The sequence below is a fragment of the Dermacentor andersoni genome, chromosome 1 (genome assembly GCF_023375885.2).
Source record: "Dermacentor andersoni chromosome 1, qqDerAnde1_hic_scaffold, whole genome shotgun sequence".
NCBI classification, from domain to species: domain Eukaryota; kingdom Metazoa; phylum Arthropoda; class Arachnida; order Ixodida; family Ixodidae; genus Dermacentor; species Dermacentor andersoni.
This window is the reverse complement of record NC_092814.1, coordinates 77,714,855-78,003,212: the sequence shown is the minus strand read 5'-3', so window position 1 is coordinate 78,003,212 and position 288,358 is coordinate 77,714,855. Positions and strand designations below refer to the sequence as shown.

Here is a 288,358-nt window from a genome sequence, read left to right as displayed (position 1 = left end):
GAATGGTGGAGCAGATACCTAATAAATAAATAAATAAATATAAATGCGGCCGCAGCGGTCGGGATCGAACCCGCGACATCATGCTCATGCATCGCAGCGCTATATTACAGCCGCTGTGCTACCACGGCCGCTATGCATGTGCGCAATCTTACTGCCTTCTGTGTTTAGAAAAAATAGGATTGCTTCGGAATTTAGGCCAATAAAGACAGACAAGACGTAGTAAATAAAGCCACAATAGCGTTCGAAGACGCAAAGAGCAGACTAATTCCCGTACTAACCATCACTAATTCCCATGGTGTATGCTTAACGATCACAGTTCCGGAGTTCTCTCTAGTAATTTTAGTAGGAAACTGCATGATTCGGGCTCGTTGAGATGTATGTGCTCCTTACATGAAGCACTCCTTGTGTCGTCAAGTGGGTAAGTAGTGCACAATTTGGAGGCCCGCATTCACAAAAAAGTGCTAATGCCTCGGGTGTAGGCCCGGGCCCCCATGGCCCCTCTTGTGGATCTGGCAGCTGGTTCACTGGCCTCCGATATTATATCCACTGGATTTGGAAAATTGCCACTGGATTACTAACTGCGAAATAATTGCAAGATCTTATTCAGGACCGCATGTTTCTGGGCTGCTGCAAAATTTGCGCTGTGTACCGGAAGACATAAAGCATCGTGTTTTTATCACAAGCACTCGTTCATGTGGTCACGTGTTTTGAACTGCAGTCACATAAAACGTGCTGCAAGCCCACAATAATACTGAACACATCGACGAGTCTATAATAAGTGAAACTTGTATTTAAAGTAGGTTGTGTAAGCCACGTTGAGCCTGATACCGTGAAAGCATGCTTGGTCTTGCCTGCTCAGGCCTCGACAGCATGTTAAATTCGCGAAATAGATCAATTTTGTAAAGGGGCCCGTATTAAAGGTTCGCATCACACCACAAAGAACGCTGTGAACTCAACGCTGAAGTAGACGCCAGAGTTGCGGCGTGTTTCCTCGAAAATGATATTTCAGTTGACCAGGCCCACTGACCAAGAAGTGTCCAGGCAATCATCGAAACACAGCGCTGTTGCAGGCCCTATACACAGGTGTCTGGTGTCGTCGAGAAGCTGCTCTGGTGGGCGTTGCGATTTCGACAACTGCAGGGCCGCTCGTGAGTCGGTAAAGACGACCCATCATTGAACACCTTGTTCTAGAACTGTCAACAAAGGCTGCCCGCAGTGCAGATAATTCAGCTGTTGTAGCTGAAGTGTGGTGGTTAAGTGTAGTAGAAATAGTAACACAGTGACGGTAATCCCCACATCAATGGCAGAGGATGTAGGTGCGACAGAACCAGAGGCGTATGTGTGAAAGTGAGTACTGTAACAGTTACGAATACTCTCAAGAGCAGAATATGGCAGCGCTGGTATATGAGTATTTTCTTTTTTTTCTCTCTCTCTCCCCCTTGAATCAAGGCATTCACGTGATGATCGCCCGATCCACCCTGGTGCCGTATAGTGGTTTTCATGCTGCGATGCTAAGCCAGGGGTTTCGGGATAAAATCCAGGCCGTGACGTACGGCTGCATTTCTATGGGGGGCGAAATGCAAAAACGCCCCTGTCCTGTGCATTGGGGGCACGTTAAAGAACCCCCTGGTGGTCAAAATTAACCCGGAGTCCTCAACTACAGCGTGCCTCATAAGCAAATCGTGGTTTTGGCACGCAAAATCCCAGAATTCAAAAATGAAATACCCGCGTATACTGTGCATCAGGTGTACGTTAATGAACCCCAGGCGGCCATAATTAATCCGGGTCGCCCAATACGGCGTGCCTCATAATCATATCGTGGTTTTGGCACGTACAACCCTAGAATTTAAATGATCGATAAGAAAGCGATTTCCACGTTGATATCGTCGCGCAGAAAGGCTCTGGTGCTCAATGGGAGCAAGCTGCGCACCTCTGGACCGCAGCTAGAAGCTGTAGTTGACCTGGCGCACCGGCAACAAAGAGTACGCTAGCTCGAAGAGGCTCCTGCAGCAGAAGCATGGGAAAATAAATGTGTCTGCTTCCTGTAAAAGTTCCTTCAGTCAAGGCGCTTTTCAGCAGGCCTACGCACAACCTTCAATGCTTTCGCTTGCCCACTTGCAAACGCTTTTATGCTATAGCCTGGAATTGATTTAGGATTCATTTCCACGACCTGTTGCTCGCTGACGTATATTCAAAGCACGATGAAATAGTGTTTTTACGATTCTTAATGTATTACGTGCTACGTGCTTACGCGCGATCCGAAGGACCAGAATAAAGTTTTACCATACCGTACCATATTGATGTACTAACACATATATTAATCAAACTTTTCTCTCAGATTTGTTTTTGCGGTTGCTAAATATACCAAAATATACCAAAATATACCAGCCGCATTAGTGAATGTCATTCGGTGTGGGGGATGGAACAGAGCGTTTTCGCCCACGAGAAAACATTGTGGTGCCTATTTGTTCAATGAAACGGCTGCTTCGCTTCCTTGTGAGCCGATCTTGGACTCTACAGGTGCTCCAGCATATCTGCCGCAAATGACCCTCGATTAATTTGCTTTCCCTGAATCTGTTGTGCGCCGAGGTTTTCCCACTCCTATACCTAGTCCCACGGATACATAAAATCGAACGCGAAACGCGTGAATCGCCAGAAGAGGAAAATATGCGAGGAGGTCCGGGAGAGGCTTCCATTTCGCGGCGCTGCAACCTGACAAGTCGCCTACGCGTCGTTAACACAGAAGCCATGTCTCGCTCACAATGGGCGATCAGAACGGGCTCGGGAGGAAAATTATCGAAGCACGTGTCCCGACACGACTCCCACGGAAGCATTAGACGCGGTGCTCAAAAAGTGCTACCGTGTTTTCGCTTCGCACGGGTGCATATAATATCTAAATACGGTACCTGCTTATGGCCATTGTTTCAAAGCGATAAAAAAAAAAAAATGTCTTAAGCTGGGAAGAGCACAAGGAAAGATACAATAAACGCGACTCCGTAACCTCGTACGTATACGATAGCTATAGTCGCGCGAAAATCGTTGATGGTCTTGGTTTGCCTTTCTTTTGTTTGTTTTTTCTGGGCGAAGAAGTGTCCGTATACGCGCGCGCAATAACGTCGAGCTGTAGAGTTCGTTGGCTTTAAACTGAAGACAGACGTTCCGGGTTTTTGTTATTTTATTCTCTACAAGCGACCACGATACGGTTGAGCAACCGCCAAAGTGAGCCCGAGGCAGGACACTTTGGGAGAAGCGAGTGTGGCTATAATGATTTCTGGCAAGGAAGAAACTGCGCACTCTGACAAATGCAGAAATAACCAAGCGCAGTCATTTCAGTTCCTTCTCCCCCCCCCCCCTTTTTTTTTTTGATCACTCAAGTAAAGCACTTGCGACGAATTAACGGGTTGCCACTTTTCACCTGCGCTCACTTATTTATATAATCAGAAGGCGTGAGAAACAGCAAGTCCTATAAGAATATGCTAAAATATTTAATAGTTTCAGTTAGAAACTAGATTATTGATATGACAATACATGATTCTTCTGGGGCGGAATTCACTAAGCGAACTTATGCACTAAATTTGGCCTAAGAATAGTCTTGCGAAAGAAGCCGCATTCACAAAGCTAAAGCTGTTAGTAAGATCAGCATGCTTGCGATGCCCGCTGCAGCAGAGAGGAGCGCTGTAGTCGAAAAAAAAAAAAAGCGTATATTTAAGAGTAGGACAGGTGCGAATTTCAGTACTTGCGCCAATAGTAAGGGTAGTTAAGTCGATTCACAAAACCTAAACAGCCGTCGCAGCTGTCAAAGTAAGTATTAATTTCTACGTTAGGAGGGTAGCAATCTTACGAATGTAATTATGTCTATCTGCGCCGCTCGAGTTGCGCGAGTAAGCGTTGGAACGCGCTGTTGCGACTGATGGGCCAGATGCCACAACTGATAGCCGAGGATGGCGTGTGATTATATCTTTGCGGCGCGCTGTGATTTGTCATTTCAAAGTGCATTGAGCTGTTTCAGTGCACAATTGTATTGAGCGTACGCTGCTGTGGAAGGCAGCAACATTAATGATGTGCGGCAAACTTCTGCCTAGTGTCTGACAGGCTGTGTTTCTGTATGTGCGATGACGCTCTATTGGGCGTTAGCAAATAGAAGTGTCCGTCCCTGACAACCGTCAAGTTTGTCATTGGTGTGCTATGAACACTCCTATTGTATCTTATATATATATATAGTTTCACTTTTATTTTGCTCAAAGGGCTGCGGATAATTATTTTTTCCAACCCTTTGAGGCTATGTTCTTTATGCGAGATGAAACAATGAAAAATAGCCTAAATGTTTCTGATTATCAAAACTTGTTGCTGTTGCACAATTCGCTGTCGTTTTCCGTGCTGTTAACCCCAGCCTTCTATTACATAACCTATAGTTTCAATTCAGCACTAAGTCGAAGTGACTTGTGTTTCTGCCTACGGTTTTCTCATTCTGTGGCCTACGGTGTGCGCCAACGTATGCCTACGACGGATGGCAATCCTGTCTATGATATGAAGTGGGACGTCACTACGATGACATAAAAAATGGCGAATAATAGCACGTACCACCATTGATACGCAAATCATGAGGACTGATTGAATAAGAGTGATGCCGTGAAGTAAAGCACACCTCACGAACGAAGCGAAGAATTGTCGCTAGAATAAACAGAGAGAGAGAGAGAGGTTTATATTTACTTAACCACACTGACGAGTGTCACTGGAGACACTTTGTTTTTGGTAAAAAAAGCGCGCAGCATAACGCTCATAAAGACGCCACTAAATTTTTGTTTTGCATGCAGAAAGCCAGTAACAGGCAATAGGCCATGGGAAGACCACGCGACAAAGCAAAGCGGCAGCAGACGATAGCCATCGTCGCTTTATGATTAGCTGAAGGTGCTTATTCTAAACCCCAGACTAACATCAGTCCTGGGCGAAATGACGTCACTCTTGTCTTTCAGTCGCTTCGTCCGATGTTCTTTCTATAGTTTCTTCCTTCACTTAAGAAACCCTTCATAGGCGTTTGTGAATTCAGCGCAAGAATTTCCTTACCACCGGCGACAGTCCTACGGTGCTTCGCGCCCGCAGCGCAGTATAGTCTGGTCAACGTGACAACATGTAAAGGCCGGCCAAAGTGGCCTGGTATCACGAAGTGAACAATGTGAAGCGTGCACGACGCTAAGAGCGGTCACTAAAAGGCGTCCTATCAGCAAGATCAGCATTTGCGCCGCTCGAAATTATGCTGCCTTTTGGGCTCTCGCGGCGGCACACATTTCAACCCCTTAATTCAGTGCGTTTGGACGAAGCTACAACATGTGTGTGTAATTAGCGGTGTAAGTGCACATCGTAGGGATTCTACTAAAGGACTGAACGAACTTTACATCAAGGCCGTGGTGCTTGCAGCATACGGCTGACAGCTGAATAATTATTTCATTTAAGTTTAACTGCCACAATTACGTTTAGCCACAGCGCACGCGTATCCGCAACTCCTCAGGCTTCGACTCTACCACTGGCTTCACATGTTTTAATTACCCCGCAAGAAAAGTAGAAAAATACTTATCGAGAAAATGGTGAGGCAAGAAGACGCAATCTCTTCAATTATATTATTTGCATGCTTAGAAGTATTCAAGCTATTTGATAGGAAACTGGGAACGATCAAGGGCGATGATCAACGTCAAATACCTCAACAAGCTTCAACCTGCCGATGACATTGTCCTGTTCAGCAACACTGGGAAGACGTTGCAACAATTGATTCAGGACCTTGACAGAGAAAGCCTAAGAGAGAGAGAGAGAGCGGAATATTGGAAGGCAGAGATGTTAACTAGTCAAGGTTCTAGTTGGCTACCCTACGCTGGGGGAAGGGAGAAGGGGAAGAGAGAGAAGGTGTACAGACGTGTACGGACAGTACTTGAGTTAAAGCCGCTCGCGCAAACCACACGTTCTGAGAAAGCACAAAAGTGCCTTCACTGCCTTCTGAGCCGATGATCGATGGGGACGGTGCTCTAGTACTGTCTGTCCACTCAGAGGACGGTCATCTAATTTCCTCAATGTGTTGGACAAAGATTGTCTTTGTGCTTTAAATTGAGGACAATGGCACAATAAGTGGTCAATGTTAAGAAATCCTAAGAGTAGGTTGAAGAATAATAAGCGGAAGTCAAATGCAATGTTGAACAACTTGTCAAGCGAACAAGAATTCATGATTGACAGTCAGCCTCTAGAGTATGTACAGGAGTAAGATTATCTAGGTCAATTAGTCACAGGGAACCCTGATCATTAGACAGAAATTTACAGAAGAATGAAAATGGTTCGAAGTGCACATGGCCGGCATTACCATATCGTGACTGGGAGTTCACCGCTGTCGTTGAAAAGTGTACAATCATTCCATTTTTCAAGTATTATCATATGGTGCAGAAAATTGAAAGTTAACGTTTAAGATTCAGAATAAGTTAAGGACCGCTCAAACAAGCGATGGGACGAAAAATGTTAGACCTAATGCTCAGAGAGTGGAAGAGAGCAGTGTGGATCAGAGAACAAAGTGGGGTAGTTGTAATTGAAAATAAGAGGAAAAAATAGCAGCTTGGAAGGCGACGTAATCCATACGACAGATAATTGATGGTCCATTAGAAATACAGCTTTGGTGCTGGGGAAAGGAAGCGCTGTTGAGGACGGCAAAAAATTAGTTGGGGTAATGAAATCAAGAAATTTGCAGGCATAACTTGGAATCAGTTAACGCAGGTCAGGGGTAAGTAGAGATCGCTGAGAGAGGCCTTCGTCCTGCAGTGAACTTAAAAGTACGCTGATGACGTTTTGCAACATCCAGAATTCGTGCGGAATTTTAACAGAATGTTGCTCTTGAGCCGCAATTAATTCGCTTCGTACTGCGAGGTCGCATTCGTACGTTTAGAGAACGGCGTCGGGTGCCGCTTGCATACCACTACCCCCACGTTGGCATCGTACTATATATGTCCAGTGACTGGCCTAAACAAAGTGCGTCAGTGTCGCAAGATCGACGACTTGAACCGATTTGACCCGAAACCAACTAGAATTTTGAACCGTTATGGGCTTCGTAAAATGTGCTGTGCAGTAATCTGATGTTCACTTGAGCGTATGTTCTATGAGGCTGGAAAATTTATGGCAAAGTTGGCGCTGAGCACCGTGGTGGTGTTGACTAACTAGCCTTGACTTCTATGAGGTGCCACTTGGGATATGACATACAGCGTTGCTAGAGGCTCCAGGCCCTGACATCACCAACCTATGCTGTATTACCGGTCTCCAAAATTGGTGCGTACGCGCCTTTGCGCATTTCGCCTCTGTCGGAATGCGGCCGCCTGAACCTGCAAAGACAAACTCTTCACCTGGTGCGAGGCATAATCGTATTTTATCAGCTGAGAAGCGAAGAAGAAGCGATGAACGCTGATACCATGTCAAAGTGTGATAGGCAGCGAAACTTGCACGTGTGGATGTTACGTATAGTGAAATTTTCTGTCATAACTTTGGAAATGTCAGTAGCGCCGGCTTCTTTCTGCATTTCTCTTTCAGGGCTACTTTAATAGCTCTCTGTGCCCTCGACAGCGATTCTATGCGAAGGAAGCGTGAGTTTTGTCGTCGGTTGGTATTCGACGACATCGTCGACCATCACCTTATAGGCGGTATACGGCTGCCGAGGGAGCACGGTATTAGAACCGCACCTGCAACAGTGTGCAGCGCGATCACATACCATACCGGTGAACGTACGGGTGCTGGGGCCATACGAATTATATATTTTGGAGCTTTTTTTCATTTCCATAGTTAGTATCGAAATAAATATATTTAGTTGCTTTGTAATACGTTGTTGTTGTTGTTGGCGGTGGTGGTGGTGATGTATACAGGCGGGGTTAGCCTGGCAGACCTGGTCGGCAATTGCTCCGACTGAGGATCTCTTTCTGCGCCAAATATGTCACCATGTGTCCATCAGTCCTGTCTATCGCAGAAATGTGAGAAGAATGCGTAACAATTCCACTGCAATTCTTTTGACGGTGCCAGAGAAGAAAGAAACGTCGAGGGCAGAAGTTAGACGGCGGCCGTAGACCAGGAAAAACGGGGAGTCTATAGCTTGTGGTGTGCTGGACAGCGGTGTTGTAGGCAAATGACACAAAGGGGAGAATGGCATCCCAGTTGCGATGGTCAGGTTGGATGTACATCGACAGCTATCACTAAGCGTGCGATGAAATCGCTCTGTCAGACCATTGGTTTGGGGGTGGTATCCGGAGCTTGTCTTGTGCACGCTGCTGCAACCATGAATAACTTCATCAAGCATGTTTGAGAGGCCTTGCCGCGGTCGCTCAAAAGGACGCGAGGGGCTCCGTGGCGTATGTAGATAACTTGAAGAAACAAGGCAGCCAGTTCCGAAGCAGTCCCTGAGGGGACAGAGATAGTTTCCGCGTACCGCGTCAAGTGATCTACAGCACTGACGATTCATAGGTTCACGTCTGCAGTGGCCGGGAGAGGGCCGTAAAGGTCAATGCCGACGACAGCGAAGGGCCCTGCTGGACAAGGTAGGGGTTGTATCGTCCCGGCGGGTGCAGTGGTAGGTCACTTGCGGCGTTGGCAAAGAGTACATGGGGTGACATATTGAGCTGCGCTGGTTCGAAGACCTGGCCAGAAGAATCGGCTGCGTATTCGCTAACGGGTTCTGTGGTAACCCAAGTGGCCAGACGTCCGGTCATCGTGAGAAGTCTGGAGAACTTCAGCAAGAAGAGAACGCTGAAGGACAGGAAACCATCGATGGCCCTCCGGGTGAAAATGTAGCGGTAGAAAACATCGCTCTCTATTTTGTATAGTTTGAGCTGTTTTTGAAGCCTGGAGTTACGTGGAATTGAAACACCAATGAAGCGACCCGTGATGTCGTGGACATATGGATCAGTGCGCTGGTTATCAGAAAACACAGAAGTGCGGCTGGATGGCAACTGAGTCAGAGAACCAATATAGGTAACACTGAACACGCGACGTCGGTGCGGCCAAGTTGACAAGGTGATGTAACGTGACCGAAAGATGACGGTAATGGGCAGTGAGAAAGTGCGTCGGCGGCTTGGTGCTTTCTTCTGGACCTATAAACGACATCGAAATCATATGCTTGTAATCTGAGGATCCAGCGGTCAAGGCGTCCTGACAAGTTTTTGATCGTTGACAACCAAAACAAGGCATTATGATCGGTAACAACAGGGAAATGCCGAGCGTGGAGGTATGGGCGAAATTTTTGCACAGACCATAAAACAGCCAGGCACTCCTGTTCGGTGATTGTGTACCTCTTTTCTGTGGAAGTCAAAACGCGGCTTGCGTATGCGGCGACTTTCTCGCGAAAAGCGCAGTCGTGCTGCAGCACCACGGCGCCAATTCCTTGACCGCTAGCGTCGGTGTGCAGTAGAGTGGGTGCCTTACCATCAAAATGACAAAGGACGGGTGGGAAGGTTAAGGCACGCTTAAGTTCCTGAAAAGCGGCTTCGCACCGATCGCACCACTGGAAGGAACTGGCACTGGCAAGAAGGTCATGTAGGGGCGCGGCAACTGTGGCAAAGTCCCGGATGAAACGTCGGAAGTACGAGGCGAGGCCGAGGAAGCTACGCAGTTCTTTCGCACGAAGTGGGCGTGACAAGTTGAGTACTGCGGAAATCTTACCAGGATCAGGTTGAACGGCGTATTTTTTTACCAGATGGCCTAAAACTTTGATCTGTGTGCTAGCGAAGCGACACTTCTTGGTGTTTAGTTGATGACCAGCACTTGCAAGGCACGTGAGCATTTCGTCGAGACGCTGCAAATGCTCAGGGAAAGTCGACGAAAAGACGACAATGTCGTTAAGGTAACATAGGCAAGTTTTACACTTGAGGCCACGAAGAAGAATCATTCTTTCAAACGCGGCGGGAGCATTGTATACGCAAAAAGGCATTACGTTTAACTCGTAAAGACCATCAGGAGCAGAAAAGGCGGCCTTTTCTTTGTCAGCTTCATGCACTGGAATCTGCCAATAGCCCGAAAGAAGATCTAGGCTGGAGAAGTATTGTGCTCATTGCAAATAATCAAGTGCGTAATCGATATACGGCATCGGATAGACGTCCTTGCGGGGGATCTTATTGAGCTCGCGGTAATCGACACAGAAACGTACCGATCCGTCTTTCTTTTGTACTAAAACGACGGGTGATGACCAAGAACTTGCCGAGGGACGTGTGATGTTCTTTTCCAGCATGTCGGCGACGTTCTCCTCGATGATTTCGCGCTCGGCTACTGAGACATGGTGTCGATGCAGTGGGATGCGACGGAAGTCTGAGTGAAGACGAACTGGCGACAAAGGATGTCTGGTGCTTCGTAAGCAAAACTAGCAATGCCTGAGTCTGCGAAGAGGTAAGTTCAGGGCTTATTGCGGAAGCAAAGGCGGATGGAGTAGCAGATTTGCCTGGCCGAGGGGGAGCTTGAGAAGCATCAAGGGGAAAAGCGGAGAGTGGTTGAGTGTTCACGCAGCAAGTGACAGTGGTGCCTTGAAGTAGAGGAACAGTCTCTTGGGTTGTATTCACAGCGTGATGGACGCACAACCATCTTTGAAAAGCACCAGACTTGAAGCGAAGACAACCCTACGGGAAAGGCAATGGCCGTATGGAGTGAGAAACACATCGGCATCGGTGATGGCGGGGGACGAGAGGGTAATAAATTGCTCGTGGCCGGGAGGGAGCACAGAATCGGCAGCTATGAAGAAAGGCAATCGTCATTCGTTGACATCAGTAGAATGGTCGGTCTGAGTCATTTGTACGACGCGTTTACGGCAGGAAATTAAATCGGACGCCGAAGAGAGAAAGTCCCACCCTAAAATGAGTTCGTGAGCGCACGGGAATAAAATAGCAAACTGAATGTGGCGACGGATACCACCAATGATGACGTGTGAAGTACATTGTACGGAGAGTCGAATAATTGCGTCATCAGCTCGATGCAGAGATGATCCAATGTAAGGGGTTTTCACTTTTTTCAGGCGAGAGCACAAGTCTGCACGCATAACAGAAATAGTAGCTCCCTTGTCAACCAAAGCCAATAACCGCACACTTTCCGCAGACACCGATAACATGTTTGACGGGCACTTAGGAGTGATTAGAACAGTTCGCGAATCTGCAGCTTTCCCTCCAAAAACTGCACTGGTTAGTTTTCCGGGCGCTGGAGAGGGAGTTGAGAAGCCGGGCGAAGCGGAGAAACGGAGCGCCGTAATGATGATGGGGAGCGGCGTCTCGAGGTACGTGAACTCGTGTGCGCCTTGGAGAAGCCGGCCGGAGATGGTGATCGGTGAGAGGACGGATTATCAATGAGTCGGTTGTATGATTGAGGAGGAGAATGCGCATCGCGCTCAAAGGCAGCCTAGCCTCGTCGTTCGTCTTGTTGGCGGCGTCTGCAAAACGAGGAGATGTGCCCACGTATGCCGCAGTATAGTAGCAGGTCGGGCGCGACTGACGCCAGGCAGAGAAGTCAGGCGGATAGCTGACCTTGAACCGGCACCAGCGACGTGGCGCAAGGAGATACGGGTGGCACCGCACCAATATGGGCGTACGAAGGCGGTGGCAGGCAAGGAGATGTTGCTGGATGATTCGCGCTGTTCAGGGAGGCAAACTCCTCTTTAATGATGCCGCGTAGGCCGGTAGAAGCAGGATGAACGTGAGCGCTGGAGGAAGGTGACAAATCGTGAGCCTGTAGTTCGTCACGAATGAGAGCTCGAATGAAAGCTCGGAGCTCAACACTGCTGGTCAGGGGGTTGTCGAACGAGTCGGGCTGCAAACGGATTGACTGCAAGGAATCGAGGCGCTGACACAGAGAGATGACGTCGTGTACACTCGTGGGATTTTGCGCCACAAGGGCGTTGAAAGCGATAGATCTGATGCATTTGAGAAGGTGGCGGACACGGTCAGTTTCTGGCATGGCGTTGTCCATGCGACGGCAAAGCGCGAGAACATCCTCAATGTATGACGTGTAGGACTCACCATAATGCTGCACAAACTCAGAGAGCTTCCTCTTCCCAACTTCGGAGCGGACCGTAGGCGTGCCAAAAATACGCCGAAGATGCAGAAGACCAATCACGGAAGTCCCACTCGTGATTCTTAAACCACGTCTTGGTGATCTCAGTGACGTAGAAGGCGACGTTCCGTAATTTAGAAGCATCGTCCCAGTGGTTAAAGGAGCTTACTCGGTTGTAGTTGTCCAGCCAGTCTTCGACATCATCGCCAGGCAGGCCAGCGAACGCCTCAGGATCGCACTGACGGCTGCTTATAGACCAGGATGGTGGGCTGGCGCACGCGCACGCACACACACACACACACACACACACACACACACACACACACACACACACACACACACACACACACACATATATATATATATATATATATATATATATATATATATATATATATATATATATATATATATATATATATATATATATATATATATATATGCGCACATCTCGTCGCATTCACAACGCACTTAGTTTCATGCGCATTCGCGGTCAAACGAAGACACTTAACTCACCACCACAACCAAGAGCTATTCCACATTGGATCAGCCTCCCGGATCACATTGCATCCATCTCCAATCGTGAAACATTCTGTGATAACCTGAATTCGTTGCGTGGTAATATTGTATAACGATGTGCTATTTTTGTCATGTAATTACTGTTGGCCCCCTTACTCAATGCCCTTCAATGGGCCTGTAAGGTAATGTGAATCAATAATATATATATATATATATATATATATATATATATATATATATATATATATATATATGCAGTTGAGTTGAGTTGAGTTTAATGGCGCATAAGCAGCTTAGGCTATCATGCGCCAAACACTAAGTATGGATTCTTTCAATAAGTTGGGACACCTCAGTGAGTCCTTGTCTGGGCAAGAGCCCGGAGAGTCCCAACAAGTTAACTAAGGACCTCGGCCTTCTTCTCAGGGATGAGAAGGTTGATGAGGTGTTCTGTTATATGTAGTTAAGCACTCTGCGAGGTTTTAAAGCTTTATGAGAACTCCAGCTTCTTTTAAAAAAGCTAAAAACACATGATACTTCAACAAGCGCATCTTCTCCTAAAATCAAAGCTGGATGAAAAGGGATGTGTTCTTTGTAAAATATGGTAAAAAACTTCTTCCTCGGTGGTTCAAGTTTTCTGCATGAAAATAGGATATGGTTTACTGTTAGTTCATCTCCACATAGTTCACAGTGGGGTTTGTCTTGCTTTGTTAGAATGAAGTTGTGTGTTAGGTGTGTGTGTCCTATGCGAAGACGGCACAGAATCACTTCTTTGAAACGTTCTTGGTGTGTGTGCAAGATTTCCATTCGCCTAACACGGGTTTTAACAGGTGTAATTTGTTGTTTGCTTCATTGTTCCAAGCAGACTGCCATTTTTTCCTTAGTTTATGATGTATTAACTTCATGCAGTCGTTGGGAGGTATCTTCACTTTTGTGATTTCTTTGTGCCGGGCCTGTGCCGCGCATGCGTCTGCTCTCTCATTGCCGCTAATTCCGACGTGGCTCGGAACCCAGCATTATTTAATGTTCAATCCTTGTGTGGTGGCTTTTATTAAATTGTGTATAATGTCTCCTAATAATGGTGTGACTGCATTTCTGGCATGAAGAGCTGTGAGTGCACTTAGGGAGTCTGTGTATATGATACTATTTGTGAGGTTCTCCTTTACTATTTCCTCTATTGCTATAGAAATGGCGCAACATTCAGCAGTGAAAATGGATGTGCACTGCGGAAGTCTTACTGTTTCTTCCCAGCTCCCTTGGACGACTGCACTTCCAACATGGTCATTTGTTTTCCAACCATCTGTATAAAAATCTGTGAAAACTGCTGTATTTTTCTTTTAGTGCTAGAAATTCCTGAATAATGTGTTGTGGCGGAGTTTGTGCTTTACGGAACTGTGTTAAAGTAAGATCGGAAGCTGTGGGAAAGATGAACCATGGGGGTAGTGGGTTTTGTCTGTGGGTAATGCCAGGTAAAGTGTCCAATATGCCAAGATTCCAGCACATCTCTTCAAATCGCAGGAGCAGTGGTCTTGTAGTTTGTGGTTTGTCGTTGAAAAGTACTCGTGAAGGGCATTTTGTTACAAGTGGGTAGCAAATGTGTTTTGGTAGAGATTGTATCTCTACCAAAACACATTTACTACCCACTTGTAACAATATATATATATATATATATATATATATATATATATATAAGCACTCGTATATACACGTTATGCACTATATTTGCTTCTATTTCGATTTTTTTTTTCATTTCTATTAGCATTTCTTCAAGTAATTTGTCTCACTGATAGCACCTTAGCCTACACATAGGTGTAATGGAGCAGCATCAAGCACATGCTTCCAACTTCTCTACCTGACCCCAAGTTCATCAAGGAGGAGTGGGACTCGCTTTTACGTAGCCCCGCTCTAGAAAAGCAAATCCTGGCCGTCCAGCGTGCCCGCGACCGGGCCGGTGGGCTAGACCTGCCGGTCCCGACGTGGGACTAGCCGGGTGCGCGACGAGTTCGCGTCCTCGCCGGACCTACAATAAAGTTTATTCACTCACTCACTCACTGACCCCGTGGCTGAGTCTATGTAAAGTGGCTCATGACGGCCACCATAGATCAAACCCTAACATATTCGGAGGAATGAAAATTACCGTAAAACTACGCCAATAGCTTAACCGATCAACCAGCTCTGGTGACCGGGCGAGCACACAAGAGTTCTGAGGGTTATGTTTGGGATTATGGTAAAATACTTAGCTTAAAGAAATGCAGCCATATGCCCCCTATATTCTCGGTCCGCGCCCGCAACAGTGGATACTAGCATTTCCTGTTTTTTAGCATTTAACAGTGGCGCTTATTGTGTAACTTGCTAAGGGACCACTATAGAAAAACATTAAATCAGTTTAGAGTGATAAATTATCGTTTTGAAACTTCGTTAATTTCGTGTTAAGATGTTGATTACTACTAGAAGAGAAAATGAGCGCTAAACTTCCTATTTCGCGCCCAAACCCGGTTGCGTCAGTGTGACGTCAGTGTGACCTCACAAATTTCAAAGCATATCTTCACATTTGGGCCGCTGTGGCGCAGTATAAATTCTCGTAACTTAAGTTCAGTCTAGCTGTTTTTGGAAAACAATGCAGCCCATGTTATATTTCAAAGAATTAAGGCCAGAGCAAATTACGCCAAATCAATGAAGTCACGGCGAGCTGGTAAGGAAATTCAAGGAAGCGCGTCCTCCCCTGTTTTACGCTTGTGCTGGAAACGCATGTTCGTGTTTGACGCGTGACGTCAACAGCCATCGGCAACTGCGACTGCCGTACTGATCTGCCGTAATGTAATGCATGTGTATAAAAACAATGTACAATAATAAAGCGAGGCTTCTTTTGTCACCCGGGAGAACGGCGTCTGTACCTGTGGACTGTTTCTTTGGAGAGCGCTTAGGCGTGCGCTTTGCTACGCCCTCCACACAACGTTGTCGCATCTTTTGGTTTACAAAACCCCCTCTCACTACTATTCCCAAGGTCGCGAACGCATTTGATATCCAAGGCCCACTTCCTCATGCTCGTCCGTGGTTGCCCTTGGATTCTCTTATGGTTTTCTGGAGGTGAGATGTGGCTCAAGGGACAGGAGAGCCATTGTATGGTCAGTACTGCAGTATTCCGATTTGTACGCTCAAGAGGCCGGACGTGTAATTTTAAGTGTGTTCGGCTTATTAAAAGGTACAGAATGTTCTGCCCTGCCGACAGGACTGCGGGTTGTTGCAGACCAAGGCGTGTCAAGTCCTTTCACATGTACAAATAAAGAATATATATATATATATATATTATAATGTGGTGCGTGGAAAGTCGGTACATACGCAGGAAAATGCCTAACATCTTGTACAAAGCAGACAGCGAAATTCAGAAAATCAATGTCCAACTTGACACGCAAACTGTTTCACAGCAGTTACGGCCCACCCTGTGGTTGCAGGCTGCACTTGTTGCATTATGCTGACACAAAAAGGCCGCCTGAGGGCGCAATTGAGCGTAGCCTCATTAGAATCGACTGTGCACTGTAGCTGCAGTTTTATGACGTCTCCACATCGATGATGTCTGCTCGTGTTAGTTCACGCCTCGCGACAGCATGTCTCCTGGCTGCTCTTACTGTGGTAGCGCGCATGGATGCTTCTCTCAAGCACTGGCTTATCGAATACTCATACTACGACCTTCACTGAGAGATCTTTCATGGATGTCTGAGCCGCTCGCACGTTCTTTACGTGTAACGAAAGTGCACGCGCACCCTGGTCCTTGCTTACTAAAGAGAGACGCGCTGTCAAATCCTAGCGGGATTTTCTTGTGGAGAGCGGCCTCATAGTCTACTGCACTGCAGTTACAGCATAAACTGTGCGGTCTTTTGTGCTCTATAACTTTCGGTTATGAATACAGGACGCTTCAGTGTTTTCTTAAGTTACTGGAAATGTTGACACTTTTAGCCAGCGCAAGTCCTTGCAATACTCTGTGCAGGGGCAGACAAACAGAAGTGGTGGGAAGTTCTTGTAGCTTTTTCAGCATATGTATATATATTCATGACAGTTAGGTGACCCCCCCCCCCCCCCCATTGCGCGTCGGTTATGTACACCCGGCCAGAAAATATTACGCACCACGAAATCCGAGAGAAAGTTGAATATCTCCGCAACCTCGTAACGCAGCCTGGCATTTGCATTTCGGGCCTTGACTAGAATATGCTAGCAAGATTGTCGTATACAGCTTTATTGGCTACTGCTACAGGCTGCTCGGGAAATTAACGTTTTCTGAGATCCCGTGGCCCGTTAACTTTTGCGGTCGGGATCTTGTGCATAAAGGTCATTTTTTTCTCCCCCTCACTTTGTTCTTTTTGTCTCTTTAGTCGTAGATTATTTTACTAAGGCTATTAATGGTGAAGCCTTATTTGGCTCATACCAGGCACTTGGCGGTAGTTAGGTTCCTATCTCACATCATTTCAGCCCCCTTCCATAAAAATACAGAGGCAGGGTGGAGACGTGCCCCCCCTCGCCTTCCCGGTCAAGTGCGTCCTTTTTGGGTTTCATTTGTTGGTATCGCTATTATAGTGATCCGTATTATTAGCTATAATTCGTAACATTAAGCGATCCTTACTTCAATTGTGTCGTTGTTGTTGTTGTTCGTTAGAGTTTTATTCGCTTTGCTTTCGGCAGTACTGCCAAGGTTTTTGTTGTCAGAGCTAATAAAATGCGATGTCCAACGATTTCCTTCGGTGGGCAGTCCTTTCAGGCCCCTAAAGCGTGTTCACTTTCACAGCGCCAGCTTTTTCTGTCATTTTCGGCTCTCGATACAGACAATTTTACCCATTCGTCAGTTCATAAGACGTGCCAGAAAACTATCATCGTCGTGACGTTAAAATCATGGCCGAAGTTGGAGGCTACAGCACTACATAGTATCTTGAAATGCGATAGCGTAGCCATTGGTCTCCTGAATTTGCTCTCCAGAAACTGCGAGCGTCGATCGATCGTCGTAGCTGTCGTCGTCGTCGCTGGGCCAGCTACTGCTGGCTTTCGTGTCGAAACGCCAGGCTCTCGTTTGAATGAGCTTCTGCAATTTCCTTTCGCTTAGTTTACAGGCACGACGGTTTTCGTCTTGCATAATTTCCGTTGTCCGGGTTACCTGCGTTCTTTATAGGTCCCTTCTCGACATACTTTCACGATTATGCGAAGTTAAAGGTGCATGGTAATTCAGCTGACGTCTATTAGCACACACCAACGTAGAGCTGACGACCGAGGATACAGCACGATATTGCCACGAGGTAGCGACTGTTGCTGGCCATCAGGCACGCAGGCAGGCAAATAACCAGGGCTCGCGTGATGACAGGCAGCAATTTAACGGACGTCCGTAGTGCAACGAATGCGCCGCGGGCCTTGCCAGTAGCACTGCCATATATTCCTTCCGAGCTCGTCTTTGTTCTCGTGGGCGCTTGGCTGAGCAGCTGTCAAGCTTTGTCTCAAGGTGCGGTTTCTATTGAATTGCCGACCAATGTGTACCACAAGATATATTTACGAATGCATTTACTTCTGAAGCAGTACCGGTTACATTATTACGGTTGCCTAATACAAAATACGGAAAGTAAGAAGCGTGGCTATGGCGCCCAAGTTGTCTGTGTGGATTTTTCAGCTCAAGAGACACATGCTTTGCAAGCCATGGTTTATTTGACAGGTGCAGAGTGAGTACAGAGATGGAAGCTGAACTGTTCACATCGTTGCACAAATTACAAAAAGACAGCGTACAGAAAGAAAGCTCAATGTGAAACGGATAGAGAGATCACCGCAGAATGCAAATCACAATTTGTCACTTTGTGACAGTTTCGAAGACTCCGAACTGTACGGTGGAGAAAGAGTCGAAAACAGTCGAGGAAGCTGTTTTACATTAATCCAGTTCATTGACCTGTACTACATCAGTGATCCCGAGTGGTAATATTTATTCGTTAGCGTTTATGAGACGACTCTTTTGATTTAGCTTTAATACTTTAAAAACATATGAGGAAACCATAAGCTCTCTCAGCTAATTCAGAACTATAACTTTCACGAGATCTACTTGGTTTTAGTGAACTTGGTCTGTAGCATTATGTTTCGTAATCATACAGCCCCATAACCCCCATATCCAATAATTATCTAGATGAATACATCAGGAATCTGGAGGAAGCCCTCTCTTCCACCCCAGTACGTTCCCAGAAATCATATGGGATTATTGGATAGGGCATTTATGGGACATTTAAGTTTTTTCAATAAGGAGTATACTGAAGATTTCACAAATCAAATACCATTTCAAGATGAGATAAAATAAATTCTAACTATAAAATCTTCCATTAGAATAAGCTCGTATACAGCTAGGCATGTTAATACAGCAAAGCTAGCAGGGAGAAATATGATAACAAATAGAAAACAGCGGAAATCACATCAAAAAGAAAAAAACAAAAACAAAAATGATCTCAGGTATCCGTGTCTTATGTGCGCTGCATTGAATAACCACTTATCTATATCGCTTGGGAAACAGCACGGAAAATAGACCATTTAATGAGGATTTATACAGTGGCTTCATAATATTATGGACGTGACAAATATTTTGATTTCATACATGGTGCTTGGAATTTCCATAAATAAATAACTTTTTTTGCATTTTACGAGCAGGGAGAAAAGAAAGTTCACTGACAAAGAGGCAGAGCGGTCGGCGTTAGGTAGATTTCTATCGCCTGCTATATAGCCAGTCAGACCGGGACATGATCATCCGTATGTACTATGTTTTAAGTCAGCGCCGAACTGTGACTATTTTTATGAACTCGACTTTTTTTTGTTATGACAACGTACACAAAGTCTTAGTGCCACTATAGATCGGATAAGCTGCGTTGGAGTTCACTCTTAAAAGAAGTGCGTTATCTTAATTATTTAGTCCTAATAACTTAGTTATTTCAGGCGTTTCAGAGAAGACCTTAAGTGAGTATTAAACAGAGCACAGCACCGATTAGGACACGGTATCATCTTTTAATTATTTTCGGCTACCCATCCAACGCAGCTGTGGCAGCCAGGATCTATGTGATAGAATCATTAATGGATGGAATATTTAGCTAAACTTCACTAAGTTCTCAATCAGTGGTATGATAATATATGTCGCCATTACAAAGGAAGCCAGCCGGTACGCAAATTATACGAATTTGCTAGAAGTAGCCTGCCTTGCAGCAGCCTTCTAAAGAATAATATGATCAAAATACGCTGCTAAATACGCTGGTGGTTCAGCTAACATTTTTGCACATAGCGAAAAAATTCATTTCGGAAGAACTGAAACAGCAGTGCATTTTGCCGGCCATTTCGAGGGCGCAATTTCTCGGAAGTGAAGCTTGCCGCAAGGTTTCTAGCAGATGGGGGACGCTTTGCGTCGTGGCCGGATCCAATTACAAAGTCACAACGAGCCATGTGAATTTGCTACTAAAAGCCAATTAGTGACAATTATAGCATTCAATAGTGATTATCACATAGATCCCGATGTCTGCTGCAGCTGATGGTGCGTCGCCTAAGAAATCGTGCCTTCATCTCCGCCTGGGCTGTAAAAGCAACTTAAAGTCATTTCGCAATAATTTCACTCGCAATATTGTTCTGTAGCGAAATATTAAAGAGCCCCACAAACTAAAAGCTGCATTCATGGTCTATTGGAAGCGCCAACAGGCCCACAGCGAAGGAAGAATGAGACACCACGAGCGCATGTTGTGCCCCGTTCCTCTTTCGTTGTGTGTGTGCGCGCTTCCAATCAACGGTGATCCACTCTCCTGTAAAAGCTACATTGAACAGCAGTCTCGACAGATAACAGAAAATAATGTACAGAAGAGTAACATATGCACCAGAAATAAGAACTAAATGAAGATATAAGCCAAGAGGAGGCTCTGCTGGCGCAGACAAGATCTGGCGTTCGATAACAAGTATAAAGCAAGGTACCTTCGGTGTGGATACTAGCAGGCAATGACACATACACGCACACAAAAAACAATACTGCAATGAAAGCACTTGCACGTATACGCGTACGGAACACACTGCACGCAGACACTTCGGCGGTATTGGGAACAGCGGCACACTTGTAACGAACCTACGTAGCACAATGGACGGAAACAAAGAAGCCATAGGGTTGACACATGCTGCCACCGTTTGGCCACTTCCAAACACTCACGCAGGCGCAAGTTGTTCGCCTTGCCGAAGAGGAGGAAAATCGCAGGTTATTTGCATAGCGCTGGGTGTAATTAAAGCTCTCAAGGGCGGCAGACTAGATAAAAAAAAAGAAGGACAAAGCAGAATAAAATGTTCGGCATCACCGAGACAAAGTGGCCATACTAAAGGCGCCAACAGACAGAAACGCGTAAATATTAAAGCCTATATCAAAACACAAAACGACAAACACACAGCAAACCCCAACCGTCGCGTAGTGTATGCTTATGCTGTATGGCAGACGTTCCCCGTTTTCTCAATAAAAGAGCAGAAAATTCTGCACTGTAACAGATACACTCATTTGCACAACGTATAATGACACAACAAAGCGCGACACACTACCTGCTAAAAGATATTACGTGCTTCTGCTCATTTTTAATGACAGTGATGGAAATACGCCAGCCGCAAGTGTAAAATGAACCCACTAAATATCAAAATATTTCGGGGGGGGGGGGGGAATGGGGCAAAAGAAATTGCAATGTAGTGAAAAAATTTACGATTAGGAAATCCTTTCGACCACAGAAACGTTCAAGTGAAATTCAGTAATTATGTCAGTGCTGATGTTGGGACCCAAGACAAATGTGTACTAAGATCATCTGACTTTGTACTACTTTTCGGAACTTTTGGCGTTTTGTACCGTTTCATTTTATGACAAAACACGGGACATAAGGTTGACGAGAGGAGATGTCACAGTTACAGCGCAATATAACAATGACCTCTTATCACGGTAACCCTTACGAAAGGTGCATATTCTCACATTTTGAGTGCACAGTAAAAGTCACGCGCCACACTTCCTTCATTGCCTGTAACTTTTCTACTCAGTTATAATAACCAAAGCATCTAAATCACTGCGCTACAAGTTGTGCTTAGAAGCTACAACATGATAATGCGAAGTTATGCACCTTTACAAGGACTTCCATGGTAACAGTACATACATGATGCTAAGTTGATACAGACAATCTTAAAGATGCGCTTTAGAACAGCAATAAACATGATGCTAAGTGGAATACGATGTCTCGATTATGAAAAAGAAGGTGAACATTCTTACACAGGAAGGCACAACATTTTCAGATACACAATGACAACTTAAGTACACAAAACATAAAGCACGGATACGTTTCCTCCTTCTATGGAACCAATATGGGCAGTGATCTTTAGAATGATTGAACTGGCACCACACGTAAAACTGGGAATATGCGTGATTAAAAGGGAAAGTTTTTGGAAGTAGCTTCGGTAAGTTAAGCAAATCAAGCAAGGCCAGCGCGTGAGAACAATAAGGGGCGACTCTCACTCAACCACTCAAACACTACGCTGCCCGGCGTTTCCCCTCGTCATGTTCGCTGCATAAATGTAATTTTTCTGCTAAGCAAGCATCATATATATATATATATATATATATATATATATATATATATATATATATATATATATATTTGTGTGTGTTTCTGCAGATGCAATGGAGCACCATAAATCGCTAGGTGCTATTTGAGTACATATGCAGGCTGTACTTGAGCGCTACCGCACACTGCCAAGCAATCGACTGCAAAGGGCAGTCACATGCCTAAGCTGTCTATATTTACCCACACCTGAAAGTAAGTTTGCGTTAACAATAAATGATTTCATGGAAAGCTTTTGCAAGTCCCAGACGCTAGCGGTCCGGACAGGGCTCCGTTGTACGCTTCGGGGGCATCTTATTGAACCTGAGGTCAGATATGGCGAAACCGGACACGTTTTCAACGAGGATTTCGTACGCTACAGCGGTTCGTAAATAAGTGAGCCGACCAATCCTGACGGGAGCAAGCATAACTTTAGTGAAGGCACAAGACCAATGAAATGTAGTTCTGACGGAAGAAGCGCTTTGTGAATTCCGTTCCTGATGCCCTACTTCGCAAGTCCACCGCCAGACACTTTCTCGCAGCTCACGGCGAAACGCTTTGTTCACGCACCACGTGTATTGCACATCGTGAGTGGATTTTCATAAATTAAGTACACCGCGTCACGTTTGCAGAACCAGCCCTTCTTACATTCTGTAACGTTCGTGTGAAGTACGCTTTTCTTTTTCTCCTTTCTTCAACTTATATTTAGGGCAGCAAAGAATGAATGAACTCTAATAACACATGGAAGGCCAAATAGGTGGGGCTCACGCGGTGCGCAGGCGAGTAAATTAAAAACGAACAAAATAGGCGCGAACCCTCATTTCAATACTTTATGGGGCGTTGTAACAAATTTATTTTATATGCTTGTCCCACTGCTCCAATTTTTTTTAAGCGTACCTCTGGCAGCCCGCGGGCACGAAGTGTCAGCGCTTTTTGTAATAGTTGTAGAAGTTTCGCGCCGCCCCGATGCGCCGTCCGAACTGTCCGTGGAAGGAAGGTGCGTATCCCCCGTAATGGCCGGCCAGCGGCGGCGCGGCCAGCACTGCAGGCGCCTGCAGCACGACCTTGGGCACGCGCTGCGCGTACGGCGCGTACGCGTGGGTCACCGGCACGGCAGCCGTCGCGGCAGCGGCGACCACGGGCTTCGCCAGTGCCAGGCCCCGTATTACGTTCACGTAAGGCGAGTTGAAGACGGCGCCGGCCGGCGCGCTGGCCGCCGTACCGGGCTCGTTGGTGTTGACGATGACGCGGAATCCGTACGCGTCGGCCACGTACTCGACGCGCCGATGACGGCCGTCGATGTCGGTGATGGTGTAGCCTCCGCGCTTGTTGCCGTATGCATCCCCTACCTCCCAGCGGCCGTTGGTGGCGCCCAGTGGGTCGACGATGTCGTAGCTGAACTGGTAGTTGCCATAATCCTGCGTTAAGTGAATGCCACAAGGGCCCACATAAAGCGACGCTCTGAAATGGCCAACGCCCTGGTAAGCCATATCACTCGCCAGAGCTTCGAGCCTGCTATATTAGTCCGCTGCGCTTTTGCTCTTATTTGCAGCGCTAGCAAAATGCAGCGTCAAATGAGGGCAAGAGCGCACGCTTCGTGGGGACGTCTCGTTCAAGCTAATCTGTGGCCGTGACTGCAAGCAAGAATATACTAATAATAATACGATATGGCTGTGTGTACCCATCCCAAATGTCATTGATTGATTGATTGATTGATTGATTGATTGATTGATTGATTGATTGATTGATTGATTGATTGATTGATTGATTGATTGATTGATTGATTGATTGATTGATTGATTGATATAAGGACTCATGTGTTGACTTTATTTCGCGTCTAGATATTTCTGCTGCCGTAATCCTTCAAAGTGCGGCACGAAAGTCCAACGCACGATTTCAAAGCGCAGTGGTCATAACGCTCCCAATTAAGCCCTCCCGGGCACAGAAGGTCGGAAGCATAAGAAATGAGAAGGCGGCTAGCAAAAGACAGCGTATTTCAGACTTTTTGCACAGATCATCCGGCGTCAGTCAATACCCGAGCGCTAGCAAACTGCCACTTTTGAAAGATTGACGAACAACTTTGGTTGTCGTCTTTTGCGCATAAATATGCACTGCGTGCATACGGCGAATGTGTTGTTCCTTTCCGTCTGCCCCGTAATTGCGGTTTAATTAAGTTCTATGTTTGACCAACTTCACTTATAGAACTACCTGGCATCTTTACGCAAGACAGAGCTCCGGCCACAAACTCATTCAGTCAGCAGCATTGCACGTATATTAGCTAAATAATCAAGCCATGTATGCGTAGCCATTAAAGGCGAATGTAAATAAGCTACAGCTGCACTTATTTGTAAACAAACCCTTTCACGCCAAAAAAGTGGCCATATATATACATGGCCAAGACATAGAGAAAACTCCTGCCAAGCACGAGCTCATGTGGCCTTTGTGTACAAGCATGCACAGACAGACGCCAGAACTGCGTGCACTGCGCGCACGACAGCGTGCCTCCTATCGAAAAAAAAAACAAAGTTCAAGTCACGCATGTGTCGAGGAAAATGTCGGGCATACTCACGTCCTGAGCTCTGTGCTGCGTGCTTTCACCTCCCAGCAGTGGAACGCCGGCGTTCGCCACGGCGAGCGTTCCGAGCATCACGAACAGCTGTAATTGTATCGATTTCAAGGTTTCACTCGGGTCTTAAAGGCAGACGTTGCACAAGCAGTTTGTTGCAGCCAGTGGTCCAAGCCCAGCGTGACCTAATGGCGCTCACTGGCCGATACTTATTTTAATGAAATAAACTATATCACTGTGTGGCACTCATGATTGAATGCTGCATCTTTCGGTCAACGCCATCGACATCGTTTGTGTGCTGCGTACAGTATGCCGTCCGCCTTGAAATTACACTGACAACAGGGTCGCCAAACGAGTTGTTTGCCCAAAGCTATCGTTCGTCATTTCACGCACATAGGCATGGAATGACAAACGATAGGGCTTTGGGCAGGTCTAATGCGGCACCACTATATGCATGTGACATTATGTTAGCGCCACCACCCCGAGTATTGAGCAGATTGACTGTGCATTGCTTTCGCTTTTACACCGTTTACGAATGAAAGTGGCCTAGACACCTTGCTTGTTGCGTCGCACAAGAAAGAAGACAACCTCCAACGGCCCTATATACTGCGACGCCCCAGACGTTTCTGCGGAGCGCTTTCTCGAGCGCAATATGAGCGACAGCGATACCATTTGCGTGATAAGTTGAATCATTTGGTCAGGCGTGATTTCTCTGACCAAAACACTCACTCCATGGCCACGCCTCGCAAAACAGAGATGTGCCGTGACAGCCTTATACGGGACTGCCTTGTGGACCGCAAGCTAATTGACTTGATTTGGTTTGAACATTCTTCTAAGCTCTGTATACATCGAGTATGCGCTTCCATGACTAATTGAAAAATGGCGTTCGTGTGTATATGTATAAGTGTGCACAGCGGATATAAACGTGAATGCATATGGGTCACTTCTTCCGGACGTTTCGTCATGTTCATGTTTTTTTATATGTAGACATAGTATGTCTGTGTGTGTGCTAAATGTGTGCGCGTTGTATGGAAAAAGGGGTAGCCTCAATTCCTTAACTGTGCCTTGGTATAACCAGTTCCATGCAGTGTATAGCCTATAGCTTCCCATTTATCTACAGCTATTAAACTGCAACGAAAAATAACTTCTATCAGATTTTTGTGAACCTTAGGATGGTGGCGCCGAATAGAACCCTGGTACACAAAAAGCTGTAATGTGCATGCAGGTCGGCGGTCACAACATGTTCATAGTTTTGACAGACAGTGGATGAGTGATAACAGGAGACGAAAATAACTTTTACTTCAATATTACACGGATGCGGCATAGAGTAGACACAGTATAGCACCTTTACCACATACCTTTTCAAGCAAACAGACCAGCAAAGAGCGCTAGCGGCAGGCGTTCACAAAATTAAAGAACGGATGGTAGGACAGGCGGCCGCGGTGGTATATGAAGCACAGCAAATTATGAATCGGTATACCTATACGCCAAGAATAATAAGGATACCAAGCTGAAAAAAGTCTGAAGAAACAAGCCAAGAGCTTGCGGGCCGACAGTTGGTGAGAGAAAGCAGACAAATCGCATGGCCCGTCCTTCGACGAAGAACCTGTGTTAGCGTACGGACGTGGTTGGTGCTGGAACTAGATCCATATCCTCGCATACATGGGTCCAATATTTCCTCTGCGAAGAATTCTTGGTTCATAAAGTACTTATGTTCTTCGCCAACATAACTTCGTGCTGCAACGCCAGAAATAGAGGAGGCAATTGGAGCTTTTCGTTTTACTTTTACATAAAGACGTTGCAAAGCAAATCGCAGGCATGGGCCAATGAAAGGGTGCTAACGGACTGGATCTCCCTCTGTAGAAAGAGAGAGGAAAAGGATAACCAGGTAGCTTCTGATTTGCTATCCTACACTGAGGGAGGAATAGGCGGTCTAAAAAAAGCTAAGGTAAAAAGAAACTTTTTCTGGCTTATTTATTGTTCATATGGACAGGGATCGCAAGATTTACGCCGGCCTAAGTATTTAAATCGAGACGATCGAGACAAAAAGCTAGTAAGTGCCACCGATCACAGTAAGTCAAATCATTTATAACTGGCAACCTGGGGTTCTTCTAACGTGCACCGAAGTCTCAGTATACATACACTAGCGTTTTTGTTTCCCGCTCCAAAGAAAATCTTTAGCGTCCCTATGTTACCGATAACCCCGCTACGACAAGCGGATACAGAAAACATTCGTGTCTTTAAGTCAATTTCGCCTTACTTTATATAAAAGAAATATGGGTAATGACAAATCAAAGTAAACTTTCTTTTTATTTGTAACGTCGACTCTAATCTCGCGCGCCAAAATTGTTGCTCGCCGTTTTTGAACAACTTCCATCAACAATGCAGAACGCCTTACTTCCGCTTGCGATAACTCTCCCGCTCTTTATGTGAGCGTTGAGTAATATAATGAAGCAATTACTCGCACTTCATCATCGCTAGGAATTTGGAACGTGTCCTAAGGAAATTCCATAACGCCTTGCCGCAATTTAGGACAGGAATGAAAGCTCCTGAGACTACAGGGAATGAAACTGCTGAAGATTTCAGCTTCATGCACGAGCAATTCACGCATACCAGCAAGTGATGTCATTATACCTCCTTGTTCTTTAAAACACTGTCTTTCCTTTTTTTTATGTTCGCAGAAACTTGAAGGAGCAGGCAAATATAATGCCGAAAGAACACCTCCAGGCCGCGTTATGTAAATGATAAATTAAATGGCAAAGCAAGGACTGAGTTCACAAAGCTTTATACATAGAATTGTTTATCAATGGCCGATGCCTTCGCCGTTATGTATGGCAGAACCCCTTTCCATGAAAATTACGAACGGTCTCGCGAATGTAAGTTCAACATTGTCATACACTCGGCACGCTATTGATTCACCGCCAGCGCCCCTTCCGTCGCTGCGGCGACGTGTTGGCACGCTTGTTCCGTGGCCATGCGACACTGCCAGGATAAAAGGGCAATCGAAAGCCGGCACAATGCATAAAGCCACCATAAGAAGCGCTCGGGTCACGTGTAACAATCGTTTCCGGTGCCGTTAACCGCCCTGGCGGCAGCTTCGAAGGCAGCGAGGAAGAGGACGTCAAAGAGCTCACACTAATCCGGCAGCAAAGCGGTGCCCGTGCGCGCATTTCTCGCACTGCTCACATTGACAGCCTCTTAAACGGTCGCAGAGCACGCTGCGACGCTCGACCCTGCTGCGAACGACCAACAATGAGTTCCTTTGTTGCGCGGTCGCGCTCTTCGTGTGACGTGCGACTCGGGACAGGCGCGGCGGACTCGCGCCGAATTTGCATGGGCCGAACACCAGGCTGGGCCATACGCGCGCAACGAGAGCACGCGGGAGGAATGCCACCATTGTCGGCCGGCGCTTATCTTTTCTTCGGAGCGGCAGTACTGCGCCGGCGTCCCTAACGGATTCCCAGAAACAATGGCCCGCGCAGCCCTAATAAGTCGCCCACTTCGGGGAAACGGCGGCGCCGCTCCGCGCAACTGTGCCACTGGGCGTGGGCCTGCAGGAGCCGCCGCTGGCGGAAGCCTCTCCCTCCGTCGCGCACCGGAGACGAGCTCGTTCGCTTCCCTCTTCCAGGGTCCGGCTCCGGCCAACGAGTCGCGGACGCCGCCGCCTGGCGTAATGCCGGGCCCAGCTGACCGGCCGTGGCACGCCGCCGCGGCGCGGCAGTTCCGTGCTGAGCGATCGGCGGGGAAAGAATGCGCTCGTCGACGCGAGAGGCTTTTTGCTTGGCTGCTTTTCCATGTCGCGCGGTGCGCGGTTGTGACATCGCGCGATTCGAAATGTGGAAGCCAGGCACGTGCCCACGAAGGCCACTGTGAATCAGAGAGGCAGATTTTTGAAGGGTTTGATCTGTTTTGAGGCTGTCGGTACATCATGCTTTACATATGACTCGGAAGAAGTGGTAACTGAGAGGTTATCGCAGATTGGTTGGATCGCGCGTGCAGATTCCCATCGAATATCTGCCCGGTCTAGCGATGGCACGTCATCTTGACGAACGTCTATTTTTGTTGTTTCCTTTTTCTTCCTTTTTTTTAAAAGAAGCATAGGCTGACTTTCGCAAAGCCGCTATAGCTGTACGCGCCTAGTTGAATATGGTCATTTGTCTGAAAGGCCTAATTCTACGGAAAGTACTTAGCTTCCGCCGGACAACACTAGGAACGATTACGACGCAAACAAGCGCCCCTACAATGGGTTCGTGTAGTTAATACGCGCAGAGACCTCAAAACCCTTCCGATTCTCTCAAGGCTTTCATTTAAAACAGTTTAACGCTACATCACTTTAAGCGAACTATCCCGTCAGCCGATAACAGAGGAAAATATTGCGAAGTCCACGACGCCTATATAGCCCCAGAGGCGCGAAGAAATTAGCGCCATTACCCCTGTCAGCGTGCGCCTCGGAGCAGCGCAATTACATGGCTCTAGGCACTTGCCATGCAGCGTAGAAAGCTTCAATGGCTTTCCTCGCTTCAGTGCCCCGTATCCGCATGTTCAACGTGCCAAGCTCGCCTGAGCGCCGAACAGTACAGATACCTATCGCCACTTCGCTATTCTTTTTCAGCACATGACGGCTCTACGTGCACGCCAGGAGCCACTGGAGGCGCCGTGTTCAGCGCCTTGGTTTTTCTTTCAAACGTCACTAAGCGTTTTTTCCTTACCGGGCCGTTCCCTTCCTGCTTCTTCGTAGCGCCTGGAACGAGTCGCCAGGAAGAGGAGGAGGCGATCGGGTGTCGTTAGCTTCGGCGATTAAGCTCTTGCACTTGCGTATGCGCGCACGCTTGATTGGGGATACACGCCGCGCGCACTGCCCCGAGCGGCGTGCTTCTCTGCGGACGTCCTTGTAGAGGACAGCGCGTACGCGCGCAACGAAGGATCGCGTACAGACATACACACGGCCGTAACCGTGAGCGGCGTCAATAAGCAAACGCCCTCCACCTTCGCCCACTCCTCCTTTCCTTCGAGTGGGCTGGTCTCGGCTTTCCTACAGTCTAATAATAATGCTTAATCTTGATGTTTCGGTTTACTGCGCCCCCCCGGCCTCCGCCCCGTGTGCACCAGATCAAACAGGCACCGATTCCGCTGCCGCAACCAAGCGCGCCCCTCGTGCAGTTCTCGATGCCCTGGCGCTGCCAATACGTCGGCGCTGACTGCCCGTGCATTCCGAGGCACGCGACGTCAAAAATAGCGGTCTGCAGCAGTGAGAGGAGGTGGACACAGTTAATTATAGGCAGTTCAGAATGTCGCAATACACACGGAGATTATATATGTTGGTATCCGTGTGTACTCAAGCACTGATTGGCGCACCCGGGTCGTTAGCCCCAAACGACAATATCAGAAAGTGACTTCCCCACTTCGTGTCCCGCGCCGAGCATAAACGCGCGCTGTAACTTTATGTGGGACATGCTTGCTTAGTGGACGCCATCTGCTCCTTCACTAAGGCCTCAGAAGAACCGGCGAGACAGCCGCGATGTAAGACAATTAACTTGGCCTGAAGCCTTGCTTAACGACCGGAGGAGAAAATTGAAACGAGAGGAAATTGTGAGAAGTTCTCTACAGTCAAATTATGACTGTTCACATAATTTTATCATAACGCAAAAATAACTTATCACTCCACGGATGTTTATGAAGAGCAACTGATGTATGAAACGGCTGCTGAAAGGGAATTAAAAAAAAATATATGAAATGTAACCTTCCATCGACGACTGCTCTGGTTACATTTTTGTTATTTACTTTTTCGTTACTGAGTATCCGATAAATAGAGAGAGAGAAGTGATAAAGGAGAGGAATGGAGGTTAACCGTGCTGAAACCGGTTGGTTAGCCTGCGCTGGAGTAAAAGGAGAAAGGGTACAAAAATACGAGAAGAACGCGAGAAGAAAAGTTAATGCCGCAAACACGCACACACACACGCGCTCAAACTTTCATCGTTCAGCCAGTCGCAAGTAGTCACATAAGCTACACCACGATCCCAGAATCTTCTTTTCCATGAAAGGCCTGTCATCAACTTAACCCAAGGCGGGGCGAAGGGCAAGTCTATGATCATCGTACGAAAGGCTTTTCACAATGACACCCATCTGCTATGTCAGCCGAACAAAGTCTGGATTTAAGAGGCATGCTTTAGCTCGATTTCACTACGAACACAGGTGGCACGCCGACATGCTTTCCTTAGGCGATAAAATAACCTGTGTGAATGAAATATGCAGTATCTCAGATTTTCTTAGATGAAAATTGTATTGACAGATGCAAACAAATTTTTTAGGTCCTTAATTCTTAAAATTGCAAAATTTTAAAGAAAGTAACTACCCAATTTAAGCGCTGCATGTCCGCCAAAAACAAAAAAAGCCATTAAACATAAATTTTGCAAACGTCACCTGGAAGAACGTATAACGCCAATTTTATTAAATCAATTTACGGTCGACATAAGATTGCTACCTCTTTAGTAGGAACTCCGTAAGTCCTATTGGAAAAATAGCAGATAATTTAAAGCCACTTGCGATGTACAGGTATCAGCTTTGTTAGTTAGCCTTACGTGCTTTAACATGACCAGTCTAAACACGTCTCATGTTTCTTTTCATAACGAAGTTGCATAATTCTAAACTTGGGGCGATTTTCCTTTTTAAATTGTGATCGTTTTTCCCGAAAGATTGCGCGCCCAAGTCAAAATTGCTGTCCTGTCTTGCAGCAAGTTTTTACAATTATTTTTAAATGCAAGAAATTTATTCAACATTTAGAGGCTCTATAAAAAACAGCAAGCTCATTTCCGTGTTCCACATGTGTGAGAGTATGCGTGGGACCTTAGCTTAGTACGAGCTGAAGCTCCCACAAGGTTTCTTTAATCACATGCTCGAGTGCGCTGTGCCTTCGAGCAGCCGATGTAGCGTACCGGAATAATTTCGAAACCCCGCGTAGATGGCAAAATGATATTCCGTTACATGAACGATGAGTTGTCTATGGCTCAAATGGCGTATACCAACCAAACTAAGTTTCCAGCTTTCAATCTTTACAAAAATTTACTGAAACAATCTCAGATACGCTCAAGGCCCCAATTTCCCTTATCGGTAATTCACTAGACCCGTTACGGCCGATTTATTTTGGAGTTGCACTTTTTTTTTGGTGGTTCCTGAAGCTTTTGCCTCTACACTTAAAAAACTACACTGAAAAATTTTAGTTGGCGACTGTATTTATCAAAATCGCAATGCTGAAAATTTCTGCAGCGTTTACTAGCAACTACGGAATACATTTTTTCTTGCTTTTTGTTTTTCTCGTACGAATTCTTTACTTTAACCAAACGCATGAATTCGGTCTTGCTGGATAAGTGCTTGTGGAAATTGAAGGAATAATTGTGTCTATTGAGGCAGAGGTGCATGGTGCACTTGAATCACATGAAAACCGTGTGTCATTTACAGCTAGGCTATTTGAAACTTCTCGACGTGTCTTTTACAAGTAGCCAGTGCCCAATGCCGTTAATACTGACACCTGTGGTTGAAAGTGGACTCATGGGCCCCCTATTCTTTTTTGCCACTAGGATGCTTTCTACTGACGACGACTCTGTCGTTTTGCTTTGGAACAGTACGTCCTTTCCTTGATTGAGTGCGCTGCTTCATCAACAACAACAAAAATATCTGAAATACTCAGTCGGAGCCTTCATGTTCCCACTTTGAGGAAGAAATTGCTGCCATTGCGGCATTTGCTCAATGCAGCATGTCCTCGTCCACTTCACGCCGCCCTCCTTTTCTATTGCTGGGAGGCACACGCTCGTTGGTTTGCCCACGTTCAGAGCGACTGCAGTTTTTGTCTTCCTCGTCCTCGCTGCTCGTGTCCATTATAGGAGAAGCTGTACCTTGTATACTGTATGTGTAGTCCTCGTAATCTTTGACATTGAAATAGCTGTCATATCACTATCGCCTTCCGTTGGAAGACGCATCCTGCGCTGACTTGATCCATAAAAATAACGTGCACCCATTATATGACATAAACCCGACATGCTGCAATTAGAACCTTTCTTCGACCCATGCACCCGCAGTTAAAAGTAAACAACGTGCGCGAGCGTCGCGCGCAGCCTTTCTTTTTTTTTTTTTTTTCACGCAGCTTGTACTGCGGCACAAACATGTATTCGACGTAGTAGTTCTGCGGAAACCCGCAAAGTGGAGAGAAGTAATGAATAAAGGGAAAATCAGACATCCACCCGTTCGTAGCAATCGCTACGAACGATTTGTAGCAATCGCTACGAATGGGTGGATGTCTGATTTTCCCTTTGTTCATTACTTCTCTCCACCTTGCGGGTTTCCGCAGAACTACTACGTCAAACTCTTGCCTTTGCTTCGTGTTGTCGACAAATTCAACTTCGCCCTGCCATCTGCTAGCCGCCTGGTTAGCTCAGATGGTAGAGCGGCTGCCACGGAAAGGCGGTGGTCCCGGTTTCGAGTCCCGGACCAGGACGAATTTTTCTTCAACTATGAGGCTTTTCTTTCGAGGAACCCGTATGGGTTTCCTTTGTAGCAATTGCTACGAACGGGTGGAAGTCTGATTTTCCCTTTATTCAAACATGTATTTAAATAAAATTATGGAGATACTGCTCATGCATAAACTGCAGTAGTGGCATGACGAATTTTTCCGTGAGCCAACGCCTGTAACTGTCTGTCTGATTCGTTCGTAGCTTGGAAGCTCTTAGTATATCCTGTCTCGAGTATAGCACTCGTTATTGGACAAAGCCACAACAGGTGATGAAGGTCCGCTGTAGATGCTAGGAGCAGTACACTCTGGGCAGTTCACTGGGTATTCAGGCGTCAGAGCGCAAGATCAGATGACGGAAGACCTTCCCATCCCGTATTCACCCAAGATACTCTTCTTCTGCCCGAGAAAGATAACGGGGACGGGGGAGACACGTGGAGGGATTAAAGCACGTGTGTTCCGACTGAGAAGCGATTTTGGGGGCTAAAATCACAGGAGCGAGGGTCTAATAGGAGGTACACTCAGAGGCTGTATTGCATCAGCAGAATCCATCAAAGTGAAGATTCAAATAACTGCCAGCGTCCCCACAGCAGATATCCATGGTATACGGCTACTCACCTCATTTCACCAGTCCTGCTAAATCTCGTTCATATTGTATTTGTGTATTCCTCGCGCGGTTAGTTTCCACCTTACCGTGGGAGTACACAAGAAGGCGCAAATGCCCGTTGTCGCGAATTCGCGACAAATCAGAAATCCAGGCACTCTGCTGTTGAACTCGCATTCCGCTATGTTTATTGATGGAGGTCATAATGTTGAAGTGCACAAGCACAAAAAGCCTGTTTCTTATTTTCGTTTCGTTTTCTGCGGCCAGTTTCGTCTGCACTATCGGTTGGCAACGACGAAAAATCGTGAAGTTGCACGTCGTTGACTCCACGCACGTATTCCCGACGCACGCACGCTACTCGTTCAAGTTATTGTCCCGAGGTGACACTCCAAGATATCGCGAATTCGCGACACTGGGAGTTAAGGAGTTTGTAAGGAATCAAGGGTGGCATGTAACTATAGAGTCTATATAGTCAGATGTATAACTGATTTGCTTACCAAGTGCGTCTTTAATAAAGGGAAAATCAGACATCCACCCGTTCGTAGCAATTGCTACTATGGAAACCCATACGGGTTCCTCGAAAGAAGAGCCTAGACTCGCAGTTGAAGACAAACTCGTCCTGGTCCGGGACTCGAAGCCGGGGGGGGGGGGGGGCACCACTTTTCTGGGGCAGCCGCTCTACAATCTGAGCTAACCAGGCGGTTAGCAGATGGCAAGGGCGAAGTCTAATTTGTCAGCAGCTCGAAGCAAAGGCAAGAATTTCACGTAATAGTTATGCAGAAACCCGCAAGGTGGAGAGAAGTAATTAATAAAGGGAAAATCAGGCATTCACCCGTTCGTAGCAATTGCTGCAAAGGAAACCCATACGGGTTCTTCGAAAGAAAAGCCTTTGTATCAATTGTTACGAACGGGTGGATGTCTAATTTTTTGATTTGGTATTTAGTAGATGTTGTCACCTTTAATTAGCGCCAGCTACTCCTTTTCACATAGGGATTAAAGAAAGAATATATGATAATAAAATTTGCGAAATCATAACGCAAATTCCAGTCACATAATTACACTAATGTCACACTAAAACTGAAAGCGAAACTTCGTGCAGTAAAAGCAGGTTTTTCGCAGATGCGACTGAGGTAACAATCACTGAAAAACTGCCGTCTCTCCTTACTCGGTACGTTTGAACTTTTTTTCTTTGCCGCCGAGACAGTTTATAATGCAGCATGATTTGGATTCACTTGCCAAAAATTGTGTCCTTCTTCTGATGGTCGGAACATCACCAGGATTCCTTCACTTCTTTTCTTTTTGTAGGTCACGAATTTGAAAAGTCCTTCATCACATTCAATGGCTTCATAATCGCTTAGGTCATAGTCTGAAGTACTGTCGTCCTCCTGATTGGGTGCTTCATCAAGACGAGGTCTCTTGTTCTCGCATTCGCTGGGTTCCACCATGGTCACCAGAGGCGTCAACGCCTTGATGTTCAAGGACTAGCCGTGCCGGCTTGATGATGTCATGCATATGGTGTGTGTTGGCAGAATCGTGGACGCGTTCCTGCGATGCCCTCGTGTGCCTCAAAACACGCTGGCCGTCATAGGGCTCGTGCCGCTGTTCTAGGCTGCCTACCGCCGTAGCGGTTGGAGACACTCCGAGGGAAAAGGCGAAGAAGGCTTCGTACCTGGCTTCAATGAGCTCGTAGGCCGCTACACTTATTCTCCCTGAATTCCAGAGCAATGAAGTCCGGACACAATGTAAACAAACTAGTTAAAACTGAAGTAAAAAGCGAGCAGAAAAGAACAGGGCCACCGTCTCGGAGAACTTCTCGATGTCTGATTTTCTCTTTATTAATTACTTCTCTCCACCTTGCGGGTTTCCGCAGAACTACTACGTGAGACTCTTGCTTTTGTTTCGAGTTGTTGAGAAATTCGACTTCGCTCTGCTATCTGCTAGCCGCCTGGTTGGCTCAGATGATAGAGCGGCTGCCCTGGAAAGGCGGTGGTCCCGGGTTCGAGACCCGGACCAAGACAAATTTTTCTTCACTGTGAGACTTTTCTTTCGAGGAAGCCGTATGTGTTTACTTTGTAGCAATTGCTACGAACGGGTGGATGTCTGATTTTCCGTTTATTATTTACCTCTTTCCACCTTGCGGGTTTCCGCAGAGCTATTACGTAAAACAAGTACGTCTTTTACAGAAAAGAAAATCGACATCTGTGAAACTTTTCGTGAAGTGTAGCTTTCCTCTACAGCTTTCTGCTGACATGCCCAATTGGATTCTTCCTCCAGAGATGACAAGAGCAAAAATTCTTAAATAAGCTCGTCGTTTTGACATTTCATCGAGAGATCGTGTATCATCATATGACCGGCCCCGAAGAACTGGGATGGAAGCCGTGGTTAAATAAACGTAATACTGTTTAATTTCCAATAGATACATTTTTTCCTTCGCTCAATCTTTCCCCATACATAGAAAAGTAAGGCCGCCTCACCTTTTAATAAAAGCATTCTGTCTCATAACTGCGCTGCTTAACCGACTATAAGGATTTGTTTCGCATTCTAGTCACGAAAGCTGATTTCACGAAGTGGCCCCCTGCGCAAGTTGCTCAAAGTGAACAAAGCATAATTTCAATGTTTTCAATGCTTCTCAAACCGATAATCTTTAAGCAAATGAATGCACGCGGGAAAGCGTCACGGATGGGCCGAAGCATTCTCTTGGCGCCACTCGATCATTCTGTTCGGAGCCGCGCCCTTAGCTCTTTCAAGTTAAACAGCTCACCGTTTCAACACGTGAACTTGATGAGGCAGGTGTGCGCGTGTTTTGCTTGCAAAAAAAATGCCAAGCGGTTCCCCTGAAGGTTCTCTTGAAACACTCGGTGGTCCGAAATAGTTGCAACTACATAGATGTTTGAAGGCGAACAGCGCGTTACTTCTAAAGTACTTATATTTGCATTCAGCATAAACGCCAGCGACAAACGTGACCGTACCCAAGGCTTTTCGAGCAATAGAAAGAGCCAAGGTGAATTTCCATATTTATAGCGAATGACCGAGAGGCTTCGGTCTGAACTGGAGGGGCCAGGGTATAGAAAGGAGAAGTAGATTTTAATGAAGAGAAAGGAGGCGAGGCCGACCTGGAGAGCTTGTCTCTAGCCTACTACTCCTCACTGGGGCAAGGGGAAGTAGGAGATAGAGGGAAAGATAGATGGCAGGTGATTACGATATGGAAGACCTAACTACTATGTACATCTTGTCCAATACGCGGATGAGCACAACCGTGAGCAATATGGGCAGGAACACGGAGTCGGTTTCCGAGCAACGATTACTTGAAGCGTGTGGATTCAAACCTGATATGTGAATACACATCAAGTAGCTTTACAGTTAAATTCGTGGAACACTTTCATTTTAGGCATTGGGATGTTAAGCTGGTATGGCCGTTATGACCAACTGTATATTTTGGCTTCGGCGTTGGTGCCACGATGCAGGAACTGCAAAAAGAATATGATGTAAAAGAAGACCTATTTCATCGCAAACCTAGAACGAAAAAGTATTCTAAAAAACATCGAGAAGGTGAAAAACACTTCTCGGCACCAGGTCTCCCGTTTACTAGGACGATGCAAACCGTCATAGGTCGCTTCAAGAGTGACACGGCCCTTGCAACATCGCTAAGGACTTTCTTCCCGAGATATTAAACTAAAGGCATTCTTTTTTGGAGATATAAAAAATAATTCGAACAAGAAATGGCGCAACACTACAAACTGCACAAACTTGTACTATATAGGAATGCTTCATTTTTAAACAGCAACGACACGCAGGGTGCTGGCGAAAATAAGGACGGAGAATCGGCCTCATATACTTTCTTAGATTGGGTAAAACTCCGGCTAAAATTCAAGGTGACATGGCGGCTCCTCCTCTGTTGGAGCCAGGATGTCATACCTTGTGGGTACCATCGGTAATTTCGATCAGAGAGGATAGCTCCATCACCATCAGGGCAACAGCAGAGAAACCTCACTCCTACGTCACTCTCGCACCACGTAGATACCATAGTGCCGATCATAGTGCCCCTATTTAAGAAATTAACTTTGAGCATGCAAGCATTAGCATCAGTAGAGGGAGGTACATATGTAGCTATAGTAAGGAGTGCGGCCATAGCTACTCAGCCTCAGCGGCAGGTGGATTTGAAGAGTTGTATTGTCCCATATTGAATGTTGTCCAAGAAATGTAGACTATAAGCCATGGTTCACAAAAGAACGTCTAACAACAACAACAACAAAAAAGTTAACCCAGCGGACTAAATGACTACACAGAACTCTTGCAAGCCCAATTCGATTTTTTCAGCAAATCTTCACAAACGAGAAAATTTATGTAAAAGTTGCAATTGCACATTCTAAATTAAACCTCTTTGAAAAGCTTCCCTCTAAGAATGCGAGAAATTTCTATAGAGCTTTCTAAATAGCAATTATTTAATTAAGCGAAATGCAAAAAAAAAAATTATCTGAATATCTCCAAGCGACGGCAACCAACATTACGTAATTCGCGACACTGGGAGTTAAGGAATTTGTAAGGAATCAAGGGCGGCATGTAATTATAGTCTAGTCACATGCATAATTTATTTGCTTACCAAGTGCGTCTTCTACAGAAAGAAAAAAAAAAGAGAAAAAAAAAGGAAAACTATATCTCTGAAACTTTTCGTGAAGTGTAACTTTCCTATACAGCTATGCCCAATTGAATTCTTCCTCCAGAGATGAGAAGAGCAAAAATTCATGAATAAGCTCGTCGTTTTGACATTTCATTGCCAGATGGTTTATCATCATGTGAATGGCCCCTGAAGAACTGGGATGGAAGCGGTGTCTAAATGAATGTAATATTGCTTAATTTCCAATAGATACGTATTTTTTTCGCTCAATCTTTTCCTGTACATGGAAAAGTAAGGCCACCTCACCATTTAGTAAAATCATTCTGTCTCCTAAGTGCGCTTGTTAACCCACTATAAGAATTCGTTTCGCATTCTAGTCACGCAAGCTGATTTCACGAAGTGGCATCCTGCGCAAATTTCTCAAAGTGAACAAAGCATAATTTCAATGTTTTCAGTATAACGCACCAAGGACAACACAGGAGAAATTACTTGTACTAACTAATTGAAATCAAAAAATTATAAATTAACGGAAGTGAAAGTGGATGAAAAAACAACTTGCCGCAGGTGGGGAACCATCCCACGTCTTCGCATTACGCGTGCGATGCTCTAACCAATTGAGCTACCTCCGGCGCCGTCTTCCCATCCACTATCTGGGGTATTTATGTGTTACTACTAGAACTAACCCTGGGAGTGTTAGCCAGCATCCACCACGTTTTAGAGCGCAGCTCTTTGGCGTCCGTTCCTGGGTTTCGCGTCGTCGTCGGCGTTGTCGTCGGCCTCGTAACCAGCTCCGCCCCCTTTTCATCCCCCCAGCGCTAGCAGCGACCGACTGATACCGCTGGATGCCGCTGACGCCGCTAGAGAGTCAAGATAACGTGACTGCATAGAACACCGTCGCCGCCATGCAGAAAGAGGAGGAAAGGGTCCCCCCCCCTGTTCTTGTGTGGCGGATAGGGTGCTCTTCAGTTGCCGACGCGCCGGTTATTTCACGTAGGCCCCGGCACGTCGACGAATACGTGACCACCTTCCTACGGCTAGACCTGGTTCTTAGCGCTGCGGAAGCGAGGGTATCATATTGTTTGTGTCGGCATCGGCGGCGTTGTCCCTGAAACCAACTCCGCAGCTGGGGTTGACTCACTATCGGCGTCAGCGGCATCAGTCAGTCGCTGCTATCTCTTCCCTCCTCCATTTATCGTGTTGTCCGCTTGCTGCGCGCGCTTCTGCCCCCATCGTTTGCCGCTGGGTGTACACGCCGCCCCCCTCCCCCCTCTTCCTGCGAGTCTCCGGTTGTCAAAGCGCCGGCTCGAACTTAATTCCTTTCTTCGCTCCTCCTCCAATGCAACCCCTGTGCGGTGGCAATCAGAGAGCCAGATCGGTGGCGGCGGATCTGTATATGTGCACCGCCCGAGCCGAAATTGCCGCTGCCGTTCGCCCTGTGCGGTGGCAATCAGAGAGCCAGATCGGTGGCGGCTTGACATAAAGACAAACAGCAATTTCCTAACACTTATGCGGGAGAACATCCCGTTCCTCTCGCTCGTAACGCGTCCCACGGCTGTGACAACCTCGCGAGGCACTTGTATAGATCTCGTCTTTGAGAATCAAGCATTGGTGTACCAAGTCGAACATATATCAGTCTATTTCTCCGACCACAAAGCTTCCTTCATGACTGTCAAGAACTGTTAGTGGAGTCTTTGTTAAAGGAATACGTGTGAAAAATAAAAAAAAAATTCTGTGATAGCGCATACATGTGTTGCTCGATTTCTTTGCCTCAATCTATCGAAAAGGTGAAACAGCTTATTTGCTGCGCTCAAATTTCGCATTATTTTCATCCACTTTCAATTTCGTTAATTTATAATTTCTTTATTTCAATTAGCCAGTGCAAGTAATTTCCCCTTTGTTGTCCTTGGTGCCTTTGTTTGTTGGCTTCTTATGGCGTGCGTGCGTGCGTGCGTGCGTGTGCGTGCGTGCGTGCGTGCGTGTGTGTGTGTGTGTGTGTGTGTGTGTGTGTGTGTGTGTGTGTGTGTGTGTGTGCGTGCGTGCGTGCGTGTGTGCGTGCGTGCGTGCGTGCGTGTGTGTGTGTGTGTGTGCGTGCGTGCGTGCGTGCGTGTGTGTGTGTGTGTGTGTGCGTGTGCGCGTGTGTGTGTGTGTGTGTGTGTGTGTGTGTGTGTGTGTGTGTGTGTGTGTGTGTGTGTGTGTGTGTGTGTGTGTGTGTGTGTGTGTTCGGTGTGTGTGTAAATCGGTATTTACAATGACAATAAGCACACCATGCGGACAATCTGTACCAAGTGAAGTGCCTGTAATGCCTGAAATTGTGCTTGACTAGAACTAGATAAAAACTTTGTTAAGCCGATTGAATTATTCAAAAGCTATTCGTTTTGATGGTTTACTGAATGCCCATCGGAAGCTACAGATCTCTTGCCACACGTCAAGGAAATGTCGTAGATTACTCCGGTCGAACATTTTGCATATGGATTTGCATGTATTCTTTCTAGACGCATGTCATGGGCCGCTGGTCAGCTTTTGAAAAGCGAGCACAATTTGGCCAGTTTGTTTTGCCTTCACGTCGGAAGCCGGCGTTGTGTGTCGATGGTGTTCTTTGCGCCCGGAACAATGGCGTAGTCGTGTGCTCGCATTTCAAAGAGCAACAGACGCAAACTACGAAAGTTCCGCGACCTGCAGTAAGAAATATAATGTACAGGGTGTTCCAAATGTCACGCCACAATATTTAAATGTATGCAAATGCAACGTTGCCATCGCTTGGAGATATTCAGATTATTTATTGCATTCCGCCTAATTAAATAATAAGTCTTAAATAATTAAGCAACCTTTAGATGGTATAATTAGATTAAAAGTGTCAATGAGAACATTTTAGAGCAACGTGAAAAACTCCCGATACAGCTTTTTGTTGCTCAATACGGGCTACATGAAGGTGTTTAATTCCAGCGTGAAAAAACCCCAGGAATGTATGCAAAATTGCCGCGCGACTGGCCGCTCGAGGCGCTTTGCATGTATTCGCTGGCTTCTTTCACGCTCGGAAAAACACTTTTGTGTAGCACGTATTGAGCAACAGAAAGCCATATCGGGAATTTTTCATGTTGCTCTACAATTTTCTCATTGACACTTTTAATGTAATTATAATATTCCAGAAGTTGATTAATTAATTAAGTCTGATTGTGTAATTAGGCGTAATGCAAATGAATAATCTGAATATCTCCACGCGACGGTAACCAACATAACCTTGGTTCTGTCCAGCTACGTTGCGTTTGCATATTTTTTAATCTTGGTGCATGACAGCTGGGACAAGCTGTATATAGGACAAACGGATCGCTACGTGAATGATCACGCAGGGGAACATTGTCCTCGATGTTAAGAACAAGGATGGTGCGCATTTATAACGCACACAAATGTCTCTGCACGTAGATGTAAAACGCGTTTTGGGGAGATATAGATATTAGGAAAGAGCAAAAATGTAGTAGCGCGTTCATTAATTAAGCGCAGAGGATAAAAGTTCGTTAGCGATACTTCTGAGTCACCGTACCCATACATAAATGAATCTTGTCTCGATATTAAACTTTTGTTGAGTTCATATAAAGTTAAAATAAGCTCTCTTGACATGATCTAATAGGATAGGTGGACACAAAGAAAAAGAAAAAAAAGCTCTTTAATTTCAGTTCTGTTTGATTGTAGTCAATCTGACGTCAAAATATCTCGTGCCCAATAGACGCAGTGTTTCATATGATTTCATTTGAGCTGCTATTGAGAACGTTCCACCTTCAGAAAACCAATAGAGGCTACAGAGGCTATTTCATTTAGAAAAATAAAGCCTTCTGTTAACTCTGAAAGACAGATTTTCTTTTTAATTTTACCAAAGGTAGTCCCTATGGTAAAGTGAAATTCTGCTGCAAGTGCTACTGTGCTGTGCGCTGACAGTGTGCGGCGACAGTGACCAGCTGTGATTGTATGTCTGTGCTCCTTTCGTTCTTTATCTCTACTTTGTTATCACTTTACCTCCCCCTCCCCTCTTTCCCCAGCGTAGGGTAGCAAACCGGATCTTCCCCTCTGGTTAACCTCCCTGCCTTTCCCCTTTCCTCTGTCTCTCTCTCTCTTGTCGTGAATACTACGAGTGAAATAAGCTTCGTTGGTTTGTTTACTGTCCCCATTTAACATTTGTGTGCAGCTTCACCACTCAAGTTAGCGTACACATACAGATCTGTTGTACGTTTAATTTCTTAAAAAGTGAGGCTGCTCACCGAGCCAGTCATACCAGTCAGAGCATGGCTATGTATTACTCGTAAGTAAAGTGGATACTTGGATGGTGTCGCGTAGTGCCAGGTGTTTTGTCGCTTTTGACTTGTTCTATGTACCGTGATTATCTATATTTGTAAACGTATATGATCTGTTACAAACGCATCGCAGCATTTGACTCTTTTACACTCGTTGAAAACTGCTGTCAGGAAGGAAGTAAAAGTTAGTGCCATAAGGAAGTGAACTACGTAAAATGACGGGAAAGGCTATAGTACAGTGAAGCTACGGGAAAAAAATTATAATAATATTTATGTCACTAACATTGCCATACTTTTTCTGTTTATTTCACACACACACACACAAAAATTGCAGTGCGGGAGTGACATGCAGTAGATCGGCCGTGCTCGCGGAACCACTATACGCGTAAGCGATAATGATTGGATTGGTGACATGCTGCGCTTGGATGGAAATTCGCATATACGTTTGTTCTCACGATTTCAAGTTAACAGTTGTAATGTCAGCGCCTGTCCGATTTAGGTGTCTTTTCGTTTGCGGTAATCAGTTTCGCTTGAAAATCTAGTAACTTACAGTTGGCGTATAGGGTGCCCCACGTACCCCCTTGTATGGCGGATCATGGCACAGTAGAAGAAACACACGCAGTGTAAAACTTTTGTACTTTGACGTGAGAAAGAGCGAGAGAGTGAGATGGAGGGCGCCTCGCACTCATCGGTAGGTGTGCCAGGTGGCCTGTATAGCAGCTCTCGGGAAATGTGCGTCCAGATAGCCAACCTACAGCCGCAGTACACACATTCGTGACAAGCGCCGTTTGTACAGGCCGGCATGACGGTCGGCAGTTCCTGCTTCTGAGCGCCTGCGCCGCGCTTCGCCCCGTGAGAACAAAAGGGCCCCGTCAGTTATCAGGGCTAAAGCGCACCAGCCCCGTATGGAAATTGAGCCGCTTTGTGCGCGCCGCCACCAGAGCAGCAACAACCGTTTGGCTGTCCCCGATGGAGGCGCGGTCGGTTTTATAGGAGCGCTCGTTTCCGGACGCATTCGTACTATATTCCCCTTGTTGTGTGCCTCGTTCAAGGAGAAGGCGTGACCATTCGCCGCTATATTTCGCAAAGGACTTTTATCTCCCACGTTGGACACTTTTGAAGGCCCCTTAAATTTAAGAAGAACTACAAGCAGCGCGGGCATCTTGACATTGCACTCACGCGGTTCGTGCCTGTCGGCGCATGCCTCGGCGGCCCAATGTTACGACGGTGGGAAACACGACTGCAGCAGGACACTGAATCACCGCGCGCGCGCGCGCATATTATATACGGGCGAGAACGCCGCGGTACAGCCTGACGTGTTGCGACTGCAGACGCGGAGCTGACGAGAACGCGGGGCGCTGAAACCAGCCGTGCGGGTGCGGCCCTTGCGTGCGTCTCATGAAGTCGTGCAACAGCCCCTTGCCGTTCTGTCCATTCCAGCTCCGACCTCCAGCCCTCCCTCTTTCCCTTAATCGCCACCTTCAGAATGCAGCCCGCACCACTTCGCTTTCGAAACGGTGTGCTATTTGCTCAAAAGTTGCAAAATGGAAGAAGAAAGAAAGAAAGAAAGAAATGGAAAGAGCGCGCTATAACCTTTGCAGCATGGGCTACTCTCGTCAAATACAACACCCTTCTTTCACACTGAATGCCGCCCTACGAGAAAGAGAAAGTTCCGGCCCATGAGAGGACGCTTGTATAATCGACCTGCCTACACGTCGCTCAAGGTGTCAGAGTTTCATGCATAATAAAAACGAGAGTATGCACGCAACGTTGGAACTGAGAGTATATAGCAGTCGTCGAAGGGTGCCCGTAACAATCTTGCAGCGAACGGTGCGAGGGTGGGCCTTCGGTCTATGCACGTACTGCGCCAGAAATTGAACGGATCAAGGTCACCGATTGCAGGCGCAGACATTTGTGACAACGCTTTCACTGCTTGTACAGGCACCGCGATTTTTTTTGCCTCCACCTGCATTACGGGGCCTTGCTTCTCGTTCTGTTCCTTTGTGTAGCACTCATCGTGGCAATGGTCCGTTCTTTTACTGCGACAGCGCCGTTAAGAGCCCGAAACTGTGTTCGTTGTGTCCGTAGAGTTTCTCCGAATTACCGAGAGGGAAAGATGGCGCAGCTCTGCTGTTGTACGCATGGGAAATGCTGGGAAGTTGCGGCTTCGGATTTTCATCGTTCTCGGAGGACCAGGACACCTTGAAGGCGCGCATGGCGAACAGCGTTATGTCTACAACAATGGTTCAGTCTCACCTAAAACAGCGTGCAAAATTCTGTTTTTTTTTTTTTCTGTATCCTTGCGTAAGAACACTTTTCATTCAAGCGTAAGTTTGGAAAAGGTACTGTTATATCAAACATGAACAGTATACTGGCGGGTGACTGAATGGCGGAAGAAAGGCGAGGATGTCTGCGATCACTGCTTCGGTTTAAATCATTTGTTTCCGCTTTAAGTCAACGTTAATGATATATATTTATTACGGGAAAACAAAAACAAAAACATGTTATTCTATGAAAGCTTTATTTTCAGAGCCATGACTATGTTTTAGGCCAAGCTCAAGAAAGGCCGAACCACTAATTTTCCTTCATTACCTGCTTTTATTTTGTTATCCCTTAACATCCCTCCATTTCCATGGAGGTACAGAACCCAGAGCAAACTCGCATAGACTGTATCACCAGATTTCGCTCTATATTGCAAGAAACTCCATGGCTGTGTCCCGTCGGTCCTTCCTCTACGTTATACGCAATCGTTGTCAGGTGTGACGAATTCCGCAGTTCATTCCATCCTCCGCTTCATCACCACTAGATAACAAACAAAGCTTTGCTCCCCACCCGCTACTGAGAATCAAATTGATTCCACGCGCTACCTCAACATGCAGCTGGGAGCCAGCCTAGTACGCCTAACCAATGAGCTATCGCACGAACTGTGTATTTGGCCTGAAGTTACGCGCCACGCAGACTCTGAGAGCGATGGCGTCTGTGCATGTATATTTTACAGGTCACAGCAGGCAATACTGCAAACAGATGACGTTTGTATACCCATCGCGAATGAGTTCTTGAGAAAATGGCCGTGTCTGCCGACAGGGCTTTCCAAATTAAAACTTGTTGACGGCTTCTACGCGGCTCCGTTATAACCCGCACACGCAGAATACAGCTCTAAAGTGTCATGCGCCAGCCGTTCGCAGCTGCGGCTTTCGGCGCAGCAGATATTCTCGGCGTTGTTCTTGGAAAGGCGCCTTTTCACTGACCTTGGATGCCGGTCAATGACTTGTCGTCGTCGTCATGCCACCGTTGTAGTTGTTGTCATGTCATCGTATACACTTGCTTACGGTGAAATACAGAATAACAAAACATGAGCGGTTATCACGCTGCAGTCAGCCAAGTTCTCATTACAGCGAGAAAGTGTGAAATCCCAGAAATCAACAGTGCCGTGCAAATCTCTGCATCACCTTTCCTTAATTGTCCACGTTGTACCTGAAATTTCGAGGTGTGCATTGAGTCTGAATTCTCAAAACTTGACGAGAATTTTTAACAAAGTCGTGAAACGCATGTCCCCTATAACTAATTGCAAACAACCTTCCATTAAGGTCTTGTTAAAGGGACACTAATTAAGAGAAACACTAATTCAGCTTAGATTGAATTATTATAACTTCTGAACTCTATTTTTATTAATTTTGCAGTCACTCGTAACAGTATGATTATTAGACGCGGAAATGAAGGTCAAAGCTCCATTTTTTTTAATGCCGCGCTGTAACCTCAGCGCCGGCACGTCAGTGATACGTCAATGATTTAAAATATTTTTCTCGTATTCGAGCCGTGGTGGCTCAGTAAAAGCCCTCGAAACTCATCAAACTTAGTCTTTAGCTCTTTCAGAATAGACTGTAGTCCATCTTTGCCGACATGAAACCACCTAGGACCCAAGCGATGGCGTCAAAATCCATGATCCATGACGTCACAGCGAGATGGTGCGGGAACTTCAAGGCGGCGTCGCCACCCGTCTTTTCTTTTTTGCTTCTTTCGTGTTTGCCAATTATCTTATATCTCAAGATTGGCTTTCTTTATTCTTCTTCTTCTTTTTTTGTGATAGAGAAGGGTAACTTACTAATACAGCTCCTCTTAATTTTCTCTTTAATGTCCCTTTAGGTATCCGCAGCGACGATTCCTGTCATTGTTTAATTTGCGCGGCAATGAAACAAGCGAGCTTTAATTTGACAGACTTAGCGCACTTATGCGACGCTACTTTCTCTATTTACTGGCACGATGCAAACTGTGAAATGGCGACGGAATAAGTGCGACAGAGGTGTATGTCCCAAGAAAACGCCTCTAATATGTCCCGAACCCTAAAATCTTCTTCACTCCTCCTGATATCCTCTAATTTCCGTTGGATAATACTCCTATAATGCAACTTCGTAGCGGTAAAGATAAACTAGTAAGACAGTACCCCTTGCGCTTATGTGTAATCCTTTGTGCTGACATCAAATACACAAATATGCGCAACACCAAGCTTTTTTACTGTATAGCGGAGCCTTGGCTTCCATTGACTTTCTTTCAGGTTCAAACTGACTTCGCTGAATTGTGGATTTCCCCTCTGAAACCGCGTGCACTGAGGCGGAGAAGCATTTTCTGCTGAGGGCAAACTTTATTGCGTACTGGCCTGATGGCGCTCAATGGCGTAGCCACGAGGTGGCACACCGGGAAGATGCCCCTCCAGAAGGTTCTAGATTAGTACGCGGCCTTCACAACCTCCCCCCTCACCCGCCCTCCCTTTCTTTCGATCCCGATCAAGTGGGTGCAGCCTCTCCCGGAAAAAATTTTAAGGCCACTAGTGGCGCTGACACTATTTCAGTGGAAGGTACGCGTGTCATTGTTCATTCATTGCTTTCTAGCATCGTTTCATTTCATTGTTTTCCAGTTTTAAGCACGCATGGAAGCCTGACAAATGAATAAATACAAGAAGATACGGGGATGGTCAAGTTATCTGAAGCGCGAGGAGCCGAAAACAAGAATGATTGAGAGCAAATGGGAGAGAAAGCGATGAGGAGGCGAGTTTTCAGGCATTCCTGCATTGCTGCGGCGTGGGTTTACCTGGTTGTTGAATAACGTGGTGTCTTGCGTGAAAATACGAATTTCACAGATGAACACGAAATAATCAGGTTACCTTGAAAGAGAAACTAAGTTATTCCCAGAGAAGTTAATGTAGAATTGGAATGCAAGATAAACGGAATTTAGAGCTCTACATGACGGCTAAAGAAGACACTTAAAACGAATTCTTTTTTAAGCTCCTAAAGGAGCGTTTACTTTTTGATGCTACAACTGAGTGTTCTTAAGGACTTACTGCTACAGGCAAATGTTTTACAATGTAGATCATATTTGCCACTGCTGTATGCAAGGGAAAATTCCTTCCCGCAACGAGCGGCAGCAGTTAGCATATAGTTCAAAGAAGTACTGGTGATTTTTTTTTACAACTGTCCCGAATAAATTAATACACCGCAGTAGACAAGATTAGACGTACCCTGTCAAAGTAAACTGGGACGTAGTTATCATGTATGCCTAACGGAAAAGGTGAAAGAATCTGACAGTGGAGTATACAGGGTTTCCCAGCTATCACGAACCAAGATTTAAAAATATCCAAACGCAACGTCGCTGGACAGAACCAACGTAATGTTATTTGCCGTCGCTTGGAGATACTCAGATACACAATTTTTGCATTACGCCAGTTACATAATTAGTCTCAATTAATTAATCAACTTCTCAAATATTATAATTACATTAAAAGTGTCAATGAGAAAGTTGTAGAGCAACATGAAAAACTCCCAATACAGCTTTCTGTTGCTCAATACGTGCTACACAAAAGTGTTTTGCAAATGCACGCAAAGTACCTCGAGCGGCCAGTCGCGCAGCAATTTTGCGTGTATTCGCGGGCTTCTTTCACGCTCGGAAAAACACCTTTATGTAGCACGTATTGAGCAACAGCACAAATATGCGCAACAAGCTGTATTGGGAATTTTTCATGTTACTGTACAGTTTTCTCATTGACACTTTTAATCTAATTATAATAATTGAGAAGTTGGTTAATAAATTAAGACTAATTATGTAATTAGGTAGAATATAAAAAAGTAATCTGAGTATCTCCAAACGACGGCAAACAACGTTACCTTAGTTTTGTCCAGCTACGTGTCATTTGCATATATTTAAATCTTGGTGCATGATAACTGGGACACCCTGTATATAGTAAATGGCAGCTCGAACAGTGGTGGTGTAAATGTAGGAAAAACGCAGAATGAAAAGAACATCAATTCTTTAGGCCGATAAAGCAACTAGAGATTAGATGGTATTTAGGTACGATCCACGAATCTTAAGGACCAAGAATAGACGCAGGGGAAATCTTAAAAAAAAAAAAGAACGATCGAGCTTAGGTGGAACCTGCAACTATACTGCGTCCCAAAGGGGATGCTTATGAAATCCATCGATTGCTCCTGCTTCATGTCCACGCCAGACACTTGCAGTGCTCACGTGAACGTCATACGCCTCATCGCTTCTCTTGTAGCTGCCAGTTTACTCGACTTTCATTAGATAACTTTCAAGAACGATACGACATATTTTGATGTGGCTAGGTTTTGCAACAGGCTACATGAGTGTTGAGGCGTATAGCTCGCGTTATGCACACGTTATGCGATCCTACGCTCTCAAATCTTCTTTAGTTTCTTTTTTTTTTTTAACTCCCTTTCCGTAAGTCTTCCAAGAAGGTACATTATAACGTCAGTCGTGGTAAACCACCTCGTCTTTCCGTGGGCCTTTCGTCTTACAGTATAGACCACGGAGTCAAATAGGAGTGACGACTCGCCTAGAGGCAGTCCAACTTATAATGGCCTGCCGATCCAAGCTTCGTGAAACAACGTTTAAATGGTGTCGAAAGTCGTTGCTAAACTTAGCAGTACAGTCGCGCTGCGCGGTGCAGACGAGCTCTCGGTGCAGCATTCGGTTTACCGTCGACTTTTTCCACCCGCAGATAACGAGCTGGCACACTTCGATGACACGTGTTACACGCATTTGCCGCCGGGCTGCGAGATGTCAGCACGATCTGACTGTTCGTTCTCGCGCGCAAGTAGTTTGTTCTTACGGCTCTGTCCTTAAGAGGAAGCTTTAGCTCGGGCCCAACTCCAACGCGGCCTTTTCAAATACATGTAAAACGCAAAAACGCTTTTCTTAGATAACCCCTGGACCGATTTTAATGAAATTTGTTGCAGTTGAGAAAGAACGTTAAATTCTAGTGACTGTCGGAAGTGGAATTTCGATTTAGGGTTTGAATTTTGTTTAAAAGAAGAAGAAGTAGTTTAATGACTGGAAAATTCACTTGAACTTGAATGTTGTTTGCCGTCGCTTGGAGATACTCAGATACACGATTTTTGCATTACGCCAGTTACATAATTAGTCTTAATTAATTAATCAACTTCTCAAATATTACTACATTAGAAGTGTCAATAAGAAAGTTGTAGAGCAATATGAAAAACTCCCAGTACAGCTTTCTGTTGCTCAATACGTGCTACACAAAAGTGTTTTTCTGAGCGTCTACATGTTTTGCGTTTTACATGTATTTGAACAGGCCGCGTCGGAGTTGGGCCCGAGCTAAAGCTTCCTCTTAAGTACAGAGCAGTAAGAACAAACTATTTGCGCGCGAGAACGAACAGTCAGATCGTGCTGACATCTCGCAGCCCGGCGGCAAATGCGTGTAACACGTGTCATTGAAGTGTGCCAGCTCGTTATCTGCGGGTGGAAAAAGTCGACGGTAAACCAAATGCTGCACCGAGAGCTCGCCTGCACCGCGCAGCGCGACTGTACTGCTGAGTTTAGCAATGACTTTCGACACCATTTAAACGTTGTTTCACGAAGCTTGGATCGGCAGGCCATTATAAGTTGGACTGTCTTTAGGCGAGTCGTCACTCCTATTTTACTCCGTGGTCTATGCTGTAAGACAAAAGGCCCACGGAAAGACGAGGTGGTTTACCACGACTGTCGTTAATGCACCTTCTTGGAAGACTTAAGGAAAGGGAAGCCAAACAAAAAAGAAATACTTGAATTCACTAAAGCTGAAAGCCGAATGGTGTCAAGTGTCAGCCCTCATTACTTTGTTTAAAAAATTTTCAAATATACGACAGTTTGAAAAAAAAATATAGAAGCGCGAAGTTCACAAATTCATAGCTCTGCATCGAGAACAGATATCTCGGTTCTGTAAAAGGCATCCATTAGCTCATTCAAAGCAGACAAATTCGATATGTAATTTTACATCTTACGTGAGTTTGTTACGTTGTTTACAAGGGTTCTGCAAAAGCTGGATTTACACATTACTATATATTTTGATATTCATGTGTAACATATTAATTTTGTACGCTTTAGATGTGCAATTAGATGCAATTCACAGAATTGTATTATCATATTTTGTTGTTGAGTCACAGAGTTGTAAACTTCAAAGTTTCGTTTCCGAAAATTTTCGATTTTTGCCCATTTTTAATAAAAATTGACAACTCAACTCAAAAATTCGAAACCAACAGTCACTAGATTTAAAGTTTTTCTTTTACATGCAACAGACCTCGTCAAATTCGGTGCAGTGGTTGCCGAGAAAAACGAATTCTCCTTTTACATGTATTTATATAGGAGCAACCTAGCTAAAGCTTCCTCTTAAGGCGGCGCGCACATTTAACGCTGTCATAAAGCGGATGAAGGAAGGGAGAGAGCATGTTTTAAAGGTGCAAAGAAGAGAGGAGACTAGCAGTGGAAGAGAGCAATGTAGAAAGCTGGGCGCCGCGTAAGTCGCAAGAAGATTAGTTGGTCGCGAAAAATTCATAGCGAGACATGCAAGTTGGTGCTCCTCCACTTCACCGGCGCTGCTCCGCGGTCTAGAGGAAACGACTGGGATTTTTAGCCTCCTGCGTAGTTAGTTTTCCTGCAGGCGGTGTGCAACCCTTTGCGCCACAGGGGGGTACGCATGACGGCGCACGGATCATTCCAGTCTGGCGCGCAAAATTTGCTTCGACCAACCGTTAGTATAGGAACCGGTTGCAATATAACTCCGCGTCTCGCTTAGCTAAAACTCTTAAACACGGAGAGAAATGGCACAGTTCGCAATTTAAGGCAATCACAAGGTCAAGGAGCAGACTAGCCACGAGAGTTTTCCTCGCACAATCGCCATCAACGTGGGCATCGCAACGTTTCTTTCTCTTTTTTGTTTAGAAAGCAACGGGATTGTTTCGTTTTAGCAATTGCGTTCTGGTGTCGAAATCACGTACCTGAAAGGTACCACGTGTAATTCACATTTTATTATAGCGAACGTAGCCTCAATTGTGCGTGGAATGTGTGTATACAGTGAGGAAGGAGAGATCAGTTTCTATCTAACAGAAACTTTTGTCTACTATTACAACGAAAGGGCGAAGACTTGTGGCACGATTGACTTTTGAAGACTAACATGCTGAAAAAAAATTTTTTGTTGTTGATTATTTAGCGTACACTCCTTAGACGTTCTCTATCGTTTCCTGCTGGTCAGCAAAGGAGAAATGGGCTCGTTTCCACTTAGTTCAAGAACTTACTGCACTTGGTTTCACAATAAACAGCCCCCATTCGATATCGACACGTGCACTTTCGGATGACCACGTTTCACCGCCTCACAAATGTTATCGCACAGCGCAGGCAGGACGCGCCTGCATGCATCGGGTTTCTCGAATGTTATCGACGGTTCTATCCACTGTCTGTTGTCACCGAACCTTGTGTAATCTGATTTCATGTATGCGCGACCCGAATGGTGTAGAACTGTCCGGAAGACACGCGGGCACCAGTGATTACTCCGGAGCCTTCGATGACTGATGCATAAAAGCCGACGCGCGTGACCCGCTGATCAGATTTCAACGATCGCCGACTGTGTTCGCCGCTATCGTTGTGCTTTAAGTGTAGCCTGTTCTTGTGGGCACAGGTTCGCCCAATAAAAGTTAGTTTCGTCATTCACAGTATTGCTACTGTGTTCTTTACCGTCACTACTACGTGACAATATTGTCGATGAGAGCATGATAGCTCTCGTTCAACACTCAAGAAGGGCACTAAGCTATATGAAAGGGAGAGAGCCATCGTAAGATCCAGCTGGCTACTCTCTGCTGTGGGAACGGGTTAAAGGAACTGCATAATGAGGAGAAAGGACAAAAAGAGAATGAGCTTGGTACCGCTTCAACGAGGATCCATGTTGCCATGTAGACTTACAAAGCAAATTATCCCACAATCATACCGTCAACGGCGGAGATGAAAGAGTAGTGAATGGAATCGAACTCGCATAGAGATGTAATTGATGGTCATCTTACAGGGTGCGCCAGCCCAACGACAAAAGCGAGGCATGAGCTGCTGCAAACCACCTTCTTCTGACAGAAGAGCATACGATAACTAAATGCACGAAATAAATCTGCAAACGCGATCTATTCACAAAATGTTAAGCATCCTTGCCAGTGCTTAATGCAGCGCAATGGAACTTGCACATAAGAACTATGGAGTTTCTTCCGTTGCTTAAGAACTTGAGAAGCGCGGCGAGTTTTGCGCCGCGCTTGTTTGTCGACACGGAATCCTGCGGAATGCGGCTAGCGTAAAGAGTCCACCCTCTCACAATGACGCTGGAATTTTTTGGTACATTCTCCATCAACAAATCAAAAAAATATTTTAATTAGAATCACCTTCTCTAGCTCGATGCGGTTAGCTGAAATATTTTTGTCTGGATATGGATTTGTGAAATCGCACGACGAAGCAACGCAGTCTCACTGGGGCAAGGAAAAGTTAGCATAAGTTTGATACAAAAGAGCATCGGAACAGCATGCCTTGAAAGACTATCTTTCGCTAGTTCGACACGTTCAACTGGATTTGCATGCGCTGAAAATGCACGTCATCCTGCACAGTTCAAGAGATCATGTTTTAAAAGGATGATGAAGATGTTTGCCTGGCCATCCGTCAAGTTCAACAGAGCATACTGCAGGATTCGTATTGACTGTTGTGCAAGTATTCACATTTTGCAGCTGCGCTTTGCACAATTACGAACTGCCGAAGGAAGACTTCGCTGTAAGCGCCGCCAGCAAGATTTAATAGCGGTAGGCACAGGAGTGACAGTCACTGGCGGTGCATAGTGCGTATGCAGTAGTAACATTTCTGAACATTCGTATTTCCGCGCACTTCTTTTCCATCCTCAATCCTGAAGCGTCTGATTTACGAAATCAATCCCCGTTGCAGAGACCGTAATGTCGGGCCGTACGGAAGAGCACAAGCTCGAGCAGTAAGCGACATGCAGAGAAACGAAAGTTGATCAGCTAAGTTGCGGAGTGATCCCCAGTCGCCGTCTGCGGTCAGAGGGACAGGACTCGGGATCGCGCCGGACACATTCAGTATAGAGCCAGTCTAACTGCCGTCCCTAAGAATCTTCAGTACGTACCTTCGCGTTCATGCTGGCTCGCCGGCGGAGAAGCTGCGAGATAATCCGGGACCGGCGCGGTGGATTTACGGGGGCGTGCGACGGTGGGATGCGGTACGACTCCCGGGATCGCGCAGAAGTGACGACTCGGCGCTTGGCGAAGCGCGTGCACACACACAAACACCGTTACTCCCTTTCCGGTCAACTTTTATATATACCCCGGTAGCAAGCGCGGTGCTCGCAATGTGCGGCCGCACTCGGTTCAGGGGCTGGAAGAGGGAAACCCCTCAGCCGCGAGTGGTGGAAATTACGAAAAAAAGGACTGCAAAAGAAAGGAAGACAGCTTCGGCGTCAGCCGTGACGTCACGCTTTTCTCGCTTTCTCCGCGCCGAACGCGGCGTGGAGTCCAAGCGGCCGTCGTCCGCGCGGAAGAGTCGCGCGCGGCGAGAAGGGTGGATGTAGGTCGTCATCGCGGTAGCCGTGCTCTCCGACGCCGGGCCAGTGGCCGGCGAGAGAGGAGGGGAGGTGGTCGGAGAAAGCGCTTCCACGCCCTCGGAACTTTCTCCGCCGGCCACACCTGCGTAGGCGCCTTGTCGCTCTCCGGCGGCGGCCACCACCGACGGATTCGCGAGAGCGCTGCAGCGCGCGGCGCATTGTATCGCCGATTTCCGTTGCTCCCCGCGCAGCGCGCCTGTGTGACCCCGCCAAGTTGCTTCGAGACTCACGGGACTTATCATTTCAATTTGCGCCGTTTCGGAGTGGGAGCACGCGGGCGCCAAACGAGCGTCTCTTTTCCCCCTGAGCGTCACGGCTGTCCTACGTTAGACAGGTGCACATCCGCTGCGGGTGATGGATGGAGCGAGACCCTGTCGCGGATCAAACGGCTCAACAACTTTTAAAGGTCAAATCGTAGGCGGCGCTATGTAAACCTTGCGCGGTAGGACAGACGCCTGTCTCCTCGCAAATGGGCGAAACTATACATGCAAATACATTCACTTCTTCCGTTTCTGAAACGTTTGGTTCGTGTCCAGTACAATCTGTGAAGGACTTGTCGTGGAAAATGCCCCGTGCGTGCTGATGTCGAGGAAATAAAAACATTTTCTTTACTGTCTTCCTTTTCTTTCGCTCAGACAAAAAAAATAGCTTTACATAAGCGATTTAACAAAATGAAGTCCGCTTAGCGCACTACTGCAGCCTAGAATCTATGTAAAGAGAAGGAAGGGGAACAAGATGCTATGGCTAGGGCTTCGGATATTATCCTCTGTCACTGAGTTAAACGGGCAACCACGTTTTTCATGCAGCGTAGCTTAACCTTTCTAACCTCCAACGCATTTTTACCTTTGCTCCTCGACAAGCACCGCTTGGAAAGCGCTATCATGAAAACAACGTGCCAAGTTGAGTTGCTGTCGTACGTCATAACGCCTATAAACATGCTGACACAGTAAGTACAGGGACGACGGTGTAAAGGATCGTAAATTATCGTCAAAAAAGCGTGGTAAAAGAATGGTAAAAAATTATTCAGATCCCAAGCACTATGGGTAATCGGGTGTAAGCGAAGCTTTTAGTAGTGTTTGTGTTAATTGACGGCCATTGGCGGTGATGTTGATGGTGAATGTTTAGGTTATTTAGCATTTTGTGCAATACGATTGTGTTGCGGTGATGTTCCCCTTGCGTGCACCACTTGTGTTTATCCACGCAGTGCACAGGACACACAACGATACGTGTTTGCTTGAGACGTTGTTGTGGGCCATTGTTCGTAGCCCACGAGAAGGTTAGCGCGGCCATTTCCTCACACGGTGCATCGCATCGTGGCAGAGGTGTTGAACTTTGATTAAATTTTGGTGCTTTACACGGCAAAACCACAATCCGATTATGAGGCGCAAGGTAATGGGGGACTACGGATTAATTTTTACCACCTGAGGTTCTGTAACGTGCACCTAAATCTAAGTACACGGGCGTTTTCGCATTTCGCCCTCGTCTAAATGCGCCCGCCGCGGTCAGGATCGAACCCGCGACCTCGAGCAACGTCACAGCCACTAGGATAGGATAGGATAGGATAGGATAGGATAAGATAGGATAGGGATAACCTAAATAAAGTGCCGGCAAACAACGGTTTAACGCGTCGTGACGCTGGCCAAGCGTCGACCCGGGGTTATACCCTACTCTGCACTAGCCCAGTTTGGCCCGTTTGTAGTGGGTCATGAGGCTTGTGCTTTTCGAGCGCACCCCGGGCCTGCTGGATGGCCCATAGTTGTGAGTCCTTGTCTGCAGATTGCAGTGCACCTTGAAGTTCGGGCACTAAGCTAATCAAGAGTGTTTCTGTAGAAAGTCATATGCCGGTCAGACCGAAACAGAGCAAGACTGCCAATAAGCGAAATAAGAGTCTACTTGAGTTCTGACAAGGAGCCACAGTATACATTGTCTGTGTGCCGCACTGGAAGAGCAATGGCAATGGCTAACAGACAGTTAAGTTTGCAAAAACATTGCCTCATTGCCTGAACCACACACGGCTGCATGGTTTTACGATATATTTTTTTTACCTTATATTGCCTCGACGAGAATATCTAGAATAGAGATTTAAAAAAAGAAGAACTACCATGTGCACGTAGCGAAGCGTTATATGCGATATGAAGGCCTATAAAGCAATAAAGATCTATCCACATGCGCGTGGAATTATGTCCGCACAGCATGTCTTTTGCGGCTTCCACGTTTTCCGTCATTTTATGAATAGTATTCATTTGTTGCAAGTAAGTTTAAGGCAAATAAAACCGTGCGTCATCATTTTTAACGGAGGACAAAACGCAGCCGCATTTGCGAAGGTGAATTCGCTGCTCCCGCTCATGAAACTCGTCGGCTGCGGTCAGACTTCGGCATTCATTTCGAAACCTAGCAGAAAAGGTAAAGAAGAAGAGTGTGCATCCTTTTCGGTATCGTTCACTGCGCATGATGGGGAGCCATCAACCAGAAACAGTTTGTTTACCTCTCTGACATTATTGGAAATACGCCGATGCTTTGGGTGGTGAACGATCAGAGGGGCGGGAGGAAACAGAGCTGCGACCTTAATTTTGTCAAGAATGCGCGCATCGGCGAGAATAGCCTACTGCCATAAGTTTCTGTGCCTGCACGCAAATGAGACGACTGCAACAGCTGTGCAACTATACATCTAGGAGGCCGGCGCCCAGAGGCAAGCTGCGGCCGCGTTCCCTGTTCACAGCGATCGAGGTTCCGTGGGGTGGGAACGAGGTATAGGAGCTGAGAACGAGCAGCGTACGTGTTGCGAGAGCAGGCAGCAGCTGCCCTCCCACAAGCGTGCTCGTAGAAAGTGAACTTGCAGAAACTAGGCCGCACAGGAGATTTGGAAACGTGAGGCTGACAGTGTATCACATCCGTAGGCAGTCGGCAGGAGCCCTCGAGCATTTCCTTTTTTTTTTTTTTTCCTAGAGACTACGCATGCAGTGTGATGCCACGCGGATCTGGCCGTGCGAACATTCTGTATACAAGGAAAGGACCAACGCAGAATGTTCGCGCTGGCAATTCCGTCTATCTGCTTTATATATGGGCATCTATGCAGTACTTCCTGACACATTTCAAGATCAGGATTACAAAGTGCACATTCAAACGTCAGTCAAATCAGGATATTTATCGTAGCTCTCAGAGTCTTTATTTATCTATACCCTTTTCGTTCATATGTTCCACGCGCGAGACACGGATAGAGCTATGTTGAAGGTATGGTTCAGTGCCGCTTCGGTATAGCCGTATGTTAGCTGGTCATTTGAATCGTATCATTCTTTCTTTGCGGTGTTCGTTTAGAATTGAATCTTCGTTGTTGATGGACCTGAGTGGCCTATCTTTTTCTCCCGTTGCCGCAGTGCAATACAATCAAACGCGGGAACAATACTAGCTAACTACCGAAACATTCGAAGCATTTGTTGCGCTTTGCATGCTCTTCAACGATATGAGTATTTCGACAACGGTTCTCTTCGCAAGTATACTGTAATGCATTCGCCAGTCACGGGTGCAAATAAACAAAATGGACTTTTTTTTTCCTCTTTATCTTACACGCACTTGTAACTTCAAGAAACTACTTATAAGTTTATTGAAGGGCAAAAGTAATCCAAACACACGAGTAATCCGAACATACCCCTACAACATACCCCAATAATGAGCGCGAGAAATTCGAACACACCCCTTCCGTACCCTTCTGCGTGTCGTATTCACCAATGAGCGCCACGCGTCATGATTCCGCCGTCTTTGTACAGGGTGTTCACGGCTGGCTCACAGTTGCATCCATGTGGCGGATGCGGCTGTCCCCGTAGCCGCGACGTCGCATTCCTCGGGACCGTCAACGCGGAAAAAACCGAGTGCTGCAGGATGCGCGGGCTTGTTGTCGTCGTCGTGCTTGCCCGACATTAGACAAAAACGCGCGCCCGTGCATCGCACTGTGCCGTTCTCAGCTACACCATGCAGTTTTTCTTCGCCCTTGTACTTTCTGTTCGAAATGACGCGCGCTGTGTTCCACATCGACCGCGAAAACTACTATCAAGAAAAAAGAAAAAAAAAATGCGCCTACCTTTGCGATCGCTTAGACACAGCTCTGCGTTCACCTCGGCCAGCTACATAAGTTTAACATTTCAATCGGAAGTAAAAGGAACACTGCCGGAGTTTCCCATCGCGAACCTTGGCGTCGGCCTCGCCAGCACTTGTCTATAGTGTTCATTACCGAACAGATGGCTACCCCATAAAGCATCGATAAGTGACTACATTGTTAGCACGGTCATGCGCGCGTAACAAAGTCACGCGATGCGGTACCGCGTATCTTAAGTTAGTCTGGTTCACTCTGGTAGACCAGTGCACAAATTGGGGCTCATTACTTTAGCCGCTAATTATGCACGCCAGAAGTACAATAACTCAAATCGCAGCACAAGCAAAGCCGTGCAGGACACGAATGGGAATACGTTCTGATAGCCGATAACAAAAGGGAAGGCCTCGCCCATCTGATTTGTCATGTATTGCGTGGTTCGCTTCTCTATAGAGATCAAAACCGACCTTGCTTTCATTCTTCAATGGTGCCATTTCATCTGGACTGCGGCACGAAGGTTGGAGCGACCGATGCTGACCGTTCCCTTACGCGTCTGGGGTTGGTGCGCGAACAGGCGCGCATTTATAAACGCGCACGAACGTGAACGGCCGCGACCTTGCATGGAATCGCGGGAGTGGCGTATCGCAAAACCCTGATTTTATATGCTGCTGGTCAGGGTTGAAACGTTTTGGCATGAAGCCGTTCGGGTTCCTTTCGACTCATGAAGGTGCGCGGCAAACAAATACGCTCGCCTTGGAGCTATACCGCACGCTGCACTTTTCTTTTCCCACGCTCCGTATACTTACGAAGCAGCGCGCTTCTTGAATATACACATGGCCACTTGAGTTAAGCAAAGGCGTATGCTGGACGCAGAAGTCGCTCGCGATACGGCACTTGCAATGTGACGATGGAAAAGCGGCAATAGCCGGAAGCGTTACGGGCTCGTTCTTCATGGGAACGCCATCAAGCCTCTGAACATGCATGCGCAGACGTGAAAATCGATTTAGTCGGAACGTTTGATTAATAATGCAGTGACAGAGAAGGGAGGCAGGGGAGTTAAGCAGATTGGCTACCCTGCATTGAGAGTGGAGGAAAAAGGAGAACAAAGAAAATAAAGGGGAAAGTGAGAGAAAGTGATCATGCTCTCACTACAAGACATAGTTTACTGCGCATTCCGAGGCAATCACAGAGTCCGCTTGTCTAAAAAGAGTACTGACATTATAGTTTCGGCTCTCTCATTTCTTTCTTTTCCTTTTCTTTTTTTCCGTTAAATGGGAAGGTCCTAGGCCTCTAAACCTCAGAAAAAAGAAATTCGGCTGAGACACTTAAAACTGCTTACGTGTGGCAATGCGAAAGCATTATACCGTTTGTAGACCTCGGAACGGCATGAACGCGCTCATGTTATACATTCATGACGTGGCGCCACCTCCTACCCATTGGCTGCGCCGTCAAGTGCCTAATGACGCACGCACTAGGCACACCTTTAGTCAGCCAGAACCATGGAGCCGCGCCGTGACGCCGGGGAACAGTGCTCGTCTCGCACCTTTGAGGCCCGGGTTCTATTTTTACCCAAACCGAAATTTACCAAATTTGCTTTTCGAAGTAATTCATCTACCTTGTTTACAGAAACCTCCCTGAGAAATAAGACGTCAATCCGAGCATTTTTTGCGTGTTTTTACTCCTTGCGCGTCGGCCATTTTTGGTACCATCTTTCGGTCAGGCCGACGCCGACAGATTTTAGTGTAACGGGGCATATAATGCTTTCGCATTAATAGTGCAAAGCCTCAGAGTGGCCTAAGCTTTTCTACACCCAGTTTCAGTTTCGTTTACCAGTATGTGACTGTGTTGTGACGTTACGACGCATAAGGCGATCACGTGGGAGCAGGACATTGCGAGATTTTGATACTCCCTAGCAGTGAGTGAGCCGCTGCGCCTCCGATTTGCTACCCTGCACTGGGGGAAGGGATAACGGGTTCAAAAGAGAGAAAGGAGGGAAGAAAGAGAGAGCACCAGTCACGCGCACACTTGAAGGAGCCCACCAAGTCTACAAACGGTCGCAGAAACCTGTCGACTTCAAGTACTGTAACAACGCCTTCGTCGCTTCCTGAGCCAGCGACCCGCACAGCCATGGTCCAAGAATCTTGGCTTCTGAAAACGGTATTGAGTCTAGTCGGTTTAACGCTGTCCGGAGAGGGCGTCATAAGAAGAACAAAAGCACGGGAAGTGTTTTTTGTTTAATTGAAATGAAAATAAAAGAAATAGATGTGTAGTCACCATATATAATGGTGACGGCTACTCCTTTTCGCACAGCAGAAACGCCCATATAATAAAATTTATATATAGTAAGTATAGAAAAAATAAACAACGTCCTAGGGCCAGAAAATTACCGCACAGAGTCCTATACACACACGAACATATCGATAAAAACGGCAAAGGCAAGTCGCACCGCACTGTGTTCGTAAACAGTCACAAACGCACACAAACAGCCGCGATGCCATCTGCGATGAGCAGGTAAACAGAAGAGCAATAGATTCCATGTATCTTTTTTTTTTTCGATGCCGCAGTAATCGCACGTAAGTGTGTCAGACATTCTAATGCGTAATGGAGTATGCTTTCGTGAATGCGACCCTGATCCAGAGGATGCATAACAATGTTGAATTAGAGCAGGAAATTCGTGATGGCAGTTGCAGCTTTAACAAAGAATAAAGTGGATGCAGAGTACTGTAGAATAAACAACGTTATAGGGTTTGATAGCGTTTTGCGCACGTGGTCTCGTTGTCCGGTTAGGCGTCTGCTTTACTGCGTTATTCATATGGTACTTCACGCACTTTCCGGGGGCTATGTATGTATGTTTCAGTCTATACGTATGTTTGCATCTCACTCAATAAATCACTTTTATTTTATTTTCAATGTGAAAAGAGGAGACGGAACAAAAACCTGAAACAGCTTGACGAGGGTCCCGCCCCCTTTTACAGTCAACCAGCATGCGTAGAAACATCAACTTTCCCCAAGACATGCGAAAAGTATTCACAGTTAAAAAATATCACAAAAACACCCCCACAAAAACCGTATCTCACCGTTTTCCTGCCTACCTGCGTTACTGGGTAGTTAGTCTGTGTTGAAGGAATAGGGTTCAAAACCAACCGTCGGACCACCCTGGGTCACTGAGTATGTGACAATGCGTACATACGTGCCGTTCTTCAACCAACCTCTTTCACGCTGACAAGGGTCACTGTATACATATAGATGCGGGACTGGGTGGTGTTGGACTGGGTAGGTACCGATGTTTCGAAAAACTGTTGGACGCCGACTTGGAGCACTGGGCATGTGCCACTCAGTCTGTGCTCGTCTTCAATGAATCTCTTTGATGCCAACTTGGGTCAATAGCTATGGGCCAGAAGGTGTGTGCGGCTCTTCAACGACCGCCTTCTACGCCAGCGCTTTAGTGAGCCGCTTCTTGAATCACTGGATATGCGCAGCTCTTCAACGAATGTCTCTCCAACTCGGGTCACTGAATATGCGACACTGGTTGTCCGGAGAGTGAGGGAACAATCCTCAGAGTTCGCAGGCGCCGGTGCGCCGCGCTTCTCGTCTCGGAAACACCGCGCGGACTTCTCGGCCGCGCCACCAGATGGCGCATCGTGTCCAGAAAAAAAAGCGCGAGAGAGGAGCCCGGTTGGCGCATGACGCCTTTCTCAGCGTTCGCACGCACCGGCGCGCCATTCATTTCGGAGGCCAGACGCAGGCTTCGCGGTGGCTGCGCTAGATGGCGCCGGGTGTTCTTAGGAAAGCGCGAAAGAGGAGTCCCGCTGCAGTACACGCCTTATACATAACTCCTTTCGATGGTGGCAATACGTTGTGTGGCTATATTGAGTCAATGTTAAACGCATTACCGTCTACAGTCATCGTGAAATGGGTTCTGCCAACTTTTTCCATTGACGCATATTGCTAAGGTGCAAGGCCCCCTATTCATCGCAGGTGCTTCTCTGCAAGCATGTCTCCCAGTTAAAGTACAAAACTTCTTTTATTTATTTGTTACTGTTCCTATAGGCTGCATGTACAGTGGCAGACACGCATAGCCCAGGCGCGCACTATGAACGACGAACTTGGCACACAAAGAAAATATCAATTACTTGCAAGCCATCGAACATAATGGTAATGATAAAAATGTCTTTAAAATTAAAAGAGCTACGTAAGATTAATTTTAGTAGCTGTTAAGAGTAAATCCTTTAATTATGCCCTCAAGGTCTTTTCAGGTTTGTTTGTTTGTTTCAGGTGCATTATAAGCTCATTTCCAAAGCATTTTTCCTTACAATTTAGTTATGTTCGATGGCTTGCAAGTCATTGATGTTTCCTTTATGTGCCAAGTTCGTCGTTCATCGTGCGCGTCTAGGTTATGCGTGTCTGCCACTATACATGCAGCCTACAGGAATAGTAATAAATAAATACGTTTTGTACCATAACTGGGAGACATGTGGATGCTTGCAGACAAGAACCTGCGATGAATAGGTGGCCTTGCATCTTAACATGTGCGTTAATCCACCATGGTGGCGTAGTGGTTATGGCGGGACAAAATCCCAACCGCGGCGGCCGCATTGCTATGGGGGCGAAATGCAAAAACGTCCGTGGTACCGTGCAGTGGGCGTACGTTAAAGAACCCCGGATGGCCAAAATTATTCCGGGGTCTCTTACTTTGGCGTCTCATAATCATATTGTGGTTTTGGCGCGTAAAACTCTAGAATGAAACGTAAATTTTTCAATATTCATCTTATAATCAATGCCACATATATCATTCAAATCGGTTCAGTGGTTGCCTCCTGAGAAGATATCTGCTTTTTGTAAGTTTCGTATCCGTTTTCCATGAGCTTGCTCTTAGTGTCTAGTTCACCGACGAAATCTACAGAAAGTATTGTTTCTAGAGTGGTTTACGCTTGATTGAAGGACTAGAAGGTCGCTGGCCTGTTCGGTTGCCAGCCTACAAAGAATAAATTCTCGAATGATTTCAAATGGATGAAACGTGATGGCATAAACCAGTTGCAGCAATGAAACAGTTTGTGCGATTCCATGACGCACTGAATTACATTCTTATAAATTTTAGGTTTCCTAAACTCTGCTGTAAGGTGGTGCTGCGGCCAGCAATTCCCGAAAGGCCAAATTCGCCAGCCAACGTCCTCGTCCTCCTCAGCTGTTGCTAACGCTCCTAGCTTCCACACATTACAATCCCTCGTAATCCATTCAACCCAAGCATATTTCAGTCGAACAGAGTAAAGGCGCATACCGACATAGGCATGTACCGTGACGTTCCCCACGTTATAAAAAAACGTTTATTCCTCTTAGCCACGCAGCTGATGCGGGTAAAGGGCCGATGATTTACGTAAATTGATGCTCTATTATTCAGATCTAAATATACAAAAAGGAAAACAATGGGAGGGCTTATGAAGGCATGTTGGTGAACGCATTAAGCGGGAACGTCAGTCTCTGTTGCAATGCGTAACGGTGCATGCCGTTAGTGATTGCGTCTGCAATTTATTCAAAGTTTTGTCTACAATACCTGCATGATCAAGAAAATAAATAAATTCTGGAATGGTTACCTGCCAAAATCACGATCTGATTATGAGGCACATCGTAGTGGCGGACTACAGATTAATATTGATGACCACGTGGGGTTTTTGTTTTTCTAAGTACGCGAACGTTATTATCTTCTTCTTACTTTTTTTCTTTTTTTTGCATTTCGCCCCCATCGAAATGCGGCAGCGCCGCAGCGAGGATTAAACCCGCTACCTCGAGCTGTAGCAGCGCATCGCCACAGCTACTGGGCTACCACGTCGTGTCCCTACACAAACAGCCTGCAGAAGCATTGACACTCGTGTGAAAGACGGGACCTCCGCCCGAGGAAGTTCTGCAACAAAATTGTGAAGCTTTGCATCGCATTAACATAGCGCAGAACGCAACTTCGCAAAATTCAACGACAATTACAGAGTTACGCTTCAGTCAGATCCCTTAAGTATTTTTCCTTATAGGGGCCAGTTTGTGAATTGTGCGATAATGTTTCCGCTCACTCCCAAAACAAATCTAGGTCTGCTTCTCCTACGCTGCATTTGAAGAGCCAGTCACGATTTTGTTGCAGCAAGGCCAATCACGACAGAGAATAGGCGCACACGCACGCACCCACCATTAGGAAAACTAGAGCTAACGACGTCCTGTGGGCATGATGGCCTATCGATACCTGTGGGTGCACAGAAAGTTGTCCTGAACATACAGTATAGGGCACAAAAATGATATGTTGTGTTTGTGTGCTGTGAGCTCAACTACTCAGAATCTTTGTTCTGCTTTAAGCCAGACCGCTAGCGTAGGGCAATAGGCTCTTGAACATGCACTGCCATTGTACTTTATTCGCACCGCATAGCCCACCCACCGTGTACGTAATTTGCGTATTCCAAGAGTGTATCGCAAGGAAACAGTCATATTCACCAGTAGCGAAAATACGTGCTCGCTGGTGAGAGAAATTTTAATGATAGGTAGGGAGGTTAGCCGAGCAAAATGTCTGGCATGTTACTACAGGTTTAATGTTATAGCAAGAGGTCAAAGGATGATATAAAAAGAAAAGATACACACCCGCATCCACTCGCACAAAAACTCGGAAGGAGGCAGCAGTGAGCACCATGAAATTAACAAAGTGGAGCTTTATGGCATCGTCAATAAGCAAAGTGTTATCCATTTCTGTCATTCTGGCTGCACCACAGAGATGGATAACAAAGCTCCACTTTCCACTTTGTTCATTTCATGGTGCTCACTGCTGCCCCTTTCCGAGCTTTTGTGCGAGTGGGTGCGGGTGTGTATTTTTTTCTTCTTTCTCTCTTGTCCTTTTCTATCGTCTGTAACATATATTGAAACAGTGGGATGTTTATGTTTAAAAATTCAACACTGCGGTTTATCGGAATGAAGATCAAGGTAAACGACTACGCGAAATGTTTGGCCTCCAAAACTGCGTTGCGAAAGTGTGGTCAGGTAAGCGTTATATCATGACAGATATATCTGACCGTGTCGTTCACACATGGTGCCAGTATTACTTGAATTGTGCGGTCAGTAATCAGCGTTGTGCGTTGTTGTAATGCTATTTCTTTAGCGCCTTAGTTGGGACATTTACAGAAATACAGTTGAAAGTAGACTGCTTCCAGCCTCTACATCCGATTTCCGGCAGGCCGTGCCTGTGTAACACCGCACCAGTGCAGTGCAAGCTATTGAATGTGCAGTACCACAACAGTAAAATAAAAAGCTCACGCAGTGTCTTCAAAAAAATTCTACCTCTGAAAAGTTTATGTGCTTCATTCATGTTCAGGTATACGATGTTTGTGAACAGTGAACATTTGTAAACAGTAGGCCTGAATTCCAGTCACGTCGTCGCTTGCTTGTCCCATTAGTTTCTATGCAGGATGTTCATTTTCTCCATGTATCAACGATGGATGGATGGTATGAGTGTCCCCTTTGGAACGGGGCGGTGGGTTGCGCCACCAAGCTCTTGTTATTATATTCCCTAATGTCCTACCTATATTTTAAAAAAGAAGAAGAGAAAAAAAAAACACGATGAATTCCCATAACCAAAGTTTCTGAACTCCTATTATGAACTTTGCTTTTGTATGCTTCCGTTGTTTGTCGTTTCCCTAATTTTCTTCCATTAATCTTCCAATCGCCTCTTGCTAATCTCCTACTGTGGACATGTTTACTTTACCGCTGCTCTCGCTGAACCCAAGGGCTTCAAGGAGGTCAGTGATTCCTAAATTGACCGCTGGGCACATAACTTCACATTCTAACACAACATGCTTCATTGTTTCCCTATAGCTTTACCGCCGCAAGCACATGCTTCTTCTTCCTTCTTATCTCGCTGTATAAGTACGTGTTCAAAGGCACCCTGATCTCGCTTTGAAAAGTAACGAGTCTCCCTTTGAGTTGTCAGGAATTGTTTCGTTCCTGAACGAATAGGAGCAGCCGGCGCCTCCTATAGGAGTAAACATCTAATTGCACACATTTAACAGAGAATATGGAAGGCATGCCGAGAGTTCAGCTAGAAAAGCAGCTGGTTTCGTTACGATTCCAACCACGCTAAAGTGTTACCAGAGGTCAGTTGACGTGCAGTTATTCTTTTGTGGCTATTTCTCTTTCTGCGGCGAAATACCACCTGAAAGACTATTTATTCATTGCCTTGCTGTCCACATCATCGCCACTCATAATGCTCCTTCTCTCCATTTCCCTTACCACGGAGTGAAGTAGCATGCACAGAAGATTCAAATTCAGGCCGACCTATAAGCCATTTATTAAATGAACTTCTCTCTCTCTCTCGGAACAAGATTCTAATCTGAATGCGGAGGATCTTCGCGACGTATCCATCGCGCACAAAAACGAACATATCACTTCGAAGTATTTACACACTTTTTGCATCTTGACTGCTTTTACATTTCTACATGTTACCTTAAAACTACAGGATAGAATATTTCTTACCCACCGTTGTGGCTCAGTGGCTATGATGCCCTGCGTGTGACCCCGAAGTAGCAGGATTCTTCATCAACATGCAAGAAGACCTTTTCCGACGGCACCCCCGTGTCGCCTTTCGCGAAGCAAGCAGCTTCATTCATTCATCCGTCGCTCGCAAAAAGAAAAGAAAAAAAACATTGTGCAACGCTGGCGTGCGTGCGTGCTTTCCCAGTCATGGTTTCGATTTTGCGGAGGAGGAAAGTATCAGAACCACAACACCAGCTAAGTCAGAGGTTCGCATGCACATACCTACGTGTCCTTTCTCAGCTCTTGCCACAATCATCCTCCTTCTCCTCGCTGTTGCCCCCTCCTGTTTTGCCGCGCTACGCTTTTGTCGATTTTCCTACTTCTGCGCGGCCACGGCAAGCGGCGAGCTTCTGATCAAGTAGCGCAGTTTCTTCGATATCATTTCAATTTTCCGTCTCAACCGACACAGGAGCCTTAGCAAGGGCACTCAAGTTTACGAAGGGCCCAGCGTAGAGTTACGAAACAGGAAGCACCTCGTTCTAAAAGCCTAAATTGGTAGAGCGCAGCCTTTGCGTTTTCTTTTTATCTATTTTCTGCTTTATGAACGCCTTCAGCATCTTCTGCAGCCAAACGTAAGCCGTTTCATGAGCGGTATAATTAGAGCGCTTTCTATTCGTCTCCCCACAAGTGCAAACACTACTTGCGTGTAAGTGCAATACAGCCGTCTGGCTAAAACAGGGCGCTCGTCACGTATGCATGTTACGCAAGAATGCGGCAACAAGAAAGAATGCATGTTCACCTTTTGGCGCTCCGCTTTCTTCCGGTACTGCACTTTCAGCGACATGCATAGCAGGCATCACTCGCTTGTGCACTGAGCTCGAAAAGCGCAAGCCTGCAGCCACAACCACCTTTTTTCCGCCTCCTAACCGCTGCCTTTTTACCCTCATAATCTCCGCTCACCCCACCGTTCCCGTCTCAAACTTGGTCGCGCCTTTCTGGCTTGATTCTGGCGTATTTCTCGTTCAAAAGTTTCCTCTGCAGTGGCTTCCGCTGCTACCGCGCGCGTGGTAGGCACCGAATGAGTGTATAAATTATGCATCAGGCGCGTGCCACTTTAACGTGCGCGAAAAAGAAGAAGAAAATATGGACATATAGCGAGAGTGGTCCACGAAGCCGAAGCGTCCTGCGAAGACGCTATTTTTCGACCCTTCCCGGCGCACAAAGGTAATCGCCTGCAGTTCGCGCTTCTCGCAGCAGCCGCGCGCGGGTGTGGCTCGTCGGTGAATGCATGCATTGCTAGCGGAACAGCAGCGAGCCTTCCTGCCTCGGCGACGAGACGTTTGGCGCCTCTCGCGAAAAAAAAGAAAAAGAGAGAAAGGAAGGAAGAGCAAACAGCAAAAAATAAGAGAGCCTCTGCCGAACCGGGCCCAGGCGATCGTTACCGAATTAGCCTGACCAGAGAAAACAGCTAGGGGAGCGGCTTCGGCCTCGTGCGCGGCTACAGTTGTTAATTGTCGGACAGAAACACGACTCCGATGCGCCAACAGTCAGATGAAAGACGCAACGGGAGTAGCTACAACGTTCAGCTTGCAGATGATTATCAGCACACAATTACGCCTTTCGGTTTCACTCCTTTCCTTTCTGCGGTTCCGAGTTTATCTTCGGCGGGTGTTTTCTTTTCGACAGGGCGGCGGGAACATTTTCACTCGGTATCCTACAGACGCGCCCCTCTTCTGGCCGAGGAAAAGGGCGGGTTACACCCTACCGTGTTCTTGTACGTCGTTACGCCGGCCGATGCGGGGATGCCCGATTAGGCAACGTTCTCTGCACTCCGTGACGCGAATCAAGATCAGCTTCTCCGCTCAGTGGAGACGTGAACGACTCGTCGCTACAGCGATACGAAGAGACCGCATCGAGCCACCATTGAACAAACGGCATGATATAAGATACCGACGTCGGATATCTGACGCAGCCGCACACGTCAGAACCCCGGAGAGTCACAAGGTTTCCTCAACGCATTATACAAAGGGGAATGCCCGTGGCGGAGTGGAGCCGGGTGCTATTAGCGCTTTGTCTGCTATGATCTATAGTCATAGCCGAAACAGCGCACAGCTAAATGAAGCGGAGATATAAGCGGATAATAAAGATTCCAGGTGACGAAGGATCAACCCTGTGGAACCATGGGCGCTACGGTCCTCTTGTAGTCAACGTCTAGCTTCCTCCATCGCTGCGTACGCCAGACTTCTTCGATCATATCCTATCCTCATCGATAGCGTGATAGACGTGTGGTCAGGCAAACATATACTGTTGCCATTAAAGAGCTGCCCACTCACAGTTCCGGGGCCGCTAGCACGTTCTGCAAGCGGCCCCGTGTTTATGAGAGACGTTGGAGTGGAAGCTATTTCTTACATACCGCTCTCATCGCAAGGCGGAGAAGTCGAGCCCACTATCGCGTGCTCAGCACCAGCACGTCATATCGGTTGATCCGCAATGGCGGGTTGCATTTAAAATGATATACGCAATGCATGGCAGATACATGCAAAAAGGGTTCGTACAGCTGAGTGATCTGATCACTCAGATAGTGATCTCATGCGTAAGAACGTTACTGTCGAGCTGATTGCTGAGAATAAAGTTGTGCTGGTTAATAAGGGTCATTGCAAATAATGTGTCCTATCATCTTATGACATGCAGGTAAAACGGGCTTGCAGTTATTACGACTTGTATTGTTCCATAATGTATTTTAAATAAAGATATTGGCATGTATGTTAGACTTCTTATGTGGTGTATCCATTACCTAGGAAGCACTGAGAAATTGTGGATAGTACAAAAACAGAAAAGGCGGCATGTTACCGAGATTTGTTTGTCACATGTATTATCATATCCAGGGTCTGCAATGGCGTGACTACACAATTTCAAGTTAATGTGATTGATCAAAAACAGCGATAAGTGGCCGAATAATTGTTACCGACTTCCTAAATTTGAGCTTATCTATGAATATTTGGGGGAAATGCGCTTAAAGTATGCTGTGCACTCGTACATCTACTGGTACTGCGCGGCCGGTCGTCAATAACGGCGCTCTGTAGCAAGCTTTTGGGTTAACCGTAAGCTAAAACTTTCCCTGATCAGTTTCTAACATATTAGGGGGGCTGCAATTATATCTCTTCAATCTCAGAATCCGTTACATTTGGAGCCTATTAACTTGCCAATAATTACGGGATTTCGTTGGCGTGACTTTTATGTAGTACGCTCGTTTTCTCTCTCTTTCTCTCTCTCTCTCTCTCTCTCTCTCTCTCTTTTTTTTTTTTTTTTTTTTTTTTTGCTCAGACCTATCTTGATATGGCGGCTTAACAAGGAATCAAGTTAATTCTTAGAAGTTGTGCATATCGGTATTGTTGCGACGGAGATGTCTCAACGCTGCCGCCACTGTTGCGAAGGAGGATCCAAGGCGACGGTGATTAAACGAAACATATATATGCAGTATGTACAAGGGCGTTACATGAACGGCTCAGAGGCCGGGAGCATAACTGACTCGCACCAAAGCGGGCGGCGAGAAACGGGAGCACGCCTCTGCTCGCTGTCGTCGTCGTCTTCTCTCCGGCAACACGTGGTTCGGGCTTTTCCCAGGAGTCGTTGCAGCCGCCAGCGGTTCGAACTCCTCCAATCAGAAACCTCCGCGGGTTGCTGTCCGAATTCCGACGAATGGACGAGAGGCATCTGCATCAGGCGATCCCGCTGAAGTGGCTCATCGGCGCCGCTCCGGCGGCGCCGCCGGATGTAACCCGAACATGACTCGCCGCGCCGGCCGTCGGGCCCGGCCAATTCGCTCGGCGCCAGGTTTCAGTCGCATGCCGGCAAAGCGAACTTTTGTCGGGAGCTTTGGCACAACAGTGTGCAAGAATCTTCCACATCTTCAAGTTTGCCACTAAATTGTAGGTTAGTTTTGACAAGTCGTTCGATTCTGAATATTATTTTCGAACATGGCTGCTGGAAAGTAATCTTGTATCATTTTTCTTTCTTCTTTTCATTACATTAGCTTCATTGAAGCGAGGCGCCGAATAATGAGGCGCATGATCGATCCCGCAGTCACTTTTTTTTTTTTTTTCTGACGAGAGTGACATGAGCAACGGACAATTTGCAAAGATGAGCTTTGGAAAATAATCACACCGAGTTGGTTTGCGCACTGAGGTATTAAACGTGAAACAAGTATGTAAGCCACCACTCTGAGAGATACTACACTGCAGACATAAATGCGCGACGTCAGTGAAACACTTGAGATACATGCACGCGCAGCTAGATTTTATTAAATCGTTGTATACCTGAGCGACCCGCTTATACGGCCCGCTCCGCGTAACAGAACGTTCAGTGTTTGCAGACAACTGCGTTGCGTTCGTGTTTTTTGATGACCGCGTTGCAAAGACACGAGAGAGAGAGCGGTCAGGTTCATTGTAAAACGACGACAAAGTCACGCGGACGCACCCTCACTTTCCGCCTGGCCGCCATGGCTGCGGAGCGAGGGCATGCAGCGTTCTGCTTTCCGCTGTTGGTATGAGCGTCCGCATACGCCAAGCGCAGTATACAGGTTTCCCGCTGGGAAGCTGCGCGCAGCTTGTTAAAATACACGGGTCTGAACGGAGCACATACTACAAACGCTGAGCCAAAACTGTCTATTCGTGCACCACAGCCTGAAGGATTGTGTTAGGATCGAGCACAAGGTACACGCAATTTATTTATATATTTATTTATTTATTTATTTATTTATTATACATACCTTCAAGGCCTAGTAGGCACAACAGAAAGGAGTGGTGAAAATATACAATATTTGCAGTACAGAGCAAGAATATAAATTCAAACTATAAGGTGCTTTGCACGACGATCTTGAAGTTAGTAGGGTCACAAATTGAGACTGTGGAGGCGGGAAGGCGGTTCCATTTAATGGCTGTTTTTGGCAAAAAGGAAGAATGGCACAAATTCATTCGACAAGATGGCCCTCAAATTTTGTGTTGATGGTCGATGCCCGACGAGATGTAACTTGGTGAAAATATTTTCTTTAAGAGAAGGGTTAAAGTATAGCAACCGAACAGCCTAATGGTTGAATTAGAGATACAGTGAGGAAGGTCATTAATGTAGATTAGAAAAAAGCAAGGGACCAAGTACCGAGCCTTGTGGTACACAGGATGTTACGGAACAAGGTCTGGACGAAATTTTGTTACCGGTTGCAAACTGGCTCCTGTTAAAGAGGAAATCCTTTAGCCATGCAATCACCTTGGGATCAATATTAAGAAGGGAAAGTTTAAAAATCAGTAAATCGTGAGAAACAGAATCTAAACGCTCGCGAGAAGTCCAGAAATACGTAGTCGCTGTCAATTTTCTAGTCCGCATTATTGAACAAATCGTTCGTAAAAGAAAGGAGCTGTGTTTCACAGGAAAAGAAATTTCTAAAGCCATGCTGCGCGATGGTAAAGAAAGAGTTGGTCTCGAGAAAATTAATAAGATGTGAATAAATTATATGCTCCAACATTTTACTTGGGATGCATGTCAAGGAAATCGGACGGTAATTATTAGCGGAATGGACGTCACCTGCTTTATGAACCGGAACCACCTTTTCCACCTTCCAGTCTTTGGGCAGGGCAGAAAGCTGTAAAGACTGGTCAAAAATCTTCGACAACATAATGGATGAAAATTATTCAGCGCATTTTAGCATTTTTGAGTTTATGGAGCCAGGACCACAAAACGAAGAAATTTTTTAGATTGCTGATAAGTTTGCCAACGCCTACCCAGTCAAAAAAGATGGAACCCATAGGCGGAAAATTTGCGTGTAATAAGAGTGGCACAGCAGTTGCAAGCGATTGCTGAAATAATGAGGAGAAGGTGTGGTTCAAGATATCACATCACTCGTGAGGCAAAACAGGCACGTCAGACTGAATCAACTGCCTAACATTCTTTTGAGTACCAGTGACAACGCACCACAACTTTCGAGGGTTACAAACCAAATACGATGGAAGAATATCGCTCAGAAAAGTTTGTTTGGCATTGGCTAATGCCGAACAAAATTCATAGGCAATGTGGCGATAATGGGACCAGTGATCAGGATGATTTGCAACTTTGGCGCGGAGAAACACCCGCTTTTGCTTGTTGCGCAGGCGCTTTAGCGAATTATTAAACCAAGGTGAACGGGGATTAGAAGGTACCTTCTTTTAAAGGCCAGTAGCGATGAACTAAAAATAGAAGTTTGTTTCTGTACAGAAACCGGTTTCATCTACAGTTCGTTGTGAGAAATGCACGAGGTAGTTTCCAGTAAAAGACTCAAAATCGGCAATTATTTAATAAACATCGGCTCTGTTATAATCTATTGTAACTTTTGAGCTATTCTTACTGTTAAGATGTGTCTTAAGAGTGAACTGGTTCATTAAATGGTCGCTTATTCCTTGCAGGAACGTTAGGGGAGAAACCAAGTTGGGCGCAGTAGTAAGAATAAGGGCTGTGTAGAACGCGTGGTGTAGTGTACCAGTTGGATTAGATTAAATTCGTGGCAGAGGTTTAAAAATTCGGAAAAGCGCGGAGAACTTTGCTTAACAGCAACGGAGTCATTCGACCACACAACATTCGGAAAATTGAAGTCTCCAAGTATAAACAAAGGTGACGTAGGGTATCTAATACTAACATGATTAATTGCATCATGGGGTTCGTGACAAAAAGAAATAGAAGAAGCAGGCGGCCTATAATAGGCACAGAAAATAAGCTCGCGGTTTGCAATGATCACTCGTACACACACAAGTTCTAATGATCAAACAATCGGAATGATTTGTGACACAATAGCATGTTTGATAGCTATCAAGACTGCTCCTCCTGATCGAGTGCCGCGGTCATATCGGCACAGATTATAAGGGTTTTCACAATCCAATATTTCACTGCTTCTTATTTTTGCGGACAGCCACGTTTCAGTAATGATAACAACATCAGCGGAACAAGAATCAGTGGCTGACGACAAAGCTACACGTTTGTTGAGTACACTTCGTGCATTAGTGAAGAGTAACGATAAGTCTTGCGCTTTCTGGCGTGCACCAGATGGCTATCAGGAAACATTCAGCCGAGTGACTGTAGACTCAGTTACAGCCGCGTGCGCATTTAGGGACGGATAAATTTGGCAGACACTGTCGGTGGCTGCACAGTAGGCATACGTTTTTCTGTTGATGATAACTTTGTTATGACAAGGTGTGAAGGGTTGTTTGCTGGCCTTTCCAAAATTGATAAGTTTTTACGCAGTTGCCTCTTACTTTTGCAGAAATATTCGCCCACAGATACACCGGAGCCTTTTAGCTTTGCCCTCTGGAAAAAGATAGTCTGTTTAATCTTAAATGCCGAGAACATAACAATTATGGGGTGGGTCTCATCAGCAGAAAAGGACCTCAAACGGTGCGCTCGAGATATAGCCGTGTCTGGAATTAAAATAGTGAAATGCAATGAAAAGATGCAATGAAAATATATGCAGCGAAACGGACCCAAAGGCGAGGACAAAGCACCAATTGTCAAGTGATGTTTTTCTTTTTTTTTTTTTTTTTATTGAAATGAAATTAAAAGAAAGAGACGTAGTCACCTTATAATGGCGACGGCTGCTCCTTTTCTCATAGCAGAAACAACAATATAAAAAGAAATATGTAGAAAAATGAAAAAAAAAATAATTTCATACGGTGAGAAAACCACAGCACAGTCCTGTACGTCTATGAACATACCAGTGTAAAAGTCAAATGCAAGTTGCACCACAATGAGTTCGTAAACAAAGTCACAAACACACACAAGCGGCCGTGATGTAGACTTCGATGAGTATATAAACAGATGAGGAATTACAGTGTTAAAATAATTCACGCACAAAAGAAGTATAACACGTAATATACAAGCACTAATAATTACAAATGATAGAAAAATGTTTTAATGACATCGTGTGATTATTCAATGCGATACCTAGTATTTGTTGAGGATGCCTGTGCCTTCACAAAAATGTTCGATTGCGTTCAATGCTTTCCGCTGTGCTATTTTCAATGGCCATGGGCCCAGCAATTTTGCGAGTGAGAAAGACCGGTGAGGATCGATGGAGTGTAGCTCTTGTTCTAGCTGCTGTCTTTGTATCTCGTATATGGGGCATTCGAGGAGTAGATGGCGAACATCCTCATCGTCGTGGCCACAGGAGCAAGCCGGGGAAGGAGCCCGTTCGTTTCTCTATTTGCTCCGACAGAATGCGAGCCTGATTGATAAAACTTGCATTACTCTCCAACGCGATCCGACGATTTCCTTCTCTCTCTTTTTTTTTTGTCTTGCGGATTTCTTACTTTACTTGTTTATCGTTCGATCGTTGCGCATATAGATTTTTCTGCCTATTCTTATTAGTTATAGTCCGTTGTTGTTGTTTAGTAGGTGACGTAAACCTAGAAAAATTGGCCGCTGAAGAGCCACCAATCCTACAATTTTCAATAACACACCCAAGCGGCTAATAATTATTATAAGAAAAAAAAAAAGATCGATGACTCGGGTGAGCAATACGTCTTGCACACATTTATCCACCTTTTTCTTTGGCGAGCGGCAGAGCTGGCGAAGAGCTTAAGGCCTGGGATCTGAGGAAATGTGCACAGCTATACGTGGAGAGCGACAGCAACGAGCCGCGATGCTGAGGGAATTGGCTGGAGCGAGCACCAAACATGAGCTGTGCCAGAAGGCTGTTCCTGTTCCCGAAGCGTGAGCTGCAGTACTTTTCGCAGGAGCCTTCATGCGTGAACATATGCGCATTCTTCAGCTGCTGTGATCAGAGCATAAAAGGAGGAGAAACCACCACGTACAAACGTTCTTATTCTCACGCCTTTGGAGCGTGTCAGCGAGAAGCCGAACATTCGTGCGTGCGCGGATTGCCAAGTAGCCGAACTTTTCTTTTAGTTTTTTTTGTTCACATTTATTTTCGTCCGCTATTACTTTATGAGGAAATATATGAAGCACCCCATTTACGACCGCCCAACTAAAAAAGTATTTTTAATATAACAAGGTTGCTGCCATGACAGTGTTTTCCTTTGTTTTAATTTTGTTCGCTTACATGTTCGTTTGCATGGGTTGAGCCACTATGAATGAAAATATATCTGATCAGCGCTCAAGACCAGATAGTGCTACAGGATATATCTTCTAGAACACGAAAGAAAATGACTCGCCGAGTGCCGCCTAGCGAAGTTCGAACTTATATAAGTCGGGTCTTACGTGCCAAAAGCACGATTTCATTATAAGGCACGCCGTATTGGGGGACTCCGGATAAATTCTGACCACCTGGGGTTCTTTACTGTGCACCCAATGCACGTTACGCTGGCGTTTTTGCATTTCGCCTCCATCGAAATGCGACCACCGCGCCCGGGATTCGATCCCGTGCCCTCGGGTTTAGTAGCGCCACGCCTTAGCCACTATATGCCACCACAGCGGGTAAGTTTGAACTCGCGTGTACATGCGTATGGCGTTGCTCAAGTACTAGTTAGGTATTTCATTTATTACCGAACCCTAATGTAAGCAGCGCAGCGCAACGTGCCACGCTCTGTATCATACAGCTAAAAAGCCTCAACAACACAGTTAATTAGGCATCGAATGTTGGTGCGACATAATCACGTTCTGTTCGGCATACCGATTACTGCTGTCTTGACGGCTAACGAGAGGCCACCCGCCGCGGTATTTTAGTGGCTTTGGCGTTGCGCTGCTAAGCCCGAGGGCGCGGGATCGAATCCCGGCCGCGGCGGCCGAATTTCGACGGAGGCGAAACGCAAAAACGCCCGCGTAACGTGCATCGGGTGCACATAAAAAAAAAAGAAAAAAGAACAGGTGGTCAAAATTAATCCGGAGTCCCCCGCTAGGGCCTGTCTCATAATCGGATCTTGCTTTTGGCACGCTAAGCCCCAGAAATTAATTTTTATTTAGCGAGAGGCTGCGACATTCGACCATTAAAGCGAATCTTTCTGATAACTTCTTCCCCCCTCTTTGCTATGCTCCTAACTGCTATCGAATTGCCGCGCGCGCACTCCACATGCGCGCATTGACGGCGAGTGGTAGCTGTCGCTTAAAAAAAAGCACAAAGAAAAAGACAAAGAAAAAACAAGTCCAGTGGTTGGTTTCGCACGCGGTTTCCTAAGCACCGGATCCCAATAAGCAACCCATCTACATACGCGTGCTTGAAAATATGGAATAAAAACCCTTATGAATTTCTCTCGTGCAAGCCAGCGCTTTGAGATGCTCAAAGCCGCGCGTCGCAGCCGCGCGTCGCATAACGATAAAAAGTGAACGCGCGCATCTAGCTGACGATGAAGATAGGAGGAACGAGACACGTTCGTCGCCGATAATTCGCTGCGCGCCTCTCATTGTGTTGTCGCCTCTTGTCGTATATAGAGAGACAGATAGAGAAGAAAGGCATGGAGGTTAACCAGATGCGAGTTTCCGGTTTGCTACCCTGCACTGGGGTGGGCGAAGTATAATGGCTGGAAAGAGGGCAAAATCAGAGAGAAAGATAAAACAAGAAAGAAAGAACAGGAAGGACGTTCCCATTAAAGGCGTTCACACAGGCCGGCAGATCGCATGAAGCGCAGTAGCACTTGCACGGCCTTCTGATGCGACGATAAGTCTCGTAGATGCTGCAAAACTCTTTCTTCCCATAGAGGTCGGTCGTCCGACTGGTTGAATACGACGGAGAGCGATTGTCTCTGCACACTGTAGTGCCGGCACTGGGACAGAACATGTCGTAGTGGTCACAAGCTGCGGTGTCGGTCGTCCCTATGCGGAACGCGTAGGCATTGGTAAACGCGACGCCAAGCCATAGCCTACACAAAAAGGTCGCGTGTCTTGTCGTAATATGCCATCTTGCCTTGCTGGCTCATGAAAGCTTCCCGTACACCGATTCCCACAGTGAGTGGAATCTGCATACTTTCTCTAGCAGTTCACCTCTTGACAAGACCTGCACAGAATAAACCCTTCACTGCAACTCAGACCACCGCCCGGACTGCACCGACGCGAAGGGTCTCTTCTGTGTCGGTTGTGGCTGGGAGTTGCCTTCACGAAATCTTATTCAGCACTAATTGGAATGGCTGATAGTCCTGCACGTGATGTTTGCGGATGCGAGGAGAACATTGACCACTTATTCTGCCACTGTCCTCAATTTCAAGCACATAGACAATATCTGTCCAACACATTGAGGAAACTACATGGTCGTCCGCTGAGTGAACAGAGCACCGTCCCCACCGATCATCGGCTCAGAAGGCAGTGAAGACACATTTGTGCTTTCTGAGAACGTCTGGTTTGTACGAACGGCTTTGACTCAAGTATTGTCCGTGCACGTCTCCATACCCTCTCTCTCCCTTCTTTCTCGTCCCATTCTCCCTTACCCCTGCGTAGGGTAGCCAAGCAGACTCTTGACTAGTTAACATCCCTGCCTTCCTTATCTCTCTGTCTCTCATGTCTTGATATGTCTGGTTACTATATATACACAGGGTATCATTTATTCATGCATGTATAACTTCCTTGGGTAAAGTGTTGTCCTTCAGCACATTGTTTCTCTCCTGCTTTCGGGGGGTATACCCCAAATAATGATATTCCTGGGGGCATCGCTTTTCTAACCGACACAATCTTAACGTGCTCGTCCACTTGTCCGCTACTTATGGATGTCTCTTGGATGGTTTTATTACGAACAGTATGTGCGCTCTAAACCGAATATACCTGTCACGCGCGATCAGTAATCTTCCAATGGGTCAAGGCCAAATTTCGACAACTGACCAGCTTCTTTTTCAAAGTTCAAAGTTTATTCAAAAACAAATGTAAATGAGTACAAAATGTGGACAAGTCAAAGCAATAGTCTTTTCGTTCGTAAGTGCTTTTTGCCATTGGCCTGCAGCCTTCGCTACTATGTCAAGTATCAAGGTTTACTAGAATGTTCTCTTACAAATAATTTTAGAGTAAGAACCTTTTCTAAATACTGGCCCTGTTTTTAAGTGGTTTATTTCGTTGGCCACAAACTTTTAGTGGCAAGAATTTCAAGGTATTTGCCATGAGCTTATTTATTTATTTATTTATTTATTTATTTATTTATTTATTTATTTATTTATTTATTTATTTATTTATTTATTTATTGACAAATAGTGCTTCTCGCACATCAAGATATCCGAGGAGTGAGTACATAAACTATTACAGACCAGACAAGAACGAGATAGGAGATCAAAATGTCAAGAAACATATCACTACCAGGAACACAAGCAAAATACTATAAAAATAATTATTACTACTTCGTAGATCATAAAAATAGTCTATGTCACAGCTCTAAATGTTCATGAAAGTACCCACCAAGACCATCCCAAATCGCAAATGTGTGCAAGTGAAAAGAGAATTTATAACAGCCTAGTGAGCATTCTAACGGAACAATGTTTAGGTAATGACTACGTCGAATAGGTCGGTTAAAGGAACGAGAAAAAAACGAGAGGTGCTTTGATAAGTGCTATTCCACGAACAATTTTGTGCAATACAATTATACGATCACGAGTGCGTCTATGGACAAGCGATTCCAAAAATAATACACTAGCTTGCAAAGATGGCGAAATATAACGATCATACACAGGCATATTCAAGCAGAGGTCTTATTAGCGATGTACAAGTTGTCACAAGCAGTATCTTGTTGCACCCCGCGAGTTCCCTCTAAGATAACCTAATTTCCACAGCGCCTTTGTACAATTTTGATCATTGTGTTTATGCCATTTTATATCTGTCACCCAAAGGTGCCCGAACTCGTCAACAGACGCAAGTTCGTACGCTTCGTTAAGTTACATGAACTGTAGTGGTTGCTTTTTATTTCAAGAAAGTAATTGAAACTGTTTTTTTTATTTAATTGATAGTTGCCACTACTTGCTGCACGCACAAAACCGAGAGAAAACTTTGTTTAACTTCGATTTGTTTTTGGTATTAGATATATGTATATAGATATATATGTATATAGATAGATATCCCGGCCACGGCGGCCGCATTTCGATGGGGGCGAAATGCGAAAACACCCGTGTACTTAGATTTAGGTGCACGTTAAAGAACACCAGGTGGTCGAAATTTCCGGAGTCCTCTACTACGGCGTGCCTCATAATCAGAAAGTGGTTTTGTCACGTAAAATCCCATAATTTAATTTTTAATTTAACTCCTGCGGGGACGGTAGAGCATTCGCCTCCCGTGCAAGAGGGCCGTGATTCAAATCCCGGGCCGCACAATTCTCCACCGGAAAATACCAGAAAAAAAAAAAACCCGTGTGTTGAGAAAATTGCACAAACAGGCCTGGAGTGCGGCCTGATCCCGGTGACCAGAACCGGTAACGCACTCTCTCACCAGAGCAGGATTGGCCACCCTGGTGCAGTACTTGGCCACAATCTCCTATATGAACACAACAATCAAACCCCGGCCCTCAGTCCCCAGCAGCTGCGAAGCAACTGACCACGGCGGCGGTCAGACCTGCGACGCTGCAGAGGGTGCTAAGAATCCCTGGCTCCGGACAGGCCGCCATTGGAATATGAACCTGGCAACGTTTAACGTTAGAACGTTATCTAGTGAGGCGAGTCTAGCAGTGCTATTGGAGGAATTAGATGGCAGTAAATGGGATATAATAGGGCTCAGTGAAGTTAGGAGGCCAAAAGAAGCATATACAGTGCTAAAAAGCGGGCACGTCCTGTGCTACCGGGGCTTAGCAGAGAGACGAGAACTAGGAGTCGGATTCCTGATTAATAAGAACATAGCTGGTAACATACAGGAATTCTATAGCATTAACGAGAGGGTGGCATGTCTTGTTGTGAAACTTAATAAGAGGTACAACATGAAGGTTGTACAGGTCTACGCCCCTACATCTAGTCATGATGACCAGGAAGTCGAAAACTTCTATGAAGACGTGGAATCGGCGATGGGTAAAGTCAAAACAAAATACAGTATACTGATGGGCGATTTCAATGCCAGGGTAGGCAAGAAGCAGGCCGGAGACAAGTCAGTGGGGGAATATGGCATAGGCTCTAGGAATAGCAGAGGAGAGTTATTAGTAGAGTTTGCAGAACAGAATAATATGCGGATAATGAATACTTTTTTCCGCAAGCGGGTTAGCCGAAAGTGGACGTGGAGGAGCCCGAATGGTGAGACTAGAAATGAAATCGACTTCATACTCTGCGCGAACCCTGGCATCATACAAGATGTAGACGTGCTCGGCAAGGTGCGCTGCAGTGACCATAGGATGGTAAGACCTCGAATTAGCCTTGACTTGAGGAGGGAACGGAAGAAACTGGTACATAAGAAATCAACCAAATGAGTTAGCGGTAAGAGGGAAACTAGAGGAATTCCGGATCAAGCTACAGAACAGGTATTCGGCTTTAACCCAGGAAGAGGACCATAGTATTGAAGCAATGAACGACAATCTTATGGGCATCATTAAGGAGTGCGCAATAGAAGTCGGTGGTAACGCCGTGAAACAGGAAACCAGTAAGCTATCGCAGGAGACGAAAGATCTGATCAAAAAACGCCAATGTATGAAAGCCTCTAACCGTACAGCTAGAATAGATCTGGCAGAACTTTCTAAGTTAATCAACAAGCGTAAGACAGCGGACATAAGGAACTATAATATGGATAGAATTGAACAGGCTCTCAGGAACGGGGGAAGCCTAAAAGCAGTAAAGAAGAAACTAGGAATAGGCAAGAATCAGATGTGTGCGTTAAGAGACAAAGCCGGCAATATCGTTACTAATATGGATGAGATAGTTCAAGTGGCTGAAGAGTTTTATAGAGATTTATACAGTACCAGTAACACCCACGACGATAAGGTGAGAGAGAATAGTCTAGAGGAACTTGAAATCCCACAAGTAACACCGGAAGAGGTAAAGAACGCCTTGGGAGCTATGCAAAGTGGGAAGGCAGCTGGGGAGAATCAGGTAACAGCAGATTTGTTGAAGGATGGTGGGAACACTGTCCTAGAAAGATTGGCCGCCCTATATACACAATGCCTCATGACCTCGAACGTACCGGAATCTTGGAAGAACGCTAACATAATCCTAATCCATAAGAAAGGGGACGCCAAAGACTTGAAAAATTATAGACCGATCAGCTTACTGCCCGCTGCCTACAAAGTATTTACTAAGTTAATCGCAAATAGAATCAGGAATACCTTAGACTTCTGTCAACCAAAGGACCAGGCAAGATTCCGTAAAGGCTACTCAACAATAGACCATATTCACACTATCAATCAGGTGATAGAGAAATGTGCGGAATATAACCAACCCTTATATATAGCCTTCATTGATTACGAAAAAGCATTTGATTCAGTCGAAACCTCAGCAGTCATGAAGGCACTACGGAATCAGGGTGTAGATGAGCCATATGTAAAGATACTGGAAGCTATCTATAGCGGCTCCACAGCCACCGTAGTCCTCCATAAAGAAAGCAACAAAATCCCAATAAAGAAAGGCGTCAGACAGGGAGATACGATATCTCCAATGCTATTCACAGCATGTTTACAGGAGGTATTCAGAGACCTGGAGTGGGAAGAATTGGGGATAAAAGTTGATGGAGAATACCTTAGCAACTTGCGATTCGCTGATGATATTGCCTTGATTAGTAACTCAGGAGACCAATTGCAATGCATGCTCACTGACCTGGAGAGGCAAAGCAGAAGGGTGGGTCTGAAAATTAATCTACAGAAAGCTAAAGTAATGTTTAACAGTCTCGGAAGAGAACAGCAGTTTACGATAGGTAGCGAGGCACTGGAAGTGGTAAGGGAATACATTTACTTAGGGCAGGTAGTGACCACGGATCCGGATTATGAGACTGAAATAACCAGAAGAATAAGAATGGGCTGGGGTGCGTTTGGCAGGCATTCTCAAATCATGAACAGCAGGTTGCCACTATCCCTCAAGAGGAAAGTGTATAACAGCTGTGCCTTACCAGTACTCACCTACGGGGCAGAAACCTGGAGGCTTACGAAAAGGGTTCTGCTGAAATTGAGGACGACGCAACGAGCTATGGAAAGGAGAATGATAGGTGTAACGTTAAGGGATAAGAAAAGAGCAGATTGGGTGAGGGAACAAACGCGGGTAAATGACATCTTAGTTGAAATCAAGAAAAAGAAATGGGCATGGGCCGGACATGTAATGAGGAGGGAAGATAACCGATGGTCACTAAGGGTTACGGACTGGATTCCAAGGGAAGGGAAGCGTAGTAGGGGGCGGCAGAAAGTTAGGTGGGCGGATGACATTAAGACGTTTGCAGGGACAACATGGCCACAATTAGTACCTGACCGGGGTAGTTGGAGAAGTATGGGAGAGGTCTTTGCCCTGCAGTAGGCGTAACTAGGATGATGATGATGATGATGATGATGATGATGATGATGATGATGATGATATGTTAGAATAGAAAACACCCGCGGTGTTGACGTAATGGCTTTGTCGTTGTTCTGCTAAGCCGAAGCCTGCGGGATCAAATTCTGGCCGCGGTGGTCGCATGTTGATGGAGACGAAATGCAAACACGCCCGTGTGCCGCGCATTAATCAGGTGCAAGTTAAAGAACCCCAGGCAGTCAACATTAATCCGCAGTCCCCCACTACGGTGCGCCTTATAATCATATCGTGGTTTTGGAACGTAAAAACTCCGGAATTTAATTTTAAAGAATAGATAACAGTCATTGGCACATAAATTTATCTTAGCAGAAGTGTTTCCAATTACTCTGATGACATTGCTAATATAGGCAACAAACAGGGGACTCAGGACTGAACTATGTGGTACCTCAGCGGCAACACTGACGAGGGATGAGCGAGTGTGGTTGAATGCAACAAACTTGGTTCTGGAACGACTTAGTCGTTTATCCAACCAAGTAGCTTTGTGTGACCAATAATCGTACCAAGCTTAATGAGAAGCTTTTTTTTTTTTTATTGAAATGAATGTTAGGAGAGGTTGGCGCCTTTATGTGGTGGCACCGGCTACTCCTTGTCGCTTGGCAGACGAAACAAATTTGCGCAAAAATGGAGAATAGCGACATTAAATATAACACTCAGTAGAACACCGGATCAATAAAAAATATACAGTCCAACAGTACATGAGTCGCAAAGTTCTGTGCATTAGTTCAGTCCACGTACGCTTATATAAAGTCCGATGTTTTGAACAGCCAAAACACACAACAACACTTGTAATACACTCCAAGTACAGGACAGAATTATACATATTGCGTAAAAGTTGCGATCACCACATAAACCAACTATGTACCACGAACAATGTTTATGTAACTCATTTAGCGTATTCGGATCATCCAAAACTTAATATTTTCCCAAAATGTTGGTGTCCTCTAAAAACTTTTTCAGAGCAAGAAGCGCTCTTTTTTGAAGGCCCGCAGTTGGCCATTGGCCAAGTATCTTTTTTAGAGTGAATGGTCTTCTGTCTAATATAAACAAATCAGCTTGCAGTACCGTTCTTTGTGTATCGTATTTCGAGCACTCCAGAAGAAGATGATGCACATCTTCGTCTGGATGGCCACAAGAACACTGCGGACTAGAGACACGTTTTATTCTGTACAAGAAGTGTTTCGTAAATGCAGTACCAAGACGCAGCCGGTATACCAAAGTTTCAAATTTTCTGTTGTCTCTTAGAGTTTCCGGCATTGATAAGTTTATACATGGGTATATGGAGTATATATCCGAGTTTTTAGTTTGCTGGTCAAACCAGGTAGTTTTGCTGAGACGACAAGAAATCTGTCTCAGGAACAGACGGACTTCACTACGCAATAGGGGAAGATTGGTTGTCTCTGCGTTATTGTGCGCTCGATTCGCAGCTGCGTCCGCTGCAGTATTACCAGGAATATTGCAGTGCCCAGAAATCCACTGAAATGCAATTACGTGGTTCATTGCGCTTGCTTTTGTAAGTTTTTTGAGCGTCTCATACAATATCGAAGTGTTCAAAGAATTTTTCTTATTGCTCTGTAGTAATGTGATAGCGGCTTGCGAATCGCTTAAGATAACCCATTTTTGCGAATGTTTTTCTAATGTTATGAAACGCAAAGCACACAGGATTGCAAATAGTTCTGCCATGGTGGAAGATGTCTCCCGGGATAATTTAAATGTTTGCTCTAGCGCTAAATGTGGAATGACGAATGCTGAAGTCGAGGAATTTTTATGACACGAACCATCTGTATAAACGTGGATGTACTGGGGGTATAATGAGTAAATTTGGAAGAGTGCCAGTTGCTGTGCGGCTACTATGAACATGTCTCTCTTAGATATAATCCCGTCAACCGATAACTCTATTTTAGGGTATGTTAACATCCAGGGAGGGTAACTAACATCCACTTTGCATAATTCAAATCTTGGTAATAATGTTTTATGTTCTCGAACAACATCGTGAATTTTGCTTTTCTTTCGGTGAGCGCGAGGTTTAATGGATGCTTCTCGTGTTGGGTTAAGATGCGATAAATATGTCGGCATGTTTCAACCGTTCGTGTGACTGGAAATGGGGAGTGAAGAGCTTCAGCAATTACTAAAGAACTCGAGGTAGCCTGCGGAACCCCAAAACACACTCGCAGCCCCCTTGCTAGTAAACGTTGAAGACGTTCCTCAGAAGTTTGCGATAAACCATGGAGAATAGGTGCCGAGTAAGCAATTTTTTGTTTTATGAGTGCGTTATAAACTTGTAGTAGCGAAGAGACTGATCCCCCCCACGTTGTGCCTGCGAGTCGCCGAAGTACGTTTATTACTGCATTGGTCTGTTTTTCAATTGCGCGGATGTGTGAAGCCCATGTAGGTTGGCGGTCAAGAATAACTCCAAGAAATTTATGCTCTTTCACAAACATCAAAGTTTGCCCGTTAAGCCTAAGTTGGAAATTAATCAACTGTCTTCTAGTGGAAGGAAGTACGGCTGTCTTTACGTATGAAAGACTCATGCCTCTTTCTTTTAAAAAAGTGTCGATACTATCAAGGCCCTCTTGCAGCGTTGTTTGAATGTCTTGCATATTAGAACCAGAGGCCCATATGCACATGTCATCTGCGTACAGAGAATACCGCAGACCAGACGGGAGTTCTTGTGGCAAGGCTGCCATGACACAGTTGAATAAAAACGGACTGAGAACACTGCCCTGCGGAACGCCCTGCGTGATGCTGTGATAATTACTTTCTCCTTCAATTGTTTCCATAAATATTTTTATATCTTTCAAGAAATTTGATACCCATCGCAGCGTTCGACCGTGTAGCCCAAGCTCTCACATACCAGCAAGGACGTGTATGTGACTTACAGTGTCGAATGCTCTTTGAATGTCTAAGAATACTGCTACTGTCACATTTCCGCAGCTTCGTTCATGTTCGACGTATGCGGCAATATCTAATACTGCATCCATTGTACAACGATTTTTGTTATGACAAACCACAGCAAATGTTTCACTAGCCAATAAATATAGCATCGATCTGTCCTTTGAAATTAAGTGCGGAGGCAATGCCATGTGCAAAGCCTAAGCGTTGCGATATGCCGCAGAAAAGCCTGAACGGAAGCCATACTGGGCATCTGAGAGAATGTTCGTTCCTTGCATTCGTTCTCTTTGCACTCTCAAGTTTGCATATTGGCAAGCTTATACATATTCCTTTTGGGTTGCACAAACCGCATAAGTGCGGAGGAAACAACCGTTACATAAGCTGAAACACCAGCTGCCTTTAGGAAGAAAAGGAAAACAAACCTGCGGTCATGCCGAGGCGAGGTTCATCGCGTATGAGAGTGGCAGTAACTCAAAACTGGAATTGGTGTGTCCGCCCCGTCCTCGACGTTACGTCATCGTTATCAGGCCACCCTCTCACTCAGCTTCACGCTCACCATGTGGCGAAGAAAACTTCGCCCACCACCGCTACTGAAAATCCAACTCGTGCCTCGGCTGCGGCAATGTACAGTTCGAGATGCGCGCTCACCACTGAGCTTTCGCGCCACGTTCACGCTTGGCAGTTTGTGCCGGGATTTATTTGCCGCGCAGGCCCTGAAAGTGGTAGTGCCTGTGCATTGATTTCAGGAGGTACATTCGGCCACAAAAGTTTACGGACCACGGTATCTCGGAAAACGTTCAATTTTCAAACAGCCTGTAACAGTAGTCAGTTAAACCGAATATCACAATGCTGTTCACGTGTACTAGTAGAGGATGTAAATGCGAATACGAGGCTGCGTTGTGAGGCTGCGCAGATATTCCGCTTTTTCTCACATTTCGTGTTCCGTAAAATGTTGTGGCTGACTGTATATCAGGGAATACACCGTAGTGTAAATACGACGTTGTAAGCATCGCAGAGAAGTTGTTATTTAGGGCAGTGATCACTGTGACAGCCTGCTGTGGTCACACTTAATGAATTCTGGGCAAGGCTGCTGGTTGTTCTAAGCGTTCCCTTTTTCTTTTCCTACTGCTTAATAACTTTTTTTCTTATCGACGTGTCGATGATTGACAGTCGCTAATCGGCATATAGCGGTGCAACGCACTTGCCTTCCTCTCGCACTCGCAGGGTCCCGCCGACGCGGACAGACGCGATGAAGCAGTTGTTGCGGCTCTTATTTGCGCAACCCGTGTTCGTTGGCATGCTGCTGCCGTGAGGTCAATGTAGCCCCGCTTCGCCTAGCTTCGCCCCGCTCAATGCGACATTCGGCGGAGGCCATCTTTAGTGGAGCACTTTCATTTGCTTGATGCTGCAGCACGCTCGTCGCGTACTGGAAGCATTCTAATGAGACTTCGCGCTGCAGGTGCCGGTTCTTTAACCCGCCTGTGGAAACTTCTTCTTTTCTGCTTGTTGCGGTTTCCCGCGAGCGCTCTCCTCATTACCTTTTGTAAGGAAATGAATAACAACGGGCGTTCTGCAAAACCAACAACAGTGCTATATGCCAGCCGGCCACCCGGGGTCAGGCGGTATAAAGGCTTTTGTCTCGGTCAACTATCGCGCCGGTGTCTGTCATCCCGAGTGGCGGTGGTCGTTCGGGGCCCGTCTTTCTGCCCCGTGGCGTTTCTACGTTTCTCCGCCATTTGACCTGTGGTACGTTTCGCATCAAACTGCATACAAGTACGCAGACATAAAAGCAACAAATAAAAGCAGTACTCTGAAGTTGGCAAATATTCTCAAGTAAACGTACCTTGCTTGCCTCTGTGCTTGATCGATATACAGGGTATATTTTTTAGAATTTTGGCTGCAGCAAATTTTGAAAAATTTTCCGCGGCAGATAGTACAATTCTAACGCTTGATCTGAACTACTCGATGACGTGGCCATTACTTCTACGAGAAATCAAAATACTTCATTGAATAATTAAAATAATTACGCTGATTAACTTTTTAATTCATAAATCGATCTACGAATTGTAGCTAGTATGTAAGGCATACTGACGTAGAACGGAACGAGCTGGAAAAGGCAGGGAGGTTTTTCTCCGGTTAACCTCCGTGCCTTCCACAATCCGTTTATCTCTCTCTCTCTCTCTTCTTGACGTAGAACAAATTTTCAGGACTACGCCAGTTTCCAGATAATTTTCAATGTATCCGACGAAGTGCGTTGGCGTTCCAGTTACTTTTGTCAAACAACAAGTTTGACGGCGCATATTTCAAAACTAGCGCCATCCTCAGAACTCTTTCTATGTCAGTATTGCGTACTCACAAGCTACAATTCGTATATTGAAATATGTGCCGTAAGGTAATTAATAAATAAGTTAACGTAACTACGTTAATTATTCAATTAATAGGTCTGATTTCTCGTAGAGGTAATGGCCGCCTCATCGAGTAATGTAGATCAAGGGTTAGAATTGCGCAATCTTCCACAAGCAAATTTTATTTACCTAGCACTTGCCTGCACACACACGCACACGCTGACAGTGAGAGAGAGAGAGAGAGGAAAACTTCCACGCGCGAGCATGTTTTCCTTGCTTACCAGTCCAAGTCCAAGATATACTGCAGCAGAGGTGACAATTATGGCGTTTACATATATGGCTCAAGAAAAACGGGAAAAAAAATCACCGCGCAAGCACTCCGACAGTTCGTTAACCAGCGGAGCTGAAACGTGCGGCCCCGGTGATTATCACTGGGGTAATCCCGACGGTTCGTTAAACGACAGCTTGGTAGGCTGCCGGATCCTTGGTACGCAGCTGCTGCTTCCGCTCGGCTGCACGAGCCTGTCCTTGTACCCGGGCTGCAGCATCGGCATGGCATAGACGAGTTCGTTCCCGGTACTGCTCGCGGCGTTGCCGATCGAAAGCTGCCTGCTCCTCAGGAGTACGTATTACGCGTGGCCTACTCATTTCGGAGCCGGAGAGAAACTGCTGCGCGCGCGCTCGGCTGCGACGGAGAGCAACGACGTCAGTATACTGGCGCAGCCAATCGCGCGCCCCTTTCTTTCTTTTGTTGCGCATGCGCGTGGGGTTGCGCCGGAGGAGTTTTCGGCGTACAGGCGACAGACGGACGAATCGGCTAGCCATATACGGCTTCGCTGTAAAATTTGCTGCAGCTAAAGAAAAGACACCCTGTATATAATCAGACATGTGCAGTCTATCGAAAAAAATCAAAGCCCCTTTTTAAAGAAAGATGGTTGAACTCGAAGCTTTCCCTCAACGCAAACTGAATTTAAGAGGAAGCTTTAGCTCGGGTGCTCCTATCTAAATACATTTAAAAGGAAAATTCGTTTTTCTCGGCAACCACTAAACCACATTTGACGAGCTTTGTTTCATTTAAAAGAAAAACTTAAAATCTAGTGACTGCTCGTTCCGAATTTTTCATTTAGGCTCTCAATTTTTTATTAAGAACGGGCAAAAATTGCAACTTTTCGGAAAACGAGACTATCAAGTTTACAACTCTAACTCAGCAATTAAAAATGATATCACAATTCTGTGAATTGCATGTAATAGTACATCTAAAGCGGAGAAAATTAATATGTTACAGGTGAATCTAAAGAAATTAGTAATATGGAAATACAGCTTTTGCAGAACCCTTGCACACAACGTAGCAAATTCACGTAAGATATAAATTGACATATAGAATTTGTCCGCTTTGAATGATTTAATGGATTCTGTTTACAGAACTGCGATATCAGTTCTTGATGCAGAGCTATTAATTTGTAAATTTCATGCTTCTATATCTTTCAAATTTTTGGAAATCCTTGTAACGAGATTCAGGTCCTCAATCGGCATTCCGGTTACAACAGTCACTAGAATTTACCTTTATCTCTCGAACGCCACAAATTTCATCAAAATCGGTCCAGGGGTTATCTCAGAAACACGTTTTTGCGTTTTACATGCATTTGAATAGGCCGCGTCGGAGTTGCGGCTGATCTAAAGCTTCCTCTTAAGTCCAAAGCCAATGACCCCGCAACGATCGAACCCAAGAAATGCTGAGCGACCCAATGCTATGCATATGCGATTTGATTGCTTGTTTATGATTGTATTCTTTGAACGTTGAAGTTGAATGAAGACACATTTCGTTAAGTTGCATAGACTTTATTTTAGATCATGGAGCCGTTGATTACACGCACACACACTTGACTTCGCTCTACACTTGCACAATATATATATATATATATATATATATATATATATATATATATATATATATATATATATATATATATATATATGTTGGTTGAGAGCATCGCATCGTTCACTTGTTCCTATTGGTACAACTGCGAATGTAAACTGTAGTGTTCTACGCAGATGTGTAAGTTGGCTTTCCTGCAGTGCGTTTTCGGCGCTCACGGACGAATCAGTGAGGCATATAGAAAGCTTTGCCTTAAAATCCGCTTCTCCTGACCTGTAGCGATCCTCGTCAAGGCTCGGTTGTTTGTCCCCGTACAGATGTGACCGCAGGTCGTGTCCGGTTGCTGAGGTTGCTCCGGAGACGAGAGTGAATACTACAATCCGCCGTCGCTGCCACTACCGCTAGGCATCAGTGAATCAGAGCGCTGCGCAAGACCGATTCCGCTCAGGTAAACATGAGCGTGTGGTAGTACCGGCGCAGTCACGCATTGCTGGATCAGCGCTAGCTGCGTGTCCCTCGTGTCCTCGCTCACAACGCGGCAGAGGGCGACGCAACGCAGTGACCGCCTTGCATGTGTTTACTGTTGTGACATGTGGTCGCGCGCTCGCTCGCTTGTTGTTCGAACGCGCTTTCGCTGCAAGAAACAAGCGCGATAACATGCACGAGGCGGCCACTTCCCTAAGTGCGAGCGAAAGGCATGGCGATCACCCAAAGCGCACGTGTGTGTTATTGAGGTCGTCGCTTTTCTACAGAGGGGGCGCAACATTGTAAGTTCTCGCAGGAAATGGCTTTATTGTATGTCAGAGCCGGTCATCGCTGACGCATTCGACCTGCAGCACCGGTGCGACGCCCAAGACAGAGCCACGAGAGGGGCACCCTGCACACTAGCTTCAGTGACGCGTGCAATGTCGCGCGGTCGACGTTACAACTGCTGCTTCAGTATAAACGCACGCTGCTTGTTGTATCTTTTGTTTCTCTCGATCTCTTGGCTTTGTTGTACCTGTTTCCCCACAACTCTAGCTTCGCTCAAAGGATGTAATCTCGACAGGAGTAACCGACTTCGCGCAGTTCGGCCCTTATGCGGAAGAAACGCGAAAAAAAACCCCGTGATTTTCGTTCAAAAACAAGCCCTCCAATTGGGCGCGACCGACGCGGTGGCTTGCATGCATGTACAATATTTGCCCGCGTTTTTGTTTCATTTCTTTTTTTATGTCTCGAAGCGCCTTGAAGCTCGGAACTTTCCGTACTACATGCGAAAGCTTTCCATTGTTCGCCGACGAGCAACGTGCACCGCGGGTGAAATGAAACTTAGTTGAGTCCGGAAAACAAGCGAACAGACACGCGGGGGATCTGGGCCGATAAGCCGGCGGCGCGTTGTCCCTCTCACGTAAGCACCACGACATCGGATCCAACAATGGCCGCCGCCTTCCAGGTTTACGTGCGCGCCTTACCCTTGACGTGGCCGCGGTACACAATCGGAACCGGGCGGCATGCGTCCCCCGAACGCGTGCAGTATGTGCGTATAGAACAACGCACGGGCCGCCGCCGCCGCTTGCCCCGCCCGTGTTGGGGGGCGCTCTGTGTCACGCCGCTGCTCTCGCCGCTAAGCTCGCCGCGGCCGGCGGGGAAATATGCGCGGCGGCGTTTTGTAGCCCGGTTTGTATAACTGCCCCTACTATCTGCGCCTCGCAAACAATGAGCGATTAGGAAAAGTTCGCCCCGCGCGGCCCCGCTCTGTCACGCAGTGCTTCGTACGGCGGCGGGCCACCCCGCGCGAGGCAGCAGGGACACAGCGCGAAACACTGTGACCTTGGCACGGTCGAAGCCCCAGTGATCTAGCGGTGAATGCGAGCGCCGGAGGGAGGTGGGGAACGTGTCCAGGGTCGATAATTCGCAGTTGCTACACCCCGCGCGGTTCCTCGGGCTCTCATTAGCTGAATGATTTCTTTTGCGCCGACTCAAACGCTTTCTCTCCAGTTTTGGTTCTAATGAGCGCCATATATACAGTCAAGGCGTACCTTTGTTCAACGTGCCAGTGATCTTGAGCCGCCAGCTGAGTCGTGCAGTCCGCGCAGACGGCGTAAGGTGCACCATAGGCACACTACACCCTTTGTTTATCCTGTTTTCGAGTTTTGTGCACCACAGATAAAAGCTCTCCAATTGTAGTTGCTGAAAGGACGCATACCTCGACCTGCGGTGGTGAAAATGTGCATTGTGATAAGCAACTTTGTCACTTTTAATGCTCGGAGGATCGACTCAGCTTGATGGCGCAAAACACGAACCACATTAAACTCATTCTTCCGGGTAGACACTGCCGCGTCACAAATCACGCTTGGCGATGTTCACGCTGTAATCCAGAATCAATGAACACAGTTGAACCTCGATTACAGCGTGAGTACGCCGCGACGTATAGTGTAGAACAGCTGTTTTTAGGTCTACATACAGTCTCAGACAGAGGCTTAACCGACCGGACGGAAGAAGGGGGGAATAGAAGGAATTCTGAAGATGGCAGCGGGTTCGAGATATGCGCTGTCAAACTTGTGGTTTGACAAAAGTAACTGGAACACCAGTGCATTGCGTCGGACACTTTGAAAATTAACATTTCGAAACTGGCGTAGTCTTGAGAATTCGTTCTACGTCAATACGACTCGGTGGGCATGGAAATACTGCAGTGCTGTAGCCACCTGCAGTGATGTAGCATTCTGCTTTATCGTGCAGGCTTTGATAACTGTTTCCATGTGGTTCCAGCAAAGAAGAGCAGGAATTACCGAGCTACCGCCTCCTTGATGTGACGCCGTGTTCGCCTTTGGATTTCCAGCAACGCCTTCAGCCTGTTCCAATGGGCCCGCTTCATTTCTTGGCGAGTACCAGCCTGTACTCACCGCAACCTGGTCTTCCACATCGCCGTATGCATCGCCACATCGCCCCCGCTCAGCGGGCTTGGAAGTATACTGCCGCTTCAAAACGCCATTCTGCTTTGTCGTGCAGGTGAGTTCTTCTCCTTGGCTCCACTGTAAAAGGCCTAGCAATCGTTACTTCCATGCCCACAAGTGTTATTCTCTCTTGGTTGCGAGTGCGTATATGCAACAAGGTTATTGTTTCTCGCCGATGACGTGGAGTTGAATCTTGGGCCTGCGAAGGAGGAGCCAAGCAAAGAGCACAAAGAACTTCTTTCTTTGAAAAAATGCCTTCATAAGAACGTTGATGCAAAGCACAATGAGGTTATGGCATATCTCATCATCATCCTGGTTACGCCCACTGCAGGGCAAAGGCCTCTCCCATACTTCTCCAACTACCCCGGTCATGTACTAATTGTGGCCATGTTGTCCCTGCAAACTTCTTAATGTCATCCGCCCACCTAACTTTCTGCCGCCCCCTGCTACGCTTCCCTTCCCTTGGAATCCAGTCCGTAACCCTTAAAGAGCATCGGTTATCTTCTCTCCTCATTACATGTCCTGCCCATGCCTTTTTCTTGATTTCAACTAAGATGTCATTAACCCGCGTTTGTTCCCTCACCCAATCTGCTCTTTTCATATCCCTTAACGTTACACCCATCATTCTTCTTTCCATAGCTCTTTGCGTCGTCCTCAATTTAAGCAGAACCCTTTTCGTAAGCCTCCAGGTTTCTGCCCAATACGTGACTACTGGTAAGACACAGCTATTATACACTTTTCTCTTGAGGGATAGTGGCAACCTGCTGTTCATGATTTGACAATGCCTGCCAAACGCACCCCAGCCCATTCTTATTCTTCTGGTTATTTCAGTCTCATGATCCGGATCCGTGGTCACTACCTGCCCTAAGTAGATGTATTCACTTACCACTTCCAGTGCCTCGCTACCTATCGTAAACTGCTGTTCTCTTCCGAGACTGTTAAACATTACTTTAGTTTTCTGCAGATTAATTTTTAGACCCACCCTTCTGCTTTACCTCTCCAGGTCAGTGAGCATGCATTGCAATTGGTCCCCTGAGTTACTAAGCAAGGTAATATCATCAGCGAATCGCAAGTTGCTAAGGTATTCTCCATCAAGTTTTATCCCCAATTCTTCCCACTCCAGGTCTCTGAATACCTCCTGTAAACAAGCTGTGAATAGCATAGGAGAGATCGTATCTCCCTGTCTGACGCCTTTCTTTATTAGGATTTTGTTGCTTTATTTATGGAGGACTACGGTGGCTGTGGAGCCGCTATAGATATCTTCCAGTATCTTTACATATGGCTCATCTACACCCTGATTCCGTAATGCCTCCATGACTGCTGAGGTTTCGACTGAATCAAACGCTTTTTCGTAATCAATGAAAGCTATATATAAGGGTTGGTTATATTCCGCACATTTCTCTATCACCTGATTGATAATGTGAATATGGCCTATTGTTGAGTAGCCTTTACGGAATCCTGCCTGGTCCTTTGGTTGACAGAAGTCTAAGGTGTTCCTGATTCTATTTGCGATTACCTTAGTAAATACTTTGTAGGCAACGGATAGTAAGCTGATCGGTCTATAATTTTTCAAGTCTTTGGCGTCCCCTTTCTTATGGATTAGGATTATGTTAGCGTTCTTCCAAGATTCCGGTACGCTCGAGGTCATGAGGCATTGTGTATATAGGGTGGCCAGTCTTTCTAGAACAATGTTCCCACCATCCTTCAACAAATCTGCTGTTACCTGATCCTCCCCAGCTGCCTTCCCCCTTTGCATAGCTCCCAGGGCGTTCTTTACTTCTTCCGGCGTCACTCGTGGGATTTAATATTGCTCTAGACTATTCTCTCTCACATTATCGTCGTGGGTGCTACTGGTACTGTATTAATCTCTATAGAACTCCTCAGCCACTTAATCTCATCCATATTAGTAACGATATTGCTGGCTTTATCTCTTAACGCATACATCTGATTCTTCCCTATTCCTAGTTTCTTCTTCACTGCTTTTAGGCTTCCTCCGTTCCTGAGAGCATGTTCAATTCTATACATATTATAGTTCCTTATGTCAGCTGTTTTACGCTTGTTGATTAACTTAGAAAGTTCTGCTAGTTCTATTCCAGCTGTAGGGTTAGAGGCTTTCATACATTGGCGTTTCTTGATCAGATCTTTCGTCTCCTGCGACAGCTTACTGGTATCCTGTCTAACGGAGTTACCACCGACTTCTATTGCACACTCCTTAATGATGCCCATAAGAATGGCGTTCATTGCTTCAACACTAAGGTCCTCTTCCTGAGTTAAAGCCGAATACCTGTTCTCTAGCTTGATCCGGAATTCCTCTAGTTTCCCTCTTAGCGCTAACTCATTGATTGGCTTCTTATGTACCAGTTTCTTCCGTTCCCTCCTCAGGTCTAGGCTAATTCGAGTTCTTACCATCCTATGGTCACTGCAGCGCACCTTGCCGAGCACGTCCACATCTTGTATGGTGCCAGGGTTAGCGCAGAGTATGAAGTCTATTTCATTTCTAGCCTCGCCATTTGGGGTCCTCCACGTCCACTTTCGGCTAACCCGCTTGCGGAAGAAGGTATTCATTATCCGCATATTATTCTGTTCTGCAAATTCTACGAATAACTCTCCCCTGCTATTCCTAGAGCCTAGGCCATATTCCCCCACTGACTTGTCTCCAGCCTGCTTCTTGCCTACCTTGACATTGAAGTCGCCGTTAAAGAAGCGCAGAATTCACTTGAGAAAAAAATTTGCGAAATTGACAACAGGCTTTCACTATGCGCTTGACTGGAGAAAACGCGAGCTTGGGCGTGACACCGCAACTGACAACTTTAGCCAAACGTCTTGACGAGCTTAAAGATCGCTCCCACCGAGATAATCTGATATTACATGGCATTGAAGACAGTACTGCCGAAACATGGGCCCAATGCGAAGAAAAAGTTTGTAAAATCCTTAACACAACGTTGAAGCTCAACTTGGGTACCGATGACGAACGCATATCTTTGTGCGCACAGGCTGGGAAAATGCGCACCGGGGAAGTGCCGGCTCGTCATAATCAAATTTGCGTCTTTCAAGTTACGCGAGGGCATTCTCACTGAAAGAGCCAAGTTCAGGGCTTGTAACATGTCGTTTAATAAGGGCTTCAGCAAAGGCTACACGAAGCGTGCGTAAAAAAGTTTTTGAATACGGAAAAGCTAGTAAAGAGCAGTTCACGGTACGGTAGAACAAACTATATATAAACAAAAAGTGCTTTGTCTACTCGTGGGCAACCGATAGTATTTGTGAACTAGAATATGGCAGTTATGGAAGAACGAGCGATTTCTCGTCCGCTTCTACGTCTGCAGGTCGTGCCACTTCCTTGTCCTAGCAGAAACAGCAAATGTTGCGCCACCTGTTCCTCGAAGTATGTCCCTCCTGCTATTAAATATCCGAAGCATAACCGATAAGTGAAACACTTTAACGGCTGTTGATAACTCATGCAGTGCTGACGTTGTGGTGCTTACAGAAGCATGACTTTCTCAAGAAGTAGCCAGTAGCGAACTATTTAACTATTAGTAGCGAACTATTTAGCGATAAAAAGTACACCATCTATCGATGTGATCGTCACACCGGAAAAAGGGGGGGGGGGGGGTGTACTTATAGCAGTAGCCGATAACCTAGCGTCGCATATGATACCAGTGAATTCTAGCTTAGAGCTTGTTTGTGCGCTCTTTTTTGCCTGTGCTACAGGCCGCCCAACGCAACACCTGATTTTTGTAATGAATTACATGACGCGTCATTAGTTCATTAGTTCTCCAGTTTCCGCGTGCTCCTTTGTTTCTGTTAGGAGACTGTTTTAAAATTCATTAGTCAAATTTCAGGCCTGCGAACACTGAGACGGTTATCGAGAATAAATCATTTCTTAATTTATGTTTAGATTTCAATTTGACTCAACTGGTCACCAAACCAGCAAGAGTAGGCCTTACGTCTGCTAACGTGCTGGATTTGATCTTGACCACGACACCAAACTTGGTGCACTCACTGACTTGATTTCCTGGTGTTAGCGATCATTGCTGCCTTGAATTTACTTTAAACATTGACATTTCACCCCGAACTACTGTTACCAAGACAATAAGAAACTACAAGAAAGGAGACTATGCCCCAATAAATAAAGAACTGGGACAGTTCATCGATGATCAAATGCCTGGATTTTCGGACAGGTCAGTCGCGCAGAATTGGAGCCTTTCTAGAGACAAAGTCGCTTCATAGATCGATAGGCACGTACCACTACAAGTTGCATCAATAGAGCAGCGAGCGCCACGGTTTACAACAAACCTAAAAAGGCTTCTAAATAAGAAAAAACGCCTCTTCTGTTCTGCAAAGCTCGGCAGCAGTGTTTTTCGTTGGCACGCTTATCGCGAAGCTCTTTCCGCATATCATAATCAGCCTATTTTTGTGTCCACTGCCAGGACGAAGGCCTCTCCCTGCGATCTCCAGTTACCCCTATCCTGCTCCAACCGATTCCAACTTGTGCCTGCGAATTTCTGAAATTCGTCACCCCACCTAGTCTTCTGCCGTCTTCTACTGCGTTCCCCTTCTCTTTGCATCCATTCTGTAACCCTAATGGTCCACTGGTTATCTAACCTACGCATTACATGACCTGCCCAGTCCCATTTATTTCCCATGATGTCAATTAGAATATCAGCTATCCCCGTTTTCTCTCGAGATCCACACCAACCGCATCCTGTCTCTTAACGTTACGCCTAACATTATCGCATATAGAATGTCTCTCCTCTGTAAAAAACGCCAAGAGCGACTCTCAACACTACGCTTCCATCGCTTTTGTCTACTAACCCATCCCAGTTTTCGAAAACCGTTAAACCAATGAAAGACACCGTCATAACCCTTACGGATACCTATGGCCGTGCACTGCGCAACGAAGAATGCTGTTCCGTTATTAACGACGTTTTTATTTTGCAATGTTTTTCTTTTTTTTTCGATTCACGCGCAGTTTTGGTGCAGCAGCTATGAGACAGCAGGTTTTTTTTTCAATGGACTTTCTCGTGAATATATATATATATATATATATATAATCACTAAATCACCACTGAATTTCGGGGGGGAGTATGAATAGAATCTTGCTGTTTGGGATAGTGCCTCATGGTGGCGGGGCTGGCTAAACATCAGGCGGATGTCGAGCCTCATACTGCAGTCTTCGCAGGATGGCGTGCCTTGGGTAGACGTTGTCGATAATGCTGCGCTTCCTTGTGCGCATTAGTATTTTTTTCTTCTATTGTGTTGTATGTGCAGCCACTTGTAAGTCGAGAGTTCTTGGCCTAGGGTAGAGCTCCGAGCTCTACTCTTTGTCACCTGCGAGCCGTGCCTTCTTAAGAGCTTGTCGTGTTGCGATTTGTTAAGACGGAGGATACGCATACATAATTCTAGAGTAAGCGGTGGCCCTCATGATTTTGGCTGGTTCGCATTGCTTAAAGCCAGATTTGTGTTCAGTAATCATGTTTATCTCGTGCAATACATCTAGTATTTGCTATGTGATGCGCTTCCCCCTCTTTGTACTGCCACTCGTCTTGTTGGCAATAGAAACCAAGAATTTGGGTGACACGTCTTCTTGGCGAGGGGGGGGGGGGTGAGGCGGTAGGGGGAATTTTCATCGCCAGATTCAAAGTACCGGAGAGAGGATCGCACCCCGAGGAGGCAGTATAGGTACCACTTACTGCATCTCAACGTTTCGGGGCAAAACAGCTGCTGGTCTGTTTCGGAGGCGCCAAGCTGCATCCTAGTGTGACGCACACAGGCGCAATGAAAACGGGACAGCTCTGCGCCGTTGGGACAGCGGGACCATACACAAAATATAGAGACTATAGTAATAACTGGAGTGGTTAGCCCAGCTAAAGGCTTGGCATGCTATACTCCATATGTACAGTGCTCAACGACCGAAACTCGATACTCGGATTGCATGGCGGCCGGCACTTTTGTCGTTACCGGTGATCGCTGAGGGTTCTATTGCACCTTACAATAAATCAAACATTCTCGCTTTCATGTGATACAAAAATGCATCAGGTCGGTGTCCCCAGCGCCCACCGGTGGCGCAAGAAGTGTGAAGAAGTCACGCGCTTTGAGTGTCACGTTCCAATTGCTGAGCACTGTATACATGATGAGGGATGAAAGAGAATAAAATCGGGTCGTGTCCCGCCTAATTAGGAACGTTCGGGCGACCATCTTGCATGCCATGCGAATAAGCATCTACTGTAGGGCAGCAGCAATATTGCAAGAGTTGTCTTCCTGGTGAAGGTGTGATCACGCCGCAGCCTGCAATACACCTGAAATTAATTCCAGAACATATCGATTGGGTTTTCTTTTTTCTTTAATATGATCTGTGGTAGACACGAGTAAGAGAAAGATAAGAGTGTATAAAACACCTTTTTTTTCTTCTTCTTCTTCTCACTCAGGTGAAACCAGTTTGTGGATTCCGTGGTCTGGTAATTGTCGTTTTATGGTCGCTGCCATCTAGAAGACGCTGGGCTGTTGACCACAATGATTCCTTACTGTGGAACATGTGGCGCCAAAAGGCTCCGTATACGATCGCTAATATATTAGCAGATAGACCTCAAACACTGCTCGTTGTCAGCGCAGTCACAACACTGCCGCAATAACACTGCAACACGGTGTCGCTTCTTCGATTCTGGTGAGAGAGAATTTAGAAGGTATACTATATTGGCTCCACAAAGAGCCGGCTACTATAAAGTTTTTTTATCACTGCTTGAAGAAAGAGATAAAAAAAGAAAGAAACCATAAGACGGTACAAGAAAGAAAACATCCGTACGGTCAGCATAAATTCAAATGCGAACAAGTTGAAAACGGCTGAATACATTCTTGCGTTTCCAGGTTCACCTGCTTCTGCAATCATGGACTAATTCAGGCTTCGAAACGTACGTGTTGGTTCATACCACGCTTATAAACCATCTACAGAGCGACTGCACATCGCACTCTCATGTAATTACGCGAAATAAGCTTTCTGATCAGTTTCTTTCTATTCGCGTTCCAATTTACGCTGACGGTACACGGCCTCATAGATACTGTACATGATGCACATTATGAAAGTACACTTCAAATGCAACCTATAAACTATCACAGTTGTGAATACTGAGCGCTGTGTAAAATGCTTTCAAGGGGTGTGCTGCACGCCCAACGTAATTTCAAACTGACATGAGAAAACACCACCGGGTGACAATACGACAGGCTCTACCTGGGGTCACTAATACTATAGGGGAAACTTGCCTACCGCGTTAGAATTGTAAAGACGAGGACACGGATACGCCAGCGAATCTAAAAGCGGTTCGTCGAGGCGCCCTTCTTGCAGTCCGCTTCTGGTTTCAGCCACCGTCGAGCAACTGCCGGGAAACGAGGGAAGCACAAGACACAGTTCCGACACCGTGTTCCGCGACGCAAAACCTTCCTCAAGGGGCTCACGCTTTCGACAGTGGCCTCCGCAAGGTTGTCTAGCAATAGACTAAAACCCTCATTGTCACTGCCTTTCGCGTACCTCCCCCCTCCCCCCCCCCCCTTTTTTTTCCTCTGCGCCTCAGAATCTCCTTTGTTTTCGCACGATCCCGTTTGGATATATACTATATAGTTGGTCTATGACAGTATGTATGTCGACAGTGTCGATGCATATATGTACTTTTTTATTTGACAAAAATTTGGCGTACTCTTGCGCTGCAAGCTTATCCAAAAACAGTATTTTCTTTGTCATTGTCTTAATCGTGCGAAGTGTTTTCCGTTGTTTTCGTATAAGCGGAAGTTAAAAAAAGCATGCTACATGAAATTAACACGATGACACAAAGTATATCGATTGATCTCAATGACATTTTTGCACATAAAAACAAGCCGGTTCGTTACAGGATTATGTACAGGAAACATTCTCTGCTCTGTCAGCAAGCTCAGCAGCATGTCTAGTTAAGGTGATGTTCTATAAACCCTCGCTTTCTTTTTTTTTTCAAAGTAAGGTTGCTGCAAGTGATAAGCAGCGTATACATATATGTGGCAGGTTGATAAGATACGTGCAACCATCGAACGCATAGGGTACGTACACTACAAAAAATAAACGTGAAAAAACAACAAAGAACTGAACATTTCAATTTTACTACAAACAATTTCTTTCAATGAAGAAAACATTATTTTATTTTAAAAAATTATCTCTTCTATTGGGGTCAGAGACAGAATTTTTCTTGATTTTAACAGATTTGGTCCTTATACAGTAAAGTGAAAATTTTGTCATTATCACAGTGAGCGAAATGACATTTATTCGTCTCTTTGCTATCCTCAATAGGTACATAGATATCGTATGCACGAGCCAATTGGCCTTGGTTTCTGAATAAGACACAACTGCAATCAGGGCGAGTGACTTCGTTCTGAGCATAGCTACATAAACTCGTAGAGTGGCGAATTGGATGTGTCGCATAGTGTCGGATGTCTTGGCGCAAGATGTCTTGTCAGTGGTCACATCTCATGTATTCTATGCAGCGTGCTATTCTGTACATGTATGACATGTTACAACTGAATTGCAGCATTTGACTATTTCGTTCGACATGTAATATGCAGTCATGAGGGGATTAAAAGTTACTCCCTTAATGGAATGGACTATATAATTAAATTAATTTATTTTCTGTAATGTTACAGAAAAACAATACACAGGTTATTTTGGTGAAATCACAGAAGAACCAGCTAGCAGAAAACGGAAGAGAACAAGAAACTACCATACTGTTTCTTTTTTTTTTCACACAAATCTTTTAACAGCGTAGTACTTACATGAATGACTCGGCAACCGTTCTTAAAACGACGCGGTAAGTGGTGACGCCATGGTTGGGCTGACTCAGCAATGTACGAATCAAACGAATAGTTTATAACTATTATGAGTACGGTGGGTGTGCGAATAATCGATATTTATAATACGAACCGAACAGTCTTTGCTATTCGGTTCTATTGTTCACTATTAAAAATTGTCAAATATTCGAATCAGCTCGAATACTATAAGGGATAACAACATTTGCTACAGGGAGAAAGACAGATGCTGAATACTCTCGCGAATGATTCTGCTGCAGAACCGCGATTGTTGTGCGGTTCCTCAGCGTACGCACGAAAGAGGCGACTTCTGCACGATCGTTTCTGGTCCTTAATAAGCGTCTCGTTTTGTAGCAGCCTACGAATTTAAGAGAAGGAGACATTCGTTAATGAGTGCTGGAGATATTTGCCTGGCCGTACGCCTGGCGTGTTACTCCCGGTGAGATTGACCCAATTAAAGCAAAGCAATTTTATTATTAGGTAAATATCACCATGCTTGGATTAAGTATACAGCACTTGGCTCCTTCAATGAGCACTGCACTCTAATACGCGTGCATGTGGTGACATGCTGTGCCTTTTGTTTCGTTACGGTAATTGTCATGGTGTACCATGTGGGTCATCTCCGTGCCTTCCGCTCACACGATAGAGAAGTGGCGGCCTCGTTCGTGTTATCGCGCTTGTTTCTCGCAGCGAAATTTAGGCGCGTTTGAACGACGCAGAAAATCATTTTGAAATGCAAACTATAACGCGTTCTGCCTTATACGTACGGGAGAATTCATTGCCCACATCAGTGACGGTTTATGGCTTCGAGCAAACACAACTGCCATCAACATTTTTTTATTCCTTCTACTGCCCTTTTAGTCAATGGCACGTTCGGCATTTTGAACAGTCACTGTGGCATTTGAAGAAACGCGCGCACGCGTGAAATCTACCGATCTTCGCTAGTAAGCTTTTAGTGCGCTGGTATCCGAAATTGGAGAACCTCACGAGGGCGCTGTTGAAGGCAGGTTTATAACTAAATTTCAGTGGCTCAAGGTCCATTGCCACATCGTCGGCAGCGAAATAGCTGAAGCAGCAGCACGTTCCGCCCTCGATATAAGTGCAACGTGTGTCTGTGCCATTGTCAAGGCCTGGTGCAGCGCGGCAGTTTAATCTACTTGCTCATCGCAATGCTTTACAACACTGGAATTCACCGGAATGAGCCAACTCGCGAGCGCTCTCCCTTGACATCATACCTTGCTGGTGAAGCAGCGCACTGACACGGACACAGTGAAGACACACAAGACGACACTCCCTGCATTCGCAACTATTTTATTTGAGGACACATACGTCATTTTATATACTTGCGCACCCTCAGGCGTCAAAGATAATCAAGGCAAGATTAAAGGCGTTTTTGAAATCATTTGCCCGCGCATACTCGGGCGTCAAAGATATGGCACCTGTCTATCATGGTGTGCAATCCTATCTTATTTGTTGCACCCCTAAAAAATATTTTTTATTACACATTTTTTTCTTCCTTTAGTGTTCTTCCAAAAAGGCAACCTCACCGTGGCTTAAATGTATAGATGGCTGACTGATACAACCCTCTCCCCTCTTGTGAAAGGCTTCGATTATTTCCCTGGTCAGCTGATCCTCATGGTGCGATAAAACTGTAGTGCCATTGTAAAGCAGCCAGCACCCATGTTGTGAGCAGTGCCCTTTAATGTGGGAATGAGTGTTTTCCCCCAGTGACCTTTTGTGCTCCAAAAGTCTAGTGTTTACACACCGACCCGTTTGGCCGATGTATACTTTTCCACGCGATATTGGCAAACAGTAGACGACGGACCACCTGCACTCGACAAGCTTTCCCTTATGCTTGACCGTGCACTTACGATCATTTACGTTTATTTTTGTTGAAACTCTACGATCCAGTCCGGCACATATTTTTCTGCCACACCGGACCACGCTTGCTGGTTATACAATCCACCATCAGAAAAACCCTTGCTTAGCAACAATTCGGGACACGCAAAAGTCGCAAAAAGCGGCATAACTTTCTCGTGCCTGCGAGCGGCCTTAACCGGAAAAAAAAAATAAAAGAAATTTTCAGCCAACAAGTTATCAGGCTAAAGAATGCAGGATATGAAAAACATGTACTGCGTACATCAGCCTATAAGTTGATTCGTTATGTGCGCAATGGCTATCAGAAAGAGCGTAACAGAAAAGAGAATGACAGCAAAAAAAAATTGTGTCCATACCATATGCACACAAGACTGCGCATAGCTTAAAAAAACGAAGGTGGCAGATATGGTCTACAAGTAGTTTTTTCAGCACCTAACAAACTCTGAAAAATATGTGCAGCACTGGATCGTAGAGTTTCAACAAAAATAAAAGTAAGTGGTCGTGAGTGCATGGTCAAGCATAAAGAAAAACTTGTCAAGTGCAGGTCGTCCGTCGTCTACTGTTTGCCAATATCGCGTGGAAAAATATGCATCGGCCAAACGGGTCGGTGTGTAAACACAAAACTTTTGGAGCACAAAAGGTCACTGGGGGGAAACACTCATTCCAACATTAAAGGGCACTGCTCACAACATGGGTGTTGGCCGCTTTACAATGATACTACAGTTTTACCGCACCATAAGGATCAGCTGACCAAGGAAATAATCGAAGCCTTCCACATTCACAAGAGGGGAGAGGGTTGTATCAGTCAGCCATCTGTACATCTAAGCCATGGTGAGGTTGCCTTTTTGGAAGTACACTAAAGGAAGAAAAAATTGTGTAACAAAAAATGTTTTTTAGGGGCGCAACAAATACAATAGGGTTGTACACCATGATAGATAGGTGCCATATCTTTGACGCCCGAGTATGCGCGGGCAAATGATTTTAAATGCCTTTAATCTTGCCTTGATTAGCTTTGACGCCTGAAGGTGCGCAGGTATATAAATATGAAGTATGTGTTCTGAAATGAAATAGTTGCGAGTGCAGCGAGTGTCGTCTTTTCTTGTGTGTCTTCACTGTGTCCGTGTCAGTGCGCTGCTTCACCAGCAACGTAGGATGATTAATCACCAACCAGCCCAACTTTCCACATTACTGAACTCTCCCTTGACACTTCGATGCAGCTTCGACTGCCGCCTGGCCCATCTCGACGCGACGAAAGTATATATACATCCTTATATACTTCGCCCCTTTTAGCAACGAAAGACAGACATTTACTGCTACTTTATAAGCCGACTGGACGACAGAGCGCTCACAGAATATATATATATATATATATATATATATATATATATATATATATATATATATATATATATATATATATATATATATATATATATATATATATATATATATATATATATATATATATTAACTGCATTGTTCAATGGGCCAAACGTATTTATAAAGGTAAGCACAACTTCGAGGCTATCTTTGGTTTCTTTACCCAACAATTTCGGTCGGTGGACCGACCTTTCTCAAGGGATACCTTGAATACCTTGTATCCCTTAAAAAAGGTCGGTCCACCGACCGAAATTGTTGGGTAAGTAAACCAAAGATAACCGCGAAGTTGTGCTTATCATATATATATACTGGGATCATAGACTCGACCATCATCCGCGCTTTTTCCTTTCCTTTTCTGCCCGCTTCCCCTTCAACCAGCGCAGGGTAGCAAACTGGATACAAGGTTAGCCTCCTGCTTTTCCTTTCTTTTTTTTCTCTGTCTCTCTCTCGCACTTAATGTTATTGCACACATTTACAATTTTTGTCAGTTAAACGGGATCGAAATTAAATATGTATGTGGGACCGACAGCTGCATTTGTGCTCCTCTATAAGCCGCTGCATCTAATAATCGCTGTCTTAGAATAAAGAGAACAAGACCGTGGCTGAGTAAATATAGTGTTCGCTCTGTTTAGTGGCTCCATCCGGCTTACTAGTAATCTTGTAAAAATGAAAGCGTGTATGTTCGTGCACGAGCGTGTGTGTCTCGTTTGTGCTAACGTGTGCATGCGCACGCGTGTGCATATCTATACAGAGTGGTCATATTCAAGTTTTAGGGAATTTTTAAAAATAGCATGTTGCGTATAATGTAATTCTATACTCAGTTACAAATCAATTTCCAGGATGACACCAGTTTCGAGATATTATTTCCCAAAGTGTGCAACGAAATACGTGGGTGTTCCAGTTTGTTTTTTTCCTTCAATGCATAAAAGACGTTTCCGTTTAAAAAAACGGCCAGGCTTAGCTTGGTTAAGCCAAGAATGCGTTGCATATTGCGCGCGAGTTGGGGCCCAGCTTTTCCTCCGGCTGTCGTGACGTCACGTCACGTGGTTGCGCTAAAGGTCAACGGTGGCTGCCCGGCCGCGTCCAAGGGCTGAACTGAGTGATTGCAATATGCAACGCATAAAACTCTAGTGTAGGGGTATGAGCCACTATGATGGCTCATACCCCCAATGGTGGCTGCCCGGCCGCGCCCAAGGGCTGAACTGAGTGATTGCAATATGCAACGCATAAAAGTAGGTGGGTACAACAGTGTATTATTACGGCAAGTCTGATGGCGTGTATCCCCAAACCGGTGTCATTCTAGAAATTCATTCCAAGTGGATACGTCTTGCAAACCCACCGCCTACAATTGGTATATTGCGGTATGTGACGTCGACTATTTAATTCTGAGGATAATCAGCGAATTTTTTGTTAATTAGTTGAATATGTGCATTGATTTCTCGTGCAATTTATGTCTGCTTCCCCGAATAGTCCAGCTAAAGGACATGAATTATGCTATCTGCCACAGGCGATGTTATAATTTCCATAAAAGAAAAATTATCACCCTGTATATGCATATGATTATACCGTTAGTGCCAGGAAGCAGGCAATCGTGACGTCATTTCTTTTTCTTGTTTCTTCCGGTGCGGCGTTACGCCATAGGTTTTGTTCCATCAGAAGTCTCCTTCGTCACACAGATGGCGCCACTGTCCATAAACCGCTATTTCCTAAGCGTGTGGGCTTCCATATAAGCTTTGCTACAATGCGTACCTTGCATTAGACTTAAAGAAAGCTTGTAAAAAGTTTGTAACTGCAAGCAAAAATTAAGAAACTGCAGGAGCTACTATCCCTTAAACCATAAAAGTCCAATTGAGGTAAGTTGGTAATGGCTACTACTTCATCTTTCCCGTGGTGTATTGTGCTGCGTGATGATAGTTTCTGTGCATAATTTAAGTGAACTGTTTTTTCTTTCATTATATCGGATTAACACTTATGTGCTACTTGGTTGCACACACGCGTGCAGACATTTGGTTATAGGAATTTAAGTCCCCAAATTAACTTATTCTAGGCAATTACATAGGTGCTCACCGGCACTAACTGCGGTCCCAAAAACTGTGACCATATTGTACGCTTCAGGTAACGCAAGAGGTTTCGCGTAGTAGCCTGCTCCTTTTGTTCTACGATACGTTTTTCTCTCATGTATTGTGTTTATTTCTGTGGTGTGTATAGTAAGTCGTACGCGGCTTAATGCTCCTTGTATGATCTTTATGTGGCATCAATCAATGCTGTAATGAATACGACGAAAAATGAACGTGCGAATGCGGCCCTTGTTTTTCGCTTTACCTGTATATGTTTTTAAATAGAAGCGACATAATCATGACCTATACACAGTTACCCGTATACCCAAAGACACCGGCACACTCTTAGTAATGACAATTCAGGTCGGTTGATAACGGTTACTATAGTTTTTGGAGCCGGCACAGGAGCCACTACCCTTTCTAGTTAACGATTACTCCCTTCTTCTAATAACTGTTAGCGCTACCGTTATATTAACTGCAATTACTAACACATTAATATAAAGGCTAAAACCAGTTATTAACCTATGGTTAGTAACTACTACGACCTTTTTTCTAAGATTGTGTATTACAACCCAGCCCCCCCCGGTAGAACGATGTGACGAACACAAGAAAGCAACTAACGTTCCCGCATTCTATACAAGTGTGAGTTGCGCATACTATATCGACTACACGTAGCCGCTTGAGCATACTTACCAGTTGTATAAAATTAAAATATAAGAGGGGACGATTTGACCCGTCTCGCTGCTGGCCAGGAGATGATGCTCCGGAGCAGTGAAAGAAGTGTAAAAAGCAGCAGTATTTGATATCCACTGTGCCACAACCATTCCCTGGCGAGGACGCAAATTTGGCCAGCGACTCTAGTGTTTGGCCTGGAGGCAATGAACACGGGCTCTGCGGGCAATCTCGCGACTATACTGTGCCTTTGAAGTTTCACTTTCATCAGTTCTAATACAATAATTATGAGAGTTCCACAAATAGATGCTTTATATAGTCCTTGGCGGACATTGTGTGCGCGAACAATGCACTAATCATGCGCACTAATTAGCCAAATTTGTAAATGAACATATTACTTAACATTAAGAGCATGCAGTAATCGCAAAACCAAAGCCAGCCAGTCCACAAAAGCAAATTGGTGCTAGTTAGTGCTAGTTCTATAAAGTTCTAACTGTTGCTTTTCTCAAGATTTCTACAAAGTGGAAGTGCCTAACTTCTATCCATATTGCAGAATTGAAGCTCTAACCGGCTTCAATTCTGCAATCGCGACATATGTATGCCCTAAAGTAATTAATTGATAAGTTGATTGCCAACTCTTTATTTACACGCTTGATGTGCGCTGCTATCTGCGCGCACAATATCGACAAAGGAACATAAATCATTTATAAAAGCTGTGTTCACGTAGCTCGCGCTTTCTTTAAATTAAAACTGGTGAACGTATAACCAGAGTTCTTCGATACAGTGCATAACCTTGAAGGTTCGGCACACCGCAGAACGCTAAGTGTTTTCTAGCGCTCGGTGAAGGTCTTTGTTATCGCGTTAAAGGCTTCTCGAGACACCAGTGTTCTTTTCTCCCAGATCCGAGCATCGCATTTCTCAACCGGTGGCGCAACGCACCAATCAGCTCTTCAGCGCAGTCGTAAAATCCATAGTCCGGTGGCAGAGCGCGACAGCCGCGCGTTCAGACACACAAAGCGGGGGCCTGCTGCGACCTCGCGAGCGTTGATTGCCGTGCGCAGGCGGTTCGTGTGTGACACATCTGCGCGTACTGTCTTTAGGAACCGGGGTTTTCGAACCCGGGGGCAAGTCTCGAACGCCGCACCATCGGTGAAGAGCGAGCATCATCACGCACCCTCACACAGCATATATATCGGACACTGCCTGGTCACCCTTCCAGCAGCTCTCTTCTTTCTCTCTCCTGCCTTCCTTTCTGCACCACTGAACTCAATGACCGAGAGGGACACGATTGGGTGTACGGTGTTGCTGGCACAGCTTTGTTGTGGGCGCACTAATGACCACCGAGTTGCAGTCGAAAAAGTGCGAAAAATCTCGCCGGTATCGGCCCATTTTACCCTCCATCTTAATGCTCAGGCATCAGAAATGGCCTCAAAAAACATATCACGAAAGGGGAGCGAAGTTAAGACGGGCAACGGCGTAGTCCCCTTTTAACGCTTGCGGAAAGCCTCGCTTTCCGAAATTGCTTCTGTGCAACCGGCGCACTGAGAGAGTGCTCCATTTGTCCCGGCTCTCGCTTATTCTTATTTATCCTTTTCTCGACACTCTCGCAAGGCCTGCAAACGCGCAGATTACGTGCTCGGTGTAGTTCGCGCTGTCGTGTTACGTTGTTGTTCCTCCTCATACCGGCAAAACGCTTTGTCGAAGGTTAGACGAAATACAATTGAACAGAATCGCCGGGGCCGTTTTCGAAGCAGGAGCAACTAAAAGCTTTCTTTTTACTATTTTTTAAAAATATTTTGTTTTTGTTTTTTCTCGCGGGGCGTGCGAGGGGCCAACCTTCAGCCATTCTCTTCCCAAGTGCATTTACAAGACCATATCGAAGGGGCAACGGCTCGCAGAGGTGAGGCAGCAAGGCCGCGACAGGCTGCTGGGTCAAACGTGAAAAAAAAATTACGCCATTTGCGGCGGAACGCCCGTGTCGTCCGACGAAAAACAGACCGACAGGCCGCTGCTTTTTTGCCCTTCACAAGAACGCGCGCGCAGCTCTGCAGGAGCACCTCGGTAATTTGCTTTCTCGAGTTCGCTCTCAAAACGGTGACTGCCGTTCGACGTCCTTGACCGGTAAAATGAAGAGAGAAACAGCACCATCTTGAAGCACCTGAAAATGGGCGAGAGGCCAAAAGAAAAAAAACAGAAAACTGAAAACAATATCGTGAACAAACTTGGAAATGTTGTACGCTCTAATAGCGCGTCTGCCGCTTATGTGCGCTGCGCAGAAACACAGAACCCCGCAGCCGCAGATTTTCCAGCGAGGGCCTCTTTGGGGGCGTCGCCCTATAATGCCCTCTGGGTTGTTGTGAGCCTATATGTGTGCACCCGCTCGAAAGCAACAGGGACATTCGCAGACACGCGCAACAGTACGTGTTTCTCGCGCTCCGAAGTAAAGGTCTAAACCTTACGGTCGAATCGCGCGGACTCGCTTTGTTTCCCCTGACACACTTCGCGCGTAAGAGCATGCGCCACAACTACTGCCGGGGCTTCGTTACACACGTGCCGCGCGTGCTCTTTGGTTATATCCACTTTCGTCGTTTTATGTGCCCTTTGTCTCTTCCTGAATAACCTCGTCTTGAATAACGTTTAGGTTTCATTTCTTTTTTCTTTTTCACTTTTCTCTCATACTAAAGTAACATACAATGCGCTAACAATCGCTGTTGCCTTAAATAAGCGTCTAAAAATTTCAGAAATATAAATAGCGTCAGATGCCCCTTGCGCAAGGACAAAGAACAGGGACGCTAACAAAGCACGTACCAAGAGATTGCGTAAGAGCATGTCGTTGGAAAAAGAAAAGACTTCCCGGATGCTGCCGGATGCCTGCGCGGAGCGATTCGCGCGTGGCAGTCGGTATGTTCAACCTCTGCGCAACAGCGTGAAACACACAAAATGCACACGCCAAAAAAAGTAAAATAAAGAAACGAGAGAGATAGAGAGAATAAAACGCGCATGGTGCGCCGTTGTTGGCATGAATACGTGCTTCCACAACGTCCGTTACGGAGGGAAACTCTAAACGCACGGAATATGAGATGGTCTTACACCCAGGTCTTTCTTTCTTTTTTCTTTGTTTTTTACTAACAGCTTGCTACAGGGATGATGGACCTCGCCACCGAATGCGCACACTAGGGCCGGGGCATTTTGGCAGCTCCATTTTATAGCTAGCTGCAAAAGTTGCCCAGCGTGTCAAATGGAGCCTTTCAATAAAATTTCATCTCAATTGAAAGAGTACCCAACTTTCGCTTTTATTATTCTGTGCGCATAGCTTCACCAGAGCACATGACTCGGGTCAGAATTGCCTATTTTCACGTTTCAGCGGGCTATATAGTTGCCATGGGCATGGCAAGCAGTGGGTGGGGGGGGGGGGGAGGGGAAGCATGGTTCTGTTTCACCTCGTCCTCACCATTGTGCAAGCGTATAACTTTGTTATTTAGTGTGTGGCTCCCGTCCCATTCAACCGAACGTTCAATCAAAACAGGTTTAAAATAATTTCACTTGTGCACGGATTAGTATCCGAGCTGTTGGAAGAATGAGTTTATGCAGAACCAAAGCATTTGTTGACACCGAACGACTGATTAGACTCCTTGATAGACTGAGTAAGTGCGTGATTGATTTTAATGTCTCTATGTTCTGAGCGAAGCATTGGCTCCGAGAGACGCCTTACTGTAGGGCTCCGGATTGAGTTTGAGTGAGCTAGTGGCTTTTTTTTTTTTTTTTTTTTTTTTTTTAACGTGCTCCGGAGGTTTAATTATCACAGACCCGTGCATTCCGCCCCCATCGGAATGAGGTCGGTTGACATCGGTCACGAATTCCCACTACCAATATCAACCCAGAGCACGCCACTTTAAAGCCAGAGAGATGTAAAGAAAAAATAAAATAAAATAAAAATAAAATCGGACACTAACTAATCAAGAGGCACCAACAAGTAAAGCAAGAAACCCAAACTACATAATAAATGCTTATTGAGACGGAAATGAGTCTACAGTTGGATAACAGTCTGGGGTGCTACACTTTTCGTTACCCTGTCGCAATAAGATTGAACTCTGGTATGATAGCGTTGTGTGCGCGCGATAATTTTCGCAATAGGCCTTTAGCACAACTCCCCTATAACTAGCCGCAATTTCTACATGCTTATACAACAAGAAAGCGTCCACAATTTACAAAATACGCCCGCAACTGGGCCAATAACGGCCGCGAGAAGAGTGTGATGACTGCTTCGAGCGTGCCCGCCTTTTGCCATTTCTTGCGGCGTTTTTTGGAGGGGAAGTGGGCACCACATCGTGTTGCATTGTGGCGAGGGACGTTTCGAAGTCAGCTTGCTGTTCAAAGGGCAGTCAGGGCAGCCACTCTGTTTAGGTCTTCTCCCTCTTTTAATGCGTTCAGCATTCTTTGAGAACTAACCACGATTTTCTTGTGACTGTGCAACCGCTTTCGTGGGCCGATCCCGAAGATATAAGTCTAACACAGCGGTAAGGACCACACGGCGATACCGCACGGTGACACGGTGGTAAGGGGAGCGTTCTCGCATTCTCTGACAGCTAGCGTTTTGCGACGCTGTCAGTGAGACGCCGTGCCTCTGGTCGCAGACGCTGCACGGGGTTCCGAGCTGGTCATTAAGGAAGTGGCGCTCGAAGTATCGGCTGGCTCCCACATATGGTTAAGGCACGGTGGTAAGGGCAGCGCCACCCATAACACATATAGTGCAACACAGAATAAAGGGGGTTAACCGAGGGGCCCGATTTTTATTAGTCATATCATGAGAAGCCAACAAACACTGACCCCAAGGACAACATAGGGGAAATTACTTGTGCTTAATAAATGAAATAAAGAAACGATAAATTAGTGGAAATTAAAGTGGATGAAAGAACAACTTGCCGCAGGTGGGAGCCGAACCCACAACCTTCGCAACTTGCCGCAGGTGGGAGCCGAACCTTCGTGCCTTCCACTCGAGGAGAGAGGGTCGCGTTATCCCGTTTATACCATTGTCGGGGCTTTTCACGCAACGTTCTCTCTCGCTAAGGTTCGGCTCCCACCTGCGGCAAGTTGTTTTTTCATCCACTTTAATTTCCACTAATTTATCGTTTCTTTATTTCATTTATTAGGCACAAGTAATTTCCCCTATGTTGTCCTTGGTGTCAGTGTTTGTTGGCTTCTCATGATAGTGCAACACAGTGACACAAATAACCACCTCACAAAGCATGCTAAAAGCGCATTCTTGGACAACTACCGGGCTTCCTTCTTCCTAAATTTTCTTCTTCAGAAGAATGGCGTGACATGTGCTATACTAACTGGGCTATATACGTACGATTTCGGTCCGCTCATTGTCGATTAGAAGAGGCTACGTAGCGCTTTATTTTCGACTGCACTAAGACAGAATTACGGGACGCGTGCGTTGGTTTGTTTTTAGCATGCACGCCTTGCTTTGCATATATAGGCTCGTTAGCGACAGCTCTGATCTTGCGTGTGAATCACTCGTTCATTAGCTATAATATATGTCGGAATAAAATACCGAGCTTCACGAATGATATCATGAGATCAGGTAAAGTTATCACGTAAAATTTAGTCATCTAATTTACACTCTACGCTTAGAGCATAGATAGGCCTTCTTTAAGCACGTTATTACAAAGATGCTGTAATTATGAGCAACTTTTGTGGTAAGGTTGACAGCGTGAAGCAAGAATATCGTAAAAATATGCAGCTTCTCGGTGCGTGGACGTAGGCCACGTTTTGGCAGGCATTCTCAGGCGTTTGGCAGACATTCTCAGATCATGAACAGCAGGTTGCCACTATCCCTCAAGAGTGAAGTGTATAACAGCTGTGTCTTACCAGTACTCTCGTATGGGGCAGAAACCTGTAGGCTTACGAAAAGGGTTCTGCTTAAATTGAGGACGACGCAACGAGCTATGGAAAGAAGAATGATGGGTGTAACGTTAAGGGATAAGAAAAGAGCAGATTGGGTGAGGGAACAAACGCGGGTTAATGACATCTTAGTTGAAATCAAGAAAAAGAAATGGGCATCGGCAGGACATGTAATGAGGAGAGAAGATAACCGATGGTCTTCAAGGGTTACGGACTGGATTCCAAGGGAAGGGAAGCGTAGCAGGGGGCGGCAGAAAGTTAGGTGGGCGGATGACATGAAGTTTGCAGCGACAACATGGCCCCAATTAGTACATGACCGGGGTAGTTGGAGAAGTAGGGGAGAGGCCTTTTCCCTGCAGTGGGCGTAACCAGGCTGATGATGATGATGATGATATGTGGAGTCGAAGAACATATATGTCAAAATCACTGGATTCGTCGAATGTTCGTCACATAATCTATTGTTAAAAAATGTGGACGTGTTTCTACAGCGAAGCTGTTAACCTCTAGTTGGTAAGAATTTTCGTGTCCGTCGGCAAAAAAAGAAAAAAGAAACGACCCGAAAAGTGCATATCTCCCTTGTAATCAAGCATATACAATACAGAGCTCAGTATTCATTTCAATAAAGAAAAGCACAAAACAAGCGTCAAAACCGCATGATGGATGATAAGGCGCCTGTGAACAGTGCGAGGCACGTTTCTTCTCCTCGCGTGTGTTTCCCAGTAAATATTACGGTTGCATAAACTGCTCCGGTGGAAAAGGGGCAACAGCAGCGTACGAATCAGTGAGTGTCGTCACCAAACTTCACATATAAAAGGGAGACCTGCCTGGCAACTCATTCAGTTCATTGCAAGACCGCTATGGGTAGACCACGCAAAGTTAAGCCTCCCGAAGAGCAGCGTGAATACGATGAGCGTCGAAGAGTGCAAAATCATAATGCTCAACAACGGTGTCGTGCTAAGACTAGGCAGAACAATAAAACATTTCACATCCCCATCGGCGGCATTTGAGTGGTTTTCTAATTCGCTGGCCATCCGCTTTCGCAGGGTCGGGATGGCGAGTCAATTTTCTTTTTTCTGCCGGCAATGACGAATAAATGCGCGTAAAATTTTGATGAAGGTCACAACGATATACAAAGCTTCTCAATGCAGGCATTGCGACGCTCTCACATTATTTTTTTCTGCTCAGGTTATAGGAACGCTGTAATTGTTCTTTACGTGATCAAGGTGCATGGAATACCACACAGAAAAATGGCACACTTGATGCTTATATTCCCAACTATGTCGAAGAGAAGCGAATATAACCGCGATAACACGGTTGAGTATCTGAGTAGCCACCGGACTAACACGCAGCCCAAGCACGGCGCCATACAAGCTTTCACTTCCTTTTCCCCTTCCTCAATACAGGATCCCCAACACCGAAAATATCCTCTGGCTAACCTCTCCTTCTTTTATTTTTTTTTTCTCTCTCTCGCTCTAATCACTTCCTAAAGATGAGGGGCGCTGTGTATTCGCCTAAGATAGTGTTCCTGTATATGCTCCCGCAGAAGCATATACAGGAACACTAACCTAAGAAAGCAAACTATAGCGGCCGATCAGGCATTTTAAACTAAAATCGTCTATAGTAGCTGGGAGGACAAGAAATAAGCGATAAAAAAGCGTTTCGTAACTGCTAACTCGGCGAGCTAGTTTTGCACAACTACATGACGTTGTGGTTTCTTTTTTTCTTGCTTTCTTTCTTTTCGCCGCACTTACCCCGTCGTGAACGAAACCAAGGCAAGCCAAGGCCTCCGGGTCGCCTCGTGACCTAACGTGACTAGCTCGTTAATTTAGAGATCGGGCGTTTCGGAAAGCCGTGCAAAGCGACAAGACGACATCGTGCGCTTGCCCATCTTCGCGCCTGTGGCAGGAGTCGTGTGGCGAGAAGATGCAAGAGGCCGCCACGCTCACGTTCGTTCTTGCGTTCGCTCTCACCACGACTGCACCAGGACGCCATAGTAGAGAGGAACGTGAGGACCTGAAAAAAAAAATGTAGTTTAGGTGCTAAAACCACGATTTGATTATGTAGTGGGGGACACCGAATTAATTTTGACTTCCTGGGTTTCTTTAACGTGCACCTAATTCTAAATACACGAGTGTTCTTGCATTACGCCCCCATCGGCCGGGATCGAACCCGCGACCTCAAATTCAACAGCGCAACGCCATAGATAATGGACTATACCAAGGCGGGTCGTCAGTACTTCATTCCGGCCACACCTCCGAAGCATTGTGTGTCGATGTTGGCGGCGTCCCTTACTGCAACAACAAAATAGAGCGGCCATGCAAAGCGTCCCCTGAAGAGCAAAAAGAATATGCGCCACAATGGAGATTTCTCGCCTCGCACTTTAGGCGCTACTCTGCAGTTAGACCCTTCCTAGAAGTGACGTATCGAACTGCGTTACACAAAGACCCTAGTTATACCTTTTAAAGGGAAACGCCATCATCAAACACCGCTATTAGAAGTCAACAGTATATACTTCGGAAGTGTGTCAATTTGATTTCTGCGGTCCGCATAAGCTATTCGCTTACTTTGACAACCATAATCGATGGTTTCGGCGTAATTCTTCTTTCTCAACTGGCTGCCCATACAGTGTCACTATGGTGCTGTATACCACTATGAAGCTGTATGCAAGAATGAATAAAGGATAGAAGTTTTTTTTTTTGTATTGACGACTATACGCGGACGTGGTGGTTCTCACGAATAAGGAATTTAATGTCAAGAACCTAACATGGTCTTGACAGTACACTGGTGCTTAACATGTGAACCAGCACTGATGTTTAGCCATCTGAGCGCGTTTAGTGAAGTGCTGCAGTCGAACAGATGACATGCGTTCTCAGACTGTCACTAAATCGTAGCGGCAACATGAAGACTATGCATAGAGGATGAAGGGGCGCTATCTTGGCGTGCCTTATTTGAGCCCTGCCCTATATACTGCGTCAAGGAGGCTAGTTTTCAGTGCGCCATGTTTCGCAACTGTTAGAAAATATGAGATGAGCAAAAAGACGAAGGGAGGTAAGTCAAACAGACGCACGGCCGGTTTGTTCACAATGGTCGGGCGAGATTCATGACCACTGAAAGTTACGCACGCTATCCTGCTATTCAAGTATACACAAGTAGGAAGGACCATGCCCCCGATGCGTGTAGGAGGTACCTGCCGTCTAAGCGATCAAGGTCAAGTGTGGACATGCCAGGATTGACTGATGAGCTAGTTGATTCATTATCGCCGAAAGAACAGCGCTTCAAGACCGGACACAAGGGAAGAACCACACACACGTTGCGCTAACTGCGTTGCAAGCCGTTGCAACAACAGGAAGATAATAAACACGCAGTTTGTAGTCAGCGCAGTGTGTGTTTCTTCCCTAGTGTACCGTCTTGAAGTGCGCTGTTCTTTCTGTGAAGTGTGGAGAATTTATCGGAATGCGATAATCGTCTGTGTACGCCACAGCTTTTCTCCGATCAAACAAAAACGCGTAGGCCAACTCACAGCCACGCTGTAAAGCAATATGAATTTAACCGCATCAATTTCCGCTCTAAAATTAATATTAAACTTCAAATTAAATTCTAGGGTTTTAGGTGCCAAAACCACGATTTGATTATGAGGCACGCCGTAGTGAGGGACTCCGGGTTATTTTAGAACACCTGGGGTTTTTCAACGTGCACCCAACGCACTGTACACGGGTGCTTTTGCACTTCACCCCCCTCTGGCAGTAGCATGACGCCATAGCCTCTACGTAGGCCACCACGGCGGGTAACCTCCGATTTTTTTTTTCTTCTTTTTCATTTCCCCTTCTTCATACGAGTGACGAATAAAAACTATTTACGTGGTTGGTTGGTTTTCCTCTATATATGGCTCTTGCCCACTATGGGGGATTGGCCAGGATTAGGATGGGATTAAAAAGATGATTAGTCAAAGTTACAAAAATAAAAACATTAACTTTTTGGGGAATATCACATGAAAAATTGGACAACATACGTTCTAAGAATTTGGCATGGAAATCATCTTGAATCAAACAAATTTCTAAACGGCTTCGCAGACGTCCCTAAAAATGTCACATACTATATAGGAGACTCCCAAAGACAGAATATTGAGAATTGAAAGATGGAAAGAAATTGAATGGAAAGGAATCGAAAGAGACAAGGCGGCATAATATGAAGCAGTGAATAAGAAGTGAAGAAGTCAGGGCGTTGTTGTTGCTTTTGACTAACTCAAAGGCTCAACGTTCTTCTTCTTTTTTTTATTTAGACGCAGAAACTTCGGAAGGTATAGCTACGTCACAGCCGGCTATCCCGAAATTTCACTTTCTTAACAAAAGCAACAATAAAAAATGGAAATAAAGAAGAGAATATCATAAGGCACCATACACACACGAATAACAGGCGAACAAAGATTGCCTCGTCTACGTGCACCAGCCCCGAAAGCACAGTCCAGTAGGTATGGTTGTTCGCCCTACGTCTACATTGGCAATATTTGAAAGGTGGCTGCCAGGGATTTTTGCCCAAATTTCTCTTTACCTGATGGAAATAACTTCAATGATTGACCGAAAAATATCCTCCAAACCCCGTCATCTCACTCTAAGTTATTAACAATACATCCCTATGACAATGTCTTACAGAGGAGGCTCCCAAAGAAATATTAGGATGATGATGATGTGTGTGAGGTCTTATGGCGCAAGGGCCAATGATGACCAAAGAGCGCCAAGCAATGATGTAATGTACTTGATGACTCAATTAATGACAAAAGGTAACATGGCTGACAATGACAGTGTATTAGATATAATGAATAATAACATTAGAAATGGAAAGATTCAATCCAATGCGGTGAAATGGTGCTTCTAAAATTTTCCGTAATGATAAGAAACAGCGGCATAATAATAAGTAGCGAATAAGTAGAAGTAAATAAGAAACAGAATAAAAGTTTCTGCCATGAATTTCTATCCAACCTTCTCTTTCACTGATGGAAATACCTTCAAGAATGATTAACCAAAAGATATGCTCCATACCAAAGCCCCTCTATATTACTCTAAATTATGTTACGTCTGGGAAATAAAGGCATAGATTGCAGTCCTTCACACCACTTAACTACAACAGTCTAATACAAACGTCTAACACGTTAACCCAAAACGCTAACACTGCAGCCTCTTTTCTCACTCTGACGCCAGCACTTTATGGCAGCATCTCGCATTTCCCACCCACTCAACATTATATATCACTTAGATATTTTCTAGTAATATATATTCTATGTATATTTTTCTAGCAATAGTAATATTTTCTTCGCGCTTACAGCGGCTGGCGCGAGTCGTATTATTATTATTATTATTATTATTATTATTATTATTATTATTATTATTATTATTATTATTATTATTATGTCAACATTATATATCAGCCTGACCGGGGTAGTTGGAGGAGTATGGGAGAGGCCTTTGCCCTGCAATGGGCGTAACCAGGCTGATGATGATGATGATGATGATGATGATATATCAGCCATGTAAGCAACTCCCCGAGAGAAACAAATGTTTCTTTGAGCAAAAGCTATTCGCAGTTTTCCTGAATGACCCATATTCAACTACGGATCGAGTTGCCTCTGAGCAGCTTATTCTTACTAAATAATTGCACAAACAATACAGAAGTGACATCCGGCTATCAACCAACAAAGCGAGTTCCATCTGCCTGAGGGATGCCTGCCGCCCCCCCCCCCCCGCCTTTTCTTTTTCTCTTGAATACCGTATTTACTCGCATGATGCTCGCAACCCCACATCGGTCATCAAAAATTATATATTTCTTTCCTCAACTAAACATTGCACCCTCAAAAATTGCTGCAACGACTTTCGTCAGCTTGTTCCGGCCGGTGGTGATGATAGCGCATGGCAGCCGAGCGCTGGTGTTACGATCAGCGACGTCAATGTTTATACCGACTCAGCAGAACGTTTCTCAGATTTCCGACTGGTAATCTGGGTTTATCACTTAGAACACGAAACATATTATCCTCTGGTGCCTGTCAATAAGCGCAAGTCACCGGTCTATTATTACTGCTCTGCGCAAGTTCATTGATGCGTTCGGAAGATTACGCTGCTAGGGTACCGACTGTGGTGTACTTTCATCATTTTTTTGTTGTTGTTGTTGTACGTTTATGAACGAGCCATCTCAATATTTTGTTACGCTTTAATTACCTAATGTTTCGTTTTTGATTGTTTGCTTTTTTACCCCTCTTCGTCTTTTGTTGGGTGCAGTTTTGATTAACTCCAGTGTGGCCAATGGCCCTCGAGTGTATGATCCATGTGTTGAGGCAACAACATACGAACCTGAATAGGTTGGGCCGGAGTTACTTTATTTGTTTAATGACTCTCGGTTGAGCTAGTGTTTGCAGATAAAGGGTCTTTGCAGTTTCTGTTAGTGTAAAACCTGTGCTCTGACTGCAAAGGTAAGTGCTGCTTGGAAGTAATATTTTCTTCGAGCTTACAGCGGCTGGCGCGAGAACTCCGATCTACAGCCACTTGATTTTCTTTAGGAACCCTACGTTCTCCCGGAATATTTTCTGCGAGTAATTATCGACCCTCGTAACATCGCATCCATTTCCCGCGAGAAAAAGAAGTACCAGCATTATGCGAGTAAATACGGCAAGCCCGTCCTTTTGGTTTGACTCCCGAGCCTGAGAAGGCCAGCGTACTATAGCAAAACCGGACAATCGCACGAGTTCCTTGCATATTCCACAACTACCACAGCCCCGACAGAGACCGAGAACTCGCAGGTCCGTGTGTTTGGGTGGCTGGCGCGACAGGACAATAGTGCATGAATTAAGACAAACGCACGGTGGAGAAGGCAATATGACGTGGCATACTGTGCCCAAGCTTCTTATTCATGCGCCCGACTTTTCACGTCTCCGCAAAGCTATAGCAATGTTCCTCTACGTCCACCGTTTTCTTTCTTTAATTTTACGTCCCGCTTTTCATTAAGAAGTACATGTCTTCCCAGAATATTACTTTCTTCTTATTTGAACGTATTATACCTTCCTTGCTGCGTTTAGTTCCCGCCTTTTGCGTCCAGAAGGCAAATGGCAAAAAAAAAAAAAAAGGCATCCGACAAAAAGAGCCTTTTAACATTTTGGCGCCGCTGACACCGCAAGGAGGAAACAAGCCCGCCAAGACAAAGGCAAGGAACTGCGGCTGAGCGCCTCGGCAAACGGCCACGCCCAGCTGTAGAGTAATCAAGACCGTATTCACTCTCAAGTCACGACTCCTTACCGCAGAGTAATACATGCAGCGGCCTCAGAAAAAAAAAGGCGCCTACCGGCTGCCTGAGAACGGAACACGAACCACCGTTCGTGTTGATCACCAATTAGCTTCCGCCATTTAAAGAGCGCGCGCAATTTGCATTGCATGGAACCAACCACGCGAAGCATGCCGGCTTGCATGGTGGCCCTTGTGAAAGAAGCTGCGTTGTTTTTCTGGTTCACTATAATAAAGGCGCTGGGTAATTCAATCCTAGTGCAAGTGAACAGACACGTGCATGCAGTGTGTGAATTTAGCGCCGCTTTTATCAAGCCGCATAGAAAGCTACTCGTCTACAGATATATCTGCAACATGTCATAAATGCGTTTAAGCTCGCGATTCAACGGACTTCCTCTTCTAAAGCAACAGGCTACTGACTCACGAAAGAAATCGATAAGGTGGGGGGAGAAAGGTACAAGCGCGCCCACTGACCTCGGAAGGCTTTGTATAGTCTTTACTGGTCTTTACCACCGTAACCCGCCGTGGTTGCTCAGTGGCTATGGTGTTGGGCTGCTGAGCACGAGGTCGCGGGATCGAATCCCGGCCACGGCGGCCGCATTTCGATGGGGGCGGAATGCGAAAACACCCGTGTGCTTAGATTTAGGTGCACGTTAAAGAACCCCAGGTGGTCAAAATTTCCGGAGTCCTCCGCTACGGCGTGCCTCATAATCAGAAAGTGGTTTTGGCACGTAAAACCCCAAATATTATTATTATTTACCACCGTAAGCTTGCACTGCAGAATAACACCTTCCGTTTCTATAGCTCGTTAGGCCATGTCACAACTGCTATGGCTGTTACGCCAACAGTATAAATGCGCATTTCCATCGTATCGGCTTCTGCATCAGGGATTATGTTCTCAAAACGGAGTTACTGACTGCCATGCACTCGTGCGTCAGCCAATTAATCACGATAGCCGAGCTGTTACATGTACGAAAAATTTCTGGAATGTGACTCGTCCGTGGATGCTTGACATTGGTGGAAAAAAAAAAACACACTGATACGCAGCCATAGGCCGAATGTAACTAGATTTTCCTAAACAAATTCGAGAAGCAAACACTTGTACGATATATGCACGCTGCGCGCAAGTAGCTCCGCCACGACACGTAGCCTCGCTGTTCACCTCCGCTGTCGCCGACGTGCAGTCCTTACTCATTGTTCGATGTGGGCGACAGACGCAGGCGTCGAAGCAACCGCAGCGATCTTTAATCGCACCGACTACCACGCGACCACCGAACTCGAGGCGCGGTCACGGCAAGTGGGCAACCCCTGCCAATGCATGCTACAGCTAGCGCAACGCCCACGGTGTGTACGAGTCTTGGAATGGGGCGCCTCCTGACCTCTCATCGTCTGGCCCGATAAGCGACCCGGGCCAGCAGCTGGAGACTGGAGTGTTAACTGGTTGAAGTGAGCGGCAGCTGTGCTACTGCGACAGCCTGCAAGCACATCAACCGCCACCTCAGCGGTCTCTATCGAAATAAAAATTAAATCAGCACTGCTGAGGTCACTCGACACCGGAAAATCAAAGAACGATAAAAAAAAAAAAGACGCGTGGAACCGAACGCTGCATATCCCGCTAAGTGTCGCGCGTGGCTACATCAACGGCGACCACTGCAAAGAGGTCGCATGCACGGGACGTTAAATTGAAAGGCACTGTTGAGTAATGCACACAAAAGCACAGAAGGACAGGCCAGACGCGAACAGAAAGCAGATGAACCGAAGGAGAAGTGTATTGCAGGCACAGCGGCTACGCAGAGCATTGCTTATCGGAGAACACTGACGAGTAGTACGCGTATGCGTCGTTCCCAAAATGCTCGTTTTGTCGCCAGTTAATGCGCAATGTAGATCGGTCCTGCATAGCAAAGAAAAGCAAGAAACAGTGGTGTTGATCAGAAGTGGTGAAGGTACAAGTGCAGCAAATATATATCTATAGTCAAAATAATTAAAACACCGCCATGACAGTCATTCACAGTGGTCATTTATTTTACACTTCACCTCTCATGACCGGATTTTTTTTTTCTTTTACACACACAAATACATTTCACTCGGACTTCTAAGTGTTCGTATTAGTGGCGAGAACCCGAAGTTACTTTCAACGCATTTTCCGCTTAATTTCTAGTATGTACGTAAGCAAAACACGAACCGAATATGGCGTCTAGCGCCAAAAGATGCCTCTATCCTCCATTTCACTCAGTGCGTCTTTCGACTTCAGAAGTGAACCATCTCGCATCTCGTGACATCTTGTGAAATGGTTAGTATCGCAGAGAGGAAGCTAGAAACCTGTTAGACCGACGTGAACCTGCGTCTGCGCGGGCTTTGTACCGTTCGACCTCGTTGCAAACTCAGATAGGGCTTCGTTTTCCAAATGCGACATGTTAGAACACTTGGTTGTCAGACATGTCGCACTTGTCATTAGAAACGAGCTATCTCTCTGCTATCTAGGTTTGTGAATGGTGGCGACGGCTAACACTCGCAGGGTTAGTTCTAGTAGTAAGACATAAATACCCCAGAAAATGGACGGGAGAACGGCACCGGGGGGTGGTAGCTCAATTGGTAAAGCATCGCACGCGTAACGGGAAGACGTGGGATCATTCCCTACCTGCGGCAAGTTGTTTTTCATCCACTTTCATTTCCATTAATGTATCATTTCTTTAATTCAATTAGTCAGTACAAGTAATTTCCCCTGTGTTGTCCTTGGTGTCAGTGTTTGTTGGCTTCTTATGATATGACTAATAAAAAATCGGGCCCCTCGGTTAACCCCCTTTCTTCTCGTTATATATATATATATATAAGGCTGGTCCACCAGCCGAAAACGTTCAGTAAATAAGTCTTCCTAAATGTTCGTCGTCTCCTTCCTGCGTGTGTGTATATATATATATATATATATATATATATATATATATATATATATATATATATATATATATATATATATATATATATATATATATATGGGCAGAGCTGCGTTCTAGGCGAAAACAATTTCCCTACACATGCGGTGCGAAATGAAGTGATGGATGCGGCTGCAGCCGGAAACACAGGCAGCAGGGGGCCCCCGGCGCAGCAGCAGCCGCAACGCGCTGCTCGCCTGTGTACGCTCCACATCCCGGCTTAATCGGGCTTGCCGCTGCAACGCGTGCGAGCTTCTTCGCACAGGCCGCGCAGCGGGTGCGCGCGCGGGCCGAAAACACGGAGCTGTGGGAGCCCTCCTCCACGCACCATCCGCGACCCGAAACCTCCTCCTCCTCGCACTTGAATTGCCCCTTTTCATGTTCGCGGCGAGCGGACTGGACAGGAACAGCCGGCTACAACCAACTGGACGAAAACAATGAACGAGCGCTGCCAACTATACGGCGTCAGCACAGGAAGGTCGACGGGTACTCTACGGCCTTGTTTTTTAGGAAATCGCCCAAATGCGAAGCACAAGTCCGGAAAAGAACTCGGCGCGGTTTTGTTATTCGGCTGCCGAATCGCGCAGCAAACTTGGCTCGAGAAGACAGTTTACGCGGCACAAAGCATACCTCGGTTGCGTCGCGAGAGTTCTGCGTACCGTTCAGCCAAGAATCGCCGCTCTATGGGGAGAGCGACCCCTTTTGTGCGCGCTGTTCTGCGAGAGACGGAGTAGATGTAACGTGTGCAGTGTCTGATGCTAGTGGTGGCAATAACAATGCAGTTTACCTAATAGGGAATACAAGCGTAAGGTTTCTTCCGCACCGAACTCGCACAATATATACGACGTTCGCAAGCGAATACCGGGGCACCGTCGCTCCATGTAAAGTGCAGTATACCTATAACGTATCGAGAATTTACAGAGCAACATAGTGCAGGGAATTGCAGAGATCTGGTCACGTTCATAAGGGGTGGCCTTAGAACTGCGCTGTATGCTTAATAAAACGAGTGACGAGCACACATATGGAATATATACACCGATGTGGCAAGGACAAAAACCCATATTCACGCTTTCCATTCCGCAATCCAACTTAACCGCTTCGCACACAGATTTCCTCTTGCGCGATCATTTGCTTTCACTATTGACCCTCTCGCGGAGCAGCTTATTCTAGAGAAACGAGATGGCGCTTTCGGCGGCGCGCCGCACGTCGCCTCAGCGACAGCGCACGAACACGAAACCATTACCGCTTCCACCTCGCTTCTGTGCGATCAGCTGTCGGAAATGTAACTGAGTTTTCGCTAACGCACAGTGCTCCAGTCATGCGAGATTGAATCATATAGATTGAAGACGAGTGCAGTACACTCTTAGACAAAAAGTACACCCTTTGGGGTGTATCTGCCACACAACGATAATCGTCATCTGCCTTGCTTGCGTTTCCTTTATTAAAGACTCCGCGCCCGCTACTTTCCTGTCGGGAATGCTGTCATGCTGATAACGCGCATGCCGTTCGTTACTGGGAAGTATCGGGCTCGCCGCGTTAAAGAAAGGAAATGCGGACAAGACAGATGACGATTATCGTTGTGTGGCAATAGCCTGTAATTTTGCTTAAGTGTAGTTGGCTGCAAAAATAGTGACTGGTATATTAAGAAATGGCATGAATCTGTGTAGCCAAGTTCGCTGACCGTTCGCTCTTTAAAAAATTTACACCCTTTGGGGCTTATCTTGTCCCACGACGATAATCGTCATCTGTCTTGCCCGCACTTCCTTTCTTTAACGCTGTGAGCCCCGTACTTCCAAGTCACGAGCGGCTTGCGCGCTATCAGCGTGACACAGCATTCTCGACAGGAAAGCAGCGAGCGCCGAGTTTCAGGAAAGGAAACGCAAGCAAGGCAGACGAGAATTATCGTTGTGGGACAACAATATACCTCAAAGGCTGCAACCATTGCTGCAACCGTTTTAAGACCGTTGCTGCAACTGTCCGTAAGCGTTAAGGCCGATGCACACGGCGGACCAAGTCTGCGGGCCGATCGGTCACGTGATGCGACGTCACGGCCCGCCGCGGTCCGGTCCGGCGCAGAGCACATCCACACGGTGGACCGCCATAGCAGACGGCAGAGCAGACCAACCAGCTACACTCTCGGCCAGAGTGTTATCATTGTTATTATTCCGGCTCGAGTCCCACAAAGCCGGGAACTGCTCAACCAGGGATACAAAATAAAAAACCTCGTCACTCCAAGAGGACACGGTGTTAAAAAAATATATCTGCTGCACGCACGTGTAGGCGGAACGGCGGACATGAAACGACTGGCTTGACTGGCTTTTGCTGAGCCGAAAACTAGATTGGATTTGGCTGAAGACGCTCTGTTGCCGGACAACATTCGTTGGCTACGCCAAAATCGCTGCGGTTTGCATGTGGTCCGCCGCCAAAACTGAAGCGCGAAAAGCCTGGTCGATTTGTTGGACCACGAGGGCCGCGGTCTTGCGCGGGCCGACGGCGGTACGCACGAACTGGTGACGTCCTATCACGTGATGCGCGGACCGCGGTCCAAAAGAGCAATTTAGTCCGTCGTGTGGATCGGCCTTTACCGGCACTTCGAGATGCACGGCTTTCTTCGAGAATGCAGAAATTTGCTCATCCGTCAGCGTTGTATCGCTAACCTTCAAAGAAAGCACTTCAGCCCCGGAACGTCGGCAAGAGTACCGCTCGTTAAACAAGGACAAAGGGAGTATCGCCGCTTGCTGTCTTCGTACGTTTTGCGCACATTTTCTGCCCACATCTACCCTCAAATGGCACAGAAACTTATCGCTAACGTGCCAATAAGTGCAGTGGGCGCACACTTGAATATATGGGCAGCATATATGCACAATAAATGATTAACTACACCAACAGCGCACGAATGCTCGAAGCTGAATGTTTCCTGATGATCCACAAGAATAAGCGAGTTACTAGCGATAATGCATCTTTGCTACAAGATATTACAGTGTACAAAACGACTACATTTCAAGCTGCGCGCAGCAAGAACAAATCTATCGGAACTGGTACACCCGCGAGCGATTAGGCAGAAATAATCAGATAGTGACCACACCAAGGAAATTTACTGAGTCGGAAATGTGACAAGCCGCTGCTTCAAAATATTTTCCAAATAAAAAAAGAACAGCAAAACACACTAATCCTGATTCATTTCATGAGCGGACAGTTTGGATAGATGGGAATACATATTTAGCCTGACTTTTAAAACAAGCACCATATATAGGCTGCTCGCGCCGTTTGGACATAGCTTCATCATCAGCCTGGTTACGCCCACTGCAGGGCAAAAGTCTCTCCCATACTTCTCCAACAACCCCGGTCATGTACTAATTGTGGCCATGTGGACATAGCTTAATCAGCTTCCAAAGCGCTTTTGCATGTTCTCTGAAGCTGTGGCCGAAGCTTCGTGTCGTCCACCCAGTCACCGTTTACGATATCCCCCGAAACAGAAGTTTGCTAAGCCGCACCGGCGTCATACACCTCTTGAAGGAAACATACCAGTCACAAAACATAAAGGACTGGTGTTTTCCTTCAACTATGTACCAACTGGCCCGGATTTCAACCCTTCATACACCTCCATTGTAAACGCGGAGGCAACGCAGACAGGTGAGGCAAGCAATGGACGCGTCACCACGTGATCAAACATGGCAGCGCCCACGGGATCGATAACCGGGAAAAGGGTGAATAAGCTACGCTATATCTGGTAACAAGCGCGTTACTGCGCTCATTGTCGTTTGCATGGAACGACAGCTCATAACCGACGCCCGCGGCGCGTACTCATCGGCGCATTGGTCGTACGGCCGCTTCGGGGCTTGATTGCGTTGCAGGGTGCTTGATTGACATTTGATACAGACCAAGCACGAAAATAGTTGCGGAACTCCGCTTTAACAGCCTCGTTGTAAAATTCCATAACCTGTATAGTATATAGACAAAGTTACAGGTGAATTTAATTTGCGCTAACTTATCTCCTGTTATTCTGGCGGATATTCAAATGTCAGCGCTGACAGTGAATGAAGGTTGGGAGTGCAGAGAGCGGGCGGAAGTGTACATCAAACGCACGTGTTCGCTGATGACGAGTCGCCTGGCACCGCTTATTCGGACTTATTCGTTTTACAATACCTTCGAAAGAACGATTATATTCGTTTCCGCGGGCAAAACCTTTCGATACGTTGAACAGGGAGCTCAAGGACAGTAAAATGAAACTGTAAAATGAAACTGCTTCCAGCATAAAGTTGAGCTGTAACATAAATTGCGAGCGAAATCCTTTACGTTTCTGGTAGAACATTGTCAGTGACCCGCTGGCCATTCGCCACAGCAATATACCCTGAAAGGCGCCATTTACAGGCCAGTTAATTACCATTCAAGTCGAGTTATATCGCGCTTTAACCACTCCGTGATAGTGTGTTCTATTGCTAAACTTCTGGCGCACAAGCATAAATAAATAAAAAATAAAAGCAAGGACAGGAAGATGTAGGACGCGCACAAGCGCTTCTGTGTGACGTGCATTCTTTGTCCATAAACAGGGTGAACCGAGCAAGCTGGTATCGATTCATGTCGAACATTCAGCACTAAAACTAGACAAGAAAAAGGTAGAACACACCACAGCTTCGGGCCGTCCAGAGGGCTCACGAAAGGGCGGAGGCTCACGGGCTTCCCGTCCCAACGTGGGTGCGGCCCGCGACCCCTGCCGACCACTAAACCAAGAGTGGGTGGGAAGGGGTTCCTCAGGACCCAATAAAGTTCTTTCCTCCTCCTCCTCCTCCACCACAAGCGCTTACTATATCAAATGGTTTATTTCGGAAAAAACAGGTATATAGTGAATAAAATTGCGAATGCCCGCTTACATGCAGAGAAATATCATGCAGCAAAAATAACACAAAAGTAACACCAAGAAAAGGCATGCTGCATGATGATTCCCTTTTTAGACAGTTCTCTCTTTCATGTTACGCTGTTGTGGGGTTTGAGTTCAGCAGGCTAACGTTGAGAAGATACTTTTCAAAGATCAGACTGCGTGACGCCACGTCTTACGGCATTCGGTTGAAAAATGGGCTTAATAGTGTTACGGGAACTCGCTGCTCGGACGTCTTTATGCACAAGCGTACAGTTAAGCTGGAAATTTTCCCGATAATGTTCAGTTGTTTTTCGTACCAGACATAATATTCCATCGTCGGGACAAAGCTAACAGTAGCGAAGTAGCCCTGCCCTAATGGCCGCGATAGACGCACGTTCGCCGACTGCTAAACACTCTTCGAATGCGTCGCAGCGAAATCATAGGCGAAAGTGCATTCCCAGCCTCCAATGTGAGCAGACCCGAGGCGACTCTGCGCCGACGTGCGTGCCTGTGTGTGTAGCCTGGTTTACTGCGCGTAATCGCGCGAGCGCGCCATTTCATAAAACACCGGCTCGCAGTCATCAACGGCGCGCTCCCCCTGCACAAACGAAGTGAAATTTCATGCCCGAGCATTATCACCCTGCGGCCGATCTCGAGCATGTTCAGAATTCTGTTGCGCCACGCACTCAAAACTTAACGACCGGCGCCGCCTCCGGGCGCTCCCACCGTCGGCCGGAAAGCGCGGGCAGTTATGGTACGTCCACACTAGCGACAAAAACGCGCGCGACACGCCGCACGCGGCAAGCGCCCGCGCGGCAGACGCGTACGGGCAAGTCCACAGTCGCGTTTTGCGGCACGCGGCAACGGCCCGTGGAGTCCCGCGTTGTCTCGTTCCATTCGATACTTCTCGTGACAACGCGCTCTCCGTTCTGCCCATTTCGTCTTCCATCGGAAGTGTCTGGGTTTTTTGCGCCACTGCCGGCTACGGACGAGGAAGTACTGGTGACTGTGAACACTATAATACTTGTTTGTTCTATACTTGTGTGACGCCGACGTGCCAGAAAGCGGACGAGAAAGTTTTGGGTGCGGTACAGGGACACTGAGGGCCAGGCGCAGACTCTGCTTCCCCGCCTTCACCAATTACTCACCTGTCATGCCAAACTGCTGTCCATAATGTGCGAGCGGTTGGCGCGCAGCTCCTTGTCCGACGCTCGATTTATCATAGAGGCACGCATATCCGTGAACGGTTTCCAAAAACGCCTCCATTGCGAGGCGAATTCTTCGTCGACGCCTCAGTGGTGGTGTGGTAAGGCTTAACAAAAACAGCCCCCTTGACTGGAAATGGCCTCTGAGATTTTACGGCGCGCGTGTCACTGTTCAGTCTCAGAGCCCATAGATTATGATTCTTTGCTTATGCGACAGGTGGCGCCACAACCGCGCGGCTCGTAAAGCGGCTCGCTTCTGATTGGTGGTCGTTTTGCGTCTGCCGCGAAAAATGGGTCTCGCACCCATTCGCGCGTTTGCCGCGCGTTGCTGCCGCTTTTCGTGAATCTTGCCGCGCGCGTCAGCACCGCTCGCCGCGCGCGGCGTGTCGCGCGCGTTTTTGTCGCTAGTGTGGACGTACCATTACACCGCCGCCGCGGCGAGCGCCGGCTGCCGCACGCTACCGCGGCAGCCCGGCCGATCGCCGGCGATGGCCGCGCGTAGAACACGCGCTTAGCCGCGCGGGTAACAGAAGTGTGCGACTCCGCCTTCGTCGGCGACTCTACCCTCCTTCGGTCAGCGGCACCGAAGCTCGTACGATTACGCAGGCCCATTGCGGAGATAGGCATCGGCATACACAGCCTTTGAAAAGGCCCGAAAACGCGCTCTCCTTCCGGGTGCGGCATAATTCGTGAGGGAGACCTCTCCGGCAACGGTCGAACTGTGCAGCTACCGTAGGCACAAACAGTTTGTGGGTCAGGTTCGGCGGCTTTTTGTCCTTTCCGGAACTCGGGCCAGCATTGAAACGGCGGCGGACGTATTGAAATGTGCTCGGTCACGCTTCGATATGGCAACGTCAGGAAGCGAAACTAAGAGCTGCGGCCTGTCGCACGTATAATCGGGCTTTTTTTTTTTCGTTTAGTTTCTTCTAGTTGGCGGCCACACGTGCTCTGCCCGGCGGTGTCAAATGTTGGTCGCTCCACCCACTTCTTTTGAACTGCCCATTACCGGCACTATTGACACCACTATTCTGAGTTTAAAAGGGTGCGCCGGATAAAACGCTGAGCAACGCACGCGCGTGGCAGTTACGAGTAACTTGTAAAAATCAGCTTAAACGCCTTTCAAAAATGGTGTCCCTGTATAGCGCTACCACCTTACCACGCAGTGTGGCTCATCATGTGCGATTTGGAAAGACTAATATAAAACCATTTGTAATGAAATACCAGGCGTTTCTTTTTATGCGCAGCTCTCTCTTCAGAAAGAAGCTGTCATATCCAGGTCCCTATCGTTTTGCAGATAGGCTACGTGGGTAGGCGGATATTATTAGCAAGAAAAAAAGGAACGATAATTTCGCTAATTCTTTTTTTTTTCAAGTCCCCTGAAGACCCATACGGGCATTACATAGGGGTGTTACAATAAATCAGTGATACATACAGTACACGCATTCACAGATAATGCATGTTAAACCAAAACCTAGAAGACAAGCGGGAAAACAATAAAAAATATAAAAAACTAAAATATGCTAATCAAATTTCTAATTGCTAACTTTAGGGCAGTTGTTCGAACAGCGAAATTAAAGCCGAGGAGTAGTGAAGTCATGTCTGCTTGCACAAATCCTGAGACTAGCCCGACTTTCGAGATATGCGACCTCAACATGTGCTAAAAGATGTCTCGGCGTTCCAGTTAAGATCATCCTGAACTGTTAGAGGCACGATTTTAGGAAAATGTTAACTGGAACGCCCATGTATATCGAAACATAAATTTAAGGTTGCATTATCTCGAAAGTGGTGATATAGTTACAGGATTTCTTCTAAGCAGGCATGACTTTCTCTGTACTCCTTGGCTTCAGTTTCGCATTTACATGTGCCCTAATTTTAGTAATTAGAAGGTTAATCGGTATATTTTTGTTAACTAGCGAAATTACCGTGGAACATTTTCTCGTTGCTAACCGTCTGCCTGGCCACGTAGCCTATCAGCAGAAACTGCAGGGGCCCAGATATGACGGTGTCTTCTAAAGCGGTTTTCCGCATAAAAAAAAAAAAAAAAGAAAGCGGTATATCGAAAAGAAAGAATGCGAGAAATGTTTGCGTACGTTAGGGCGCATTATGCAGTGCATTTTCCAGTGAAAAGCTATTAAAGAAGCACATTACGCTTTTCGTGGACATATGTTTGTGCGTGAGGACTATTCACTGGGGAACTTTAATGGCGAGTTCAGGAATGAATGAATGAATTTTTGGCCCAGCTGCTGCAACGGTCTTGCGACGGGCGCGTTCAGTGTCGGGTGAATTTGCACCGTTGCGGCGACAATAAACCGTGCAACTTGCGCAGTACTGACGACCAAGCACGAGTCCTCCTCTGACGCAACAGCGCGGTCGAACGCATTTCGACTGCTTGCTTACCTGCCATATCACATCGTCGAAAATCGCCAGTTATCGAAAGCCTTTGAAGTATGTTCCACAGATTCAAGCGAAAAATGTTACGAGGTTTAACGTCAGAAAAACAACTCACGGGCTGTGATAAATGCCAATTTGTTTGTTTGTTTTTTCCCTTACAGGGGAGGGGGCGCCTCCTGAATAATTTCCACTGCTTGGGGGTTCTTTATCGGGCACCCAAAGTATGGTACACGAGCGTTCGATTTCGCGTTTCACCCGCCCCCATTGGAATGCGGCAGCCGGGGCCAGGAGTCGAACCCTTGACTTCGCACGCGGCAGCAGAACGCCACGGCCACTGAGTCAACGCGGCGGGCCCGAGCAGATAACAATAACATACAATCGGTCCTTCGTACAAGCCAACCATGTTGGGGTTTTGCCGTAAAATTAAAATTTAACACCGCAGTTTACTCATGCCAGTTGGCTGATTTATACACTGACAACAGCGAATGGCGTTACTGCAAGCATGACAGCTAACTTCCTGGTGGATACACCGTTGCAATCTGTACTGATCCACCAAACTACAAGCTTAGGAAACCTTACTTTCGTACTATGCACGGTAGGCGTCACTTGGCTTCTTTCTTTTCTTTTTTTTTTCCTAGAAAGAAATGGATAATGGATAATGCTATTGGTGAACCACAATTCTTTAAATCTATTTTCACACTTAAAAGTTAAATATTTCAAGACAATGTGTAAGCGTGAAATTGGCGACAATGTTTCTTATGTTTCTGTTGCCGAAAAACAGTTAAACATTAATAATAATAATAATAATAATAATTTCAGCTAAACTCGACCTTCTTGAGAATGTAGAACGCAAGTATTACAAGCCGTCCTTCAATTTGGTCACAATAGTCATCCCTAGCAAACAATCACTTAAGCCTTCTAAGAGCAATAACTCAACTTATATTACACACCAACAGAATATGGTGTAGAGGGCTGGTTACATACCGCCCTTTGTGGCTTGTAAACGCGCGGATACATACGGTTATGCCAACGTCGTCTCACTGTGGCGTAGGCAGAACGGGGAATTCGCTTGCTGGTCCCATCCCCACATTCTTATTTTCTCAAGCTGTCACGTGTACCGAATGTCAGTGGCGTGCTGAAAACTTCACTTCTTTCTCCCTTTTCCCAAAATGAAATCATAGCTACGCCAGCGTCGTTCCGATATCCTAACAGTATACACTACAGTATCATGGTTTGTATACTCAGCAGTTTAGTGATACAACTTGGCCAAGCAGCACTCGATAACCAAGGTGACGACGATCAATAACCGCGCCACCCTTGCTACGAACAGTTGAGACTGCAACATTTATTTTTAAAATTTTTGCGTCAAGTCCACAGTCACACGTTTCAGTAAAAATCTGATGCGAGTCTGTGAAACGGTACGCAGGAGCCAAACAAAGGAATCAAATCGGACGAAATTTTGTCGTTGAGACGTACTACAGTCCTTGTATTTAAGGCTATGTATACTTATCAGGCGAATTTTAGTGCCTCCTTCTTGCAATTCTCAAGGTTCGTGTCAAAGACCGATTACGTGTTCCAATTAAACGGATAACATCCATAATAACTCGAGCGACTCCGACATCAGAGAATCAAGCCATGGCCTTCCCGTAATTCGAACGCCGAGAGTACGAAGTGACAAAGGCTGTCGCTCCATTTCCCACGATACGTGCGCAGTATCGGGGCCGAGCCTGCGGACTGCCGGAGCCTCGAAGCATCAAAACCACCTCGCGGCGTCGGCACGCAACCGATAGTTGAGAGGCACCGCTAGGCTAAACTTCGGTGCGTTCCGCCATTGGAATGCACCTTCCAATATCCCTTAGAATTGTCTTTCCCTTTTTTTTTTTTTTAATTTTGGCTATCGTGGTTCATCAGCTTTCGTCCCCGATGAGAGCGAGACGGGAGTGTTATATAGTCGCCCGAGCAAATAGATTGCCGAAGCAACTCTGCAGCGACTTGTAGAAGAATCTTTACCAGCAATTATGAAAATTTAATTAGAAGTTGTTGGCGCGCTACAAGCAAAAAAAAAAAAAAGCTTACACGACGAACATGCAATGCGTGTTTCACGACTTGTTCACAAATACATTTCTAAATGCTAAGCGCTTCTAAGTTTTTACTGAACGAACTGGCAGTTATACACTTGGGTCCACAGACGCTGCTTCAGTTGTCACACGAGGAGGGACAGCTCGGTTTCATTTAAACACCCATATACGCCGCAGGACAAACCGTTCGAGCTAAAAAATAAAGCATAACAACATATACTTTATCGAAAGCAAGTTCGTCAGCCTAAGGCGTTTCATCCATGCTATCGCTACGACATTTACACGTTGTACTATTGCTATACACTGCTATCGCTGACAATAGGAACAAATACAACAATCACACTTCTCTGTGCTTGTCACTTCGCCCTAGATGAAAAAAAAAGCATTAAATAGGTACTCGTGTCTTAAAAATACGGCTTAATTGGATCACAACATTGCGGGTGAGCAAGGAAGAATACGCAAAAGTAAGGCCGCCACTAGTGAGGAATCGCGCACTACTACTACTCATGCTTACAAGTTGTCGTTTGCACGGCGCCTTTCAACCATTATCAAAGGCTTCAGGTTCTTCATACAGTGCCTGATCATAAAGCACAGGCATAAAATTTTCGCCGCAAATGTTTTATTGCTTCGTGTTCAAAAGGACATGATCTCGTGCAATTAAAGCAGCTAGTGACACTTGTCTGCCACTATTTTGTAACTATAGTTTGGTCTTCAAGATCTCAACGGAAACCTTTTGACCATAACGAAATAGCTAGACCAAAGTGCAATGCTGCTGCAAACGTAGGTAACTTTTTAAGTGCAGCACATCTTTTCTTTTGAGGAATATTACTTCAGCGTAGTTCTTCTACACATGTCGTTCTGTTTGACGCAGCACAACACGGATCGTGAAAGCTCACGAGGAATGGCGAGGAGCTATAACAAAATAATTCAGTCAGACGCTTAGAAAGGCACCAGCTCCAAAATGGCAGGAAAGGGGACACAGGTGGTCTTGTGCAATAACACTCATATTTGGAGCCCTTGATGTCTAGGGGTCGACATCTATATATGGCTATATTCACTGTCCATCCGGAGTCACAGTATAGGATATCTTTAGCTTTTTACTCCTACAGGGCGCTGCCAACTTCAAACTCTAGACTCCAAGCAGGAACAATTGCGCATTGCACTATTACACGAATCAACCCATACACGTATACGCCCAAACTTTGCCATATCTTGTATGGGAACCAGGCGCGCTGGCAGTATGATCTCACTAATTCCATTTCATGTGCCCGATTCTCAAGAAAAGCTGTGATACGATAGCACGTTTACGAACATGCCAACGAGGAAGGCAGCCTGCTAGTCAACTTGTGCTCACAAGGAACAAGCCTAATAAGACGCTTAATGTAATGAATGACAAAGAGCTAGATGGCTCTCGTTTGCGTCGGCTCAAATGGCATCATGAGTGAAAACAGGCTTAATACAGCTTCCGCACGTGACAATGTGGCGACGTGGGCTTGTTTGTCAGTCATACTAAATTGGGATGAAGTGCACCGCAACACCAACAAGTAGACACAAGAGTCATTGTGTATCTACCATTCCTTCTTGTCTCGTCACCTCAATTCAATATGCCCGTGCTAACGGGGACGTAACGGTTTGTTCTTCACTACTTCCTCAACACCGCCGTAGACAAGACTAGACAATGACGCAGCTTTTCACCGAGAAGTCAGTCGTACGGCACCCACGAAATGAAAAAAAAAAAAAAACGGAAGTCTGTTGCTTTAAATTCCACTGACAAATCAGAGCCGCTTGCTAGGGCGGAGGGGCAGCCACCGCGCAGTTATGCGGTGCGCAGCATTCTGGCTGCAGCCGCATTCTGGTCACGCGGTCGTCGCGGCCCCACCCTGCCTCATGAAGCACTGTAACCGCTGTAACTCTCGCACGGTCACTCACAGCTTCCGCCACAAAACATTTGGGCGCAACCGTTGTGCTGCCGTATGCGGTACAGCACACCGGAATAACGCAACAACCGCCACCACCGCGCACGTCACGCAGTCATCACGCCCGTTCAGCAGGAAACTTCTCACTGTCCTTGCGAGTTCTAATAATGCAAATGACGTTACGCTGCCTCTCCGTTCGCTTCGTGCCAACGGTGTCAAAAGGAAGCACACGGTGACAGCGAACGAGAAGTTTGTTTTTTCACTTTACAAGTTTGTCTTGCTGTATAGGAAATCCCCTTAACAGAACCACATGTACATATATATAGCGGCAAGCAGTAACCGACATCAATATAAACCACTAATGCGATCCACGATACATCACAAGTGCGCCGTGCAGACGCCCTTCACAAACGTGCCGTTAAGGAAGACAAACACACGCCTATCATAGTTGAACCTAAACATATTATTAAAAATCTTAAATTAAAGAAGAAAAAAAAAGAAAGACGAGGCCTTCTGTAAAAAAAAAAGACGAAAAAAAAAGAAAGTAAATGCTGCAATGTGATGCGCTGCGCGCTTATAAATTCATGTATTGCTATTTCATAGGCAAGCAACACACGCTATCGTGGAAAACACTGAGCAGGAAGTGCACAAATGGCAGACGAAAATGAAACAAAAAGCACTGAGATTGAGTTCAACGAATAGCGTCGATGATCTGGAACTACGCCATGTGCTCTGAACTTCACCGGCTTCTGCAACAGGAAATGAATTATAGAATAGTTTCCCGATAATCCGAACCCGGTAAAGCCGAACTTCCGGATGTGCCGAACAATGTCAAAATTAAATTATGGAGTTTTACGAGGCAAAACCACTATCTGATTATCAGGCACGCCATAGTGAGAAACTCCGGAATAATTTGGAGCACCTGCAGGGTTCTTGAACGTGTACCTAAATCTAGTATGCCAAAATACTTTGTCGGCTCTACATGTAACCGCATGTAAAAAATAGTAATAAAGAGAAAGGTTACTACGATTCCGTTTACTTTTCGGCTCACACGAACTTTTGCGGTGACTGTCGACACCGGTGAGTCTACCGCATGGCAACTCGAAATAATCGGTCGCAACAGGGCCTCTTAAAGAGGCCATGTAGTGGAATACGATGCGCTTAGTGTTCATAACAAAAGTTGAAAAAGGACACTTGACGTCCCCAGGGCTGTTATACTACTAACTATAACCGTCCTGCTACAGGAGCAAAGGACGAGAAGACGGACAGAAAATGAGAGGTCAGCACCTGAAAATTCAGATGCGTTATAATTTCTATTTGCATGCTTATAAATGTCAATGTTGATGAAGTATAGACTTGCAACCTGTAGCCCCCCCCCCCCCCCCCCCCCTCCTGTAATGGAAATACTCGTAGAAGTTCTTGTGGTACCTTCCGAAGCTACATATGACGATTTCTCAGGGAAATAACATAAATGACGCGATGCAAACAACGTCGCTATACGTTCTTCATTAAAATTTCTCCAGCAGCATGAAAACATTCAATGGTCCCTGAGCAGCCCGAGACAGATGCGAGCTTTCGTCTCGGCGCGCCCATCCAAAGCAATCGAAGATCACAGAATGGCCAAAGCAGTGAAGTTTGCGAGTACGCTACTTTCTGTCACTCAGTGTAACATCAATTTGGATAATAAATGCCGGCATTACGATGTACGATTATCTTGTCAAGTTGCACTTCGGATATATTCAATATTTCCATTACTCCATTACTCCCTGTCTATTAGTTGTGGTTTTGTCTGGAAACCTCGCTGCTTTGAAAAAAAAAAAAATACTGCATAGCAATCTGGGGTTGCACATACAAAACCCATTTGTCACCCGTGTTTACCCTTCAAAAGAGAGCCCTTCGCATAACACCTCACAATACACACATTAGGAGTGAAAGATTTATTTTGAATTCTGAACATCCTCAGTGTTTATGACTTCACATCCTAAAATATCGCTTCCCTCATGCATCAAATAGTTAACAGAAAGCTTATCTCAACTACAGTCTCACTTCGCCTCTCACTGTCGAAAATGCGTCGCGTTATTGTTTTTGGTCTCCTAAGGTGACTACTGATGATTCTGACCGGCCTACGTTTGAGTGTATAGGCGCCTAAGTTTGGAGCAGCCTTGATAATAAGCAAACGCTACTACGAACATTGCATACATTCCTAAAAAACATGAAAGCAATCAGCTAGTTCACAATGCGTAACGCATGCATGCGCCTATAACCTTGGTTTTGCTGAAAATTGTGTTGACGACGTAAAAAGAAACTTGTTAAAAGAAGCATCTTGCGTATCAATTTTTCGCTGCTACTGTACCTTCTTATTAATCCTAGCTGTCTTTTTTTATTTTATGATATTTACGCTGTATAAATAGCAGCCGCCATAAAATTGATTTTCCTTAATAACAATCCGTACAGACACTTTAACAAACTTGTTGGGCCTCAATAGTGTTCACGTTATAATTGTACAACTGACGTTAAACTTTCAAACTTTCAAGAAAAAGAATAAATAAGTAGTAGTCGTCGAACTAGCACTCACCTCAACAACCATCTTGTCCATTTCCATGACTCGGAAAGACTCCATGACACTCTGTAGTGCTTATGTCCTCCTGCCGTGCGTGCAATATTCCAAGAAAAAAAGAGAGAAAGAGTCACGTCAGCAGTATGGCACACGTGTGTCCAAGGCTAACGGTACACTTACAAAGCGACTTAATCAGGTGCCGATATGTAGGAAAAAGTATGCACCGGTATGCGTATATGGCGGTGAACGTTGAGCAACGTTGCCGAACTACTGCAGGCACTAGACATATCTCGCAAATACTCCGGAGTGCGCGCCACTGACGGCGAGCCGCAACGCGTTTCCCTCGTCCTCAAGCCACCGAGAAGTGCGCCAATGCAGGCGCCGCAATAATCCACATTTCTCGCACAGATGCGAACCGCGGCTGCCCCGGAAAGGCGGTGGCCCCGTGTTCGAGTCCCGGACCAGGACGAATTTTTCTTCAACTGCGAGGCTTTTCTTTCGATGAACCCTGTTGTAGCACTTAGCTACGTTTGGGTGGATGTCTCATTTTCCCTGAATGGGTGGATGGATGTTATGAGCGTCCCCTTTGGAGCGGCGCGGTGATTTGCGCCACCAAGCTCTTGCTATTACACTGCCTAATGTCCTGCCTAGGTAAAAAAAAAAAGAAAGAAAGAAACCACGCTGAGTTCCCACAACCAAATTTTCCGACCGCCTATTGTGAATTTTGCTTTTGTACGTCTGCTTTTTTTGTCGTTTCCCTACTTCCACCAATCTTTCACTCGCCTCTTGCTAATCTCTATTGCGGCCATGTTTACTTTTCCCCTGCTCTCGCTGAACCCAAGAGCTTCAAGGGGGCCAGTGGTGCCTAAATCTACCGCTGGGCAGATGTCTTCACGTTCTAATAAAACATGCTCCATCGTTTCCCTAGCTTTACCGCAGTAAGCACATGCTTCTTCCTTCTTATATATCGCTTTATAGGTGCGTGTTCTAAGGCATCCCGATCTCGCATCGAAAAGTAATGAGCTTCCCTTTGAGTTATCATAAATTGTTCCTTTCCTGATTTCGTTCTTTTCCTTTTAACCAGTTGCTCATGGCAGGTTTCTTTTCCATTGCCGCCACCCATGAGATTATTTCAGCCTCTGACTTTCCGCTTGACGTTGTTTGTCGCTGCGTTGCTCACCATATATACAGACCGCAAACTTGCTGGCAAGCTTCCTAGTTCTTTTCCTCCACTGTGTATCAATGTCTTTCCTGTACAGGTACCTCAACACTCTCCCAGCCCATTTACTTTCTTCCATATTCCTCAGTCGTTCTTCATAATCAATTTTACCGTGAGCTTCCCTCACTTCAAACTAGTCCAGCCCATATCACCCTGCACAGCTTCATTTGTAGTCTTCCCGTGAGCGCCCAGTGCGAAGCGTCCCACTGACCTTTAGTTCCCATCGAGTCATGCTTGTACCCCTGATTTAAAGCAAACCGCATTTCCAAAATTAAGTCCTGGAACCATTACGCTTTTCCACATACCCCGGAGCACCTCGTACCTATTGTATCCCCATAGCGCTCTGTGATTCATTATGGCTGCATTTCTCTTCCCCTTTACTGTTATTGTTTCTTTCCTGTGTTTCCATATATCTATTGCCTTCGTTTATCCATATACCAAGGTATTTATATCCTTTTACCGGAGGTATTTCCTGACCCTCTATTGCCACGGTCTGTTCACTGTTTTCATTGAATACCATACACCTGATTTTATAACGCTAAATTTCAACCCTAAATTCTCGCCTTCCTGTCCACAGATATTAGCCAGACGTTGCAAATCACTTTGCTTGTTAGCTAGCAACACAATGTCGTCCGCATAAAATAAACCTGGGAGCTGCTGCTCTACTACTGTACCCGCCTGTTTGTACGAGAGATCAAACCCGACATTACTTCCTTCTAGCGCCCTCTCCATCCTCATCATGTGCATCATAAACAGGAGTGGGGATAAAGGGCACACCTGCCTCCGTCTCTTGTTGATATCAACTTTCTCCTCGCTCCTCATCTCTTCCCATTCAACGCAAACGGTATTTTCTACGTAAACCTCTCTCAAAAGCTGTAGACAATCGTCACCTAAGCCTTCCCCTTCCAGAATATCCCACAAAATGTTGCGGTCTACGATGTCATACGCTCCTGCAATGTCTAAAAAGGCCACTTATAACGGTCTGCTTTCTACTCTTGATATTTCAGTACACCGAGTAAGAACAAATAAGCTATCATCCAAACGCCTACCTATTCTGAAGCCATTCTGAAGTTCTCCCAAAATGCCATTATTCTCTGCCCATGCTTGCAGCTTTAACTTGATTGCCTGCATTGCTAGCCTGTATATTACCGATGTAATGGTCAACGGTCTATGTGAGTGAATTCTATATTTTTTCCCTTACCGTTATAAATTAATTTTATTCTACTATGTCGCCAACTGTCTGGTATTCGTCTATCTTTCAAAGGTTTTTCCACTACTTTCACCAGAGCTTCCTTACTTTGTGGTCCAAGTTCATTAATCAGCCTCGCCTAGCCCTGTGGCTGTTCGCTTAGGAATTTTCTCTTCGGCTTTCTTCCAGTTGAAATTTGTCAGCACCAGCTCCTTTTCCACCTGGTTCTCTTTAATGCTCCTTTTTTTTTCTTCAAATACAACCTCGTTATTGCCTTGGAAAGATTCGAGTGTTACTTTTCGGATGTTACTTTTCGGATGTAATTTAATGCCGCTTCCTCTTCCAGTTTGTTTCCATCTTCGTCTAGGATATGTTGTTGTATTGTTGTTGACTTCCTGCCTAATAATTTTATGTGGTTCCAAAATATTCTAGGTGCGGCCTTTCTTTTTCTCACGTATTTCTGACAACCAACGTTCACTTTCACCTTTTAATTTTGCTTGCACCAGTATTTGAACCACAGACCTCTTCTCCCGGAATGTTTCCCATTTACTGGCTACTCCATCCTGCGGCAACTGTGCCTTCTTTGCCTGCCTGTGCTCTCGAGATGCTTTCTGTCGTTCGGCGATCGCTTCTCGTATCTCACTGTTCCGCCAGCTTGTCGGTATTTTTTTCCTTTCCAACGAACACGTTGTTTCTCTTTCCGTATTTCTGTGGTTATTACACTTAGAAGCTCACTATATTTCCACTCTTTACTTGGCGATTTGCCAAGTTCTTCCTCGACTCTAGTGACTATATTTGTTCAGCGTTCAAATTTGGACTGGCCATTTTGCACTCCTTGCTCTCTTTCTCAACTACACATCCCATTTTCAAAATGATGCGTTTATGGTCACTCCCTCTGCTTCTATACCTTTCCTCGTCAATGACCATTTCTCTCAACTTATCATGAATTCCTTCGGTCATAAGACAGTAATCAATGGTCGATTGTCGGTTTCCCACTTCCCACATGACCTGCCCTTCACACTTAGGCCCTGTATTCACGATAAAGATGTTATGTTGCTCACAAAGGTCTGGCATTGACTTCCCGTTGTTGTCGGTATAGCCATCTAAATCCTGTATGAGGGCATTCATGTCACCTAATAGGATACTTTCGGCATCATTCGCTAAACCCTTAATATAAGCACTTATGCATTCCACTAACTCTTTATTCTCTGTGCAATTATTTCCGGTCCACAAATACGTAACGCCCAGCCAAGTTTTTTTCCCACTCTTTGTACCTGATAACCAAAGATGCTATTGACATTTTGAATTTACTCTTTCATTTGGCTCCCTGATGGATGAGCATTGCAACTCCCCCTCCCTTTCTTTCCGACTTAGTTCTGTTGTACCCTTCCCAAACATAATTCTCAATCACTGGCGGTTCTTCCGAGTCTCTAAAGTGCGCTTCTGTAAACGCATACATCCCTATTCTTCTCTATTTAACTGCTCCTCAATCTCTGTCCACTTTTCCTTTCTTCTGCCACCCTGCATGTTTATGTAGCCTATTGCATGGCGAGCTCTCTTTCGTACTTTCCTCCTTTTTCTGTTATTGACGGCGATGCTATTCTGAGGTTCCCTTAGGGGACCTTCTTCATTACTACCTACTCTGGCCTCCTGAGCCCCCTAAAAAGCAACAGTGCGACCAGCAAGTCGCCAGCCCAATTCTCATGCAAGCCTGTAATTGAAGTGGATCCCGTCTCGTTCAAAACCACCACACCTTCTCACCTCCCTGTTTACTTCTACAACCTCGAAACATTTCTGTCGGCTCATTTTCCATATCGCCTCATTAGCAGCCACTACGGCTCTTTACACGTGACTGTCACCTACAGGCACCTCCGGCACCGTACACACCACGATCTGCACCTGACGGATAGTTCGCGCAAGTCGCCCGCCCCTTTCGTCAAGCATTGGGCAAGTCCTGTCCCTTTCTTGTTCAGAACGTCATTTAGCCCACCTGCTACTATGACAAGGTTGCGCGCGTGGGCATTTTCCGCGAGCTTTGCTTTTGCTCGCTCCATGACTGAACCCAGTGGCCGCCCTGGAAATGTCCCTACCGCCACTCTTTTATAGCCTTTCACCCTCTCCACAATTGCTTCTGAGCACCTAGCCAGGTTTGAGTCACCGGCGATAATCACCATTTCACTCTCTTCTACCTCTCCCTGCTTCCCTTTGTCCTTTTCAGCGCGATTCGAATTCGACAAGGGGCACTGACCCCTGCGCTCCTGCTTCTTGTGTGTGGCGGCCTCAAGGTAGGTGCCGCTCTTTTCAGCTACCTCCTCCCCACGTTGCATGCATTCCAGGTGCTTTGCTGACACTCCCTCTCCTGTCACGTCGGGAGACTGTTCCATTGTCACGACCATTCTCATTCACGATGGCGGCCCTGTTCAGCTTTTTCTAGGCTGCTTGAAGTCTTTCTTCCACTACCTTCTGTGCATCACGCTCCCTACTTAGCTCATTTTTGAGCTCTTCAACCTGTTTGACAAGCTTTTCCTGGAAAGCCTCCATTTTCTTCAGCCTAGCATCGACATCACAATGTGCGCCGATTGACTCGACTCAGTCTCCATTCTCATCCGTCCCCTCGTCTGCCTTGAGGGACCCCCCGCACATGCACGCTTTCCCGGCTTTCTTGCCATGTATTGCACGGCTTTTTCAAATGCAAATACCATAGTACTATAATACTATAATAATGCAGAGCACGTGCCTTCTAGCAAAAATCGATACGCACAGGATCTAAATCCTTAAAATGTCGGAAAGTAATTCTCACCAATGTTTTAAAAGCAATCAATGCCGCACAGACTTAAGGTATGACACGTTTTCGCACGTGTTCAACCACGCGGTGACGGTCTCACTTTCCTACTAAAGCAATATTGCCGATACTAAAACACACATAGTAAAACCACTAATAGCTATTAGTCTTGTCACTTCCAAGCTACTATTTAAAGACTTAACATCCCGCCCAGTTGCACGTGTTGAAGCACGTGGCGCGAAAGGACGCTCTGACTATCCTGCAAAACCAAATACACACGAAACACACCTGCGCACACGAAAAAAGGGAGAAAAATAAAGAAAGAAAACTACCCAATTATTATTTAAACGCTAAACAACGCAAATTAAAAACAGAAGCAAGCTCAAAGCATGCACAAAAAACTTATGATTTCGTCGCCGCCACGGAGCCCTGAAAAGCACGTCCATTCGCCACATCTCACGTCCCGACAACCTTTATTAATTTTTTCTTTTTATAAATACATTTATTAATTCTCTCCACCTTGCGGATTTCCGTAGAACTATTACGTCAAACTCTTGCCTTTGCTTCGAGTTGATAAGTTCGACTTCGTCCTGCCATCTGCTAGCCGCCTAGTTAGCTCAGATGGTACAGCGGCTGCCCCGGAAAGGCGGTGGTCCCGGGTTCGAGCCCCGGACCACGATGAATTAGTCTTCAACTGCGAGTCTTCTCTTTCGAGGAACCCGTATGGGATTCCTTTGTAGCACTTAGCTACGCTTGGGTGGATGTCTCAATTCCCCATTAATTACTTCTCTCCATCTTGCGGATTTCTGTAGAAGTATTACGTCAAGACCTATTTTTATGTAGGTCTTAGCGAAACTACATGTTGGCTTCTAAGCAGCGAAATACTATATTGGGGGTAAGCTCCACCACTGGAAAAGCTGCCGCCACCGTCAGCGTGACATGAGGGATCACGTGGACACGGCAGGCTGCTTCGGAAGCGCCGGAGAGAGCTGAAAACGAAAGTTTAAAGTCCCACTTGCGCTGCGGTTCTGAGTAAGTGGTGAGGCTTTCCCGCCTTGAGTGCCTGCTTGACAACATTCGAAAGCACCGTGAGAGCTAGTGGCTGCCTTTGGAGGTATGGTAGGCTACTGCTCGGTACCACAGTGCCGGACGTACGCGATGGAGCCCGGTGTCAGCCTTATTCACACGTAGCCGCAGGACAAGAAGCTGCGTGAAGCTTGCCTCGCAAAACTTTGAACCGGCAAACAGCCATGCGCTACAACTCGGATATGCAGCAAGCACAGACGCGAGGAAGGTTTTTGCTACGGCGCCGGGACTGCGACATTCCGCGAGTAGCAGAAAACGCGCACTGAGACGCTCGCCCTCGCCCGCTGCCCGGCTAATGTCACGACGGTTTGGTCTATGAACTTGTTGGTGCTAGACACTGGCAAGTTCATTGGAATGGAAAGGGAGCGGTAAGAAGCACATTAAAAAAAGGCATGGCATATGTTTGTGTTATGACTTAATGCACTAGATTATGAAAAATAAACAGCGGTAAATCGCACGCTCAAAAGACCGATAAACACACAGTGCGACGCAACTTCAGAAATAATATTGAAACGCCCAAGAATTTAGAAGAAAGAAAAAAGATTGAATCGTCGCGACGGCACATCAGTCGCCGTAGGCGTCGAAGTCTCTAGAACAAAATTATTTTTCAACAGCTCTGACAGCGTCCACGCAACAATGATTACTTGAGAACTGTCAAATGCTCATATTCTGTGGCCTAGAGCTCACGGCACGGTGCCAAATCGCGCACGCAGCGAAAGCGAAACATTGTGCGCGGACATGCATGCAGTCGCGCAGTCGGTCGCTGCGAACCCGTGCGATCCCTGCATTGAGGCTTCATTCTGTTATGCCCCAGTTGGTTATACAGACAGCGCACTATAAGAACATATTTCACATAGTTTGCTCTCAGCGTTTGCATAATTTTCATGCAAGAAGCCGATTCGGGAGACTCCATCGCGGCGACAGGGCGCAGTGGCGTTCACTGTACGTATTCGGTAACGAGGTAGCGCCTGTAAATGATTCTGTGCTTTCAGTTTGCCCACGATTATTTCGACAGTACAAAACTACCCTCGTTTTGAGAGTACTTACAGAAATGTCTAGGAGGGCTGACGCGTAGTGTTTTTATTCAGCGTCGTAAGCTAAACCTGTGAGGAGCGTGGCGCGTGATCCCTCACACTACGCAAGGGAGGCGCATCCGACAGATGGCGACTCCGTAAGTCCTCGCCCGCAATATATCGAGCTTTAGCGGTGCTGCCTCGATACGAGAGAAGATCAAACTATAACCAAATAGCTGACAGTGATCTCTCTCTCGCTACCTTTTGTTTAGGCCATCTCTGCAGCCTAGCAAGGTCTGAATATCAAGCCTTCCAGTTCGTTACTTGGTCTGCATCAGTCAGTCAAACATGGCGTCTTCCCACGATTTCAAGCTCGAGTACCGGAGCATTATCAAATTTTTGTGCAAATAAGGAAGTTCTGCCAAAGAAATACACAGTAGGATGGTGAATGCGTATGGCAGTGAATGTCCTTCATGTGCTACAGTGACTCGGTGGTTCAGTGAGTTTAAACGTGGCCGTGTGCACGTGGAAGTCGACCCAAAGTCAGGGCGGCCGACCACTTCAACCTATTTGGACCATTCAGCCTCAGCAGAAAGCTTTATCATGAATGATCGCCGAATCAAGGTGTCCGAAGTTGCCGGAGAGTTGAAAATTTCTTATGACAGTGCTTCCACTATCATCCACGATGTTTTCGTTATGTCGAAGGTCTCGGCACGATGGGTGCCACGGAACCTCTCAGCGCAAGATCGACACCACCGCGTGCATTCATCAAGGGAACTTTTGCATCTCTAGTCAAGCGACCCAAAAGATTTTCTCTCCCGCCTTGTGACAGCGGTCGAGACGTGGCTGTATCAGTGGGACCCAGAAACAAAACAGAAGTCTATGCAGTGGAGGCATTCGGGGTCCCCTCCCCCCCCCAAATTAAAGACCCAACGCTCAAGGAGGAAAGTGATGGCGACACTTTTCTGGGACGCAAAGGGGATCCTGCTCATTGAGTATATTGAAAACAGTAGGACAGTTGCAGGCGAATACAATGTCAATGTTCTTCGAAACTTGGGTAAAGCCATCGTAGAAAAACGCCGAGCATTAGTGACAAGAGGTGTCACTCCTCCTGCACGACAACGCCCCGGTTCACAGGTCTCGTGTTGCCCAGGCTACCATTCGAGTGTGGTTTCGAACAACTGGACCACGTTCCCTACAGTCCCGACCTGGCCCCCAGTGACTTTTATTTATTTCCGAATTTGAAGAAACACCCCAAGGGAACGAGGTTTGATGACTTGAACTTGCTTCAAACTGCCGCAGAGGAGTGGCTTGGCAGCCAGGAAGTTTTCTTTTTCTCAAGGTATCAAAAGCCTTCCAGGAAAATGGGAGAAGTGCATTAGTGAGAGGGGATATTATATTTAAAAATCATTTTTTTTCCCAAGGCGTGGCAGTTTTCCTGATATGCGAGTTGCAAAACTTTTTTTGCCATGGATATACACTACAGTAATTCACAAATTGCACTTACCCGTGCCATTTCATAAGTGAAAGTGTTAACCGTACCGCCAGAACCTTGCACGACACCACATACCACAAAAATTCTATAAATGAGCGTCAAACACGAGAACATTAATTTTAATCCTTTTAAAAAAAGACGCGTAGCAACTGCACGAGAATCGTTTTTGCGTACCATCGCACGTCGTGCCGCTAAGTTTGGCGAGATTTTGCCTGAGGCTTTAGGGGAATTTGATCGGCCACCGCACCTGCAGAATGTTTCTCTTTTTCGAAACATCGGGCTCTATTCTCGACACACATGGCGGCTGCACGGTCACCACTATCTGCCATGTTTACTCCCCGATTGTCTGTGGAGAGCTCACGTGCTTTGAAATTTGTGCCGGGAAACGGAAGTTTTTGCGAAATGTCATTTTGCGTTTTCATCAAGATGACGAAACGTGACGTGGAGCTGCAAATTTTATGGACTAATACATTCTTTTGGTCCTTGGCACATATATGTGATGTTAGCGCTTCAAAAAGAATGTGAGCGGTAGCGTGCAGAAGCCAGTGCAATGCATCTGCAATTGCGCGAACATGTGGTGGCGATCCAAGATATGCGCCATGCCAGCTTGCTGATTGGCTGAAGGAATATCTCGTGAGGAGCGTCACAGGAAGGGCTGTTTCGTAAACGTCATTTTGACGATGCGTGACGTCGCGCTGGGCCGCCATTGCTGAGATTTTCCGCCATAATTTTTGCTGCGACGAGCCGCGCCAATTATGCTAATGAGCAGCCATATGCAATGGCAGCCGAGAGGAATGCGTATCGCCACATTCTCCCCGTCGTTTGGTGCGACGAAAATCTTTTGTTCATAATATTTGCATCGCTCTCGGGTGGTGCTGGCATTTGTGTTCGGGGCCATCATTTCTTAAAAGAACGCAATTATACGAAATAATATTGGTTGAACATAGCAAACGTTCGGCAATGTTGTCCACTTTTCACTGCTGCATTTGTAATCAAGATTCATGCATTTTCGCACAATCAAAAGTTATATGACAACGGCCTCTTTCTAATTTATAAAAAGAAATGTACGCAAGGCGGCGCCTTTAAGTTTCCTCCCGCGGTGCGAGTAACCAGCGAAATGAACAAGAGGTGGCAGCGCCGGCGCTTGCGTCGCGCTAGTGGATATCTCTCGCGCGCGCAACGCTATCGGTGATATTCGGCCGTTTCTCAGCCAGCCGAGTCGGGCTGAGTCCCTTGCGTTTCACGAGATAGCGATAACGTGGCCTAGAACGTGCGCGCATCGCCACTGGTATGTCGCGTATGTTGTCTCAAGCAAGAAAACAAGCGCGTTGGCACCAACCATGCGATGACTCATTCCATTTTCCGGGGACACGCATCCTAGCTGTTGAAGCAAACGACGGAAGCGAGAAGCGTTTTCGACGGAATAATCATACGCTTTGAGATAGCTGCTTTATTTTTACTGCGGAGGAAAACTGTTTTGCTTTACCGATAACGCTACATTCACTGCCTTCCTTTCAGTTTCTTAGGCGAAACGTCAAGTTGGCGTCACGTTACGTAAGCAAAACGGGGCCACCAGCGCCATTTTGCTTGCGTCGCGCCTACGTTACGCATCGAAGAAAATGGCGGAATGTCCAGAATAGCGCCCATCACGGAGCAAGGAAACTCAGGAGAGGCCCTGACGTCACCCTTTGTGAAGCTAAAGTGAAGCCGGAAGCTGGCGTTGCTCATGGCGTTGCTCCGCCTATCGGGCCAGCTCTCCTCTCTTGTTTACATTTCTCGCGAAACCACGTCGCGCTGCGCACAACCGTGGTGCTCGGACGCGCGCGCTCCGCAGCAATACTAAACAATCGTTAGCACGTTAGCATGATTCCGCCAAAGAGGGCAATATTTCCCGCGGATATTCCTTCGTCCGTTGCCATTGCCGTGGTGCGGTACATTGGGTACAGCGTTGCATGCGCGTTCATTTCACGAACTTTAGTTCCTCGTGTTCCACCTGGCCACAGCAAAATCCGGGAGAGCACGGTCCAGCTAACGCAGCGCAACAAAACACGGAGACCAACGCGAACCTGCCCGCACAGCGCTTTTGCCACGGTACGAAACCTACGGAGCAACACGAGTGAGCGCACAGAACAATAACAAAGGCGCCATTGTGGCCCGAAAGGCGTGGCCGCTACAGCAAAGAAATAAAAAAATTAGCAAAAAAGAGGAGAACCCACTACGTCATTTCCTCCACACCCTTCTCCTAGCGCGCGGAGGGGGTAGCTAGGGCCTCTCCTCAGTTTCTTTCCTCCATGGCGCCCATCAACGCCTAAACGACGCGGCGCCACATTTTCAACGTAGCCCGTGCGAAGTGTCATGCTATAGTCATGCTTTCCGTCTTGCGCAAGCTTGCTTCGAGGCTACCGATTAGTACCGCTCCGCGCCGTTAGTGGCGGCACTTGTTCCGTCCAAAGCTGCAGCGCACGAGGCTCATGCTGAGCTCGAGGTCGCGGTTTTGATCCAGGCCGCATTTAAGAGGGGCGTAATGCAAAAACGTTCCCGTAGTTAAGATTTAGGTGCACGTTAAAGAATCCCAGGTGGTCAACATTAATCTGGAGTACATATAATGTCCGCGTTGCTGCTTTGGTGTTCTGGAGGTTCCGCCATTAATACAAAATAATGACACGTTGTTACTAGTACACAAAAATTCACGTAGAAACCCATCTGGCAGTTGTCTGTGTGCGCGTAAGCATTGTGCTACTCGCTAATCTCCACGCAGCCCGGTGTCATTATTCATGTTATGAAACTTGATCCGACCAACATAAACGACAGTGCTGCGGCGACACGAACTGCTGCGGACGGCGGCGCAAAGTGAATTGATGAGGCAACTACCGCAGGTGGCGACGCCAGGCTCTCTGATGACGTTCCGATCACTAAAGCCGGTATCGCTCTTGCGGACAGAGTATGCTGACTGCCAATAGTTTAGCGCGCTGTGTTCTCGCCGCTTCGCGTTGGATTCGCGCGGGCCCATATCTCGAAAGTGATCTACGAAAGGGGCAGGGTACGGCGTGTGCCGAGGGCTTCGCGAGCACTGTTCTCGCCGCTTCGTTCACGTGGAAGCTACCGGCAGCACGAAGATAAAGTTGCTCGCTCCTGCGGGATCTATCTTGAAAGCGATTGTCTTAAGGGAGGGACGGACGGACGGTTTTTCTCTTTGGGTTTCCCATTTTATGACGATTAATCATCAGTCCCAGCCACCAACTTTGCGACGTTAAAGGGACCCTGAAACGATTTTGACGATTTTGTACAAACGCACTGATCGTTCGAGTAGGTCCTTCTGATCATTGACATGTCTAAGTGCTCTGCGTAAGGCGTGTAATTGATCATAAGGGTTTAAACATGTACATCACTGCCGATCGCAGCACCCTGCTCGGCGAAATATTCAGCATAAATCACCCAATTGACGTCAGTAGGGCGAGCTACTCGATTGGCTGCCCAGGGCGCGGCATCGATAATTTTTCCACCTTTATGGTGAACAAATGATGTTCGTAATAGTTGAAATATTAGTTCATTTGTTTCTATAGAAAGAAAGTACCAGAAAGAGAATGCACAAGAACAGTTTCTCACTACAATTAAGCACTTCCGGCCCACAGCATGCATCGTCTGCTTGTTACAACGTGCTCCATTTTAACGAGAGCTCCGCGGTCAGAGTCGGTCTCAGTCTTTTCGCGAGCACTATGATTCGACTTTGTTGCGTTGTGGACTGCAAACGTAGCGACTGGCAATATATCAAGCTGCGACATCGTGTCCCTCTGCAAGGCAGCAGATGAGCGGACTGGCTGCAGCGCATCGGGCTGCCGCTATCCGATCGGCGCCAGGATTTGCGCGTTTGCGGCCGTCACTTTACACAGGAAAATTACTAACGCAATAGCGTTTTGCGAGTCCGGTATCAGGGTAAACGCAAGCGCAAGGGGTCAGGGTCTGGCCGTTTGACCGTGGGTTTCACGGGATGAGCAGGAGTGCAAATGTGAATCGTCTGCACGGCGCAGCCACCTGGTGGCACAGAGCTCAACCACACACAGTAGCAGTAACGAAATGTATTCTTCTTTGCTGCTGGTGTAAACTTTTCGCAGGAGTGTAATCATTAACACGTTCTTGTATGTTTAAAATAGTTTACACTTGGTTAGAGCAGTATTAGTGCTTTGTTCAGCTGGTTAAGCTCTGCGCCAACAGGTTGGCTGGACTGATCAGGCTGCTCATGTATGTCTATGCTAAAGTTCCTTCAACAGCTCGAGTTTATGCCTCCAGCCATCCATCGAAACGCCCAGCTCGCCTGTGGTTACTGGAATACCAGACACGTTTGGCGCTGCGACAGAATGCTCACAACGCGCGCTGCTTCGATAGCTCTCGCTTGGCGTCAACTGCCAAGCGGCTGGCGGAGAGTTTGGAGAGGCTTCGCACACTTGTTCCTAGAGAACCAGAAGTCGACGACACGACATGCCATCATGATGCAGAGCCAGTGAAGGCAGAGCTTAGCCCCGATCACTCAGTGAACGAGTTGAGCAGAAAATGCATGACTATGGAGGAGGGTAACTTGTAATCGTCCGTAGCTCTTAAAATGAGACGTTTCACACAAATTGCGGTGCGAATGATTAATGTTAGCTCTACCCTACGCGTATACAAAATTTGTCTGAACCGTTTCAGGGGCCTTTTAACTTCAGCACCAGCCCACCATGAGTAAGTGTTCATTTTCCCAGTAAAACAAATCGTCATTAGTACTATCTTTCTCACTATGAATTGCTGGTGAGCAAACAATCAAGGGCGCTGCACTTTTCATTTCTCAGTGTAAAAAATCTGGTCTTAAAACTGAGCACGCATAAGAATCTAGTGAATACAATACATGAGAGGGTAACTTTTAAGTATACTGTATAAACAACATACCATGTGCATAACGCTGAAATCGTTAGCATCAATCAAGAAGAATTTGCTTGACAACTGGCTCGTGCTGCAGTTGCAAATACTAGCAAGCTCGCTAACACGCATGGTAGCCAACAAACCTTGCGTACCGACAGGGGTGAGAAGTCAACATCACTTGTGGCAAATGTAAAGTCCATTAAATGCTGTGGGTAGGGCTTTACTTGCAGAAACACAATACGGTTCAACAAACAATCTGTAATGTACAGAAGTTTGATGATAAAAAGTTACATTTCACAGTACCAAATGAAAGGAAAACACTAGCTATTTCTCGAGACCCTTCTGGCCATCACTACCCCTTCCACAAATGTGAGGCAACAAACATGACACAGAACAAACTTTGGACATGGACCTGTGGTATTTATTTACAAAATAGGTTTTGACAAACAGTAGAAAAAAGTCCTTTTTACAGGTCTATGAAACATGCTGACACAGCATAAAAATGAGCAATAAACAAAAAATACATGCATCAACCACACAGCAAAACATGAGGAAGCTTTGGACAACTAGCATCTACTTTCACACTTATAATCGGAACACGTGCAGGTGTCTATCGGGCCTGTAGAAACAGGACACACATAAAGCTCAACACACCAGCTGAAGCATTAGCATTTGTTGTAAAATTGTTTATCAAATAATGTAATCCACAAAGCCAATGAGAATTCCCATGCCAAATGCACGATCACTTGACCAGTTTACTTTTCATAGATTCAATGTTTGCTTTGCACCAAAAAAATTACCCAAGTTAACTTCCTCATTCTAGCTTGAAAAAGATCTGCAAAGCCAGTGAACATTTTTTAAAGAGATCTCAAACAGGCCTTATATATGTACTTCTTGAAGCAAATGTAAACCCAGGACACAAAGAAGCAGCGCTCGTAAAATTGTCTATTTTAACCACGTTTCATCTAAATGCAAGAGTTGTACATGGTCGTCACTATTAAAAGAAAGAAAACAAAAAGGGGGGGAGGGGGTGCACGAGGAAGGTCAAGTTCAACAGCTAGTGCATTTGGCATGGAATGACCCCAACATAAGCGAAAGTAGCACACAGCCTACGAGCAGCAATGCTAGCAAGACAACTGGAGAAGCACTGTTATTGCCATTGTTCCTTAACAGTGACATCTGGATAAAGCAAAACTTGTTCCAAAATAAAATTACCAAGAGCAATGGCACTATGAAGAACCATACTAAATGAAGTAACCTCATGCTCTGCAGCAGAAAAAAACGAAAAAGAAAAAAAAAACGAAGAAAGCCCCTGGTCTGTTATCATTTCATCGACATTTCTATCCAAACTAGGTTAAATTATACTGAGCTTACGGGTGAGTGATTCCACAAGCTTCTACCTTCAACCATTACAAGCAATAATTTGTGCACAAGGTTCCGAGCTTAGTTAAAACAACTGAAGTGGCAACCACATACAAGCCAAATCATGCCCCCTGGAGATTTCTCAGAAACATTGCCCTTGCTGCTGAGAAGCTTGTAAAGAAAAGTGATCACAGCCATGGTTAGTTCATATTTCTTGGCTTAGACTAGTTTGTCACATGCCAAGTTACTACTGCCTGGACGGCACAAAATTATCAGGAGCACGCTGAGCTTGCATATGTCAATATTATGTAGATGGTAAAAACCCTCAGTTTACACAAACATGTACCATAAAAAAATAATCTTTGTCCAAAGTTTCCTGAATGTATGCACTCAGTTGGTAATTATATGAATGACAATGCTTCAATTGGCACACATGTTCACAGACGTACACAACAAAACTAGAACATATAAATCTTCACAGTAATTTTTCCTGTGGCAGTTGTATGGAAGACAGCTGCAAGAACATGAGCTCACTACTGTACATTCTGCTTGTGTGCAGCAGACCACCAAAATGCTCTTGCAACTTTTCTTCTATAACAGCACAGCACGCGTCAGTTTTAAAAAAACTTCATCAGACAGACAGAAATTATGATTTACCTCAAGAATCGCACATGCTTTCGTACAACATGGGTGACACAAGCAACCCCTTACAAATCGATACTATTTATACTTAATTTTGTTATGTCTCTCTATACACATTTTATGTACAATCATATATATGTATCTTAACGAATGCACTGTAAAAATTCAGCATTACTTATGACAAAGAGCGAGGATCTCCCACTTACACATAAGCACTCACAGAAGACTGATGAGGGACCTATTGGTGGCTGTAAGGCCAACAATTGATCCAGGTTGGTGCATACAGACCTTACACGAAAGTGCTGCCATGTATCGGCAGCGCAATGCAACAAAAACCTTACAGATACCATGTTGTAAGTATCTCACTCGCATTGAATGCACAAGCCCACTGTGGCAAGTGCAATTTAGTTACTGGTGTTTTTACAATTGTTCTATTTATCAGGATAAAGACATGTGAACATAGCACTAGGAAGGTCAAAATTTAACATGCAGTAGTAGTGACAAAATTTGACTCAATTTTCCTGCTTTGTTAGCTAGCTACACTGGAAGCATAGCACGAGAAAGACAATTGACAAAAACTAGACAGGACAAGCGCTAACTTTCAACACAATGTTTATTGCTGTGTTGAAAGTTAGAGCTTGTCCTGTCTAGTCTTTGTTGATCGTCCTTCCCGCACTATGCTTCCAGTGCAACTACGTATTACCAATCAGCCCAAGCCTATATCCTTCTCATTAGCTAGCTGCTGACTCCATAATCGCAGTACGAGATCTCAAGACCTCAAATGCGCAACAAATCGTGCATTATATCATTTTTTTAATGCGACTAATTCAAAATGCATGCAGAGTGGACTGTGGCTTCTTGGCATAAAATGCTTTCTTGGTTAAATTACATTCCATTGAAAAGGCTCCACACTTGTCTGCTTGTAACGCCCGTTGGGCATTGCAGATTCACTACCTGCAATGGCACCAATTATGGCACGCGACTTTGGTAAATCCTTCAATGCAGCAGGTGCAAAACCACCCCTAAAAGTGCGCTGTACAACAAAGAAAACATAAAAGGAGTTGAGGGCGTCTGACATGGTTTCTTGTCTGCATTATGGCAGAAGGCAAGAAGGAATGTCATTATATTAGCAGTGAAGCTTGCCTCCTGGCTGCATGATTGTGCAACATTTAAAATTTCTCCTATGTTCTCCATTAATGAACCAAATTGAAAAATTCTTGTGATAGAAAATCGTAAAGCACCGTCTGGGTAGTGTTCTGTGTATAACCAAAATGAAAAAAATCAAATTCTCGGGGTATTATGCACCAAAACCGACATGATTATGAGGCACACCATGGTGGGCGACTCCAGATTAATTTTGACTAACTGGGATTTTTTTAATGTGCACCCAATGCACAGTATATGGCCTCTTTTGTGTTCCACCCCCCCTTGAAATGTTGTAGAGCGCCCGCCTCGGCTATGGGAGGTTGTGGGTTTGATTTCCAACGCCTCCGGGTGCCCAATGGTTAAAATGGGCGCAAGTTTGCCCCGGCCAGGTGTTCGGCTTTTAGAAGTGACACGCTTGGGAAAAGAGCCTGCGCCCTAAATTCCTGTCGAAACCATCGAGAGCACAAAAAGAAGAAAAAAATTATGGGGTTTCACGTGCCAAAACCATGATCCGATTACGAGGCACGTCGTAGTGGGGGACTCTGGAAACTTGGGCCACCTGGCGTTCTTTAATGTGCGCCTAAATCTAAGTACATCGGTGGTTTGATACTTCGTCCCCACTGAAATGCAGCCGCCATAGCCGGGATTTGATCCTGCGCCCTCATGCTTAGCAGCCCAACACCAAGGCCACTAAGCAACACCATGGCAGGTCACAAAAAAAGTGATCCTGTTTCTTCGAATTGGCACTGCAACTCGAAAGCCACTATGCCACCACGGTGGGTATAACGAAAATTTCTGACAGCCCCTGGTGACGGCAGTATAAAGGGTCTCTCTCAATGCCCAGTGGGATATTTTCATTATACACAAGTTGTAAAGGGCCATGCAGAAGACGTACCAAAATAATTTTTAAATGTGGTTTAGTAACAGCAGAAATACAGGTAAATGAAATGTTGAGAGGCCAGTGCTAGGAGGCAAGCTACCCTCCCTAAAGTAGAGGCTTTCTCCCACTGCCTTGACTGGTGCCTGCAATCAACATTCCTCTCTTGCCTTCTTTCACGTTTGAACCTAAGGCCCACATTCTGTTCATGTGACGAGCACCGCTTCACTTTCTCTCCTTTCTTAATGCATATGCCCGCCGAAGGTACAAGTGACCACAATTTGCTTACATTGGCATAGCCAGGGGGGGGGGGGGGGGGGGGGGGGAATGACAAAAAACCACTGAAGTTTTCCGATGAACCCCCCTACCTCCCTTCCCCATACAACAGTTTCAGGAGGTGGGCTCCGAAAGAGCGACACAGATGAAAGGAAAAGCGAGGCAAGGACTAGTGGCAGTCCAAAGGGGAGGGGAGGGCTGTCATGGGGGCGATCCCCTCTCCCATGCACAGAACATTGAGGCCCCACTCATTGCACGCCTCTACCTCCTTCTGGATCATGTTAACCATAACTACTGAGGAGGAATCGGAGCTAAAAATTCCCCACACAGATAAAGATGGGATGAGCACATGCATAAAACTGGGGCATTGTTGCTCCCCACCAGGCCTTCATGTCATCGAAGGGCTTTTCCCCACCCTCCCCAATTTTCTTATTTTTCTTTCCCTCGTCTCTGACTTTCTTTATGTTAATAAACTTCAGAAGAGCTTGCTGTAGGGCTAATTTGTACAAGCTGCTAAAAATGACAACAGGGCAAAAAAATATGGAACAAGAAAGACATACAGAATGCTGATTTGTGCACAGCAAAATATATCAAGGACAGGGGGTGCTGGGTCAGGGAAACTAAGAAACTGCCACAACAAACAGGTGGGAGCGCAGGTAGGTGGATGGCTTCGAAGTCCATGAAGAAACAGAAATACAGGAATGTAAGGGGCTGCCGCGCTGTTCAACAACCCAGTGAATGTTGAGCGTGACAGTCACTAACGGAAAAGAATTTTGAGAAGGGGAGTGGGGTGATGGATACTAGGAGGGGGAGACGTGCATAAAAGGCACCAAGAACGAAGTTGGCGGATACTTATGGACATAGGGAGTGCATCTCGTCACAGCCCAATCGCTCAACACCAGATGGCCGCGGCCAGTCGCCTAACTGAGGCTCACCTACCCCATCGTAACACGTGCTGCTTGCTGTGGAGCACCCATCCTAACTAAATGTCTCTGAAATTTTTAGAGTAGACAGGTGTCAGGTGACACGGCACTAATCTCTTGGAGCTAATGGCTCTTCTTTTACTGTGAACTATGGATGCTGTAATTTTCACAAAGGCTTCTAAACAGGAAGCAGCCCAGCTTCGGACTGTCTTTATTTGTGTGATCAAGTAACAATATGCGTTGCGTGACGACTATCATGATCGCAAGTCACTTCCAAACATATATTCAAACATGTGGGACAGCAGGTCTACAAAAGTGAGTGAAACTTTAATAATATGACACTATTGGAGTTCTAGCGCAATGCTTTGTTCCTGTATATTTAAGACCAGAATAATATAGCATGCCCACGACACCGAAAGCGTGAATGAGTGATAGGCGGCTTGCAATATAGTATCAGCCCTCTTCCGTACGTAACCGTGGCTTTATCACTCGCTAGAAGATCTGGCTGGAAAACAACAGTTATCTCCACAGTTACGTGGGCTGCACTAAGTCTGGCCTGCAAACAAGACATACGATAGTGCGCTGTCTTGTTCTTGTTAGGCCCAGTTTTCAGTGATGTTCATTTTTCCAATAATGTACCAGCTATGTCATCACCATACATGATATAAATGCATGATTGCTGCTCAGTAGCACATGCAGTACTTTATGTGAAGAAATGTTTGCTCTTCTACTGCATTGTGTGCAAGTATTGTAGATGGTAGCTATTCGTAAGTAGCCAGTGGCATAGCCAGAAATTTGTTTCGGTGGAGAGGTTCTCTGCCGATAACTCCCACTCCCCTCTCTCTCTCTCTCTCTCTCTCTCTCTCTCTCTCTCTCTCTCTCTCTCTCTCTATATATATATATATATATATATATATATATATATATATATATATATATATATATATAATATAATATAATATAATTGGTAAATAGGAATTTGTAAATAAAATTTTAGTTCTAATTATGATCATTTTTAGAAATAGCATAAGAATGATAGCACAATTTGATGCAAAGTGGCTGCACGCCTTAGCAAAGAAAAACGTTTGTCAGAAGTTAAGCAAAGTGTTGTTTTGGCAACACAAGAACGTGCATCCTACTTGTTAAAGCATTCTTGTCTCGGGAGTGCTAGGAGTTGGTCTTTGCGTGCTGCACAACCTCGGTGCACACACACGCACACACTCGTAGGTTGAGGACGCACATATGAAAAAAGTATGCTTTATTTCCTACGTTTTGGCCAAGGTCCGACCTCTGGTAAAATCTGGTGCCTGGTAAATCCCTGACGAAGGCCGGACACCAGCCAAAATGTAGAAAATAAAGCGTACTTTTCTTCCTATGTGCGTTCAACTACCAGATCCCGGCAGATTCGTGTGTGTGTGTGTGTGTGTGTATGTAACACACACACACATTATATATATATATATATATATATATAGAGAGAGAGAGAGAGAGAGGAGTGGGAGTTATCGGCATAGAACCTCTCCACCGAAACAAATTTCTGGCTATGCCACTGGCTACTTACGAATAGCTACCATCTACAATACTTGCACACAATGCAGTAGAAGAGCAAACATTTCTTCACATAAAGTACTGCACGTGCTACTGAGCAGCAATCTCAAGTTTTATCTGGAACCTATAACTAAGGTTTTCACAACTCAACTCTATGATGCCAGTTTTGAGAAAGTGCTTTTCAATATGCCTGTGCAACACTTCCTAGACCCTCTGACAGCATTAGCTGTGAATAGGTCATCTACACATTTGTGTGTCCATCTAGTGTTTGTGCACACAGAGGCAATAAAAAAAAAATCTACACTGGGGCTACATAAGCAAGTCAAGAGATAGAACTAAGCAAACAATGTTTAGAGCAGATGTAGACACAGAAAAGTTTCTTAAAAGTGTGTCTGGTAAAATACTGAAGTCCATAATTAATGCTACAAGGAACCTTGAATGTTGAGTGAATAGATTTAGGTGAACATAATTTTTAGTGATGTTCCACTCTGGGCATCACTGGATATTATGCTTGTAAACGTATTTACAAACAATCCTCACAGGCATGAGAGCAATGGTTTACAGTGAGATGCCTACTTTAAAGGAGTGGTGTCGCATAGATATTGCATTTTGCTTCATTTGCTTATAATACAGCTGCTAACTCAACAATCCCAATATGGACCTCAATTTCTAGAATGTGACCAGCTCAACATGCATGCCAAGTGGAACCTGCTTGCATGGCATAGAGTGTAATTAATTAGAATACAGCACTGCAGAGTTAAGTCCACACAAGTTTTGCTTCATTATTTATATGTTTGTGTTGTGTGTCTGTATTCATTGTGGGCAGTGCTGTATTCTCATTATACTGTTACAACTACCCCCCACACAAGCCTTAATCAAAGGCATGTGTGTTGAGCAGAGCTCATGATACACCATGTAAATCGGTGGTGGTGATTATGCTGCTCTTTAAATTGCCTGCATGTGCATCAGTCAGCACTGTGAAGTTCCTGCAAGCTGCAGTATGACCATGTCGATGAAAGCTACATCCTTCACTCTGCACTACAAAAGACAAGCCTGGTCTGAGAGGGAACAGAGCGAAACCGTGGTCCCGTACAGTTGCTCATTTCAAAGCAGAATGACCCCTTTCACCTTTTCCCCAAACTATCTCCATCAGTGCCTAATGCATCCATCTTTCAGCAAGACGCTCACAATGTGACCTGTGGCCACTGCACCGTGCCGACTGACCTGCATGCAAGTCACTTGCAATCCATGTGACCACTGCCTTGCATTTCCATTATGTACTGGTGAAATCTGTTCTCCATGCCCTAAGTTATCCTCCATATGGCACATGGTTTGAACTGGTCACATTAAAAGCAGCAATTAACGATCTGGTGCCCTCTTGAGGAAGTGAGGCCCTAAGCTGGGATCTTGAAATCAGCAGCTAGGAGTTTTGTATAGACTTGCTAAACATTTTCTGCAGTTCACAAGGAAGGCATGAAAAAGTGGGGCTTGGACAATTTTGAAATAATGAGGCAATGCAGTCACAAAGCTACCACGAATCAAATGCTCTTAGGTGTAAAAACTAGACTTACACTTGATAGCAATGTAAAAGTTAATTTACAATATGGAAAGAATTTTAGTGCAGGCAGACAGTGTCCCGAGGAAGATGTAGACAACAAGGTACGATATGGTGTTTGTCTTACTGCACTGTGGTGTCTATGCCTTCCTCTTGCCTTGTCTGCATGTGCTAAAACGCTTTAAAAGTATGTTAATCAACATGCTCAACAGAAAGCTTTTCTACAGTGCCTTGATAAAGCCAGAAAGTTTTGAGAAGAGACTTGTCGCTTTTCTCCTAAAAAAACACATCAGGCTTAGACAATAGATAATGACCCAAAGTGCAACAAATAGCCGAAATGTTAGAATACAGACCAAATACATACAGGCATAAGCCAACGACCAACATTAACACATCTACACTGCTTGCCTTGTAATTAAACAGCAGCATAGCATCATATTGGAAAGAATCAGTTAAAAAAAAAAGGAGAAACGATAACATGTTTAGCGCCAGCGAACGAGGACAGAATGATGGCACTAACAACAAGAAGTGTATCGTATTGTCAATGTCTTCCTTCTCTCTGCTGGCACTAAAAATTTTATCCAAGTTAGAGTACCAACATGCCCAATATACAGCAGTGCTACAGTAGAAAGCAACATGACAAATAGAAAGTCCTGATCAATGAGAATTCGGTGGCTCCGAGATTGCTGCTGCAAACACATTCAGAGCACAAATATTTTTGAAGTTGGACGAAGTGCGAGTGTGCTACAGAACTTTTCTTTTTTTAATCAATTCGGGTTTGATCTCGAGCTTAAGCGCAAGCCTTTATCAGCTGCACAGTGACTCCTTGGTCACTTTACAAAAGCTATTAAAACTTGCAACAAACCACTTCCATCAAGCCAGGACAGTGTCAAGACAGTTGCAAACCATATACAGTCAGTCACTGACCAATTTTCTGTGACAAAAGGTACAAGTTACGAAATGGCACTGCCCTGTCATCACAAGTCTCCCTAGCTATGCCTGCACATTAGACAGACGCCAAGTACTCTTAATGCGACATTCGCACAAAAAAAATAATAATTGCAGAAAACCCCACAAATTATAAGCATTGGAAGAAATTGCTGAAGGTTTAGTGGACTTCATTTCTGTCTGCTGTCACAGTAACGAGTGGAGGGTCTTACTGGGTTTTTTTTTCTTTTGACGGTGAACACGTCCAAATAATTGAGTAGGCCTGAAAAATCAGTCTGCGACTGCAGTATAGGGTGCATGCACTGAAACTGGTCCAAGTGCCATGCACTGCTATGTACAAGTCGGGAAATGATTGATGCCGAGTACTATAATGAATATATCTATTTCAGTGCTGGCTGTCATCCTTCTGGGGCCGTATTCTGAAATAATCCACTTCGGCGATACTATAGCCTTGACGACAGTCACATTCAATAAAGCAACCGGCTGCTTACCCGTGACGACAGCATGCACTACCAACACGCACTCTCAAACGCTTCACAATGCATGAGGGAGCGCACCGTGCAAGTGTATAGTGTATAGGTGCTGCGCACTGACTATGGTTGGCTGAGGTCGTTTTAGGTAAAATAAATTGAAAAAGGAAGTGTGAAATGTTTTATTTGAAAGAATATATTGTGCTACAACTCATGCGCTTGCAAAACACATTTTTGATGATGTTATAAAGCAACACACTGTTTCCGCATCTGTGTGTCAGTCATCGCACGCCGCCAGAGTGGCATCGTCTGACTTGTCTCTGCTACACTTCACTACCAACCATGCTAGCAACGTATTGTTCATGGTGCTGCTGCCAGCTATTCCAAGACACTGTCACCAAAAATTCTTGCTTACATGGCAACACAATGCAATAGCCTATCAATAGTCAACAAATATTGCTGCGTAAAACCACGTGCAAACTGCCATAAAAAATACTATAAACTACCAACTTTCTGGTCTCTACTACCCTACACCACCAACCGACCGCGAAAAGGCGCGTTCGTTTATTCGCGATATGTTCCGAGCACTCAACAACACCACGACATCAAATTGGCGTAGGCCAGAACTACTAGATGGCTCTATTTATTTTCTGGTTTCGCTAAAACAGCCAATCAGCACGCGGCGTTGGCAGAGGTGTGGCGAACGCAATAGTATCGTTGAAGTGGATCGTTTCAGAATACGGCCCCTGGTTTCCCCATAGCAATTAATAAAGCACTTTTGCCAGTATTGTTAAGCCATAGTCTTTTGTCTCCTCGTGTGTCACATGGTGCAGCTATTTCAGGACAACCTGGGGTGAAATGCTTCACTGGATGTGCTGTGCAAATGTGGAATGATTAAGTACATATTAACAGATTCCTGAGCATGTGCTTCTGTGCCAGGCTACAATTGCAATGGTGAAGTGCACAGTTTCTGGTTGTTCAACTAGCTTAAGAAACAAGCCCAATGATGATGTTTTTATCACACCAATGCCATCCAACGTGTGAAGAATGCATCATACAAAGCACCATAAAAACTTCGCTACTGGGCTTTTGCAACAGCCACAAGGCAACAGTTTCTCATTAAATAAATGTCTGAGTGTGCATTACCTGTACAGCAGAAAGTTGGGCCAGAGTTTAGCTTACGAACTCTTTACATCCTCGGGATTTCAAGCTGATATAAAAGCTTGAACCTCGTATGTCAGCAATTTTGATGGTGACCGTACGACGAAGGTTAGAAAGAGCGACACGTTAAGGCCTTACTAATCGCTGTAATTCGCACCACCAACCCATTTTTGGAGTGCCAGAAAATGTCTCTGGCAAAAGCATGCAATTTCCACTTAGTGAAGTCGCCCACTGTTTTAATGATGACAATACTGACATAAACAAGAGCTTTCATCTTTACTGGCTGTAGGTTTTACACATGTAGGTCTTGTCTCACAAATTACATCTCGCATGTACATGGTAAGCTATCGAGTTCTTTCGAACACTGCTCATGTGAAGTGCTCATTGAGGAGTGTCTACGGGTCCTCTTCATCAGACAGGAAGACAGGCAGAATGAATGAGTTGTATGCAGTGTATACAATCGAAATGATGCTGGAAGTAGCACAGGCAATTGCCAAAAGAGTGGTGTATAATCACAAACATGGTGAACTGGCACCGTCACCAGGTGCTATAGTGCCACCATGTGTCCAAGTTTCAGTGCACAAACCCTGTACTGCTAATATACTACAGCCGAAACCGGCAACAACAAAATCCTGCGACAATGGAATCCTCGCGACAATAACAATATTTTCGTATCCCCATTGAATGCCCATAGGATTCAAAGCATTTTGTACCTTTCAACAATGAAATGTCGCTGTACAATACTGCATCAACGAAATTTGCTGGAACGTAACCCCGCATATTACCTACTTGCGCAAGGCTAGTAGGCTACAAAATGTGCTCAAATACACGATTGCTTTGCACTAAAATTTCATAAAACACCCCCACATTACACTTGCATGGGTGCAGCAATTTTTGTTTACAAAAATAACCATGCGCCAGAAGCATGCCACAAGCGAACGTGTGCGCTGGAAACACGTCATGGCCACCATCTTGTTTGCTGATCGCCCGTTCGAGGCGGCACGCATGTTGCTACTGACATGTGACACTGTTTTTGCGCACCTAGTGCAATGCGTCATGTGCCCTTTGGGGAGAAAAATGCAGCGAAAACAAGGAAATCCACGTCCCACTGACGTGGAATTATTTGGGGCGCTTGAGATGGTGGCTGCAGCATGGAGTGCCATGCATTGGGCCACGATTGAGATATCGTCCAGGAATACGTATCCCTTGCTTCAAGAATGCTGGTTTTGGTGCCACCCGACAGGCATTACACGTGAATTTGGCGATGGACGCAAGATTTGCACAAAGGGGCCATAATCGCGATTGATTGCCTCCAGGTATACGTGATACAATCACTCTTGAGCTTGGCACCAGACAACGTCTGCAGCGACAGCGTGCGCTGGAGAAATACTGCTGCATGTGTGGAGCGCTGTTGCTCTGCGTCCGATGCAGAGTTACACAAAATCCCGTAAAAATGATCATATCTTCAAAAGCAATTGACCGAGAATACTGCTCCACGGAAGATCGACAGATGTGGTGCCGACTGTCGGCAATGCGGTTCTATATCCTCGAGCAAAGCTTGCCAAAGTAGGCTAACGGAATTTTGACAGACAAGTTTCATTCTTCGACGCATTACCTATCTGTGTTGTCTCATTTCACAACAACAAAATTCTCGCAAAACCGAATTTTTTCGTGTTCCCTGCTGATTTCGTTATTGCGAGGTTCAGCTGTATATACAGGGTATTTCAGTGAACACTTTAAAGATTTCTTAAAGGTTGCCTGTGGCAGATAGTGCAATTCTAGTTCATGAGGTGGTCTACTCGAAACGGCGGACACTACTTGCAAAAAAAAAATGCAAATGCATAGTTGACTAATTAACAAATCATTAACCATTTAGCTAATTACCTTATGGCCCATGTTGCAATTTACAAATTCTAGCCGTGGAGTTTCGCAAGGCAGATCAGATCCACCTGGAATGAATTCTAAGGATGACATACCAGTTTTGAGATATTCATTCCTGAACTTAGCGGAGAAATGCATTGGCATTCCAGTTACGTTTGTGGCTGAATGCATAAATGACAGTTGAGAAAGTAACTGGAATGCAAATGGATTTCTCTGCAAAGTTTGGGAATTAATATTTAAAAACTGGTGTCATCCTGAGAATTTGTTCCAAGTAAATTTGCCTCGTGAACTCCATGGCTAGAATTTGTAAATTGAAATATGGGCCACAAGGTAATTAGTTAACTTAATTAGTCAATTATGCATTTCAATTTTTGTGCAAATATGTCTGCCTCTTCGAGTAGACCAGCTCACAAACTAGAATTGAGCTATCTACTACAGGCAATGCTTAAAAAATTTTGAAAGCGTTCGCTGAAGCACCCAGTAAGTATACAGGTTTAAGTTCACTTTCAAAGCTTTACTTCGTTTTAGTTATGTACAAAAGCAATAAATAACAGCTCAAGAATCCATTCCAAATCAACTTGGTAACATGACAGCCTGACCTATGCATGCGCACAAAGCTTTACGTAAAACCTTGAAGCTGGCAACAAGCATCCCTTATTCATGCGAAATATATGGAACTCCCAATGACATCTATGACTTACCTCATCATGTTTTGATGTCTGCGCATTGAACAGCTACAGTCAAGCCGAATGAGAGCTAAGGTAAATCAGCAGGGCTGAAAGCTTTTTACATATGTAGGAGCTGCTATAATATTAGTGCCCACTAAGAAAAAAACAGATAAAATGGGCAGGGGAAGAACACAAAACAGCCAGTGTTTTGCTTTCTAGCCAGTCCTGCCCCGGCAATAATCACTTATCCAAATCTACACCAATTAGCCAAATCTTGTCGTACCTTCATTTAGTGTCTGATGACCGGAATGGGTGAGGCAGTGCAAAATGTACGGATATGCCTTCTGTTCTTCATGCTCTGTTTTCACGAAGACGTGACCGCCGTGACCATGTGGGGGACAAACAGGCGTGCTGAACATTTCCTAGCAGACAGAAGAAATTAAAGAGGTTCACAAAGCTTCTCTGCGAAAAAGAAAAGAGAATGTGTGTGAAGAGTTAAACAGCGGTCACTGTTCTTTTGACCCAAACCTATAAAATCGTAATCTCCCACACTGCTCGTTCCTTTGAGTGCATTCTGTGGGTTTTCTTTCTCCTGTCAATAACATCCTTTTGTTCCTAACCAGCTCCGTTGAGTTTACTGCTGGCAAAACACAAGCCTGCTCTCGGCCACATCCACTACAGACTACTGACAGGACTTAGCTTGCACAATGTTCCAAAAGACCCCAATACCAGTGAACACCAAAATGTCTCGTGTGCCCAATGTGCTCTCCAATCCTTCCTAGCCCATTGGCTTAGCAAAGCATGTTAGCAAAAACCAACATATCTTTGTATGTAGGTTTTCGAAGGAGACAAGAGTCAGGTGTTGGAAGAAGGAGAGTCATTAGTGCGTAAGGAGACATCGTTACTGCTACTGCTATCAGGGAGATCATGTGTCGAGACATTGTAAGGTGATGCCACATGTGGGCATGAGTGGTGGTGATGACAGGGTGCTGTGGGAGGGTAGTTGATGCCCATGGCCTTGCGGATTGCCTCCACACTCACTATGCTTCCTGGCTTCGCCTGCATTCGCAAAAAAAGCAACCTCAAACACCAGTTTCTTCACAGTGCCCAGAGACAGACAATTGCAAACGCAGTTTTGTATCACCCCTTCAGCTGCTGTGTGCACAAGTGTGCATGCCAACACTGCGCATCAAAAGCATAAGCACTGTCGAAATAACCTTGAAGCATGTCTGATTGGACTTGTGCTGCAAGTTTCAATAATAGGTGTACAGTGTTTTAGTAAAACATGTTGGAAGGTAGACGAATCAGTTCTTGCTCTTGGCGTCAGTATGTAGTGGGCTCACTATCATTGTTTTTCACAACGCTTTACATCCAGCAAAATTCAAGTGGCTGGATAGGTGCTTTCTAGGAATGCTTGAGTTACCGTATTCCTTCGAATCTAGGCCGATAGTTCTTTTTTTTTTTTAAATAATCCTATACCAAACTCTAGGGTCGGCTTAGATTCGAGGATTTTAAAAAACATGCCAGTTTTTAATTGAAGTTGATAATTATGGTGCATAGCTAGTGCAATCTAGAATACTCAGTATTGCAGATGTTACTAGCCATGTCAGTAGCCAACTGAAATACACAAGCGACGTTGCCACTTTGACCTGTGTCGTATCGGCATGTGGCGTGGCACTATCGTAATGGCACCAAACAGGTGATGCCACTATGCTGCCACTTTCAAACGAAGAGTTGTGCTAGTGGCAGAGGCATCGTCAAACGTTCATGCTGAGTGGGACTTCAGCATCAATTAGAAAAACATCAGTCATTGGGGGCGCAACGGGAGACACTTTCTGTGTGCGCCCACCACGAGGAGATGTCAATGATAAGGAAGATAGCGACGAAGAATGAGCTTGTCATGCTCTTATTTAATAAATACTGCTTTCATTTTGTGAATGCTGTCCTCGCTTTTTTGTTCGGCCTACATTCGAGGTAAGTTCTTTTTTTCTGGCTTCAGACTTGGCTTAGAATTGGAGCCGGCCTAGATTCGAGTAAATACAGTACTTTCCTGAAGAGAGTTCTAACACTTCCTGCAAACTTGACAGAAGTAACTCAAGAACTGAAAGCTCCTAATCTGTTCTGCAGCTATACTTTCTTTATTATTCTGAAGATGCAAGAAATGTGACGCAATTAAATTTTTAATGGACAGAAATAACTTGTGCCTGAGAGACACCCTTTGAATGCCCACAGGTAGCTGTCTCACATGAAAATTAATGTGGCTGCAGTGCTTGATTAACAAGGCAGTTTTAGGGCTACCAGTGGTTTTAACTGCACAATTTAATGCAAGATGTACTTTCAATGTGCTGCTCCACAGAAAGTTTGCTAAGCCTCAGCTAACTCATAAAATGTAAAATGTACAATGACACATGAACCAAGTATGTGTAACAGGGGTGCCATTTACTGGCAAATGTATGATGCCAGGAGGCTGCAATAATTACACCAAGGCAAATAAATCTACTTCTGTCTAAAACAATTTCAATAAAATGAACGTTAGCATTATACCATACAGAAAAAATTAGGAAGCACAGCAATGCTTAAATTATTTCAGTATGTCACATTTAGGGGTCTTTGTTTGAATGTCATCCATATCCTCCCGAGTTCCGAGGAGTTTAAAAGTTCACAGATATTTGTGAGCTTTTTCAGAAATTGATGTTTACGTTACAGAGACGAAAAGTAAATTTTAGTATTTCACAATTATCGGCTGTTTTAGCACAGCATGATGTCCAATATATTGGACACTGAAACTCTACCTGGTCATTTTTGGGGTAGAGGGTATGCAGTAGCAAAGGGCAAATTTAATATTAAAAATGGCTTCAAAAGTGCAAAATCTGTTCATTAATCAAAATTTCACCACAGAAAAAGAACGAGCGATAAAGTATGAGAAATACAACACACTTTTTCGGCGGTCGCCATAGAAAGCCGTGCTGCTGAATGCTGCCATTGCAAGCACCCCTGGTTGCCAAACTACTAATGCATTTTCTACAAAACTTCATAGGTGGCGCTAGCAGGTGTCTAAAATATTGGACAATTCGGTTTTCGGGCTAAAACATGCTGCGGCCTGGGTAGTGGCGGAGTATTTGATGTCCAATATATTGGACAACTGCCTCATAGCCGGAACTCAGGAGGATATATAATCGATAAAGTAGAGAACAAACAAAGATGCCTGAATCAAGACATGTTTAGCACAATTAATACCTATGTGCATGATGCTAAGCAGCACATGAAGTTGAAACTGTTGGCAAAGCAGTAAATCAATGCTCCACTTTCAAGTTTCCAACCTTAACTAAAAGCAAAATACAAATGCTGCATTATATGTAAATGAGAAAAATTGATTTTTGCTTTCCACTTTTGATGAAATCTTCATGTAAACTGAAGTCAAATTTTGATTAAGCAAAACTTGTCTAAACCACAAAATCCAGCACTCATGTGGCTTTTGCACATATAAGGTAGGTCCTAAGTGGATAAAAATTGCTGTAGAAAGTTGGTCTGGTTTAAGCCCTCTGCTAGTACTATACAGTAGAACCTCATAGATAGGATCCTATTACGATTTCCCGGTGCCAATGTTTGAGAACGTTTTCACGAAACAAAATTTTTCAGCATCAACACTCAGCATATCGCTAAATTGTTATCGTACGATACGTTTTCTGGCTACTAGACCCCATCTGTACAAGGCGCGAGGCATGCACAATCGAGAGCAGGCACATGCCACGGCAGCTTCCCCGCAGCACTCGCCTGCTCGTGTGTGAAAATGCTGGCACACACTCAGTTTCTCCTTCTGCCGTACCAGCAAATCTCCTTGTGGGTCATCACACGTCAAATTCACAGGCATTGCCACCAACGGTATTACGATTATCTTCACCTGTCTGTTTCACAGCGCATGGGGCATAGTACTGTTGGAAGCATACTGCACACTTTTAATTGCTTCCAGCAAATGCGCCGCCATTCCCTGCACTGAGAGTCACGTTTTGGCTCTGGCGGCATTATATTATAGTGTTGCCTACCAGCTCGACTTCCTTTCGCTGTCTTAAACACTACACAATAGGAAAACGACAACACGCTAGGGCCCCATAATTTCTGCGCACGTCGGCGTCATGTATTGTACTGCAACGATTCTCGCTGAGTAGGCACTTAAAATCTTTCCATAAATGTGTGGCACACATGTGGGTTAGGTATCTTTCTGCAGTGACCTGTCACTATGGCTTGTTGCTACAACTAACCTATGTGTGGCTCAAAGCTAAACATAGTGTTTAAACTTGTGGGAGTTTCATGGTTTGGCATGTAGCTGGAAGGATATATTGAGAGCTCAAAGAACCCATATACAGCTACTAGAGTAAAAACCAGTATGTATTAAGGTACAATGGAACAGTTAAACTACACAAAATGGTAATACAAGACCTTAATCCTGTGCAAACATGTTTACCTACAAACAGCGTGCAACAACATGTCTGAAAAGGAAGGACTAACTTACATGAGAAGCCAGCTCAGAAAGTGTCTTTGCAATCTTTTCCGCTAGAACAAGAAATAAAGGAAATTATTTAGTGGATACATGAACAGCTCACAGCAAAGTAGTGAACCTCTGTAAATGCTTTAAAAATGAAAAGGTGTTGGCAAAACTTCAGAGCTAACAAAGTATAATTGTACAAAACTGCATCCAAGCAGTGACACACATTAACTGTGCACAGAACTAAGACTGTTTTTGAAAGGGCAAACACCTTTTCCTTCTTGATGTCCAATGACATCACTAACTGATCACCAAGCTTTCAAGTGGCAGTCAACCAATGTGGCAGTTGTGCCTCAGAAAGTCTCATAATTGTTTGTCATTTTAGTAATGCAACTATGCACCAGCTTCCATGCTTCAATATCATAATGCAGATTTCCTGAATTTTGACCTAACAGCAGCTGTGTTGATCAAAAACCTCAGCTTCACCCGAGGTAGCTGACTGCACAGATGCATGTGTGAAGCATGCAGAGTTGGTGCAGTACGATGTGGTATTGAACGCAGGTTAGTGCACTGGGGCTGACATGCTGCAACAAGAGGGGCGATATACAGTAGCCTATATATATGTACAGTCGAACCCATTTATAAAGAATGTGACAGTCCCGCAAAAATTGTTCGTTAATCAGTAGTTTGTTTTATATAGACTCGCCCTTAAAATGCAAAAAAATTGACCGCACTGATGCTGACATCAGCAGTTGCAATTCAGAAGCGGTGGAGTCCAAACAGCAGATTTTCAGCTACTTTTGTTCCCGGTGCGCTTCCGCACCTAGCTGCAAATTTCCATTAGAAATGCCCATCTAAGAAACAAAATGCGCCATTGATTACAGAACGGTGTCTGGTTCCGGTCATTTGTCATTCCGAAACTGCAAGTGCAACTGCTATTTTTTTTATTAGAGAGCGTTTGATATATTTTACTACCAGAGGGACATGACTGTATTATGCAAAAGAGTGAAGCAGTCTAGTTGTCCGGAAGCGTAAATTTCAGAAACTACTGCGGCATGCCACCATTATGCAAAAGTCTTTGATATTGTGTTCTCAGCATTATGACTGCGCATCAGCCACACATGAGCAGTAAAATTACGTTCTCTATGCTGCTTTCAGTGTAAAAAAATATGCATTGTTTGAAAGGTACATCGTCACCCCGAACCATTACCAGCAATCAGACAAAGCGCCGCCGAATCGTGATTTCCTGATAAAAGCATAGTAACTGCTGATACCTTGGAAGAGGGGTGCGTGAATAGTGATTTTTGAGAATGAATCGATTATGAATCAAATAGTGCAAGAAGCAAATCAAATTGAATCAAATATCAAATACTTTTCTAACAGCTTTTAAATAATGAATAGCCGTTATTGTAATTAATATAAAATGATGTTCATATCCCAGTATTCTTTAAGTTTGGAAGTTTCTGTCATAGTGTGTTATAAAGTGTTGTTTATTAAAAGCACACATTAAGCATTAGGAGCAAATAAGTAGTGTCTTAGCATGCACAGGGCTCTTGAGGGAGTGGGAATGATCGTTGTGCAGCCAGTAAATTGTGGCTAGCTAAGCGACGTAGCCTACTCCACTGTGACAATTCTCATATTTTAGCTATTTATACTATGGCCGTGGGGGTGGAAATTTACCGTGCTTTGCTCCAATTTAACGTTCATTTGGGTACAGCTGTCTTTGGAAATATTTGAAAAGTATTTGCATTTACGAATAGTGACTATTCAATTCGTTATCCGAATGCTTTGAATATTTGTGCACGCATACTTTGCAACACTGCACGGTGGCATTGCATGGCCCAGCATTCTCAGACTCTGACTGTGTAGATATCAACAGCAACAATAGGAATGCCTAAGCGGCCAGCGATCCCATGGTGGAAGGATGTACTAGATGGTCGTTTCAAATTGCTGAAACAGGCGTAATGCATGTGGTGCTGTGCAAAAATGAGAGTGCTACCATCGTGGCATCCATATCAAATCGGTGCACACATCAGCGCACACCCGGCCCCATGCTGTTTATGATGTAAGCATCCTCCCTGGAGGCATGCCTTGACAGCAAGTGACCTTCTTCACAGCTTCCGAAATCTGCACGCGGCGGTTGCTCGCGCATTTTGAAGGCAGTATCATCGTGGCAACTGGACTGGAGCAAGGCATGCGCTGCCGTGCACTTAGTTTAGTCACGCTCCCATGCTTTGGTGTGTACTTCGCGTGTACCCTCTTTCAACTGTGACTGGGTTTGAAGCAGTCGTAACAGTACACCGATTAAAAAAAATTTTTGTTATCTCTGAAAGCAGTTTCAATAGGAAGGGTCGAAAAATCGTAAATACACTGAAATGTAGTCGTTATATAACCGATAGATTGTTATATCTGAGATTATTATAAGTGGGGGTCGACTGTATAATGAATAATATATATGTATAATACGTACAATGTATAATGAAGTCAGTAAAACAGACACTTTACTTCATTGTATCAATATTACACAACAGTGAAGTTTTACCTTGCATAGTAAACGACATCTGTGATTAAAATGATGTTCTACACCGCCTCCCCGGCCGCTTCCAGGGTCAGAGCTTGTATACACAGATACCCAAGAAAGTGGATGGGAGAACAGCAGTTGCTATAGCTCTATTGGTAGAGCATTGCACAGATAATGCAGATTGCAGTGGGGACATACCCAGCTCAAGTTCCAGTTCACTGGCACCCTGTATATGGCTCAGGTGTGCTGGTGGCGTGGCACTAAGCCGCTCTTGTTGCAGACGGGACAGGGTATCAATCATCTCCTTTGACTCTTGTAGCTTCTGTTGTAGCACAGCATTGATATCACTGTCAGCACTATCCAGTGATGAGGATTCTGAAACTGCAAAATTTACAAGTCAAAAGAAACTCAAATAAATTACATAAACTAACCAACAGGCTGGCACTTGCTCATAACAAGGCGACACAACTTGGGCACAACTGTGAAACAATACGCTGCGCCACAAATTTTCACAATGGCCCATAAATTATCTCCTATTAAAAGGAAAATACATGCATATCCAAACGTGGAAGCTGAGCCCAATGTAACAGAGTTAACCAATCACCAGCTTGATGATGATGACCCTGATCAATACGCTGCAACACTTTTTGAATGTAGTGCCATCTGCCTATCTCTGCCTTTTCTGTTTTTCCAAGCAGCACCAGTAGTACTGCCTAATGTCTACTGGGAAGCTACAGCTCCCAGTAGGCTCCCAGAGGCGGCCATTTTTGCTTTCTGTTGTGGTGATTGCCAAACTTCGGAGTGCGTTCAAAAACTAACGCCTGGTATGAAAAAAGCGAACTGCTTAGAAAACGAAAACCTAGTTCTCCTCCTTCATGTCCTATGGCGCAGAGTGTCTGTGAATGCCGCGGAAGGTCTCGAAAGCGGCGTTTCAAATCACCGATAAAAATGTCACAATGAAAAGAAAGGCTAGCACTCAATCTTCTATGGAGTTGCTTAACCAAACATGCACACATAGTCAAATTTAAAACCAAGTAAAACTTTCCTGATGAACAGCAATTTCAATAGATATGATGCTTGAATATGCTTCACTGCCATGCCCTTTTTTTGTCACCACCATTTCTTTTTTTACACAAAGCATTTCCAGGGTTTCAAATGTGTATTTCATCTTTCTCGAACACAACAAACCAGTATGCAATACTCGCAGCCAAAGAAAAGACAGTGTACACTAGATCCACGCTTTGGCATGAGCTGGTCAAAAGAACAGTGGAAGCCTACTATCATTGTCTTTTTTCGTAACTGAATTACCTTGGAGTTTTAACTAGTAAAATGGCTAAGTCATGATTCCCCTTATTTCACAGCAGGGTGCAAGTGAACTACTGCACACTGCTTATAATAGAGGACATAACAAAGTCAGCAAGTTACAAGCATCCTGTAATGATTCTAAAACAGTTATAACTACATGTCTGGTCTGTATGTCTCAAAGACAAAAACTTTTCTAAAAAGAGTAGAAATTGGTGCATTAAAAGGAACCTAATTTCACTGAGAATTCCAGTATATATAAACACACAAGGTGCTATCAACTCAAACCTGTCTTTCTTTTCCTTTTTACTTTTTTTGCCTTTTCATTTTGCTCTCCTTCTCACACTGTCATAAACTGATAATGAGTTTAGAGCATTGGATACATGTAAGAGGCTGGTGTGCCTTAGTGGCCTAGCTTGCTCAACCTGGGTGTGCAGCTGTTGACGGTAAGCAGCACCTTTGGTAAAGCAATATTCAGTGTCCCTATGTGACACACAGCAAAATGCACTTTGTACCACAATGCCTTCGTGGATGTACTAATTAAATAAGTTGCAAAACATCGCCTATATTTAAGCAGCACTTGAGCTACATCATCATCATCATCATCATCAGCCTGGTTACGCCCACTGCAGGGCAAAGGCCTCTCCCATGCTACTAGTTGGAGAAGTAGAAAAAGTAGCCTGCCGCTTGATCTACATGACAGCCCAAACATACTGTATTCTCGTCAAATTATTAAAGGCATTCAGTGAAATTTCACAATTTTCATCTGGCGCTGACAATCACTACCATATACATTGCTATTGGTGGCATACTCCCTGGTGCCACATCATTGCCACATCCTGCAGCACGTAAAAGACAAGCGATAAGTGCACTTAATATGCCATGAAGGTCCCCAAGTAGTCGGGCACAATGCACCAGGATCACAAAAAAATTTGTGCCTATAAGGAACTCCTAGCGAGTTGCAGTGCACAATTACAGTGCACAGCAAATGCCAAAGGGGTGGGGGCTCAAATGCGCCAACAGAGTGAACCTGCTGAGCAGGAAAGGGGCAGTGCGAGATGATACAAGAGATGCCTTTTTCATATCTCACGCAGTACATTCTGGCAACAAATGGGTCCTATGACCGTCCTTGCTTACAGCAGTGGACTTGGCAGACACTTGCAAGAAAACTCTATATGCAACTTGCTTTGTCTAAATGCAGCATCTCGCAGCTAGCGATTTGCAGCAATTACCCAGCTGCCACAAACCTTGGCATAGCAGCACCTGTACGCTTTAGCCTATGTAGTCGATTTACATCTATACAAAGTAGTGTTGTAGCTTAACTAAGTCACATATGTTACACTTGAAGACCAGTTTCTCAACTCTCTCAAATGCCATTGTAGCAAAACTTTCGCTTTAATATCAACATACATTGCATTCATTGTAAGCACAATGTGTTCAGCTGTAGCTTTACTTGCTCAAGTATACACATAATACCATATTTTCTAGCATTTAAGTTTCTTTTTCTCAAATTTTTGTCAGTGAGATTTACATAGCATATGACCTAACAGCCTTTATGTTTTTTCTCTCTCTCTCTCTCTCTTTTTAAAATCTAGCTTCTGAAACACCGCAAGACCACAGTGTGTGCTCGTGGAGATGAATGCCTTCTCATACAACTCAACCAAAGCCCCCCCACGTTTTGAAAGCACGTGATGCAGTGGTACAAGTTGTGCAGAAAATTTTTTAAGTTGTGTGTAGTAAAAGAAAAATGAAGAAGTGCAACACTAATGGTACTTCTGAGCACCATGCCCAACTGTGAGCGTTCTTTCACAACTGCCACACACGCAATTGTTTGTGTGGTGCACAGGTGGTTGGTGTGCACTGTGGCATGCTGCAACAGGTACCCTATGAAGGTGTGCAAAGCCTCTACACTTATACAGCAAAGTTTAACATGTCTCTTACTGTGTGCACAGCTGAAAATGAGAAATGTGCTGGAGCTGCATCACTTCTAGAAAAGTGTGACACTGCTGCCTAAAGTGGCCAAACTTTTTTTGCATGATGCACTGGAGGGCGATGACTTCAATGACTTTAGCTTTTCTCTTCTGCATTTACACAGTGTTTTTTTTTTTCTTACAGAATCAGTGTGTTCAATACGGGACTTAAAACAGTGCCGACCAGCAAGGTTAATGCTTATCTCATCCAGCACATACGTAACATCACCCATCAGGACTACGCATTACAGTGCAGTGCGCTAAGACACAATAGTATTTCACGATGAGAATACAAATATCTGTAGTATATCATCACGCCACTCAAGTAAAAGGGTGCATCTTACATAGACTTTTGTTAATGAACAGTAGGCTTTTGTTAATCTTAGCAGACTTTTGTTAATTCGACTCCGGATAAAATCAATTCCAATTAAATTTCCAATTGACAATAAGTTCATTAATCACCTAAATTCAGCAATTAATTTTGTTGGTCAAATTAATGATCCAAATGTTGTAATTGTGGAATTAAGAACAGCGAGTGCACAAGACGTGTCACTTAAATAGGAGTCTGAAGACTAGCATTAGTTAAGATGTTAGTCGTCACCTATTTCAGTCCCCAGTTACTACACATAACTGATGGGTCAGCGCTCATACATTTTTATAGGCTATAACGTTTGTAGGATAATTCAAATTAGACTGGTCAGCACAATGTGCTTGCCCAAAATGCGACCCCACTGGATGTAGGGTCAGTATAATGTAGTGATTCCTTCTGCTTATTCTGTGCCACTCTTAACATCCACCGTTCACAGCTCATCGATCACGCTAACAACACGGGTGGGGCACTGCTCACACCACTGATGAAGCACAACAAGGAATGGCACTGGCATCGAATGGTTACATTATCCCAGCCCTGGACCCACTACAAAAGCAGGGTGATGTGAGGAAATCAATGGACTGCACGGAATTCAAGACAAGGACGTAGTAAGAGACACGGGCAAGCACAGGTCCATCTGGTCCATGTCATGGACCAGCTGCATTACATCACTTGCAGAGCCGCTTCTCACCTCATTCTGCTGTTGCAGCAAACTTTACAAACATGTATCAATGAATATCATCAACTCACGACATGCATACACAACACATTTCTTGCATGTACCTGTATGGTGCAGGTGGTCATGACGATCGTGGTGCTCATGATGATCATGACGCTCATGGTGATCATGATGTTCATGGACTTCATGGGGATCTCCATGCATAAGATCCCGTTCTGTAAAATTTTGCTGGACTGGTGCTTGGCTTGTATGGTTACTGTCCAGTACGGTTGAATCAGCTGTGAGATCGTTAAGTGCATAGAAGGAGTCGGGTGGCCTGAAATCACTATGCTTTGGTTCTGACGATTCCACTTCCATTTCTTCTACTTCAGTGTGATTTGTGAAGGATACAAGGTCCTTTTCCTCTGGCACTATGCCATTGCGATGCTGGAAAACAGAACATACGAAACAATTACTCCAATTTCATTCCATCCAAACACGGTTAAAAACAGTTGATGTGATAGACCATGTTGCATCACCAAATGTATCCAAGTAATATTTGAGAAGAGAGGGGGTTAACCGAGGGTCCCGATTTTGATTAGTCATATCATAAGAAGCCAACAAACACTGACACCAAGGACAACATAGGGGAAATTACTTGTGTTTAATAAATGAAATAAGGAAACGATAAATTAATGGAAATTAAAGTGGATGAAAAAACAGCTTGCCGCAGGTGGGAACCGAACCCACAACCTTCGCATTTCGCGTGAAATGCGAAGGTTGTGGGTTCGGTTCCCACCTGCGGCAAGCTGTTTTTTCATCCACTTTGTGTGAAATGCGAAGGTTGTGGGTTCGGTTCCCACCTGCGGCAAGCTGTTTTTTCATCCACTTTAATTTCCATTAATTTATCGTTTCCTTATTTCATTTATTAAACACAAGTAATTTCCCCTATGTTGTCCTTGGTGTCAGTGTTTGTTGGCTTCTTATGATACAAGTAATATTTAGGCACATAACAGACTGGATACATATAACATTACGGTATCTCGGTTAAACATGGCAACATGTGAACTTATGATTTTAATATACTATATTTTTCTGCATATACATGCATTACACATACTATGCATATCAATAAAAGAAACATAGTTAAATGCACAGCAGTACAGATACAGGTTATTCATTCAGCAACACAATATGGTGTCATGAACACGCCTGCCATCACTCGAGCCGTACGTGTCGCCAATGGCACCACTGTTGCCGTCAGGGGTATGTGCACTGCTCGCATAGGAATTGCTGGCCGCTAAGTTCTAGTCCTGTTCACCGTTCTTACCAGTTGCCCTCACAACCTAATCTTCGGGCTCTACCTTCTGACGACGCATTCTGCCCTCATCGACTGTTTCATCGGTACGCTGTGCCTCGAGCTTCCTCTTCTTTCAGACGTTTGCCCCGAACAAGCGAACACCCTCTGCACTACAGCATTTGTTCGCTTACCTCCAAAAGCCCTAACCTTTGTCGAATTGGCCTCAATGGCAACCGTGCCTGATGGCGACTATGTCGTCACACCTATTCGTGATGTCCTCCTGGCGCGCGACATCTCTGTGCCACACTCCATCGTAACCCTTGCCGCTAATCGGATGTGTCTCCCCATTATAAATTTTGACTTGACGAAGCAAGTATTACCTGAAGGCATAGCGGTGGCCACGCTCCGGTCAGTGACAGACGACCACGTCACTGCTCTTGCAGCCGACGTGGCGTCTCCAGATTCCCCTGATTACCTGCAGGATGCCTTGAACCTCAACGGCCCATTACGTCCCATGGTCGCTCTGGACCTTGCACCTGACCAAGCAGCCGCCCTATATTTCCTTTTGCTTTCCTACCGCGACATATTTGACACTGACAATCGACCACTTGGTCAGATGTCCCTTGTTAAGCATTGGATAAACAGTGGTGATGCTGTTCCCATTCACCGCCGACGGTATCGCGTGTCCACGGCAGAGCAGCAAGTTGTTCAGCAGGAATTAAACAAGAGGCTCCTTGGGCATCGCCGGTCGTGCTCGTCAAAAAGAAAGATGGCACGTGGTGTTTCTGCATTGATTACCGCTAGCTAAACCGCATTACTAAAAAGGACGTTTACCCTTTATCACGAATCGACAATGCTCTTCATTGTCTTCACGGTGCCAAATACTTTTCGTCCATCGACCTTTGATCTGGTTATTGGCAGATTTCCGTCGATGAGCAAGACCAAGAAAAGACCGCTTTCGTCACTCCAGATGGCCTCTACCAATTCAAGGTTATGCCGTTCAGTTTATGCAATGCCCCTGCCACGTTTGAACGGATGATCGACTCCCTGCTTCAAGGTTTCAAATAGTCAACTTGCCTTTGTTACCTCGACGACGTCCTTGCGTTTTCTCCTACATTTGAGACACCCCTTGAGCACGTCGCAGCTATCCTTGACGTCTACCGCAAGGCTCGGCTCCAATTAAACTCATCGAAGTGCCACTTCAGGCGCCGACAAATTACAGTGCTAGGCCATCTCGTCGATGCTTCCGGAGTACAACCTGACCCGGAGAAGGTTCGAGCAATAACGGCTTTTCCTGTACCTCAGTCTGTCAAAGACGTCCGGAGTCTTGTGGGGCTCTGTTCTTATTTCCGACGGTTCGGGAAAGGTTTCGGAGCAATCGCTCGACTACTCACTGAACTTCTGAAGAAATATGTGCCTTTTACGTGGGGTTCCCCTCAGGCTGCCGCATTTTCACGCCTTATCACGATTCTCACGAATCCACCAGTCTTGGCTCACTTTGACCCGTCCGCACCTACAGAGGTCCGAACTGATGCCAGTGGTTATGGGATCGGCGCCGTCTTATCGCAATGCCAACACGGACATGACTGCGTTATAGCCTACGCTAGCCAGCTCTTGACAACTGCAGAGCGCAACTATTCGATTACCGAGCACGAATGTCTTGCTCTCGTCTGGGCTGTTTCAAAGTTCCGCCCATATATATATGGCAAGCCCTTGTCAGTAATCACAGACCATCATGCGCTCTGTTGGCTTTAGTCGCTGAAGGATCCTACTGGCCGGCTCGGTCGTTGGGCCCTCCGACTACAAGAATATCCCTATACAGTGACTTACAAGTCGGGATGCCAACACCAGGACGCAGATTGCCTCTCTCGCTACCCAGTCGAAGACGCGACCTCTACGTCTGATACTGACACCGCCGCCTGTGTTCTCTGTTTTTCCACTGCTCCATGTGGCCGACGAGCAGCGCCGTGGCTCGTCCTTGCGTATCATCATTGACCACCTAGAATCGTCATTTGCCAACAGTTCCCTTCGCTTATTCACACTTCAAGATGGCGCACTCTTTTACTCCATTACTCCTTATGATCCCTAAAAACCTTCGCTCGGCTGTTCTCCACGAACTTCATGACCTCCCCACTGCCGGTCACCTGGGTGTGTCATGTACCTATGACTGGATCCGCAGACGCTTCTTTTGGCCAGGGCTTGCTGCGTGTGAGAAATTCCAGCGACGCAAGACACTATCGACGCTCCCTGCTGGGTACCTTCAACCACTCGACATTCCTGCGGAACCATTCTTTTGGGTTGGTTTGGACTTACTTGGCCCTTTTCCTCTTTCTACCTCTGGGAACAGGTGGGTCGCTGTGGCCACAGATTACGCCACGCGCTACGCCATCACCCGAGCGCTTCCTACAAGCTGCGTCACAGATGTCGCTGATTTTCTTCTACGCGACGTGATTTTATTACATGGAGCTCCGCGACAACTTCTCACAGACCATGGCCAGACATTCCTATCAAAAGTTTTCGCGGACATACTGCAGTCCTGTGCCACAAGGCACAAGCTATACGCATCATACCATCCGCAAACAAATGGCCTCACGGAGCATCTCAATTGCACTCTTACAGACATGCTCGCGAAATGTCTCTTCAGACCACACTGACTGGGACCTCGCTCTACCGTTTGTCACATTTGCTTATAATTCCTCGCACCACGACACAGCCGGTTATTCCCCATTTTTCCTTCTGTTCAACCGAGAACCAGCACTGCCCCTCGACGCAACTATCCCTGTTCATACGGCACCAACCAGTGAATATGCAATTGACGCCATCGCCTGCTGTGCCCACGCAAGGGAAATTGCCCATGACTGCCTTCTGAAATCCCACGAAAGCCAAAGGCGTTTGTACGACCGGCGACACCGAGACGTGCACTTCCCGCCTGGTTCTTTGGTGTTCCTATGGTCTCCATCACGTCAGGTCGGCCTGTCAGAAAAACTGGTGTCTCGTTACACCGTCCCATACAGAGTGCTTCGTGCCGTGACTCATCGCCCCTGACGCCCCATCTGCTTCCCAGTCCAGTGATATAGTGCAGGTTACAAGACTGAAGCAGTATCACCCTCCCAGTGATGACATTTAGACGCTCCGGGACGTTTCTTCTGCCGCCGGGGGTAATGATACATGCATATTGCGTGCTTCTTGTAGCTGATGCACGTGGGCGCCCCAACGACGAAACGCTCTCTGGCTCTCGAGCTGTCGGCTAAACTGGCCAGCACTACAGTTACCTCTTGGAAATATACTTTGTAAATAGTCTCCAGTCTTAATCCTTTGTTTGCGTAACAATACTGACATTTTCCATAAAAAAGCGCTAAAGACGAAGACGAAGACGAAGTCAAAGGAACACATAAGACAGGTCTGGCGCTCCTCCACCATGTCATTCTGTAGTGACAGTGACGAATATAACTGATAAAAGCTTGAATTAAAAAATTTAACCCTTAATAGATGAGCATTGCCTACAGGCAACACACACACACAAAAAAAGACAAAATTCTTGCCGAGTTTCAGTAGTAAGTACAGTGTTTCTGGCATGCAGTGAGCGCCATTTGATGGCTCAGAGCAGGAACACAGGACAAAGAAGAAGTTTAGCAAAGCAACTTGCTTTCATTTGAAACAGTCAGACAGACCGATGAAAGATATCCAGCTGTAGGGGTATCACACACGTGACGTTAAGCAAATTCAATGTACACCTATGTTTCACACATGACAAGAGCCGTCCGTGTATACAAGTTCCAAACTTGTATGTTTTTTTTAGGTGGCTTGGGCTGAAGCCCAGTTCCACTTTCTGCCCTATGTTGCCCCCTATAACTCAAAAAGTATCAAGAAAAATTTTTCTTTTAATTAATTGTGCTTAATATCGGCACATTTTGCACACTTAAGTGGAAAATTAACATTATTTTCAGGTATTTATGTTGTCTTTAAAAGGTTAACTCTTTATTGGGTGAACTAATGCCTAGAAAAAACAGCAACACACAAAGCTTGACACTGGCCCTTGCACCATTAAACTCTGCTCGTCAATCAATCATCAACACTGAAAGCACAACGATAGCAACAAGTACAGTCGTCGGCCGTCAAAATCTGATTTCACGGATCAAGTTAGTCTGCCCCCCCCCCCCCCCCCCACCCCTATTTATATATGACTCAGCACACATTTCAGAGCAATCCCTCATGTTCGTCTACATTTGAGATGTACAAAACCATTCACGCCACAAGCACAATCTGATTGGACATTCATTTGCTATAGAATCCATGAAAAAATTCAAGAATTTTCAGGTAGTCTTGCATCAATGATAACTTGATAACAATGATAATTTGGTAAAATTGTCACTGGCAAAAAGGAAAATAATGTATGCGTGACATAGTGTTTGTTTTATGTTAACAATAAACAACTAATCATTGGTAGACAAGCACTTACAGCTTCCAGAAGTTTTACAGTCTTTGAGTGCTCGCCAGATGTCAATACATCCAGAAGGTTGTCAACCATGTCCATGACATAATCACAATCCTTGGCAAAGCTGAGCAGACTGTTGAAGATGGAAGCACAAATTCAGGATATTATTTATTGCAACAATGAAACTTGAAATGATAAGAATCTCAAAAACACAATGGAGCATATTTCAAGTAGAACCTTAATAAAAAATTGCCGTGGTAGAACGCGGTCAAACCAAGTTTGTCGAGCGATAGCTCGCTTTTGCTTGCTTTGGGAAAGGACGAGACCGTTGGTTTACACAGATTTAACTTTGTCATAACAGCAATTACCGCATCTACAATTGCACCACAAGACAACACACAGACACTGCTCGGTGCCGTCAGCGCTCTTGGCACAAACGCGCAGTGAACTTGGCTGCAGCCAGTGCCTCTGGCGGTGGCGGCAAAGAAGACTGACCATGAGCTGCTGTTCACTTGACTCCACAAAACATTAGGCAGGCTAAGTCCCAGTTTGACCTTGGCTGAGCTTGAAGGTCAGATTTATGGAACCAGGTATTTTCTAGGTTTGTACCTGGAGTAGTAGAGCTATTGTTCTAAAGAACTCATGTTAATGCATAAGTATTCTTTGGCGAGCTCCCCAGCCATGTCACGCGATAAGTGTAATGCCTTATATCTGCACAATAATGCGTAATTTGCACAAAGTTAAAACATTTAATTGTTATGATAGTGTAAATGTAGATGTCTGGTAGCTTTTAAGTGATAAGGAACAATTTAAAGAAAACAAAATAAAACAAAAAACAAAGAGAATATCCATAGAGATACATAGGGCTCCTTAAAAAACACATGGGGACGCTTTAGTAGGAGTGGGCCAACTGAAATTTATAGGTGGATCAACTTTTTTATAAATGCAACCGCTTATCAGTTTTTTCAATGCCAGCCTTCTTTAGAGATGTTTGACTATTTATTTCAAAGTACCTTACAGGCCCCAGGGGATCTTGAGTAAGGGGGGCATCGTTCAACAAATGACAACAGAAAACCGATACACGAGAGCTAAATATGTTTACAATAATAACGTGCTTGTAAAACAGTGTTACAAATAAAAACGGTAAAGCAATACAAAGGGTTGTCAGAAAAGGAACAAAAAGTACAGTTCACAGTAAAAGCGGCACATCACTTGTGCAAAATAATGCACAAGCGCGAGCACATAAAACAAGCAACAAAATTGAAACAACAAATTGAAAAGAAAAGGGAAAGACTAAGAATGCCTACAGAAAGCGACAATTCAACCTGTCGTACAGAACGCCGCATTGAAAAACGTATATGAATATATTATATTATATTATATGAATATACTTGTTATGATGAAAACTGCGAGTTCAGTAGTTGTCTGAATTTATCTTTACTCATTCGTGCGGCAGTAATTCAATAGCCTTCTTATTACAGTAACAGTGCCGCACACCATAGAACTAACATATTTCTGTTGTTATAACAATGACCCAAATTTTGGATGGCATGCAGTATATCACTTAATATTCAGAACAAAAACCCCATGCATGATGTTGGATCCCACTGCATGTGCAAAGCCTAGCAGTCATATAATTGTAAAAAAATCGACAAAGACACTCAAGACTGTTTACATGTGCGAATGCGAAAGCATTATGGCCTCTTTGGTGAAACCGTTAGTCAGCCAGATGGCTGTAACATGACATGTGCTATGATGCACGCACTAGGCACACCTTTAGTCAGCCCGAACCGTGGAATCGCTGCGGCGCCAAGGAAGTGTGCTCGTCTTGCACCCTAGAGGGCCGGGCGAGATTCCCACCCATACTGAAATGTACAAAATTTTCTTTTCAAAGCCATTAATTTACTTTATTTACAGGAACCTCTCTGAGAAATGTGAAGCCAATCCGAGCATTTTTGACGAGTTTTTACTCTTTGCGCCGTCAGCCATTTTCGGTACCATCCCACGGTCACACTGCTGCCGCTGGATTTTTGCGTAATGAGGCATATAATGCTTTCGCATTAGAAAAATTTTAATATAGCCAAGTGGACATGAAGGCAACAGTGAAGGTACCTCTCAGCATACTGGACCCCAAGCTCATCGCCATATGTTGAGTACACAAGGTCAGACTCTTCCTTTGAGAGATTTGCAAATGTAGAATCATAGTGAGGTGCATAAGTGCTGTAGGTCCCATAGTTGAGATAATTGACTGAAACAAAAGCATAATGAGATTAGCAGGTTTTAATAAGTAAACTTTTGCATAGTGATTACCTTGAATTTTACACCCTTGAAGAGATGGCATAGCATATGATACATGGGCCAGCTGCTGCTAATAAGTTCATATACAGGAGATCCCAGATGTATCAAACCCAGGCTTATCAAACTACTGTCTTTGTCAAACAGTTGCAACACACCCTTGGAAATCCCATGCGAAAGTATACAGTCGAACCTCGATATACCAAAGTTGTACTTGCAGCAAAAAACTTCTTTAGATCGTGAATTTTGTTAATTCGGCATTTTAAACTTTTCGCATTAAAACAACTTCACAAATTCCCAAAGCATTTTGGCTGGATACCTTCTTAGTTAAGCTTTCATAAACAAATCGCAAGAAGGTTGGGCTATAATAGCGTGGTTAGGAGCGCCAGTGTGTGCAGTGCAGATCGCACCGAGAGCAATGCATCGACATGGCTCACGGCGTACGAGATTTGCATGTGGTGCGCCATGCAGTGCCGTAAATTTTGGACGCAATAGCCTACTGTGCTTAGCGCCCACAGCCAGCACCCACAAATTAAAACAAAAGTGTAAAAACATACGAATATTGGTCCCGAGCCAAAAAAAAAAAAAGTCAGTTTCGCCAGAAAGGTGGAGCATTGATGGTGACAGCAAAGAGACAACATGAAGCAAGGTTCAAAGTTTTATCGGTGTGACGCGCGCGCACTCGGGCAACCATTAACAGATTTCACTCGATGACCATGACCTTGCAGTCACAACATGAGCGGGTGCTTTGTACTTTGCCTCAGAAACTTGAGATTACGTGACCATCAAGAATAGACATGCAGGAAAAACAAAATGCAGGTGAAGCCACCATCCATTTCGGCTTGCTGCGGAAAGATTACATCCATGATTGATATGGCGTATGGCCAGTGCACGGACACACGCGAGGAGAAAAAGGGAGATAGGTGCATGTTCCTGCCCCCCCTCACCCCCAGCATGCACTTAATCACATCACCGTGCATTCACTCCCTCCCCATCCCTCTTGCACCGAAGGAATTGTCAGCTCTTGTGTTTCTCCGAGTTGTTTGCCAACGGGACAAATGGCGCAGCGGTGTTTCCTGCCTACTGTGTCCCAGTGAGCACACTTTGACAGTGGTTTTGCCACTCAAACTTTTCATGCAGAAGGATGCTTGAAATAAGTTTTGCCTTGGCTGACAGTTTTTTGCTAGATTTACTAGCCACACAGGCTCCAATTACACGACTGAAATGGATTGAAATCGAAACTGTGTCACAAAGTTACTTTGTTAAATTGTGAAAAATAAATGCACAATTTACAGTGCAATTAATACCTGTGTCACACGGGCACATTTGGAAGGCCTTCCAGCCGACGGCCTTCGAAACGCCACAACTCTATCGACTCAAAGGAGTTGTCATGCTGCTACACGGCACTTTTGAAAGGCCGCTGAGTGGTTCAGGTGTTTCTTGCAAAATTGTGTGGCGCTGCAGATCTTTATTTTCGTTTTCATGTCACGATAAGTTAAACAACATTGAAACTACTGAAAAGCACTATAATTTATTTCATGATTGTTTATACATTTAAAAAAATTGTTTATACATTGCCATATATATATATGTTTAGTTTTTAAGTTTTTGAGTAGCGAAACTGCGGCAATGCTTGCATCGCTGCACGTCGCTGTTGTGGAGAGTACATGCAGTTCGCACATATCAAGTGGCAAAAATACTTTATTGCATAATTAATAACACTCACATATAGTATTTTAGAGCATTTTGGTTTGATTTGTTCTTTCTAACCGTGAGTATGAGCACCCTGTGAACGAGAGGGCATGTTCGAGCTGTTTCCGTTTCCGTTGCTCAAAGGCCATCGAGATTTCGATAGAGTTGTAAGGTGCTCCGTTGACTCGATAGTCTATTGACTCGGCGGCCTTCGCAACCGCCCGTGTAGCAGTTCAAACTTGACCTTTGAGTCAACTGACTATCGGTTGGAAGGCCTTCCAAACGCCTGTGTGACATGGGTATAAGATTGGGGAATGGAAATAGTTTGTTACATGGCAATTTTCGTTGAATCGACGTTCGGTATATCGAGGTTTGACTGTAGTGCTGTTGTACACACCTATCGAACTCCTGTTCAATGGCAACTACAGCTGAATTTCGATAAGTTCAACTCGAAGGGGCCCGAAAATTTGTTCGAATTAAAAGGAGGACTTGTTCTTAAAGTATTCGTTCACCATAGCATGATGCAACGTTACTAGACTAGCTTCAGTTTTAAAACTCGGCGCCGTTGCGCGGAACCGCCACCCGCCCGCGCCTTCGTGGCGCTACAGTCGCGCCCGGCTTCACTTCCTCACTGGCCGGCTACGCGGGCGGGCCGGACTAAGTACGCGGTGCAGCGTTGGTGTATTCTGTGGTTCGTTGTGAACGGCGAATTTCAGCAAGCATGTCATCCGTGGAACTGTAGCCTTCGCCGAGTTTCTTAAGAATATCAGCAGATGATGCCGACGTGCTGCGTACCTGACTACATAGGCCGCTATCGGAACGATGTCGACAGTTCGGCGCACCACTTTTTCTGTGCTCCCAGCAATGCGACGCCTCGCTCGGCATGAAACAGAGCGATTCCTCGTGCCGACCGGGAACACTCTGCGAAATCAACGGCACGCGCTCGTGCCACTACTCCCGCGTTCCTCGTCGTCTTCCACAGCTGGCTGCGTGGCGTTCATCTTTCCAGCGTAGAATTTCACTTCACTTCTGTCGTCGTAATGGGGAGGCCCCGTTTACGGGGGTATGAGCCACTCATGGTCTTACGTAACGGAAAGATTTAATTTTGAAGAAGTTTAATTTCGAAGAATCACAAGCGGCAAATCGCAGGCGAAGGCTGCTAACCAGCCGCCGAGCAAACTCGAGACATCGAACGCAAGCGACAACTGCGGACTGCGGGCATACCGTCAGTGACGTCGTTCTCTCCGTCGCAGCCGATTGTGTGTAACCTCATAACTGAGGAATACTTTAATGAACCCTCGGGATTAAAACCAAGTGATAAACACAGGGGCCGCACGTTTCAGCTTCGCTGATTAAGCATCTTCACGGAATGAAAAATCCGACTTCCTTCTTTCTCTTTTTTTTTGTGTGTGTGTGGCTTGTGTGTAGAAAGACCGACCTCATCTTGCTTTTTGTAGCGCTTCTTTGGCTTGGTGAGAAGCTTCGGTGGGGATGAAGATCATCCTACAATCACGCACTTTGGCCAGATATTCTGGCTCGTGAGCCTAAACTGCGCGAAACGTTAAGACGACACGAAGAAACACACGACATTTAGAAACGCTCATGAGAGTGGCTTGTTGGGCTAGTTGGTACATGGTTATACTAGGAAAATGCCAGCAAACTTGAGAGTAGAAAAAAACAAGAGACAGACATAGACAAAGAGACAAGAAGGTGGCTTGTCACCACCTTCCTGGTCACCACCATGGTGGTGACCAGGAAGGTGGTGACAAGCCACCTTCCTGTCTCTTTGTCTATGTCTGCCTCTTGATTTTTTTCTACTCTCAAGTTTGCTGGCATTTTCCTCGTATAATTTAGAAACGCAGCTTCTGCGCTTCGCTGTATGCGTTTCTTCCTTTCGTGCAGTTTACCCTTCTTTCAATATTAACGAACTGGCGCGATAAATCTTATTGCTGTAGGTGGATACCGCTTTCTCGTGGTATCACTAATTCGGACAAGGAAGGACGCCAGCGAGCGTGAAACATGCGCAATCTGCCCGTCCGCACGAGCTCAAGGCTGTGACGAGGCGTCTGCAGTGGAGCCCGATGGAACAGCGTTGCCCTCTGGCGGCTGTCACAGAAGCGGCGACAGCGGCTGTAAGCACGCGGGCGGGGAGTTTTACAACTGAAGCTAGTCTAGTAACGTTGGCATGATGCACGAACAATGCCAGTCGTGAAATATCATGGCACGCAAGCACACAGTGAGTGAGGACCACGAAATCGCCCACGCCAACCAACACTCGCTTCCCGATAATGGCAGAAAACGAAACTTCAGGATGTGTTTCTATTTACGATCAACCCCAGTGCTCGACTGCTGCGCCACCAGTACATACTGCATTTTTAGGTACTTTTTCGCTGAAGTGCCACAACATACACCCTAGATCCTTCTAGGTATTTGTTTTGCGCCCCTGGCTGTGCCTGGGCGCGCAGCCCGCTCGGCTCAGCCCACATTCGCAGAAAATAGGCGGTGTAGGTAAATTTTGATTTTAAATGTGTAAGCATTTCTATGCTTACCCAACGAGAAAACTATCCCTCCATCCCTCTCGTAATAAGACAACCGCTTTCGAGATAATTCCCACAGCAGCGAGCGAATTCGCCTTTGTGCTGCCTCTCGCTTCAACGCCAACAAAGCGGCGAGAACACAGCACTGACATTGCTGTCAGCACATACCTCACTCTGCCACTTTCGCAGATCGCTTTCAACATACGGGAGCACACGTCTCTTTAACAATGAGTAAGTAGGGAGAACATAGCGTGCGAAGCAATGAGCAGTCGGCACTCGATTTTTGTGGGCATCGCAGATAGCTTTCAAGGTGTGGCACGTGCAGTGGTGCCATACAAAGCCGCCTCCTGAGTACGTTCATGGTTCATAATGGTTCGAGGTGGATGGATAAGGCGCTCAAAATCGATAACAGCTTATAATGATCAGAACATCATCAATGCACCTGGCGCCTCCATCTGCAATACTTTGCTTGTGTCATCAATGCTCCTTGCACCGCTGTTGGCACGAGTTCGTGTAGCCACTGCACTGTAGTTAGTACTGGCCTGATCAAGTTACATAGCAGTGGTAATGACACTGGGCTATGTGGATATGAGCAAGTGGCGCAATGCTTGCGCATACTGACATTATAGAGCTGGGGAGCCGAGGCACGCCGCAGGGATCAGTCATCGCCCTTTTTCTCTTTAACGTGGCGATGCGCAGGCTCCCAGAACTGCTGTGCTCTATCCCTGGACTTCACCACAGCCTCTACGCTGACGACGTGACGTTATGGGCAGCGGTGGATGATCCACAAACTCTTCAAGAGATCATGCAACGCGGCATCGACATCGTACAAGCTTATGCGGAGTCGAGGGGCCTGACGCGCTAACCGGAAAAGTCCGAATACCTCCTGATCAAGCCCGGCAGAAGTAGCTGTCCCAGGGGATTACCACGGAGAAGGCGCTTCCTTGAACTTAAGGTCAGAGAACTTACCATCCCGGAGCGCCCCAGTGTCAAAATATTGGGGCTAGACTTTCAGAACACGCTGCACTGCAGGCTCATGTTAAAGAGAGCGACCAACTACACACTACAGCTCATTCACCGGGTGGCTAATCGGCACCACGGCATGGGTGAGGGCGATCTGCTTCAACTTGTGCAGGCATACATAACCAGCAGAACCATGTACTCGACACCATATGTCAAACTCGCAGCCACGGACTTAGCCAAATTAAACACAATGATCAGACGAAGCACAAAGGCAGCCTTGGGCCTTCCGGACTACGCGGCCACCGCAAGGTTAGAGGCCTTAGGCATGCATAACACGATCGAGGAGCTCTTAGATGCTCACTACACAGCCCAAGTCCGTCGACTCTCGCTAACCCCGGCTGGCCGCACAGTACTCCGGAAGCTCAGTCTCTAGGCTATCCCCGAGGTTACAGAGTACACGACGATTCAGCGAAAGGTCAGGGGGCATATTTATGCCCCACCTCTACCCCGCAACATGGACCCCGAGTTCCATCAGGGCCGTCGGCAGGCCCGTAGTGAAGCCATTTGGCGACGCTACGGCTCGGAAGATGGAGTGGTCTACACAGACGCAGCCAGACAACCTCGCGGCGACCTCATGACCACATGGTAGCGGATCACAACGGAGGATTGATAGAACATGCAACAATCACGGCTGGCCGAGTGGTGGAAGCGGAGGAAACCGCGATTGCCATGGCCATGCATGCGGAAGCAAAAAGCGTCATCAGCGACAGCAAGCAGGCCATCGGCAATTTCGTCCGTGGTAGAATTTCCAAACAGGCGTACCATGTGCTCACACGACGCCCCCTAAGCAGCTTGATAACCCTCGTGTGGACCCCCGCTCACGTGGCTGTGCCCGGCAACGCGTCGGCTCACAGTTTGGCTCGAGATCTCGCGCGCCGAGCCTCGTCCGCGGATGCTGACGGCGTGAATGAAGAGGAGAGACACGAGGAACCCTGCGAGACTTATTATGAAATAGCCCATCGGTATCGCTTGAGGCGTCGCGCGCTCCCACCACCGGCCAAGCAACTCGACAAAACGCAAGCGGTCGCGTTTCAGCGACTTCAGACAAATACATACCCACACCCAAAATACATTAACAAAATCACAGGGGGCAGGGAAAGCGACAAATGTAGGCTCTGTTCAGAAACAGGAACACTCGCACACATAATGTGGGAATGCACCTCGCTCCCGTTCTCTCATCCCCCCGTCAGCAGCGAGACTGACTGGACAGCCTGGCTCATTTCCGGGGACGTCGACCGACAGCTTGAACTGGTGGACTGGGCGGAAAAGGCCAAGCAGGCCCAGAGCCTTACTTGAGCCCAAACCCTCAGCCACATCCCCCTTTACCCTTCCCCCTTTCAATAAAGTTTATCACCACCACTAACAACTCCCAGAGGAGTTTGTGTGCATTTCTTTGCTCCTGGACGTTGCGCGATAGTTTAATATATGTCGTGTGTGGCGCCTGTGCCTTGCTACTGTCACAGCTGGAAAAGAAAGTGATATGAAGAAGGGAAGGACACTTGAATGCAGCTATGACATGGCTCATGGTGTGAGAAACCCTCCATGCCCTACGATTATTCCAGCTTTTGTAGATCGAAGCGCCTCGCACACCACGACCAACTTCTTATCACGTCTCTTTATCCCCTTATCCAGACTGAAAAATTTCGTCCAGTGTTACTTCAACTTCCGCAGGCAACTTATATTTCGAAACAGCCTAGGCGGCATGTTTTGAAAAATCTATTTTCTCTTAGCGGCAGCTGGCTGAGCAGATTGTGCACCCATGCATAACATCTGCCTAGTTCTATCAAATACCTAGAAGGATCTAGGGTGCTCGCCTTCACTCTTCGGGGGAAAAAGTACTAGAAGTGAGTGAGTTAGAACTTTATTTAGCTCCTGAGGGGAAATCAATCTGGCGGCTCCACCTAGGTCGGGGCCGGTAGACAGAGCCCATCGGCGACGGCCCGGGCCCTCTGGACAGCCTTCAGCTGAGCGATGAGGTCTGTGCTTCTGAGCGCTGAGTCCCAGGAAGACTGGTGGGGAAAGTCCGTGCTCGCGTTGGCAGGGCACAGCCAGAGCATGTGTTCGAAGTTGTATTCGTGGCCGCAGTGTGGGCATTCAGTAGGAAGGTCAGGATTGATCCTGCTTAGTGTTGTTGGTGTGATGTATGTCCTAGTCTGCAACTGTCCATAAGTGACGACCTGTGTTTTTTTGAGCTTTGGGTGAGGAGGAGGAAAAATTCTTCGTGATAACCTATGATTTGAAGTGATTTCGTGGTATGATACGAGCGGGTCTTTGTTGTCTAGGTCCCTCCAGGCTGGGTTGAAGCGAGAGGGCGGACCGCAGACGCGGAATGTGAGCTCTCGCGCCAGTTGGTGTGCCCACTCATTCAGATTACAGTCAGGAGGTCCGGAAATGTTGCCCATGTGGGCCGGGAACCATGTGATGTGTGGGGACGTGAGGTTGTCTCCTCCCGTTTCTTGGAAGAAGTTGCTGTTGATAACCGTAGCTGCTCTCCTAGAGACGAGGGCCGACGAGATGGTTCTAATAGCTGTTCTTGAGTCTCAGTAAATGACTGACGCTCCTTTGCAGCTTCGAAGGGCCACCGCAATGGCCATTTCTTCTGCTTCGTGAGTGAAGTTGGTTACTACCGTGGCTGCGTTGACGAGTGAGCCATGGGCGTCCACCACAGAGACCGCGTAGGCGTCTTGATTCCAATATCTGGCCGCGTCAACGAAGAGGACTTGCGTTTCGTTACGTTTGATGTTGTCAAGGATTGCCTTCGCTCTCGCTTTTCTCTGCCCTTTGTTGTGGGTGGGGTGTATGTTTCGTGGGATGGGATCAACGGTTATTGATCTCTTGGCGTTTGTGCATAGTTGCGACTTCTTTGGTGGCATAAAGAGGGGCTGTATGCCTGCTTCTAGTAAGATCTCGATGCCCGCCCTTGTGAGTGAGAGCTGACTAATTTGGGAGTTTCGCTGTGCCTCAAAGAGTTCAGTTGCCGTGTTGTGTAGCCCCAATTGGAGGAGTCGTTCCGTGCTAGTGTTTCTAGGGAGGCTTAGTACCTTTTTCAATCCTGTTCTGATTAGTGTATAAATTTTATTCAGCTCCGTCTTCTTCCAGTTGAGGAAGGGGGCGGCGTAGGTTACGTGGCTGATGAGGAAGGCGTGAAATGCTTTCATGAGGTTGTCCTCTTTCAGTCCGTCCCTTTTGCTGTCGACCCGTGATATGACCCTGGTGAAGTTGAGGGTGCTCTTTGTGATGCGTTTTAGTGCCTCCGCGTTGTCATTACTGTAAGCCCCAATGACCATGCCCAGGACCTTGATTGTGTTACACCTGGCGATGTTTCCTCCATCCCTGGTGTGTAGGTGAACGGGGAGCGAGCTAAGGGGCTGTCTCAGCCTGGGGCCTTGTTTGCACAGAAGGAGCTCCAATTTGCTGGGGGAGAGCTTCAGTCCCGTGTTTGCAAGAAAAGCTTCCGCAGTGTCCAGCGCTTACTGTAGGTTCTGCTCCAGTGTGCCTAGCGGGCCGCTCGTGGACCAAATGGTGATGCTGTTGGCGTAAATTGCGTGCCCTACCCCCCGGGACTTTAGAGAGTTTGTTTGCGAGATCATGCATTGTGATGTTGAAAAGAAGAGGCGAAAGCACTGACCCTTGCGGGGTACCGATGTTACCTAGCATGTGCTTTCTGCTTCTGATTTGTCCGACGTTTATGGTGGCCGTTCGGTTATCCGAATTGTGGAAATTTACTCCGAGATCTAAAGTGGAGATTTCATTGAGGATGTGCTCGTGCCTGACTGTGTCGAAGGCCTTGGTTAGGTCGAGCGCCAGGATGCCTTTTACATCCATGCATTTGTTGTCTATGACGGCGTTCCTGACGAGTAGCATGGCGTATTGTGTGGATAGTGATTTTCGGAAGCCTATGAGATTGTGGCGCAATAGGCCGTTTTCTCCAATGTGCTCTCCAATTCTATTGTGGATGGCATGTTCTGCGACCTTCCCGAGGCACGACGTAAGGGAGATGGGTCTCAGATTCTCTGCATGAAGCGGTTTTCCGGGTTTGGGGACGAGGACTACATTGGCACTTCACCATTCGTCCGGCACCCGGCCTTCAGCCAATACCTCGTTAATTTTGCTCGTTATGATTTGTATGGCTTTGTCATCTAGATTTCTGAGTAGTTTGTTTGTTAGTCCGTCTGGGCCGGGCGCCGAGCGTCTGCTTAGTTCATGAAGGGTGTGCACAATCTCCGAAACTTCGAAAGCACGATCCAGTGATAGTTGAGGTGTCCCCTTATACTCGCGTGTCGGGTCGTCCCACGGGACAGATTTGCGCTCTACTGGTAGGTAGATGTCTGCCAGGGCGTCAGCAAAGTCCCGCGGACTCGTGCCTTCTTTCGTGTGAAGATAAATGAGCCTTTCGATCGTTAGTCGGGCATAACTCTTGGTCGGTGTGTTGTTGTCGGCGAATAGGTTCTTGAGAACGCTCCACTTGCTGCCCCTTCTCATTGTACCGTCCGCCTCATGTTGATGTGGTTTCACGCGCAAACACACAGGGCACTTGGAGGCCATTGTTCTGATCTCTGAGGCTTGTTGTTCTGCACGGCCGCTCGATGGAGACAACACACCGCCATATTTGCGCGACGAAAAGTGGAAACACTACGTGTTAACCGATATGTACGCAGTAAGCTGGTATGGTTTATGCGGATACAAAACATACCGCGCTCTGACAATGGTCTCAGCAGTGCACCAAATCATGCGGCGGCGCATGGTGGCGTGGTACACGTGAGCGGCGCAGCAGTCAAGCATCGAGCTTGGGCGTAAAAAGAAACACGCCGCCGGCACGGAGGCATGTGCGTGCACAGAGGCCATTGACAGTGAGGGAGTTACGAGGGAGTTGAGAGGAAGGGCACCGGAGCTGCAAGGAAGGGCGGGAGGGATTCAGATTTGCTTTCCTGCCAGCTTGATGGATGGCGCTAATTACCTCTACCACCTAAGACTGCCTCTGAAGCAGAGGAGTTGCCGAGGCCAGACTGGGTATACGCCGCTGAGTCTCTCTGCATGCTCTCATGCTTCTTCCTTCATCTGCTGACAGATCGGTGGTGTGTTTACGTTCTTTGTCCTGCGTTCTTAACGCGAGTCATGTCTTAACAAGATCACAAAGTCATTGGCCCCTATCATAATCATGTTAGTGTGTTCCCTTCTGTTGTCGCGTCGCCGCATTCAAAATGCAAGGAGAATGAGGTACAGTAAAACCTCGTTAAACCGTACTCGCTTAAACAGTAGTTTCGTTTTAAAAGTAGTAAAGTCAAATCCCTGAATCAGCAGCCATTGAACATAATGTGTTTTGTATCCGCATAAACCGTACCAGCTTACTGCGTACATATCGGTTAACACGTAGTGTTTCCACTTTTCGTTGCGCAAACACGGCGGTGTGTCGTCTCCATCGAGTGGCCGGGCAGAATAACAAGCCTCAGAGATCAGAACAACGGCCTCCAAGTGCCCTGTGCATTTGCGCGTGAAACCACATCAACCTCACCATTATTTCAGCACCGTGCCAGAGAGCCAAGAGAAGGACTCGCATCATGCTGAAGCTCAGATAAAAAAGACGCCGGGTGCTCAGCATACAAGAAAAATTAGACATCATTCGTGCTTTCCAATGTGATGTGAAGAAGTCGGCGCTGGCACGCAACAAGGATCTACTGTTGACCACAGTGCGTGTTGACCACAGTACCGTTCAGTACGTACTTTTTCCGAGCTCTGGCCAACTACGGTTTAACGAAGTTTCACTGTACTGGGTGTTGCCTTTGCGTCCTTGTATTCAGGGTCTGTCTTGTTATACAGAATCAGATATGGCGCACTGTCTCCAACAACCTTTCCATGGGGACATCTCAGTTTAGACTCATCATTGTAAAAAACAAGCACAAACGAGACCAAACTAAGCCAACCAAAACAAATGTGAGCGAGAGCTGATGTGAGCAGACGATAGTGTGAAACAAGCGGTCTGACTGAACCAGATGCGAGTACGAATAGAGCAGTCGGGCAGGTCCGCATGACACCAGTTTCCCGCGCATGTCACTGTAGGGGCTGCTCTCATTGGTCTCCTCCACTCGCGGCTCGCTTGCCACTGCGGCAAGCAGTGAAAAATCGGCCCAGGACCGATCCCTTCTGCGGTGCACATTTTGCAACTACAGTCAAACCTCGATATATCGAACACGGATATATCGAATTATTGCGTATATCGAACAATTTCTATATCACATGAAAAATCGCATGCATTTTTAATTCTTTATTTCGAACGGGGCCGGATGTAAAATGGGTATATCGAATTCCGCCGCCCCAGACCAAGTGCGCTCTGTTGACATGAGGCGAGCTTTCCCGCAACACCTCGAAGATAGCGGCGGCGCGATCGGCGTTCCAGACTGCTGCGTACGGCAGCTGCCCACATCGGTTGCGCCGAGGGCACCATTTGAACGTAGCGGCGTACACACGCGGCGGCTTGGAGCCAGCACGGCCGCCGCGATCACGCGCGCACGGCGAGGCTTGCCCCCGCCGTGCGCGCGTGATCGAGGCGGCCGTGGAGCCAGTTGGAGCGCTTTGTCAGTGCTGAGCCACACATCATGTGCATTGCGGACTTCGTTGGCGGTGACGACTGCACCGGAACAGTGGCGGAGTTAACAGACGTGGAGATCGCGGCAGAAGTGACTGCTGAGCGGCCAAACGAAGACGCTGCCGAGGCTGATCCAGCAAGCGCTGATGTTGCCCCGCTCCCGACTGCAACTGAGGCTGTAGCTGCTTTGGCCGTTGTACGCCGCTACTGCGGCGCAATAGAAGGCACTGGACTGTCTATTGTGGACCGTTTGGACTATGTTGAGGACGCCGTGGTCAAGCACGCGGTTGCCAATATGAAGCCGGCTACGCTGCTTCAGTACTTTCAGCGAACTAAATAAATACTTTGTTTGAAGCTTCATGTGAGTATCTATTGCGCCACGATTGGTTCATTGATTGATTTGCGCTAGTTTTTGACACGTTTTCTACGTGATTTTATATATCGAATTCTGGCTATATCGAACTATTTTGCGATCACCGCGCTGTTCAATATATCGAGGTTCGACTGTAGTGACTGGGGCATTACGACATGACGCAGAAACGACGACCTTGCCATTTGAGAGAGGGTGAAATTTCTACCTTATTTTTTTCTTCTTAGGGGTCTCCCCCTAAGCCTTTCCTCTATGGCAGGGTCAGAGCAATGCTGGTCCGAGGCACCGCCGTATGATTTGGTGCACTGCTGAGACTATTGCAAGAGCGCGGTATGTTCAAATTAACTGTTAAAAATGCTTGTGCATTCGAATTGCCAGGCATTTTCGCCCATTGGAATACGTACCACAGCGTCAGTGCGAATAAACCGTAAGTTCGAATTAAGAGCGCTTGAATTAACGAGATTCAACTTAATTCGATAGATTTCCATCAACGCAATGTCTCGCATCGATGGAAATATTCAATGCGAATGAAACAGCACTGTCCTGGTAAATACTGCCAACCAAGACATCGCATGTCAAGGCCAGTACATGCCACAGAGGAAAAATTAGCAAATTTAGGTGCGTGCCTTGGTTTTGCCCATTTCAATATGGATGGCTTGTACAAAGTGCAGCCGTTCTTTATCAAAAAAAAAAAAAGCAGATTGCCATGCTGCTTCAAGAATGCAAAAGGCATTCCAGTCTGATATGTGTTGAACAATAAAATGTGGATGCCTTGCAATGTTTTCATTGAATGTCTCTGGGCATGGGATGCTGAGCTGGAGATGCTTGGCTGCCGGTTTTGTCTTCTTGTAAACAAACATTCCCAAATTGGGTTCCGTGAACAGAATTTTAAAGTTCTGCGAATGGCCAAAACAAATCAGATTCCAACCCCCATTTCGACTGATCCCAGTTAGGATTTAACATGTGAATAGGAACAGACTCCGATATTTTGCAAGCTGAGAGCAAGTTTCTAATATAGCAGCCTGCCTGGTTGATTCGTTGCAGATATAGGATCGGCTGTTTGGAGAGCATGGTGTAATGGACTCGTGAGGCACAGTCACACAATTAACAGTACAAGTACCCTGATAGCTACATGGCACATATCCCCACAGGCGGGCTTGGTGGCTTGGTTATCAGTGTCGATGTCACAGGGCGATTGTCGGCATCGCTGCTGGAATCGCACGGTGCAAGATAACGCAGCACGTTATTCGCGTGTTCAGTCGGGTTCTCCGCTTCCCCCGCTGGCCGCCGCCTTTTTCTCGCCGTAGGAGGCTTGCGCTTCCGTTTTCCGAAGGCATGCTTCATTTAAAAGTTCTTTTCGAATGAGCGACGATCCATCACTGACCTGGGAGCTTTCATAAATCCGAATTCTGCGAGTGTCAAACGAAGAACGACGCCGGCGTGGTTTTCAAAGCAGACAACTGCGGTCCGCTGTGGTTGCCAGCTTGCCCGCTGCTGCAGCAGCAACCAATGGCGAGACGCCTTTCAGTACGGCAACCAATCGGAGGCCCGCTTTCATCGCAGGGCCCGTGTGTCCGCCTCCAGCAGACCCGCGCTTCTTTTGTGTTTGTGTGTTTGTTACAAGATGGCGACGACCGAAGAATTCAGAAACGGAATGGCGAAACTTCGAGCTTTCGAACGATACCAAGATGGCGGCATTCGGTGGCGGGAAAGACGAGTTAGGGCTCCGCGAACTGCGGTGATTTTACGCGATTTAAAGCTGTTTTCTCGCCCTACGCACTGATAAATTAATTTTTTTCGGGCACTTTTAGCGCGTTTTCAGTCAAACCATTTTGATACAATGTAGATTAGGCATTGCAGATACCGAAACGCATCGTTGCCAAAAATCGATCTTTTTTGCGATTTTCGCGATCTGATCCCCGCGTCCCCCCTTAAGCGCAGAGTCCATTTCTACCTTATCCTGAACGAAAAAGCGCAACAAGTATTTTGCCACGCATGAGGCACACCGCAATCCCATGCTGCCAAGCAGCGAGATCTTAGAGTTCATGTTGCAATCAGTATTGTCAACGACCATTCCGCAGCATGAGTGACTCGAAGTATTTGTGTAAAAAATAAAACAAACTAGTCTGCTTTTGAGCATATGATCTTGGAGAAACAAATAGGTAAGCTCCCACTTGTCAAGGTCTCGGAAAACTCCAAGATGTGCAGAGTTTTCAGGTAAGCTTCAGATTGACATATGTTGTATCTCGAATTATCAATATATATTACTGAACTATTGTGATTCCCTTTTTCGAGTTCGATATATCCAGAACTGACTGCTCTGTCACATACTGCCGACTCCTAAGTAAAGGTTTCCTTGTAATCCTGTCTTCCCAGAGTACTTTGCATTTAAGGGTTTCAGCCTCTGAAACAGGGAGAATAGCAGTTTTCATGGAGAATAGCAGTTTTCATGCACAGTGGCTTAATTGCAGGACACATGTACTCACAGATGACGCATGTCGCACTCTCAAATTTTCTACGGAGTTAGCTGCTTGATTAGTTCTACCTCAGGTCTAAATCATCAAACACAAAGGCTGCCATTCACATCTTACCTAGGATTGCTGCAGCCTAATGAGCACCAGTGATTATTAGCAGATGGCCCAAATATTACTGTTGGCCCCATACTTGCATGTTGCGATTAATTGATCTGAGGACCTGTGTCAAGCATTTTCTTGGTCGGTTTGCTTTGGATATTGTATAGCTTGAAATCTTGATAATTCAACATTTTTCATTGGTCTCATGGAATACAAATTAATGAGTTTTCACTGTATAACAAAAATTTCCATGCCTTCAAACTCCGGTACTGTTAGCTTATTTTAGAAGTTCGCGGCTGTAAAAGTAAGAAAAATTAGAAGCAATTTACTTGGTCGTGCAATGTTTTTGATGTCATCCTTGAAATCCATGAGGGTTCCAGTTCCATGAGCAAGCTTTCCAACTAGCATTTCTAAGTTGACCTTCATTTCTTTTGATCCTGAAAGCAAGTAAAGACAAAACAGTTAATAAAACACCCAGGAATTATAATGCAGTGTGTATTAGGAGGGAACCATGCAACATGGTACAGTAAAACCTTGTTAATATGTACCTGCTTAATAAGTAATTCCGGTTTAAATATATAGTTGCAGTGAATCCCCCAGCCTATCGCCATTGAACCTAATGTATCGGCTGGCCGCTTAGAAGCCGTAGTTACTTAACGCATGCCGAATGGTTAGTGTGTAGTATCTACTTCATTTTACTTCATGTTTCCTCACATACAAACGTGGAATCGGCAAAATGTTGGGTGCAGAGACCATAGATAACGAAATTGCGGTGCACGGATCTTTTCCGGGCTGCAGTCACCACCAATACAATGAAAACTTGTTAAACTGTAGTTGGCCAGAGCTCGGAAAAACTACGTACTAAATGGTAGTACTCCTTTACCAAAATAGTGAGATCACTCACTTACTTATCAAAAAAGGAACTCTGGCTAAGTGCGATGAAAGGGCGAAAGGGCAAAACACGTGCAAGATTTATTCATCTCACGCGACAAATGTCTTATTTTCGTTTGATGCCACGACGGCCTACCAGCGATGACAGTGGCCTCAAACTCCCTTAAGCTATGAGCCTACTTTTCCTCCAGCCCCCTCTTCTCAGCGAGCACCCGCATTAGGCTGACGTTACGCGCAGCATCTGCCCCTGTCAGTCCTGAATTGCCCCTGCTGTCGCTTTTTTTGTTGTCCTCATTGCTGTCGTAGGCAAGACTTTGGCAATAACAGAGGCGACAATGGCGAAAAGTTGAACCTCAAAGTTGAACCTTGTAGCAGACATCTTTTTGCAGTCTCAGCAACAGTGCTGAGCGTCTTCTCCTTCACATTCCAAATTCCACACACTGTAGTCAACGGGAGATCCGTTTCACATAGCATCGCCTACTTCGTGCCACGTTCAATAGCACGAACAATGGCCAATCCTTTTTTATGCTACGAGTTCCAATAAATGATTGAGGACCTTAACAGAGAGAGTGTAAGAGTGGGGGTGGGTGAAGATTAACGTGCAGAAGACAGAGATAATTATGAATAGCCAGGCAAGGGAACAAGCGTTCAGGATCACCAGTCAGCCTCTAGAGTGTGAAGGAGTATGTCTACCTAGGATAATTACTCACAGGGAACCCTGATTTACAGACGAATAAAAATGGGCTGGAGTGCATATGGAAGACACTGTCAGCTCCTGGCTGGAAGCTTACCATTATCATTGAAAAGAAAGGCGTACAATCAGTGCATTTTACCAGTGCTTGACATATGGGGCAGAAACTTGGAGACTGACATAGAAGGTTGAGAACAAGTTAAGGACCACACAAAGAGCGATGGAATGATGAACGTTAGCTATAATGCTAAAAGACAGAGTCCGGTTTGGATCAGAGAGCAAACGAGTATAGCAGATAATCGAACAGACATTAAGAGAAAAGAATGGAGCTGGGCAGGTCATGCAATGCGGAGGTTAGATAACCAGTTGACCATTAGTGTTACAGAATGGATGCCAAGAGAAGGGAAGCACAGTCGAGGATGGCAGAAGACTAGGTGGGGCGATGAAATTAGGAAATTCGAGGGCGCTAGTTGGAATCGGTTGGCACTGGACAGGGGTAACTGGAGATCACAGGGAGAGGCCTTCGTCCTGCAGTGAACATAAGATAGGCTGCTGCTGCTGATGATGATGATGACCCGGTTTTTGTCCAAATTTCGGCATGCTGCGAGCCCTAGCTTGTATGACACTACAACACAGGCCACTACTAGGCAGCCACAGCGCTCTCTGGCTCAGCGCCGAAATGATCTTGATGTTAATGTGACTTCTCCCTTCCAAGCACCCTCTGCGTTTGCGCTTGGAAGCCATTCTAATCTCTGAGGCTCGTTCTTCTGCCTGGCCAACCTACCGCCATGATTGCGCTACAAAACGTGCAAACACTACATGTTAACCGAGACGTACGTAATAACCTGGTACGGTTTATGCGGATACGAAATTCATTATGTTCAATGGTTGCCGAATCGGGGATTTGACTTCACTACTTTTAAAACGAAGCTACTGTTTAAGCAGGTATGGTTTAACGAGGTTTTACTGCAGTGATGTCAAAACATGGTAGCCACGACATGTTTCCTACTTCCACAGCTCGTAGCACTTCCATGTTGGCGTCGTGGATGACTACGTGGATTATGGCCCTTCCATATCAGATACGGCTAGTGCACTGACCGTCATGAAAGCGTTCGTAGAAAAGTGAGGCCTCATGGAGAAAATGGCTCGCGGCCTTGCTGAGTATGAGGATGCCATCGTCACTGCAAGGCTGCCCTGGCAGCAAATGAAAATCACTTTTTGCTGCCTGCTCACAAATAAAACTTGTCTGTGTGTGTTTGAGTTAGAATTAACAGATTCTTTTGGGATAGTAAGTCTATAGTCGCTCATCTGCCATTGTCTGTTAAAGGGACACTAAAGGCAAGTATTAAGTCAAGCTAAAGTGATCGATTAGTGCTCAAGAATCTCTAAGGTGTCGATATCACAAACAGAGCCTTAATAATAGAGAAATTGAGGTAAATGCAGGGGCATGATTAGAGACACCCCTGGGACATTCAAGTACTTGCCCGATGACGAAAGCATTCCTCAGTTAAATTCTGTCACTGGTACTCAACCATTCATCGCACAAAACATCCTTGTATTGTAAGATGAAATAAAATGCTACTTGTCCAGTTCTATTTCATGTTTATACAAAAGAACTCATTGAAATTACCCTTAACAACGACACAAGCGGTCGAATGGTTTCATTTTCTCTCGACTGCGCGTTGCCCACGCTTTCGCATTTCAATAGTTATCACGTATTGCTGCGCTGGTTTTGCTGACTTGCGAGACTCGCACAAACTGCAAGTAGCAGAGAATTCAACTTCCATGTGATGTCATGGAATGCCTGGTCTACGCCACTTGGCCAAAAAGGAGCTGCAGCGGCACTGCTGCAGTGCCAGCGGCGGGTGCTCCTTGCCTCCTCGCACGTGATCCACAGCTCTCTGCTACTCCGTCTCCGTGTCCCGTGGCTGTATAGCTCTCAGCCGTGTCTCTCACTTCCTCGTTTGAAGGGCGTATTCCTCAGTGGCATTTGTCGCCTCTGGCAGTGCTTGTGCCTGGCTGTCTGTCTCCCGCCTCCACTCTTACCCTATACGTCCCTTTACCTGGCGCAGTGTTGTTGTGGTGACTAGAAAGACAGTTATAGCATTTCGTCCCCTTACTTCTACTTCCCACCCTAACCTTGTGCGGCCACATAGAGGCCTGTCTGTGAGTGAATGAGTGTGTGACCGCTACTCAATACCCTTGTTCTCCACCTGTTTCCTCATCCCACCTCAGAAGAAACATTAAATAATTGCTAATCTCCCCCTCTCTGCGGCAGTGACCCACTATAAGATGGCGTGTCGTCGGAGTGCCGGCTCGATAGCAGCGGATCGCGATGTGTGCTGCCCAATCCGAAATGCAGAACCGCCTCCATTCAGCGATGCGTGTTCTGTATGGGGCTGCCTGTTGTTGAAATAAAGCAGCAGCTGCGCTCAAAGATCACATTACCAAGAAGCGTAATTGTCGGCCAATTTTTTTTCCTTCCCTCACATTCATTGCCCTCTCATTTTTCATTTCCCTTCACTTCTTGTCGCTCAACCGCCGCCCGCCTTCATCTCCTTGTTACCGTCTCATTGAACTTTTTCTCCTCCTTGGCGTTATTGTGTTGACTCTTATGTTTTCTCTCAGCAGCGCCTGCTCCATCCCTGGATGCGTCCGCACTGTGCCAAGCTATCTTCACATGGTGCAAAGAGCGTTGTCGGTCATATACCTAAACGTGCCTATATTCGTGGATGTCTATGTAATTGACAACATACGGAGATCCGTACATCAGGCGACATTGCAGGTGACCTCCTGATGGACGTTGCTGTGTTCAAAAGAAAGCTTTTGCTGCATGCCCGAAAGAAAATCTATAACAAACTTACCAATCTTGTTGAGGTCTGTAGGTGACTAAAGAACATTTTAGCCTGCTGGCGGGCACGCATCACGGTACATGGTATGTTAAATCGTGATAAACCGTAAAGAGTGATTAGCACCTGTGCTGCAGTAACCTTCGCATTTACTTTTTTTTTGGCAGTTTCGGTTTGCGAGTCCTGCAGAGTATTAGCCTAAATTTTAAATTGTAGTTCCTCGCAGCTTTGTCGTACGAAACCCTGTAGTATTATAAACAACTTTTGTTGGCCAGATTATATCCATTTTCACATGGTCCCGAGAAAGTCATAATTGGGTCTCCACTGTAATTACAATGAACTGTTACTGCCAGCACAGTGGAACAATTACCCAATACAGTAAAAAATATATCTTACCATTTGTACTTCCGCAGTCTGGGTTTAATATTGATAATGTAGTGCTTCCATCTTCCATCTGACGTAAAAAGCCAAACTGAGGGAAAAAAAAGAAGAAATTGTTAAAACAGAATGTCAGCTACAACAGTAAAGCAGTAATATGCTGTCAATTATAATCTCATGGATATGGTCATATAAGTTTAAATTAAATAACATTTGCACACACAAAAAGAAAATTAAAAAGGAAAGGCCACATTTGGTGATGGCATGACAGGAAACACATGAAAAAGCTCCCATTTAATGCCAAAAACAATCCAAGGCACTTTGTTCCACTCAGGAAGTGATCACTGTCAGCTTGTTGCCAAAGCGAATTTAGTGACAGGAACATTATCTGCCCCCTCCAAAGTGAAGACATAAGATTTCTGGTACCTCCTTGACTTATGATCAAGATAAGGCAGTTGCGTTGACATTTCCTCTTCCCTGGCACACTCACAAGCTGCAGCTTGATTAAACCCTTCCCTCTGTTGTATCACCTTCTACATGCTGCTCGGTGCCTAGCTTAGTCAGGAAAGGAGCTGCCAGCAGACACAGTGGTGCACACTTCACTACTTGTTCAGATTTACTCCTATTCGCCACATGCATTACCTTCTCCACCCACTGCACCACACATGTAGCTTCACGCAACAGCAGGGCTATTTACGATTACAATGACCCCCCCCCCCCCTCCCCGCCAAACACCCTCCACGTCCTAAAGAAAAAAAAAAAAAAAGCAGAAATAGAAAGGAAAAATAAAAATAATTGCAGGTTGAGTAGGAAGCAGTCATGAGGAAAATGTGCAGTGACAATCGCAGATTGTGTCAAAAAAATACAACTTAAATCAGTAAAAGGGCAGTTGCTTAACATGAGCAGCTCACCTTGCTATTCACTTTTTTCAATGTCAACCTGTCAGCTGCGGCCCGTGCCGCTTTTTGCGCTTGAAGCAGGATTTCACTTGCCGCCTGGTCATCTGATGCTGCCTCTTCACTTCTAGAAAAGAGAGCAGAAATAAATGGAAATTCACAACTCTACAATTTCTACTTATTCACACCTTAACTGCACAAACACAAAAATGAAAGAACTTTTTTTTTTATTGGAGTTTAACGTGCCAAAACCACTTTCTAATTATGAGGCACACCGTAGTGAAGGGCTCCAGAAATTTCGACCACCTGGTTTGCTTTTTCCATCTGCGGCGCTATGTGTAAGCCTGACTGGAGAGAGACGCATGTGCGCCTGGCCATGGCATGGGCCAATGCCTCTGTTGCAGATTGCTTCTCTCCCGTGAGGTTTCATATAAATCTCAAGGGCAATAAAATCGTTGCCGTGCGCCGTATGCTGTATGTGCGAGCGAAAGCGTGTGAGGACGAGCCAGAGAACCCGGCTCAATCTCGCGTGCGCGAGCGACGAAGGCAGGGCGGATGCGTGCCCTCTCCTGCCACACGCGAAGCACGAGGGTGAGTCGGAAGGGGGGGGGAGGGGAACGTTCTTCGGCAGCTGCTGCTTACTGCGCGGCCATGCAGGCACCATATTTTGAAAGCGATCTGCGACGTGGCTAAAGTGCACGCTCGCGTGGTCCTAATCTTCAAAGCGATCTGCAATGTTTGCAGAGTGCGCATAGCGCCAGTAGCTTCGTATGTGATGTGCTTTCTACCTTTCTTTCGCATTAGCGAGAGCTGTACATAGGTCAATTCGCTTGCTGCTACTGCCGTGATTTTTCACTCCAGTGTTTTTCAGTGAGTTTCCGGGGTCATCGAGCATGATATGTTCATGTTCACCTCTGCGTGCATGACACCGTACTTGTTAATTTAGTTATTAAGCTAATGTTTACAAGTTTATACGGCCGATAAAGCTACTATCTTTACTTCGTATAGCTATCTACTAATTTGCTATCGCAATCGATGCCTCGCTTTTCGGGCGAAACTACGACTTTTTTTTTTTAAGCGAAGCTTTCTTTGCTTTTTGCGTTTTCCTTAGTCTTTCCCACTGCTGCTGCTGCTGCTGCTTCTGTAGGCTGCTATGGGGTGCTGTGGCTGCTGCTGTCACGCACACTGTGTCAGGGGGTGGTTCAGAGGGTTTATATAGATGACAGGCACGAGTAAGAGAGGAAAGGCCAAGGGAGAAACTCGTTTTCATCCCACCGCATCAAATGTGCACAATAACCCTCTGCAGCTCCCTGGCCATTGCCACTGTAGCCCCTTGACAGCTGTAATTATCCGTGACTCCCCTCAGAAGCATTGCAGAAACTGCAGCGCTTCCCTTTCTACTATCATGCTATGAGGCCAGAGGGCACGCAGATAGAACTGTAGAGAGAAGAAGGAGAGGGAGGAGAAAAGGCAGTTCCCATACAAGAGAGGGGCGAGGTGACGTGAGAAGGTAAGGAAACCCCACTACTATACAACACTGGTTGCGGGGACACAAGATAAGCTTGAGTTCAAGGTACAGTACAGTACATTGCCGTTATTTCTGAAAAATAAACACCATACAAATATGCCAAACGGGCAACTTATGCAGGGCACGCAGAGGCAGAGCCGTATTAATTAAAGCACACCACAGGGTCCAGGAGACACTACGGAAGCGGTCGACCGTCAAATCAACACTTCTGTGCCTGCCGCATTAGCCTTGTGGCTATGGCATTGCTAGAGGTCGTGGATTTGATCCTAATCGTGGCAGCCGCATTTTGACAGGGGCGAAACAGAAAACACACGTGCACTTAGATTTTGGGACATGTTAAAAGACATCACTGCACCAAAATTAATCTGGAGTCCGCCACTATGGCATGCCTCAAAATCCAAGTGTGGTTTTGGCACGTACAGCCCCATAATCCAATTCAAGTTTAATTCTTCTGCCACAATGAGATATGCCATGTGAGGCAATGACAACGCTCAACCCTCTCAGAGGTTATAAAATATGGCGCACAATAACGCCTCAAGCGAACACCTCTCCCTGTGTGTTCTGTGTACTACACAGACAAACATCAGTGGTGCTCGCAAGGTAACGCTTAACATCAACTCACCACTCTCGTGTTAGCCTAAACGTTGAAGAAATTAAGCTTTAGCCGTCAACATTACCACTAATTATTATCAATCAAAATATTCAGCTTGGAAAGCTTCGCTTACATCGATTCCCACAGTGCGTGGTATCTGCATAATTTTTTTCCCTCCGCGTCAGCCGGCGCAACGAACGCGTGGATGGAGCAAGAGCCATTTCGACGTTGACGACGTCGAACCGCGTTGGCCGCGTCTGGTTACGTTGGCTGCGCCAGTTACTTGAAGTATAGATGTTGTTGTTCATGCCAACGTGACCGTGTGTGTGCACGTGCTCAAACCACGTCAGAATATATACGCATATTAACCGAGCAATTTTTTTCTCCGACTTTCATTAGTTCGAATTTTGTATAATTCGAATTTTCGTAGCATCCCCGTGGAATTCAAATTAGTGAGCTTTTACTGTAATAAGACTATGTTATTGTAGAATTTTCGTTTCCGATTCACCATGGTAGTTTTACACAAAGGATCAAACCTCCCAGTCATTCCATGGACTGTCCACAACGTAGCCAGGGAGCTATGCCATGTATAACAGTGTCGAAAACAAGCAGCTCGCAGTGTGACCTGTTGGCGTTGCGTTACACCATGCTCCATCCACGAAATGAATGCGTGCGATAATGTTTGAACATGAAGCTTGCATTAGATAAAGAGGGCTTCATGTGGCCAAGACTTCTAAAACACATCCCTTTCCACATAGCATCCAGATGGCTGGCTAGTGATATGCAACTACTGCCCTCTAATTCATGTTCATCGCAAAAGTTGCAAATGCATGTGCGGGCGAACTAAAGGGGTGATTCAGTTGCAGACTATACACAGCATGCACTGCTTTTGCTGTGTTCTGCGCATGTGCTTGGCTTTCGCCACTTCCTACACCTGGCACTGCGGCTGAGCATGAGCCCCACGCTCACATGTTTACACTAACAGTGGGCCAAGCTGTACAAATGTGCTACCAATCACTGAAAATCACACACATCACCCAAAAGATAACTCACGATCCACTCTTGCTCTTTTTGGCAAATTCTGGACTTCCAAGTGGTGCAGCCTCTACGGGCACTGGAGCATCAGCAACATCAGTAGGTGGTTTGACATCAGGGGCAGCGGCAGTCCCATTGACATCAAACCCCAGCTCTTCAGATGTCAAGTCAGCAAAGAATGGAAGGGAACTCTCCAATGCCAAAAGCTGATCCTGAAATGCAGTAGAATAATATTTTCTCATTATGTTTGTAGCAGAGCACAATATGCAGCCAAGAAATAAAAAAGCTATGCAACACACTGCATGTGACATTTCACTCAGTAGCAGAATTGACAAAAGACCATAGTGAGTGGCAGGAGCTACAAGAGGGTGCACTCAAACGGATAAACAACCAATTTGAAAAATAAAATTCTGGGGTCTTGCTCGTCAAAACCACAAGTGACTATTTTTAAAGCCACACTAAATGCAAATACTAAGTCGGTGTGGACTGTTTAAATACTATTCCAGAAACCTCGCAATGTTTGTTTTGTGCCAAGACTTAGTTTACGTGAGAATTGCATCTGAAGGGTCCGAATACCTTTTTCGAAATTCAAATCTCCCGCCACCCAACCAGGGGAGTGGTGACATTGCATACGGCATCACCACCCTTTGCTGCCGTCGGTGAGCAAAACGGCACCCGACAGACGGCGGCACCGAGCTAAGACAGGAAGACAGGGTGATGAATTCGCCGCTGCAGCTGCTTTTTGGCCAAGTGGCGTAGACCGTTCGGGCATCTCACATGGAAGTTGAATTCTCTGCTACTTGCAGTTTGTGAGAGTTTTTCAAGCCAGCAAAACCGCACAGCACTACACGTTAACAAAACTACTGAAACGCGAAAGCATAGGCAGCGCAGAGGCGAGCAAAAATGAAACCTTTCGACCACCCGTGTCGTTGCAAAGGGTAATTTCAATTAGTTCTGTTTTCTAAACATGAAATGGAACTGGACAAGTAGCATTTTATTTCATCTTATAATACAATACAAGGATGTTTTTTGCAACGAGTGGTTGAGTACTAGTGACTCAGGAGTGTTTCCGTCATTGGGCAAGTACTCGAATGTCTCGGCGAAGTCTCTAATTATGTCCCTGCATTTACCTCAATTTCTCGATTATTAAGGCTCTGTTCCCAATAATGTTGATGCCTTAGAAATTCTCGAGAACTTATCACTTCAGCTTAACTTAATATTTGCCTTTAGTGTCCCTTTAGCCACCCGGGGTTCTTTAACAAGCACCCAATGCATGGTACATGGGCATTTTTACATTCTGCCCCCATCAAAATGCAGCTGAGACAGCTGGGATTAGATCCCGGACACTCTGGCTTAGCAGCACCAATGCCAAAGCCACTACACCACTACAGTGGGTTACAACCAATTTTAAAGTTGACAGCATATTTGCTATTTTGCGCAACTGTCTGTAAATTTTGAAATTTATTGCTACCACTATTGAATATTTTATTGTAATGCCAACAACCCATTCAAAACACAAATAAATACCTTGGAAAGGAGCTTGTTTCCAGAGTACCACATACGCTTTGCAGACTTGAAGTAAACAGTGTCAGGCCGGTTGTAGGTCATTGCATTATCACACATTAACTTCAGGTCCTCCTGAATACAAATGAAAATTACATTGAGTTATTACTTTGTCCCCACAGTAGTGAGTTATGCAATTGGTCCAGGTCACTTTGAAGCACCAAAGCAGTTTCAGACCAATAAAAGGTAACATTTGTGGAAATATTTAGAGCAGATAATATAATATTGCTTTTCTTCAATGAAAATTGGTATAAGTGCACATGCATACAACAGGCAGTTGAGATGCAGGAAGAATGCCCAAACACATTACTGCTATATTTGGCAATATTAGCCCGACTCTAACATGCCCCCACATAATGTGCACCCAATTTTTATGAATTTAAAGTAAACTAACACAGAAATGAGATTAGAGCTCCTAACCAAAATAGACATCCAATTCATATTCCATTTCTTAGCAACAAAAGCGTGGTACATGCCTCCGATTCTGGCAATCAGAAAAAGCTGAAACCACAGAAGTTTACCTTCAATGAATATAAATTTATGAACACAATGTTTATTGCAGTCACTCTCAAGCAGCACTTCACCACTGTTCATGGTCCACAACATGGTGTCGTGGCTTCCACCTGGCTCATCCTTTGTACACCAAGGACAAGCTATATATATAGTTGTCATTTTGGGGTGTGAAAATAGTGCCAGCTTAGCTTGTCACCGTAATTTACAACCAAATCCTGTTGGCAGCTCAAAGTGACATTGTGTTTCTGGCAAGACCCACTGACATAACAGGGCAACAAGAGTCCATTTCACAGTGTTTCAGGTTATGATTTTCGTAGCACTCAGCTCTTACTGGCTGAAGACAACAAAGAGTAGTGATGAGCGAAAATTAGGGGTGTGCAAATATTTGAAGTTTCAAATATAACTAGAATACTTCTGCTTTGAATCAAAATAGCAGAATTCAATTTTAGAATTTCATGTTCCATTGAGATTGAATATACAGGGTTACAAGAATTATCGGAGCCTGCCTGCCATGGAAAAGGATCCATGTTTATACAGTAGAACTTCGTTGATACGATCCCATTTTGTACGCTCCCGATGCCAACGTTCATGATTGCGAACACAATAACTGACCCAATACAGGTAGTACGGTTCTTTTATTACAGGTTAATACATTCCCAGAAAACACAATATTTTGGCATCAGTGTCCTGTGCATCGCCAAACTGCGATTGCATGATATGTTTTCCGGTTGCTAGAACCCGTGTGCTCTCACTCGCCCACTTATGTCACTTGGAAATGTCAGCACACACTCGATTTCCTCTCCCGGTACCAGCGAATCTCCTCACGGATGCATGTGGCGTAGTGCCGTTGGAAGCGCCTACTGCAAGCTTTTAATAGGCGATAACCTAAATGCGCCGCCGTTCTCCCTTTCCCTGCTAAAGGTGGCACAAAATGAACATTATGTTTCACTCTTGAGGCATCGTATTCCAGCATCTCCCACCAGCTCAGCTTCGTTTCGGTTTCCCGTCGCAGTCTCAAAATACTACGGCTATGTGATAGCAAAACAGAGCGCATCGCCGGCCACAGCGTCTCGTGCAACAATGATTCTCGCCGAGTAGGCACGTCAAAACTTCCCGTCAAAATACCCCACTCTAATAGGTAAGCTGCTCACTCAGGCCGAATTTGAGGAGCACAAACGTAGGCTTGTTAAGCAGAAAAAATTATGATGCCTGTCTGGTCTCAGGCTGCTTTGCCCCACTGGCTCAGCACGCTCTGGCAGCTTGTGCTGCGACTATCTGTATTACGTAGATTTCAGCTAAAGCTGAGTCTACAATATTTTTCAGTAACTTCGAATCATACATTTTCCCGGTTAGTATCTTTACTCGCTTATTTTTTCCAAGACGTGTGAACAAGGTTGTACTGTATATAGTCAGCCAGCCAATCGAAGTGCTTGGTATGAGCAGTCACTTCTTTCTAATTTACAACCTACTCAGCTGAATGGAATTCCAGTAGCATTATGTGTATCGAAGTAAACACATTTTTTACTTTTCAGGTTTCCTTTTCGATTTGCTTGTGGATACAACATTTCAAGCCCGTATCTTTCCAACATTCACGTAAGGTGTTCTCAAGTAGAGGACTAAAAGCACCGATACTGATGATGGAGCAGAGTACAGCAGAAAAGCTGCAAAAATTCGTCAAAAATTTGTCAAAACTGTCAAAAATTTTCCACTAATATTTAGTAAACAAGGCAGTAGTGCAAGCTGAAATACAATTTAAAATTGAACCAAATTAAGAACTAATGTGGTGCCAAAAGGTAAGGAACATTGACACCTTTAGCATTGCCCCACTTTATATTACGCCCCATTAGCCACAAGTAATTTCAAATAGAAACGGAACTATTTTGTATGAAAAAGGAAAGATCAGTTTAGCTTCCATAGCTATCACTAGAAGAAATATTATCTGTCAGCAGACAAATGGGAAGCATCAAAATAAAATTGCAGTGTATAATGTCCAGAAACTACGTAACGGATTATGCGGGACACCATTGTGGAGGGCTCCACATTAATTCTGACCACCCGGAGGTCTTTAACATGCACCCAAATTATGGCGCACAAGCACTCCTGCATTACGTTATGGCCCCCTTTGGAATGCATATACTGTGGCCGGGGATATATGGCAAGCCTGCAGGCCAAGATTGTTAATAATTTTTTTGTCCCTTTTAGCCTTTCATCAAATAAATTTCACTCGTAGCCCTGCATTTGGGGTGTCTATTTCTACGATTGCTATTCTGTCCAGTTACGCTGGTAAATATGTCAGCCGTTCTAGTAACCAACTAGCCAGCCTTAGGCAGCCTAACCAACTTTAATTAGCCGTAGTTAAGGATGCTCGTAATCCACAACACTAAATCCAGGCAGAAGAGATTAATATGTGACAAGTTCCAGATGTGCCATTATATGCTAAAATACTTACCCTGAACTCGCTGACACAGGCATATTCACTGTCATCTATCTTTTTTCTCATGGTACTAAAATCCATAGGATTGTGTATGATTGTTGAGTAGCCCGGTGCAATTATATCATTCACAGGCCAAGCAAAGAATTCTTGAGGGTCTCTCCTGGAAAGACAACAGCAAAACAAGAGAATTCACTATCCAATAAAACCCATCTAGGACAAAATGGACATGCTTGCAGCATTGGGAAGAGGGACGTGGCTTTGAAAATCAACTTCCTTATTTCGGCATGGATAGTGATGAAAATTGGCACAAATGTTTAGAATGTCTCCCTGATGCTTCCATTAAAGTTTCAGAAAGATACCTTGAGAACATTTTATTAAATTTGATTCAGCAGAATGTTTCAACCTCGAACTTTGTGAAGAGCCTGGGGAACTTAAAAAACGCGATAGAAGGCTTGTTAAGTACTGACTGCATAGCTAAATGCAGGCGGAAGATCGTGACAGTCTTGCTTTTCTTTTCTTGCAACACAAATTTTTTAGCCATTTTTTTGTGTTACCCTGGCATCAAAAATTCAAGGTAATGAAAGAGAGACTGTCACGACTTGGAACGTGAAAGAAAAAAAAAAAATAAACAGCCAGAATAGGCTAAACGGTAACAAAGAAATCAGCTCTTGAAACTCAGCACAAAGAAAAAAAAATAGTTTTGAGAAAACGGCTCTCAAAGTTTATTTCATCTTCTCTTCAGTTCTCTAAAAGGCACCAAATCTGTAGTCTTTCATGTTTAGTGATGTGGGGCTTTTTAGACATGTGGCCTCTGGTCTGGTGTGCTTTCATACCCACCCACCCCCTGCCCTTTTTTTTTATATGGCGTGCCTTTGCTACCGCAGGTTCGAGGAGTCGACGCTCGACGAGATTAGTCGCACAGTTCGACGTGCCGATTCGCAAAATGCCTAGCCGTGGGCTCGAGGAGTCGATGCTCGACGAGCTTATCGCGCAGTCCGAGGTGCCGATGCGCTAAGTGCCTAGCAGCGGGCTTGAGGAGTCGCTCGATAAGCTCAGTCAGGCAGTCCGACGTGCCGATGTGCGAAATGTCTAGCCACAGGCTCAAGGAGTCGACGCTCGATGAGCTTAGTCACGCAGTCGGAGGCGCCGATGCACGAACCGATGCACGAACCGATGCCCGAAATTCTTAGGCGAGGTTTCGAGAAATGCATGTCGCTGATGCTCGGAATGCTTAGCCACGGGTCTGAGCCATCCACTTAACAGACGCATCAGCCACGCTACTGCGATGTCCGCGTAGCGTCCGTTTTGATACTCAGCGAGATTACGGAGAGTGGAGCCTGCCCAGGGCTTGCAAGGCGCGAAGAGTCAAGCAGACGACGTGAGCGCCGGACCAATGGCGAACTGCGCTGGAGTCATGTCTGCATTTTTATTTTGCAATACAGTGCAAACCATGTCGCACAAAAAACTTGCAAAGGGTTGGTTCTTTGCAATACAACTACAAGCTTCTCCCATGTAACATAAAGCAATTCTTTCAACTTCTTTATAGCCCACTCTTGTCTTTACTCCTGCACTTATAAGACACGGGCAAAGGAAAAGCTAGAAGATGAGAGAAAATAGGTTTATCAACTCATTCTTTGTTTTACAAATGTTCTTACGTTATTCGTGGGTTTAATGTCCCAAAGCAACACTGTGGCTATGAGACATCTTAGTTGAGGACTCCATATAGTTTAGACCACCTAGGGTTCTTTGAAATATAAGCACACAAGTGTTCTTGAATTTCAACCGCATCGAAATGCGGCCCCCGCTTCTGGGAATTGCACCTGCGACCTCATGTTCAGCAGCAGAATGCGATAGCCACTGTGCTGTATTTTGCAATGGTTCTTTTTATTTTCCTCTTTCCCTTTTTCATTTGCTCACATGAAGCCATGCCCCTGCTATCGTCGGGAGTAGCTACTCAGAAAACATGAATGCTTGCCAAAACATTTCTAGCCAATTATCTACATGGAAGACACCGTAGAACAAATGCTGAAGCAGCTGAGTAAACAGCAAATGTGTAGTATAGCAGTGAAGCAGTGAAAAAGAAACAAATGTCCCATAATAAAGATGGATATTAAAGCAGGATTGTGGTCACACAATGAAGCACCAATCTATTGCAATTTCCCTTGCACATTTTACCCTTAAATGTAAATTTAAACATGAAATTCATGTCGCACAAAATGTTTGTAAATACATTTTCCAATAGCAGCGCACTTTTACAGCAGATACTCCACAAGACACAGGTTTTGTGTAATTGTTGTATTGGCACCTGATGACAATGAAAGTTCCTCCTTGGGGCAATTTTGTACAATAGGTGCAGCTGATAGGCACCGCCCAAGGATTGCTGTTATGAGTCATCACAAACATCCAAGAACAACCAGACCAAAAAAGACCGAAAAAGGCACCAGAGGCATGAAAGCAACATATACTTTGTGCATAAAAATGTCACGGATTCCCAGTCATAGTCCTGTGACCATGGATATCAGTCCTAGATTGCTTTAAGAACAATATGCTATATCACATGAAGCAAGTGCTAGTAAACCTGCAACTGAGTAATCTAAAGGTCGGCAGAATAAGTTCACTCATACATTCTAACCAATATTTTCGCAAGCTATGTACTCCCTCACACTCATGTATTCACACTTGTCGGCACTTGCTCACATTCCTACTCGCACCTGCTAATACTTACCAACACTCACTCATGTTTATAACAACATCCATTCCCATTTACAGGTACCCACTCATGCTCATACTCATGTCCACTCAAAATTGCTGTCACTAATTTTCACTTATACTCACGTTAACCAGCACTCGATCGTGTTCACAGTCCCACCCACTCAGACTTGCATCACTCACTAACACTCTATCTCACGCCTGTGAAATCAGTGTTGACTGAGTATGATTTAGTGTGCCCATGAGCGAGTATGGCAACCTATGGAGTACCCCTCAAGTGTCGACACAAGACAGAAAAGTAGGCAGTGACAGTGTGATGAAATTGCCTAAGGAGAGCACACCTTCAGGTAACAAATGAGGTGACAGCTACCAATGAATACTTTGCAGCTACTGCTGCTTTACTGAAGCAGGATGCCACATACAAGTTAAACCTAGCTTTAAGAAAACGGCCTGCTTTGGTAAAACGAAGGTGCTGATCAAGCATCGCTGCTTGCAAATATAAAAATGAGCAGTCTTGCCGATCTGTGTGCCAAGCATGCACCTTGGCACACTGTCTTGACTCCAGCAGTGGCTGCAACGCATTGCCTGCGAAGCTGGCTTACTGGAGTGCTCTACACAGTAGTCAGGTCTGTACTTGTGTGTCCTTAAATAACCATAAAGAAGTCATCCAGTGCAAGAATATCACTTTCACGATTAGCAAATTGTAAGCGAACAAGCTTGTGAATAGAGGAACAGCTCCACCAAGAAATGTGGAGCATCGGTATTCCTTTGAAGCAATGAGTACTTTTTATCCACAAAAATAAAACATGCACAATTTTAACACCATGTAGTTTAATTATGTGCACTACAATGCCAGCTACTAGCTGTTGCCATGGTGTGCCTGCACTTGGATTCCATGAACCACAATAGACTTTCACCTCATGCACATAGACTGCAAGTGCAGACACAGATGAACAGTCTTCAGTGGTTCCCCACTTCCATGCAAAAATGCTCACTGCATAAAAAATCCTTGCTTTTTTTTTCATGCAAAAGCGCCCCAGAGATCTAGCAAATTGCTTACTTCTGGCATTTTGATTAGCACTGTGTGCATATCCAGAACTTTCAAATAATGAATCAAATAGTGATCTTTCAAATCAGTTTTGAATTTAACAGACACTATCCAACAATACAAACATTTTTTAATAGTTTTCAAATATTTCAAATTGCCAACTGTGCCCAATCAAGAACAATATTTTTAACAAATGTGCAATAACACAAAATGAGAGCATGCAACACGAGAAGTATAGTGGAACAATTTAGGTCATGCAGGGAGCCCTACTTTTTAGATTAAACTGCTATCATTTGTACTTACCAACAAGTCATGAGCATGTGAACAAAGTGCTTAATTGCTCCTAATGCTCTATTTCTACTTTTAATAAACAATGCTTCATAACGTACAATACAATAACAGACACTTCCTAAAAATTGTGAATATACTAAGATGTGAAGTTCATTTTATATTAATGTTCAGTGAAAATGGCTGTTCAGCATTCAAAAACTATGCTACATTCTTTTAGTGTTAAATTATGTCTCAAAAAATTACTATTTGCACAACTCTGATTTTGGAATTTTTCTTCAAACAGTGGCAGTTTACCAGCTATCGAAGAAAAAAAACAGGTTTCTGGAAAGCCCATATAGCTTTGAGACTTACTTCTGAAGGTTCTTTAGAAGGTAGTACAGCAGCATCTGCAGGGGACTCTTATCCGACTTCTTTAATGTACACGAGCGAGGATCTCTAACTGGGCGTTCAGAAGGTGGCTGTGAAGGCTCAGGCGCTGCTGGCACTAACTCCTGACGGGGGCGCTTGGCTGGTGGTGGTTCCACTGCATTAGCTGCTGGAGGGCGCTCCTCACTGCCCAAGGAACATTCGTGCTCACACTTCCGCTTCTCCTACAAAAAATGGAGGGAGGAAAGAGGGGGTGATCGTAACCTATTGGAGCTGTTGGCCACAAAACAAAGTACAAGCTGGCCAACCATGGTAATCTCTTTATCCAACTGTCATGAACATGTTCAAAAAATTACCTTCTGGGGTATTACGCGCCAAAACCACAACATGATTATGAGGCACGCTGTAGTGGGGGACTCGGGATTAATTTTGACCACCTGGAGTTCTTTAATGTGTACTCAATGCAAGGCAAACAAGCGTATTTGCATTTTGCCCCGATCGAAAAGCAGCCACCACAGCCAGGATTTCATCTAGCGCCCTCGGGCTTAGTAGAGCAACATCATAGCCACTACGCCACCATGCTGGGTGAGCATGGTTAAACACAGTGCTTAGGTGTAAGCATAATCTTAAGATTTCACACTCAATTTCACACACTGAAATTATTCATTAAATGGCTTGCACAGTAATTCATTCACTATTCTACAATGTCAATCACATCACTGTTCACTTGATATTCTTTTCTCACTGTTCTCACTGTATTGCACATAGTGATCTAGCGACTTTGTCTCAAAATTTAGGCCATTAGGCGCTTCAAGAAAATGTACAAGGAAATGCTGGCTTAATCACACATCACTTTTATGTTTAGTGGGTTCCTCTCGTTCCATCGTATCTATAGAAGACCAGCCATGATGTACATGTTTTTCATGTATACTCCATGTCATATTTAGCAGGCAATGGAGCAGAAGCTACACAAGCAGTTTGGTCATAGAAGTCTTACTTCAGATGTTTTTCAGTGCAGTTGCTATTGATCTGCGATGATTTCTACGGAATAACTACTTCATATACAACAAACCTTGTTATATATAACCAAGTTGACGGGGGAGCCATAAATTACTCTGTTATATGCATTATTGCAGACATGTACTGTATCATGAATCTTCATAACGATTTCAAGGAGAATTTCACTTACTTCATTATAATGAGGTTTAACTGTACCATTACAACTTGTGGATGTAAGATTATATCAAATCATGTATTTGTGCACCTTCGTGTTTCCAGTATGTGACATACCAAGTTTTTGGTTACGATCGCAAGCAGTGTGCTCTAGCCGCTGGTCAAAGAAATGTGTCCCTCCACTTGTTTGTGGTACTAAAATACACTCAGATCTGTGACCTCTCTACCGTTCATATAATAATTACATCATATTGTTACAGTGCAACAAAGAGTGGTGCGTCAGAAGACGACTTGACGTGTAGAGGTGGAATCGGTCTTGACAACCATCTTGTTTATGCATTGTTGTCTTTCTTGTAAATATTGTAAATAGATCTTTATATGTGACTTCTCCAACGTAACAATATTTTGCAACATAAAAGTATGATACTTATTTTACATCCAATTACATAATGCATACTCAATCTTTCTCTCATATGCTGCACACACTTCCTTGGTCGCAAATGAGAGCAATGACAGAAGTAATAGCATTGCCTGCGGTGTGCGAAATGAAGTATACTTCAGATAAATTTTACTAGCTCTTCATGTACTGACAACCTACTGCACTACTTTTAGCATTCAGCAAGTTATGCACCTAGAACCAGCGAGGAAGTCATAGTTCAATCAGATACCCTACAAGCAATAATAGTGCCAATTCAATGCTAACTCAGCCCTGAAATCTTATTTCAATTTGTTGCGCACAGTTGATGCTGTTGCATGCAAAATAAGAGCAGGCATATGCTTTGCAAATGCTGCTGTGCATGATGTTACCCCAGCCAAATACCCACAGAACAAGTCAAGAGCATTTCATGTTCAAAAGGTCTCCGCACATATAATGAGAAGCCAACAAAGACACTAAGGAAAACATAAGGGAAATTACTTGTACTTACTAAATGAATTAAAGAAATTATAAATTAGTTGCAATGAAAGTGGATGAAAAAACAACTTGCTGCAGGTGGGGAATGATCCCATGTCTTCGCGTTACGCGTGCAATGCTCTAACCAATTGAGCTACCGTGGCACGGTTTCCCCATCCACTTTCTTGGGTATTAACGTGTTACTACTAGAACCATGGGAGTGTTAGCCAGTGTCACCACTCACAAACCTTGGCTGCAGATGTGGAACATCCTTTCTGCCACAGGCATGACGAGTACGTGATCTTTCTGGGCGAAAGCAACTGGTCAATAAACCCGCACATGCTACCTGAAGGCATCAGTGTTGCCGGATTCGGGATCCTCATTATGTAAGAATGGCAAGAACCGAGGGGCCCGAAGTTTATTCAGGCCCCTCGGTTAACCCCCTTTCTTCTTGTTCTTCTCACATAGACATTCTGCAGCACCGTAGCATAGGGTCAGCCATATTTGTTTATCTGTGCACTGCCATGAGTAGCGTTTCGAAAAGCCACTGGCATGATGGGCATACAGCTGCAAACAGAGCAGCAAACTTTTTAAGATCAAATTAATGGACAATGACTCCGTCAAACATGTGAATTTGATGACGTACAGAATACACCATTCCCCATTTGACTGTAATCTTAAGGTTGACTGCAGAGCCTCACAATCCTGGTAATAACACATTTGTGAGCAATGCACCCAACTTCTGTGGTGCATGCCATGTACGAGAAAGAAGAATCATCAAAAAATCAATATGCCAAGTCCTCATGTTTGCGTTGCGACATACACGCAATAAACTGCAGAGCATATCTTCAGCTTAGCAGCATTTACCAAGGTGCCCGAGTACATTATTAATCCCAACTGGCTTGGCCAAGCCCACTTGCATGTCTTACTCCCTTACTCGCACCACGGCTAACCACACTAAAGGTGCAAACATCCTTTTATAAATTATACACACTGTTACACAGCCTGAAGCACTTGTACATGCAAAGTACTTTCAGATACCACTGTCACAGATATTGAACTTAAAATATGCTCCTGACAGTTCACAGGTGTTCGCATGTAAATGACTGGCCATCAGAATGTGATCAAACAAGGTGTTAATGGTAAAAGTGACATGTTTAAAGTACAAGCCTCATGTAAACACTCTTGTGTGCAATGGTGACAAGCAATGCAATGGAAATCTAGAATCACGTCCACTTCTTGCCTACAAGTTGAACCTCATGAGAGCGACGATTTTGAGCGACATCTCCCAAGCGTTGCCGGTATAACGGCAGCAAATGCCCACCGAAACTAGCATGACACACGTTCTAATAATTTAGGTTAATTTCTTTTGCTGTACAGAGCAACAGAATATTTCTGAAGGTCTTGCAGTAGGTTTTTTATCTTTTCATGTATCAAAATTTGGTTGTTTGCTCGTTCTATGCGACAACCAGCAGTGCTTGACTGATGTACATCCTGTTCCGGCTTCACTTTATTGGCCAGTCGCTCATAGCAATTCCGGGCGACGAGCAACGAATTCTAGATTTCCAGAACCGGGTGATCGACATACAAGAACAAGTGGTCTGTTTGCCCGACAGCGTGTTTCCTTGCTCGAAGCTGTCGTTTGTCACTGTTGCGCACAAAATCGCTCACATGGGGTTTGGGCTTAAGAGTATGCTCCTGCTTGGTATGCATGCTGCTTTTACACTATAACAGCTAAAATATACAGCCTTAAGTCAGTACAGTTGCACACACCCAATGACTGTATGTGGGCAATTACACCAATCCTCAATCATATACAACTTTTGTGTGGTTACGAGTATACACGATCAGCAGTGGAAATGAGAAAAATGCAAGCTACTCGGTGTTGTGGAAGAGCCATGATAGGAATTATGGCCATGTGTACTCATCACTAACTTTCCTTCAACTGTGGCAGGTATCTGAAGCAATAGGCATTTTTAGACATAGGCTGGCCAGTCTAGTTTTGATTCTGATGCAATTTCTTTCTGCTGATTTAAAACTATTTCTGTCTTATTATACAAACTGCACTGTTTGAGATGCAAGGATATGTAAAAAAAAAAATTAAACAACTTCTCTAACATAAACAACTACCAGAGTTGCCATTTAACAGTATTATTGAGAACGTCAAAGGCACTGTTGTTTGCAGCCTTTCCTCCACAGTCAGCATTACAAACTTGTTCTAATTGCATGCATAAAACATGGTCACCAATGTGCAACATTACCATGATACAGACTCCTTCCCAACTTTCACCATAGCCAGCTGTAGCTTCCATAGTACTGTGTGGTTTTAGCAAGACAGGAGTGGTGAAAGTGAATCAACGAACCAGGAGTGCAGTAGCTAATCACTGAGAAAAGTATTGCTCTTTTAGCAAAGAATCAAAGCTCTGACGAAGCTAGGGAAAAGAACAAGTGGAGAGCTTCAAGAAAAACCGTGTGCTTATGGTAACTCAGCGGTACAAAGCACCTTTGAAGACTCTTCTAACAGGCGATGTCACTTCAAGGTCAATAATTTTTTTCAGTTTCATGAAGAAGTGTTGCAGGGTCCCTGTAAAAGCAGCACACATTCGTTTATCTTGTTGTGTTAAGTGACATTTTTATGGAAGCAGTTTAGGCACTCAAACTGTAACAATGACCATGGAAGGGTTTGCACCAACATACCCAAAGCATTTTTGCCTATGCCTGTATTCCTTAGGTTTGCTTGCCTCTCAACAGGGCCTCTCAAAAAAACTTTAAACTCCACAGCAATTCTAGAAGCCTGCAGAATCCAAACAAAAGCTTTCTTTAGGCATCTGACACCCTTGCACAGCTAAAATTCTCGAAGACTAGGTACAGTCATTACAGTAACAGTGCTTGAATATGCTTTCTCCGAGACCCTGAGATTGACATTGGGCAACTTTGACAAGGCTACAAGGACAATGCCCAATGAACTTGTTTATAGACCCACTTGAACATTTAGCTTAATACTCCTACCCTAAATACAATGCCTGCCTGCCTTCTTTTCTTTTTTTTTAGCAGCCACTGTTGCTTTACAGAGCCGTCATTTTGATGATTTAATTTAAACTCTCCAGCTGCTAATGCCACATTCACACTGTATAGCAAAATTTGCAAACACAGGGTGGCAAAACTGGCTTGGGCAGTACACATTGCAAAGTTAAAAATGGTTAGAGCAAACATGTGAAAAATGTCTCTGACCAATGAGACTGCTATTCAGTGTAGGTCCTGCTAACCTTCTTTTCAGAATCCTTATGGTGGTGGTGGTGATGGCGATGATGATGGTGATGGTGGTGCCTGTGCCTCTTTTCCCTATGTTCTTTGCTGCTGGACTTCTTCTTTTTCTTCTTCTTGGACTTTTTGTGCTTACTGCTGCTGCTTCCCTCATGAGCATGACAAACCATGCCAGGGGCCTCTACACGAAATGCTGCTGGTGCAGCTGCTGCTGCCATCGGTTCATGCTGTTGCTGGGCTGGAGGCACGCTGTGTGGAGAGGCTACAGCAGATGGCGATGGCACAGGCGTCTGCAACCCACCTGTGCTCCCGCCAACCTTGAGAACCAGCTTGAGAGACTTTTCTTGGCGGTCTGAAACAAAAATTGCATGGTCATGTGTGTACTTCTGCAAAGAAATGGGTGAAGACTAGTAAGAAACTTCAAACATCCCCCCTGGCATTTGTTTTTTGTATAACTGGACACTACATATAAGTAGTATTCCTATATAGGGTAAAAGCACAACAAGGCCCATGGCTGTGGGCACCGCAGTGAGCATGACAGTGGGCATGTGGCTGGCCTCACATCAGCATCATGTCAAATCCATTTGTTTTCTTCGTGCAGTTGCTCGCCTTGTAAACAATGACGACGGTCAGAGGAATGCACTGCATACTCATCCTCGCTGAACCCATCGGAAATTGTGAAGACAGTGCACGACCAATGTACTACACAAAACGCAGGGTGCTGTCACGTGCGGCTACATCGACGTCACCAGCCCAGGATATAAATGCACGGCATCCATAGAATTTATTGAGTGGGCATGTCGGCTGGCCTCGCATCAGCATCATATCAAATGTGCCCATGTAGCCCGAGGACAATCTGCTCTGTTAGACCAAATTGCCTCTCTCTCTGCTTATGTTGTGATGTAACATCAAGCCTAATCTTGGTGCAGACATTCAATAATTGCTTGCGGAACTCTTAGAATGTCAGAAATGCATTTGCAAAAGGTTGGATGGCATTGAGTTAAAGAAAGTAGAAGTCACTTCAGCTATAAACGAAATGAAGAGAATGACATATATGCTAGAAAAAAAGGGTTGGAAGCTTGGAAATAAAACGAGTAGATCTTGAAGATAGAAGTAAGTGAAATAACTTTGTTTTTACTAGTCGATCTTGAAGATAGAAGTAGGCGAAATAATGATTGTTTTTGGTATCCCAGAAAAAAATTAATGAAAGTTCTGAGGAGCTCAGTGAAAGTGTACTCAAAGGCGTATCTGCTGACATCTTAGGAACGCAAATATTGTCTGCAGAAAGGATTCATAGAATTGGCTGCAAACAACCAAGTAAACCTCGCCCAATAATCCTGAAGCTTATTGATTACCACGATAAAGTAGCTGTACTAAAAACAACTTTAAACGGCACTAACTAGAGGACTGCTGCAGTTTACAGGCCGACATTGGCAACATCAAAAAATGGTACTTGATGAATAGGCTTAAATTGAACATTAAGAAAACTTCCATTTTGTCTCTTACTAGAAAACATGACACAATTATGTTTAATTATACTCTTCTTGGCGGAAAGTATCTTGTGCTGCCCATGTGCGTGACTTTAGTGTTATTGTTGACTCGAAGCTCGATTTACGGTTGCATGTATCTTGATTTGTTTCACGCACATTGAGATATATTGGTATTCTAGGTTAACAAGAAAACTTCATCAATAAGAGTGTCTGCGCACTCTTTACTGTGCTCTCGTGAGACCACGCCTCGAGTTCGTGTCAATAGCCTGGAATGATGTCTCCGTTAGCTTTTCCAAATCGAAACGAAAATGTTCAGCGTAAGTTCGTACACGTACTGTATGATAGATATATTGGTCGCTGTCGTTTTTGTAACTATGAATCTTCCCTAGCAGACCTTAGTATGTCTAGTTCTCATGACAGGCGACTTGTGCGTGACGTGCAGTTGCTTCATAAAATTGTGCGTGGCTCCATTGATTGTGACCAGTTACCGACGTCACTGCAATTTCGTGTGCCTCATGCAAAAGCTGCCAAATGTTGTGATGCATTTTATCCTGAGATGCGTGCCATTTGTCCCATGACTCACTTGCAGATCACCTATAATTCATCCTTTCATAGCATGGACATATTTGCCTAAACTGCTATTTTTCATAGCTCTTCTTAGATTATTGTTTTACCGTCTATATCGTCCTTGTGATTTTCTTTTTTCTGTAATGTGTCCAGTTCATATCAGGGTGTTTGTATCTGACCTAGTGTGCGCTCGTTTAGGCCAATGGCTGCTAAGGCACAAAGAAAGAAAGAAAAAGAAAGACTGAGCAAGTGAGTGAGTGAGCGAGCAAGCCAACAGTAGTGCCAGTTCAAGGGAATGTAGTTAAGAAATCGCAGCAGTGAACCGAAACAGAGTCAGGCAAACTACTCCTATGTATTCAATTTGATGCCCACAGTATCATTAATAAACTTGACTCGGAAAGTATCCCATTAGCGCATGCACCACATGTCACTGTAATAACAAAAACCTGGTTCCATTCAGAGATTAATAATGATGAAATAACACCAAATAGCATTCATCGGAAAGATAGACCTTCCCAAGATGGTGATGAAGCTATTCTGCTTAAAAGCTACCTAAATGTGACCAGGCTGCCTGACGTAGCTGGCATTGAGTATGTCAGCATTGAAATGTATCTTGGGGAACTCAATCCGGCTGTGGGTGCATTTTACTGCCCTCCAAAGGTCGATAGAGCCTTTTTTGATGGAGTTAATGATTTTACTTGTACCTGCAATACAAATTCTCGTAATGTACTGTTAGCTGGCAATATTAATGTTCATGTTAATTGGGACAAGAATTACCCAGAGCCACTTTCTGTGCTGTTGAGCCTTTGGTTGACATCATCCTTTTCCATGATTTAACGCAGCCAGTAAAACAAGCCACCCGTGTTCAACGCAACACACAATTCATTTTGGATATTTTTCTTGTAAGTGGCAGCATTCTTCATTGAAATCCTACTTTGTAAGTTTTTGATGGTGTATCTGATCACCGAATGTTATTTTTAAGCATTCCACTGTGCATAACGAAAAGAGTGAAAGAAAGTGAAAGAAAATAGTGAAAGAGTGAATTTTACATGCGCTAATGACATCGCCATTCTTGACTTGTTAGATACATCTTTTTCTGATTTCTGTACTTAGATTTAGGTGCACGCTAAAGAACCCAAGGTGGTCCAAATCTCTGGAGTCCCCCACTACGGCATGCCTCATTATCAAATCGTGGTTTTGGCACGTAAAACCCCATTTTTTTTTTCTTCCCGATTTCAATAGTTTGTACAAGTCACGCACTTTCTCTGTTAATGGTTTGTGGGTTTTCTTCAGAAATCTTGTAATGAAATGTGTTTCAAGTTATTTTCCCTCAAAGATTATCAGAATACATTCTGCTCGGACATGGATGACGAGAGAAGTAGTGTGTACATGACGGAATCTACAGAAGTGCACAGACAACTGCACCAGAACTCATCACCTGCTTATGTGTTGAAGCCTTCCAATACGAGTCTACAGTTAAATGGAACTATAAAAATGGATAAAGACTAATATTTTAGTGCATCTTTGAAAAACTTTCTGCTTTCGTTTCCTGTGAAGTTCTGGTGACACTCGTCACCCAAGAAGCGATAGGCGTGCAAAATCCTTATTGACGGTGGATTATTCACCAATGGATCACTCCTTGTGTCATCATTTAACAAGTTCTTTTGTTCCGTCTACGCAGACGATTATGGCAAACGACCCGACTTTACAATTCCTGAGGTCGTCCCTCAAATCACTGACATATTAATAACTGAAGGTGTTTTGTCACTGCTTCTTGGTACTGATGTGGAAGAAAAAAAAAAAAAAAAAAAAGGAACACTAGGAATTGATTGCATACCAAACACATTGTGGAAGCGCACAAAAGTTATTCCTGTCCCTAAAGCTGAAAACCCTTCACTAATTACTTAATACAGAGCCATATCTTTACTATGTGCCTGTTCAAAGATGCTGGAATACATTATTTTTAAGCATGTGTCAAATTTTCTGCAGCAAAATAACATGATTAAAGGGACACTATAAAGTCAAATAGTAAATCAAACTAAAGTGATAGATTAGTGCACGAGATTCTCTAAGGCATCTACATTATTGTGAACAGAGCCTTAATAATCGAGAAATAGAAGTAAAAGCAGGACATGATTAGAGACTCCCCCAGGACATTCAAGCACTTGCCCAATGACGAAGCCACTCCTCAGTTAAATTCTGTCACTAGTACTTAACTACTCGTTGCAAAAAACATCCTCGTATTGTATGATAAGATGAAATAAAATGCTGCTTGTCCAGTTCCATTTCATGTTTAGAGAAAAGAACTAATTGAAATTACCCTTGACAATGATGCGGGCAGTCGAAAGGTTTTGTTTTCGCTCGACTCTGCACCACCCATGCTTTTGCATTTCAGTACTTTCCTGACCGCGTAGTGCTGCGCTGGTTTTTCTGGCTCCCAAAATTCGCAACTGCAAGTAGCAAGTAGCAGACCAAACTGCAAGTAGCAGAGAATTCAACTTCTATGTGATATCGCGGGATGCCCAAAGAAGCTTCAGCGGCGAATCCACCGCTCTGTCTTGGTTCGGTGGTGCCATCTGTCGGGCGCCATTTTACTCACTGACAGCAGCAAAGGGCGGTGATGGCGTATGCAACGTCACCACTACCCTGGTTGGGTGGCGAGATATTTGAATTTCGAAAAAGGTATTCGGACCCTTCAGATACAATTTTCTTGTAAACTTGTCTTGTCTTTTCTTGGAACGAAAAAAGCGTTGCGAGGTTTCTGGAATCGTATTTAAACAGTCCACGTTGACTTAGTATTTGCCTTTAGTGTCCCTTTACCTGGCGACAACCTGGTTTTCGTAAGGGCATGTCGATGGTCAACCAATTGAGACGATACATGATTTTGCCTTAGCCTTAGATAAACAGTCAAATAGACATTACCTTGTTGAACTTCCAAAAGGCATTTGATCGTGTCTTGCATAAAATCCTTTATTAAAATTAAAACCCATTAAAACATAATTCACTGTTGTCATGGGTAGAGGCATACATATCATCTAGGAGCTCATGTGTTTCGAACACAAGCTTGTGTTCATGCCTGGCACCAGTGAAGTCAGGCATTCCGCAAGGGTCGGACCTTGGGCCATTACTCTTTTTATTAATCATCAATGACACCGTCAAAGAAAACCTGTACAAATTGAATTGTTTGCAGATGATCGCACCCTTTACCAGGAGGTAAACGATCCTAATGACCAGACATTATTAAGTAGTGCTCTAGACAAACTACATATTTGGTTTGGTACAAAAAGTGGTAAATGAGCATCAATACACAAAAAACTGTTCCTATGACAATATCACTATTGACTTATCGTTATTCAATTAATGGTCACTGTCTCACTGCTGTAAATCATTTAAATATCTAGGCATAATAATCACTTCCGACCTCCAGTGAAATGACCACATCGCTTTTATAAAACTAAAGCCATGAGAAAAACTCGGATACCTAAGGAGATCCCCTACACCAGACAACTTAAGAAATAAAATTATTGGTTTACAGAACCTATATTCGTCCAGTTTTGGGATATGCCTCCGTGGTTTGGGATCCATACATTAGGAAAAATATTGATAAACTTGAGAACGTACAAAGAAAATCTGCTCATTTTAGCTTTCGCTTGTAAAATCTCCATACTTCAGCTAGTGCTCTCCTTCAGACACCGAAGTTGGAATCCTTACAACTACGATAATATCACGATATCATGTACTTGCTCTCTCATGATAAGCTTGGCATTGACTTAAATGCATACACAGAAAAAGTTAGCGTATATAACCTTCACTTCATTGCCTTCATTGTGAACAAGGCTCCTGTAGTGGAGCCGAAACAACTTTTTTTTCCTTTTTGTGATCAATGATTGGTTAGCGCTCAATATTTCCCGCCAAAAAAGGTTACGCGACGACACACGTGGGCATATCAGTCAAAGAAATTAAAAGAATTTTCATGTAGAACTAACACAAGGATTATTTGAGGACGCACTTCGACTACACGGCCTACAACATCTGTAACATGGACCAGACTGGTTAGAATGGACAGTCCAGTGACTCGTACAAACAACATCATGGGGGAAAGTAGCATACGGATCACCAACACCGGCTGTGCGAGTCACGGTATTACCATAGTCCTGGTGGCCCAAGCATCTGGGGATAAACTTCCGGCGTTTATCGTCATTCTAGCTCGGGCAATCATGAACCTTCCAATTCCAGGTAAATAATGTTACTTAGCATATTCTGCAGTTGTATCATGTGACAACACGGAGGAATGCTGGTCGCAAGGGTAATCGAAAGTGGCAGCGCTGACCCTGATATAACACCCGCGACCTCGGTGGTGTAATAACTACCATATTTGCACATAGTAATGACCGTGAAAAACACAGCAGCAAAACTGTGAATAACTTGACTAACCTTTTACTGGGCAAACCTGTGCCCACAAAAGCAAGTTACACTCAAAGCACAAAAATAGCAGCAAATACAGTCGGCGATCGGCGAAATCTGATCTGCCGGTCAAGCACGTGGGCTTTTATACATGAGTCATCAAAGCTTCCAGAGTAATCACTGGTTCCCTCCCATGTGTCTTCCAGAAAGTGCTACCACAATTCGCGTCACGTTTGCAATCAGATTACACAAGCTTCGGTGACAACAGGCAACGCATAGAACCACACGTAACATTCCATTAAGTTTCAATCATGCAGGCATGTCTTACGCTGAGCAATAACTAAGTTGTTAGTGGGTGAAATGCAGTCCCCCAGAAAAGGATTAGTAAATAAATGTGTCAATATTGTGTCATTTTACACAACCAAGTGAACTGGTCCTAACCACTATTTTAGGCACAAAGTTGCTACAACTCGTAGAAGGCCGCGAACTAAACACATAAGCAGCAATTGACAGCCACGAAAGTAACACATCCAGTGATGGGAATGCCCTTCAGCGTTTTGGAGCAGCCATTGGAGCAGGGAAAATTAATTTTGGAGCACCCACTGCTGTGTTTGGAGTAGATGTAAGCCTTCCACGAAAGCGTACACAAAGAAACTAAATATAGTTTAGTGTTCTCTTTAGTTCTGATAATCATTTGCTCATAATAACTAGGAGCAAAATAAGAAAGGGGCTGACAGATGGAATAGCACACTGTGGTATAAAGTTTGTAAACAGGGATGAAGTGCCTCAGACAGGCTGGCCAACGTTTCAATAGGAGGACCTATCTTCGTCAAAGGCCTTTGACGAAGATAAAGGCCTTTGACGAAGATAGGTCCTATCGAAACATTGGCCAGCCTGTCTGAGGCACTTCATCCCTGTTTACAAACTTTATACCATAGGAGCAAAATAAGCGATTCACCACAGCAAGTTACGACGGCAGCGGCGATCATGAATTAACAGTGACATGCTATCGGCGGCGCTGTGCAAAACCACGCAAGGAACATCAAAGGGACACCATAAAGAGAAACACTCTTCAATTTTGTGGTATTAAGTAGATTATTAGAACAGCAAACGAAGGTCACAGTCCTCAATAAATTTTGCGCTGCAATACCAGCGCTAGCTTGATTTCACGGATTTCAAAGCGCTTTTTCGTACTTGGCCCAATGGGGATCTGTAAAAGCTCTTGAAATTTGCTAAATAGTCTTTGGCTCTTCTAGGATGAAATATAGTACCAACTACACCGAAGAATAGTTATCTGGGGCTCAGCAGTCGCCATCAGAATCTATGATGTCACGATGAGCTGGGGCGCAAAATCCAAGGCGGGGGTCACAACTTGTCTTTCGTTCTAGCATCTCTTCTGGCTTACGAAGCCTGTTCTCACAGTAAGAGGGGCTATTTATATCAGTCATTTACTAGTGCAGCTGAAATTATTTTTCTTTCATTTTCGCATCAAGGAAGGACCCCTTCGTAGGTTTGATATTCCGCTCATTTTATTTGTGTTTTATGAACCATATCAGGGCGGTGAGAGGACGTGATGTTCTTTGTTCCGCCACTGATGCGCATTCACAGGAAAGGCGTATAGGGCTGCAGTGCTTGCTCGCTTTACCAAAGACAGTTGACAAGGAGCAATTTTGGTTGTAATGCCGAATGCTAAATTCAACGAGCTCAAATTATTTTGAAAGAAAAGAGTAATACTGTGCAACTAATAACGTTGCAAGCAAGCAATACGAATAAGTGTGGTGTACACTGATCATCTTTTTGTATATAAAAGAACCATTGCACATCAGCCCTTGATGGGTAAAACTACAGCGTTGATCATGCCATCGCAAAGTAGCATGGCCACCCATCTCATTGTATCCTCATGCACGCCTCACGGTTGGCATATAAAAATAGGAATCAATTCAATTCTGTCGCCTGTCACAGCGCTGGTATCACTGGCTGTGATGCCCTGAATATGGCCAATGAATGCAATGGCCAAACAGTTCTTGTATTGCGCGGTAGCTTCCCAATTTTCACACCGCCGAAACTACACTGTGGCACAGCAGTGGCACAATTTAGGTGAAAAGGCACTTTTGGAGGAGTGTGGAGGTGCAAATTACAGTCGGCGCAATTGGCACAGCATTCCCACCATTGCACATCACTTGATCAAGCAATAAGGGAGCAATAAAACTTTTGTATGGGCCAGTTGGTTCATAGTTGAAAACCTTAACGAGTAGCACAAAAAACATGGACTAAGAAAGTAATGGGCCCGTCCAGCATCCGTCCTGTGTACTTGTGTCTTTCTTGGTCCATGTTTTTCGCGCTACTCGTCAAGGTTTTCAGCAATCAGGGAGGCCTGCATTGTAAAGCTGGCACTTCGACAACTAATAATCTAACAAAAACCACCTTCTAGAACATACATCACGGGCAATAAAAAAATTTTAAAAAGCGTTATCGCGTATCTACATCATCCACAGAAAAATTTATGCGATCTATGCAAGTTATGTTCACTGCCCCACGGAGCCGAGAGCCAAGTACGCCACATTCAGGTTTTAACAATGTAAACAGGTTGTCTTCAGGGAGTGCAGTGATGTGACAGCGCAACGTGTGTGCACTCAAACAGGATTACTTCAGAGTGCCAAAGAAGAAAGTGCGCAGCTTGCGTAAATGAATACGGTGTTATTGATGCTGATTAAGGAAGTGCGTTAAACTGATTATCGCCAACAAGTTTTACTCCGTATTCGTTGACAGCACACATGTTTCACATTCTGGTGTAATATTTCAATGAAATGTGCTTCGCTCACAGATTTCGCCATCATGTAGGACAGTCGAGTCGTTACGAAGACCATTACACTATGCAGGTCTGCAGAAATATTTTCACAGGGTAACAACTAGCTTGCTCTCTAGTTTCGACCCGTTTTCAGTGCGGCTCAGGATGCAACAGACGCGAAAACCCGGGAACCAACAAAGCGAACTCGCGCGGCATTAGTGCTACAGCGAATGAGGCGGCGTTAACGCTATTTCATAAAGCGCTGATGGTCAAGGGCACTTAACGTGATGAGCTCTGTAGCTTAAGTTTTGCGTGGTGAAGTACAGCTGTTAATTTAAATGAGCTGCAATGTCGGCCTTCTAGGCTTAGTTATTCAACACAGAACAAGTCCGTGCATGCCATCATGCACGGCATTTCGACTGATTTACCTGACACGACACAGTCACCTATGCGACAAGACGCATGTTCTGCAACACGTACACAAACACACACAATAAAAAGCGAGTGCATCCAAACACATCGGCATAAATATAGGCGGACGCAAATACCTTCCATAAAGATCGCTCCAACAATACGGTCAAACCGAACGCACGATCTGTGCACGCGGAAGAAATTACCTTCATCTTTGGCTTCTTTCTTTTCAGACTTATGGTGTTTCTTGTGCTTTTTGCTGCCCATGATTATCCGCCCGTGCCACACGCCGAGTGATCGCCGTTACACCAATGATTGCAAAAAATTTACAGACGCGTAGCGTTTTGCCATATAACGCCCTCTCTTAGAGAAAGAAGAAACCAGAAACAACTGCGCACGGAAGTGTTGAAGAGCGCCTAGCGATAGTACCGTATTTGGTTCATGCAAAATTGGGTATTATTGAAGGAAACTGGAATAAAATGCTGTTTGACACATGCGTTGCGTGGCGCCCTGAATCTCGAGCGCTATTTACGCGCAACCAGTTTCATGCAGGTAGTGTTGCTTGTTCTTACGCTTTCTTTTTTTGTAAACCAGAGCTGAAAATTAACTTCCAACTACTGTAGTAAGGTTTTGCAAAAATCGTGCGACAATGCCTTACCACTACAGTATACAACGTTTACTGGAGACACTAACCTGCCAAAATATGCAACGCCCTAGATGCCGTTAGCAGGCAGATCTCTATCTCCAATAACAATCACGTTTTATTACATCTCAAAAACATCGGCTGCAAACTGGCAGACCAGTTACAACCAGGCGCAAGCTGCTGTCGTTGTTATCTTGTTTCGCAAAAAAAAACTATTTCTCGATAATTCTTTCTGCGAAGCTTGAAATAGTGGCCTTCAAGAGTAGTACAGCCACGTAGCAAGGGCATGCACCCCTGTTTCCATGTTTGAAATAGCGCGCCTTTGCAGTTATCTTCCACTCGGAAAGCCCGGATGTTGACGTCAGTCATCACGCGCTCGACAGCGTTTCTTGCAGAGACAAACCGCCATTATGGAAACTGTAACAACGCCCTCCAGTGTTGGACTATGATATTTCCCAGTAAGTTTTCGTGTTTTATTTTTCACGGAATCTGGAAAACGGAGCACTTTTCAGAGCTTTTCGTGAGCGCAAGATAGGCACGATCAATCACAAAAATGAGTTGTAGACGCCACGCGGTCCACCGCCGTAAACCGAGAGGAATATCAGCGGCGAAAGTCTGTGCCTCTGCTAAGCCTAAACGTTGCGACCAATGAAACAGTTCTCGCTGTTCGTGCAGTTGAGACGTAAAGGACAGTTTCCTGGCTCCCTGGATGATCACACGAGCGCGGCGAGCCGTTGAGAAGGTATGGTGGTCATCCAACAGTATCCGTGTTGCGGTGGAGCGTAATAATTAGGTCGAGGTAGGCTGACCGGCGGCCGTCCTGCGCTGTAAGGAGCTCGATCCTTTTTCCCACTGGTGGCGCTCATCGGGCATGCAGATGGCGCTTAGGACATCTTGGTTCCCTAGTTTATCACTAGGGTCTTCATGTCGCGGGCTACTTCTATCCCTGGGCGACGTTTCACGCTGGTTGCTCGTAGTTCTGCTCGCGGCTTAATTTGGAAGCTTTGTATGGCAGCTACGCGCGATGTCGGCCAGGGAGGGAGTCGCCATGAGGCCATGTTTGCTTCAGTTCAAATATGGCTTCCAAGCGGGCATTCTGGCGGCACCAAGGTCGGCCGGCGGCTGTGCCTGCAGCTCGGCCCCGAGGCTACTGCCTTCCCGCTATCTGAATACTTGTGGGTGCGCACCGCATTACTTGATGCCGTGAAAATTTTGCATGGTCTTCGCTGTTTATTCACCTTGTTTGCGTCGCTTGGCCAAGCCCTGTGTTGCCCTGTTCGTGTCGCAAATGTGCTGCTTATGCGTTCAGACGCTGCGCGCGAGGAGAGGAAGAACATAAATTTTCAGGCCCTATGCTCCCACAGCGCCTGCTCCACGTATAGAGGCGGACGTTGTGAAGCGTTCGGCACGAAGCTTCCATGTCCATAACGAGATAATCTGATTGGTGCTGATGTGTAAACTGCCAGACGTCAAGCAGGCACTGGCTGGGCGATTCATACATCTGCAGGGCAAAGCATCTTCGGCTTGCATAAGTGCAAAAACCCGAAGCCGTGTTGGTGTCTCGAGAACGGCAGCTTTCGAATTCTGCGAACATTTATCGTAATAATTTTATCACACTTGTAATACATTAGGTTCGTGATAGTTCACTCAACGGCTGATTTGCTTAGCACACGCTTTCGATAAATGCATTTTAGGCCTTGCGTTGATAATTATTGCGTTGACTGGAAATTCCTCGTCACTCATAACGCAAGTGCACTCCTAGTACTCGTATATTTCGTGGGCGATACAAACACCAGAACAAGTGTTGTAGCTCGGTTGGATAAGTAAAATATTACGTCAGTGTGCTTGTACCTAAGTGAATATGTATTACTTGCGCTTTCTTTTCTGTTGTCGACCACTTCATTCTTAGTGTATTAGGCTGATTCATCTGTGTAGGAAGTGTTATAAAGGGTTAATAGGAGTTTGCTTGTTTCAATATGTGCAGTCGCGAGAAAAAGTTTGCGGACGACGGCATGAGAAAAAATTTGAAATATATTCAAGCGCGATCCGCGGCATGGAATTGGTTTAATACATTGTGTTGGTCAAACAAGCGCACGTAGGCGCGCGCTCTTGAATTCAGCCGAAATGCCCAGGCTGCGGGGGAGGGGGAGGGGGGGAACACGCGGTGCCTTTGGTCCCCAAACTTTCGTTCGTGACTGTACATCCCGTTGCTTAGCATTTCACGTTATTGCTCCAATAATTGTAGCCGCGATGATTCAGTGGCTATGGTGTTGCGCTGCTGAGCACAAGGTCTCGGGTTCGTTTCCCGCGCCTGATGGAGGCGAAATCAAAAACGCTCGTGCACCGTTCTTTGCGTGCACATTTAATAACGCCAGGTAGTCGAAATTAATCCGACGACTCGCAAAAACCACCGTGTGGTAAACCCCACAAATCAATTTTTAAGCGCTGCCAGTTTGCTTTTGAGGAGCTTGTTAACATTTTTGGGCCATTTGCTGGCAAAAGTATGGCGATAGGTATGAGTGCCTCAGTTATTCTTATTTTTATCAATGTGCCACTGAAAGTGCTTGTGCTGAATTTTGTTAAGTTCTTGTTATTAGCTTTTTGATGTGCATGTTTAACAACTTTCACAGTGGAAATGTGTGTTGCTGTGAAAACTGTGAATAAGGGCTGTGTTGCTGCAGACAGTGCTCTTGTTCATAGTGTAAGCACTCCTCTTTTTGTACTGTTGAAGGGAAAAAGTGAACATTTTAATAATTTATGTTGTGTATGGAAACAGCTATAAGAATTCACCATGCTGTAGAAAGATAACTATTTTTTTGCAACTTAAGTTTGTGCCCCAGGATTGAAACAGGCAGTCTGAACATAGCAGGTTTACTACAATGCATCCTGACTGGATGTTCAAGCTGCAACAGAATTGGTTTTTGTCACAGCTTCTGTGACTGTAAGCTGATAGTATGCACCCCATATTTTTACAATGAGCACCAAGGTGACTGTGTAGCCCTTTATATATCATGATAGCAATCCTACTTTACTTGCCGCGGTGGTATAGCAGCTGTGGTGTTGCTCTGCTAAGCACGAGGTTACTGGATCAAAACTCGGCTGCAGCAGCAGCATTTCGATGGAGGCGAAATGCAAGAATGCCCATGGTTCTGTACATTGGGTGCACATTAAAAGTTCCCTGGTGGTCAGAATTAATCCGGAGTCCCCCCACTTTGGCGTGCCTCATAATCAAATTGTGGTTCTGGCACGTAAAACCCCAGAAAGACAAAGCAATCCTTCTTAAAAGACAATACAAGCTTTACTAGCCACATTGTGCATAGCAGCATCAGTAAAAAAATGCACACGACAAATCTCTAATCAAATGTTTCAGCAACATAGCGGCAAGAAGAGATGCTGTAGGGGTTGGCTACAGATTCATTTTAATCACGTGAGATACTTTAATGTGCACCCATTGGAATGCAACTGCCGTGGTCAAGGATTTAACCCTGGATATTGTGCTTGGCAGCAAAATGACCAAGTCATGGTGAGTAATAAAGTTGCTTGGTCAGAATGCACACCCCACATTAGTTCTTTGCACACTGGGTCACTGCAGTGTTAATAGCAAAACTAATAATGAGCCTTTGGGCCTTTTCATTGTGCAACATTAGGCCGATTTCAGAAAGCCATTGCACTGGTCTTTCTAAAGAGATGAAAGAACTGGTACCTCGGTCTCTTGGATGACATAAATAGAAATGAACATAATACGGGCGGCACGCGCCACACTTTTGATCGCGATCAAGATCAAATTTCTCAATCACGATTGGTTTCTTTGTGCAAGCTGCACAAGGGAGCCAATTGCGGTCGAGAATTCTGATCCAGATTGGGCTTAATTGTGATCAAAAATGGTTGTGTGACACCGGTATAAGCAAAGTGCATCAAAGTTGGTAATCATCCCACTGAATTCTTGTGTGGTGCTGTTGTAGTTTTGCCACTGTTTCATTATATAAATTCATATTCATTACGTAAAACACTACAACAGTGTGAGAAATGCTGTTAATGTTGTGTTCCCTCCACATACGAATTCCACATTTCATTATAAAATGTTAGGATGAGAGTCGTTCCTGCTACCACTAGCTTTATCAATTAAGAGCCATCAAGTCACCTCACTTTCACATTTAAATAATGCATTACAAGTTGCACTTACTGTAAGCAGAGTGGCCAGGAATTTGTGGCAAGGTGTCTTCGAATTCAGTCCACTAAACTGTTTGAAAAATGGAGAGCACAACACTCCTTGCTTTTTTCCCCTTTTCTTTTTTTTTTTGGCCACATGCATAGGTCCTGACAGTAAATTCTTTAAATGTGTGTGCAAAATTCTAATATCTGCATCTTTGGTCAGAGCTGGCCGAGAATCATTGCCAAATTTGAACTTGCACTATTGCTGTGTTTTGACAAATGTGTTCAGTGTCAAATGGAATCTCATCCAGACTGCTGTTATTCTTTGTTACATTTCCAGATTTGTAACCTGAGTGTGTTCTTTGTTGCGGGGTGCTGAGTACAAGTAAACAAGGCAACCAGTATCCACAAGTGAATGAACCATGTCGGACCAGACAGACACACCATCTGATGGGACTTCCACTGGTCCTGAACCAGCAAGTGCCGGTGACTCTGAGGCCATCTCTGACATACAGAACTACTTGGCATCCTTCAACAAAGAGATCCAAGGTGACGGGGCTTCTTCAGCAGCTGTGACAGCTGGAGACGCAGTTATCACAAGCGCAGAGACTGACACAGCTGAGACTGAGCCTTCAGTCACAACAGCTGATGGCACCACTACTTTTTATGTGACACAGACTGCTGATGGCTTTCAGTATGCAACATCAAGCCAGGTATGCCTTAGAAACCATCATATCCTGTGTTGAAGCTATGTTTGTTTATTATAGTCTTTCTTGCTGTGGCAAAACTAGCTGTTTTGCATAGACTCTTGAAGTGATGCTTTATCTTCTTGTTTAACATGATTTGTAGGAAGTGAAGTAAAAGGTCTTGCTAAGTTACGGGAACGTTTTTGCTTATAGCTTCAATTATTCGAAACCTGTGAAGCTGCTGAAAGTTTTAGAGGACCACATGGTACCTTGGTTTGGCAGCTACCTGTGCACTCAAATGTAGAAAGCTGTTTTGCGTTGCCTTCTCATTGCTGTCATACTACCTGTACATGTGCAGGCTCAGTTTGATGGCACCACTACCTACTACACTCCTGCCCAAGCCACTTTCTACACCACTGATGCTGAACAGGCCACAGAAGGCACTGCTACAGTAACGGGCACCGGTCAACTGGAGGCCATTCAGGGTTATGCCACCACAGCTGATGGCAAGGCCTTTCCAGCCACAACCACCACTAGTGATGGTCTCCAGCAGATAGTACTAGCTGTTGGCAAGGGCCAAGGAGCAGAGGCACGTGAAATTGCTGTCACCATTCCAGATTCTATAGATCAAGTGAGTGTTCTTATGCAGTCAGTTGAAACTGACTCTGGTAGCTGACAGAAGTTTCAAAATATTTTGTTGGTCTCCCTCCCTCCAGAGACAAGTAGACCTTTTGTCCCTCTATTTTGCAAGCTAATTTCTAAATGACACATTTCATTGATGACAAGCTGTTGTGGCTCATTCCTTAAACTGATTTCACAACATTATGAATGTTTGACATTGTGGGCAACACAGCAGAAATGAATTTTTTCTGCTACACTGTGCTTCAGTGTTTTTACCTGATTGTGACAGCTTCTAAATATGAGTTACATGCAGGTGCGGCATGAAAGCACAGAAGAACTGCTGAAGGCTGTTGAGCAACAAGGGAGGGCTACGGCAGATGGGGTGCAGCCGTCAGACCAGCCCACATTTGTGGCCATGCAGCCTGGTACTGCTCATGATGGAAGTGATGAACAGCAGGTAGGGCTCAAGACTTTAAGTTGACACTTTGGCTTTCATGTGGGCACCCTTAAAGTAACAAATGTTGGTAATTTCTCTTTTTATTTATTGCAGGTGATCCTGAACACTGGTAACTCTTACCAAACTGTTACAATTGTGCCATCAGACACGAACCCAGGAGAGGTCAGCTATGTGCTCATTGTGTCCCAGCCCGACGAGGGCAAAGAGGACTTGGCCAAAGCTGACATGGACATGTCTGTGTATGACTTTCATGAAGGAGGAGATAAGGCTGGGGCTGAAGTAGTGACAGAGGAAACCTCCACACCAGAGCCAGTAGCCAAAATGCGTACCATCAAGATTGCACCCAAGAAGAGCCAGACAGTGACACAGGCACATATGTGCAACTACTGCAATTACACGAGTCCAAAACGGTACTTACTGTCTCGGCACATGAAGAGTCATTCAGAAGAGCGACCTCACAAGTGTTCAGTGTGTGAGCGGGGCTTCAAGACGTTGGCATCGCTGCAAAATCATGTTAATACACATACAGGCACACGCCCACACCAATGTAAAGAATGTGACGCGGCCTTTACTACTTCTGGAGAGTTAGTTCGTCATGTGCGTTACCGACACACCCATGAAAAGCCACATCGCTGTACAGAGTGCGATTATGCCTCAGTAGAGCTAAGCAAGCTAAAACGGCACATGCGCTGTCACACGGGTGAACGGCCATACCAGTGCCCACACTGCACGTATGCCTCGCCTGACACCTACAAGCTCAAGCGGCATCTGCGGATCCATACGGGGGAGAAGCCGTACGAGTGCGATGTGTGCCATGCTCGTTTCACCCAGTCAAACAGCCTAAAAGCCCACAAGCTCATTCACTCTGGTAACAAACCCATCTTCCAGTGTGAGCTGTGCCCAACCACCTGTGGTCGCAAGACAGATCTTAGGATCCACGTTCAAAAGTTGCATACCAGTGACAAACCACTAAAATGCAAGCGGTGTGGCAAATCCTTCCCAGACCGCTACACATACAAGGTATGCCCACACTGTTTGTTGTATTGTTTTTATTACCTATGCCATGTGACAAACATGGAGCAGTTATTGCAGGCCAGTGAAAGAGCACAGCTGTCTTTCCAGACTTACTCCTTGCTTAAAATATAAACCGATTTATTGAAATTGTCAACCCACTATTGGACCATTTCTTGCCAGTGTTCGTAGGTGTTCTTGATGCCCTTAATTGTCAAAAATTCCATATTCAAGGTCTTGAGAAATGCTTACAATTCACAAAGTGCCTAAAAGACTTATATTGTTTTTGGCCAAGCTTAGTGGATTTTGTTTAGGTGCTTTGCCGCAAGTTTGATGCAAGCCAAAAGTAAAGCAAATCCGATCTGGGGTGCCATTTCAGACACCGGTCAAATTCCGTCAGGTTGGCAATTTAAGCCAGTGTGAGAGGCTGTGGCAGCCCTGTGAGCCAATCAGAAGTGACAGAATAGCAAATTTGACAATGCAGCGGAATTCGGGTGTCCAGAATACCACCACTGGTTAGTGACACCTTGTTTGTGATAGTTGGTGTGGGATTGCTCAGCACCCCCTTTTTCATGTAACTTTTTATTTCTTTAAAAACATGCCTGCTGTTGGTTGAAGCCATTGTTTGGCTTTCAACCTGCCAAACGTAATGGTGCTTTCATTCTTGAAGATGCTTTGTCAAGGCTGTAGATTCTTTGAAAGCCCTTAGAAATTTTTTTATGAATGCTGTTATGAACCTTGATTACAGGAATGGAACAAAACTGAAAGAGTGTTAAGTGACCTGTAGCACTTGATAGGTGCAAAAAGAAAATGCACACAGCTCAAGTGAACAACTAGCATCAAGCAGGGACACATGGAAGTGGCAGTAGCTAAATGTTGGTATTTTATGCATTGCATTCTTTGACATCAATTTCAAGTACACATGCGGTGTCACTGGGATCCATTGCAAGTACACACATAGCGTCACTTGGATTGTTACTAGGAACATGACTAAATTCAAAGATAGGGGACAAGAACAAGTTGTAACAGGCTTTTAGCTTTTTTTGCATTTCTTTGTGCTAGCATTCGGGTACAGTTCAGTTGAAGTTGTATCTAGTGTTGTTTACTTTTGGTGAGTAGGTTTGGCACTTTGCTCAAATCTTTGTTTGTTCCACCATGGTGTGCATTGTGTGCGACAAGTTGCCTTATTGCAGTGGTCACCATCATCAGCTTATTTATGTCCACTGCAGGATGAAGGCCTCTCTTAGTGATCAATTATCCCTGTCTTGCTCCAGCCGATTTCATCTTATGTCTTCAAATTTGCTAATTTAGTTACGCCACCTAATTCTCTGCTGCCTTCAACTGCACTTCCCATCCCTTGGCACCCATTCTGTAACTGATAGACCATCGGTTGTCTGCCCTATGCATTCCTTGGCCTGCCCAGCTCCATTTCCCTCTTAATGTCGACTACAGTATTGGCTACCCCCATTTACTCTCTTATCCGCACTGCTGTCTTCCTGTCTCTTAACGTTGCACCTAACATTTTTCATTCCATCGCTCATTGCACGGTTCTTAACTTTTCAAGCTTCATTATTAAACTCCAAATTTCTGCCCCATATGCTAGTACCGGCAGAATGTAATGATTGTAGCGATAACCTGGCTGTCATAATTTGGTGATACCTGCCGTATTGGTAATGCCTGCCAACCCGTATTTATTATGTAAATTTCCTTCTCATGATCAGGGTCCCTTGGGACTAATTAGCCTAAATAAACATACTCTTGTACAGATTTTAGAAGCTGACTGCAAATCATGAATTCTCGTTCTCTTGCCAGGCAATTGAACATTACCTTTGTCTTCCACATATCAATCTTTAAGCCTACTCATACTTTGTCAGCTAAGGTCCTCAATAATTTGTTGCAAGTTACCGCCACCATTCCTGTACAGGATAACATCATCTGCAAACCGTAGGTTGCTGACATATTCGGCATTGATCTTCACTCATAATCCTTCCCAGTTTAATAGCTTGAATACTAAGCATGCCATGAATAGTATAGGAGAGATTGTGTGTCCTTGCTTGACTCCTTTCTTGATCGGTATTTTTCCACTTTTCTTGTGGAGAATCAACGTAGCTGTGGAATCTTCATAGATATTTGCTAAGCTACTCGCATACGCTTCCTGTACTTCTCGACTATGCACTGCCTCCATGACTGCTGGTATCGCCACTGAACCAAATGCCTCTTAGTAACCAATAAAGTCATATAAAGAGGCTGATTTTACTCTGAAGATTTTATTGTTACCTGATTGATGACATGCATGTGATCAATTGCAGAATGCCCCTTCCTGAAACCAGCACATTCGAAATCAAGTGTTACCCTGATTCTATTGGAAATTACCTTAGTGAATGTTTTGTGCAATACTGACAATATTGCGGTGGTATCTTGCCCTTCTTGCCCAGGTACATGTAAAGAGCCATGAAGGAGAGAAATGCTTCAAGTGTGACCTGTGCCCTTATGCATCCATCTCTCAACGTCATCTTGAGTCTCACATGCTGATTCATACGGACCAAAAGCCATTCCGTTGTGATGAATGTGACCAGGCCTTCCGGCAGAAGCAACTGCTGAAGAGGCACAAGAATCTTTACCATGACCCCAATTATGTGCCCCCTATACCCAAGGAGAAGACTCATGAGTGTCCTGAGTGCTCTAAGGCATTCCGGCACAAGGTGAGTAACACTACAAGCGAGTTGTTCGTTTCCAAACTATGTACTAAACTTGCTCAGTTATTTTTTTGGAAGACTCAAGATTTCTGTACATATTTGAAGCAAGATTCTTGTAGTGGAAGGGTAACTCAATATGGCAAAGTAGCTTTAAAAATTCCAGTACTTCTTAACCTATTTTGCCACTTACATTTGCTTTAATATTTGACACCAGAGCATTTCTTTCAATTATTTTCAGTTAAAAGGGACACTAAATGTAGATTGTAAATTTGTGCTGACTGATGGATGAGTGTCTTCTTTTTTTTTTGCATTAAAATGCAGAGTAACTGTAATTACAGCACTGCGTCACCATTGTAATGAAGTACTTCAAGGTGTCAACAGGGGAGTGGAATGATAGTTTCTGTGGAAGCATTTGTCATATGGCCTGAACAAGTTAGTTTTTAAAAGTTGTTTTTGTCTGTCTGTCTATTTTTTTTTTTCCTCCCACACTTTGAAGGCCTAAAGCTTGTGCATTGCAGTGACAGTCCAAGTATGCAATTTCTTGCCTGGAAAAGCTGCTTAAGCTGATATGCTGTTTTCAGGCATACATCCTGTGCAGGAATATATTTTTATAGAGTACAGTTTGATAGAAGTATTTTGGCCTGTCGTGGGCTGTAGCAGAGGATGCAGAAAAGACACCTTTGCAGATGTATGCCAATCTGAGCATCAAAGACAGCAAAGGTGTATGAGGGAGTTCTGACATCCTTCCTTAAGGTCTATTTTGCCACTGCCTGAAATCTATCCACAACTTTGCAAATGCTTCAGTATATACTGTGTTATTCTTTCTATACCAGAGCCTTTTCACACACTTTATTATAGACCCTTTGCGCAGAGTACTTTGCTCTAAGTAACGAGATGGCCCTTTCGGCGGTGTACTGCATGTTGCCTCAAGTAAAAGTGCACGAGTGCGAAACCATGACCGCTTCGGCCCTGCTACCATGCGACAGCTGTCGGAAATATGACTGGGTAATCGCATACGCACTGTGCTCCATTCACGCTGCAAAATGTGAAATGGTAGAGGGAAGATGTGTGCAGTAGATGGCTATAAAATTAGTGACTGGCATATTAAGGAATGGAATGAATCCATGTGGTCAAGGCCACTGATCGCTGCTACACCTGGACTCTCTATGTTGCCAACCCTTGGTGATGCACGGCTTTCCTTGAGGACCAAAATTCACTCATGCGTCGGCCTTCTATCACTAACTTTAAAAGACAGGACTTCCAACCCTGGAACATCGGCAAGAACGAGCACCGTTCGTTACAGGGTGACAAAGGGGGTAGCACCGCTTCCTGGCATAGCAAGTTTCTCGTATGTTATTTAGACAAATCTACCCCCATTTACACTCAAATGTAGCCTATTCTTGAGTCGATGTACTGAAGCATGGGTGATGGACTGAGCAGACCCACAAGCAATTAGGCAGGAAATAAACAATCAGATAGTGACTGCACCTAGGAATGTTACAGAGTCAGAAAAATGACAAACCACTGCCTTGGAGTGTTGGCAAATAAAGAATGAAGAGCAAAAGACACTGATCCTGATTTAATTCAGAAGCGGAAAGTTTGGACAGTAAATAAATAAGTAAAAAAAACACGCAGCACGGTGCCCTCATATTTATCTTGAAGGTTTTGAGAGAGGGAGAGAACCGACCTGCAAGAGACGGCCGCAGATGGAAAGAGCAAAGCTGCATGGCAGCGATCGTCGCCAACGTGTTCCCGTGCACTAGCACTCTCCCCATCCACGATAGCGCGGAGTTCGAATTATCGGTGGCGGTGAGGATTTCGTATGTGGATTAGCGAGAAGCGTTACATATTGCTTTCAATACATTGTTGGACGGACCGAGGCAGCTGCTTCGAATTATCCGAAATTTCGAATTAACGAGCCTTTACTGTACTATACTGCGATCCCAGAGAGGTCATAGCAGGGGTGGTACATAACTGTTTCAAATAATAAGGTACAAAATACAAAACACATGAAAAAATAACTGGTACATAAATATTAATGAATGACATAATTGGTTTAGCAGCAAAGAGACAAAACCATAAGTAACACTAAATTATACAATAAACAATAAAATGCACAAGAAAGTGCTGTGTTCCTCAAATGATAATGAATCTTGGGTCACATCATCATTAGAAGGTTATGCCATTCAACAGTGATTCCAGGAAGAAAAAAAAAACTGTTATTTCGGGGAACTAAAGGTTTTACTGTAAAAGAATGCCGTTATCTTGTAGCATGAATCCTTCCTTGTGTCCTTCAGAGCAAGTAATAATTGGTGATGTATTAATGTTATTACAGTAGACTCTCTTTAAACGGAACCTCAAGGGACTAGGGAAATTGGTTCCGTTTATCAGAGTTCTATTTACTGAGAGACAAAGCTGACTAGTACAATTCAATGAATACAAAACCAACTAACCATGAGGGTAGTGTTCCATTTAAGAGGCAGTTCTGTTTAAGCGATTTCCGTTTATAGAGATTCCACTATATAGCCTTTTACTAACTGGTTGAAGAACGGCTGACAAATTGGAATTCTGTTAGTAACTGAAGGTAGTCCGCTTCTTTTAATGAGTTCAGTAACTGATGTATGCCCGTAACTGACGACCCCGACACTGTAGTTACAGGGTCGACACCTATCTTATAAAGCAAAAAAAAAAAAAAAGCTGGATGCAAATCTTTTTGTCAGTACTCACTTAATACTTCCATAGTCTGCTATATCCAATGCATGTTCCTGTATGCTGTGCCGGTTCAGCTCAGTCTAGCAACCGTCCCTCACTATACGTCTTCCCCGCTTCTGGGAAATCCAGTTACCTTGCCTTGCCTACACCTGAGGGTCATTGCCCCCTGCTCTTTCTTGGAAGTGAGGTGGCTGCCCAACTGAGGCACCACCACAGCCACTTGGCAAACCTGCTTTTACTTTGGAATGAAGTCAGTCGACTCTTCATTCTCAATCTCTCAAAATGTGTGTTACTTGCCTCCACTGAACCAAGCTTCCAACATCAGTACTGACCACGGTGTCACACAAAAGCTCTTGTGGAACTCCCGCAACACAGCTTCATTGTGAATGCAATAACTGGCAACTGAAAGTTTGAGCCTCAATATGGCTAAACATTGTGGTGAATGTGCAACCCAGACACACTTAAGTTATAACAGAAAAATGCAACAGCTGTATAACAACAGGGTACTCTTATGGTATTGAAGGTATAGTCAGGAAAAATAGAACATTAACAAAGCGATGTTCAGGCATATTATGTGCCTTGGAAAAGCTGTGCCGTACATTGTCCATAGAAACGCACAATAGGCATAGGTGGGCATACCACTGATTGTTGCTGGGATAGGTGGTTCATACTTCTTACGATGGAAAAGATGCAAAATCATGTGAAAAAACAATTGGGCAGGAAAGAAATGAAGAGATGCTCTTTCCTGTTCGGTCATTTCTTCACATGGTTTCACGTCTTTGATGTGCATATGCTTCTGTTGGATCCCAGCTTGCATACCTCAGTTACCTCAAATATCTTCTGTTGCTGCTATACTTAACCACTGAAAAACTTGTTACGTGTAATATAGGATGACAACCACAATTGTTGGCATATTGGCACGGCAGGTAGAGGTCAAAATGTCACCCTTGTCACCTGGAATAGCATGCTAGGCATATAACCAAACAAACATCTCCAGCCTCCATTAAAGAATCTTAGGCCAAGAGCACAATGCAGGAATGAGACATTGCTGCAAATCCTGTTTGTGTTGGTGAAATTACTTGGCGGTTTCTGCAGGGTAATCTGATCCGGCACTTAGCAATCCACGACCCAGAAGCAACGGCAGCTGAACGGGCAGAAGCTATGCGCATTGGTGAGCCCAAGGGTCCAGGAGAAGAGCCAGATGGTGAGGAGGATGACTACATGATGGAGGATGATGAGGATGACGACATGGATGATATGGGCATGGAGGATGGCATGGTCAATGAAGGCCAGCAGGTAGGCCCACCACCTGTTCTTGACTCTATCATACTACTCATTTCATGCAGTTGGGAATGAACTTTCTTCCACGAGTGTGCAAATATGCCAAGTTTCGAATAAAAATTGAATAGTTCTTTCTGTTCAAATTGTATTCAATTAACTCTTTCGTTACCACACCTATAGAAATTGATCACTTTGATCGACAGTTTTTCGATGCGTTGTTAAACATTTCCTTTGGAATTCTATTAGCAACATCATGCATCATCTTAAATGACGACTGAACTTTAACTATTTCTCAGATTATACTATTTTTAGCAGATTGTGCAGTCGGGGAAAAACGTAACTTTGACTGGAGGTCTCGTCAAAACTAGCCTCTAGTGCTCCTAGAACTTCTAGAATTTGGCAACATAATATTTAAATGAAAGCAGCAGAGAAGAGACAGAAGCTTCTCTCTGGTTGTCTATTTTCTGATCTGACGTATATAGGCTATTTTAAGAATGGTAGACGGTGATGAGTGCATGTTATTTTTTATATTGTGTTCGACTAATATCAAGTGCAACTTTATTTTCGCCACTGTGGGTTGCTTTTATCAGGCACTGCTTAGACAGTGTTGTACAAATTATTACTAGCGATTCTTTTCGTCATGTGGGGTTTTCACTCAAACAAGAGCACGCAGTCAATGTCAGATTGACCTTCGACCGAAGCTTGACTAGCTGTCTAATCTCTTAAATTTTGAACAATGCCTCTGCAAGTATATTTATTCATTACTGTATAGTATTGTGCAACACTCCACAGTACTGTATAGGAACTGAACAAAGCATGTGGAGGCTCCAGCGCCAGTTTAACGCACGCTAGACCACCTTGCTTGCACAGAACAGTTGATTGAACGCAATCTATAGTACAAAAATAGCAAAATATTACTTCCGTTCGTGTTGCTTGAGGTGTTTCTTTGAAGTTTCACATAAGAATTCTCAAAAATTTTCTGTGCAATCGTTACTGCTATACAACCATTCACAACACCAATGTGTTTAATTTTATATATCGCAGTATTTGTTGTGACTGCCAAGTCCCGAAATGGTAAAATATAAAAACGCCAAAAGTGAGCACATCTCTACTGGTAACAAGAATTAAAGGAGTTGCTATTTCAAATTTTTGAATAGTATTTGTATCGGCTCAAGTTGAATGGATAACAGTGGTGACTGTTCTGAATGAGTCTGCTGCAGAAGTCTGTGCAAAGGCACCAGTTCCGAAGTGAACGCATGGAGCAGGTACCTGCAGCTCACTACTAGCAGAGTGCTATGTTGGTCGAGTTGGTGCATAACTACCATATTTATTCGAACATAGGTCAACATTTCTTTTTTAATGTTACCTAAAATGAACTATCAACCTGTATTCATGACCAAAGAATGTCTGCCTATATTTGCGAATAAAGCTAGCAAAAGTACCAAGCTAAAAGATGCACGCGAGGCTGATGTGCATCTCTCATGGAAAAAAGCGCGCGGCGGCAGTTGGGGTGACAGGCGATTGTGCAGTGGCTTGCATTTCACTTTTTTTTTTTCAAGGATTTCGCATTCCATTACCTTTCGTCATGGACATCCAGCAGCCAGACCATCATTATAACTGATAATGCGGCATGGGGACATTGTAGTAAGCAGGTTATTTCCCCATAGAAAACATGCAAAAGTTGACAGTGCAACAGCTTTTCATTTTTATAATGGATATATTGTTAAAACTGGTATCGTTATTTATAAGTGGATTTGACGTGTGTACAGCATGCTAGACGGCATCTGCAGGGGGTAATATTCTCACATTACTGCATAGCAATCTTACGCTCAAGCTTTCAGAACAAAACAGGGGAGTGCCATGTGAAATGCAGCTTTACATTTAGGCATCTCCACATCCTATATGAGCTTGCTGTTTAATATTGGCAAGTTTGGAAATTTTGCAAGCTCAAGCTATGGGGCTAAATGAAACAGTGGGATGTGTCCGTATTGCGTTGAAGCTCACTTGGGTAGCATGCTTTCTGTTACGTTTTATTGTGCGCCTGCATTTCATAAGGTGGAAAGACACCATGTGGAGTAGGACAAAAATGACAAAGTAAGGAGGTTTGGGGCATGGCGAGACATCTTTACATGTGTGCTTAGTTTTCTGTTGCTTTAGCCAACTGCTATTTGACAATGAAGACTTCTTAATAATGTTTCATGTGATGTTGATTTCCGGCACTGCTCCTTTTACAGGTTGTTGTATTTGAGGTGATACAGATTCCTGCAGCAGATGGTGTAACTATGGAGCAGCATGCAATACGAGCAGTCCCCGAGGATGCGCTGCGCATGACCAGTAATGGTGGTGTCCTCACTGGTGCTGATGGCCAAGAGCTTACCATCATTCAGCAAGTTCCTCAGGATCAAACTGTAGTCACCGAGGTGGTAAACAAAGCTGGTAAGCTTCTTGCCAACTTTTTTTTTAGGTCATGTTGCAGATAACACCCTGAGATCACCATTGAGATCAGGCAGGTGTGGCAAAAGTGGTTCCCTGCAGCAGCAACCCCCCCCCCCTCCCTTTCCTCCTCCAGCTTAATTTTCTCAATTTAGAGTTCGTTTTGCAATACAGTACATATGCAGTTGTTTAGTTATAGAGTAGAATCATGGTTAATGAAATTAATACTTAAACATCAGCATAGTTTTAGGAAAGGACTATCATGTGAAATGCAACTATTAGAATTGACTACGGATATCTTCCTAAACATGGATACAGTTGCTCATTGCCGTCTCATAGCCAGACTTTCATGCTTAAACATTGATTCCCTAACAGTATCTTGGATAAGAAATTTCTTGTCATTCCCTGAGCAATTCACCGTCGTCTATAACTTTACTTCCAGTATCAGTGATGTAACATCTGGTGTACCACAAGGAAGCATACTCGAACCATTACTTTTTCTGATCTATATTAACGACCTGCCATCCGAAATAACGTCATCCATTCGCTTGTTCGCAGACGATTGTGTGATCTATTGTCAAATCTGCTCACCTTCCGATTGTGTCGCTCTCCAACGAGATCTCGATTGTATTACTAACTGGTGCTCTTCTTGGCAAATGACCCTAAACACTGATAAATGCAAACTACTAATAACATTCACCTGCAAAAATACATTTTCTGCTTTCGATTACTCATTGGGTATGAACCTCGTCACACGCACCAACTCGTACAAGTACCTTGGCATTCTCCTTGCACCTAACCTGTCATGGTCTGCGCACATCGAAAAAATAACTGCTAAAGCCTCACGTATGCTCGGTTATCTTAAACGTAACCTGCGCTATGCTCCTGCCCTCACCAGACAAATCACCTATCAGACATTCGTAAGGCCACAACTGGAATTCCCAGCCCCTATCTGGTCACCTCATAAAGCTTATCTAATCGCGACTCTGAGTCAGTCCAAAACCTTGCCGCCCGCTTGATTGTTAGAGATTATCACAGCAACTCTAGCGTGACTAGCATTAAGTCATCTTTAGCCCTCTCATCTTTTGAATCGCGAAGAACCATAGCATTGCTTTGTCTGTTTCACAAAATAGTCCATAGCACGCGCCTGTCCACCCTGCTGCTCACTCGTACATCTCGGCGTCTGCATAATCATCTGTTTCCAGTGTATCTGTGGCCGAACCAACGCTTTCAATTCTTCCGCATTACCACGTGCCATTCAGCATTGGAATAACCTACCAAACGACATAGTTGACATTCGTGACCCTGTATCCTTTAAAGCATGCTTATGCATATTATTTACATAATTCATCACGTCTAAACCTTACTGCATACCTAAGTAAATGCTTTTAGCAAAGTTATATATATTTTCTTCTTTTGTGTGTTTTGTTTGTTAGTTTGTTTTGTATTGCGTTAACATTGTTAGAGACTTGTTCTTTCATCTTCACCAACTACCATTTGTCTAATTTCTTGGTACTCCTTTTTTGCTACTTCACACAGTCGTTTTGTTTCATTTATCATGTTACTTATATTGTTAGATATTTGTTCTTTCATGTTTACTCGACAACAATGTATAATTTTTTTGTACTCCTTTCTTTTTGCTAATTCCCTGTATCCTCCCCTCACGCAATACTCCTTTGGGAGCCTTGAGGTAACTGAATAAATAAATAAACAGCCTTATGGCTGGTTGGTTTTTCAATAAGACAATGCAAAAAAAAAATTCATTAAACTGAACTGAAAAGGTTACCAAAAATGAAGCTGAGCAGCCAATCTCGGCGGCATCGCGACAGGCATCACTGTTTATGCCTTTCCTTTTCAGGTTTTGTTGCCAGTTTTCTACTTTATTGCTAAGGCGGCTTTTGCTGGCTTTTGTTGGTGCCAAGGTTATAGACACCTTTCCCTGGTTAATGTGGCTCTATTGGCATTGTGGTTCCTTTGTGTTGGCAATGTTGGTGAGCTGCAAGTTTGATTAGCATTTCTGATGGTGGCACAGATACGCCCACACAATGCGCTCATGCTGGAAAGGAAGAAACTTGTCGATTACTGAGAGTAGATGCATCACTAAAACGGCTATTTTCGTTACTAAATGACTCTCTTTGTAATTATGTTTTGTGCTGCTAATTCTAGTCAGTGGCTGCAAGCAAGTATAAGCTTTGTAAGAAGAAGCTTTCTAATCAGATCTGCTACACCTATCATCTGCTGTTGGCAATAAAGTATCTGCCCTTTTCAAAATAGCTTCTTGTGTGCCCTTGAGCTCAGTCTCTCTCTAAATGAAATTCCTGTACAGAACATATTTCCTTGGAACCTTCAGGTTCTGTTTAATGAGAACCTACTGTACTAATATAAATCGTAGTGCCCTTATGTTTGTTTGAAGTGCCTAGATGGGTGGCCTCTAGATCAGCATAAATTTTCGTGGTTATGTGCATAAATGACAGTTTCAATAATTTTTAGTTAGTGAATATGGGCAGCTGATGCATTCAAGCAGTTTGGAACCCACCCTCAGCATTATCTAGCTGAATGGTGAAATTTTTTACAAACAGGCTCTTGTAAGAACTGATTCTGAGTGAGAAAAATTTATAATAGCAGTCAAAGAAGTCACCCGGGACCATGTTGCTTTTTAAAGTGCAGCTTTTGGCGGCTGTTACGGCATGGAGCGTCGGCGTCGTTCCTCGGCATAACCGAACGAATGAGCACAACAAAAGGTGAAAGCAAGCGCAGAGCGCAGCATGAAATGAAAGAAGAGCGCACAAGCAGGAAAGTGGAGCAGGAGGGTGCAGTGAAAGCATGAGGCAGAAGGCAGAGGAGCGGAGGGGAAACGGCCTGCGCGTGCGCCGAGTTGCTGGCAGTCATGGCATCCACTGCCGCGTAGGTGATCTCATCTGCGCTTCTGAGGGGGCGCCAGGGTGGTGTGAGGTGGGAAGGGCTACGCTTGTCTGCGGCATCAGCTGCTGAGGCCAGTCCGCGGTACCAGCGTGTGTGACAGGGATCACTGCTCCTGCAAGGGGCGATGGCTTGTGGCTACGAGTAAGGCTCAATATGACGCTCCCTTCTGTGTTCTCACCACTGGTGGCACGAAATGAAAGCGTAAGAAAAGCGTAGTGCCGTGCAAGGCGAGCGTTGATGGCTGCGATATAGCGGCAGAGTAGCGCTCGTCATCTGTATAGAAACAAAGTGCACTACTCACAGCGTTCTCTTCCTAATGTAAACCGTGTACCTATAAATCATAATATACAAAATATTGACGCATGAAATGAAAACACGTACAGAGCTGCACTCAAATTTCGCATTAGGGAGTATCATAATCGTCGATGAATTTTTTAACGGTTTTCACATGGGGGAGACCTCGACTTGAAGGGGAGCTTCGCACTGCTACCTTGCTCACACAGGCTGTGCAAGGATTGAAGGATGTCAATGTTAACCGATGGTTTCAGCAGCTTATACTCTTCACACCAGCATACCCATGCCTGTGTGAGCGAGATGAAATGTGGAGTCGCTTCATTACTGAGCTTTGACATGTCAGCAGGTGTTTGTGCCACTGAAAAACAATCACTGTAAAGTGAACAAGACCCTCAAGCACCTGTAAGCATGGTGTAAATAGGTTGCTAGACTAGTGAGCAAAATTCCCGTTATCTTTTCCACCAAGAGGGGATGTTTTGTACCAGTGCAGCAAAACGTCGCCCATCTCCCGGTGATGTCTACGTCGGCCCCTTGGCCCTGATAAGGCACGACATTGTCGTCACATGATCCACACTCCCACTGCTAAGTGAGGAATTCCTTCCCCCTCGTGAATACTGCTTTAAACATGTGGAGGAACAAATGCTGGTCACTGAGAACCACAAATGCATGCTTTACAACTTAGAGGCTTAGGTCGTTTCATGGTTTAGGTACGGTTGATCACTTAATAGATTGACTAGCCTACATTAGTTTTGGTTTCAAGGCGGTGCCAGTGACCATGCTGCTGACGTATAAAAAATATCATTGCCCCTTCTGCTCGACTCTTTGGCCGAATTAGCATGCGTAGTCCAAATTATTGAATGGCACGCTGTAAGGTGTCCAAAATTTATGCTGACCTTATAAGTATAGATTAAGTCAATAGGGCCAGTTGTGGGTCCTTAAAGCTGTCCGAATAATCAGTTGGTGACTGTACTTTTGCAATCTAGGAGGGCCTTCCATTCATTGTCTTTGATTGTAAAAGCTTATGTGTTGTCCTCTGTTCTGTATTTTGACATATAACACATTAAATTGTGATCTTTTATGGGCTATTTTTATGCAAGGATTATAACTGAAATAATTTACCCCCCCCCCCCCTCCCCTCTTTTTTAGCACTTGTACCAATGAAACGGCCACGTGGACGGCCAAGGAAATATGCCACTATGGAGGCAGCTGCAAGCAATCAAGGTAATTTTACATGACCACCTTCAAAGTACTCATAGTACATAATGGTTGCCTTTATATTCCTTGCTATTTGCTTACTGAGCGAGTTGTCTGGAGATATACGAACTGTGCGGTTAGAACATTCTTTGTGTTATGGTTGTTGAAATTTGTTTAATTGAAATTTTCATCCTCTGAATTGACGAAGGGTGAACATTAGAGAGGATGAGTGCTATTGCATAGTCTATAGTTGTAGTTCCACATTTGTAGCTGCTATTTGTGGTAGCTACAAGTTGGAGCCTGTTTGCCTACCTTTCTTGCAAAAGAAACGATGCCATAGTAAATGTTACCTGAAATGCACTAAGGGAGGGTAATTGTCTAGGTAATAAAAAAAAAATTGTAGCTTGCACACAACTATGTAGCAAAAGTCAGGCAGTGCCCTTTTGAATATTCCTGCATTCTGCTGCAGTTCTCCCTATGTTACATCAGTTTCTGACATTCCTCTATGCATACATATGTTTGTACAGTAATCTACAGAGGTATGCCATCTTGGAATTACCGTAAAAACCGGACTATAGGTCGGACCGGAATATAGGTCGATCCCCCAACTAACGAATTCTAAAAATGAAAAAAATCTTTTTCAATGGCAAAAGTACCGAAAGACACCCTTACCTTGAAACAAATGCGACTCATGCACAATAGTGACAGTATTTATTTAAATGCTGTTCGCATGTGCACCCGGCCAATTTTTAACAGTATCGCGCGACCATCGACCCGCGTGCTTGTTAGCACCTTATTAATGGCGCTGAGCGCGAAACAAACGAGATACGCGCATGTGTACACGTGCGCTTAGTTTCGCTATTTCGCCGCTCTGTGCCATGATGATAAGGTGCTGACAGACACGCGGGTCGATGGTCGCGCGATACTGTGAAAAATTGGCTGGGTGTACAGTACACAGAAGGGCACGAAGTGCACAAGCGCTACTCCGAATCAGAGCAACGCCTTTGATCAGAGTCGTCCGAACCAGAGGCGAATGACTAGTGCTTCTCGCTGCCCAGTCCAGAGGCGTGCGCGATCTCTGCCGCTTTCAAACGTATGCATTCGGCAGTCAAAGGCAGCGATCTTACACGCAGCTCTCGGACGAACTCCGCAACCTTGTCTTCCAGTTCTGCGGTCCGCCCACGGAATGACGTTTTCTGTTGGTTTGCTGCTTCTGCCTCCGCCAGTACCGAATGCTCTTTTCAGATACTCCAAATTCATGCTGTGCCACGAGGTTGCAGTGGGCTTCCGCGCACTCAATCGCCTTTTTCTTGAAGGCGACGGTGAATTGCCGTCTGCTTCCGCTCATTTTTAAACAAAATGTGAAAAAGCAGCCTCTAACCAATATAACTTTGTGACAATGTAAACGCAAATTGGCGGTGCCACAATGTCGCCACGCCGCGCTACTGCTGATGGCGATGGCGGCTCTTTACTTCATCCGCCCATTGTTGCAAGACTTCCGTAGTTTTTCCACCAATGTTCGGTATATAAGACGAGGGTCGACTTTTCGCAATGGTTTTTTGAAAAAAAGTTCGACTTATATTCCGGTTTTTATGGTACTGGCGTAGTGCAAGCAAGGCTGGGGCACGGGAAGAGAAAATGAACACAATCTCTGTTTGTTTGTGTGTACTGCAGGTTTCTGCACCAATAATAACGGCACCTACCTCTCCTCTTCAAGCAGATAATGTCAGTAGCAAGGGTTGACATGTTTGCCACATCAAGGCGCAGCTATGTGTGACGCCACGGGTTACATTAGCAATACACTGACCAATCCAGAGTGGCAGCAGTGGCTTGATTGAGAGGGTACTAGATTGGTGCTCAAAGCTATGCAACAGCAAAAATGGTGCTTGTAGTAACAGCAAAAATGGCCCTTTGCCGTACAACCAGTTCATTCAGGCACATTATGTTGCAATTTTGATTAGATGGTTTACAAGTTGCAACTGCAAAGCAGTCTGTCAGGGCAATACCTAAAGTTACCTGCTACTCACAATGGCAGAATGCTTTATCAGCTTATAAAAGACAGCACAAATATAGGAATGTGTTTATATTTCATTTTTTAAATTATATGTACATTGTACAGGTGCTGTGGATCAAATGTTAAAGGGCCCCTCACCATGTTTGGGCATTGCAAGCAGACAAGCATGGTGTATAGATCACACGCTGACAACCGTGTCTGCAAAGTATCAAACTACTCCACTGCGTGAAAACAGCTCAAATTCCTAACGAAGGCCTGTGTGCCCTTCCTCTTGAGGGAGGTCTGGTTATTGCAAAAAAATCAAGGTCACACGCACAAACACCTCTGTAAGACGTACCTGCAACATCACCATTTACGGCACTTTGGTAAATTGTCCTATGAAGAATGCGCAGTACGCCGTGTTGCAGAAAACAGAGGGAAGAAAAAATTGTGCAGACCTCATGCTCTGTGGGAATCGATGTTATGCGAAGCAATTTGCAGGCTATGCACCATTGTTAGAGGTTCCGCAAAGCATAACCAGGTTGATCAATGTTTGTGTACGGCAAGTACAGTGAACTAGAATTGACTTGAGTGGTTGTGTGTGACGACAGCAACAAGGCTGCGGCACTGGTAACGACGATTGCATAATTTCTATGAACACTTGAGTTGATGCAAACAAGCGGCATGAAGGTGTAAGATGGGTAAGAAATGCAGGAAACTAAATGCTGAGTGATCGCACTGCGTGGTATCACTTAGAGGACACGAACAGATGACTTGACGGTGATACTGTAGCACAACCTAAAGCCTGTGTCCTTTCATAGCCATTCGGACGATGGCGTGGTGTAGCTGCACGCCATGATCGAGCTGTGATGCTGCTGCCATGGTGGAATTCCATGCAGCGTTGTACTCTGACACTATGTGCACCAGGAAAGAGTATGCCTCAGTGTTTGGCTAAGTGGCCTGGTAACGACGAGAAGGGCTGTGAAAGTCCAGTACGAGCTTTGGGAGGAACGAGGAGGCAGTGCGTTGCTCTCCCTTGGGAAACTTGCTTTTCAATTGCTGTTTGAACAAACAGATGCAACCACCACCCCGCCGAGATGCCGGGATGTTCTTGTGCGTGCCACCTGGCTCAAGCGCAGATGGTATGCAAGAGTCTGTTTACGAAGCTGGAATGACGATGCAACGATCATCACAGCATCACAAACACAACCATATAATCATTGGCATAAGTTCTTGTTCTGGTAATGTCATGACATTCATGGAAATCATCTCATGGCCTGACATGCGGACTATGGCATTTAAGATGTACATGGCATGACACACACACCCAAAATATATCCAGTCAGAGAAATGCATGTCATGCCATTAAATCCATTATAGTGATCTCATTCGTTACAGTTTCATTTTCTAATGTGTTATATGTTAAGATATCCATGACATGCATGTCTTCAGCATGGCAAAGCACTGTAGCTGTGACAACATATGGTCTAAGAAACTTGATTTCAGATGCCACGAATTACTGCAACAATCTTGTGACGTCTGTGGCTAGTCTCATCTGTTGCAATCTGAGATGAGACTCCAACAGTTGCAAAGCAATGGGAACTGCTGTGTCATTTGGTAGAAATCATGCAGCTTGAAATGGCCTATATCACTCCTGATTCTTTGTGAATACGCTGCTACACAAAGGATTACTCAACAAATTTAATGTTTGCAGAGATGTGCTGTATTGATTATATTTGTGAGTGTGTTGCATAACTGATTTAGGTGGTCTTTAAAAATAATGTTGGTTTAAATATCTTTGCTTGGCTAAAGTGTTTGTTAGACATTGAAATTGCTGTTAGATATACATAAATGTTTCAGCCAAGCACTGCGCATGTCGTGTTCATATTATTTACAGTTACTGCAGCCACTTTCTGATAGAAGATCAGGGCAGACTGCAAAAATGCTTTTGAACCGAGGCATTTTTGGGTGCGCATGAAAAAAACCTGATACACCGAAGATTAATCCTGAGCCCCTATTTAGGTGTCTCTCATAGTCAAGCTGTGGGGCTATGGGGCTCGCATTTAACTATGAACTTGGCGGAAGCTTAAAACATTAGAAACTTTATTGAATTCCTGCATTTTGTTGATTTTTCACTACTACTATTGAAGGCTTCATTTCTTTGTTTTGTGTGCAGGTGAGGAGGTGCTGGGCATGGGCAAGGGGGAACTGGATGCACCACAGAGAGAGGCTGAGATGGCACGCAGGCGGCTTGAACAGAAGCAGAAAGACATGGAGGAGTGCTTCGGTTTCAATGTATGGGCTCGCACCTTTTTTTGCCAACATTTTTCATTAGATTTTAGATTACCTGCCATGGAGCTTATTTTGCATATTTCTTCTGTTATTGATGTTGCCAGGATGAAGAAGACGAAACAATACTGGCAATGCCAGCTGCACCTGGGGTGAATGGACCGAGTGAAGAGAAAGTTCAAGATGGCACAACCACCACCTACATATTGATGCAGGAAAATGGTGACGCTGTTTAGATAAGGTTTCTGCCATATTTCACTGCAATGTCTCATCGCTCCTGCCAGCAGGGTTTCCATTGGACCCTCTTTTTTTCTCATGTGTTTTTGTTTGGTTGTTCCATGGACACTTGACCCTCATATCTTTATTTGTATTTTTGTTGTTTTTGTTTGGTTGTTTTACGATCCTGTGTTTTCTCCTACTGTGCTCTTGTTTGGTTGTTCCATGGACATAGCATCAGTGAACCATTGTTTCTTTCCATCTGCACTCCTATCTGCCTTGTGCTGCCAGCTGTCTATGAAACATTGTTGACTCTACCATGAATGGTGTCAGGAGCTTTCAGTCATCTGTATGATAAATACTGAGTTTGTGTCTCACATGAACAGCTTTGAATGTGAATGGTCATTGTATGAGCGTATATCTGTTGTACAGTTGCCATAGGTCAGCACCTACTCGTGCTTCCTTTTTTTTTTGCATCTAGAAAGAGTGCATCACTACTTTCGTCTGTGCATTTTCAGTGAATGAGAGGTTTCTTTATGAATCTTTTTTCATTACGTGGTAATGGAGAAAGGTGTTCTGGTTCCCCAAGGCTTTCAAAGCGTGATATGTTCATGTTTTGGCCCCCCGCCTCATGGTCTAAGTCAGTCTCTGTGTGGTTTTGGCTCGAAAGTGTACCTGGCATCTCTGTTTTGAAAAGTCTTGTGGGTTCTTTTGTTTTTTATGTACACAATGTCCTTCATCACAGAAATTATCATAATCATTATTTGTTGACTTTTCTTCTCATTATCATAGAGCACCAGCTGTGTGACACAGTAGTGTGACAAATGTGATTTAACATCAGTGTAATTGTTTTGTAAATATATGCATCACTTTTCAGCACATGCAGTGCATTTTTTGGCACACCATCTCCATACATGCAATGGCGTCAGATTGTTACTGGGGTGTGCATTGGTATTTTCAACAAATTGCATGCAACATGGCTGGGCGTATACATACAGCTAGTTATGAAATTTTTGCTGTTGCTGCATGCCATTGTTTTCCACAGAGTTGTGTGAAAATTTACATTTGAGGACTGTGAAGCCCCTGTCATACACAAGCATATGATCTGTACCCTGGGGGTGACCTGTACTGGACTCGTTCAATATTTGATGCAGTTGTCGGCAAATTTGCATGGAGAATAGCATTTTGAAGACCATGTCACATACAGGTCACTCTCTCTGCCCTGGATGAGTCATGAACTGAATGAAGCTTGTGTGGCGTTTTTGGGTGCAGTTGTGTGCGAATTCACAGAAGCTCTGTCAGAAGCCAATTGATCTGTGCCCTGGACAAGTTATGTCTTGGAGTCCATTTGATGGATTGTATACCATTCAACTTATTACAATGAAACTCTGTTTTGAGTGCTAAGTGCTATTTTACTAGTTGGAAGTAGAGTTCTAATAAAATTATGCATGCCAGTGAATTGTGTTCACTGTCGGTGTAGTATATTTCTAGTGCAAACACTAATAGATGTGCATTTTATGCAGGATGGTAAAGTAACCAAGTCATAGAATTCGGAAAGGAACAAGAACGACATTCAGTCAGTTATAAGAGCAAAGCTTATTTTTCAGACTTGGTAAGAAGAGTAGCTGCAGGGAGCACTTAGGATGCCATCAAAAAAAAATTAACTGCATCGGACACAATGACGACATATGTAGAGTTTTAACCAAGTTCCTTTTCTACTGGCTTGTTTCTCACTGCGGTGGCATCTGCAGGAATTTGACATCAGCACACAGATAAATTTGGACTCTATTCTATGCACACAGGGATTGTCTTGGCTATTTTTGATAATTTGAATTGTGTACTTGGTATTCGTATGCGGGGGGTTGCAACTGTGGTTTCACCTCATCGATGCTGAAGTGGAACCATAATTATCCCTTTGTGTCATATGTAACTGCATACCGAACTTGACAGACACAAGCAGCATTTGCTGTATTGATCCTGGTTTCTGGTGTCTCATAGGCTGTGGTGACATAAATACTAGGCACCCTAGCTTTGGTGTGAGGCTCAGTGGACATGTAGGATTGTATCCACTGCATCCAAATATGGATCCCAGGCTGTTTTATCAGCAAGTCCTTGGCTACACCACCACTGGCAAACACCGTGCTTCCTCTGCTGTACATTTTTTTTTTAATTGGGAAAGCTGCTATTTTATGTTGTATATGCAACAACTGTGCTTCCAGTTCTTGTAGAGCACCATGTGCTAATAGCAAAAGCTATTGAGCCAATTGACACATTGGCCATTGTAGCTGTTCAGCACGGACATTCTGTCGTGCCTAGGTTGTGATATATGTAAAATTACAGTTAGGATAAAAAATGGAAACCGCGACAACCCGCTAGACGAGGTTATCCTATTTATTCTCACCGGAAGGAGAGACCACCCCAGATTACACTTGGTACCAAAACGAAGGCAAGTTTATTACTATCTGCACTGGTGCACGTCAGGTTGGGCTTTCCGTTGCAGGTAGTGCACACGGCATGCCAGAATGAGCATTTTCGTTTTAAAGCCTGCAGTCATTCCTGTGCAGATTTCACGGGGGGGGGGGGGGGGGGGGGAATGCTAATTTGAAGGATTAATAGCATCCCCCAACCTTGGTTCTACTCTTTCTAAAACTCTAATAGCTTCCCTCTGGCATTCCCAAACACTGGCATTTCCTCTATCATGACTGAAATCTGCAACGGTGAAGAACCATTTTGCCAGTTACTGCTGCAGATGCTTTGAGTTGCCTACTGCTGAACATTCGGCAAACACCCACCCATAAACTCCGCTCCACCATTAAGCGTACTACATTAAGCAACATCCGGCTAGCGAAAGGAACGGATGGGCTCTGACAAACTGGTTGTCGAACTTCTGCACGAAGCAAGCGGGAACTGCAGAATAGTCGGAGAGTGCTGTAACTGTCCCGCCTCACCAAATCCGTGCAGTGCATGACAAAGGTACGAATTTAGTTACGAGAAACACTTGAAAGCCAGAAAACGGCTTTGTCCACAAACTTTCTCTCTATGCCCATTATGTGCCCGATTCCATCCGTGATCCTTCCGTCCCAGCCGGTGTCGCTCATGGTAGGCAGTGGACGAATGCTTATTGTCCTCATTCCTTGTTGGGTGGCTTGATCCGTGCTTCACTGTGGTGCATAGATTTGGTGTGACGGAGTACAGGCAGCATACATTTGTACTCCAACCTGTTAGCCGCATGTGGTCTCGCATTGTGAGGCGGTTGAAGTCGGAAAATAGTGCGAAGCCACGCGGCCACCGATGTCCTGGCAACTAGTCAAAGACTGCTCTTTGCCGTAAAAACAAAACTATTTCGAAATCCTTACAGATGTGTGCAACCCTCTTTTTTGGGGTAACGTATCAAATATTGCGTGTTCACCCACTGCTGATGCACTCTGAATTGCTGAATGTGGTACATTAAATATTGGGCCTGCACTATAGCTGTATCTAGCGTGGACAAACATTCATCAGTTCATTTTTCGCTTTTTTGCCTTGCACTGAATGGCCGCCTGCTTCCTTGTGGTGCCCTTAATATGTAGAGCCTCTGTCGACGTCATGCATCGTACCACTCCGCGTGCACCAGTGCTTAGGCTGAGTAGACTACGATCCCTATGCTCTGCAGGGTAAGCATAGGTGGGGTGCCTCTCGTGCGTAAAGGGATTTCGCGTGCGTGTGAATGTGTGTGAGAGAGAGAAATCGGCAGTCAACTCATTCCCAACATTTTGCTAATCGTCGGGCGTTACGTTAGCTCTTGCGGTAGAATTGTTCACAAGAGAAAATTTTATCCAATCACAATGCTGGCCATCTTATCGAAAGCGGCCGGCCAGTGGCAAAGAGCACTTGCGAACACAAAGTTTCTGAATTCAGCCCCATGGTTTCCAGCAGCTGGTCCCGGTACATGCTCCCACTGAGCTGGGCAAGCACTCGTAGATGTCTTTAATGTCGATTGAAAACTGAGGCGGCCTCGTGGACTACAATCGAAAGCCTTTGGTGTCTTTATAACTAAGTGGTCGGGACCACCAAATCCTTTCGTTATACAGGTCACTTCCATGCAAAGATCGTGGATAGCACCGCCCATAATTCAGCAAGTTATACACATTCAACAAGAGAAAACTTTAACATGAATACTAAGAATTTAGATCGCTATTTGTTTTGTGCACAATTTGACTGACGGAATGTGCTACTTCCACCTATCTTATTGCGCTGAAGTTCAGGATATGCACCGCCACTGAAGGGTGACGCAAGGTAAAGCTGCAATCGTTGAAAACCAGTACCGCCTCCCATGCCACCAGAATTAATGCTTCGTTTACAGGATTTTCATCACTGTTTCCTTCGTTGGCATTCACGCCCTTTAGTCCTAGATGGCTTTAAAGACGTTGACGGTATTCAGATACGATTACATCACGTCGCCATCAAGTACCCGCTGCTCTGTTACAACCAGAATGTCGAACCGAAATAGTTCAGGGTTCAATTCGGGTTCACGCTTTTCGGTTCAGTTTCAGCTGCAGAGCTAAAATAGTAATTGATTCGAACCGGATCGGAGCATCATTATACCGGTTCATTGGGGTTACAACAGTTTTGAGGGAAAAAAAGCATTTGTGTTTTGGTTGAAAAACACTCTTTGCTTTCAGAGAGACACAAGTTCCCCTGGCTACTAGCTGAGTAAAACTACAGCGGACCATTTTCTTTTGCATGCGCATTAACATGAAACAAAATGTCACAAAATTACGTGTCGTGCAGAGTTTTCATCTAGGGGCTGGAATTCGTAGATTCAGTAGGCTTCGTGGCACCTTGTGTGCTTATGCAAAGCTTCACAGCGTTGCCCCTCCCCCATATTTTCTCCTCCATTGGGTTCTTGAAGTTGCCCACAGTCATTTTCCACACTGCAAAATTAAGTACCTAATTTGCTGTTACCTACCGATGTATTTACTAAGGTAATCGCAAATAGAATCGGGAATACCTTAGACTTCTGTCAACCAAAGGACCAGGCAGGATTCCGTAAAGGCCACTCAACAATAGACGATATTCACACTATCAATCAGGTGATAGAGAAATGTGCGGAATATAACCAACCCTTATATATAGCCTTCATTGATCACGAAAAAGCATTTGATTCAGTCGAAACCTCAGCAGTCATGGAGGCACTACGGAATCAGGGTGTAGATGAGCCATATGTAAAGATACTGGAAGCTATCTATAGCGGTTCCACAGCCACCGTAATCCTCCACAAAGAAAGCAACAAAATCCCGATAAAGAAAGGCGTCAGACAGGGAGATACGATATCTCCAATGCTATTCACAGCGTGTTTACAGGAGGTATTCAGAGACCTGGAGTGGTAAGAATTGGGGATAAAAGTTGATGGAGAATACCTTAGCAACTTGTGATTCGCTGATGATATTGCCTTGCTTAGTAACTCAGGAGACCAATTGCAATGCATGCTCACTGACCTGGAGAGGCAAAGCAGAAGGGTGGGTCTGAAAATTAATCTACAGAAAACTAAAGTAATGTTTAACAGTCTCGGAAGAGAACAGCAGTTTACGATAGGTAGCGAGGCACTGGAAGTGGTAAGGGAATACATCTACTTAGGGCAGGTAGTGACCACGGATCCGGATCATGAGACTGAAATAACCAGAAGAATAAGAATGGGCTGGGGTGCGTTTGGCAGGCATTCTCAAATCATGAACAGCAGGTTGCCACTATCCCTCAAGAGGAAAGTGTATAACAGCTGTGTCTTACCAGTACTCACCTACGGGGCAGAAACCTGGAGGCTTACGAAAAGGGTTCTGCTGAAATTGAGGACGACGCAACGAGCCATGGAAAGAAGAATGATAGGTGTAACGTTAAGGGATAGGAAGAGAGCGGATTGGGTGAGGGAACAAACGCGGGTAAATGACATCTTAGTTGAAATCAAGAAAAAGAAATGGGCATGGGCCGGACATGTAATGAGGAGGGAAGATAACCGATGGTCATTAAGGGTTACGGACTGGATTCCAAGGGAAGGAAAGCGTAGTAGGGGGCGGCAGAAAGTTAGGTGGGCGGATGACATTAAGACGTTTGCAGGGACAACATGGCCACAATTAGTACATGACCGGGGTAGTTGGAGAAGTATGGGAGAGGCCTTTGCCCTGCAGTGGGCGTAACTAGGCTGATGATGATGATGATGACCGATGTATTACGTGTTCACTTTATTTTAATGAAAGAAAGTTCGAAGAGAACATGTAAAACGTAATATCATTTAGCATAACGGACTGGGCTAGTTTGTGCATGCTCGTAGCTAAAAACCGAGCACGAAGACGGGAAAGGACGAGAGGCGATTGGACAGGTGCTCGACTCCCAACCATACAGTAGTTCCTTGCAGCATTGTGGAAGCTACAAGAATTCTTAGCCAATAGGAAGGCCGAATGCCCCTCGAGATGTGCTCATCCGCGCCGCGTCGTCTGCTCAGCGTCTGTAAGCCATCATAGCGTCTGCTTGCCATCCTGTCGGTACATGTGTTATGGTGGCTAGAAGGGGAGGTGTCAGCATCGGCTGGGCTGCGCCGCGTATGGCGGTGCGGCATTTTTTCATGACAGCGACAGGTGGCGCGCTCGTCGTCTCCGAGATGCCTAGCGTGATGTGTTTGAGCAATCTCTCCGGCTCCAAGCGCGCGTCGTGAAGTCTGTGGTGAAGTTAGCTTCGCCTTCCCCGCTTTTGTTTGCTTGTCATAAGGAGTTCTGAGTAGCCTTCTTGACCCACGCCACTGGAAAAATTTGGTCGGTATGCAGAGTAAGCTGGATGATCTGGATGTGGGCCACATTAATGAAGTTCACGAGATGGTAAAGCATTCTGATGCGATGCCAGATCATCGTGAAATGGTGGGATCAAATAGCGACTCTCGCATACCCTACATGGTTAGCGGGTATGTTACCAGGAAAATGCTAATGAGAACAAAGTGCGACTATAGTGTTCTCTAGCTGTTGCTTCAAGCAAAAGACTCGCGCTTGCTTCCGGAAGAGTCGTGCCTTACCAACCACATGGATCGAGGTGGCCTACTTTACCCATCTCAAGCACTAACAGACTTGGTTGCTGCGATGGAAGATGCCTTCACGCATTGTTTCAGCTTTAACAAGTTGAAGGCTGACAGCATCATGGGCCTTATTTCCTGCCTCTCAGTAAATAAGCTGGATATGGTTGGCTGTGCGCAGCATAGCGTAGAAATCACCAACCAAGTGATATGGTTTTTTGTCATCACGAGGTTGCACGTCCTTGTCGCAGGAGAGAACACATCGAAGCAAGGGAATCGAGAAAAAATTAAGTACCTCAAGTTGAGGAGCACAAAGTCAGAACTGCATAACTGCAAAGTTTATATCAGCAAGACCAGCATAAAGCGTTTGTATATGTAAAACAGGAATTGTTCACATCACATTGTATGCCCAGAAATATCTGCATATCTGAACAGAATTTCCCACCCGACAAATTATTGTTTGCACTGCACCTTGCAATTTGTTCACAGTTTCTGGGTATATACCTCCATTATATGTTGGATTTGCGCTCCATTTCGTGTCATATTGTTTGTTTGAGAGCTAACAACCATGTAGATAGAGTCGTGTGTATTATTTTATTAACAATAAATATTCTTAATTTTTTAAGGCATTTTCGGCATTATTTGAGCGGTACTAAATACGCGAACTTAGTTCTTTGCAGGTTTCTAATATTGGAAACCAAATTTCCCTTAACGCTCTCATTATGCTGAGTTTTGACCATTGGTGCCTACAGTTCTACCTTTCATTGCAAAATTAAATAAACTTGAAATAATCATGGTTCACTCGAGTGGCCCGTTTCAACTGAGGCGCGCACTTCAATGAGGCGCGCACCAACCAGCAGACGATTAGGACAAGCACCTGTAGCTCAAGACACTAATAAAGTCACGCCAGACAGAACTGCATACGGCACCCCATAATAGTCCCTTAAAATGTTAAAGCGGCACTGGCAAACTGCAAACAACCGCCTACTGCGGAAGCTTTCTGTATGGTGCAATTATGAGTTTCACAAGTGTTGCACTGAGCGCGAAGCTAAAGCGCGGCGATAAAATGACCAAAATTTAGTACATAGTACGTTAGGCCAGCTGCAGTGATAAAGTCGCCTAGCCTTTAAAATGATTTTCCGATGCGCGTATTGCGCCCCAAGAAGCCGCGGAGCGAGAAAGCACTTCACAGCGGAACCACATAACCGCAGCGGACCTTAGCCAGCGTACGGGAGGCATCTCGGAGCCGACAGCAACGCCGCCGCATCGTCCTGAAAAAATGCTGCTTCTCCGGCGCTCCGATGCCGACACCTCCCCCGCTTCCCCCTCTGGCCACCATATCCGTGTGTCTACAGTGTGTAATATTCTAGTACACTGTAGTGTGTCGGTACATGCTCCATGGTTGGTGGATTGACGTAAAAAATAAGCTGCGTTTACATGCATGCGACAGTGGAGCTTCGCTTCACTTGTACGCTTTCCCTGCTGTTGTAGCCTCAGCAAGTAGTAATGACGAGGGCCCTTATAAATGTTCACCTGCGGCACAGTGTCTGCTCGGCGTATACTTGGTGTTTGCTATTGGCCGCGACATCGAGCAATGTCGCCGCATGGCAGACAGTGGCTGAACCACACTAGTGTGGATGGCGCATAGCATCGACGTAGAATGTTAACTCTAATTTATCTTTACGCTGTAGCCATTGCGCTACGCTGTAGCCAATCACAAATCGTGCCGAGCGCACGATTTGTGATTGTCGCGCCCTTCCGTTCGTGGCAAGTATTCGAATTTTATTGGTGAATTGTTATTCAAGCAATTCACGCACACACACACACACACACACACACACACACACACAAAAAAAAAAAAAAGGAACACTTGGCGTCGTCTTAAACGAATGATGTGGTCACTGCGATACCTGAACGCAGCGCTTTATCGATTCCCAGTCATAACGCTTTGATCATACCGTAATGTTCGTGAACCAAAAAACATCCCTCAGCAGTAGAAAAGAAAATCTTATGCGCTCATATTGCCGCAGGATACAATTGATCATAGGCGTACAATTCCATGACTCGTGGTTACGTGACCATCGTTAGCTGTTCCTGGGGTGCCCTTCTATCACGTACATATTTCAAGCTGAAATCATTTTGCCTCGCAATTGAATTTTTACGCTTTGGTACTTTATGTAATACAAAAGGGATCAAGAGGATCACGTGTAACATTGCAGTAGCTAGACAAAGGACGTCGTAAAACTAAATTGCTGTTGGCTAGCTAATATAATGCGCTCCTTAGCGTGGTGTTTTTAGCCTGACGGAAGGTAGCGGCCATGTTATTTGCACAAATAAAAAAAAAAAACAACGTAATAAAGTTGGCTCTTAAAATAATTCAAAATTATTCTCATCATTCTCGTGCACGCAATCACATAAAAACGTCATTTTTCTAAAATCTAACGTTTTTCTCTTACTGCGAAAAACAGACAAAAAAAGAAAGAAACGTGTGAAGCAACATGGCGATCCTGCCACTGCGCTGTCACGCATAGTGGCGTACCTAATTTAACTTATCTTGTATTTGAGAGACGATCGAAAAAGAAGTGAAAGGTAGTTATGTATGCGGACAAACGGCGAAGAAGAATCAAAATAACTAGCTGATTTAACTTCATTGTGCAGTATACAGGCATTTTAATAGTTTCACAACAGCAGCGCCAACAGAATAGGGTGAGCGCAAGGCGAAAAGCACCATGGATGTACAGGGACAAACTGTTTTGCGCTCCTTCCACGTATAGCAGGAAACTTCAGTACGTTTCATGCATAAATGTGGTAGTAGAGAGCAATATATCATCACCACAGTCACCACCTTTCATTACCAAAAAATTGGCCCAAATTGCTCACAGAGAAGCACCGCCGTGTACATTTCAGTGCGCGCCGCCGACCGCCCATCCACACGCGGCAGAGTGACGTATAATGAAAAAGCGTTTGGCGAACATACCTTTTTTTGTTTTGCTTTGTAAAGGGGGTTTATTCGGGTCGTAGAGCAGCAGCGACAAACGCAGCACCAGCAGGTAGGGCGCAGCCAGAGAGCGAACTGGGTACGAGCCACGCGATGGCAACGGGGATTTTTAGCCTGCCGATCTTCGTCACAATCACCCCCGAAATAGAAGAGTAGCCATCCTGGCGACCTGGGAAGAGGTGAGCGGATCGTAATACGGCTTCAGCCGGTCAATGTGCTCAGTCTCTCGCCCCCGACGACGCAGATCGGGAGATGGTGATAAGGGTTCGACCACGTAATTAACTGGTGATGGTTGCGCAACCACGCGGTAGGGCCCGTGTTACTTCGGGAGGAGTTTGGACGAAAGGCCAGGAGCAGCAACAGGCGGGACCCAAAGCCACACGAGTGAGTCGATGGGGAAAGGGTGAAGGGGTGGGCTGAGGTCCTGGCGCTCTTTTTGGCGGCACTGTTGAGCAGACTTCAAAGAACGGGCCAGTTGTCGGCATTTCTCGGCGTACTGAGCGACCGCAAACAGGTGAGCATTCAGCAGGGGCCGGCCGGTACGGGAGAACCGTATCAATGGTGCTGGAGGGATGGTGGCCATAAAGCAGAAAGAATGGTGAGAATCCGGTATAGTGGGGGCTTGAGAGGTAGAGTTATACGCGTATGTGACGAATGGATGTGCAAGATCCAAGTTGGAGTGGTCAGACGCGACATACATTGATAACATGTCACCAAGAGTTCTGTTGAATCGTTCTGTTAAGCCATTGGTCTGTGGATGATAAGCAGTAGTAGTGCGGTGAATAATTTGGCATTCGGATAGGAGTGACTGCAGGACGTCCGAGAGGAATACGCGACCCCAATCGCTCAGCAGTTCACGAGGTGCACCATGGCGGAGAACAAAGTTGTTTAGAATGAACGAGGCGACGTCTTTTGATGATGCGGCCGGCAAGGCGGCGGTTTCAGCATATCGTGTCAAATGATCTACGGCTCCAACAATCCATCGGTTGCCAGCGCCAGTAGATGGAAGAGGCCCGTATAAATCAATGTCAACACGGTCAAATGGCTGAGCTGGGCAGGGAAGCGGCTGGAGAGGTGCGGTGGAGAAATGCGGGACACATTTGCGTCGTTGGCAGGCAATGCAGGAGCGTACGTATTTGTGGACGAAGTTGTACATCCCTCGCCAATAATATCGTAGGCGAAGCCGTGTGTAGGTTTTTGATTCTCCGCCGTGACCACACTGCGGGTCAGAGTGAAAAGCGGAGCATAAATATTCTCGAAGGTGGCGGGGCACTACTAAGAGCCATGTGCGGCCATCATTGTGGTAGTTGCGGCGGTATAAAAGTCCGTCGCGGATGGTGAAATGCTGCGCCTGTCGGCGTAACGCTCTAGGTGCCGAAGCTGCCGGAGTATTTGACAAAAAATCGAACATAATGACGATCCATGGGTCTTTTCGTTGCTCCGAGGCCATGTTCAGGATGTCAAGTGGTGAGATATCATGTCTGTAGGTAGAAGTACTGCTGTCTGAAGTAACTAGGAAGCGCGAGAGGGCATCGGCGTCAGAGTGTCTGCGTCCAGAGCGATAGACGACACGGATATCATATTCCTGGATTCGGAAGGCCCACCGAGCGAGGCGGCCCGACGGGTCTTTGAGGTTAGACAATCAGCAAAGAGCGTGATGATCCGTCACCACGTCAAAGGGTCGACCGTAGAGATATGGGTGAAATTTCTGAAGAGCCCATACGATAGAGAGGTACTCTTTTTCTGTTACTGAGTGATTGGCCTCAGGTTTTGTGAGGGCACGACTGGCATAAGCGACCACGTATTTGGCATTAGTGTTCTTACGTTGTGCGAGCACGGCACCAAGGCCAACACCACTGGCGCCAGTGTGAAGTTCTGTAGGTGCGCTTGAATCAAAATGGCGCAAGCTCGGCGGAGACGTGAGTAGGCGACGAAGTGTCGTAAAGGCATCATCGGAGACATTCGACCAAGTAGGAAGTTCATTGTCGCCTTGTGGGAGTTGGTTTAGTGGTGCGATCACCGTAGCGAAATTGCGAACGAAACGTCGAAAATAGGAGCATAGGCCAATGGAGCTGCGTAGTGCTTTCAAGTTAGTGGGCTTCGGGAATTCGGATACGGCGCGAAGTTTAGCAGGATCAGGAAGAATGCCTTCTTTGGAGGCAACATGGCCTAATATAGTCAGTTTTCGAGCTGCAAATAAGCATTTTTTAAAGTTAAGCTAGAGACCAGCATTCCGGAGACAGGTCAAAACTATGTAAACGGCGAAGATGTGTCGGAAAATCAGGGGAAAAGACGACAACGTCGTCGAGGTAGCAGAGACAAGTATGCCACTTCAGTCCGCGCAAGATGCCGTCTATCATGCGTTCAAAGGTGGCGGGCGCGTTGCACAGACCGAATGGTGTAACAGTGAATTCATACAAGCCGTCTGGGGTTACAAACGCGGTTTTAGAACAGTCAGCGTCAGCCATTGGCACCTGCCAGTAGCCCGAGCTGAGATCTAAGGAGGAAAAAAACTCCGCTCCTTGCAAACAGTCAAGGGCGTCGTCGGTACGTGGCAACGGGTATACATCCTTTCGGGTAATCTTGTTAAGCCTTTGATAATCAACGCAAAATCGTATGGTGCCGTCATTTTTTTTTAACTAGGACGACTGGTGATGCCCAGGGACAACTATAGAAGGCTGGATGACACCGCGTTTGAGCATATATCGTTCACCTGGTCATTGATAACGCGTCTTTCAGTCGCCGATACTCGGTAGGGACGCTGCCGAATGGGTGCATGGCTTCCAGTGTCGATAGTGCGCGAAACAGTCATTGTGCGGCCGAGTGATGTTGCTTGGCAGTCAAAAGAGGAAGAGAAGCCTTGAAGCAAGTGAAGAAGTTCGTCGCGCTGCGTCGTAAGGTCACTGGCAATAGCTGGCATAAAAGAACGCGGAACTGACTGAGGAGGCGATGCCTAGAGAGCGGCAATATAAGTGGAGTCGTCCATCGTGTCAAATATTGAAGATGAGGCCAGGGGCTCTGCTCTGCCAAGGCTTTCACGGTGGCGTAAAGTAATTGGTTCGGCCGATGGGTTTAAAACGCACGTGAGAGAGGCGCCAGTTTTGAACTCGAGGACGGCGAACGGCAGTGATAGTGAACGGCGAGCGGAGAATGCGGTCTCGATGGCAGGAAGAGATTCAAGGTGCCTGAATAGTTACGGCGTTATTGGAAACGTGGCGCATATGGACGCACGTTGTTGGGGACGTTCGGTGTAAGGAGGCGACAGTGACGTGCAACGTGTCCAGCGCGGCCACAATAAAAACAAATCGAACGACTGTCTTCCGTGCGCCAATGGTCTTGAGGTCGTGCATACTGCACCAGTGGCCGGAGTGGGCGGGATACGGGCCGGCGCAAAGGCGGGCAAAGGGGACCGTAAGTCTGTGGCCTCGTAGCGACTTCGGCGTACGTCAGGGGAGTGGCAGTCGGAGCGTGCTGGAGAGAAGGCGAAATGTGGTCGGCTACCTGCTCCTTGATGACAGATTCGAGAGCGGGCGCCGTGAGTAAGTGGAATCAGAGAAAGCTGACGAGCCACATCTTCACGGACGAACTCCTTGATCTGTAGCAGTAGCGACGTGTTATCCGGGGCAACAGCCAAGCTCGACATTCAAGTGGCCTGAGGAGGAGATTGGCGGGTGGCTATGCGTTGTTTGTGTAGTTCGTCGAAGCTTTGACAGAGACTGACGAGTTCAGAGACTGTCGCCGGATTTTTCGCCAACAGCATCTGGAAGGCGTCGTCTTCAATGCCTTTTAAGATATGGCGGATCTTCTCGGCATCAGCCATTATGACGTCAGCGTGGTTACAGAGGTCGACAACATCTATATAACTGGTATATGTCTCCCCGCACTGTAGCGCACGACCACGCAAAAGTTGCTCGGCGCGAAGCTTGCGAACGGCGGGGCGCCCGAATACCTCCGTCACGTTAGTTTTGAAGGCTGTCCACGTCGTGAGATCACGTTCATGGTTGTGGTGCCACACGCTGGCGACACCGCTCAAATAAAATCACACGTAATTCAGTTTTTTGGTGTCGTCCCAGTGGTTGTGGATGCTCACCCAGTCGTAGTCAGCGAGCCAGTCTTCTACGCCATGGTCTTCGGTACCACTGAAGATGGGTGGCTCGCGTTGACGCAACTGGCCGGGGCAGACCACGGTAGTCACCGGGGCAGCGGGTTGTGGTTGTGGTAGTCCTTCTTCCGGCATAATGAAGACAGGCTGCAGTGTCCGATTGCGAAGTTCCAGAATTCCTGTTGTACCCAGCAGCTCCACCAATTGTAAAGGGGGTTTATTCGGGTCGTAGAGCAGCAGCGACAAACGCAGCACCAGCAGGTAGGGCGCAGCCAGAGAACGAACTGGGTACGAGCCACGCGATGGCAACGGGACTTTTTAGCCTGCCGATCTTCTTCGTCACAGCTTCTACATCTCCCGTATGGTCCACAGGTACTTTCTGCGCCACGCGACGAATTCCTTCCTTTCCAAAAGCGCAGAGTTCCTTTAGCTCCTCCGGCAGGCGAAGCCAATGTCGCTTAGGAGTCTGTGCACAGTCCTTTCACTCACACCAGGCATCTGCATGTCGGGGTCAGTTGATATCCTTAGCAATTTTCGCCGACGTAGGCAGCTCGTTGCGCATGAAATATTGATGCACCTTGCGTCTTAGGGCACCAAGCGTGAAGCCGTCATACAGCTGCATTCTTGTCCTCCCAATTTTCTCAATGCTTCTTTCCCACTTGAAGTCGGGTCTTCGCCGCTTTGGAGATAGCAGCGCACCTCGAAGGGCTTCTGCTTTGATCCTTCGGACGGAACGCACACTCACGCCGGTCCCACTCTTTTATGCACGGCGATGGTGGTGAACTCCGGATGGTCACGGGTGGTTGCAGCATAAACGTTGCATACCATTTGCTTCGTCTGCTTAGACAGCCATTTTTCGGTGCAGTTCTTCATAAGTTTCTGTGGTGAGTGGTCCAAATTCCCAAAAACATGTATCCCAAGTATTATCCCGGACGACACAGAGCAAGGGCAAAGACCTTTCACAAACGTTTCGTCATGGGACCGGGAGTGTATTACACGGGTGCTAGTCGAACCAGCTCCGACACCTTCGCCGCAGTCTCTACGTGTCAGAACATAACAACGGCATACTTAAAAACCTCCTCGGCATTCGTGGCAGAGGCTGCAACCATCGCCTTGGCCATTAGGACGCCGAGCGCCAAACCAATTTGGCTGTCGTATTATCCGACTCGCAAGTGGCTTGCCTCCTGTTTCTAAATGGGACGGCACCCCAATCAATAATCAAAATTTTAGGCAATCAACTAGAAGGGCATCACACTATCATATGATGTCCGGCACACGAGGGACTGGCAGGGAACGCGAGGGCAGACCGCATTGCTCGTTGAATAACCGTCCGAGCAACGGCATGGCCCAGCGACGACCTTCCACCGAATTCTCGTGACATCCTCTTAAGGCAAAGACAGGTGCGGATATATGCCGCACGGGCACCGATAAAGGCCTTCAGTTCCGGAATGGCAATTTTTTTTGGCGGAGCAGCCATGCGTCGAAGTTTAATGACATTTGACCCGATGATGTTGATAACAGCTAGCGTCTTTTGAAGTGAGCAATTTTAGGGCAATAATAAAAAAGATAAACATGCATTTACAAGTTTAACCTGCCTGAAAGGCTAGTGAAATGTAAAAATAAGCACACTATGGGGCCGCTAGCTTTAGTTTGTCGCTGCGTTTTACAATGTTGCAACCGACGAAGCACGAAGGCGATGGCGATGAAATCGTCCTTGTTGTACAGTGCATAGAGTTTCCTACAAAAATTACTAGAAGGAACTCTGGCGCTGCAGTCGTTGTACCACCATGGGAATTATGGGAAGTACGTACATGGATTTGTCTGATCTTCGTGCTTGTGGATTAAGACATTCTTGTGGCTTTGTATATTACGCTATATCAATCTTATTGTTGTAAATTTCAGCGCAAACTATGCTCTTCGAAGTGCAGAAGACGCCGGGAACACGCACAATTGCTATTAATTGCAACGATTGAGCTTGTCCAGGCGGCCAAATAGAAACGCGCCAAGCGTCTCACGGCACTGACATGCCCGCGATAAATTCATAAGGGCGTTTCATTCGCTTGTCGATACATGCGTCCGTGGTTTACCGGTTTCGATATCAGGCTTCTGTGCTAGAGTTCCTGTGTTCGAATCCTGTCGTCGGACAAGTTTAATGATGTTCACCTAATCATTTATTACGCAATACACTGTTGAAAAAGACGCGTTTACAAAGCCGTTTGAAGCCAAAAGGACGAAGTTTAGGCAAATATACTACCCATAATTGCTGTGCTGGTACAATCGCTCCCATTGCAGTTCCCGTGGACACTAGCGCCAGAGTTCCCTCTAGTAAATTTTGTAGGAAACTCCATAGAGCATAGAGTTTCGTAGTGAGAAACTATATGCCATAGAGTTACTATACTGACCCTAGAGGATAAGCTACCCATGGGGGTCTTGCGCTGGAGTTTGAGGTATAGTAGCGGCGCCTGGTGGCGGCGCGCGAAACGTTATCTGGGCAGTACCGGCTTGGGTAGTATTGAGCCCTGGCTGTGGCGAAGCACGTTTCTAGCCCGAGTTATGCGTCGATTCGCACTTTTTTCTGCCCTGTTGCGAGTGCGAAAAGGCTCGTCACTTCTCACAGACCACGCTGCGAGCTAGCCGCAGCCTATAGTTTAACGAAAACGGACTCTCCGTGAGACGTAATGCTGGAAGCAGAAGGAATCGGCGAGGCCGATCCGGAGAGACATAGCTCATCCTCGAAAAAGCGTCACCGTCGTTACTTCTGCCTCGTGGGCTGCCATGAACAAGAAGGCCTGAATCCCAACATCAGATTCTACCGTTTTCCTTCAATGCTTCACGAAGCGGAGCGTCGGGTCAGTTGGTCGCGCTGGGTAAGCGAAACTTAATAATAATATATGGGGCTTTACGTGCCAAAACCACTTTCTGATTATGAGGCACGCCGTAGTGGAGGACTCCGGAAATTTCGACCACCTGGGGTTCTTTAACGCGCACCTAAATCTAAGTACACGGGTGTTTTCGCATTTCGCCCCCATCGAAATGCGGCCGCCGTGGCCGGGATTCGATCCCGCGACCTCGTGCTCAGCAGCCCAACACCATAGCCACTGAGCAACCACGGCGGGTAAGCGAAACTTCACGCCATGCTGACTGTTTCGCCTGTCTTGAAGCTTGCTTGATTATCTGCGTTATAAAATTCAGTCTTTTGCACCTACAGTCCCGACGGCAGACCGACATAGCAGCAGGCATGGCTGGTGATTCACGATTCGAGACCCGGCCACAGCGACAATTAACTATTCGACCGGTGCGAAGTGAAGTGACCAGGTGTGTGCAAATGACCACAAATGGTCTGGCTGATTCGGTGACAATTCACTACCCCACTACGAGCAGCACAGGTTAGAGAGGTAAATGTGCTCATCCTTGACCTCAAGCCAGCACGTTGAGACAGCGCAGCAAGGTAGTATTGATTACAGCACATCGATGTTCGAGCGCTGTCATTAAAAGCTACATCAAACGAGCAGCGCCCAAGCTCGCGCTGCAGCGCGGTTCGCACGTAGTTACTGCGAGCTCATATGCATCAGTTATTTATCAGTTCCTAAACGGACAGATTGGCTGCTACTACAGCGCAGGCATAACTACTTGTATAGCGGCATGCAGTCAACAAAAATTGCAGGAGGCCCGCCGTTTCGTGGCATGTCGAAAGACCGCTGCCGTCGCGGTGCGTACGATCGTGCGCTCGAGCAGTTCGTGCATCGCGGCATGCTGAAAGACCGCTGCCGTCGCGGCGCGTACCGTCGTGCGCTCGAGCAGTTCCGTACACATGTCTGCTTATGGCTGCTGTGAATTCATTTATAGCAAGCATTTCCTCAAGTTTGTGCGCCTGAATCTAGCAGCGTGCAAATCTTACCTGAATTTCAACTTCGATTGTGCGCGACGCGCTTCACTTGCGATTGACACCGCGCTAAAACTTCGCCGCTTATTTCTTGAACGGCGTACACGTACTCGGCGTTGCATGATTTATAGCCTTCACGCAGCATGCCACCCCTGAAAAAATCTTCGGCGCCCGATATTTGCTGCAAGCCGTGGTACAACAAAACCGAAAGTGGCGGGTCCATATTGCAAACGTGCTTTCCAAAGCAGACGACCGAGCTTTGGTACTACCCAGTTCAGGACAGAGGGCGCTTTTTAGCACCATTTTCGCAGCGCCCCCTGGGCAATGCAAGAGCCCCATAGGGCCCATGCATTGCAATCGGGAACTTCGGAAATTCACCCCCACTATTCGCTAAGAAGGCTGCAAGGTAACTGCAGGGAAAGCGTTTTTTTTTCCCACGTTGTCACCGTGCACCGACATTATGATATTGTCGTAGCATGCAATCAGTTTAAAGAAACCACTCTGGTAAAACTTGACGCCCTGTGATGCAAGGCCTGAGACATGACCTCTACCATACACGATCTGTAGGCGTTTATGGATGACGGACACACTAGTCCCATGTGCCCATTCGTACCGAATAACAGCACGCACTTCCATTGGCGACCATGTTGTCAGCACACGTCTGTCTGCCGTCGTGATTTGTAGTCGAATAACTTCGGGCACGCCAGTCTGCTGCTACTCTCTCTTCTTTGACGCTTTGCGCATGCGTAATTCCTCCTCCGCTGACGCTCCTTCCGTCGTTGAAACAGCAACGGGCGTGGATTGTTTGTTTCACCTTGTGTACCATCTTCTCCTTCAAAAAATTACGAAACTTACTTTTGGGACGTCCCTCGTAATATTGAGTTCCTCGCTTGCCCTTGCTCCTGGATCCGAGCAGTTGGTCGCGCAAATAAGAACCACTGTGTCGTCGGCGTTTGCCTGTATTGACACACTGGACGGGAAGGGAAGACTTAAAAGCCTATGAATAATAATAGGGATTTCTAATTGAAGGTTTGGCTGATGCGAAGTGCGCTGGTTTTAAACAAGAATTAAATATGAAAAGAATAAATATATGCAGAAACCAGCGTCAATTATTGTCAGTGGAGGCGCATAGCCCAAACGAACGAACGAACGAACGAACGACCGACCGACCGACCGACCGAACGACCGAACGAACGAACGGGAGAGTGAAGCGACAGTCCCCCGCCGCCCATCCCCGCTACTTGATCACCCGAGAGCCCGCGTCCTTTCCCTAAACGGGAGACGCTCCCGGACCTTCGAAGCGAGCGGTCGCATCGCCCCTCGCTCCGACGACTACGGCTCGCCCGCCACTTCTTGCGCGCGTACGTCTCCGCATTCGACCGCGCTTACGAGCGCAGCCCTTTTCAGGGCTCGCATGACAGGCGGAGGCCCCATCTCATGGGCGACCCTCCGAAGAAACAGCAGAGGAAGAGGCCGACGAAGCAATCTCCTGACTGCACCGATGGCCCGGCGTCCAGACGAGCCCAGCAGCTCCACCCACGTGGCCGGCAGTCACGCTCCGGCAGATCGCCTCCCGCCTTACGTTGGAAGCGGGGGCTGAAAGCTCGCACGCTACGCACGCTCTCGGCGGACTCGGCGAGCTCCGCGCCGTCATGCACGCCTCCTCCAGTGAGCGCGACACCACCCATGCGCGCCCCATCTGCGCTGGATACACCCTTCCGCGCATTTCCTATTGACGCGCTGAAAACTTCTGCCAGCTACCACCACGCTGCGCCGTCCGTTTCAACGGATACTACCGCGGAGGCCCCCACTTCGGCAGCTTCCACCGACGACAGTGCCAGCTGCCCGTCGACAGGCGACACTGACGAGAGTGCCGGCACCTTCTACTTGCCAACCGCAAGTATGATTGGCTCCGACGTTACGTCCTCCCGCACGGACGCGACCGCCTCACCCGCGACAAGTCCTATCCGCCCGGAGAGCCCCCTGCTTTCATCGACGGAAGCCTGCTCGTCGCCTCCGCTCAACACCGCACCAGACGAGAGTCCGTGCGCGACTGCGATGTTGCCTCTCGAGGATGCCGCCGACGGCCCGGCTTCCAACCACAGCCGGCCGAGAACGCCTACCCCAGTCGCGGAAGGATCAGGGCAGCACTTCCTCAGGAAGTCTCCGCTGCCGCCCGCGGCCGCTAAGGACTCGCAAGCCTGCCAGCCCGCAGCGGGAAAGTCGAAAAACGCCGCAAGAAGACGACGCCGATTCCGACGGTTCGTCGACTTTGAGGCGCATTCCCCACCCGTTGACGGCGGCGTTACTCACGATACCGCCGTCACTATCCTCTACCGGCCCATCGAGCGCAGAGCCACGTTCCTGGCTCTCTCGCGAGACAGTGTCGCCGCTCAGCTATCCGCCGTGCCGGGCGTGAGGCGTGTGCGTGTCAACTTCCGTCGCAACGTGGTGGCTGTGGACGTGACACGCGGTGCTGACTCGGCGCCCCTTCTCGAGGTGTGCGTCATTGGTAACGTGGCGGTACGCTCGAAGGCACTCCACAGCAACTCCTGTGTGGGTATCATCTATGGGGTCGACCCTTCTTTCGACGCCCGCACAGTGAGCGAAAACCTGGAGGCACCCGTCGCGGTGCTGTCGTGCTCGCGGAGTGGCGCAAGCGTCACCGTCACTTTCGTCGGGAGCGTCGTGCCTCCGAGCGTGCGACTTTTCAAGCAGCTACGCGCCGTCCGTACCCGTCTGCCACGGCCACTTCAGTGCGACCGCTGCGGCGTTTTCGGCCATGCCGGCGCCACCTGCTTCCGCGACGCCCGCTGCCTCCGCTGCGGTGACTCGCATCCTACAGGAGACTGCCCCGCTGAGAAGCCACGCTGCCTAAATTGCGGTGGTCGACACCTTTCAACAGAGCCGAGCTGTCCCGAGTGGCAGCGCGAGAGGAAGGCGGCCGTGTTGTTGTCTTCGTCTGTGCGGCCCCTCTCGAGGAAAAAAGCGCTTGAGCTGGCCGGCACTACATCGTGCGAGCCGCATACAGCCGCTCCGCCGACGTCTGCTCGCTCGCCGCAGGGTCGATCCTACAGTGACGTCCTTCGTGGCCGCCACACGCAGACGGCCGCCCCTGAGCCATTGCGCGGCAAACAAACCGCTCCGAGCAGCGACCCCAGGGACGCGCTCATAGCCGCTCTCGCGGCTGCACTCCGTGCCCTGCTCGTTCAGTGCCCAGCTATCGACGGCAACGTCCGACAGATGTGCGACGCGGCTCTCGCCGCGCAGGAAGCTCTGCTTCACCACGACTAGGCGCGTCACCGCGCCTCATAAGCGAATGTAAACAACTTGCCCTCGCGCACTGTTTGGGCAGCCGCCGCCGCGTCTCTTTCACCCTTCTTTCAATCCCCTTTCCCTATTGTGCAGCGCGGTTGAGGTGTCCTCATCTGAGAGACAGTTACTGCGCTGCACTTTACCCCAATTTTTCTTCCCTCCAACAAGAATCTCTCTCTCTCTCCCTAAACGCCTTCCCTCGCCTTCTCGAAGTTCCTTCGTGGCAGCCCTAAAGAGCGTTCACTTCTGTCTCTCCCTAAAACCCCTTAAACTTCGTAAAGTACTGCCACGCTTTGAAGAAAGCCTCCTCCTCCTCGCGCGCTCTGGCCGACGCCGCGTCGCTATTGGCCTAATAGCATCACGTGGGCCCTCGCGCAGTGTATCAGCGCCATTTTTCTTCGAGAGGCGTCTACGGAGTGGCGAGGAGCGTATGCTGGCACCGTTGCTACGTTCGAGCAGTGTAGGCGGCGCCACGGTCGAGGAGGGAGCGTGAAAGAGAGGAGAAACGAGGAGGAGTGAAGGCGGAGGAGGAGGAGGAGAGTGTCACTACTTTACGAAGTTTAAGGGGTTTTAGCTCTCCCTCGTGCGTGGGCGTCAGCGTTCGAAAATCCGCCAGGGATTATCATACGCCGCATCGTCCACGATGGGCTGGCCACCGCCGGACGGTCAGCGTGACGTGTGCCGAACGAGCGAGAGACAGCGTCTCCTCTCCCGCACTCTGAACTTACTTGCGCCCTCACTCACGCCTACGTTTGCAAATTATCAGATCGGATGGTTCTGTATCGCTTGCAGCATTACATATATAGACAAACACATTCTTCACCCATTCCAAGTCGGATTTTGATCAAAGAGCACACGATGTGCTACTGTTACTGCGTGAGCAAATTCTTTTTCCTACTAGCACAGTACAAACAACAACAGTAGTTGGAAGCTACATTGAGAAGGCTTACGACATGGTCTCACACCAATCAGTAATAGAAATCGCTAAACACTTTGGAATAACAGGCCTGTGCCTAAATTTCATAAAATCTTTCTTATTCAATCGCTCATACGAAATCAGAATTGGAAATACATTACCTCGATCACAACCAAATCACATCGGCGTTCCGCAAGGCGCCGTTCTGCGCCTACTTTTTTGAATTTGGTAATGGCCCGTCTCCCTGCGTATCTCAGAGACATCTCAGGCATACATTTTAATATACAGGGTGTTTCAACGAAGGCTTTCAAAATTTTTTAAAGGTTGCCTGTGGCAGATAGCAGAATTCTAGTTCATGAGCTGGTCTACTCTAAGAGGCGGACATTACTTCCACAATATTTTTTATGCATATTCGATGAATTAATAAAAATCACTAAATAAGTTTTTAACTAATTAGCTTATGGCCCATATTGCAATTTACAAATTCTAATCGTGGAGTTCGCAAGGTGGATCCACTTGGAATGAATTCTCAGGATGTCATCAATCCGAGATATTAATTCCCGAACATTGCTGAGAAATCGATCCATTTACTTTTGTGCTTCAATGCAGAAACGACGTTTTGTTAAGTAACTGGAGTAGTTTCACTACACCTCTGAGTGGAAATAAAGAAGAGTTGGCGAAGAGATGAAAATAAAGAAGAGATGGAGGACAACCTGGTTTGTCTAAGTGAAGGGGGAAGTAGCGCTCAAGAACTCCTGAAGAGGACTGAGCAGAGAGAGGAACTAAAGGAACCCCACTTTTCAGATCTCGGCGAAATTATAGCAGAGTTTGATGAATGCTTCGTCGACACACAGGGTAGAACTGATTTGACTGAGCACGATATTGAGCTGACGTCCGAGGTGCCAGTGCAATCAAAGTGTTATGGATTCTCTCCTAGGCAGAGAGAAATCCTTGACAGGGAAATGAAGCGCATGCTCGAATTAGGATCAAGTGCATCCAATTTCAAATATTTAGTAGAGGGTGGAACAGGCGAGTCGAGCAACCTATGTGACTGCGCTAGACCTTGCCCGAGGGTACTGGCAAGTACCGCTCACGGAGCGAGCCAGCAGATACGCGTCATTCGTCACACCAACAGGCAGCTATCAACCGACAATGATGAGCTTCGGACTGAAAAATGCTCCCTTTTGTTTATCACGCCTCACGGATAGGGTTCTAAAGGGCCGCGCTCTACTTAGATGCCATCGCAGTCTTTTCTGATTCATGGGCAAACCATATGGTGCATCTTAGAGTGGTGCTCAGCCGTTTACGTCAAGCTGGGCTCACCGTAGAGGCCGAGAAGTGTTGTCTTGCAAAAGCAACCGTGGACTACCTAGGTCACCACATAGGTAAAGGTTTTAGGAAACCTAGTGAGGTTAAAATATTCGCGGTAGCAGACTATCCTCGACCGAAAACTAAGGCAAATTCGTTGTACTGGTACCATACGTATGGTACCAGTACAACGAATTTACAACGTATGCTGGTGCCATACGTATGAAATATAGTAATTTGGCCGGGACATGATTAATACTTTGTTATACAGGTCATTTCCTTGCAGAGGCGTTCGTTGTAGGGGCGCTTTACTGTATTGGCCCGGACAGAACGCCACGGCGAAGTTCAAATTGTCGCTGTAAGCCATGTTCTGGAGACAAAGCGAAAGTCCAGGAAATGTGAGCAGTACATTTTCTTAAGAATAATCAGCGCGGTTCGCTGATGGGGGAATTCTAAGATATGGCACCAGCGAACAACTGAAGGATTCGACAACCGCCCCCTCACGAAAAGCGATCCCTGTAGAAACATCCAGGTGACGTCAGCCGAATCCAGCCGATGTCAGCCCGAGTGACTTTAAGAGCATTGATGTCTTTCTTTCTTTCTTTTAAAGGAGCATCGGAACTGCATGAACTGAGTGTATGTGTCAGGAGCCTCACCACCTGTGCACGGACAGTTACTCTCCACACCTTCGTGCCATATTATCTTTTCTATACCCGTTCCCCTTCCCCCAGTGCAGAGTGATCAACGAGGCCACTTATTCTGGTTAAATTCTCTACTTTTCATCTCCCATTCCTCTCTCGCTGCTGTCGACGATGCTCCGGCATGCTCGACACTCGACGCTGCAATGCTTGACGGAAGGCTTTGAAGCTATCGGATACAAACGCTAGATTAAATTTTATATAAAGAGGAGGCGAAACCTGCTGGCCGTGTTAACAACGTGGTTGTCTTAGTGCACAACGAGCACAGGAGGCGCCGGCGAGAGCCAAGTCTAATCGTGACCTTTCTTTCTTCTCACTCGGATTAATATACTTCCGAGGGAGTTGTGAACGACGGAAAGCTTAGCAAGTTGGTAGGGCTTTGTGGTATGAAACAGGATGCGTACAAGAGCGTCCGTGTCTGTGTCCGTGTGTCCTTGTTTTGTACGCCTGTATTTTCATACCATTAATGTGAGGGTACGTCCTGACGCCGGAACACCCCCTGGTTGCGCCGCTGAACTGTGGAAACACGCGCACGGTTAGCAGTGAACAGAGCAGCTAGACACATTTGGAACCGCATTGCGGATTGATTGATTTCGGCATACTTTCACTGTTGTGTTATGCAGAGTACGGCGCTGGGCCTCACTGGAGCGATGAACATTCTGACCGTTGGCTTAGTAGTCATCTTCTGCTGAGACTGATATACCGAAACGATCCTGCATGAATACGGCCCCTGTGGGCGACGTGAAGGTGGCCAGACGAGACACTGTTAACAGCATTGCTCCTTCTTATTGTCCCTCTCATGCAGTGTGCCTCTCTCATACCAACAACAGTGGGTCACGGCGTGCTGTCGTGTGCTGTGTTTTAATTGGCAAATGAGTCAAATGCGGGAGGAATATGAAGTGGATTCGTGGCGATGAGTGGCGTTCTCCCTGGCGAGCAGGAATGCCTTGCGCGGATAAAATTAAAGTAGGTTAGCAAGCACGTACTCCCCCTCTCCCCCCGTACCCCCCAAATTAGGTGGCATACTTCCTTTTGCCCCCCAGCCCACGCCACCACTCTTCACCCATATTCTTAAAGCGCCGCCAAATCAAGCTTGAGACTTGACAGCTATTCGGCTGCCAACACTGGGCTGCTGTTACAGTATTATTATGGCCGAGGCGTGGAAGCGATCGCTGATCGGGTCAAGGGAAAGGCCACTGAACCAAGGGCGTGAAACAGATTGATATTCTCCCACCTAGAAAATGGAGGAATGTTTTCGCCTTTCTCATTATTTCGATGTTTGTTTCGAAATCTCAAGGTGTGCCGCTGAAAAGTCTGCACTGATATCTTTCCAACGATCTACGTTTCGCAGCCATCCCCCCAAAACTTCAAAACTTCAATCAAACCCTGTAATAACTGTTGAACCCATAAGCAATATGAACATCACCAGTTACCTCGTCTGTTTTCCCCCCTAATTGTACAGCACTTCTCGCGCAAAACTGGCAGCGGGAGACAAGAGTCGCAAGAAGTTGAAAAATTAAGCGACCTACTAAGAGAGAGAGCCGAGGCAACAGGCAAACAGGAAGGAAAAGCAAAAATTAACAAATTTAACCGTTGTTTGCGAAAATATTTATGCCTGAAAATCCTTTTATTTAAAAAGGAAGTAGAGAAAATGCCGCCAGAAGTGAAGAATGGTTACCGGTACTTTGAATCACGCTTCTACAGTTATCATTCGAGCCACCTGACGTAGCCACTTCTCTGCTATGCTTATGTGGCTGTTTTTCTATTACCTGTGTCACACGAAACGTGTGATGTCATTGCGGTCTTGCATTCCCTGCCTACTTGGGTATACAGAATGACATTCGCAATTGATGGCGATGTTTATCGGTACCTTGCATACGTAGGCACTCGGCAATCGAGGTGTATACTTTCAGGTTGCGCTTCGCCTTGCATAAATCGGTGAGGTGCTCTTCCCGTACTTTCGGCAGCGCGCGCGTCTCGTCGTCGGTCCAGTGCGCTTTTCGCTTTTCCTTCTCCGCTGACGAAGCTGCAGAATTAGCTTCCGTGGTAGGTGTATAGGCTTTAGCGCTTTGAACAATAAGCACTTTGAAAACAATAAGCAGACATGGAAAAAAGAAATAGACGAGCGTTTGTAAACATGACCGACAAGAGGTGCTAGCGTCCTGTCGGAGACTGGGAACAAGAAAATAGCTGCACAACTGCTTCAACTATCGTGCTGTACGTCATAAAATTATTGAAAAGTTAATGACAGCAATTATGACAATCTTTATGCTGATTACGTTTCGTTGTAACTTATCGATTTCGTAATTTTTTGCCAAGCCCCCGTCGCGTCGAGATTACACAAGTCGCGCTTGCATGAGTTCGGGAAACACATTCAACGGGCGAATGCCATTAGCTGTGAATATAATTCCCTATGCCCGCGTGGAAGCAACAAAAATGGCATTAAGACGTAATCTCGTTCGCTGCGAATGACATTACACGTGCCGTGTGACAAGGGTATAACTTTCCGTGGGAGCGCAGTACGTCTGGAACCGCAGCGTCCTGTGCCCCACGCGGTTGTACGGAACTGGCGGCCACGCTTCATTACGCATCTTCTCAAATAATGAGACGAGTCGGTTTTGGCACCTAACTTGGTAGAGCAGTAAACGAGGCATACAAAGGAGCTGTGATTGCTACGCAAATATGTTTCTCGATAATTTTTCCAGAGCTAATTAGAACAACACGACATGAAATCTTCATTTTACGCTTTGTTTTGTTTACTTATTCTTGGCTGTGTCCTTCCTGCGTTTCTTTCCTGCGCCAGTCAATATCATATGGTTCCTGGTTCGCCAAGTAAAGGATACCTGTATATCACAGACGTACTTGTGAGATACACCTTATTTCATTTCTCTTTTGCGGGTTTACGCGCCTTTATAGCGAACGGTGGGGATTATTAAAGTTTGCACTAGTAAAAGTGCACCCACTCCCCTTATTTGCATAGAAAAGTTACATTGAGGGTTCCCCCCTCCCTGAAAAAAAGATTCCTGGGTACATGCCGTTAGGTTAGGAAGTTATCAACAAGCAATATATGTCATCAAGCAAAACTGTACTGCGGTAGATTAAAACAAATTCAGCGGTAAATGCGAGAGAATTGCGTTAGCATTACGTCGCACCTCGTTGTGGTCCCGGATCCATGATTTAAACGACGCGTATATAATATATATTACACATACAACACGCGGACGGCCCTCTATGATCTCCCATCCCCTCTCTACGTACACCACGTTACCTGCTTCTCACCATTCACACACGCACACTTACTCTTCTTTCACACTCCTAATGCGAATGCATTAAAAGAAAAACAGGGTGGGGGCGCTTAATTTACAAGAAATGGGCGCGAAATGATAGCAAAGGGCGGAGAATAATTCGAAATGAAGGCAAGACGTTGTGGCAGAAAGTGCAACGTAATGTGTTCCGACCCTAATTTCCAGCAAGTTTATTCTCCTGAAAGTGGCATAAGAAATATATATCATCATCATCATCAGCCTCGTTACGCTCACTGCAGGGCAAAGGCCTCTCCCATACTTCTCCAACAACCCCGGTCATGTGCTAATTGTGGCCATGTTGTCCCTGCAAACTTCTTAATCTCATCCGCCCACCTAACTTTCTGTCGCCCCCTGCTACGCTTCCCTTCCCTTGGAATCCAGTCCGTAACCCTTAATGACCATCGGTTATCCTCTCCCCTCATTACATGTCGTGCCCATGCCCATTTCTTTTTCTTAAATTATGGGGTTTTACGTGCCAAAACCATTTTATGATTATGAGGCACGCCGTAGTGGAGGGCTCTGGAAATTTCGACCACCTGGGGTTCTTTAACGTGCACCTAAATCTAAGTACATGGGTGTTTTCGCATTTCGCCCCCATCGAAATGCGGCCGCCATGGCTGGGATTCGATCCCGCGACCTTGTGCTCAGCAGCTTAACGCCATAGCCACTGAGCAACCACGGCGGGTCATTTCTTTTACCTAATTTCAACTAAGATGTCATTAACTCACGTTTGTTCTCTCACCCAATCTGCTCTTTTCTTATCCCTTAACGTTGCACCCATCATTCTTCTTTCCATAGCTCGTTGCGTCGTCCTCAATTTAAGTAGAGCCCTTTTTGTAAGCCTCCGGGTTTCTGCCCCGTACGTGAGTACTGGTAAGACACAGCTGTTATACACTTTTCTCTTGAGGGACAATGGCAACCTGCTGTTCATGATCTGAGAATGCCTGCCAAACGCACCCCAGCCCATTCTTATTCTTCTGATCATTTCAGTCTCGTGATCCGGATCCGCGGTCAATACCTGCCCTAAGTAGATGTATTCCCTTACCACTTCCAGTGCCTCGCTACCTATCGTAAACTGCTGTTCTCTTCCGAGACTGTTAAACATTATTTTTCTGCAGATTAATTTTTTAGACCCACCCTTCTGCTTTGCCTCTCCAGGTCATGATGAGCATGCATCGCAATTGGTCCCCTGAGTTACTAAGCAAGGCAATATCATCAGTGAATCGCAAGTTACTAAGGTGTTCTCCATTAACTCTTATCCCCAATTCTTCCCAATCCAGGTCTCTGAATACCTCCTGTAAACACGCTGTGAATAGCATTGGAGAGATCGTATCTCCCTGCCTGACGCCTTTCTTTATTGGGATTTTGTTGCTTTCTTTATGGAGGAGTACAGTGGCTGTGGAGCCGCTATAGATAGCTTCCAGTATTTTTACATACGGCTCGTGTACACCCTGATTCCGTAATGCCTCCATGACTGCTGAGGTTTCGACTGAATCAAACGCTTTCTCGTAATCAATGACAGCTATATATAAGGGTTGGTTATATTCCGCACATTTCTCTATCACCTGATTGATAGCGTGAATATGGTCTATTGTTGAGTAGCCTTTACGAAATCAT

General features: G+C 45.6%; 3 protein-coding genes across 10 annotated transcripts; 1 reads left to right on the top strand and 2 right to left on the bottom strand.

Annotated features, from left to right (window-relative positions):
- Positions 1–22,185: 22,185 nt before the first annotated feature.
- On the bottom strand, positions 22,186–54,408 carry LOC126544067 (uncharacterized). Its single transcript, XM_050191273.3, has 3 exons — positions 54,160–54,408; positions 24,712–24,798; positions 22,186–23,560 (listed from the first exon to the last, which is right to left on the bottom strand). Exons 1-3 carry the CDS (start codon positions 54,169–54,171, stop codon positions 23,066–23,068), a joined length of 594 nt encoding a protein of 197 aa, XP_050047230.1. The 5' UTR covers positions 54,172–54,408; the 3' UTR covers positions 22,186–23,065.
- Positions 54,409–109,015: 54,607 nt separating this feature from the next.
- On the bottom strand, positions 109,016–234,246 carry LOC126544051 (bromodomain-containing protein 7-like). 5 transcript variants are annotated; one of them, XR_011892475.1, is made up of 20 exons: positions 233,790–234,246; positions 223,926–224,275; positions 218,580–218,818; positions 214,196–214,340; positions 211,198–211,308; positions 209,689–209,882; positions 206,531–206,642; positions 205,638–205,713; positions 201,140–201,247; positions 185,850–185,985; positions 183,762–183,870; positions 178,128–178,449; positions 173,901–174,083; positions 171,209–171,249; positions 166,982–167,120; positions 153,394–153,497; positions 139,583–139,652; positions 116,585–116,696; positions 116,119–116,380; positions 109,016–110,618 (listed from the first exon to the last, which is right to left on the bottom strand). XR_011892475.1 is itself a non-coding variant. In XM_055061627.2 (18 exons), exons 1-17 carry the CDS (start codon positions 233,848–233,850, stop codon positions 139,584–139,586), a joined length of 2,499 nt encoding a protein of 832 aa, XP_054917602.1. In that variant the 5' UTR covers positions 233,851–234,246; the 3' UTR covers positions 122,404–123,520; position 139,583. The 5 variants fall into 5 exon arrangements, 3 of the variants coding, with proteins under 3 accessions (XP_054917602.1, XP_050047205.1, XP_072142200.1); XR_011892476.1 differs by lacking the exon at positions 109,016–110,618 and having other exon boundaries at positions 114,932–116,380; XM_055061627.2 differs by lacking the exons at positions 109,016–110,618; positions 116,119–116,380; positions 116,585–116,696 and adding an exon at positions 122,404–123,520.
- Positions 234,247–234,596: 350 nt separating this feature from the next.
- On the top strand, positions 234,597–260,642 carry CTCF. 4 transcript variants are annotated; one of them, XM_055061625.2, is made up of 11 exons: positions 234,597–234,684; positions 238,719–239,091; positions 239,423–239,653; positions 239,999–240,142; positions 240,236–241,162; positions 243,589–243,855; positions 247,657–247,857; positions 250,077–250,278; positions 254,638–254,712; positions 258,855–258,973; positions 259,075–260,642. In XM_055061625.2, exons 2-11 carry the CDS (start codon positions 238,801–238,803, stop codon positions 259,201–259,203), a joined length of 2,586 nt encoding a protein of 861 aa, XP_054917600.1. In that variant the 5' UTR covers positions 234,597–234,684; positions 238,719–238,800; the 3' UTR covers positions 259,204–260,642. The 4 variants fall into 4 exon arrangements, with proteins under 4 accessions (XP_054917600.1, XP_050047195.1, XP_050047194.1 ...); XM_050191238.3 differs by having other exon boundaries at positions 239,423–239,695; XM_050191237.2 differs by lacking the exon at positions 234,597–234,684 and adding an exon at positions 235,298–235,405 and having other exon boundaries at positions 239,423–239,695.
- The last annotated feature ends 27,716 nt before the right edge of the window (positions 260,643–288,358 follow it).

What these genes read in the sequence shown, in the direction of transcription:
- LOC126544067 (XM_050191273.3), bottom strand. An exon ending in CGCAGCACAGAGCTCAGGAC is followed by an intron (nt 23,561 to 24,711) that starts GTGAGTATGCCC and finishes CACTTAACGCAG; the next exon opens with GATTATGGCAACTACCAGTT.
- LOC126544051 (XM_055061627.2), bottom strand. Translation starts at nt 233,850, where the DNA reads ATGGGCAGCAAAAAGCACAAGAAACACCATAAGTCTGAAAAGAAAGAA. An exon ending in TGACCACCTGCACCATACAG is followed by an intron (nt 174,084 to 178,127) that starts GTACATGCAAGA and finishes TAAATTTTGCAG; the next exon opens with TTTCAGAATCCTCATCACTG. An exon ending in TGAACTGGAACTTGAGCTGG is followed by an intron (nt 171,250 to 173,900) that starts GTATGTCCCCAC and finishes TTCTTGTTCTAG; the next exon opens with CGGAAAAGATTGCAAAGACA.
- CTCF (XM_050191238.3), top strand. Translation starts at nt 238,801, where the DNA reads ATGTCGGACCAGACAGACACACCATCTGATGGGACTTCCACTGGTCCT. An exon ending in TTCCAGATTCTATAGATCAA is followed by an intron (nt 239,696 to 239,998) that starts GTGAGTGTTCTT and finishes AGTTACATGCAG; the next exon opens with GTGCGGCATGAAAGCACAGA. An exon ending in CGAGGTGGTAAACAAAGCTG is followed by an intron (nt 250,279 to 254,637) that starts GTAAGCTTCTTG and finishes CCTCTTTTTTAG; the next exon opens with CACTTGTACCAATGAAACGG.